General features: G+C 37.3%; 2 protein-coding genes and 1 non-coding gene across 5 annotated transcripts; 2 read left to right on the top strand and 1 right to left on the bottom strand.

Moving 5' to 3' along the window:
* The first annotated feature begins 131,162 nt into the window (after positions 1-131,162).
* On the top strand, positions 131,163-231,409 carry MED13 (mediator complex subunit 13). Its single transcript, XM_046677772.1, has 30 exons — positions 131,163-131,963; positions 133,791-134,025; positions 142,453-142,621; positions 162,124-162,269; positions 163,091-163,288; positions 164,776-164,970; positions 165,486-165,648; positions 165,842-165,952; positions 177,580-178,263; positions 188,322-188,535; positions 189,500-189,581; positions 191,598-191,719; positions 193,409-193,499; positions 193,633-193,847; positions 194,115-194,311; positions 194,912-195,828; positions 202,432-202,593; positions 204,850-205,073; positions 206,934-207,123; positions 208,093-208,549; positions 215,845-216,064; positions 216,709-216,900; positions 217,091-217,314; positions 219,450-219,592; positions 220,100-220,258; positions 220,377-220,562; positions 222,291-222,439; positions 223,911-224,084; positions 226,977-227,077; positions 227,417-231,409. Exons 1-30 carry the CDS (start codon positions 131,898-131,900, stop codon positions 227,547-227,549), a joined length of 6,519 nt encoding a protein of 2,172 aa, XP_046533728.1. The 5' UTR covers positions 131,163-131,897; the 3' UTR covers positions 227,550-231,409.
* An 8,492-nt stretch (positions 231,410-239,901) lies between these two features.
* On the top strand, positions 239,902-287,882 carry INTS2 (integrator complex subunit 2). Of its 3 annotated transcripts, none has more exons than XM_046676668.1 (25): positions 239,902-239,978; positions 241,221-241,527; positions 242,191-242,329; positions 243,810-243,912; positions 244,316-244,429; positions 247,235-247,365; positions 247,612-247,785; positions 250,100-250,326; positions 252,004-252,129; positions 256,177-256,248; positions 256,337-256,451; positions 258,464-258,532; positions 260,021-260,155; positions 261,302-261,478; positions 262,680-262,788; positions 272,012-272,116; positions 274,090-274,254; positions 275,678-275,879; positions 278,761-278,886; positions 282,712-282,910; positions 284,998-285,249; positions 285,860-285,967; positions 286,101-286,206; positions 287,428-287,604; positions 287,712-287,882. In XM_046676668.1, exons 1-25 carry the CDS (start codon positions 239,960-239,962, stop codon positions 287,879-287,881), a joined length of 3,627 nt encoding a protein of 1,208 aa, XP_046532624.1. In that variant the 5' UTR covers positions 239,902-239,959; the 3' UTR covers position 287,882. The 3 variants fall into 3 exon arrangements, with proteins under 3 accessions (XP_046532624.1, XP_046532625.1, XP_046532626.1); XM_046676669.1 differs by having other exon boundaries at positions 239,939-239,965; XM_046676670.1 differs by having other exon boundaries at positions 239,961-239,978; positions 241,066-241,527.
* On the bottom strand, positions 280,081-280,186 carry LOC124248034 (U6 spliceosomal RNA). Its single transcript, XR_006890916.1, has one exon. It is a non-coding gene; the product is annotated as a U6 spliceosomal RNA (small nuclear RNA).
* Positions 287,883-288,358: the final 476 nt, after the last annotated feature.

The following is a 288,358-nucleotide window of genomic DNA, read 5'->3' as shown; positions in this document are numbered from 1 at the left end:
CCTATGTACTGCTCATCAAGCCATGCTGTGCCTGCATCCCATATACAAAAAATAGAGGAAGATTGATACAGATGTTAGTTCAGTGACAATCTTCCTCAAGCAAAAAGAGGAAGATTGGCAACCGATGTTAGCTCAGGGCCAATCTTGCTCACCAAAAAAAAAAAGTCAGTATGTATGTGGCAATATTATAGGCAAATTTCCTTCAACTTAAGTACTATCATTGTCACAGAAAGATTTGCTTCATTAGGCACCCCACAAAACTTGGCCAGTTCCACATTTCTACTTTTTCAAAGGAGTTTCTTTTCCTGAAATAATAAACTAATTTTTTCCCCAAAAAACAAAACAAAGTAAAAAATGAACAAAACAAAACCCAGGGCTCCGAATGAAAAAGATCTCTCCTTTAAGGGCCTAGGTGGTGAGAGAGAAAGTATATCATGAATCTCATTTTCTGATTTGTCTTTATCAATGACATATATACATATACATACATATATATACGTATGTATACACACATATATATGTGTGTGCATTTGCTTCAGTTTAAGACATGGCTATACATTTGATCACTTGAATTTACTTGTATTTTATGAATCAGAAATTAAATCTTTTCCTGTCCTTGAAAGTACTTGGTCCTATAATACAAAGCATGGGGTTTTCAAATAAAGGGTGTAAATAACATATTACATTGCAAATACTAAAAGTTGTGTTTTTATTTATGTTTTATCTATATTTAGTTAAATAAGTCAGACAAGTAAAAATTTGATAGCATGCGTATAACTCTATATGATTTGGCCCTGCCCACCACTCCTCTTCATTCCTTATTATTCCCCATCAAGTCATTCTACATTGGTCACATTGGTCTTTCTGCACAGCAAGCATGCCAAGCATCTGCCTAGAACAGCACCATTGCACTTTCTGCTCCCCCTGTCTGGCATATTCTTATTACCTTATCTCTTTACTTTGATCATTGGAATGAAAACTCTAAGATACCAGGGGTCTTGTCTGTCTGGTTTAGTAAGTGTCTCAATAGAAAACAGATGGTACACTCAGAATAATTCCAGGAAGGTTTATTTACAAAGTGGTTATTTATTTACTAAGGGGTTATTTACAAAGATGCAAGTATAGAGAAACTACAAAGACTACTGCAGTACCTGGAGCTGGTAGCAGCTGTGATGTTACCGTCTTTAGGCCCAACATGGCTAGAGGAATAATTATAGTAGTTAGTAGAACCTAAAAGAGACAGTTTGTAAAGTTGGCTGCCTTGGAAGATCAGTGACTTCACTGGAAAGACACAGCAGGCCCAAGGTGCCCTTTTAGTGAGGGAACTAAAAGAATAAATACCCTGATCCCACCTTCCTTCTTACTCTGATCTCCTGCCTGGGCTCCTTGTCAGCCAAATCCAACCAGGCGTGAGAACTCTTTTGATGTGGTCTGTTAGGTCAGCCTCTAAGGGCAGAATACAGAGCGGAGAAGGGTGGAGAGTGAATCTGGAAGAGTAAATGGAAGACAAATGTCAACTACTGTATTTGCAGCACCTAGAACATTGCCGGACACATAACAGTATTTTGAATGTAACAGCTTTATTGAGGTGTAAGTCACATAACATACGATTTACCCATTTAAAGTATATAACTTAATGGGTTTTAGTATGTTCACAGAGTTGTGCAATCATCATCACAATTAATTTTAGAACATTTCATCATTCCCCCAAAAGAAACCCCATACCCGTTAGCAGTCACTCCCATTTCACCCATCCCCCAGTCCTAGGCAACCATTAATCTACCTTCTATCTCTATGGATTTGCCTATTCTGGACATTTCATATAAATTGAATCATAAAATATGGTAGTCTCCCTTTATCCCGTGGGGGATACATTCCAAGACCCACTGTGGGTGCCTGAAACCATGAATAGTACCAAACCCTATATATGCTATGTTTTTTCCTATCTGTACCTACCTATGATAAAGTTTAATTTATAAATTAGGCATAGTACGAGATTAACAACAATAACTAATAGTAAAATAGAACGATTATAACAATATGCTATAATAAAAGTTACCATAGATCTTAGCAATGTCAGCATATGATTTTTTTTCTTTGCTTATTAAATTGAGAACTTTCACCTGAAGGAAGCACTTTACAGTTCCTCTTTGGCATATCAGATTTTCCAGCATCACTCCTCTTGTGCCTTGGGGCCATTATTAAGTAAAATAGGGGTTACTTGAACACAAGCACTACAATACCACGACAGTCAATCTTATAACCTAAATGGCTAGTAAGTGACTGATGAGCAGGCCCAGCATTGCTATGCTGGACAAAGGGGTGATTCACATCCTGGGTGGGACGGAGCATGATGGTGTAAGATTTCATCATGCTACTCAGAATGGTGTGCAGTTTAAAATTTATGAATTGTTTATGTCTGGAATGTTCCATTTAATATTTTCAGACCGAGGCTGACCATGGGTAACCGAAACTATGGAGAGCAAAACCACAGATAAGGGGGAACTACTGTATGTGGTCTTTTGTGACTGGCCTCTTTCACTGTGCATGTTTTCAAGGGTCATTCATGTTGTCGCATGTATCAGTACTTCATTCCTTTTTATTTCTCAATAGTATTCCATTGTACGAATATACTTCATTTTATTTATTCAGTCTTCAGGTGATGGGCGTTTGAATTGTTTCCACTTTTTGGCTATTATGAATAATAGTGCTATGAACACTCGTTTACAAGTTTTTGTATGGACATTTCATACAAAACATTCCATTTTGTATGGACATGTTTTCATTTTTCTTGGAAATATGCCTAGAAGTAGAATTGCTGGGTCATATGGTAACTATATGTTTAATCTTTTGAGGAACTGCCAGGCTGTTTTCCAAAGCGGTTGCACCATTTTACATTCCCGCCAGCAATGCATGAGGGTTCCAATTTCCGCACATCCTCTCCAACACTTGTTATTATCTATCTTTTTTATTATAGCCATCCTAGTGAATGTGAAGTGGTATGTTATTGTGGTTTTGATTTGTATTTCCCTGGTGGCCAGTGACGTTGAGCATCTTTTCATGTGCTTTTTGGCCATTCGTATATCTTCTTTGGAGAAGTGTCTCTTCAGATCTTTTGATTGGGTTATTTCTTCTTTTAAAATTGAATTGTAAAGTTTCTTTCTATATTCTGGGTAAAAGTCCATTGTATATATATGATTTGCAAACATTTTCTCCCATTCTCTGAGTTGTCTTTCACTTTCTTTATGGTATTCTTTGAAGCACAAAAGTTTTTAATTTTGGTAAAGTCCAGTTTATGTATTTTTTTTGTCACTTGTGTTTTGGTATCATATCTAGGAAGGCTTTGCCTAGCCCAAGAGCACAAAGACTTACTTCTATATTTTTGACTTCATCTTTTGGGCTGCTATAGCAAAAATACCGTAAATAACAATAGAAATTTTGGATGGCTAATAAACAATGGAAATTTATTTCTCACAGTTCTGGAGACCAGGAAATCCAAGATCAAGGCACTGGCAGATATGGTGTCTGGTGAAGACCTGTTTCCTAGTTCATAGACTCCTGGCTTTCTCTCTCTCCTCACATGGTGTTAGCGGCAAGGGAACTCTCTGTGGTCTCTTTTATAAGGCACTAATTCCACCTTCACGACCTAATCACTTCCCAAAGGTTCCACCTCCAAATACCATCACTTTGGATATTGGGATTTAACATGAATTCTGAGGAGACACAAACATTCAATATATAGCAGTTTTCTTCTGTGAATTTTATAGTTTTAACTCTGACATTTAGGTCTATGATCCATTTTGAGTTAACTTTACACATAGAAATTTTAATAAATATTGAATAAATAGCAGTTAGATTTAAACTATTCATAATATTCACTATTGGTGAGGAAAGGAAAGTTCTCACACAATATTTGGGAGTAGAAATTGGTACAGCCTTTTTGGAGAGCCATTTGACAATAGCTGTATAACTTCAAACTGCATATTCCTTTTGATCCAGTAATTTCATTCCTAAGAATTTATCTTACAAATATATGGTAGAAGTTCTCTTAGTCTCCACTTAAACAACTCACTAGAATAACCAACGCTGTAATTCCCTCTCTAAAGTACACTGACATATGCCCACAGCTCACTAAATATTGCACTTTAAAAAACTAACATGGGGAATTATAAAGCATGTGTTTTGGCCATGGTTTGTGCAAGAAACATGATGTGAAACTATAATCAGTGAACTCATTTTCAGAATAAAAGATCCTGACTCTTTGTCAAAAGATTGGAGAACAAAAACACATTTCTGTGTTTTAAGTTAATATAAAACATGTAAAACATATGTCAATTTTTGTGATTCCTTGCTTGAACTAATTAACCAACCAACTACTGGTCCAATAGAGTTGGATGTGATGACGTCTACTCTACTCTTTGAAGAATATTCATTGCAGCATTACATGAAATAGCAAAAATTTGGAAATAACCAAATGTCCAACAATAGGGGCTTGGCTAAGTAAATTATGAAACATTTATATAATGAAATGCTATATGACTATGAAAAACGATGTAGGGGCCAGCCCCATGGCATAGTGGTTAAGTTTGGCGCACTCTGCTTTAGCAGCCCAGGTTTGTGGGTTCAGATTCCAGGTGCGGACCTACACCACTCGTCAGCCATGCAGTGGTGGCAACCCAGATATAAAGTGGAGGAAGGTTGGCACAGATGTTAGCTCAGGACTAATATTCCTCAGCAAAAAAAAAAAAAAAAGTATAGATCTGTTTGTACTGACATCAACAGATGTCTAACATGTATAAAATGGAAAAAGCAAATTACAAAGCAGAATGTATAGTATAATCTCATTTTTTTTAAAGATTGGCACCTGAGCTAACAACTGTTGCCAACTTTCTTTTTTTTTTCTTTATCTCCCCAAATCCCCCTAGTACGTAGTTGTATATTTTAGTTGTGGGTCCTTCTAGTTGTGGCATGTGGGATGCTGCCCCAGCATGGCCTGATGAGCAGTGCCATGTCCGCGCCCAGGATCCAAACCGGTGAAACCCTGGGCTACTGAAGTGGAGCATGCGACCTTAACCACTTAGCCACGGGGCCAGCCCCATAATATCATTTTTATTAAAATAGTCCAAAAAACTCTTCATATAATAGATATAGCCACATATGTGTGAAAAGGAGAGAATGTTACATTATGAGTATTTTTCATTACTGCTCCGGCCCTCCCAACCTTCCTAAGGAGGAAGAATCTTTTATTTACTTGACTAATTAGCCAACTATGGGATTACTTTGGCTGAAAACTGGAAAGGCCTACAGACTGCTATACTTGAGAAAACAATAGAGAAACATAAGGGAAAAGGCAAGGAAGAGGAAGGACATTTGAGAAGAGGTGGCTGAGAATTTGAAGGAAGAGAGCAGTTTTGTGAGGTGGAGAAAAGATAGCTTAAGTGGACACTTTGAAAGTTTACAGTGACACGCAGTGTAATTTTCATGTTATTCATTTTCTCAAAGCTGCAGTAAAGTTCTCCATTGCTCTCTAAGGCTTTTGGAGTTGGTATTGTGTTTTCTAAAACTGTGTCTACAGATAGAGGCTGACCTCATATATATAGATAGAAAAAAAAATCTGAAAAAATGTATACCAGATTATTGATAGTGATAATCTCTGGGGAGATAATTTTATGGAGAACTTTCATTTTCTGTATTGTATATTTCTGTAAGATTTCAATGTTTTGTAATGAGCATGCATACCTGTAATTAATAGGAAGCAAAATGTAAAACTGTGGGGTTTGTGCCCTTATTTCAAGGCAAAAAGTTAAAGTAGTGATATAAAAATGACTTTTAATTCTTTTAGATCAAAGCTTTCTCATTGATATAGGCATACCTTGTTTTATTGTGCTTCACTTTATTGTGCTTTGCAGATATTGCGTTTTTTACAAGACCCTCCACCAGCAAAAAGATTATGACTAGCTGAAGGTTCAGATGATGGTCAGCATTTTTCAGCAGTAAAGTAGTTTTTAATTACAGTGTATACATTTTTTTTAAGCATCATGCTATTGCATACTTAATATACTACAGTATAGTGTAAACATAACTTTTATATGTATTGGGAAACAAAAAATTTTGTGACTCTCTTTATTGCTATATTTGCTTTATTGCAGTGGTCTGAAACCAAACCCAAAATATTTCTGAAGTATGCCTGTAGTATTAAAACAACCAGCTGCCTTTATTTTTTAAGGTATTAACTAAACTTAAGTTTCTTTACAGATACTGGCTCAACTGTAGCACTTGGGATTGTCAGCTATATAAGGGGTGTGTGTGTGTGTGTGTGTGTGTGTTTAATACCTTTTATCAACTTTAGTTCATAAGCCTTCTGCAAACTGTTTCAGTGACTGCTTGCTTGTACATACTTTTTTCTTCTTTTTTAAATAGACAGTTTTTTAGAGTAATTTTGGGTTCACGGCAAAATTGACAGGAAGGTACAGAGATTTCCCATATACTCTGTGTTCCCACACATGCATAGCCTTCCTCATTATCAGTAATCCACCAGAGTGGTACATTTGTTACAATTGATGAACTTACGTTGACACATCGTTATCATCTAGAATCCATAGTTTACATTAGGGTTTACTCTTGGTATTTCACATTCTTTGGGTTTGGACAAATGTATAATGACATGTATCCACCTTTATGGTATCATACAAAGTAGTTTCACTGCCTAAAAATCCTCCATGCTCCACCTATTCATCCTTCTCTCCCTCCTAAATCCTGGAAAACACTGATCTTTTTACTGTCTTGATAGTTTTGCCTTTTCCAAATGTCATATATAATCATGCACTGCAAAACATTTCAGTCAACAATATATATGACAATGGTCCTATAAGATTATGATGGAGCTGAAAAATTATTATTGCCTAGTGACATCATAGCCGTCATAACATCATAGCACAATGCATTACTCACATGTTTGTGGTGATGCTGGTGTAAACAAACCTAGTTTGCTGCCAGTCATATAAAAGTATAGCACATAAAATTATGTACAGTACATAATACTTGATAATAAACAACTATGTTACTGTTTTATGTATTTAGTATACTATACTTTTTATTCCTATTTTAGAGTATACTCATTCTATTTATTAAAAAAAAGTTTACTGTAAAATAGTATGCCATGTTGCACTGGCAGCAGCCTCATACATCTTGTGTTTACCATGTCTCTTGATTGCATCATTTTCTCTTGTGCTTGATTTAATCTCGTGTTGTTTTGTTCATCATGGCTCCTAAGCATATAAAATCACTGCTAATGTTGCCAGTAAGAGGCCATGTTAAGTGATCTGGAAATGAAATGAAAAGTGATTAAGGTCTCCGAAGGTGGAAAATCAGTGATGGTTATTGCTCACCAGTCGGGCATGTCCCATTCCGCCATAGCTATGATCTTGAAAAACAAGAACAAAGTGATGGAAGCTGTTAGAGGATCTGCTTCATTGAAGGCAATGAGACTAAGAAGATTCAAGAGCCTATGTCAGACATGGAGAAACTTTTAATGACTTGGATTGAAGACAAAACACAGAAGCGTATCCTTCTCAGCACCATGATGATAATGGCCAAGAGAAAAGTTTGTTTTCGATGTTGAAAGAAAAGGCTGGAACCAACTATGATGTTGAATTTACTGCTAGCTCTGGGTGGTTTGAACGATTCAAGAATCATTATTCATTACATAACGTGAAAGTGAGTGGTGAGTCTGTGAGTGCTGGTGTGAAGGCAGCTGAAGAATTTTTGGAAACTCTAGATAAGCTGCTTGTGGAGGAAAATTACTTGCCAGAGCAAATATTCAATATGGGTGAAGCTCCCTATTCTGGAAACAGATGCCCAAAAGGGCTTTCATCCATAAGGAGGCCAAGTCAATGGCAGGTTTCAAGGCTTTTTTTTTTTAAAGATTTTATTTTTCCTTTTTCTCCCGAAGTCCCCTGGTACAGACTTGTGTACTTTTAGTTGTGGGTCCTTCTAGTTGTGGCATGTGGGACGCTGCTTCAGCATGGCCTGATGAGCGGTGCTGTGTCTGCTCCCAGGATTCGAACTGACAAAACCCTGGGCCGCCAAAGCAGAGTGTGTCAACTTAACCACTCAGCCACAGGGCTGGCCCCATGGTTTCAAGGCTTTTAAGGACAGGATAACAGTCTTGCTTGGGGGCAATGTTGCAGGTTAGAAATTGAAACTCTCTGTGACCTGGCATAGTGAGAAGCCCAGGGTCTTCAAGCATATCAGTAAGCACACACTGCCAGTGTATTACAGGAACAATAAGAAGTCATGGATGACCTAGCTCCTCTTCCAGGATGCCCTCCTGAATTGCTGTGCCAGTGACATGAAGAAGTACTGTTTGGAGAATAACTTACCTTTCAAGATTTTGCTTGTTGTTGATAGTGCTCCCAGACATCCTTCTTTTATTGGTGATCTTCATCCCAATATCAAAGCAGTGTTTCTTCCTCCAAACACCACCTCTTTGGTCCAATCAATGGATCAAGAAGTTACAGCAGCTTTTAAGGTCTACTACCTGAGGAGGACCTTGCCCAGTCTATTGCTGCAACTGAGGAAGACACTGATGCAATTCTGGGAGGATTACAACATCTACGACTGCATCAAGAACCTTGCTTGAGCTTGGGGTGATGTCACCAAGGAGTGTTTGAAAGGCATCTGGAAGAAGATACTCAAGATATTCGTCCATGACTTCAAAGGATTTGCTGAGGATGAGGAGGTTGCAAAAATCAACAAGACTGTGGTTGAGGTAGCAGACAACTTTAACCTATATGTGGATGAGGATGACACTGAGGAGATCCTAGAGGTAGTTTCTGAGAAATTGACTAATGAGGAGTTGTTGGAACTGCAACAGGAACACATAGCTGAAGAAGAGGCAGGAGAAAAGGAAACTGCAGGAGAAGAAAAAAAAGAACTCCCAAGAAAATTCACAGTAAAGGGTTTAGCGGAAGCTTTTGCAGCCCTCAACAAGCTCCTTAAAAACTTTGAAAACATGGACCCCAACACCTAAAGGTTTTCATTAATAGAGAGGAATATTCATGGTACATTATCTGTTCACAAGCAAATCTATGATGAAAAAAAGAAACAAACCAAGCAAACCACCATGGACATATTTCTGAAAAGAGTGACACCTCCTCAAGAAGAGCCTCAGGCAGGTCCTTCAGGAGGTATTCCAGAAGAAGGCACTGTTATCGTAGATGACAATTCCATGTGTGTTATTGACCCTGAAGACCTTCCAGTGGGACAAGACTTGGAGGTGCATGACAGTGAGATTGATGATCCCGACCCTGTGTAGACCTAGGCTACTGTGTGTTTTCGTGTCTTAGTTTTTAACAAAAAAATTTTTTAATAGAAAAAAGCTTACAGAATAAAGATATAAAGAAAACATTTTTATACAGTTGTACAATGTGTTTGTGTTTTAAGCTTAATAACTTAGCTTTTGACTTTTTGACAAGATTCAAAAGTTAAAAAAATTAGAAATTTTATAAAGTAAAAAAGTTACAGTAATCTAAGGTTAGTTTATTATTGAAGAAAGAAATTTTTAAAATAAATTTAGTGTAGCCTAAGTGTACATTTATGAAGTCTACAGTTGTGTACAGTAGTGTCCTGGGCCTTCACATTCACTCACCACTCACTCTGTGACTCACCCAGAGCAACTTCCAGTTCTGCAAGCTCCATTCACGGTAGCTGCCCTATACAGGTGTACCAATTTTTGTCTTTTATACCATATTTTTACTGTACTTTTTCTATGTTTAGAACACAAATACTTACCATTGTGTAACAGTGGCCTACAGTATTCAGTACAATAACATGCTGTACAGGTTTGTAGGCTAGAAGTGATAGGCTATAGCATATAGCCTAGGTGTGTAGTAGGCTCTACCATCTAGGTTTGTGTAAGTACACTCCATGAGGTTCGAACAATGACAAAATCATGTAACAACACATTTCTCAGAACATAGCCCCATCATTAAGCAATGCATGACTGTAGTTGGAATCATACAGTATGTAGCCTTTTCAGATTGGCTTCTTTCATTCAGTAATATGCATTTAAGGTTTCTCCATGTCTTTTCATGGCATGATACTTTTTTTTTGTTAGTGTGAATACTATTCCATTATCTGGATGTACCACAGGTTATTTATCCATTCACCTACTGGAGAACACCTTCGTTCCTTCCAAGTTGTGGCAATTATGAATAAAGCTGCAATAAACATCCATTTGCAGGTTTTTGTGTGGACTTAACACACACAAAAAAACCTCCTTTGGGCATATATGAAAGAGCGCAAATGCTGGATTGTATGGTAAGAGTATGTTTAGTTTTGTTAGAAACTGCCAATAGTCTTCCAAAGTGGCTGTACCATTTTGCAGTCCCAACAGCAGTGAATGAGACTTCTTGTGGCTCCACATCCTTGCTAGCATTTGGTCTTGTCAGTGTTCTGGATTTTTCCATGCTAATAGGTGTATGGTGGTATCTCATTGTTGTTTTAATTTGCATTTCCCTTATGACATTTGATGGTGAGCTTCTTTCCATATGCTTATTTGCCATCTGTATATCTGCTTTGGTGAGATGTCTGTTAAAGTCTGTGGCCCATTTTTAAATCAGGTTGTTTGTTTTCTTCTTATTGAGTTTTAAGTGTTCTTTATATATTTTGGATAACAGTTTTTTTAATCTGATATGTCTTTTGTAAATATCTTCTTGCAGTGTATGGTTTGTCTTTTCATTCTCTTAACAGCGTCTTTTGCCGAGCAGGAATTTTAAATTTTAATGAAAATTCTTATCAATTTATCTTCTTATCAATTTAATGAAAATGCTTGTCAATTGTTTCTTTCTTAGATCATGCCTTTTGTATTGCAACTAAAAAGTCACCACCAAACCCGAGGCCATCTAGGTTTTCTCCTATGTTATCTTCTGGGAGTTTTATAATTTTGCATTTACATTTAGGTCTGTGATCCATTTTGAGTTAATTTTGTTAAGGGTGTAAGGTCTGTTTCTAGATTTATATATTTGCCTGTGGATGTCCAGTTGTTTCAGCACCATTTGTTGAAAAGACTATCTTTTCTCCAATGTATTGCTTTTGCTCCTTTGTCAAAGATCAGTTGATTATACTTATGTGGGTCTATTTCTGGGTTCTGTATTCCTGTGCCATTGATCTATTTGTCTATTCTTTTTTTTAAGATTGGCACCTGAGCTACCATCTGTTGCCAATCCTCTTTTTTTTTTCCTTCTTCTCCCCAAGGCCCCCAGTACATGATTGTATATTCTAGTTGTAGGTCCTTCTGGCTCTGCTGTGTGGGATGTTGCCTCAGCATGACTTGATGAGCGATGCTAGGTCCACGCCTAGGATCCAAACTGGTGAAACCTGGGCTGCCGAAGCAGAGCGCAGGAACTTAACCAATCCACCATGGGACCAGCGGCCCCCTATTTGTCTATTCTTTTGCAAACCCCACAGTCTTGATTACTGTACCTTTACAGTAAGTCTTGAAGTCAGGTCCTGTCAGTCCTCTGACCGTGTCCTTCTGTTTTAATACTGAGTTGGCTGTTCTGGGTCTTTTGCCTCCGTTTAAACTTTAGAATTAGTTTGTCAGTATCCACAAAATAATTTGCTAGAGTTTTTATTGGGATTGGTTGAATCTATAGCTTAAATGACATCTTGACAATATTGAGTCTTTCTATCCATGAACATGGAATATCTCTCCATTTATTTAGTTCTTTAATTTATTTCACCAGAGTTTTGTAGTGTGCATCATGTGTGTAATTTTATATGTCACAGATTGACATTAGAAATTGTTACAAATAGTTTAACCAATTCACTCCGTTTACACAGTAGGCCCTAGTTCATATAAGCTGTGGGAACTAGGATCCCCACAGCAGTACTAAGGAGCTCTCAGCTTTTCTTGTTTGAAAGAGCACTTCTTCCTGGACTTTCTTGTTTTAGTGGAGAGAGTAATAACAAAGTTGCCAGCTTCTATCCTTACTCTGCGTTGAGGTAGTTCTATGTAGTGGTTATTTGCAGTAGCTCTTAGTTCAGTGCAAGTTCTTAGTTATGTGGGTTTAAATCCTAGTTCTGTGATCTTGAGCAAGTTGGTTCACCTACATGTGCCTCAGTTTTCGCATATATAAAATAAGGGAATAATGCCCTCCTTCATAAGGTTACTATAAAGATTAAATAAAGAAATTCAGTGTTTATAGCATAGCACCTGGCGTATGGTACATACTCCATAAATGGTAGCTAGTAGTAGTTTGCTATTGTTGATTTTTCTTTCTCCAGAATTTTAAACCGTGTCAGAAACAAAAACAGCTATCAATTTTACCAAATTCTACACTGAATTCAATTTGATGTAAATCTAGTTGTAACCATGGTAAACTTGAAGTAGTAATGTAAAAGGGTTTTGTTTCATTGTTTTTTGTTTCTTAAATTAAGTTATGAAAGGAGTCAAAGGAACAACAGAATCAAACATATTTAAGTGGTGGAACAATATTCTCTTCCGCTTACTCTCCCACTCCCCTGCAGTCATCAACATTCATTGCCGTGAGCAAAGGATGATATAAGTGAAAAGGCTTTGAGTTATTTGGACAGCAACTTTTTTGTGGGGGGGAGAAGGTTAGCCCTGAGCTAACATCTGCTACCAATTCTCCTCTTTTTGCTGAGGAAGATTGGCCCTAAGCGAACATTCGTGCCTATCTTCCTCTATTTTATATGTGGTACACCTACCACAGCATGGCTTGATAAGCGGTACATAGGACCCGGGTTCCAAACTGGCGAACCCCAGGCCGCTGAAGCAGAATGTGTGAACTTAACTGCTGCACCACCGGGCTGGCCCCAAGGACCTGAACTTTTGAGTTTCAAAACCCAAATCCTAAAAGATTCAGGATATAGAGTTCATGCCATCAGCAGTGAATTTGGAAGAATAGATGAAGAGCCAGGGTGCCTACTCCACTTTGGATTAAGAGAGTGTTTATGGGCCCAGCAGCATGTGGGCACAAAGGAAGGATGTTCTTAAGTGTGTACATGGAGTGTGTAGGCAATACATCTAAGAGAGAGCCCACCTCAGCAAAAGGTCCAGAAAACCCAAAGAGGCCCTACAGCCAGGACCAGGAAGGCATCCCAATACCTAGCAGGGCCCAGGTAGGAATGAGCACATCAGCTTGAACAGATGGCAGCTAGAGCCCACAGCATCATATCCACCTCTGGAACTTAGGTGCAGCCCAGGAAAAGCTAGGAGGGGGACATCCTGTATTCACTGAGATTGTTTCTGTCATTGGACAGATTGGGGGCTTAAAATAGGAATTAAGTGTAATGATATAAAAATAAAGTTAATTTCCTGCACTTCTGAGTTAAGGTCTTAAATCTATAAAGATCCAAATATGTTCCTGATGTCTTACTAAAATGTTTTGAAATGTAATATCCTTCTTGTGTCTCAAAAACTGTAGGCTGCCTTCCAAACATCATGACTAGAAAAAAGGTGTCATTGTCAGTGATGCTGAGTATATATTACATAGAGAGTAGATGTTTTAGCCATACCAATGTGCGATTAAAATTGTACCTTGATATATACTCAACAAAAATGTGTACTTATATTCACTAAGAGATTTGCTCCAGAATGTTTATAGCAGCACTATTTGTAATAGCCAAATTCTAGAAACCAACCAAATGCCATGGAATGGATTAATAAATTGTGGTCTATTTAAATAATGAAATAGTTTACAGCAATGAGAAAGAGCAAATTATATGCAACAGCATGGCTACATTTTACAAATCTAAATTGGGTGGGAGAAGCCATTCACAAAAGTACTAATGTATTATCCCATTTATATAAAATATAAAAACAAGAAAAACTAATCTATCAGTTGTAAGTCAAGATAGTAGTTACCTTGGCAGGATGTGGTGGCTGGTGACTAGAAATGAGTATGAGTGGTGCTTCTGGGAGCTAATAATAATGGCATCCTGTTTCTTGATCTGGTTGAGGATTATATGGATGTGTTCAATTTGTGAAAATACATTGAACTGTACTTATATGTGTCTTTAAAAAAAACTATGGCTATTATATACTTATTCTTCCTTACATAAGTCAGTTGTGCAGTTTCCAGTTTATGATTTGTCAAAAGCAGATAGGTAAGAAATAAAAGATAAGCCTTGAAAATGGGATGATCAAAAATTTTTTAAAATTTTTTTTATATTTTGTTGATAGAGATTTTCTTCCACTCAAAAGATGATAGATTGCTCAAAACATTAGAGCAATTTTGGAAAGACTCCTGAATTTGAAAGAAAACTACAGTTTTGAATACCCAGTAGTTAAGATGATTTGCATGTAAGGTGCTTAAGTGGTCTAGACTTGCTTTACGAAGATGGGCTTCCTCAAACACCACCATCTTGGATAATTCAGCATTCCGTGCAGCAGCGAAAGCTTAGCACTTTAAATCTGGCTGGATTGTAGACAGAGACTGACATGTTAGATTTAGTACAACTGTAGAATTAATACTCAAAACCCCCATGCTGCACAGTTTTCCCATATGCTACATAAAAATGCTATATAGTTTCTCACTCACAAGCTGCTGTATTAGGGTGCTAGCTGATTTTATGCCTTCAACTTGCTTAATGTTTTCATTTATATACAACAGAGTTTTACACCACATCAGTCAAACAATCTCTTGCAAAATAATTTACAGTAAAATCATAATAAATTTATACAAAGTATTGATTTAGCATTAATTTTCAGACTGTGAAAGTCAATGAACCATAAATCTGTAAATAAATTGGTGAAGAAAAAGACATAAATGACAAAAAAAATTAGTCACTGTGTTGTGTATGTGCTTTTTAGATAGCTGCATGGGGAAAATATATAGGAGGAGGCTTCATAAAATTTAAAATTAGTAACATAAAAATAACATAATGCACAAAGAAGTAGACTATCTCAACAAAATTGTGATTAAAACCACCCAAGAATCTGGTTCATAATCTTGACATACTGGCATCACAATTCACTTGAATGATACCCTGCAAAGGAAAGCATCTTCACACCCTTGAGCTTCCAAAGAATTTTGGAGGCAGATCGATGGCACAATCTATTTAATTCTTAGAATATCATGTTTCTGTTTGTGTGCATATGTTTGAATATCTTTACTATTTCAAAGGCCACATTGAGGACATCACTTTGGCAGGGGCCAGAGGTGGCAGAAATGAAATTGGAATCAGACCTCTCAAAACTGGGAACTGAGTTGTGATGAGGCCCCACCAGGTTCTCCAAAGGACCCACACAGTAGCCTCAGAAGGCAGTGGGCAGTTGGACACCTAGGAAGATACCTGTGGCAGTCATGATGGTGGGCTGCCCAGATCTCCATTCAAGAAATAATGTTTTTCAACCGCAGGCAGTGCAGTTAGCTGACAGCCTCCAGCTGCAACATCTTCGGGATCAGCTGCAGCCTTTGAGCTAGGGCCTATGCTTCTCCTGGGTAGCCCCTAGTCAGTGACAGAGCACAGCAGGGGTACTAAGGCCTGGCCACTTCTGCCCCATGCAAGATTCCTCTAATGTGCAGTCATTGCTCCAGAGCTCCCTATTTGTAGCTGAGACTTTGTCGGATCTGCATCACAGACTGAGGTTCTCCCTGTCAGACTCTGTTTCCCCTACCCTATCCTTTGTCTTTTGCAGGTATTATTCTTCAGTAAACCTCTTGTACTTCTAACTCTGTCACAGCATCTACTTCTTGGAGGACTCGTACTGACACAATATCCTTGACCAGTTAACATTTACCAGAGAAATAATGACAACCTTCTTCCATCCCCAGTTAGAGATGTTTGCTTTTTTCACCCTTCCTGCCACCACCAACAGCAAGGGAGCAGGACTAGAGGGTGGGGAGGGAGGAGGAGCAAATCAGACCACACCTCCTCCCCACTCCACATCCTTCCAGCTTTGGATCAAGCCTGCCCTGGGAAGTGAGGGGGGTAAGGAAGAAATGAAGTTAAAATTAGGGTTGCCAGATTTAGCAAATAAAAATACAGGCCACACAATTTAATTTGAATTTCAGATAAACAATGAGTAATTTATTATAAGTATGTCCCAAATATTGCACTTTTCTGAATGCAACGTTTAAGTTTGAGGCTTTAACGCTCCAGTGGAACATCATTTATCTAAGTCTAAGGGTGTCAAAAACTTTCTTATACCCACAAAAACTCTTAGAGCTGTCCACAAGAAGATAAAAGAAAAGAACTTTGTTCTTTGGCCCTGCACTTGTTTGAAACTGCTGAACTTTTAACCTCGGGTAGCAAGTTCATCCCATCATCTTCTGGCCATTGTTGCCTGCTGCAGAAAAAGAGGCGGCTGCTATGCCCTCTTCTCTCACTGTCTGCCAAGGTCGGCAGCTAGACAGAGCCAGAGTGGAGAGGGTACAACTTGAAATTGCTGATGAAATATATTTGTGCTGAGGAGGAGCTGAGGGGGCAGTTTTTTTTTGTTTTTGCTTTTTCTCCCCAAATCCCCCTGGTACATAGTTGTATATTTTTAGTTGTGGGTCCTTCTAGTTGTGGCAAGGGGGCAGTTTTTGAATGGCAAGTTCCAAAAGAATAAACAAGAGACAATTTCCAGAGGGCAAGAGAACAAAGCATAGACAAGAAATATGGCTTATACACACATTGTGCTGTGTAATTGTGTTAGGGTGGGGGTGGGCAATTACAGTTTTATGGTCATGAATGAATTAATTAATTGAACAAGCAGATATTTCTTGGTTCTTGAATTTTAATCACACTTATAAAGAGTATTTCCCTAACATTTTGAAAAACATTTCAAATCAACTGCCAATAAAATACTTAATGGCAAAACACTAAAAGTATTTCCATTAAAATCAGGAGTCTGCTAACTCTGTTGTTATAATTCTGGAAGTTCTTACCAATGTAATGACACATCAAACAGAAGTATGGTCAATTAACAAATTATGACACATCCATAAATGAGATATTGTTTCCAAAATGATGTTTTCAGGAGTTTTAAAAGACATGAAGAATTTTTATATTATTATGAATGAAAATGTAGGGTGCAAAACTCTGTGTGTATAGTCCAAGTTAACATCACCAATAATCGGACAAGTTGACATCATGTGCCTCCAACAGGATACACTGAGAAGAACATAACATCACTTATATGGTGTTTTTGCCAAAAAAGCATAACTTGAACCTAATCATAAGGAAATATCAGACAACTCCAAATTAAGGGACATTCTACAAAATAACTGGTCTTTATTCTTCAAAAATGTTAATGTCATGAAACATTTTCTAAGCAAGACTCAAGATTAAACGAACACAACCAAATGCAAAGCATGATTTAGGATTTTCTTTCATTATAAAGGACATTGTTGGGAGAATTGGTGAAACATGCACAAGATTAGATATGGTGTTGTATCAATATTAATTTCCTGATTTGACCATTGTACTGTGGTTATTGCAAGAGAATTCCTGTTTTTAGGAAATACACAATGAAGTATTGAGGGGTAAAGGGACATCATATCACTAAGTTGCTCTCAAAAGGTTCAGAGAAAGAGAGAGAGAAAGAGAGAGTGAATGAGAGAGAGAAAGGAAGGATAAAGCAAGTGTAGTCAAATGTTAACATTTAGAAAATCTGGGTGAGGGGTAGAAAGGAGTTCTTTGTACTATTTTTGAACTTCCCTGTAAATCTCAAATTATATCAAAGTAAACCCAAGAAGAAAATGTCCAGTGTGATTTGTTTAAAAAACGTATTATGAATATAAAAATACATATTATGTGCACATACATATTATGGATATAAAATACATATTATGTATATAAAATACATATTATGTAAAAACATATATCAGGACTGGGAAGAAATATACCACAATGCTATTTCTTAATTGAAAGATTTTGGGTGAATTTTGGTATATTCTTTCTTTCTATGAACTATGTATATATCATTTTTATGATTCTTAAACAGACCCATTTGTGCTAGCATTTTAACGCCTATAAAAAATTCCCATAAAACAATTGTTTTTACTTATTTCTTTGACTCTTTGCTATTTTCAATGTTTATAGCAATGTAAAGATTAAAGAGTATTTTTTCATCTGAAACTAACTTGCAAATGATTACCCACTTGCTTGCATCGAACAATCGTATAAGCAGAATGAATATGGAGCATTCTGATTTTACCCCATTGACCCCCCCATAGCTTGTTGGAAAGAGTAGATTTGTAGATTAATAATTTTGGTTTTGTGTGTAAAAGATCAACCTAAATAATTTATGTGATACTATATTAATACAATGTAGTATACGTTTATGTGAAGGAAGTACAAGATTGATAAGAGCTATCAAATTTATGATTCTTTTAGTATCAGACATTTTATAGAGACATATTCTACAAAGGCTGCATAGAACCTGGATTCTACAAAATTCAGGTTATAGATTTCATATCTGTGAATCAATCATCTGATCTTTACATGGATGCATCCATTTTATACCTCATAATAAATTTAAATTTAAAACTATGCAGGTTTTAAATTTTTTCAATAGAAAGATAAAATCCCAGCCTAGAAGTCATCAACTCAGCCTCATGCCTCTAGGTAGAACCGTAATTAAGTCATCTTAGACAGGTAATTGTTCTTCCCGGGAAAAGTCTATAGCATGTTCAGCAATCCATTCCTGTAATGATCTTTTATCAGAAGCTTCTTTATTCAGTCAAATTCAAGTATTTGCCTTTTAGTTTAATCCCACTTCATCTGACTTTATATCACATATAGGAATTCATTCTATTATGGAAACTTATGCAATAAATGTCCTTATTCCATCATTTCATTTTACCCAATATCATCCTGATGAGAAAAATATTGCTTCATTGCATATTCACCTAATGTTATTTGTATATATTAACTGCATTTTCTTTCTTCTCTCTTATCAGAGGGTAATGATTTGCTATTCCTTTGCCCATTTAACTATCTGTATATGATGCTTTCTAAAAATATGTGCTGTGTCAAAAGTGAAAAATTACCTTCATATATTTATCTGTAATTTACGACTATACTAGGTTGTAGTAATTTGAGTTCATCCAGATGACTTACTTTTGAGTTAAATTATTGAAGAATGCTGAAATGTATGTAGATCAGAGCACATGATCATCCACTGTCATCTCCATGATTTCTAGTAACCTGTCATTTTACTAGTGTTTAATTGTCAGTATCTGGCACAGTATTTAGGACTGGGGGTAGAAGTGAGCATGAATAATAATCTAGTCTTATGATGTATCTCCTGTTCATAAAATATCCCTTAAAAAGAGGACAATGCTAGTCTTTTATCTGTCTGGACAACATGGTGCCTCTCATTCTCTTTCCCTGTCACACTGAACCACTTATAGTTCCAGATTACTTGAATATTACATGTAAGCAGGGATGGGTTCTCATCAAATCAGGCCTATCTGAGAGATGAGGAAATATCCAGGGTACTAAGCACACAGGTTATGTGCAACGGGGAGTATCTAGAGATGAAACTACAAGTGCCACACAGTCAAGGGCCTTGTGTGCCACACAAGAGAGTTTGGATTTTGTTCTTATGAAGAATTAATTGAAGCACTATGCAGAGAAATTAAAGAAGTATTATGCAGATTTAGATTTCAGAAAGAGCACTCCACAAGAGAGCAGTGGAATTGGTGGGATCCAGATGGAAAAATGGCAAAGCCTTGATCTAAGGCAATGAGGTAGGAATGTGAAGGGAAGGGATGGAATTGAGACTTATGAAAGTGGTAGAATAAACAGGATTGGGATTAAATAGGGAAGGAGAAAAAAAAGATAAGGATGATTCCCAGGTTTCTGATTTACACGTTGGGGTGCATGGTGATGTCAGAGTTTGCTCCATTATACTGCTTCCTTAAGTCATTTCATTCAGGGTTTCCTCACTGAATCAAATATGATTCTTGGTTAGAAGCAATAGAAACCATCTCTGGCTACCTTAAGAAAAAAAGTAATTATGGAAGGTGTGTAAGAGAGAGTGCTAGTTGCCGCTTAATTTCTTTTCTTTCTATTTTACTCAGTATTGCCTACCAGAACAAAGACCACATTTCCCAGCATCCCTTGCACTTAGATCTGGCCATGTGACTAACTTCTGGCCAATGGGATATAAGCAGAAGTAGCACGTGCATGTCCTCCTGGACTTATCCTTAAAGAGTGGAGGCATACATCTCTTCCCTTTTTCCCACCACATATGTGATGGTTGGAGCTCCATTGTGGACCATGAGGAAGAAGTCCATACCTTAGGGATGGTAAAGCAAACAGCTAGAAGCATTCTGGTTCCAGTTGGTTGCACAGCCATGATAACATCCTAAAATGCCTGTGTCTAAACTTCATGCGACAGAAAAATAAACTTGAACCTCATTTAAGTGCCCATTATTTTCCATTTCTGTTGCATGCAACTGAGTCCATATCTCAATAACACAGATAGGTATTGGGGACACACTAAGTTGACAGAAGGCTGGAGGGTTTTGAAAAAAGGCTGGATACAGGAAAGAGAGGAAGGCACATAGTCTGAGCATCATGCTACCGCTGCTGGAAGCTATCTGACTCCCAGATTCCCCTAGTCTTTGATTCACTCACTGAAGATGCAAAATCCTGGCAGGGAACGTTTTATTGCCTGAGTTAGGCAATGTGTCTGCTCCCTAGGAGCACCAAAGGTTAACTGGAGGAGCCATCTGGCTCTCTGTATAGAGAGCCTCAGCAGTGGGAAGTGTGTGCCAGGGATAGCCCACACATCAACAAAACACACAACATTGAGTTCCCTCCAAAGGAAGATTGAGCTGCTGATAGGAAAAGGGAAGGGGAGGATGCTGGACAGCCAAAAAAATCCAGCAAATATCCACTACATCAACTTCTTTTTACCTCTGTTGAATCAAGGCAAATTAAGAGAGGCTATCATGATTTATTTTTTGCTTTAACTTAAAACTTTCATATTTCAGTGGATCTATTTTGCCATAAAACATTGCAATTTTCTTTCACAATACCCTTACTTTAAGTGGCACATATTTATCATTTCTTCTTCTAAATTCTGTTGTAAGCAGATTCGCAGGCTGCTTATAGTAGTCATATGCTCTGCAATCGTTTTTGGCAATAGCATCATGAAAAATAATGGCAACATTGTATAAAAGCTACAATCAAAATTCTGACTTTAGATTTTCAAAGTACTTTTTTTGGAGGGACGAGAGGAGGAAGATTCACCCTGAGCTAACATCTGTTGCTGATCCTCCTCATTTTTCACTTTAGGAAGATTTGCCCTGAGCTAACATCTTTGCCAATCTTCCTCTATTTTGTGTGCGGGTTGCTGCCACAGCATGGCTGACAAGTGGTGTAGGTCTGCTCTGGGATGCCAGCCCACGAATCCTGGGCCTTAAAAGCAGAGTGCGTGAAACTTAACCACTACACCACAGGGCCGGCCCCTCAAAATACTTCTTAAGAGTATTTTATATGTGTAAAAAAACTCTTAGCAACTAAAAAGTTATTAGTATTCTTTCAAAAGCCAGTATCAGTCTTGACAATCATGTAATTTTTCTGGTTTTACTGAGATGTAATTGATCTATAACATTGTGTAAGTTTAAGGTGTACATCCTGTTGATTTGATATACTTATATATTGTGAAATGATTACCACAGTAGGGTGGTTAACACCTCCGTCACATCACGATAAATACCATTTCTTTTTTGTGATGAGGACATTTAAGATCTGCTCTCTTAGCAACTTACAAATACATAATACAGTATTGTTAACTGTGATCACTATGCTGTACATTCAATCCCCAGAACTTATTCATCTTACAACTGCAAGTTTGTACCCTTTACCAACATCTCCCCATTTCCTCCGCCTTTCAGTCTCTGTCAACCACTATTCTACTCCCTGTTTCTGAGTTCAGCTTTTTTAGATTCCACATATAGATGAGATCATACAGTATTTGTCTTTCTCTGTCTGACTTACTTCACTTAGCATAGTGCCCTCAATGTCCACCCATGTTGTTGCAAATGGTAGGATTTCCTTCGTTCACATGGCTGGATAATATTCCATTGTGTATACATATATACACCACATTTTCTTTATCCATTTATCCACTGATGACCACTTTGGTTGTTTCCTTCTTGGCTATTGTGAATAATTCTGCAATGAAAACGTGAGTGCAGATTTCTCTTCAATATCCTAATTTCATTTCCTTTGGATATATACCCAGAAGTGAGATTGCTGAATCATATGGTAGTTCTATTTTTAATTTTTTGAGGAACCTCCATACTGTTTTCCATAGTCATTGTCCCAATTTACATTACCAACAATAGTGCACAAGGGTTCCCTTTTCTTCACTTCCTCACCAGCACTTATTATCTCTTGTCTTTTTGATGATAGCCATTCTAACAGGTGTGAGTGATATCTCATTGTGGTTTTGATTTGTATTTCCGTAATGATTAGTGATGTTGAGCATTTTTTCATGTATCTGTTAGCCTATGTCTTCTTTGGAAAAATGTCTATTCAGGTTCTCTGCCCATTTTTTTAAATTGGCTTGTTTGGTTTTTTGCTTTGGAGTTGTATGAGTTTCTTACATATTTTGGATTTTTTTTTTTCAGGAAGATTAGCCCTGAGCTAATATCTGCTGCCAATCCTCCCCTTTTTGCTGAGGAAGACTGGCCCTGAGCTAACATCCATGTCCATCTTCCTCCACTTTATATGTGGGACGCCTACCATGGTATGGCTTGCCAAGTGATGCCATGTCCGCACCCAGGATCGAAACTGGCAAACCTCGGGCCACCAAAGTGGAATGTGTGCACTTAACCACTGTGTGACTGGGCCAGTGCCGATGAGTTTCTTATATATTTTGGATATTAATGCCTTATCAGATATATGATTTGGGAGTATTTTCTCCCATTTCATAGGTTGCCTTTTCATTTGTTGATTGTTTTTTTGCTGTGCAGAAGCTTTTTAGTTTGATGTAGTCCCACTTATTTATTTTTGCTTTTTGTTCTTGTGACTTTGTGTCATATCCAAATATCATTGCCAAGACCAATGTCAAGGAACTTTTCCCGTATGTTTTCTTCTAGGAGTTTTACAGTTTGGAGTCTTATGTTTAAGTCCTTAATCCATTTCAAGTTAATTTTTGTGAATGTGGTAAGATAAGGGTCCAATTTCATTCTTCTGCATGTGATTATTCAGTTTCCCCAGTAATATTTACTGAAGAGACTACCCTTTCCCCATTGGGTATTCTTGGCTCCCTTGTTAAATATTTGTTGACTATATGTACGAAGGTTATTTCTGGGCTCTCAATTCTGTTCCATTGGTCTGTGTGTCTGTTTTTATGCCAGTACTATACTGTTTTGATTACTTTAGCTTTGCAGTATAGCTTGAAATCAAGAAGTGTGATGCCTCCAGCTTTGTTCTTCTTTCTCAGGATTTGTTTAGCTATTCACAGTCTTTTGTGGTTCCATAAAAATTTTAGGATTGTTTTTTTCTATTTCTGTGAAAAATGCTGTTGGAATTTTAATAGAGATTGTATTGAATCTGTAGATTGCTTTGAGCAGTATGGACCTTTAACAATATTCTTGTGATCCATGAACACAGGATATCTTTACATTTATTTGTGTCTTTTTCATTTGCTTTCTTCAATGTCATATAGTTTTCAGTGTCCAGATCTTTCACCTCCTTGGTTAAATTTATTCCTAAGTATTTTATTCTTTTTTTTTTTTTTTGAGGAAGATTAGCCCTGAGCTAACATCTGCTGCCAATCCTCTTCTTTTTGCTGAGGGAGACTGTCCCTGAGCTAACATCTGTGCCCATCTTGCTCTACTTTGTATGTGGGACGCCTACCACAGCATGGCCTGCCAAACAGTACCTTGTCCGCACCCAGGAGCCGAACCGGCAAACCCCTGGCCGCTGAAGTGGAATGTGCGAACTTAACCGCTGCGCCACTGGGCCAGCCCCTATTTTATTCTTTTTGATGCTATTGTGAATGGGATTGCTTTCTTAATTTCTTTTTTGAATATTTCATTGTAAGCATATAGAAGCACAACTGATTTCTGTGTGTTGATTTTATATCCTGCAACTTTACTGAATTTGTTCATTAGTTCTAAAAGTTTTTTGCTGGAGTCTTTAGGATTATCTGAATATAACATCATATAATCTGCAAACAGACAATTTTACTTCTTCTTTTCTGATTTGGATGCCTTTTATTTCTTTTTCTTGCCTGATTGCTCTGGCTAGGACTTCCAGTACTATGTTGAATAAGAGTGATGAGAGTGGGCACCCTTGTCTTGTTTCTGATCTTAGAGGAGAAGCTTTCAACTTTTCACTGTTGAGTATGATGTTAGCTGTGGGCTTGTCATATATGGCCTTTATTATGTTGAGATACATTCCTTCTATGTCTGATTTATTGAGAGGTTTTATCATAAAAGGATATTGGATTTTTGTCAAATGCTTTTTATGCAGCTACAGAAATGATCATATGATTTTTTCTTTGCTTTAGTTAATGTGGTGTATCACATTTATTGATTTGTGTATGTTTTACCATCCTTGCATCTCACAGATAAGTCTTACATGATGATAGCATATGATCCTTTTAGTGTGCTATTGAATTCAGTTTGCCAATATTTTGTTGAGAATTTTTGCATCTATATTCATTAGGGATATTCACCTGTAGTTTTCCTTTTTTTGTAGTGTCCTTTATCTGGCTTTGGTATGAAGGTAATGCTGGCCTTGTAAAATGAATTTGGGAGTGTTCCCTCCTCTTCAGTTGTGGGAAGAGTTTGAGGATTGGCTTAATTATTCTGTAATTTTTGGTAGAATTCACCAGGGAGAACATCTGGTCCTGGGCTTTTCTTTGTTGGGAGATTTTTGATTACTGCTTCAATCACCTTATTCATTATTAGTCTGTTCAGATTTTTTATTCCTTTGTGATTCAGTCTTGGTAGGCTCTATGTTTCTAGGAGTTTATTTGTTTCTTCTAGGCTATCTAATTTGTTAGTGTGTAATTGTTCATGGTAGTCTCATGATCCTTTGTTTTTCTGTGGTATCAGTTGTAATATCTCCTTCATTTCTGATTTTATTCACTTGAGTCTTCTCTCTTTTTTTCTTAGTCTAGCTAAAGGTTTGTTAGTTTTGTTTATCTTTTTTAATAAACAGCTCTTTGGTTCATTGATCTATTTAATTGTTTTTCTGGTCTCTATTTCATTCATTTCTGCTCTGACGTTTGTTGCTTCCTTCCTTCTGCTAACTTCAGGCTTAGTATGTTCTTATTTTAGTTCCTTAAGGTATAAAGTTAAGTTTTTTATTTGAGATCTTTCTTTTTTCTTACTGTAGGCATTTATTGAGATAAATTTCCCTCTTAATACTGCTTTTGCTGCATCTCAGAATTTTTTGACATGTTGTGTTTCTGTTTTCATTTGTTTCAAGATATTTTTTGATTGTTTTTCTTTTCTTCATTGACCATTGGTTATTCAGGAGTATTTGGTTTAATTTCCATGTGTTTGTAAACTTTCTTTTTTTTTTTTCCTAAAGATTGGCACCTGGGCTAACAACTGTTGCCAATCTTTTTTTTTTTTTTCCTGCTTTATTTCCCGAAACCCCCCAGTACATAGTTGTATATCTTAGTTGCAGGTCCTTCTAGTTGTGGCATTGGGACGCTGCCTCAACGTGGCCTGATGAGCGGTGCCACGTCCGTGCCCAGGATCCGAACCCTGGGCCGCTGCAGTGGAGCACGCGAACTTAACCACTCGGCCACGGAGCAGGCCCCATAAACTTTCTGGTTTTTCTCTTGTTATTGATTTCTAGTTTCATACCATTGTAGTCAGAGAAGATACTTAGTATGATTTCAATCTTTTTAAATTTGCTAAGACTTATTTTGTGTTCTAATGTATGATCTGTCCTGGAGAATGTTCTGTGTGTCCTTGAAAAGAATGGGTATTCTGCTGCTGTTGGATGGAATGTTCTGTGTATGTCTGTTTGGTTCATTTGGTTTGAAGTATAGTTCAGGTCCAACATTTCCGTATTGATTTTTTGTCTGTGTGATCTATCTGTTGTTGAAAGAGGGGTACTGAAGTCCCCTGCTATTATTGTGTTAATGTCTATTTCTCTCTTTAGATCTGTTAGTATTTGTTTAATATATTTAGGTGCTCCAATGTTGGGTGCATATATATTTATGATTGTTTTATTCTCTTGATGAATTGACCCCTTTATCATTGTATAATGACCTTCTTGTTACAGTTTTTGGCTTAAAGTCTATTTTGTATGATGTAAATATAGCTCCCCTTACTCTCTTTTGGTTTCCACTTGCATGTAATACATTTTTCCATCCCTTCACTTTGAGCCTGTGTGTGTCCTTAAAGCTGAAGTGAGTCTCTTGTAGATATGTTTCTTGTCCTTCCAGCCACCATATGCCTTTTGATAGGGAATTTAATCTATTTACATAGAGTAATTATTGATGGGTAAGGGCTTACTATGCCATCTTATTATTTTCTGGCTGTTTTGTAGTTCCCTTGTTCCTTTCTCCCTCTTCTGCTGCATTCGCTTGTAAATTGATGATTTTATATAGTGGTAAGCTTTGGTTCTTTTCTCTTTACCTTTGTTAACCTATTGTAGGTTTTTGCTTTGTGGTTACCGTAAGGCCTATGTAAAACATCTTATAGTTATGTTAGTCTGTTTTATGCTGATAACTTAACTTCACTTGCATACAAACACCCTACCCTTTTACTCTTTCTCTTTTATGTTTTTGATATCACAATTTATTTCTTTTTATATTGTCTATTAACAAATTATTGTAGCTATAGTTATTTTTAATACTTTTGTCCTTTAAATTTAACCTTTATACCAGAGTTAAGTGGTTGAGACACCAGCACAGTACAGCATTAGAGTATTCTGAATTTGGCTATATATTTACCTTTACCAGCGTGTTGTATATTTTCATATGTTTTTGTGTTACTAATTAGCATCCTTTCTTTTCAGCTTGAAGAACTCCTTTCAGCATTTCTTTTAAGGCAAGTCCAGTGGTGACGAACTCCTTCATTTTTTTTTTTTTTTGGTCTGGGAAAGTCTTTATCTCTCTTATATTCTGAAGGACAACTTTGCTGGATAGAGTATTCTTGTTTGGCAGGTTTTTTTCTTTCAGCACTTTAAATATATCATCCCACTCTCTCCTGGCCTGTAAGGATTTTGCTGAGAAATCCACTGATAGCCTTATGGGAGTTCCCTTGTAAGTTGTAAGCTTCTTTTTTCTTGCTGCTCTTAAGATTTTCTCTTTGTCTTTGATTTATGACAGTTTTATTATAATGTGTCTCGGAGAAGATCTCTAAGTGAGTTTGTTTGGTGACCTATGAACTTCATGAACTTGGATATCTAAATTTCTCCCCAGATTTGGGAAGTTCTCAAACATTACTACTTTAGTAACCTTTCTGCCTCTTTTTCCCTCTCTTCTCCTTTTGGAGCTCCAATAATTCACAATTTGTTTCTTTTGATCATATTCCATAGATCTTGTAGACTTTCTTCACTCTTTTTCTTTCTTTCTTTTTTTCTTTGTTTCCTGTGCCTGGATAATTTTAAAGTTTCTGTCTTCTAATTCACAGGTTCTTTTTTCTTCTTGACCTGTTCTGATGTTAGTGCTCTCTATTGCATTTTTTATTTCATTCATTGTATTCTTCAGCTCCAAAATTCTGTTTGGTTCTTTTTATGATTTCTGTCTCTTTGTGAAATCTCTCATTTTGTTCATGTGTTGTTTTCCTAATTTTGTTAAATTGTGTTTTCTTGCAGCTCATTGAGCTTCCTTAAAACAGCTATTTTGAATTCTCTATTGAGTAAATCACAGATCTCCATGTATTTGAGATCAGTTATTGGAAGATTATTGTGATCCTTTTATGGTGTCATGTTTCCTTGATTTTTCATGTTCCTCGAAGTCCTATGTTGCTGTCTTCACATTTGAAGTAGCAGTCATCTCCTCCAGTCTTTACTAACTGCCCTGTCCTGTGTGTCCAAATTTGTATTTTTTTGCTCCAGTTGTGTGTACTGGAACTTCTCTGCTGGAAATCTGGGCTTCCACAAATGCTCTCTCATCTGTGGTTGATTGTCTAAGAAATAGTGTTTTCCAGGGGCTCCCAGACCATGGCCAAGAGGGGCTAGAGTTGGTTCACAGGCCACTGCAGGGTCCACAGCTGGAACTGAGGTCCGTATGCATATTACCAGATGCACTGGTGGGTGAGACTCCTCTGGATCCAGAAAAAAAGTCACAAAGAATTCAACCTCCTAATTTATTTTTTAAAAATTTAATTATGGGAGGTGGTTAAATTCTGTGCACTCCACTTCAGCAGCCTAAGTTTGGTTCCCAGGTGTAGACATACACCACTCGGTGGCCATGCTGTGGCAACGACTCACATACCAAACAGAGGGAAATTGGCACAGATGTTAGCTCAGGGTGAATCTTCCTCAAGCAAAAAGAGGGAGATTGGTAAAAGATGTTAGCTCAGGGGAAATCTTCCTCAGGAAAAAAAAATTAATTATGTGTTGTCCTTAACAGGAGGACTATCAAATGGACCCAAAATATAGTTGTTGAAAGTAAGTGTTATCTGTAATGAGCTCAATCTTCTTACTGTTCTGTTGCAGTTATCTGACAATTTATGGAAAATGGTTCTTAATACTTGTTTTTTTAATGCCTTTAATAAGACAGGAAAAAGTTTCCTTCCTTCCCTCTTTACCTCTTATTCCAATCTGACTTAATAGTGAAACATGACATTTTATACTATTTCTAATGAAAAATCATGTGGCCTATTGGAACAAGAATTTTTTAAAATAATTGTTTACTATGCTAATGAAAAAATGTAAAGAATGTGGAAATTAACCCTACAATCACTCCCTGAAGATCTGATGCATGTGTTTTATATTCTATTATGCAATTATAGCTGCTTTGACCAGTGGCTCCATTTTACCTGGATATTCTTTTAGACAAGCTTTGCACCTCGAAGAACAAGAAGTTACAAAGCTGACAACAAACTGATATTTTTTAATTGGCTTCATGAAGTATCAGATTATCCACCCTAAGGGATTTAGTTCACCCATGACATAGAGTGCCAAATGTGTGTCTCCATAAAAATCAATTTAGAATTTTGATAGGTGATACGTGTACAGCATATAAAATTAAAAACATATAAAAGAGTATACAATAAAAAATATCCCCCCATCTCTGTCACCCAGTCATCTAACTCCCCTTCCTGAAAACAAACCTTATTATCAGTTTCATATGTATCCTTGCAGATATAATCTGTGCATATGCTAACACACTAAAAAATATCCTCTATCTTTATACTAATATACTAAATACACAGACTTTCCTCTCTCTTTCTTTTTTCCACTTAACAGTATACCTAGGAAATGTTTCATATTAGTTGTGGCGAATTAAAGATGGCTACAAAAATGTTTGTCATTCTCCCACAGAGTTGATTTTCCCTCCCCTTTAATTTGTGTGGCTCTGTGAGTGCTTTCTCAGTAGAATGCAGCAAGTAACACTGGGTCTGCCAATTCCAGACCCAGACTTTAAAAGGACTGGCAGGGGCCAGCCCTGTAGTGCCACGGTGAAATTCACACATTCTGCTTTGGCAGCCTGGGGTTCACCAGTTCAGATCCTGGGTGCAGACCTACACACTACTTGTCAAGCCATGCTGTGGTAGGGGTCCCATGTATAAAGTAGAGGAAGATGGGCATGGATGTTAGCTCAGGGCCAGTCTTCCTCAGCAAAAAAGAGGAGGATTGGCGGCAAATGTTAGCTCAGGGCTAATCTTCCTCAAAAAAAAAAAAAAAAAGGACTGGCAGCTTCTGTTTCCACCCTTTTAGAACGTGTGCTGTGGGAAAATGCAGCCATGTGTGTCAGAAGTTTAGGTACCCTGAGATTACGATACCATGAGAAAGTCCTATGGAGAGGCTGCATGAAGACAGAGAGAGAGAGAGAGATTGATTCTTAGCTAGTTCAAAGCTATTCCATCTATTCCAACTAAGACAGGAGACACATGAAGAAGCCATAACTTGGACATGCACCCCAGTTGAGCCTTCAGATAACTCCAGTCTCAGCCCCCATCTTATTGCAATCTCATGAAAGACTCCAAGAGAGAATTTTCCAGCTGAGCAAATCAACCCAGAGAACTATGAGAGTTTAAAATTGTTGTTTGAAGTCACTAAGTTTTGGGGTGGATTATTACACGGCAGTAGAGAGCAGAAACATCTGTATATGTAGAGCCATCTCTTTCTCTCTCTCTCTTTTTTAAAGATTTTATTTTTTTCCTTTTTCTCCCCAAAGCCCCGCAGTACATAGTTGTGTATTTTCAGTTGTGGGTCCTTCTAGTTGTGGCATGTGGGACGCTGCCTCAGCGTGGCCTGATGAGTGGTGCCATGTCCACACCCAGGATCCAAACCAGCGAAACCCTGGGCCCCGGCAGCTAAGCTCGAAAACTTAACCACTCGGCCATGGGGCCGGCCCCCATCTCTTTCTCTTTCTCTTTCTCTCTTAATGGCTAGATAGTATTCTGTTTTTTTAAAATATACTACAGTTTATTTAAACAGTCTCCAATGTTTTGCTGTTACAAACAATAGTGCAGTGAATATCTGTATGTATATTTTATATTGCATGGTAAAAGTATATTCATAGGACAAATTCCTAGAGGTGGATATTGATTCAAAGGATTTGCACATGTGTAATTTTTAGATATTTCACAATGACTCCATAGAGTTATATCAATTTTCATTCTCTTCAAAAGTGTATGAGAATGCCTGTTTTCTTACATCGTACCAGTACAGTATGGAATCAACTTGGCTTTTTGGGCCAGTCTTCAAGGCGAAAAATGGTATCTCAGTTGTAGCTTAAATGTGCATTTTTTTTATTATGAGAGAATTTGAGCATCTTTTCAAGTTCTTGTCATTTATATTTCTTTTTCTATGAATTGTCTGCTCATATTATCTTTTCTGCTAGGTTGCTGGTCTTCCTTTTTATTGATTTGTTACAGCTATTTAAAGAAATTATGTCTTTGTGATGTGTGTGGCAAATTATTCCCAGTTTTTCACTTTTTCCTTTGCTTGTCATGTTTTTTGGTCATGTAGATTTTTAAAAAATTGTAGTAAGGAAATTTAACATGAGATCCAACCTCTTAACAAATTTTTAAGTGCACAATACAGTATTGTTATCTATAGGCACAATGTATACAGCATTTAAAAATTTTCTATGCAGTTGAATTTATTAATTTTATTTTTGATAGCTTCTGGATTTTGTGTCATACTTAGAAGGGCTTTTCCTATTTCAACAATATTTAGGGGCTGACCGAGTGGTTAAGTTCATGCGCTCTGCTGTGGTGGCCCAGGGTTTCACTGGTTCAGATCTGGGGCGTGGACGTGGCACTGCTCATCAGACCACACTGAGGCGTCCCACATGCCACAACTAGAAGGATCCACAACTAAAATATACAACTATGCACTGGGGGGATTTGGAGAGAAAAAGCAGAAAGAAAAAAAAAGAAGATTGGCAACAGTTGTTAGCTCAGGTGCCAATCTTTAAAAAATAAAAAATAAAATAATATTTAAAACACTAATTTTTTTCTGGTACTTTCATGGTTTTATTTTTCATGTTTATATCTTTTATTCATCTGGAATTTCTTTTGGGGTAAGGAGTGAGGTAGGAATCAAACTTAATTTTCTTCATATGATCATCCATTTTTTCTAAGACCATTTACTGAATACGTATTTTCTTTTTGCAAAGCATCCTTAGTAACCACGTTAAACCTAGAAAAAGAACTAGCATGCTCACATACTAGCATATATACTATATACGTGGTACCAGAAATGATACACAGTATTTTACGTGATTTATCTCATTTAATATTCAGAGAATCCCTAACCCTATGAGATATTCTCATTTTGTGACTGTGGGGCCTGATCTTGGGAGGAGTTTAAGTAATTTTCTCACGGGAACGAGTCTAGGAAGTGTAGAGCCAGGATTCAAACCCAGGTCTGTCATGCCCCAATTCTGCTCTTACTAACAATACTATACTATAAGTGGGGACACTGGGCTTTAAACCACTATGTCATTCAGCTTACCTCTTCAGAATAGGCACTCAACAAATATTTGATTTAACAAATGAATAAAAGTCCCTTTTCAGTTAAAAACATTGATGACGCTATTTTATGGCTCCAGAGAACACCTGCTTCAGAGAAAGGGCTTGTTGGGAAGTAAATTGTCTTGTGCTGTAAGCCTGCTGATGCTAGTCGGGGAGTATTTGTGGGTCACTTGCTACCTGTCCACTGTATGTATTATCTCCCTGGTCCAATCAAGGTAGCTGAGAAATCTATTTGGTTACCAAAATATGGAAGAATGTTCAGTGCAAAACTATTCCGACTCCAGCTATAGATTGGAGGTTCCAATGACCCCATCCTTGGGTTCAATTAATTTGCTAGAGCAGCTCACAGGACTCAGAGAAATATTCTACTTACTAGATGACCAGTTTATTATTAAAGATTAGGAACAGTCAGATGGAAGAGATGCACAGGGCAAAGTATGGGGAAAGGGGTGCAGTTTCCATGCTCTCTGAGCACACCACTCTCACTGAATCTCCAAGTGTTCGCCAACCCGGAAGCTCTCTGAACTCGTTCTTTTGGGTTTTTATGGAGGCCTCATTATATCGGCATGGTTGATTAAATCCTTGGCCATTGGTGATCAAACTCAATCTCTAGCTCCTCTCCCCTCCCTGGGGGTCAGCGGGGTGGGACTGAAAGTTCCAACCCTCCAATCACGTGGTGGGTTCCCCTGGCAATCAGCCCCCATCCTTAGGTGCTTTCCCCAAATCACCTCATTAACATAAACTCAGGTGTGGTTAAAGGAGATTGTTATGAATATCAAAACACCTTTATCACTCTTATCAGTTAGGAAATGCCAAGGGTTTTAGGAGATTGGATGAAAACAAAATATATTTCTTATTATAAATCACAATACCACGTAATAGTGTTAAAGAGTTTCATTCCTGGATACCTGAACAAATTATAGCCTCAGGTTTGCACATTTTTACTATGATTTTTAAATGTTTCTAATTCTTAGTTCTGGATTTAGTATCAAAATTCTGAATTCCAGGGAGAAAGTGGCAAATAATGGCAATAACAGAGTCATTAATGTCAATATAGTTTTCTTTAATCCTGGTGATCTGGTTATAATTTGTTAGCATATTTATTTTCTTCCAGATTTTTTCATTTATTTTTCTTCCCTTAATACAGAGAGTAAACATTTTAAATCCATATGAAAAGGAGTAAGCCATTGATGTTAGAAATGGACATTTGTTAGCAACAGTACAGGAATAATGATGTTTTGTTAAATATATTTGCCACTTACTATAAACTTTATTAATAATATATTTGATTTATAATGGGTCAGCAGATGGTAAAATAGTTTAAAATTTACAAATATAAAATTATCTGGAAAAAGGAAATCAGTTAAGACATCTGTGCTAGAGAACATCATTTAATGTGGTGTTCAATAAAATAATTGGAAGTTTAGTCTGGAAAAAACATTTAATTATTTAAAACAATATATGCAAACAAAGAAAAAAAATCCAGTAGATTGTTGGATTGCATATGGCAAGGTGCTGGTTTGCATAGTCTCTAAAACTCTAGGATTTGAACTGGAATATGTTAAAGACTTGGGCAAGCAGATGCTTTATATAGCCTGGGATAGTTCTGTCGCCAAGTGTTTCTTCCACATCTGTCCCTTCATTTTCATTCGCAATGCATCCTATTTCAGCTCCTTATGTCTTCTCCCGCAGTCTATGGTAATAATCTTTTAATTTGTCTGTATTTCTTGGAGTTTCTCCCTTTCTAACTTCTTCGTACAGAGCTCTGGATTAATCTTGATACAGTTCCCTTTAATTGTTCTTCATAACCTCTTGAATGAAATCCAAGTTTCTCAGGTATGCATCCAAAATCTGCTGTGAATTCTAGCTTCACTCCTGTCTGGGCAGAATAACTCATGTCTCCTGAGGACTCAGAGGCCTGAGAGTAAAAGCAATGGACTCACCCTCGCAAAAATAAACAACATTCTCCTAGCTCAGCCCCATCCCCACTGTTGTAAAGACCCCTGTTATTTCTGAGTCTCCTTTACCTTTTTTTGGCTATATTGTTTTTCTCTAGGGTTGAATACTGAGGTCTCCACATCCTGATGAGCACCTTAATAAGAATAATAACACTAAAGATTGGTCATTTTGCAGTGTATGCAAATATCAAATCATTATGTCGAAGACCTGAAACTAATATAATGTTATATGTTAAACAATGGGTCACACTGTTCACATATGTTACCTGAGCAAATCCTCACAACCCACTATGGAGGAGGTATACTGGTAGGAACTAGTAAGTGGCAAAGCCAGGAGAAAGCCCAGGAATGCTAACTCCGAAAGCCAAGCTGTCAGCCACCACACTATGATATCTTCTGATATCACTGTGCACCACTGAGGATGAGGAATTCCACAGATGCTGTGCCCTGAGCTGCCTTCACTTCCTTCCACCTAGTGGTACTGCTGTCCCTGCTTAGAAGTCATTGGTGCTGGTGTCACCAGAGCCTCAGGTCTGGACCTGCACCATTCAAGCCACTGGCCAGCTGGAAGATTTGATGTGTCAAGGCTTCACTCTGCCTTCTGGATCCCTCCTGGTGGGGGCTATGGCATTTCTACCTAGGTAAACAGAATACATTTTCACCCTTTCAGCTACACTCTGATACCATGGTACCCAAGCTGTCCCTATGACCATCTTGTCTCCCCAGATTCTTTAAGAGATTTTAGTGAACACAGATCTTCCACTTTTAACTTTGGACCCCTCTCTCTACTTGGCACCTAAATGTGGGCCCATGGGCTGGGCTGGAAGACCTAACGTGAACAGTGGCTATGAGGATGAACTTCAGATCACTCTCTCCCTCACAATAGGACTGGGATGGCAGGGAGGAGCATTTTTCATTGACTGTCTCTTTGAACTGTTAGAATACATGTCTTCCTTTTTCAATAAAGAAAATCTAGTTAGGGTCCGGCCCAGTGGCTGAGTGGTTAAGTTCACTCGCTCTGCTTCAGCGGCCCAAGGTTTTGCCAGTTCCAATCCTGGGCACGGACATGGCACCACTCATCAAACCATGCTGAGGTGATGTTCCACATAGTACACCTGGGAGGACCCACAACTAAAAATATGCAACTAGTACCAGGGGACTTTGGGGAGAAAAAGGAAAACTAGAAAATCTTAAAAAAGAAAAAAGAAAAGAAAATCTAGTTAGGGGCTGGCCCCGTGGCCGAGAGGTTAGGTTCTCCCGCTCCGCTTCGGTGGCCCAAGGTTTCACCAGTTCGAATCCTGGGCTCAGACCTAGCACTGCTCATCAAGCCATGCTGAGGTGATGTCCCACATAGCACACCTAGAAGGACCTACAACTAGAATATACAATTATGTACTGGGGGTTTTTGGGGAGAAGAAGAAGAAAAATACAATCTAGTTAAAAATGAGCAATTATAAAAAATTCAAATCCCTTCTCTCCTAACTCCCCATGATATGGTTATTAGGCAGAGTTCATGTAATGTTTTCCTGGGAGGCTGCTCAGTCTCTCATGTAAACAGATTCCTGGCAGGTCCCAACTCATGAGACTCCTGAGTTGAGCCGTTTAGACTCAGGGTTGAACCCCACTATACTTATTTCCTGCAGTTCCCATATAAACCCTCTGGAATCCACCAAATGGAAACACAGCCCCAAACAGCCCTCTGCTTTCTTGCGGTGCCTTTTTTCATGACCCTTCCTTCACCTGTACCTCCTCGCCATCTCCACCTCCTCAACTCCTATCTTCTAATGCTCAGATTGCAGGCCCCTCTTGTAGGGATCCTTCACTGAGCTCTAGAAGTGAACTCTCTCCCTGCTCTAAAATCCTAAGTGCTTTAAGTCACTTTCCTGGCACTTGTAATGGACGTTTGCTTTGTCTGCCCAGCATCCCTTTCCACTAACTCCGATAATGGGATCTACCTCCATTTCTTTTCCTTTCCACAGCAGCCGTGTAATTCTGGTGTAGATATCAATCATAGTGCCCCATTACAATGGACAAGGGGTAACATATACTCAGCGTTGCTGATCATAATACCCAACTGCTTTGACCTGAGTGATTGGTGGGGGATGGGGACATGTGACCAAGCAGATCAATCAGAGTCTTTCCCTGGAATCTACATTTATAGAAGTGAGGAAAAAGAAGTTCTCTCTTTTCTCTGGGTCAAAAAACTAACATGATTTTAAGGGGTGCCTTGATGTGTGTTGTGTGTGTGTGAGAGAGAGAGAACCCAATAATTTTGTTTGAGTCCCTCAATCTGTTGTATCCTTCCTAGTTGCATGAGCCAATAAAATCCCCTTTATTGCTTAAGGCGGTGTGGATTGGTTGCTGCTACTTGCAACAGAAAGAGCCTGGTCTCAAAAGAGGTTGCCCCTGTGATTAATAAAATTATTCTATTTAGGGGCATCTTTTTTCTTACCTACCAGATGAGAAGCTCCTGCCAGCAAAGACTACACCTTTTTCATATTTGTATCTCCCCAGCACCTAGCACAATGCAATCAGTTACATAATATAAGCTCAGTAATATTTTCTATGAATAAATAACTTTGTATGTGATGCCTCAATTGACAAGCTAAGATTAGACTGTTTATTTCTTCTTGGACACTTTGTCTTTATATAAACTTAGCTACTACCATATACATATTAGTGTTTTGTTATATGGTCTGATCTGAATGACAAGACTGTACTAGTTAGGGTTCTCTGGACAAATTAAGCAAGAAAGAAATTTATTGGAAAGATGTGGGGTAGCTCATATATTCATAGAAAAAGCTCAACATCCAGGCTTTGGATGTTTCCAAGAGAGACAGGCTAAGGCTGGATCATGTGCCCACTCTTGGTCCTGGAGGAGGGATTAAATCTACTTAAACTACTATACACACTTAGAAGAAGGGTGGTTTCTCAAAAAAAAAAAAGAGAAAGAATTAATACCAGAAGATAAGACCCTTCTAAGGTGGATAGGCAAGTCCAACATAGGCATGCACTTTAGTTAGGTACAATCTGAAATACTTTCTATGAGCTGAGAATTATGAGGGATAATAAAGAAGTATAATATATGGTCCCTGCCTGCTCTCAAGAATGGGGAAACAAGATTTATACATGTGAAAATAAATATAATGAACAAATTAAGGCAGCATATGTTAGCATTGAATTGAAAGTATAGGAGGGGGATGCTGTGGTATCAACAATTGGCTTCCTGAAGATGACTCATGGCCATTTACTAAATGTGCCAAGCATCTTCAGGCCTCTGTGTTTCCTTAGTCTGAAATGCCCTTTCCTCCTATCAAAATTCTATATATCCAACAAGACTCAACTCAAAGACCCTTTCCTCACAAAGTGTTCCTTGCTGGCTCTCACCAAAAACTCTACCCTTCCATGGAACTTTCTTCCCTGCCTCTGTAGTACAGCATTTGCCTCATTCTGCTGTATTTTCTACCTGTCTTTCCCACCACCCCTCAAGAATAGGGATTGTATAGCTTACAATTGTTTTTTTTCTTTTTTGTGCTGTGATGGTTAATTTTATGTGTCAATTTGGCTAGGCTATGGTACCCAGTTGTTTGGTCAAACACGAGTATAGATGTCGCTGTGTCTAAAAGGTATCTTTTAGATGTGATTAATATTTACAATCAGTAGACTTTGAATAAAGCAGATTGCCCTCCATAATGTGTGTGGGCCTCATCTAATCAGTTGAAGGCCTTAAGAGCAAAGACTGAGATTTCTTGAAGTAGGAATTTTCCTCAAGACTGCGACCTAGAAACCCTGCCTGAGTTTCCAGCCTGGGGCCCTTGGAATTTGGACTGAAGACTGCAACATCAACTGTTACTTGAGTTTCCAGTCTGCCAGCCTGCCCTACAAATTTCAGCCTTGCCAGCACCCACAGTCACATGAGCCAATTCCTTAAAATAAATCAGTCTCTTTCTTTCTCTCTCTCTTTGAGTTTTGCATTTCCTCACATATTTAATTGAGGGCCCACTATGTACCAGGCACTGTTTCAGCCTCTGGGATACAGCAGTGCACAAAGCAGATAAAAGTTCCTGCGTTCATGAGCTTGCATACTGGAGACAGAGGCAGATCATAAACAAATATGTAAAATACATAGCACAGTCATGCACCCCTTAACAATGGGGATACATTCTGAGAAATGCATCACTAGGCAATTTCCTCATTGTGTGTTATGTACTTACACAAACCTAGATAATATAGCCTACTACACACCTAGTCTATACGGTACGAATCTTTTGGGACTACTGTCATATGTGCAGTCCGTCATTAACCAAAACATCATTATGTGGCACATGACTGTACATAAGATGATGGTACATGCTGTTAATAAAAATAAGGAGACAGGGGACAGGAAGTACCACCAGTGGAGGCAGCGTGTTGCAGTATTAAATAGAGAGGTCAGGAAGGCTTTATTGAGAAGGTGTTATTTGAATAAAGACAGGAAGGATGTGAGGCATCAAGCCAGGTAGGTGGGTATTCCGAGGGGTTGGAAGGATACTCCAGGTGGAGAGAATAGCAGATATCAAGATTCTGAGGGGTCGGCCTGTGGCCGAGGGGTTAAGTTCGCCCACTCCGCTTTGGTGGCCCAGGGTTTTGCCAGTTCAGATCCTGGGCACGGACCTAGCACAGCTCATCAGGTCGTGCTGAGGTGGCATCCCACCTAGCAGAACTAGAAGGACCTACATCTGGAACATACAACTATGTACTGGGGGGCTTTGAGGAGAAGAAGCAGAGAAAAAAAGAAGATAGGCAACAAATGTTGGCCCAGTGCTGATCTATTTAAAAAAAAAAAGATTCTGAGAACAGGCATTATGTGTTTGAGAAACATTAAGGCGTCCAGTGTGACTGGAGTGTAAAGAACGAGGGAGAGAAGAAGATGAGATTGGAAGATCATGTAGGAGCTTGTAGGCTGCTACAAAGATTTTGATTTTTACGTTAAGTGAGATGGGAAGCAGTTGAAGGGGTTTGAGCATAGGAGATATATATTTTTTTCCTCTTTGGCATTATATTTCTTTAAATATGTGTTCAGCTGGGCATCCTTTCATACACATCTTGGTTATTTACATAGTCTTTTTTACTGTTAGTTTAATTTTTTCCTTATTTACTTAATTTTCACTTTTATTGAGATATAATTGACATATGCCTTTAAGGTATACAACATAATGATTGATATATGTATATATTGCAAAATGATTAGCACAGTAAGTTCAGTTAACGTTCATCAACTCACAATTACAAAAAATTTTTTTCCTTGTGATGAGGACTTTTAATATCGACGCTCTTAGCAATTTTCAAATATACAAAACAGTACTGTTAGCTATAGTCATCATGTTGTACATGGGAGAGAGATCTTTGAAGGAGCACTGACTGCTCTGGTGAGCACGAATTGTAGCAGGGCAAGGGTAAAAGTGGCAATGATGGTGGCAGTGAAGATGACAGGACATAGTAGATTCTAGAAATCTTTTGAAGGTTGAGCCAAGAAGCTTTGCTGAAATGGAATATGAGAAAAGGAGTGGAGTTATGCGTTTTAAAATTAAAGTAATACGCAAATGTGGTAACAAATCAAATTGTGTAAAAACCAGTTTCCCAGCACTTCCCTCTCTACACACAGTCTCACTCCCCCCAACTAACTTCCTTTTAATAGCCTCTGGTTTTGATTACCTCCATAGCTTAAGATAAAATGTTTATGATTAACTCAGTAGCCGTTCTCAACTCTCTTCTCATTTTCCACCTCCTACTCTAAAGTTTAGAAGAGTAGACTCATCTTCCCAGCCTCCCTTGCAACTAGATTGGTCCTGTACCCTGTTCTGGACAATTAGATGTAAAAAAAATTCTGCAAACTTGGTTCCCTTAAAGAAAAAAAAATTAGGGGGAAAAAACCCTAAGCAAATAAATTTTTTAGAAAGCTATTGAAGCAGAGCACAGAAGATTTTTAGGGCAGTGAAACTACTTTGTATGATAGTATAATGATGGATACACCTCATTGTACTTTTGTCCAAACCCATAGAATGTGCAACACCAAGAGTGAACCCTAAGGTAAACCGTGGACTTTGGGTGATTATGATGTGTCATTGTAGGTTCATCAGTTGTAATAAGTGTACCACTCTGGTGGGGGATGTTGATAGTGGGGGAAGCTATGCATGTGTGAGGGCAGGGGGTATATGGGAAATCCCTGCATGTTCCTCTCAATTTTGCTGAGAACCTAAAACTGCTATTGAGATATATTTTGTTTGTTTTCGGATAAATATACTTAATGGAGAGATTAGTCAGATTTTGGCACCTTTTCTGAAATCAATAAATATTATTATTATATGCTTGGGATTGGATTTATCTCATTTCCTTTGCTAGGAATGAATGACAGTTGTGAAGGATATTTGTTTGTTTGTTGGGTTTTTCTAATATTCTTAGCAAAGACTTGCAATGTTCTTGTCCCCTATATCAATTGGCTCCTCCACAAATATATCACAAATGTCACTGAAGTAATTAAAACAATATGGATTTATGAAATTAAAAAAAAGAAGTCTGCAGGAGTGAGGAACTTTCAAAAAAACGTTTGTTTCCTCATAAAAGAAACAGATCACAGCTGGTGCTCCCCTGTTGCCTTCCCTCATGCCTTGGCCATGGATGTGATAACTGGAAATACAGCAGCCATCTTGAAGCCAGAAATCAGAATGAAGACAATGCCAATATGCTAATGATGGCAGAGCAGAAAGAGAGAAAGAGCCTGTATCCTGGATGGCATCTTAGAGGAGCTGAACCAGCTGTAACATCCACCTTTCTCTAGGTATATAAGATATTAGATGTGTGTATTTTTTAAACCAGTGGTTCTTCAAGTGTCATCTGTAAACCAACAGCATGGTTTCACCTGGGAACTTGTTAAAAATGCAAATTCTCAGATTCGATTCTAGCCCTACAGAATCAGAAACTCCAGATGTGGGGCCCAGCAAGCTGTGGTTTAACAAGCCCTCCAGGGAATTCTAATACATATAGAAGTTTGAGAACTTAAACCGATGCTTCTCAAACTTTATTGTGCATAAACATCACCTGAAGATCTCGTTAAAATGCAGAGTCTTACTCGGTAGGTGTGCTGATGCAATGATTGCACTCAGATTCCCTTTTCAGGACTGGGGCACTCATTCCCCAGTCTGCTGGGGATGTTAGCAGATAAAGGCTCTCAGCTGAGTACCTCCCTGAGAATTGCCTTTGGCCAAAGAGAGGTACCTCACCTAAGATCATTCCCCTTGCCATGGGGCAGCCAGCATCTAATGGCTGGTTGATGTCGAAAAATAAAGCCCTGTACCGCAGCCCCCCGCCCAAGGCAGAGAGCCCTCAAGGGGATCTCTGATCTCTAGGCCTCCCTGTAGAGTCAGCTGAAGGCTCTCTTCCAACTGCTCCATAGTTCAACTTCTCCCCCTTCACAAGCCTGCTTTCCACACCTCTTGTAGGTGTTGTTCCCTAGATAGAATTGCCACATTTAACATATATAAATACAGAACAGCCAGTTAAATTTGAATTTCAGATAAACAAGAATAATTTTTAATATAAGCATGTCCCAAATATTACATTAGTTGTTGTTTATCTGAAATTCAAACTTAACTGGGCATCCTGTATTTTATCTGGCAACTCTGTTCCTATAGAACTCCCAAACAAACTTTCTACATTAAATCTTGGTTTCAGAGTCTGTTTCACAGGGAACCCACTTTATAATAGTACTGGGAGATATCATGTGAAGCAGACTCTAAGGTGGGATTTTGGAGGGGCCGGCCCAGTGGCGTAGTGGTTAAGTTTGTGCACTCCCCTTCCATGGCCCATGGTTTGCAGGTTCGGATCCTGGGTGTGGACCTAGCACCGCTTATCAAGCCACATTGTGGTGGCATCCCACGTGAAAAATAAAGGAATATTGGCACAGATGTTAGCTCAGCGACAATCTTCCTCAGGCAAAAAGAGGAAGATTGGCAACAGATGTTAGCTCAGACCCAATCTTCCTCACCCCCCAAATAAATAAATTAATTTAATTAAATAAGAAGCATTTGTAAAAAATAAATAAACAAAATGGGATTTTTGGAGCTGTTTCACTCAACAGCTAGCTTACAGTGAAGACCTGCTCACTGGTGTGTGTTTTGACCCTTGGCAAGTGGTTGTGGTGTAATTGTTAAAACTCCACCAGTGGGGAACTAAGATAGAAGACTGGTGGCAGGGGATGCCTTGGAGGGTCTTTTGTGAGTTCCAAGGAACATAATTATATAAGAACTTTGGACTTGGATGGCTGTTTCTCCTGGTATTAACGCATTAGAGGAAGACAATGAAAGGCTGAAGGTCGTTAATCACCTATGTAAGGTGATGTGTGAAACCAGAGGCCTTCTTGGCAGCATATAAAAAGACTCTCATGGCCCGCAGCTGGAGGGCAGAAAAGGCTGTGGAGCAGGAACAGGACTTAATTATAAGAGTAGCGGAGTTCCAAAGAAAATTGGATTCTCTGTTATGTCAGGTCTACTGTACCAAGGTCAGGGCCCTGACTGGGAAGGAGTGGGACCCTGAGATTTGGGATGAGGACCTCTGGATCAATGAATTCAAAATCCTCTTGGTCAATGCACTAAAAACTCCTCGGAATCCTCTGAGCCTGCAGAAGTAGCCCACTCCTCCCTCTTAAAGGCTAGCACTCCCCCTTTTCTTGAAGATGATACTGAGTATTCTGCCTTGCAGGACAATTCATGCCCTCCATAGGATCTGTTCCCATTTCCTCTCCTGGCTGCAAAACCAATAACTAGGGTCAAGTCACAACATAATCAGTCAGGGAAAGTGATAGATTTCTTTCTCTTAGGCCTGCTGAGCGAGACAAGGACTATACACCAAAGGAGCTGCAGGACCTAACTAACATGTACCCTTAAGGAGCCAGGAGAGCATGTAGGCCACAGATGGAGTTCCTTGGGAAACAGACTCTGAGGTTGCTGGATCAAAGGGCACCGAATAAAGTTGGATAATAGAGACTTTATCAATATGGGACCAATATCCCGTGATACAAGATTTAACATCTGTTAAGGATCCAGGGAAATGGTGCTATTAAGCTGCTTGGTTGCCTCTTGGAGCGTTGAAGAGCAACAATCCACTCTGAATGAAGTAGAAATGCTAGAATTATCATGGCAAATCATGGAGGAAGAGATCAAAGGCTGAGAGAAATGGACTTCTTAGAGTGGCTATTCTATATAATGCCAGAAAACTCACCAGCCAACTATGTTCCATGAGAGCCTGGAGGACACTCTGTTTACCAAAGCAATAAGAAATGCATTCACTGAGGGAACCAGCATTGTTAAGAAACTTAGTGTAGTTGTTATGTATAGGCCAGTGTTGATGGTAGGAAATGCTATTACAAAACTGGGCTCCTTAAGAGCATTGGGGCTGATAGGATCCCAGGTGGTAACACCTAAACTTCGGAGGCAAAGTGGGCATAATTATCATAATGAATGGTAGCACCATAGAGACAGTCAGGAGGACCTGATCCAAGGAGAGCTGTGGAGAAGATTAATAAGAACATGATATTCCCAGGGGCAAGATAGATGAGACAGTCAAAGAGTGAATTGCTCAATCTATACAACCAAAAGAAATCAAGGATGGATGATTAGGAGTTTGAGGACAGTGAAATAACCCAGACCCCTTGACTGAAGGAGAGGCTAGGTCTCCAGGAAGCAGCACCATAGCAAGTATATATGATGATTATTCCCTCAATCCTTCTCTTAAAGGAACCAATGGCCGTTTCCTCAGGAAGGACTAATACCCAAACATTTTGGGGACTGTTTCATACAAAGTCTAAGGTGACATTGACACTTAGGGACCCAAATCTTCATCATAATTTCCCTGTTAGAATGGCAGTATATTGAAGCTGGGTAATAAATAGGTCATACTGTAGTTCACAGCAGGCCCAGGAACCCATCTGATTTCCTCAGTCTCCAAATGTATAATGAAATGGACATACTTGGGAGTTAGCAGAACCCCCACATTGCTGTCAGGGACTAGGATTTTACCCTCCTTACAAACTAATAAATTAGCCTATTATTGTTTCATGGATGCTGGTAGGATATGAGACTCGTGGGTCAGAAACACAGGACTTTATTACAGCACAGCAAGCAGCAAGAGCAACATATTTACCTCAGTTCCTCTTGCCCCTCATTCCCAAAGAGGGTAATGCAGAGGGTCCAGATGGATGCCTGCATGCAGTGGGGTGTATTACAGAAGATCACTGAGCTTGAGGAATCTACCATTTTCATAAGCAGTATGCAAGCCTGTTCTTGTCCTGAAGGGAGGTGTTAGCTCATCTCTCAAGGTTCTTTGCTGCAAACACAACCCTGAGAAATCTCCTGGATAGAGAGAAGTTGAGACCTTGGCATAGGTCCTGGCATACCCCAAAAGAAGGTGCAGGCATATTCGGAACCCAAGGCAGATTCCCTCTCCCAACAAACAATTTGTTCTTTCTTCTTTAGGATAAGTGCTATTCTAGTGGGGAAAGTCAAGCAGAAGCCTCTGAAACTGCTCCCTCCTGCCTATCCAAGTGAGAGTAAATAAAAATCAATATTGTGCTCCAGGGAACATGGCTGAGATGAAAGCCACCCTTAAAGACTTAAATGCAAGGGTGTTGTTTCCCCATTTAATTCAGTAATCTGACCCAAACAAAAATGCCAGGCAGCAGTTGAAGGACGGAAAACCCATCCAAGTAGTAGCCCCAATTGTGGCTGCTGTGTTACTGCATTACAAGTGGTATTTTTGTTAGAGCAGACTAACATGGCTTCAGGTATGCGGTATTAGCCATTAATCTGATGAATGCATTCTTATCCATCCCTACCTGGAAGAAGTTCACATTCACGTGGGATAGACAACAGTATACATTAACAGTCTTGCCCCAGGACTATAACTCTCTTGCCCTGTCATAATGAAGTCTGAAAGAACCTTGACCATCTGGACATCCTGCAGAACTGATCCACTATATTGGTGACATTGTGTTATTTGGATCAGATGAGCAAGAAATACAAACAATTTTTGGAGGCCTGGTTAAGACACATGTGTTTCAGAAGGTTTTACAAACATTCTGGAGCCTGTCACACTAGTGAAGTTTTGAAGGATCAGTGGTTTCAGGCATGCTGGGACATCCTCTCCAAAGTAAAGGTCAAATTATTCCATCTTGCACTTCTCACCACTAAGGAGGAAGCATAATGCCTGGCAGGCCTTTTTGGGTTTTGGAGGCAGCATATTACCTACTTGGGAATATTGTTTTAAACTTTACCAAGTGACAAGGAAGTTTGCCAGCTCTGGGTGAGGCTCAGAGCAGGAAAGGGCTCCACAGCAGTTCCAGGCTGCAGTGCAAGCAGTCCTGCTTCTTGGGCCATGTGACCCATCATGTTCTATGATATTAGAGAAATCTAGGATGAGAAAATGCATCTTGTGAAATTTACACCAACCCCAATGTGAAAATCACAATTGATATACATAGGGCTCTGGAGCAAGGTTGTAGCACCTGCAGCAGAGAATTATACACTGTTCTAGAAACAGCTCCTGGCATGTTCCTGGCCCCTGGTAAAGACCAAATATCTGATCAAGTGACCATGTGGCCAGAGCTGCCCATTAAGGCATAAGATCAGAAGACCTAGCAGCAATCTGTATGATGGGAGTGATACTTCCAGAATTGGGCATGTGCAGGGCCACAGGGCACAAGTAAGTTACATAAGCAGATGACCCATACTCCCACGTCATCTACTACTGTTGCACTGGCACTTCTGTTCAGGCGGACTTCCAGAATGTCAGAGTAAAGGCCTTTGAAAATTCACTCTTCCATAAAGGCAACAAGAACATTGGGAAATACTATCAAAACACTTGTTCAGAACTTTGGAAATCAACAAAAGGCTTGCAACAACCTGAGGAACATTTACTCAGAAAAACAGTTGAATTCAGTAAAACCTTGATGAGCTTTATGGTGTTTTAACTTGCCCTAATTTCATCCCCACCTCCTCAGCTCTGCAGTAGCCTTGAAAATCAACAGCTTTACGACTACTATATCTGTGAAAACCAAAAGCCCAGCTGGAGAGGTGCAGAATGGGTTTGGAGCTCCGCAAGAGCTGTCTCCCCAAGAGAATTGTCACAATTTGACCTGTCTAGTGGCTTGCTGAAAAGCTGCATTATCGGAACTTGTCTTTATTTGACTTATCTCAGAACTTTCTCTGTGCAAACAATATATCTCCAGGGCATTCGCCAAAAACTATCAGTGGCAATTAAGACTAGCTGTTCACTGTGGTATTAGAAGTTGGAGCTAACACCAGGCTGACCAAAAAACTTGAAAGGAAAGATGGGCATGGGATGTTTGTGGGAGTCTTTTAAAAGCTCTAAGGTATTCCTTGGAATCTAGAGGGCCACATGCTTATGCAGAGCTGTGGAGATGCCTAAGAAAGACCTGAGAAGGCCCTGATCTCTCACCTCTGGCTGACTTTGAGGCTCTGCACAGCAGGAAGTATGGGTGTGGCAGTAGGCACTCTATCATGGGATCCAGCGGTCCTGTCACATTCCACACCACCCAGAGGCATCTAGCCTGATAGAGTGATGAAACGGACTTTTGAAAGCGTTGCTAAGACACTAGCTTAGAGATAGTACCCAGTGAAAATGGGATGGCATCCTATGGATGCAGTATACATTCTAAATCAATGACCATTACATGGTTCTTTTTTCCAATTGGTTGATTATATGAGTCTGGGAATAAAAAGGTAGAAATAGGAGTGGCTTCTTACCATCACTCCCGGTATCCTACTTGGGGAATTTGTGCTCCTAGGCTCAGGGGATCTAGAGGTCTTAGTTTCTAGAGAGGAAATATTTCCAACAGGGGTTTCAAGAGTTCTATTAAGCTGTAAGTGATGGCAGCTGCCTACTCTCTTTAGCCTCTTTTATGCGAGGATAACAGCAGGCAAGGAAAAGGGTATCCTGGCAGGAGTAATCGACCCTAATCATTAGGAGGAGATAGGACTGTTACACTACGAAGGCAGGGAAGGATATGTTTTGCATTCGGGTGATCCACTGAGGAGTCTTTTCATATTCCCTTGTTCAATCTTGACAGGAAATGGACAAATGCAGCAAGCACAGCCTGAGAAGGATGTGATAATCAGGGACTCATATCCCTCATGGATGACGATCAGGGTCTGCCTATGAGATAGGGCACCTACACCAGAAGAAATGCTGGTTGAGAGTGAAGATAATCTAGAATGGGTAGTAAAGGAGGAGACGATGAGTATCAGTCATTGCCTTTGGGGCCAACTGCAATACAGGGGTGGGGGGGGGGGACTGTAATTCATCCCACTACCTTTATAAGTTTCCCCAGGAAAAAAGAGGTGTTCTTCCCAAATGGGGTGAACTTACTATATGAAACGTGGATTCCAGGGATGCAAAGGATAAAATGCAGTAGATACTGTGGTGAGTTGCTCAGATTTCCCCTTCAGGACTGAGACACTCATTTTCCCAGCTGCTGGAGTGTTGGCAGCTAAAGATTCTTAACTGAGTCCTCTCCTGGGAATTTCCCTCAGCTAAAGAGAGCCACTTTGCCCAAGGTCCTACTTTGAGGGCAGCACATTCAATGATTGACGAGAGGGTCCAAAGGCTCAGCAGATGGGATAACTCTGAAGGCCATTCCAGCTCCAGAGCTCCCTGTAAGCTCAGCTGAAGCTTCTGTTACAATTGCATTGCAGATCATCTTCTCCCTCTATCCAATCCTACTTCCCTTTCCTCCAAGATCACCCCTTAATGAATCTCCTGTATGCAAATTTCAGAATCTCAGAGCCTGTTTCCTAAGGAATCTGACCTACAATAATAGGTCTACAGTGGGGTTTGGGATTCAGAATTTCTAACAAATTCCCAGGTGATGCCAATGCTGCCAGTCTGAAGAATTCAACTTTGGAATCGGGTTTATTGGAATATAGTTTACATAGAACAAAGTTCACTCTTTTTTGGTGTACATTTTGATGAGTTTTCACAAATGTATAGGGTCATGTAATCACCACCACAATAGAGATATAGAACATTTCCATCACCCCAACAAGTTTCCTCATGTCCCTTTATAGTCAATCCCTTCTCTCCACCCACAGCACCTGGCAACCATTAATCTGATTTCTGTCCCTTTGGTTTTGCATTCTACAGAGTGTCATAGAAACGGAGTTGTACTATATATAGCCTTTGAGTGTGACTCCAATTATTTAACATGATGTTCTGAGATTTATATATGTCATTGAATGTATTGGTAGTTCATTCTTTTTTACTACTGAGTAGTATTCCATTGTATGGATATACCACAATTGTTTATCCCTCCCCAGTTGATAGACATTTGGATTGTTTCCAGTTTTGGGTGATTATGAGTAAAGCTGGTATACGTATTTGCTTACAGTTCTTTGTAAGGAGAGATATTTTAATTTCTCTTGGGAAAATACCTAAGAGTGGGATTGCTGGGTTGCATAGTAAGCGTATGCTTAACTTTAGAAGAAGCTGCCTATACTGTTTTCCAAAGTGGCTCTACCATTTTGCATTCCCTTCAGCAATGCATGAGAATTCCAGTTGCTCTGTATGCTCTCCAGGACTTGGTATTTTCAGTTTTTAAAAATTTAAAGCCATTCTAGTAGGTGTATAGTTATAACGTTGCTTAAATTTGCCTTTACCTAGTGACTTATATTGAAGTACATCTTCTTATATGTTTGTTGACCACTTGTATATCTTCTTTTAAAAAGTGTTGAACTCTTACTCATTGGGGTGGAGGATGGGAGGGGTTGCTTGTCTTCTTATCTATTGAGTTTTAAGAGTTCTTTATATATTCTGCTGTAAGTCCTTTATTGGATATATGTTTGCAAATATTTTCTCCTAGTCTTGTCTTTTGTCTTGTGGTTTGTCTTTTTATTTTCTAACAGTGTATTTTACAGAGCAGAATTTAAATTTTTTTATGAAAGTCACAAGACTTTCTCCTATGTTTCTTCTAGAAGTTTTAGATTTTAGGATTTACATTTAGGTCTATAGTCCATTTTCAGTTAACGTTTTACACGTAGGATGAGGAAAGGGCCAAGATCAATTTTTTACATATGGATGCTGAATATTCCAAAACCATTTGTTGAAAAGGCTATCCTTTTATCATTGAATTATCTTGATATCTGTGTAAAAAAGCAATAAACCATATATGTATGAGTCTATTTCTGGATTCTCAATTCTATTCCATTGATCTATATCTATCCTTGTATCAATACCACACTATCTTGATCATTATAGCTTTATAGTCAGTCTTGAATGTCAAGTAGTATGAGTCTTCAACTTTGTTCTTCTTTATCAAAATTGTTTTGGCTACTCTAGGTACTTTGCTTTTCCATATAAATTTTTAAATCAGCTTATCAATTTCTACAAAAAGACAGCCTGTAGAGATTTTGATTGGGATTGTACTGTATATATCGATCAATTTGGAGAAAATTGACATGTTAACGATATTGACTCTTCCAATCTGTGGACATGGTATATCTTTCCATTTGTTTAGATCTTGTTAATTTCTGTGATCAGTGTTTTGTAGTTTTATGCATACAAATATTGCCCATTTTTTGTTATATTATCCATAAATATTTAATGTTTGGTGCTATTCAGATGATTCTTTATAACATTTCAATTTCCAATTATTCACTGCAAGTATATAGGAATCTAATTAATTTTTGTATATTGACCTTGTATCCTGAAACCTTGCTAAACTCACTTGTTAGTTCTTACAGATTTTTTGTACATTCTTTGGGATTTTTTATATAAATGATCATGTCTGCCCCAGATCACTTTTTGAATATCAAGACCTTGAACTAATATTAGACAAAGTTTTATTACTTGCACCTAAAATCACTTCTAATTAAAACAAAGACCTGATAACTTTTGATGATATATATTGGTTCCTCAATATGAAGGAAGAGGATTTAGCTCACTTATAATTATCTGTATTCTTTTTCTCAGCAGCAGTCTGGTTGTTTCTGAGTCTCAGATCTCTTCAGGGCATACTGGCTTCTTCCTCATTTGTAGCTTCCAGTGCATACTTCTGCTACATTCTTCCTTGCTCTACTTCATCAATTAGTAACATTTCTCCACCTGCTTTTTATCTTCCAAAAATTTGAGGAAATTTTTTGTTTGCTAATGGCTTCTGAGGTAGAGTACTAGCTGTCTTCCAGTATCCTCTTCCTTAATAACAGAACTGTCAATTTTTAAGTGGATGTGTGGCCACCAAGAATAAAGTTTATATCTCCCCTTCTTCTCACAGCTAGGTGCAGCCCTATGACTAAGTTTTGGCCAATAGAATATAATTGAAAATGTCTTTTCACTAGGAAGCATCCTTAAATGGAAGGGTGCATCCTTCTTCATCCTTTCCTTCTTCCTATTGGCAGAGTTGCTCTTCACTGGCTATAATTTCAGCAGCCACCTTGGACCATAAGGTGATCTTGGGAATAGAAACAAGAATGAGCAAAAATGAGGAGTCTGAGGTCCCTAACACTAGGCTGAATACCTCTGGACTTTTGGAACATAAGGGAGAAATAAACTTCTATCTTGTTTAAGACACTGTTATTTTAGATTTTTCTGTTATTCAAAATGAACTTAATCCTAGCTTATAGAGTTCTTTTGTTCATTCTCTTTAATGTTGTGGAGTTTTTTTCTTTTTCTCCCTGAAGCCCCCAGGTATATAGTTGTATATTCTAGTTGTGAGTGCCTAATGTTGTGTTTTAAATACCTTTTTTGTTCCTTTACTATCATTTTAAGGAATCTTAAGAGGAAAAAGATTCCAACTCATGAGTCTGTTCAAATATCTTGAATATGAACTCTAGATTATTTAAAACAATTATATATAAGAATAGCATTAAGATGGCAACAAGAGAATTAAAATAAAAGAAAAAGAATCACTTATCCTCTCACCATTCCAGCACCTCACAAATTCTCTTTCTCTAGTTCCTGTTTCAGGTTTCCAGATTTAATCACAATTTTGTTCTCTCCTTTTCCTACTTATCGTCAGCACTTCCATAAGCTATATAGTGCTTCTAATGATAATTTTAAATAGTTGTATTCTATTTCATTAAGCATATATATCATAATTGACTTAGCCTTTTCTCTATTTGTTTATTAAACAATAAATTCTCAAGAGTGAGATTACTAAATCCAAGGATTTGAACATTTCTATGGTTATTGAAATGTATTGTCAAATTGTAACTCCAAAAGTGTACAGAATTTCTATGTAGTAAAATTCATTTCTGTGTAAGACACAGAGCTAGCACATTTCTCTGAAGGACAGATGGAATTCAGATAAATGAAGGGGAGGGAATATAGGTAGGATAAAGGCTGGGATAATGATGTTGGGATAGTCAGAGTCCATAAAATGTTTAGGGACCATTGTTGTAGTGAAGTTTGAGTAGTGAGTGGCATAAGTGTAAATTCATGTTTGGAGATCAGATTGTGGAATGCCAACATAAGGAATTGAGACTTTATTCTGTAGGCAATGGGAAATCTGTAAAGACTCACAAAATGACAGTGATATTTTATAACTATAACTATGTTTGGATGAATTGAAGGGAAGGGAGTTGAGAAAGGAAAGATGAGTAGATAGGGAGATGGGGAGACCACTTTGAAATTATTACAGGATTCCAGAGATCAGAAGAGAAGATTGATGACAGGAAATAGAATGAAAACTTTCCAGGTTAATGATGGCAGATTAGTTGGACTTGATATGTCTTCTCTCAACTTCATTTGAAAATGCCTAAAGAAACAAAAAAATCTTTTGTAAAGATACACATAATGAAACAAATTGGGGGCCGGCCCCGGGGCCGAGTGGTTAAGTTCGCAGGCTCTGCTTGGGTGGCCCAGGGTTTCGCTGGTTTGGATCCTGGGCGCAGACGTGGCACCGCTTGTCAGGCCATGCTGAGGGGGCGTCCCACATGCCACAACTAGAAGGACCCACAACTAAAATATACAACTATGTACTGGTGGGACTTGGGGAGAAAAAAGCAGAAGAAAGAAAAAAAGAAGATTGGCAACAGTTGTTAGCTCAGGTGCCAATCTTTAAGAAAAAAAAAGAAATTGGCAATGATAGCGTAAATTTTAAAAATGAGGCTATGTGCCAAAATCGTAGGTTATTTCTCCTAATTACATCATGATTTGGTTGGACTGAGAAACTCCCAATGATTCTCTTTTGAACCTGTAAGTCTCCAAGAATAGAGGAAATACTGACTCACCCCCACCATCTGCTTTCTCTTCTGCCGTTCCCCCAGGATGAAAGGGCTGTGGTGGCCAGAAAAGCAGAAAGTCATCTCCCAAACACAGGAATGATCCTCCTTTAGGGAGACTAATGGAAAAGAAGGAGGGGGGCCAAAGACGACTTTAGTCATGATTCTAATGTTTGCTTTTTTACAAACAGAATGTATTTCAATACTGCTCATGTAATTAGAAATATCATCGGGCAAAACAAAACACGTAAGTACCTGAGTACACTTTACTACATTTTCCACTAACCTTTAACCTTTATCACTCAACAGTGTTTTCTTACCAGTCTTGAATGGAATACTATTTTCTAACTCATCTTAAAACCTTGTCTCAGAGTAGTGTCCTTTCTAAGGTTCATGTAGAGACTTCAGGACTTGAAAATATTTTGCCACCAAAACCTCTCCTCTGGCTTGCCCTATCACAGTCACTACCCATCAAGTGATCCTGTTTGGGAGTTGGACTAAGCAATGAGTGTCCTGCCTCAGGTTCCACTTCTTGTTTCTTCTTTCCTTCCTCACAGCTGACATAACTGAAGAGCTCTTTTTGGTCCTCAAAGGATATCTCCACACAAGCAACTTCTGAGAGAAAGGGAGCACTTCAGAGAAGAGTCCGTCTCCCTTGGCTACTAGTTTCTCATTCAGCACAGAATCACCACTTTAGCAATCAGTAATCTGCCTCTGAGAGAGCAATTTATACAATCTTCATTTAAGCCAGAAACTCTTTTCTAAAAGGGTCAACATCTCTAGAAAAGCAAATGCTATCTTTAAGCCAAAATCCAATTTTTAAGCCAAAAAGAGGATTTCAAAACAGAGTTGTATATTTTTATCACAATTCAAAAAAGAGAACAAAAGGAGATGGATTTAGGTTTAGATTTGCTAAAAGGAAGAACCGTCTCAAAATATGGATTCTGTATTGAAACAGGTTATTAGAGATTGCCTTCCTTGGGGATCTTTAAAAATAGAATAGACAATCATTCTTCTTGAATGATTTAGCTGCAGACCTGCTTGGAAGCAAGAACTGAAAGAAATACTTTCCTGAGGTCCCCTATGGTTTGTCTAATCTATGATTTCTGGCAACCCTTGCCCCCACCCACTGACTTTATCCCAGGTCATCATGGCATAGCAGAGACAGGGAAGTAGATGATGGTAATGAGATTTGAGATTACTTCACCAGAGAAATTGAGGACAAATGATTACAGTGCTCTGTCAGTCCACCAACTGAGCAGTTAATGTAAGCAGCGGTGCAGCATGATCCTTCAGTTATTTCTAGAATCCTGATGAATCAGTCAATCAATTCTTGAACAAACTAAGGAAAATAGTTACCCCACCCCCAGAGAAATATGGTAAAGCTGTGATTCCAATCTGAAGATGTTATTGATCAGAATGCAAAAAAGATGTTCTTTTTTTCATACTCCTACGTGATGTCCAATTCTTATTCAAAGTCTAATACATATGACATTAAAAAGTGTTTAGTCTGTGGTGTACATTTATTGGAAATTCTATGGGATACATGCAACTGGCATAAATCTCACAATACAAATCAATTTGGCAAGAAATTTACCTTTCTTCATTTTTCTACAACTTGATTTCTCTCTTTTTTTTTTCTTTTTGAGTGTCATTCTGCCCAACGACATACTAAATCTTGGTTTAGGGTTCCCACCGCACTTTTCCTCTGAGATTTGGGGACTTACTAGGGCCACAGCTTCAGGGTGGGGATGAGTAGTGTCTTGTCCTTGTTCATCAGCCCATGCTAGGATCTGCTGAAATGTCCCGTAACCTGTCTGATTCCTCTGACTTTGGTCCAGGTGGTTGTTCCGTTGTCTCTCTTCCTGACTGCAGAGCCTCTCTGGATACACTCTTTTTCTCTACTTCCATGCTCCCTCACCATTCTTGGACTGTGGAAAACTGGATGGGGTGTCTAAGCCCCTCTCTTAGGTCGGTGTTACTCTCGGGTGTATGGAAAGCATTTTGCTTCTCGCTGCACCACTGAGGCCCAAGGGATGCTTTGAGGCTGCCTCTGTCCCACCTGCCAAGGCATGGATATTTCTTCTGTGCCCTCCGATGCCGGATAAGGAGAACTCTGGTATCTTAATCCCCCTGGGCTCTATCTGGAGATGCATCCCCTGGATTCCTCATACCAGATGGGATGAATTGGGGAAGGATCCTGAACTCTTTCTTCGGATCCCAGTAGTGTCTAAACTCTTTCCTTCTGATTTTCTCTCTTCTTCTTCCAGTCCAAGTAAACTTTATTTAGTCTCAGAGATGGCACCTACAGATCTTCCAAATTGTCTATGCTTGGAGAGCTTCAGGGTTTGGGCTTGTCATACTCAAAAAGCCTTTTCTTTACAGCCCATCCCCCAGGTAATCAATGCTTCAGAGTATAGCTTTATTTATTTATTTTTTCTTCTGCTTTATTTCCCAAACCCCCCTGGTACATAGTTGTATATCTTAGTTGCAGGTCTTTCTAGTCGTGGGATGTGGGACGCCGCCTCAACATGGCCTGATGAGGGGTGCCATGTCCGCGCCTAGGATGTGAACCCTGGGCCGCTGCAGCGGAGCGCACGAACTTAACCACTCGGCCACGGAGCCGGCCCCCAGAGTATAGCTTTAAATGAGGTATAAAGGAACTAGGAATTAGAAGTGTATCTGTTAATATATTAAAATATGGTGCCACTATACTTCTATAAAAGAAATTTAATGACAAGAGACAATAAAAACTGGAAGATTTCGATCCCAGGTGAAAGGCAGCACATCTCTCTCTCTCTGGGGGGCGATGCATAAAAGGCACCCTGCTCTTTTTTGTGGTTCAGCATGATTTTAGTTTTTACTGCACTCTCAGGCTGTTGAGGTCTGCCTTACTTTTTACTACACCTCTCAGTTGAGGTCTACTTCATCTGCATCTTGAAAACTCTCTCCAGGGAAAAGGAGAGTATATTTCTCTGCTACTTAAGAGTTTAAGTTGGATCCTAAGCCTCCTAAATCTTGGGAGCGGGGGGTTCCCTCAGTGGGTGCATGATGGCTGCCCACATAGCCTTGATTGGAAAACTGGGAGGAAAAAGTAGAAATAAATGAATCTCCCCTACCTTGGAAATTAGTTCTCTCAACAGATTGTGTTAGCACTTGAAATCACTGCCTTAACTACTAAAATTGATTAAATTAGCAGCTCTGTATTTTGCCAAGATTTTTATAGGCTTTTCCCCCCCTTCTCAACAAATTAAAACCTGGCTTGGAGGGGAGCATAGTAGACTGGAGACATTTCTCCTCCTGTCTCTGGATGCTGGTGTAACAAGCTTTTGACAATTTTTAGAAAGAAAAGCTTAATTCTTGATTACTACTCCTTATGTGTCTTATATCAAGACTTCAGTATGGGTGTGTGGGAGGAAAACTGACATAACATTGAAGAGTTTAATAAATATTTGTGATTTGGAGTTTTTAAATCATTGATGCACAGAAGGCTATTATAAGAAAGAATTATTTCATTTTAAAGGTAATGCTACATCTTTGGTAATATGTTAATGAATTGAGTAAAATATTCCATGATACAAATGTCAGACCTACTGCAAACTAACAGATTTAAGACAACATTTTTAATTTGTCATAAAATATAATAGCTGCTAGCAATCATATTCACTGTCCAAAAAGATAAAGCTCTCCAAAATCTAGAAAAGATATAATGTTCAACTTAAATAATATGAAAGAGAGTGGTAGAATGATGAAGAAATGTGTTTTATGATGTTCAAAGTAATATTATAATCTCAACTTCCAACTCAAATGAAACACATTTTTACTAAACCTTGTACTCACATCAACTTTCAAAGTATGCGTTTTTGCTTGTGTTATAATTGGAAGTGAAAATAGGACACAAAAGTATATATATACTATATATATATATAGGATGATCACAGCAATGTTTTTAAGAAAAAACTGTGCATGAATAAAAGCCCAAAAGGAAGTGCACTGAAGTATTATTAATGTTTATCTTTCAGATGGTTAGTATAAACATGATTTTTTATTTCTTTCTTCTTTTTGACATTTTCAAAATTTTTTATAATGAGGACATATTTATTTTATATTGACCAAATGAATTTTTTAAACTTACGTTTAAAAGTAAGTATTTACTTCCCATACTGTCTCTTGTGTTTATTAAATACAATTTTCTCCTTCTTTACGCTCCTCATGATTGTTTGGGAAAGTGGTATGAGCAAGAATTAAATGCGAAAGTGGATGCTGAGATACGTCAATGTGCCCCATTCAGTGTTACCAGGAAGCAGGTATCAGATCAAGGATCAAACACACTTTGGTCTTCAAAGTAATATAGACACCAAATAGTCATAATTTCAGTTTAACTCTCCTCCCTCTGTGACTAGATTGCTTTGCCTTTGAACTGCCCCCTGGAAAGATCCAGGTGTGTAAACGCTCGGATCTTTCTAAGGCTGACAACTGCTTCCCTTCACCACATTTCATTTTACATAATGATTTCAACATAGGAATGTCATGGTATAAAGTGGTAGGAAAATATAAGATGCTGAAATAGAGTAGAGCAATATAGTTAAAAGGCTGTGGAGTTGCCTGTTGATTGCTGAAGTTTCTGCAGATTTTATCTATAGACCAGTGAATTCTACTGATGAGGAAAGCAATAGAATCTGAACAACTAGGATCAAAAGGAGAGGATGTCTTTGATCATCTATTTAACTGGAAGTAATAGTCACAATTTACTTGAGTATTTTATAGGTGCTAAACTCATCCAAAATAACTCTTTCTCATCTACTTTTAATGCAGCTGTTGGCACTGGTTTGTACAAAGTTTTGTTCAAGAGTCTTTAGGAAAACAGGTATGTGTTTGCCTGATTTGCCTCCATATTGGAGTGCAAAAGAAAAATGTTGGGCATGGAATCATGAATCTTATACATGTTGCCAAGGTAGACAGATTCATGACTTAGTTACTTTCAAGCATATCTTAATTAACATGTTTATAACAGTAACTATTTTTTTCAGGCTCTATTCTGGCCCAGCTCTGTATTCTAAGAAAAATCACTGTTTTATTTAACTTGTATTGAGAGCCTTAGGGGCAATTGCTAGTGCCATATCTAAAAACCTTCTTTAAAATTTTATAAATGAATGGTTAAAATGAATCTCCAAAGATTATTTCAATGTTTCCCTGTCAAAGAGGAAAACTTGGGTAATCATTTAAGAAGTTAAGTAAAAGAAAGATCCATTGTAAGCCAGTTAGAGAAGGACAATCTCTGTATGACTCCACTCATATGAGGAATTTAAAAATGTAGACAAGAAAACAGATTAGTGGTTACCAGGGGAATGGGGGTGTCGGGGGTGGGCACAAAGGGAGAAGTGGTGCACCTACAACACAACTGACAAACAATAATGTACTACTGAAATTTCACAAGATTGTAACCTATCATTAACTCAATAAAAAATAATAATAATAAAAAAAAGAAAGATCCATTGTATACAACAAAGTGTAGAGTGGAAATCACAAAAATCTAGGTTTCAGGATAGAATGAACCTTGATGGATACCCCACCTGAGAGTATTCAAAATATGACATAGCTCTGAAAGCTGCCAAAAAAGACTCCTAAATTTACTAACACCTTTGTGTCTGTCAGAGTCCATGTGCTAGGACTAACTGACCAGGACAGCAAGGAGGGAGAGGACAGACTGGAACATTGGCTGAATGGGAAGTTTCCTAGGCCTAGAACACGGTCAGAAATGAATAATGACCCCAAGATCTGGTAAATCAGAAGTGGACAGCACAGGTGTTAGGTGGAGCAAAGCCTACATCTAAGCAAACCTAGATAAGTCAATCAGGCCCAGATAGATGGAGGTACAAGGGTGGAACTGAGAGTTAAGGAATGGGAGAGAGTTGAGATGGACAATGGGTCTACCTGTAAGAAGGATTCTAAGACAGAGACTTGGTAGCCAGAAATGAGTGGAGAGTTGGGATGGATAAACAAAGAAAAAGTCAGGATTAGTTCCTTCTCTTTAAAAGGATGTTAACAATAAAACCTACCTCAAGAGATTGTTGAAAGTATTAAATGAAATAATGTCTAGGGAAAAAAATCCTCAGGACCAGGTGACCAAAAATGGGTCCAGAACAAGAAGGAGCATAGAAGAAGTAAGCAGGAAACTGAAGTGGACCCCCAAGATTCTCTGAATGGTTTTTGTGTCCGAGTTTCCTAATCAGTGCTCCTTCTGACTTCTAGAATCTCAGATTCTGAGACCGGAGCCTTTCCCATCATACCTTCCAGCTGACGCCAACTCTATAGAGGTATGACTTCATTACCACAACTAAGGTAAGGGTGTACAGAACAAAGCTATTTCTCCAGGCCAAAAATAATGTACATCAATGGCAATTTGTTGTCATCTGCTTAACATTAACTCCCCATAGAGGAATAATCTTCTAGGCAAACATGTTTTCTCATACCTAATCATAGACTCTGAAAGCCAAAGGGACCATAAAAGACAAAATAGTCCAACAAGATACCTGAACCAACTACAACATCTCTGTATTTCTTGTCTATTGCTGCATAACAAATTACCCCAAAATTTAGCAACTTAAAACATAATTATTATCTCACACAGTTTCAGAGGGTCAGGAATCCTGGAGCAGCTTAGCTGGGCGATTCCAACTCAAGATCTCTCATGAGGTTGCAATCAAACTGTCGGCTAGGGATGCAATCAATTTAAGGTTTGACTGAGTCTAGATGATTCACTTCAAGCTCACTCACGTGGCTATTGGTAAGAAACTTTCAGTTCTTCATCATGTGGGCTTCTTCATAGGGCTGCTCAATGCATGACGGCTGGCTTCCTAGAGCAAGTGATACAAGAAAAAGAGAAGGATTCCATATTGCTTTTTATGACCTTGTCTCGAAGTCATACACCAGCGTACTGCCTTATTCTATTCATTATAAGTCATTAAGTCCAGCCCACAGTCAAGGAGGGGATGACACAAAATCATGAATAGCAGGAGGTATAGATCATGGGGGCCACCTTGGAGAATGGCTACCACAATTCTCTACAAGATGTCATCTAATTTTTGCAGAAGCACCTTCAGAGATGGGGAGCTAGTCTGAGAGGCAGCTCAATCCATTTTTGAAAAGCAGTATGATTTAACTTATACTGAGTTAATATCTCCAATAACTGCCATACATCCATTCTAATTCAATCCCAAAATGTTCTTCCACAAGACAATATTCAGCTATTTGGTGACATGCTACCCTTTCAGTCATTGGATGGACAACCAACTCAAATTCCTTCAACTATTTTTTGTATAAGCGTTTCATTCTGTTTTTCATTCTGATTGCTTGCTTGTGTGCACAGCTTCACTTTGCAAGTGTTTGGGCAGAAGTAGCCCAGTACTTTACCAGAGGGCAGAAAGAAGTGGAGAAGATAGGCTCCGAACTTGAGCTGGAAACTCTATTCACATTGATTGCTTTTTTGCCTAGTAATATTATATGATTGATTCTTATCAAGTTTGCAGTTAATTGAAAACTGTAAATCTGTTGCTTTTGTACTGCGTTTGAGCCACATATCCCTCATCTTGAGCCTATGCAGCTGAATTTTAGACCCAAATTCCGGATCTTAAATTTATCCCTGTTAGATTGTTCTGTCTTTTCCTTTACTTGTTTAACAATTTTAAATGACTTACATGTACACTTCTCAAATTGTCTGATGACACAAAGCTTTGAAAGCAAGTTATTTTTGGCAAGTTGGTTTCCTTAACTCTGAGGTGTCAATGATTGTAAGATGCACTATGGATTTCATAACAGTTTTTCAGGAAAAATAACACCACGTTATCCAAATAAATTAACCGTAAGAGATGCATCAGGATTTCAGAAGTATTACAATATGAAAAAAATACATATTAGAATTATATGTAGTATAATAGAAATATAGATGTTGGGTGGCAGCAGCAGCATTCAAAAAGATTTTACCAGACTAGAAAAATTGGATATATCTGAATTAGGGCCAAGAACATAACCCCGCTAAAAGTAATTTTGTTTATTTAATCATTCTTTCCTTCATTCAAAGGTTCATGGAACATCTGCTATGCGTCAGAGGTAGTGTAAGGCAAAGATGAGTAAGACATGGACTCTGCCCTCTGGAGCTCAGAGTTTACATTAAAAAGAAAAAAAAGTTGAGTTCAAACATTATAGTTTCAACTTCTTTTTGAATACAATATATTGTTTCTCAATCATCTTCAGTGTGGTTTAAGTTGAGTCAAGACTTTGCCTTATATTTGGGTAGATCCTGCCTGCCAAATATTATAGATTTGAGAATGTGGGCTTAACAAATTCATCATCTGGGTGCATTTCCTCTTGGAGCCCTGGATTTTTAAATAAACCATAAAATGAAGGGGTCAACTGTATACACAGATGGATAGATAGATGATAGATAGATAGATAGATAGATAGATAGATAGATAGAAAGAAAAGCAGGAGATGAAATAGAAATTACTTCTGCATTTTCTAGAAAAGACAAACTCATGATCAGACTTTTCTATTAGAAAGCAGAGATTTCTTGGTTAGGGAAGAGACAGGGTTGGGTATCATGCTGTGAAATAATAAGAAATATGTGTATTGGTCTCTACCCTCCCCCTTCCTGACTCAGGGCTCCTAAAATCCTTGTAAATAGGGGTGCTAGGATAATCTTTTGTTCTCACTTTTAGACTTTGACCCCAGTTCCAGGCTCAGAGCTCCTAAAGCCCTTGTAATTTTCTAAGTGAAAAGAGCGCTAGGAGTGTCTTTTGTTCTAATATTTGGTCTTTGACCCTGGTTCCTGACACAGGGCTCCTAAATCCCTTGGAATTTCCTGGGTGATAGGAATCTTGTTTGTTCTAATGAGACAGCTCTGAGTGGGCTCCTGGATGGAGCTGGTCACCAGAAAGAAGAAGCCATGATTAGAAGCTTGGAATTTTCAGCCCCAATTCCCATTCTCCAGAGGAGAGAGAGGGGCTGGAAATAGTTATTAATTGATCACGCTTACGTGATGAAGCCTCCATAAAAAATGCCAGTAGTATGGGATTTGGAGAGCTTCCAGATTGGTAAACACATCCACGTACCGGAAGTGTTACACACCCCAACTGCACAGGGACAGAAGCTCTGCGTTCAGGACCTTCCCAGTCCTCTCTCTATGTATCTCTCCATCTAGCTCTTCTTTTGTATCCTTTATAATATCTTTTATTGTGTAATAAACAAGTAAATATAAGTAAGTGTTTCCCTGCGTTCTGTGAGCCATTGTAGTCAATTATTGAACCCAAAAGGGGGGTCATGGGAACCCTGACTTATAGCCGGTCTGTCAGGAGTACAGGTGATAACCTGGAACTTGTGATTGGCCTCTGAAGTAGGGGCGCAGTCTTGTGGGACTGAGCCCTTGACTTGTGAGATCTGATGCTAAGTCAGAATTGAACTGAATTTTAGGATACCTGGCTGATGTTGCAGAGAATTGCTTTGTGGGGGAAACACACGCATTTGGTGACCAGAAGTGAGGTTTTCCCTGCTCACATTCACAGACCATTATCACTCATTTTATTCCTTAGGTTGTGAGCAGAGGGCTGAGACCTAACTTTCCCAAACATTTGGAGATTTCCTAAATTCCTGAATCAATCAATTGATCTATCTATCTGTCTATCTATCTATTTATCTATCTTCAACTTTATTGAATGCAATTCACTCTATCTATCTATCTACAACTTTTTTGAGATATAATTCACATACCATACAATTCACCCACTTAAAGGGTACAGTTTAATGGTTTTTAAGTATATTCACAGATTTGTGCAACCATCATCACAATCAATTTTAGGGTATTTTCATCACCCCAAAAGAAACCTCATACCCATTTAACCCAGTAATCACTCCCTATTTACCCCAAGCTCCCAGAAGCCCTTGCAACCGCTAATCTACTTTGTGTCTCTATAGATTTACCACTCTGGACATTTCATAAAAATGGAACCATGTGATCTTTTGTGGCTGGCTTTTTTAACTTAGTATAATGTTCAAGGTTCATCCATGCTGTAGCATGTGTCCGTTCTCCATTCTTTTTTATTGCTGAACAATTTTCCATTATGTGGATATACACATTTTATTCACCCGTTCATCAATTGATGGACATTTAAGTTGTTTCCGCTTTTTGGCTACTATGAATAATGTTGTTATAAACATACATGTACAAGTTTTTTTGTGGACATGTATTTTCATCTCTCTTGGGTGGAATTGCTGGGTCATATAGTAACTCTATGTTTAACCATTTGAGGAACTGCCAGACTGTTTCAAAGTGGATACACCATTTTACGTTCCCACCAGTAGTATCTAGGGGTTTCAATTGCTCCACATCCTCGTCTGCATCGTTATCTGTCTTTTTGATTCACATCCCCATGGGTGTGAAGTGGTATCTCTTTGTGGTTTTGATTTGTATTTCCCTAATGACCAATGTTGAGAATCCTTACATTATGAGTATGCCAACGTAATGCTGAGCATTACCTAATGTTGAGCATCTTTTTATTTGCTCTCAGCCATTTGTGTATCTTTGGAGAAATGCCTATTCAGATCCTTTGTCCATGTTTAATTGAGTTATTGATCTTTTTATTATTGTGTTGGAAGAGTTTTTTAAATATACTTTGGATACCAGTCTATTATCAGATATATGATTTGCAAATATTTTCTCCCATTCTGTAGGTTGTCTTTTCTCTTTCTTGATGGTATCCTTTGAAGCATAAATGTTTTTAATTTTGGTGAAGTCTAACTTACCTATTTTTTTCTTTTGCCAGCCGTGCTTTTGGTGTCATATCTAAGCAAGCTTTGCCTGACTCAAAATCACAAAGATTTATTCCTATATTTTAATCTAAGAGTTTTATAGTTTTAGCACTTGCATTTAGGTCTGTAATCCATTTGAGTTGATTTTTGTGTGAGGTGTGAGGAAGGGGTCCAAATTCATTCTTTTGCATGTTGATATTCAGTTGTTCTATCATCATTTGTTGAAAGACTTATTTATCTATCTTTAAATTGTAGATTATTTTGGGTAAATATTAATAGTATCTAAAATTTGTTGAGCACTATGTATGTGCTAAGCAGTGTTCCAAGGCTTTTACATATGTTACCTTATTTAACTCTTACACTAATTCTCAGGGACTTTATTTCCCTATCAAGGATGAATGAGGAGAGAAGTGTGGAGAAAAGAAGGAAACTGAATGTTAACTGCTTCTCAGGGGGAGAAATAAGAACTTGAAGGAGGTAGCCCCAGCTCTTTTATTCTTTTCATTGCTTTTAATACCAATGGCAGTGACGAGACTCTCTGATATGGATGGCATAATGTTAAGGGAAAAGCAAAAGCAAAGGATAGGGTATCTACTCAAATCTTAATTTGCTGCTATCGAGAAGAATGATATTCTGACTAGAAAAAGTGACAAGATGGTTAAGAGACAAGCAAAGCTCTTGATAGGGGTAATGATGCTTAGAGAATACTGTATGACAACATTGAATTTAAAGCTCTTGGCCCAGAGGGATATAGTGAAGAATGAAAGATCCTACAGATGAGATAATTCAGCTGTTGCCATCGTTTTCACTGAAATGTGGACAACAGAAGTGCTGTAAGAGTGAAGACTTGCTGGTTTTTGAAATGAATTAGATACCCAATTCTGTCAATCATAGAAGAGAGTTTGGCAGCCAGTGCAGACAAAATCCTAGAATGGCTTTTAAAGTGGGTGTTTTGTGATTATTTAGGAAGAGAAGGGGTAACCAGCAGGAGATGGCGTAGGTTCACCATTCAAGATGACGTCAATTTGTTAGTAATACTCTATCCGTATATACGTTGGTAACATTTAATAGTGTGCAGTACCAGCTCTCCACAAATTATATTTTCAGCTTGAAAAACAATATTCGAAGGGATAGGATTTAATAATTTGGAAAATTAGTAATTCTTTTCCAACAATAATTTGGCACTTTAAATTTGAATAAGGTTTGGAAAAAGATCTTATTTCTGTGTGTAATTCCATCCCCTTGTTAACTTGATTCATTAAATCTGTTCCGTTTACATAAGGACATAAATATTTTAGAGTAAAACTCAATTTAATAAATGAACAAACTTATTAAGATCTAATTACTTTTCTAAGTTCCATGTTTTAAAAATCATAATTAGAATAAGGATTACAAACTATTCTACATGGAGCCTTCAGGGAGGTTTGACTTATCTTTGCATAATTTTATTTGTTTTAAAGCTAAACATGCATTAATATGGAATGCAAGGTTTTTAATTGGAGTCAGTTCATATTGATAAAGCAAAGTTTTATTAAATACAAATGTAGTATTATTATTTAAGATAGGCAAATGGGAAAGAAAAGCATCCCAAGTGGAAGGAATTACTGATTAGGCTTCATATTTCCCCACACATAAACAATTATATATATTACTTATGAACATAAACAATGGATGCAAGTATGGATATAAGTAGAAATAGTACAAAATTGTTCATGGAAGTAACACAAGTCAGCTTTAGGGTAGTGATTATCTGAGGGGAGAGAAGATAGGGCAAAGGAGAGGTTATGGCTTTATTTATATCTGTAGTATTTTAAGAAAGGTAAGAAAGAGAGTAGGTTTCTTATGTTATTTTCTGAACGTTTGAAATATTTTGTTAATTGAAACTTTAAAAACAAAAGAAAAAAGCAGCTCAATTCTCTGTTTTTCTTAAGGATCCAAGTGTTTACCACCTGTCGATTTGAGAACATGGTTAAATAGGCTTAAAGGGTGCCTAGGGAGTTGATTTTTATAATCTTAGTATGTACTAATAATAACAACAAATAATACAGTTTATTAAGCACATACAATGTGCCAGGCTCTATGCGAAGTGCTTTAAATATGCTCTCTACAGCTCTGACAATAACTGTGTGAAGAAGATATTTCCTTCATTCCCATTTAACAGATGGCAAGGTGAGCTGTAGTTCCAATCTATTACTGGTGATAAAATATGCTAAGGGAAAACTCAGACTTCCAAATGTCAAGTTTAATATCCTAAAGATCATTTCTCATGTAATAGCATTCTTTTTTCTGAGTTAACTGTACATTTTAATATGTTTACTTGAGAAAAATCAGAAAATATGGACCGGGAAAAAAGAAGATAAAAATTGCCTGTAATTTCACTATCACCCAGAGAAAATTACTACTAGCATTTTGATAGGTGCCCTTTCATATGTTTTTCCATGCATAAATTTGTATGAACTTTCAAATGCTTTGAGAAGGAACTGTGTCAAGAATTTCTCTATTAGTATTGCTTATGGCACATAACATAGAATAAATTAAAAATTTGGCTTTATTCCATACATGCCTGTATATTTTTCAAAGCAGAGTTTTAAACTGGAAAAAAAACTTCATTAAAAAAATCTATACAACTTATGTGAAAAAGAAATTATGTAGATAGGCTACTTTTTTAAAAATCCTGGCATTTATTATATTGATGTATCTACTACAAAGACTAACTGGACAATTACTATGTTATATTTGCCAGTAATTTGTAGAATCAATAATGAGCATATTACTTGTTGTGGACAGTTTATTTCAAAGGACAAGGGATCTTCATTTTAAGGAAAACGGAAAATGGCTATATAAAATATGAAAACCAGTATTTCTTTTTTTTTTTTTAAAGATTGTCACCTGAGTGAACAACTGTTGCCAATCTTCTTTTTTTTTTCCTGCTTTTTCTCCCCAAATCCCCCCAGTACATAGTTGTATATTTTAGTTGTGGGTCCTTCTAATTGTGGCATGTGGAACGCTGCCTCAACATGGCCTTGTGAGCGGTGCCATGTCTGCGCCCAGGATCCGAACCAGCGAAACCCTGGGCTGCCGAAATAGTGCACGTTAACTTAACCACTCAGCCGCGGGGCTGGCCCCCAAAACCAGTATCTCTCAACTTTAAATTTCTACCATGCAGTTGTAATCCAAAATGCTCAAAAAAAAGAAAGCAAAAGTTAAAAAAAATACAACTTATATATTGCTTTCAAAAATCCATATAGATGTTTTCCCAAGTATCTTTAATTAAGTGGAGAAGTGTGACATGCAGATTATCGTGAAATCTCTCTACTCTTCCTTCCTGGGGAACATCCCCATGAGAAATGAAACATTCATTAACAAATACTTGTTAAGTACCCTTGTGTACAAGGTATTAATCCTTCATCAATTACATAAATCCAAAGTATTGGTGCAATTTTCGACCACCCAGATAGTATTTATGTTACCTGTCATGGACAGGAAACATTGATTTCTACTATTTTTTTCCAATTATTTTTACCATGGTAAAATACATATAACAAAATTTACTGTCTTAGCTATTTTTAAGTGCGTAGTGCAGAAGCATTAAATACGTTAATATTGTCACGCAATCATCACCATCTATCTCCAGAACTCTTTTCTTCTTGCAAAATTATAACTCAAAACCCCTTAAACAATAACTCCCTCCTCCCCTCAGCCCCTGGCAACCACCATTCTATTTTCTGTCTCTATGATTCGACTACTCTATGTACCTCATATAAGGGGAATCATACAGTATTTGTCTTTTTGTAACTGGCATAGTTTACTTAGCATATCCTTAACGTTCATCCATGTTGTAGCATATATCAGAATTTCCTTCCTTTTAAGGTTGAGTAATATACCAATATTGTAGGGTATATTAAAATATCTGTGTGTATAGCATATTTTGCTTATCCATTTGTCCATTGATGGACACTTGGGTTGCTTTTATGTATTAGCTATTGTGAATAATGCTGCTATGAACATGGGGACACAGATACTTCTTTGACACTCTGCTTTCAACTCTTTGGGTTATATACCCAAAAGAAGAATTACTAGATCATATGGTAATTCTATTTTTAATTTTTTAAAGAACTCCATATCATTTTCCATAGCAGCTGTACCATTTTATGTTCCCACCAAGAGTGCACAAGGATTCCAATTTCTCCATATCCTTGCTAACACTTATTTTTTGTTTCTTTATTAGTAGCCATCCTAATAGATGTGAAGTGGTATCTCACTGTAGTTTTGATATGTATTTCCTTAATAATTGGTAATGTTGAGCATCTTTTCATGTGCTTATTGGCTATTTGTATATCTTCTTTGGAGAAATGTCTACTCAAGTCCTTTGCCCAATTGTTGAGTTTTAGGAATTCTCTATATATTCTGGATATTAATCCTTTATCAGATATGATTTACAAATATTTTCTCCCATTCTTCGTGTTGCCTTTTTACTTTCTTTCTTTCTTTTTTTTGTTTTTGGTGAGAAAGATTTTCCCAAGCTAACATGTGTTGCCAATCTTCCTCTTTTTGTATGAGAGCTGCTGTAACAGTACGGCCACTGACAGATGAGTGGTGTAGGTCTGCACCAGGGAACTGAACCCAGGCTGCCAAAGCGGAGCACACCAAACTTAACCACTAGGCCACTGGGCCTGGCCTGCCTTTTTACTTTCTTGATAGTGTCTTTTGATGCACAAAATTTTTAATTTTCATAAAGTCTAATTTGTCTATTTTTCTTTGTTGTCTGTGCCTTTAGTGTCTTATCCAAGAAACCATTGCTAAATCAAATGTTGTGAAGATTTTGCCCTATGTTTTCTTCTATGTGTTTTGTAGTTTTAGGTCTTACATTTAGGTCATGGATTCATTTTGAGTTACTTTTGGTATATAGTTTTAGGGAAGGGTTCAACTTCATTTTTTTGCACGTGGATATCCAGTTGTTCCATCTGTTATTGAGAATTGTATACTGAAGCCTCCAACTCATGTTGTAGAACTGTCTATTTCTCCCTTAATTCTATAAATTTTTCTTCCTGTATTTTGATGTCTGTTAGTAGGTGCATGAATGCTTATAACTGTTCTATCTTCTTGCTATTTTGACCCTTGTATTAATATATAATGTCCTTCTTTGTCTCTTGTAGCCTTTTTTTTTTGGTTTAAAGTCTATTTTGTCTGATATTAATATAGCCATTATACTGTTGCATGGAATATCCTTTTCCATCCTTTCATTCCAACCTATTTATGTCTTTGGACCTAAGGTGAGTCTTATAGACAATATATAGTTGGATCATGTGTTTTTATCCATTCTGTCAATCTGTCTTTTGATTAGAGAATTTAATCTATTTATATTTAAAGTAATTAATGATGAGGAGGGACTTAGTTCTGTCATCTTTCTATTTGTTATCTATATGCCTTATAGCTTTTTGGATCCTCATTTCTTGCATTACTATCTTCTTTTGTGTTTAGTTTGATTTTTTTTTTGTAGCGAAGCATTTAAATTTCTTTACCATTTCCTTTTGTGTATATTCTTTAGCTTTTTTCTTTGTGGTGACCATGGGGATTACATTTAACATCCTGTAACTTTAGTTATAACACTGGAGTTTGAATTTATACCAGCTTAACTTCAATAACATACAAAAATTCTACTCCCTTAACAGCTCCATCCCTACTTCTTTCAGTTGATGATGTCATGAAATTACAACTTTATATATTGTGTCCAGAAATATAAAGTAATAGTATGTTAATGTGTTATTCTCTTAACTTGTATAGAAAACAAAAAGTAGAGTTACACACCATTGTTTCAATAATACTAGCTTTATAATCACCTATGCATTTACCCTTACATTTTTTTTTTCCTTCATACAGCTTCAAGTTACTGTGTAGTGTCCTTTCATTTCAACCCACAGGACTCCTTTTAGTATTTCTTGCAGGTAGGTCTAGTGTCACAAACTCTCTCAGTTTTTGTTTATTTGGGAATATCTTAATTTTTTCAGCAACTTTGAAGGACAATTTTGCCAAAAACAGGCATACCTTAAAAATATTGAGGGTCTAATGAACAGACATTTCTCCAAAGAAGATATAAGTATGGCCAATAGACACATGAAAAGATGTTCATCATCGCTAATCATCAGGGAAATGCAAAACAAAACTACACTAAGATATCACCTTACACCTGTTAGATTGGCAAAAATATCCAAAACCAAAAGTGACAAATGTTGGAGAGGTTGTGGAGAAAAAGGAACCCTCATACTCTGTTGGTGGGAATGCAAACTAGTGCAGCCACTATGGAAAACAGTATGGAGATTTCTCAAAAAGTTAAAAATAGAAATACCCTATGACCCAGCTATCCCACTACTGGGTATCTATCCTAAGAACCTGAAATCGGCAATCCCAAGAATCCCATGCACCCCTATGTTCATCACAGCATTATTTACAATAGCCAAGACGTGGAACCAACCTAAATGCCCAGAAACTGACGACTGGATAAAGAAGATATGGTATATATACACAATGGAATACTACTCAGCCATAAAAAAGGACCAAATTGTTCCATTTGCATCAACATGGATGGACCTTGAGGGTATTATGTTAAGCAAAATAAGCCAGACAGACGAACTCTATATGACCCCACTTATAGGTGGAAGTTAACATATAGACATGGAGAACTGATCGGTGGTTACCAGGGAAAAAGGGGGGTGGGGGGAGGGCACAAAGGGTGAAGTGGTGTACCCACAACATTACTAACAATAATGTACAACTGAAATCTCACAAGGTTGTAATCTATCATAATCTTAATAAAAAAAATATTGAGGGTCTAGTTCCAGACCACTGCAATAAAGTGAATACCATAATAAAATGAGTCACACAAATGTTTTGGTTTCCCAGTGCATATAAAAGTTATGTTCACACTATACTATAAGTGTGCAATAGCATTATATCTAAAAAAAAAAATGTACATACCTTAATTTAAAAATACTTTATTGCTAAAAAATGCTAACTATCATCTGAGCCTTCAGCAAGTCATAATCTTTTTGTTAGTGGAGAGTCTTATAAAAAAACGCAGTATCTGTGAATCTCAATAAAACAAGGTATGCCTGTATAGGATTCTTGGTTGACAGTGCATTTCTTTTAGCACTTTGAATACATCAGCCCACTGTCTTCTGGCCTCTGAAATTTCTGATGAGAAATCTGCTGATTATCTTATTGAGGATTCCTTGTAAGTGATGAGTTGCTTCTCTCTTGCTGCTTTTGAAATTCTCTCTTTGTCTTTGGACAATTTGATTATAATGTATCTTGGTATGGGTCTCTTTGAGTTCGTCTTGGAGTTCATTGAGCTTCTTGGATATCTATATGCATGTATTTCATGAAATTTGGGAAGTTTTTTGTTGTTATTTCTTTAAGTTTTTCTCTCTCTCTCCTCCTTCTAGGACTCCCACAATGTGTATTTTAGTCCACTTGATGGTGTCCCACAGTTCCCTTTGTCTCTGTTCACTTCTATCTTTTTTCTTTCTGTTTCTCAGACTGGATAATTTCCATTATCCTATCTTCGAGTTCATTGATTCTTTCTTCTGCCTGCTCAAATCTGTCTTTGAATCCCTCTAGTGAACTTTTTATTTCAGTTATTGTACTTTTCAGCTCCAGAATTTTTTTTGGTTTCTTTTAAGGTTTCTATCTCTCTGTTGACTTTTTTTTTTTTTTTAAAGATTTTATTTTTTCCTTTTTCTCCCCAAAGCCCCCCGGTACATAGTTGTGTATTCTTCGTTGTGGGTTCTTCTAGTTGTGGCATGTGGGACGCTGCCTCAGCGTGGTCTGATGAGCAGTGCCATGTCCGCGCCCAGGATTCGAACTAACGAAACACTGGGCCGCCTGCAGCGGAGCGCGCGAACTTAACCACTCGGCCACGGGGCCAGCCCCTCTGTTGACTTTTTCTTGACTTTCTCCACATCTTCCGTTGGTCCTTTGAGCACCTTTAAGACAGTTGTTTTAAAGTCTTTGTCTAGTAGATTCACCATCGTGTCTTTTTCAAGGACAGTTACTGTTGATTTTTTTTTTCTTTGAATGGCCCATATTTTCCTGTTTCTTTGTATGCCATGTGGTTTATTGTTGAAAGCTGTACACTGAATGTAATACTCTAATAATTAGAATGTAATAATGTGGTAACTCTGGAAATCAGATTCTCCCCCTTCCCCAGGGTTTGTTATTTTTAGTTCTAGTTTTTTGTTTTGTTTTATTTTGTTTTTTAATTATTGTAGGCTCTCTCTATGCTAAGGATTAGCCTGAGGTGTAAACTTAAGGTCTTCTCAGGTCTTTTCTGAGCCTGTGCCTTCCCCTGGGCATGCACAATGACTTTTTAATTTCCCCTTTATATGTGTTGCTTTTGAATGTCCTAGTCTTCAATGTCTAGCTCCCAAAAGGGTTAAAATAAAAGGCGAAGAGGGAAAAAAGACACTGGCTCATTAAATCCTCTGGAAATCAGTGGGGGAGGGCCTTGCATCAATGAGGGGCCAATGTGCAACAACAATGGCCACAGCCTCTTTATCTGCACCTCTGTCATCAGAAGCAGCAATCAGTGATCAGAGCACAGATCCCTGTTATTTGGAGGACAAGGTCCTTTTTGCACACTTTGGCTTCCATGAACTGTGTGCAAGCTGCTCCAGGAATAGATGCACAGCTTTCTACAGTGGAGCTGAGGTGTGAGGGATGGGTAGCTGCTTCTGTGCTAAGAGCTGAAATTGACCAAAATTAACCACAATTTACCATCCGGCTTTCCTCTGAAAGTTGTAAGCCTTCAATAGACTCCAGAGTTCTAAAATTACATCAGACAGATTCTGCCAGTGCAATTATTATCTAGGTGGAGAGACAGATTTCTGGTGCTTCCTACTCTTCCATCTTTCCAGGATCCTCTCTCTATTTTTTTGAGCTATCGAGGGCTTGCTACATACCAGGCACTGTTCTAAGCATCAAGGTTCTAGGAGTTTGTTGTAATTCTTTCCTCATTTAAATAAACATATACTTTTATACCTGATTTTGTTCTTCTGACTCTGCATTTTTTTTCTTAGAGAGGGTCCCCAACATTTTATAGATTTCAGGTTACACAAAGCTTGAATCTGCCCCTGCTGTGGCATCAAGAAAGTGACATGTTTTAATTCAAAATGATCCCTAGGGTGTCTAACCTTCAGTGTGGCTCCTGTCTTACTTCCGTTTTTGCTTCTTGAACACATTATCATCCCCATCCTGCTCTCTGCCAATAGGACAGTGTCACAACAAGATATGGGAGGCAAGCTTACCAAAACATGAGTCACCTTTTCTCTGTTGGTGAGAGTAAATTTCTAGAGTTGCCAGATTTGGCAAATAAAGATAAGGATTCTCTGTTAAACTTGGATTTCAGGTAAATGTTACATGGGACACACTTATACTAAAAAGTTTTCTTGTTTATGTGAAGTCCAAATTTAATTTGTAACCTATATTTTATCTGGCAACTCTGTGAATTTCTCAAAAATGTACCTTTAGCACAAGGATTAAGTTTTGTTCATCTTTCTGTGGAACTAGAACAGTTCTCAAATCAATGATAGTGGTGTTGAGTACTAACATCAGTGGCTCTTCTTAACCTTGTCTGGGAAATAAGAATCTAATGCAACTTATGGATCCTCTTCCTAGAAAACACACAAACACGAAACACTTTGCACACAATTTCAGAGCCCTAAAGCATAATTTGTAAACTGTCCCTTCTTGCCCTTCCCCCAATTCAGACCTCTTATGTAGAGCTCCTTGTTAATGCTTTATTATTTATAAAGTACTTTCATCTTCACAACAGTCTTATAATAAAACTATCTCATTTTGTAGATGAAGAAACTGAGACTTGGGTTCAGAAACATTACGTACTCAGTAATTATGATTAGAACTCATTCAGTTCTTCCCATTTCAACTCATGGGCTGTTTTCACCATGCCAGCCTGCCTCATAAGTCTTCCTTCTTATGATATTCTGAGTTCTACCAGCATTTTTGTATGGAAGTGAGAGTAGAAAAGTGAAAAGGGCATTTGGTCGAGGAGTCCTGGGTACTAGTCTTAATTCCTTCACTAAGAAGCTATATGACTTTGGCCAAGACACTTCACCTCTCTGGGCCTTAGCTTACCCATCTGTACAATGGGGTAGCTGGACAACATCCTCTGAGAAGCACTAATATTCTATGATTCTAAAGTGCCTTTTCCATTGTCTGAATTTTCCTAGTTGGAAATTGGGAAATTACTTACAAAAGTAGTAAATCTACTTTCGTGACCTTCTAAAGTACAGAGATTACAGATGTACTCATAGGAGTTTGAGGTTAAAAAAGCTTAGGAGTTAGGGAGATATGAAGTTGCTCTACTTTAGGGGTTCCATGACCTATAGTATCCTATAGTATAAAGAGTTCCATCTTCACCTAGGCAGAGTATGAGGGGAGTCTAAAGGCACAGAGGAATGAGGTGAACCCCCCTGAGCAGACCTTGGGTTTGCAATGGGTGTAGAGTTTTGCTATAGTCAAATTCCAGGCTTTGATGCAGCGTTGCTGGTATAGTGGTGAGCATAGCTGCCTTCCAAATCCCAGGCTTTGCTTTTACCATCACCCTTTGGCTGAGCTTGGGGGAGACATAGCCTGAAGCTGGAGAACCCCACTCAGACCATCAGTCCTGCTCAACTTTCCTTGGCTACCCTCCATGGAGTGAAGGGCTTAGAGCCACTAGTACCAGGAGGCACTTTCTCCACTTTAGGATTTAAAGGGAAGCTTTTCCTTTGAAGCTCAAGGGGAGAAGTTCCTGGATTTTACTTCCTTGTACCTAAAAGAGCAACTAACTGGGGCTGGCCCCTTGGCTGAGTGGTTAAGTTTGCGTGCTCCGCTGCAGGCAGCCCAGTGTTTCGTTGGTTCGAATCCTGGGCGCAGACATGGCACCACTCATCAAACCACGCTGAGGCAGCATCCCACATGCCACAACTCGAAGGACCCACAACGAAGAATATACAATTATGTACTGGGGGCTTTGGGGAGAAAAAAGGAAAAAAAATTTAAAAATCTTAAAAAAAAAGAGCAACTAACTAAATTCCTTTGCCAGTGGCTATATTCTCTTCTTCCCTCACATTGGTTTACGGAATGCAGATAATTCCCAAGTGCACATACCCAAGACTAATAAACATCCAATACCTCAGGGGAATCGTAACTAATAACCTTAAGTCAAAATAATGTGTCAAGAAATATCTTGGCAGTTATCTCAGTGGGTTTGCCAATTTGGGAAAGTTTCTAAGAAATGCTTATAAACCAAATGGTTATGCCTCACCAGCATGGTGGTGAAATGGGCAGATGCACGGGAGGCCATTCCAAAGAGAGAAAGCAGCATGTGTAAGAAGTCAGAGACTTTGGTATGGTGAATTTGAGGGAGGAGAGGGCATTTCTCTTTTTCCTTTTCTTCCTCCCAGACAAACGTCATCCCCAGAGTTAGCCACAAGTCACCTTCCTTGCATTGCCTTTCCCATTCCATTCTTCTTCCAGGGAAAGATTGAGACACGAAAGTCTCTCAGACAGACTAATAATTTGGTGCCTCTTCAAAATGTTATACTTAAAATATTTATTAGGTAGGGTTAGGGAAAAACTAATATTTTTATTGTTATATTAAAAAAAGAAATTCAACCACTTGCACTGGCTGAAGTAGAGTCAACATTCTGGAAAAAAGGAATGTCATTTTTGCTGTAATTCTTGTCCTCATTTCTATTTTCTTTTGCAATTTACTGAATCAGACTACTTGGGAGACATACCAAAGAATTTAGAATTTAGGCTTTGTTCAATAGTTTAAAATTCATTCCAGAAAAAACAGCTTGGTGCTATGCATGATTTGATTTCAGAATTTCAGTTGACTTCACATGCAGCTGCTCGTGGCAAAACTAATCAACAGACATAGGTCAGCTCTGAAAAGGAAGTTTTTGTTTTTTAAAATTTTCACATGAAAGCATTGTCTTCTTTGGTGGAAGCAAAACCAAATTATCTTTCACCAGGAAGGTAAGGAGTTTCATACAGAAACCTGAGTTAACTAGCACATTTCTGGTTTTCATGGCATCTCAAATGTATTGTTGCCTGGAACAGGTACCTGGATTTCTCACTCCTTAATACAGCTGTGTCCCTCATCTAAATGGAACTGTGTGCTCCCTCTGGCCTTCTACAGTCCTCTACTTTGCCTTGATTAGAGGTAATACTTATCACATAATATTGTAATTGTTTTTGCATTTTTGTCCTCTGCCAGACTATGAGCTTGCTTAGGTCAGAGACCATTTTGTCTTCGTGATACCCAGTGAGCCCTCAATAAATGAATGAATAAATGCCATGGGCAGCTAGGGAAAGATCAACAGGAGCTAGGCCTGTGTGTGAGACATCAATGAAGAACCTGAAGTCTCACTGGGCAAAGCCTGAGAAACCCTGAGCAATCTTAAGTTGCCAAAAATTCAAAGAACTTAGTCACACATGGGCCATTTTTGTTCATGGACCACACCAAACACTTACTGTCTCTAATTTGAAACAAAACAGAATTAAGTGTAATCCAGGTGCTGACCTACGATCTTTACACGTATTTCTTATTACATTATCATAACAACCCTAGGAAATAGGTGTTATTAGCCTCTATATTACAGGTTAAATGACTAAATTCAGAAAGGCTAAGTAAGTCTATGATCACTGAGCCAGGAAGAGATCAAGCTGGCCTTTGAATCCAACTCTGCCTTCTCATTCCAGCATATCTCCTGTTATAGTTTCACATTACATATCTCACTATGGAGCTGTAAGGAAGAAGGGACACTCAAGTATTACATTAATTAGAATTTTCATATGATATTCAAGGAATCAGAGACTAATTCTCTCCAGCTTCAGCCCTGAAATTGAAATACAGTAATGTTAGGCATAAACATATATCTTGATTTTCCCCCAAGGAATCTCCCTCTCTTATCCACATAGTGAGCATTAACAATTAATGGGAAGTGCTTTCCAAACCATATAACATCATTCTTAATATTTATGATGCCCACGAAACACACAAGCATCTGTTCTGTAGAGTGGTAGCTATTAAAGCATCTTTAAGTGCCAAGCACTCTCTCACGTAGACGAGTCAAAGCTGTAAGCAGTTGCCCCCCTGGAGGTAAGTAAATAGCAAGGATTCCAAGAAGATGGGAGAAAGACAATTTTAAACTCAACTCATCTTAAGGAATATTAATTCATTTTATTATGGCCAAAGTACGTAGTAATTTGAAATGGAATCAAGTTATATTTAAATGGTTGACATGATCTTTCATATTGAGGATTACTGCAAGGTACCCCTAAAGGTGAAGTTAAGATTTCCCTCTGAAAAATAAAATTAGAAAAGAATCAAAGTTCTTTTGATGGATGAGATCATACATCAGCAGGAATGACAGATCTAAGAAGTCTGCTGTTAAAGGAAGACTGAAGAGTTGGTACACCCAAAATTCAATCAAGGCGGCCTGGGAGTACCCTCAGGGAACAGGCCTGGCTTGAGGTAACTACTAAGAAAAAAAGTCTTTTATTCTGCCTGTAAAGAGAATATGTTAATGGAAGAGAGCGGTCAGCTTGAGTCTCTGATAGCAGTTGAATCAGTGGATCCAGGTACCTTCACCAGAACTTCCAAGTATTTGACAAATAAAATTTGTTTTGATAAAATAACTAGTACAATAGTACATTGGCATATATATATATGTGTGTGTATACACGTGCAAATGTAATACCAGTGTACTAGCATATATATATATATGCCAGTATGGCTAGCGTGAGCTAGTCTTTGTATATACTGACACAATTTAGTTTAGCAAAGCTGAGAACTAGACTTTAAACATGGCAATCACTTGTAAACAAATACTGCCACTCAGCCTTTCCCAGCTGACACTTCTTCAAATCGCAAGAAACACAAGATTAACTTAGCCTTAATAATAATAATAATAATAATAAGGGTAACTAACAGTTGTTGGCACTTACCAAATGTTGGGCATACTTCTAAAGCTCTACATATGAATTACCCTCTTGCATCTTCACAGCAACCTCATGAGGTGAAAGAAAAAACTGATGCATACAGAGATTCTGTGATATGTGCTAGGTCACCCGCTAATGAGTGGTGGAGCCTAAATTCTAATTTAAGTGGGCCTTTGGCATTCTTAACCACTCGTTGGAGGTGAGGGATAAGGAGAAAAAATATAAATATATTTGAATAAAATGTTTAAGGAGGAGTTCTTTTGTTCTTTTGGTGTCAAGACAAAACTTAAACTGTTTCAAATAAAATGTTGGGTGAAGCTCACCCTAAGCCAAGTAAGGTATTCTTCTCCCATAAGATCCTATGCTTATCTCTGTCATTGCCTTTACTTCTCTGTGTTAAAATTATCTGCTTGTATGTTCATTATAATTATCCCACTTGACCCCAATAACTACATGATTATTTTCTCTTTTGTTTACTACTGTATCTTTGGTGCAAAGAACAGTGTTTGACAAATGGTAGGTGCTGAAGAAATATTTGTTCAAATAAAAAGAAGGGTTAGGGACACTGGGAAGGGACAGGGGTGTTAGTTGATTACTTTAGAGATTAATTTAATGATTAAAAGAAGGAAGAAACAAAGTCAGCCAGTCACTTCATGGGAACTGAAAATTCAGAAACAGAGCTGTTCTTGTATCTTGCCACCTACCTCTGGTGTCTTGCCTCTGCACTTTTTTGCATGAATATTCCATTTTACTTTGTTTTCAAACAGGCTTCCTTTGCTTACTTACAGTTTGTGCCCCCTTTTACTTTTGGCTTTTGTGAAACTTTGGGTAGCCTTGGTGCCAACGTAAGCCCCAACTCTAGTTGACCTTCCCATTCTGGAGCCCACCACTGTCTTCAGACTCAGTGCCTACTGATTCAGGTTTTCAGAAGAAAGATTCTGATTGGTTCAGCTCAGGTCAAGAGTTCTCCAATTGTCCAATAAGCTGTGGCTGGAATGTTACATGACAAAAATGGCCGTGTAGACTTGCCCTTCTGTCAAAGAGGCAGTTTTCACAGAAGGGATTGTGGGCTGGGGCATGTACCCCAAAAATAGGTTCCCTACAGATGTCACACTGATATTTCTCTCATTTTGAAATCTAGACAAGTTTTCAAAGCTACCAAAGAGTATATTCTAAATTACATAGAAAATTTATAGTCATACATTTACTGTATTTTAACAGGAAATTTCTATAGACTGCCATTTTCCAGTTGCTTGCATTTTCAATTTTGTTCTTTGATTGCTTAAAACACAGACATCTTTTCTCTCTTGCTATGCAATGAAAACGCTCTATTTTGATATGGTATGTGTTAGTCATAGTGTTTGCATTTTTCTTATGATATCAAGAAGTTAATCTGTTCCACTCTTTTTAACTAGTGTAGTTAAAGGCTTTTGATGGTTTCTTGTGATAATTGCATTATGATTTTCACCCTCTTATGTTTTGGACTACATAATTTCTGAAGCGTTAAGAGAATTGCCTGAAATTTTACTTGTAGTTCTTGATTTAATACCGATGCTGAAGAGCCCTAGATTGCCCCTAGTTTACAAATGAATTCCAAAAGATCACTTCTGAGTCAGTTGTTCGAAACTGAAATACATTCTCCTAGTGGTCCACAAGAGGTTATTTAACCTATAACATATTCATTCAGTTATTCATCCATTAATAGCCACTATTTGCCTGGCACTGTGGTTAAACAACTGTGTGTACAACATGAACAAAATAGATATAGTCCCTGTCCCCATGAAGCTTATAGTCTATGGGAGGAACACAAGTAGGCAAAAATTACCTTAGGGCTAACAGTAATAACTGACCCTGAGTGCATGGTGCATAGCGGGTTCTCCAAAAATATTCCTGAGATGCATGATTCAATAGGTTAAAAGTGAGTAATTTCTATTCATTATTTTATTCAGTCTTCACAATTCTCTGAGGACTTAACCTTTTGAAATCTCTAATCCTAACTAAGCTGGTTAGTAATTCCACTCAAAAAGGCAAATTTACTATGGATATATTTTTAAACTTTTTATTGATGTATAAAATATACGCAGAAAAGTATGCCTGTCTCAAGTACAACTCAATGTATTTTCACAAACTGAACACACTTGATCAAGAAACAAACTTTATCAGCATCCCAGCGCCTTCTTTGTTTCTCTTTACAGTCACTACATCCTCAAAGGTAAAGGATATTATTTAAAAATTAAAATAGATTGGCTTGCAGTCATTTAATAATGTATTTGAGAGGAAGAAAGATATTTAAGTAAATCCTAATTTGTCCATTTAGAACTCAATAAAATTTGTTGCTAGGATTGTTTGTCAGTTATGATTAGATTCAGCTATATATAATTGAAATTCAAGATAATGGCTTAAATAAGGTAGTTTATTTCTCTTTTATGTGACAGGTTTAGAAAGAGATATTTAGGGCTGATTTGGCCGCTCCACAGTTATCAGATACCTAGTTCCTTTTATCTTACAGATCAACCATTCCAGTGCATAGCTAGTGATGGTCGAAGATGTCTATTGGAAATCTAGCCATCACATCCACATTCCAGACAAGAAAAAGGAAAAAGAGCAAAAGACTGTACCTTCCAGCTGATTAAATTCACCTCTAATGAGTCTGTCCCCAAGTCCCTTATAACATTTCTGCTTTTATCTAATTGTTCATAATTTAGTCATGAGGCTATATGGTTTTTAGGGAAACTAGTCTTTTAGCTGTATACATTGATGCCCTCAATAATACAGAAATTCTGTTAGTAAGGAAGAAGGAGAGAACATATGTGGGGTAGGCAACTGGTAGTGTCTGCTATAGTTGTGTTGATTTTCAACATAATTGCTCACCATCCATCTCATTGTCTAACGAAAATTTTCTTCCTAGGAAGGGAAAAAAATGGAAACTTAGGTGTCATGTATAAAAAATTTGGAGATGAGAGTTCAAAGAAAGGTGTCATGCATAAGAAAGTGAGAGATGAGAGTTCAAAGAAAGTTCATTTACTGTACAAAGAGATCTTCCAGCCAGATTCAATTTCTTGCTGTAGGCCCTGGAACCCATCAACAGACCTCTCTAAGCCTGAGAGTCTCACTGGTAGAATGTGGCAGATACACCTCCCCTTTAATTACAGCACAGAGGCATGGTGAGAAAAATTTCTCTAAAAAGCTGTGTGTGTGTGTGTGCGTGTGTGTGTGTTTTTTAGGCATTGGCTAGAAAAATTCAAGCTGATAGAATCCAGTCTGCACAGGCATATTTTCTTCCTTCAAGTTTGGTATTTTCAGATCCGCAAATGGGTAAATGTTCCAGTAGAATCTGGCTTATTGTGTGGGTTTATATTTACAACAAGTTAGGTCTTGCCTCCCACAAGAAAAACAACTCACATAAAAAGGCTAATGCATCATGATTATAAGGCAGGTGCCTCTCTTGTCTCCCCTTTTCACCATGTTATTAATGTTGAGCTCAGTTCCAAGAAGATCTCTCCCTAGGGCTGGGTGAGACTGAGAGCAAGTTATACTTTGAGGCCTTCCCGCATATCATTTTTGCACAGGTGAAATCTCATTTGAGCGAGCCTCCAGGGCAGTCCATATCAGTAGAGCTAAGGGTATAAACATCAGGAAGAGCAGGAGGTAGAAAGGGAGATCAGCAGGTGCCAAAAGGGCATCTCTCTAAAGGAGCATTGTCTGGGTTTAACTAGGAGATGGTGCAGGGCAGCAAGGGCGAGAGATGAGAATCGTTGTGGAGGGAAAGAACAGAGAAAGGAAGGAAAGAGACAGAGGGAATTTCCCAAGTAGGCAAGGGAGCTACAGTGAGAACATACAGGACCCCAAGCTTCAGGGGAATGGCAATTGTGGTGTAGCAAGGGCCAAGTGGTTAATCCAATGAACATTAATGAGAACCTGCTATGTCAAAGGCACTGTACTGGGGGCCGTGGGAAACACAGACTTAAACTAGACATGGACCCTGCCCACAGAGCACTGATGGTTGCCAACCTCCGTCGAGGGAGATAAGGTATAAGCTTAAAGTATGTCACAAGGTTCAAGGTGATCAGGGCTATAAAAGAAAAGTAAATGATGTGTTCCAGATATTCAAGAGAGGGAGATAGTTCAACTGAAAGAATGGTGAAGGTAAGGTGAGGTAGGGAGAGGGGACTGTAAAAGTTTTGAGGAGGACATGTCTTTTGAGTTGGATCTTGAAGGCTGAGCAAAAGGGATAGGAGTCTTAAGGGTAAGAAGAATAGAGTTTTCGGCAAGGGGAAGTTGAGTCTTAAGAGAAACAGGAGACCTGTGAAAAAAAATGGGACTAAAAGACATGGCAGGATGACAAAATTTTCCTGCACAGCGTAGGTGGACACCCGGACCTCATAACGTAGAATCTGCTCTGGGAAATAGCCTCTGAAGGAAGAGCGAGGAAAACACTTGCTCTCTCCCTCAGTCTAGAGTTTCTACTTCTCTCCTAATTTCCCTGCCGTACCCATTCAACAACATATTAAAAGGATCTTATACCATGATCAAGTGGGATTTATCCCTGAGATGCAAAGATTGTTCAACATAGACAAATCAATAAATATAATTCACCACGTTACTGGAATGAAGACTAAAAATCATATGATCATATCCATAAATAAAGAAAAAGCATTTGACAAAATTTAACATCTTTTCATGATAAAAACTCTCAACAAATTAAGGATAGAAGGAATGTACCTCAACATAATAAAGATCGTATATGACCAGTTCACAGCTAACATTATACTCAACAGTGAAAAGCTGAAAGTTTCCTCTAAGATCAGAAACAAGACAAGGTTGCCCACTCTGATCTCTTCTATTCAACATGTAGTGGAAGTCCTAGCCAGAGCAATTAGGCAAGAAAAGGAAATAAAAGGTATCCAAATCAGAAAGGAAGTAAAATTGTCTCTGTTTTCAGATGATATGACATGATGTAGAAAACCTGAAAGATTCCACCAAAAAACTGTGAGAACTCATAAACAAAGTTACAAGATACAAAATTAATATAAAAACCAGTTGTGTCTCTATACATTAACAATGAATTAGCAGAAAAAAATTAAGAAAACAATCCTATTTACAATAACATCAGAAAGAATAAAATACTTAGGAATGAATGTAATCAAGGAGGTGAAAAATCTGTATTCTGAAAACTGTAAGACATTGAGGAAAGAAATTGAAGAAGACACAAATAAATGAAAAAATATCCCGTGTTCATGGATCAGAAGAATTAATATTGTTAAAATAGCCATACTACCCAAAGTGATCTACAGACTCAGTGCAATTCCTATCAAAATTGTAATGGAATTTTTTACAGAAATAGAAAAAAAATCTTAAAATTTGTACAGAACCACAAAAGACCTCGAATAGCCAAAGCAATACTGAGAAAAAAGAACAAAGTGGGAGGCATCACATTTCCTGATTTCAAACTATATTACAAAGCTACAGTAATCAAAACAGTATGGTACAGGCATGAAAACAGACACATAGACCAATGGAACAGAATCAAGAGCCCAGAAATATACCCATATATATAGGGTCAATTAATCTTTGAAAAGAGTGCCAAGAATACACAATGGGAGAAAGGATAATCTCGTCAGTAAATGGCGGTGGGAATACTGGATATCTACATGCAAAAGAATGATATTTGACATTTATCTTACACAATACAAAAAAAAATTAACTTGAAAAGTATTAATGACTTAAATGTAAAACCTGAAACCATAAAACTCCTAGAAGAAAACATAGAGAAAAAGCTCCCTGACATTGGTCTTGGCAATGAGTTTTTTTTTTTTTTTTTTGGATATGGCACCAAAAGCACAGGTGAGAAAAGCAAATAAACAAATAAGACTACATCACATTAAAAAGCTTCTGTACAGCAAAGGAAATAATCATCAAAATGAAAAGGCAACCTATGGAATGGGAGAAAATATTTGCAAACCATATGTCTGATAAAGGGTTAATATCTAAAATAAGTAAGGATCTCATACAACTCAGTGGTAAAAAAACTCACAAATAACCCAATTAAAAAAATGAGCAAAGGACCTGAATAGATATTTTTCCAAAGAAGACATATAGTTGACCAACAGGTGCATGAAAAGATGTCCAACATCACTCATCATCAGGGAAATACAAATCAAAACCACAATGAGATATCACCTCACACCTGCTAGAATGGCTATTGTCCAAGAGACAAGAGATAACAAGTGTTGGTGAGGATGTGGAATAAAGGGTACCCTTGTACACTGTTGGTGTGAATATAAATTGGTACAGCCATTATAGAAAACAGTATGACAGTTCCTATATGATCCAACAATCCCACTTCTGGGGATATATCCAAAGGATATATTAGTATCTCAAAGAGATATTTGCACTCCAATCTTCATTGCAGCATTATTCACAGGAGCTAAGATATGGAAAGAACCTAAGTGTCCATTGATGGATGAATGGATAAAACAAATGTGGTATACATATATATACAATGCAGTATTTCTAGCCTTGAAAAAGAAGGAAATATTGCCGTTTGTGGCAACAGGGATTAACTTGGAGGACATTATGCTAAGTGAAATAAGTCAGACAGAGAAAGACAAATATGATCTCACTCTGTGCCATCTAAAAAAAGTTAAACTCGTAGAACCAGAAAGTAGAACAGCATTTCCAGAGGCTGGGGAATAGGGAAAATGGGAAGATGTTGGTCAAAGGGTACAAACTTTGTTTTAAGATGAATTAATTCTGGGGATCTAATGTACAGCATGGTGACTATAGCTAATAATATTATATTGTATACTTGAAATTTGCTAAGAGAGTAGATTCTAAGTATTCCTACCATAAAAAAAGGTAATTATTTGAAGTGATGGATGTGTTAATTAACTTGATTGTGGTAATCATTTTATAATGTATACAAATATTTAAAAATCATCACATTGTATACCTTTAAAAAAATCACATTTCACAACCTAATATATATACAGTTTTTATTTGTAAATCATACCTCAATAATGCTAGAAAAAATTTTAAAAATTATGCCAAAAAACAAAGATTATTTGAAATTAATATTTCAAATTTTCAGTTTGAAATCTAATAGCTACTATATGAAAGAAACTTGATAGAAATTTTCTCAAATTTGACAATTCTAGAAATTTATAAGACATTACCAATATTGAATTATGAAGCTGTAAAAACATGTTGGATAGTTAATTAAGAAAGATGCCATTTTCTTTTTCTGGGATTTGTTACATTTGTGTATTTGTCAGCTTTTTAACATTAATAATTTGTTGGTTGTGATTTCTCATTCTAAAGAAAAATTCACATTTGCACCTAATTTATTTTTTGTATCCTTTTTCTTAATGAACCTCCCTCCCAACTGAATAAACTTCAGGCCCTGTAAAAGCAGCTTCAACACACTACTCCAATGCCTTGACAGGATGTAAAACACCCAAAACTAATTAGTAACCCTGGAGAAGGAGTTACTAATTAGGAGTTACTTTTCCCCTGGAGAAGGGGATCCTTGAATCAGCTGAGATTAACTCTCCACCATGTGCCAGATATTGTCTATTGGTACTCAAAACCTTTCCTATTCTTGTAAGCCCTTCCCAGTATTGCAGGAGCAGGAAGCCTAGCAACTACTTTTGCCAAACTTCTGTTTTAACAGCCTTGTTTGGATTCAGTCAATGAGAGGCATTCAAGTGAAATTTGGGAGATAGAAGAGAAGCAGAAGCCATTATTGTTTCTCCAACACCAAAGGTATGTCGGCCTGCCTTAGCAGATAACAAAATGAAGTTTTGCAGTGGCTTCTGGGTGTTCTCCTGAATTCTCTCTGCCTTGGCCATGCAGGCAGCTGCAATGGCTTTTAAGATTTCTGCAAATTCCTTATTTCCTCAGGTTGTTGGTGGTTTTCCCTGATTTTTGCTCCCCCAGGCCTTTCCAGAGAGTTATAAGCATCTTATTCCCCATATTAAATTCCCTCCTGCCTGAAACACCTACAGTGGTTTCTGTTTTCTTACTACATCCTGATTGATACACCTGATGGAATGGAAGCTTATAGTAGAAAATAAGTATTATAGGATAATAAACTAGCATTTTCTGCACACCTGAATTTGTGGTTGATACATACATACTCACTTCACCTCAAGCAGCTAAATCATGGATCTTTAATTAGTGGCAGTGTGTTCTCTTCTATCTCCCCTCACTGCCATTCTGATTTACTGAGTAGATCCAATCTAATCCTGAAATCCGTATAGCCTCCAAAAGAGTGGGGCTCAAGAAATTTGCCAGTTTCCATATCCTAGATATAACTGTATTTCAGGGTGAACAAAATTTTGTTCATACTTGCCCTCATGTCTTTTCCATGTTTTCCTTAACCTTGGCTTCTGGTCATTTGCTGTCCAGTACCACATTCTTTCCGTATTGTTTCATCTCTTCTCTTCTGGACCAGCTCTCCCATTACTGTTATTAATCCAACTCCACAGACTACGAAACGACTCTCCAATTCAGCCCCACGGTCAAGTGCTGGAGTTAAAAAGGTGGGAAGGACATAGTCCCTACTCTCAGGAGTTTACAGAGTGTTTTAACACACTATGTGTAATTTTAATCCTGATGTTGCTAAAATATTAATTACAAAATGTACACCCTTTAAGAGACTCTTACAAAACATAGAATTAGATATGGTGAGACTATAATCTATAGATTTACAGCTTGCCTGGACTCTTGTATATCACGTTAATTTAAAGCACCCCCACCTAGCTATTAGTGAGCTGTTTTTAATGTAAAGGAGTTGCATCAATTGATTTATTATACATAGGGCAAGATCCAAGCTGTCACTGCTTTGTATCTAAATTTGATTCCGAAAGGGTATCCAGGTGAAAGAATCACTTTTCAGATGAAAGAGAAAAATTCCAAAGAACACACATGATAGGGTCATAAATACTCATGTTAGCCTGAGGCAAGCAAAGTTTATGTACTACTCTTTTTGAATATTTATTCATTCCGGGAATGGTTTAAATTAGTACTTTCATTCAAAGCCTCAAAGACATTATGTTTTCAGCAAAACTAATAATCACTTTCTGATAACGTTAACTGATTATGTACATTTTTCTTATGTACTGGGGGCTTTGGGGAGAAAAAGGAAAAATAAAATCTTTAAAGAAGAAAATATCATGTTTAAAAAAAAAAAAAAGAGAGAGGGGGCTGGCCCCGGGGCCGAGTGGTTAAGTTTGCGCGCTCCGCTGCAGGCGGCCCAGTGTTTCATTGGTTCGAATCCTGGGCGCGGACATGGCACTGTTCATCAGACCACGCTGAGGGAGTGTCCCATATGCCACAACTAGAAGGACCCACAACAAAGAATATGCAACTATTTACTGGGGGGCTTTGGGGAGAAAAAGGAAAAAAATAAAATCTTTAAAAAGAAAAAAGAGAGAGAGAGAAGGAAGTCAAAAAGCTAAGCATCTGGTTTCAGTATTAGGCTTCCAAGAATGAGATAGAACCTATATTGCAGAGAACTGGTATATTGAAATCCTGTTACTCTTTTCATTTATCGCCTCAATCTAGTTACACAGTGTAACCTCTGGACCACCCAAAGAATAAGGGGCAGCTTTCTGGAAGGGATGCTCTTACTTGGTATGCTCATTGAGCCTTGAGATCTTGTTTGCAAATGTCAGATTGAATCCACTTGGTTCAGGTACGGCTCTTTAACAAAAGGATTACTTTAACAAAAGTAAGATATCAAAAGGATTAGCTGTGAATCACTGGGTCCATGCAATGGAATGAATTATACGTATTTCCAGATAGTTCAGCATACGTATGTATATTAGGACTCTTGATAAAGGTAACAGAAACCAACATGAAGTAGCTTAAAGCTAAAGAGTGAATTTATTATGTGGGTAAAGGGTTATCTCAGGCTAGGAGGTAGCCAGGTTTCAGGAAATAAGTAGCATCGGATACAGAGGAACGCTCAAGATTGTGGCCCTCTTGTACTCTGCTTCTCTCTGCACAACTTGATTTTTCTCTCCACAGACCAAGTTTTATGCTATAGAGTTTTATTTTTGTTCTTGTTGTTGTTGTTTGTTTGTTTTCAATTTGGGGAATCATAAAGACCTCTGGACAAATGTCTTGCAAATTTCAGTCTATGTTCATAGATATATTTAAACTAATCACTATAACTTTTAAAAACTAAAAAAAATGTCAAAGGAGAGTTTGAGACCTGGCATATTAGTAAATACGGATTCAATAGAGATGCATTTGGAAAGCTTATCTTAATTTCTTATGAGAAAATCCTTTTTACTTTTCCAGGAAATTATAGTGTTAATTTCAGATTATATTACTAATCGAAGGAATGAAAAATTATACAGAAATCTTTTAAATCACATCTTCCAATTCAAAATACATTAAACCTGGTAAACCACTAAGCTGGTTTACTTCTATGAAAACAAATTAAGCTGCATTTTTCATAAAGGGAAAGTTGCGTGTATTACGTCCAGTAAACACTCTCTCATACTAAGAGCATGAGATGTTGAGATTAAGGGGGAAATTCTTGAGAGAAGGTCAAGTTTATAGACTTTGATTAGGGGACGGTAGTGTAGACCTCTATTATTGCATTAAACATACAGACCCTCACAAAACAAGTAAAACTCAGTGTAGGTGCCAGGTAACTTATCCAACTCAAAGATGTCTTAATGATAATTACAAACTGTTAAGGTATGTGGGAAATATAGAGAATTGGAGAAATAATTTTACATTGGTCTAGTGATTTGCAGTTTATTATAAGGATTGAAAAAATAAGATATCATTTCAAAGTGTTCTTTCTCTTAAGATGTAATATGAAAACATCAAACAATTTTGATTTTGCTTTCTAATTGTTAATTAGTGATTTGACTTTGGCACTTTCCAAACATTCTGAAAAATGTTTAAATAGCAGTAAACATATTTTCATAAACTTGACTAAAAAAAGCAATTAGAACATTACTAATATGTAAATTTAGTCCAGTACCAATACATCCATATAGAGTTTATCAAGCAAATCTCTCGTGCTATAATAGAAACCCAGGTGTATTTATTTACTTTAAAATTTAGCAAATCAGTTCATAAAAGTTTTGATAGGAGAAAGTGAATTTATTTTATAATTCTACTACCAAAAAAAAGACATCTTTTTTTTTCATTTGTTACCAACTTAATTATATGACATCAAACACAAAATGAAACTAGTGTTTTCCAATATAGTTACCCTATAAACATATTTTCCCATGTACAAATTTTCCTTTACCATCTGGAATACAAAGTTAAAGACACCCATACAAATGTAGTGAATAGCACACCTCTTACTAGAGTTGTGTGAATGGACTCTTCCATTTGGAGAGAACATACAAGACCAGGAATTTAAAATCCTAAGCCAGGAATGACTCCCATCATTGTCGTCTACTCATTATGTAGGAGGCCTTTTGAGATTCACTACAGAAATTTGGCAGTCAAATTCTAGAGGCTGATTATATCACTCAATCATCAGTCAGAAGGATTAACCAGTGGCTTTTAAATATACATTGTAAAAATCCAGTTAAAAATTAGTCCTTTGGCAATTTATTTTGTTTTTATTTTATTGTGTAGCATTTAATGCATACAAAAAATAGAAGTGACATGTGTAAATATAGTGATAGAATGAGAACCTGTTACCTACCACCCGATCTAGGAACTAGAACGGTACCTTTGCCTTTGCAGCACGTGCTTTTCCCTGTCCCGTTCTTATACTCCACCTCTGGAGATGTAACCACTATTCTGAATTTTGTGTATTTTCCTGTCTTAGTCCGTTCAGACTGCTATAACAAAATACCACAGATAGGATGGCTTATAAACAACAGAAATTTATTTCTCACAGTTCTGGAGGTCAGAAGTGCAAATTCAGGATGCCGGCATGGTCAGCTTCCGTGTCTGGTGAGAGCTGGCTTCGCAGTTCATAAACAGCCATCATTTCACAGTAACCTCACACGGTGGAAGGGGCTCGGGAGCTCTGTCAGGCTTCCTTCATAAGGGCACTAATCCCATTCATGAGGGTTCTGCCCTCATGACCTAATCACCTTACAAAGGCCCCACCTCCTAACAACATTACATTGGGCTTTAGGTTTCCACATATGAATTGGGGGCAGGACACAGGCATTCAATTACTAGCAATTACCTAACAATTACTCTCTCGCTTTTAAAAAATAATTTAATCATGTATATATGTATTTCTAAGCAAAATATTTTTTAGTTTTGTTTGTGAACTTTATAAAAATGATATTGTGTATATAGTTTTCTGCTACCTGCTTTTTTCACTCAGTGTTATGTTTCTAAGATTCATCTTAAGATTATGTTCTAAGATTCATATGTTCTTGCACATGGCTGCAGCAGTGCTTTATGACCTACTTTTCCCACTCATTCTTGTGTTTCTAAGCTACATCCTTATTGCTGTCTATCTGTAGGACCTTGGACTTTCCCTCTCAGCCAGTATCCTTATCTTAAAATCCAAATAATAGTAGTGACTACTACGTAGGATTGTTGTGAGCATTAATAAATTATTGTTGTGCTGCCTTTTTAAAAAAGTCTTCTGGGATAAAAACAACAACAAACAATCACACAGAGACAGAGATTGAATTGGTGGTTACCAGAAGGGACGGGAGAGGGAGGAGTGTGAAAGGGGTGACTAGGCATACGTGTGTGGCAATGGATGGTAATTAGTCTTTGGGTGGTGAACATGACGTAATCTACACAGGAATTGAAATATAATGATGTACTCCTGAAATTTATATAATGTTACCGCAATAAAATTTTTTTAAAAAGTCTTCTGGAGCACAACCAGAAGGACCTACAACTAGAATATACAACTATGTACCGGGGTACTTTGGGGAGAAGAAGAAGAAGAAAAAGTCTTCTGGTAACTTATTGTTTATTCTTTGTAGGTGCCCTGGCTTTTTTCTCTGAGATTTTTAAGGTCTTTACTTTTGGTGTTGTGCCTTTTCATCACCATATGTCTAGGTGTGGATTTCTCTTTATTTATCATGCTTGATATATGCTATGCTTTCTCCGTCTGTGGATTTATCTTTAATCAGTTCAGGAAAATTCTTGGTCATTATCTTTTTCAATATTGCCTTTCTCCTATTCTCTCTATTCTTTCCTTCTATAACTCTGATGAGAGATACTGTTAAACTTTCTTCGACTGTCCATGTCTTTTAACCCCTCTTTCATGTTTTCCATCTCCTGTACTGTCTGTGCTGCATTCTGGGTAATTTCCTCAGCTATAACTTCCAGGTCACTAATCCTGTCTTCAGCTGTTTTGAACACATTTACTGAGTTGTTAATTTGAAAATCTATATTTATATCTATTGGGCCAAAAAGTTCTATTGATTCTTTTACGAATCTTTCTGGTCTCTTTAATAGTCTCTTGTTTCTTAATCTATTTCATTCTATATTTGATTTCTTTAAGTGGTTCATAAAAGGTTTATTTAATAATTTGCAAATGACAATTCTGATTCCAGTTCTTCAGTTCTTAAAAATTTTTTGTTTATTGTCTCTGTTGATCCATACTCGTCATGGTATATGTGTTGGTGATTTTTTAAAAAATTGAACTTAATTTATGGAAATCCCAAAGACCCAGATTAGGAGGTGCTTTCCTCCAGAGCGTACTTGCCTTTGATTCTGAGAGGAGGTCTCGGATGCAACTGATCAGGGATCTCTGAAGCTCCTCTTGCAGAACCAGGCTCAAAGCAGAAATCGCAGGTGTAATTCCACACCTTGCAGTGTGCCTCCAAGCTTAGTCTCCTTGTCCTGAACTTGTACTGGCATTTGCCCACGCCAACTCTGGCTTTTGTGTTTGCTTATTGCTCCCTGATCTTATTTCAGCTCACTTTTTTTTCTTTTTGACCCCTTTCATAAAGCCCCAGCAAAACTTTAAAATGCATGTTAGTTTTTATTCAAATCAAGATTTAATTGTCTCATAGCTAATGGGCCCTTCAGGTTATCTACCTTTCCAGGCTGCTAGAAATAGATGTCCACACAAGCTAAGTAATAATTCTTGGGCGAAAGTTGTGGAGTATTCTTCCTTTAGTGTGATATCAAGCTTCTCCTTTCACTAAAGCCCCTGTCACTGAATGTAGGTTCTGTGCAGAAGGAACACTCAATTGGAAGTTTGTCAATTGGAATGGACAATAATTGGAATTATTGTCTGTGTTACTTTGGAAAAATTGCTTATCCAGGATAAATTATTTAACCTCTCTGTTTCTGTTTGTTGTACTATGAAATGGGACTATACTTACCATCATACCTATCCACCAGTTAGAAGGATAAAATGAGAAAATGTGCTAAAAAACACCTTGAAAAATAGTAAGATGAGAAACAAAATGTAATGGTAATTACAGTAACTAGCATTTATTGAGTACTTCCTATGTTTGGCAATTTGCTAAGCTCTTTATGAAGCTCTCATTGGCTCCTTACAACAACCGTATAAGATGGGTACAAATATCCAGATTTAACAATTGAGGAAACTGAGACTCAGAAGAGACTAAAAGTGTAAGATGGTGGTATTATTTAGGAGCTCCTTATTTTCATCGTGAAATGGTCCAGTTCAGTTATGACAAAAGGCAGAGGATTGCTCAAGGTAAGTTAAGTATTACCATATCTCAATTTCTTGAATGATTTTCTCTCAAGTAATGAGAAGTGTTTTACAAGGATGCATGCCCCTCAAGATGCCTGCTATATTAAAACCTCCACCCTGAAGAAATGATGTGTTTTCAATAAAAGCAACGTTAGCTATGAAGACTCTATAGCAATTTGTACAGCTGTGTAATCGAAACTACTAAAAGGCAAGTTATATTATTCTGCTCACAGAACAGCAGTTTGATTCCTATGACTTCTTGGCACATCTGTTTAGGATATAAATCCTAAGCCGACTGAGCAGTCACTTTCTAAATCTTCAAAATGCTTTACTAAGCGAAGTCTTTTAGTGTGGTTAAGGGGAGAAAAAAATTAATAGACTCCCAAGTGAGTAGAGGAGTCTAGCTCACTGTAGAGTGTTTAGGGCAGGTGCAGGTGGGACTGGGGTCCTGAAGAAGGTGCCCTTTGAGGTAGAGGATAGCACGCAAACCTACAAGCACCAGAAGGTGAACTCTCCTGTCAACTTGAGATCATTAGAGAGGGTCTTTGGGGACTGGGTTGCCCATGTTTGCAATGTGTTTAATTTTTCTTATTGGCAAGAGTTCAAATTACATTTAAGTGGGCTTGATTAGACATACCAATTATTACTGGCCTGCTCACCTCCCTTTCTAGTAAAATCTCTACCCACTGACCTTACTGAGTGGTCAGTGGGCCACATGATCATGACCACAGCTAATTGGACACCTGGTCCAAAGGAGTGGCCATACACCACATCCAGTGACCTATGCCTCATCTGCTTTGGTTTAAAAAGAAAAGCAGAAGTCACATCTTCTCTCTTGGGAACCTACAATAAGAGACACAAAGGAGAGCTGCAATTTTGGTGTGTGCTGGAACTGGAAGGCCATAGAGGCGCTGGGGTTAGAGCAGCCACTTTCACAGCCAGGTGCAAGATGAGTAAGCTGAGAAGGCTGGTCCAGAGAGAGAGCAGTGCCTATTCACTGATAGGTCAAAAAGCCTTGAGAGAGATGAAGGAGGGGCTGTTCCCTAGTCCTACTGCCACAGTTTCAACTCTTCCTGAGGCCTCGTGGTTCAGTTTACTCAGGTTTTAGTGCACATGTGTTTTTTCTATAAACCTTCCTTTTGACTTGTCTCTGAATAGTGAGTGACATTGCTCTGGTAACTTGACTCAGTTTCTGTTTCTTGCAACCAAAATAACCCAGTACAGATCAGACAATTCATCTCTATTCTGTCTAATGTTGCTTTGGGTGTTAATACCTAGACTATCTTCAAAAGCACCCTACTTGTTTCCAGTTTTAGTAGGACTCCTGCACAGTAAGTGGCAGAAAGCCACATCAAACTGATCAAACTGAGGGGGAGTTTATTGGAAGGACTGGAGTATCTGATGAAACAAACAAGACTGCCCGGGCCTCAAGAACAACCTGAACTAAGGACTCAAGCCCTGTTAGAGCTCTAGCTTTACCGCTTGTCTCTGCTTCTCTCTATGTATTTTTTTTATTTTTTTCTTCTTGCTACAGACTAACTTCCTTTACGTGACAGAAAACATGGCTTTTGAGCATCCCAATTTTCTATGAGCCCTTATGGCTTAGTGATTAGGAAGCAAGGGCCCCAAGTCAGGTGGACTGGTTTTGAATCCAAACTTAGCCATCAACTAGCAGGGAGATCTTGACTTTTAAGCTTAACCTTAACCTCTATGTAACTCCTCTGAGCCTCTTGTTTCCTCCTCTGTAAACTGGAGATTAGAAATAGATGCCTGCCTCCCAGTGTTGTTGTGAAGATGATATGCAATAATGTATGTAAAGCATTTAGCTCAGGATCTGGCACTCAAGTTAGTACTTATTATTACTTATTATTACTTCCTTGCCAAATGCAAAAACAGAAAAGCCTTTTCCTTTGAGAATGTAGATCATAGCATATCTTGATACAAATACATTCATAGGAAAAAGGAAGGCAGGGCCTCTGGTGAATTTTTTCGTCAGCAAGTTGCAGGAGGTGAATTGCAAGGGACCAGGCAAAAGAAAGGCTTGCCAAGATCTTATAGCAGATTCTAATAGCAACTCCTTGTAACTGTCACTGGAGGGCACTAACAGGCCTGGGGATGCTCAATGGGACCTAGCTTTGAAACTTACTGCTAGCCAACGCACACCCATCCAAGGCCACCAGAGGATGCCAGATTTTCAGGGTGGGGAGTTGGCCCAGGCAACTTCACTGGCCTAGGAGATGGTTCATGGAGAACTAACTGAGAGGGAAAGGAAAGGAAAGGTGGCCAATAAAGAAGTGCATGCCTTACTGGCTTATTGGAGGTGCCATGCCAGGTGGGGAACCTGGAAACCTGGGACAAGAAAATCCAGAGACTCAGGAAATCTCTGCATGGGCTCGGTCTGAGTTGAAGTCTCAAACAACATGTCTCAAAGAGAGCAGACTGGAGAAGCAGGGAACTGTTAAAACATCAAGACAAGAGGGTTGGGAGAGATTAAGAATCAGATTTGAGTTGAAGAACCTATACAAAGTCAGGCAAGGCCAAGTGAGCAAGACAAAGGATGGAGGCTAGAGATAACACCCAAGGCGAAGTTAGCAGAGGTCAGGAGGCTTTGACTGAGCATCTAGGCTGCCATCTGGGAGACGTCTGCTGAAAGAATCAAACCAGTTCAGACTAAACTGTAAAATGATTATTTTGGTCTTAAAATAAACTCTACTGATTAATTCAGTCATGCTTCAAGATAATAGATGTTAAAGCACAAAGTTATTTAATATGTAATTATCTAATATGTAAAATGTATTTGCCAGTTATTATCTAAACTGCAGTTCTTCGTGCACCATCAGAAAATTCGTTACGGTACAGCGTTGTAGGAAAAATCGAAAGCACTACTGGTCAGAAGCCCAGAGGCAATTTAAAAAACAACATTTATTGGGCTTCAAAAATATGGAAAATATAGAAAAGTGTAGAGAATAAAACAAAAAATGATTCGTACTCCCACAATTTTAATTGGTCTTTTAGTCTTATTTTAAATATATACTTTATGAGTGTATTCAATTTGGTATTCTGTCTTTTACACCTACCATCATTTCACAAGTATCTCCATGTAACAAAATTATTGTTTTGTTTTGTTTTGTTTTGTTTTGTTTTTGCTGAGGAAGATTGGCCCTGAGCTAACACCTGTTGCCAATCTTCTTCTTTTTTGCTTGAGGGAGACTCACCCTAAGCTAATCTTCGTCTGTTTCATATGTGAGTCACCACCACAGCATGGCCACTGAGGAGTGGTATAGGTCCATGCCCAGGAACCAAACCTGGGCCGCTCAAGCAGAGCATGCCGAACTTAGCCACTGGGCCATGGGGCTGGCCCCAACAAAATTGTTTTTAATGACTGCATATGAGAGCCATGAATTTCATGTGGATGTACCATAAATTATTTTAACACTTTCACTATTATTGAATATTTAGGTTGTTTTCAATGATAAATTATAGTGTGATAAATACGCGTTGTGGATAAAATTGTTCACATTTCTGATTATTTCCTTAGAAGCTATTCCTGAAAATAAAGTTACTAGTACAAAGAGCCTGAAATTTTTCTTTTTTTTTTTTGAGGAAGATTAACCCTGAGCTAACTACTGCCAAGCCTCCTCTTTTTGCTGAGGAAGGCTGGCCCTGAGCTAACATCCGTGCCCGTCTTCCTCTACTTTATATGTGGGATGCCTGCCACAGGATGGCTTGTCCAGCTATGCCATGTCCACACCTGGGATCTGAACTGGCAAACCCCGGGGCTCCAAGAAGCATAATGTGCGTGCTTAACCGCTGCACCAGTGGGCTGGCCCGGGCCTGAACATTTTTAAGACTCTTGATATACAAGGTGAAATTGTTTTACAGAAAATTTGGTCAAAACTACATTTCTCTCTGCATTCCTACATTTCTCTCTGCATTCTCACCAGCATTGAATATTATCTACTCAGGTTAATGTTAATGTCTTTGATAAATAATACTAATAAAACTGCAGATTTTTTCATATTTTTTTAACCATTTGTGTTTCACCTGTTGTGAATTGTCTGTTTATGTCTTTTCCCTATCCTTCTAAGTGTGACACACAGTTTTTTTCTTATGAATTTATTTAAATGCAACATAATAAAGACAAAGTATATTAACCTTTTGTCATATTAACTATTGGCCTTTATTACGATATCTTGCTACAGAGAAGATATTTCTTTTATGTAATTGAATTTATGTCTGTCTGTCTGTATGTATTTATTTGGCATTTCATCTATTGATTTAGTGATTACAAAGTTTTTCCTTATCTAAGAGACAAGATGAATATTCATTGCATTTTCTTTTAGTATTTTAAGATTTTATCTTCTTATATTTAATGCTTTAAATTAGCAGGATTTCCTTTTGAGGTGTGGTACGAGGTGAGGTTCCATGTACCCTCATAGAAAGGCAAAGTGCTTGTGACAAGGCTCTCTTCCTGTGAAATACAGTCACCAGTCCTGGTGAAGGGGCTCCATGGTGTTCAGGGTCTCCCTGACTTACTCCTGGGTGACTCCCGTTCTACACTGGGCACCATGAGCATCAGACGTTGGATTGCTTTTGTTAGTTGCAGCCGCAAGAGGATTTCCCAGAGTGGAGATGTTTTCTCATGTCAGGCTGGGGAAGTATCTAAGGGGATTGTGCAGACAGAGCATGGCCTCCAGGAATTCATACAAGGTGCTGTTCATTAAATGATTGGGACACTGAATAGGCGTCATGGCAATGCGACATATTTAGACCTAATCACAAGGCAGTCTTTCTCTTATTTTCCTTCCAGATCAGGGAGAACTTTTAGACTCCTTGAAGTTTTTATCTTTTAAAGACCTGTGCCAGAAGTCAGAGATCAGTAGGAGCAGACAGTGATCTCAGATGGAGAATTTGTAGAAGTTGTGGTAATTCTGCAGAGGAAGGATTCTCTATTCTTTATGGCAAAGGGCACTGGGACTGAGATGAAGGAGGTGGAGAGACTGATAAAACTGTCACAAAAAGGAGGGGGTCAGTTACTCCTGCTAAAGTCTTTGACTCTGCCTCTGAAGAGAACATACATGGAAGTCATCACGTGACACCAGATCTTTTATATGGTCCTTCTTCCGTAGCAGAGAGGCTCCTATACTTCTGCGTGTAAAAGCACTTCCCTGAAGGCCTCATACTCAACCAGAATTCTTGAAACAGAGATCATGGGTGAGATAGGGTTTGGTTGGGGGTGGGAGCAAGGGGAGGCACAGGCTATAATGATGGCAGAAATATGACAGTGGGGAGAGGGAGTGGGTTTTCCAAGACATAGTTGGGTCTTGGACCTCCAGTAAGAGCCAGAAATCCAGGGGCAGCATGTACATTGAATGCCCCCAGTTTCTACCCATGCTGCAGTGGCCTCATGTCAGGTGGGAGAGAGACTAGCTAAACCAGAGAAAGCTGCTTGACCCCTTTGAGTCCATCATTGTTTCAATCTGAAGACTGGAACCCACAGACCTGAGCTCCAGTGAAACATCCCTTCCTGAACTTAAGGCTGCCCCATGGGCTGAGGTCCAGCAGACCATCTGGTAGGGTGGATGGGACTTCTTTGGACCAGGCACCGATGGATAAGGTAGCCTGCTCTCTCTCAGCCAAGCCCAGCCACCTAGACTGCTAATCATGGAGCAAATAGAAAATGCCAACTGGTTGAGCTGAAACATACCTCAGCTTATTTGACCAACTGTTTGGTTTAATTAAGAGACACATTTGTTTTAGTTGTTATTTTTAATCTAACATTAAATCTTAATTTAGTCCTTTTAAATGATGACAAAGGAATGGCATTGTAATTTTCCTGTTTTCCTAAAAATTTTTCTATTAATATAAAAAATTTATTTCTGTAAATAAATGAGACAAACCATGGTTTACAACCATCATGTTTATTATGTCATCATGGTAAATAGCATGGCACGGGACTAGGAATTGTTAACCTGCTCGCAGGGTAATGTTTATATTAACTTTCCCTTTACCCACTCACCTTTGCCTTCTCAGGTTAAGGTAGAGCCCATTACATCTCAATGATATGAATTATCTTTTTTTTTGGTGAGGAAGATTAGCCCTGAGCTAACATCCACTGCCAATCCTTTTCTTTTTGCTGAGGAAGATTGGCTTTGAGCTAACATCTGTGCCCATCTCCCTCTATTTTATATGTGGGATGCCTGCCACAGCGTGGCTTGATAAGTGGTGTGTAGGTCTGTGCCTGGGATCCACATCCATGAACCCCAGGCCGCTGAATTGGAGTACACGAACTCAACCACTATGGCACCAGGCCAGACACTGAATTATCATTTTTATATTTGGGGATGACATGCTATAACTGTGCCTTCAGTAGAGGTATGCTTTGAGTTGCTTGACAAGTCATAGTGGCAGATTTGTCTTGATTTATCAACACTCTGCCTTTAGGATCTATATTAGTTAGAGCTCTTCAATTGTGTACAGCAGAAACACACGCTGAAAAATTTGAGTAGAAAATAAAATTTTTAGAAGGACAATGGGTAGCTGATGGAGCTAATGGGAAAGCTAGGGAATCTTCCCAGAGGAGGACAGGAACCAGGACATCTCTAGAAGTTTAGGTAGCAGGAAGTCCTTGACTATCCGAGGGCACAGCTTTTGGGATGTGTGCTAACCAGATTCTCAGTGTTTAGATCGTGTCACTCAAAATTCACATCCCAGGGGAGTCTGTTTTCCCAGCTCCTTGACTACAGGAGATCAAGGCAGTTTGATTTATAGTCCCATCAAGACTCTACACAGTAGGGGAAAGTAGTTTCTCAAGTAGAGTGCTGTTACTAAAATAAGCCTTGTGTGGTAAGAAGTGTGAATCCTCACCACTTATCCTGGTCACCAGGACCACCACATGTCGTCATCCTTCCCCACTGTGGCTGGGACTCTGGATGTAATGAGAAGGTTTCCTACAATTACACCTTTGTTTTTTTTTAAAGATTGGCACCTGAGCTAACATCTGTTGCCAATCTTCTTCTTCTTGTTCTTCTTCAAAGCCCCCCAGTACATAGTTGTATACTCTAGTTGTGAGTGCCTCTGGTTGTGGCATGTGGGACACCACCTCAGCATGGCCTGACGAGTAGTGCCATGTTCGCACCCAGGATCAGAACCGGCGAAACCCTGGGCCCTGAAGCAGAGCGTGCGAACTTAGCCACTCAGCTGTGGGGCCGGCCCCTGCAATTACAACTTTTATAGCCACCAGGCAAGACATTTTGCCTATGGAGAAATGATAGTTCTGTTTTTAGGTCTCCAAAATGCCATGTGGATCTTTCAGTTTTCAGTTCTCCAAGTGAGAGTATCTGAGTGCACGCCTCTGTATGACACTCAGGAATACTTTTCCCTGCCGAAGCCACCAGTGTCCTAACCTGAGGCATGGTTTTCATCTTATTCTAACCAACATCAGGGTGAATTATCTTCTTAATCGTGCTATCCCCTATTCAAAGGTTGTCCCAGGCTTGTCTCCCTTCCTGGTGTTTCAGGGATTGTGTTAGTCCCAAAGTCTCCCACACCATTTCTCTCATGAAATGAGGACTTCTGGCCGTCTCTCCTGATGTCCCAGAATCATGCAAATGAGGTCCCTAATGTGACAGAGTTTAAGTGTCAGCTTGTGATAGGGTGGACAAGGCATGTACAAATAAGGTGTTCTGTATTGTGCTTGCGAGACTAAACTTAGATCATGGGCCAGGGTACATGGTGGGGGCTGGAGATGAATTGCTTAGAACTCCATCTTGAATGCTATAGCAACAGAAAGCACTGATCTGCTCTCCACCACATATGGAGCCATTCTGATAAGAATCAGCACTGTGAGAATAAGGTAAAGAATCCACGGGCTGGCCAGGTGGTGCCGTGGTTAAGTTCACACGTTCTGCTTCAGCGGCCCGGGTGCGGACATGGCCCCGCTTGGCAAGCCATGCTGTGGTAGGCATCCCACATATAAAGAAGAGGAAGATGGGTATGGATGTTAGCTCAGGGCCAGCCTTCCTCAGCAACAAGAGGAGGATTGGCAGCAGTTAACTCAGGGCTAATCTTCCTCAAAAAAAAAAAAAAAAGAATCCAGAGGACTCACAGGGCTGGGGAGGATGTCTTACCAGCATTAAAACTCTAAATGCACTTTCCCAAAGAAATACTATTATAAATAGTGGTCAGGATCTTTAGTAGTATTAGTACAATATTTTAGGTATGTTAGGGCTCTGTAAGCTTTTGTGGGCTGGCTGTGGGGCAGAGCCACCATTTGTAATATTGTTTCTCTAGGAAAACTTGTTCCCAATTCCAGACAACAGACCAGCAGATATACTAATAAGCTGGAAATTGCCTATTTTGAGGCTTTTAACTGGTAAATACAATAGATTCATAGGCTTTCGTAGTCAGTCAAACTGAGCTTACAGTCTCGCGGTCTAAGATATTGGCCCCGAGCCCAGAAGCCCTCCTCTGCGCCTCTGTCCTCTCTCTGCTGAGCGTTTTGATTGAATTTCCCCTAGCCTCAAGAGTCCATCACCAGTGCTTTCTTTATCCCTAGTTCCACTTGCAGGCATTCCACTAAGGTAAAAGCTGGGTACCTCTAATTCTAAATTTTTTAAGTAAAACATTTCAGAACAAAAATGTATAAAGGATAATGAATGCTCATGTACCCATCTTCAGAAGTAAAATATCGCCTATACAATTGAAGCTCCCATGGCCTCTCCTGCTCTCATCCCCTCTCTCTCCTATTTCAGAAGTAATCACTTTCCTGAAATCAGTGATTATCACGGCCGTGTAAATTCTCAGCCATTCTATGCACTTACCCTGGGCTTCCCCACTTACCCTGGCTTCCCCTCTGCTAGAATGGTAGAGATGTAGAGGATGGGAAAAGAGTCAGTCTAGGGAATATGGACCAGGTGATCTTGGCTCTAATTCCGGAGTCTGGGGATGGGGACACAACCTATATTGTAAGGGTGTCATTTGAGGAAGTAGAGAAAACATTCATTATGTGTGAGGCCCATATTCTGGAAGGATGTGGGGAAGGCAGGCCAGGAAGAATCAGAATAGGGTGTCTCATGAGCTGGATTTTTCTAACCCGGTGGATGGTGTGTGTCTGGCAAGCATGGAATCAAGGCCAGGAAATTGATAATCATAGAAAAGGGTGGGAAATAATGGAAAAGTCTCATCCAGAGACGCCATCTCTTGGAGTTCCAACATTTCTAGGCTACAGAAATAAGGCAATAAGAGATCAAAGTCCATTCACTCACTCGATCATTCATTCAGCCATTCATCCAACAAATTAACCCCTGTCTAGGTCACAGGCAATGTTTTACACATTAGATGGCAGGACTATAAACAAGAATAAAAAAATGGCCCCTGTTCTGAAGAAACAGATTAGAAGAGGAGAGGACATGTAAAAATAATCACAATATAATGTGGTAAGACAGAAAATAGAGGAGGCTTGACAGGGCTCAGGAGACAGGCTGGGTCAGCATCAGACCCACACACTAGGTGCTAGTTTAATAAATAATCCAGGATGCAGCTTCTTAGGGAGGTAGCAGAAGGTTTGGTAGCATAGTGAGGATCTAAGAGATATTATGGGGCAGAGGAAGGGGATGAGGAGGGGGAGGCTAAAAATTCAAATTCAATGGGTGAAGATGAATCAGGGAGCTGACAGATATCTGGAAGGGAACACGAGTTCAGGCACGGGACAGATGGAACAACTGTCACCATGTGCTTACAGGACCTCCTATAGCTACCATTCTAGATACCACTTTCCTGACACTACCATTTGAAACCTACAAGCCATTATAATCCCCATATTTCTCTGTACTTCTGCTTCTCTTTATCTCACCAGACATTTCTATTTGTGTCCTATGGAACCCCTGTCTGTTGGTGAACAAATTCCCCTACTTCCTCAACTTATTCACATAACTATCTATAGCAGACACTTTTTGGAGTATCTTCACATCTCACGAAGACCTTCGTAGCACTTCTCCCCACTCATAATGGTGGACTTGTGGTAACTATCTTGTTCAATGTGTCCAAGATACCCTTGGATACTCCTTTAACCCTCTACTCGCTACTGGCCACAGATAGCTAGAGTTGATTTCTGTTACATGCAACCAGAAACTTGCTAATCTCCCACCACCTTCTAGCCTGAACTGAAACCTGGCTTTCCCCTGAGGTTACCACTTCCCCTGCAGTCCTTTCAAGTAGAAGCTATTAATTCCCCTATGCCCCACATACAGAGAGACACTAGCAACATTCTTCCAGCTCCCCAGGACCCTTCTAAGCAGTTTGTCCTCTATTCTAGTATGAAGAACCTCTGCCCCACTGAGGTCCATGCTATTCAACTGGTTACCTTGTCTCCTGTCATGTACCAACCTGGTTACACCCTCACATTTGTTAAACGCCTGTCTCATTTCTTCATCCTGTGGGGAGGGGGATTTTCCTGACTCTGTGGACCACTCACTCAATGGCCCAGCTTTTTATTTCCTTGACCTTTCAAACTCAGCATCTTCGTTTCCGGTTCACTTCAGTGTACTTCTATGGCCACACCCTGTACTTTGTCACCTCCGGAACAGTTCCACCCTGGAAAACATAAACTCTATCACTATACTTACCCGTTCAGCTCTCTCCTCTGACATACTCTGATGCATTGAAGTCTCTACAGATTTTCAGCTGTGTTCTCAGTCTATCGGATGAACCCTTTTACTTGTTTCCCCTCAGCTTTCCTTTTCATCCCCTGCAATCATTGCAAACCTTCACTACTCTTCCCAAGCTCACACAATCAGGTGAAACTCCCTGTTCATTTATTAATTTATTCATTAATATTAGTCAACAGATATTTATTACACACCTACCATGTGCCAGGCACTGTAGATATAGTGGTGCAGCTTTGCCAGTGAGGAGCTCACAGTCAAGGAGGAGGCAAATCCAGTAATCACACACATAAACATAATTACAAACCACCGTAAGACTTGGGGGTGGGGCCAGGCGGTAGGAAGGGGCATTTCAGGAGGAAGAAACAGCATGAGCAAAACTCTAAGGTAAAATGGAGTGTGGTTTGAGGAAATGAAACAAAAAGACCAATAGCATGGTTGGAGACGGAAAACTAGAAAGAGAGTGGAGCAAGGTGAGGCTGAATGAAGAGAGTGACAGGGTAAGATCTGCGTTTTGAAAAGATCAATGGCAAGGGATGGATAGGTGGAGCCCGGGGGGCTTTTTTAGGGCAGTGAAACTGTTCTGCATGATACTGTAATGGTGGATACATGACAACACGCATTTGTCGAAACCCATAGAATGTACAAGACAAAGAGTGAACCCCAATATGAATTATGGGCTTTAATTAATAATAATGTATTAACATTGGTTCATCAGTTGTAACAAATGTACCACACAAATGCAAGATAATAATAATAGGAGAAATGGAGTAGAGTAGAGAAGGGGTGTAAGGGAACTCTGTACTGTGTGCTCAATTTTTTGTAAATCTAAAACTGCTCTTAAAAAACAAAATAAAAGAATAAAATTAAAAAAAAATAGGGTGCCAGGGGAAGACCACTGGCTACTGTGGCAGAGGAGATGTGTGCACACCACTAGAAAGCTGTCTTAGTTCAGGCAAGAAAAGATGGTAGCTCAGACCAGAGCACTTACGGAGAAAAAGGAAAGAAGTGGATAGAAGGTGGTATTGAAAAGACTTGGTGATGGACTGGATATGGGTTGGAGATCAAGGGCCGCTGAGGTTTCTGGCTTGCCCAACTTAATGATTAAATGACGTCATTCAATGGTCAGTACAGAGGATCTAGAAAAATTTTATCAACACTGTCACTACATGCTAAGACAGCAATGAACAAATAGACTCTCAGTGTGCGTGCAAATGTAATGCTCATAAGAAAGACATTTCATTGACTGCTTTTCAGCTTTGATCGTGATTATTCCCTACCAGACCTTGTTTAAAAGGGAAGTCATCCCATTAGTCCTATTTTTGCTTCAACCATTAATTGAAGTAGACAAGGTAACTTGGCTTTTCTAGGCCTTAGTATTTACACCAGCAACACAAGAAAGCTGAACCAGATGGCCTCTAAAGTAGAAGTTGGGGATGCCAGTGGTCTCTAGCAGCCAGAGGTTTCCAGTTACTGAAGTACTCTTCATGCCTGTCCCTCCTGAACCCCCGGGCTTTCATACTGAATGCTAATACATCTAATTTGTTGGTCAGTGTTCTCCTGCTCCTGGCAGAGCTATAGTTCCTGGATTCCTGCTTCCATGTTCCAGGACCATGACGAGGGTCTGCATGAACCACCATAACCTCAGTTAACTCTGGACCAACACCAAATACTTCTTTCTAAGTCAGGTTTGGAACACAATACCGGATGGTCCCAGAGGAAACTTAGTTCTCTGTGTGTTTTTATTTCAAAATCAAGCCTGTCTTCAGACAACAGAACAAATGTGCCAACATCCTGTTCCAAAAACCAAAATACACAAACTCCCAGGAACCACCAGCCCTTTAGTCAATCTGCCTCCTAGAAAATGCTGTTACTGTTCAACATCCCTGGGGCCTTACCTCCTTTCCAGACACACCAGTAACACAACATGGCACCTATAGCCAACTAAACCATGCCAACATTGCTGCCAACCCACAATCGACAGTGTAGAGGTTGCCCCTCAATCTGACTTTCTCCAAATAGACTCCTATCTCTGGGTTCCAGCAGGGAAATTCGAAGTCAGGTTCTATAGTCGTGCCATGATGCCTTTGCATATCATGGCTTGTCTAAAATGCTTCATTGAGAACTGCCTAAGGGAAACACCACGACCCTGGCATAAGTGCTATGTTGAAACCTATGGCATTTAGGCCCACACCATCGACTGTCCCAGAGAATCCAAAGGCCCCTTGCTCTTGCCACTTTCTCCCAGCCAGCCCTGGAAGCAAACCTCATGGAAACTATCGCTGATTTACCCCTATCTAAGGCTACGATACCTTCCTGCAAGGAACTTGGCAGTGTCCTTAAGCCTCCCTCTGCCATTATTTGCATAATGAACACAGCCCTGTGCTACATTCAAAACCACCCCTGCTCTCTGCCCTGCTCCCTGCTCAGAGTCCCTGAATCAAACAAGTACACTCTAACTTTCTGTCTCGTGAATGAGAAAGTTTCCTGTGGATGAAGTCCTCCCACATTTAGATTACTGCTCTGGAGTGTAAGGTTTATCCTCCTATGATAAATGTGTCAATTCTATATAATGTCTGCTACACTGTAATTTCTTCCAAGGGAAGCTTATTAATTTGAGTTAAACTGCAGGTTGCTGGCCAGACAGTGTATTAATTGTCCTCGGTCAAATGCCAACGCTTAGTCTCCAGTCAGCTCTGTCTGGATGTTGGGGGAAGGGAAGGGTCATTTAGTAATAAACACGACAGCCTATTGCTGCTACTCCTCAAGGCAGCCAGTTCATGGGGCATCCAGCAAGTGATCCTAAGGCCTGGTTGAACAAATAAGCTGAGGCAATCAGAATACACTTGAAGCACTTTTGTGATTATCTGATTAATGTCTCTCTAGACAAAAATCTGCATGGGGGGGGGCACATAGTAGGTACTCAATAGGTATTTTTCAAATTAATGAAAAAATGCATGAATAAAGTGGAAAGCCAATGGGGTTAAGAGAAGTTGGGGAAGTCAGGAGGGGACTTGAATGAGTCAAAAGTTTGACTAAGTCAAGTTATGAGTAAGCCAAGTTAGACTAAGCAGAACCTATGATGCAGAAAAGACACACAGAGTAGGTAGTAAGAAAGCCAGGCAGTAGTGAGTGGAGAGTGTGGCAGACACACACGGAGTAGCTGAGTCATTTAAGGGTAAAGATTCACAAAATCTGTGGCTGAGGTCTTGCAACTGCCTTGAATCCATAGCCACCCTCCTATTCCTGTTCTTCCTGACCCTGATTGTTCATCCTTCCATGGGTTTCCATGAGTACGTATCTTTACAATAAACTATTTATTACTAAGGGTAACTTGAGTGAATTGCCACTTCTTGGGAGTCTCAGCTTTGGGGAGCCTGAGGGCAGCACATGAAATCCAAGAAATCCAGTTATTATTTTTCCCATGAAGCACAATTTTCCATTTCTGTGTCTAGAATGGTGGCCAGGCCATATGGAGATGTCCTGACATGCTTGAATTCAGTGTGAAGACACAGTTTAGGTTCAGTCTAGAACTCCTGCCATACGTATCTTATTTTTTTACCCCACGTTTTAAGAAAATCCTCTTATCACTCTTGAGCAAGGGCAACCAGATTTGCCTTGCCACATCTGAGTTTCAAAATCAAAGATTAGGAAAAAAATAAATATTATTTTCGAATAATACCTATGAGGAATTATGAAGATCATTTTCATCATATCACCATCAATAATTAATGCTTGATTATTATGAATCATAAGTTGATTAACTGGACAGCCATACAATCAATTACCCCCATGGTCCTGAGCCTTTTTTGGTGCCTGTATACTGTGTTTACCATCTGCGGTTGGTTGAATTCGTGGATGCTGAATCTGCAGATATGCAGGGCTGACTAAGGGACTTGTGCATCCACAGATTTTTGGTATGAGATTGGGGAGGATCCTGGAACCACCCCCACAGATACAGAGGAGTAACTGTATATTGATTTTCTATTGCTGCTGTAACAAACTACTACACTTGTAGTGGCTTAAACAACACAAGCTTATTATCTCATAGCTTTGTATGTTAGAAGTTCAACACAGGCCTCACTAGTCTAAAGCTCCAAGATATTAGGAGAGCTTCATTCCTTTCCAGAGACTTCTAGGGAAGAATCTGCTAGCCTTTTTCAGCTTCTACAGGATGCCTGCATTCCTTGGCTCATGGTACCCTTCTTCCATTTTCAAAGCCAGTAATGGCGAGTTGAGTTCTCTTTATATCACATCTCTCTTACCCTCCTTCATAGTCACACTTCCTTTGACTGACCTCAGCTGTGAAAGGTTCGCAGCTTTTAAGGACTCGTGTGATTGGGTTGGGCCCACTTGGCTAATTCAGAATAATCTCTCCATCTCAAGGTCTTTAACCTTAATAACATCTGCAAAATCCCTTTTGCCAAGTAAGGTAATATATTCACACATTACAAGGATCAGGACATGCACATTTTTGGGGACCAACTATTCTGTAGTCACACAGTGTAGTTACAAATCCTTTTAGAACATCTAGGATCAAGACAATGGTCAAATATGTCTAAAAAGTCCAAGCAGGTTGTTAGATTTAGGGAACCTTACTGTAAGAAATAATGTATAGCTTTGTCCATTAATGATTAGCAGAAGGGAAGAATTACCATTTACGGAGTGCCATTAGCTTCAATATGTCAGGCATAGTGAGATATATGTTTACCTCAGTTCACCTTCACCACAACTCTTTCCAATAGATATTATCTCCATTTTATAGTTGGGAAAAGTGAGACTCACAGTGGTTAAGTAATTTGTGCAAAGTCTCATAGCTGATAAGTGGAGAAGCTGGAATTCAAACCAGATTTGTCAAGCAGTAAAACCTGTGCACTTTCCACTGTCACGTGGCCTCCCAAATTTTCTGTGGAACTTAGCTCATCTATATAAAAATTGATACACCACCAGACAAAATACTCCTTCAGGGGCTTTAAGATTGACTTTCTTGGACTCTTTAAAGATGTGCTTGGCATTGCACATCTAAAAGGAAGACATGTTCTCAGGACACAATGCTTCTTCTATTTCCCCACTGTGGTGTATAACAAGGAACACTGCTAGATACACTAAATACTTATCTCAGAAAGACACCGTGGGTAATTCTGCCATTTTATTAACTGGGCAGACTGTGGACCCGAGGACTGCCCATGGGGATTTACTGATCAGATCCGTGCTCCAATCAAGTCCTCTCTTTCCATCAATGACAGATAAACCTGCATCCAAGAAACCAGCAAAGACAGCCCTGAAATACTTTTCTAGAGAACCTTGTCAAGTCTCACTCCTACTCCTAACCATCCCGTTACTATTCCCAGCAAGACTACAGACCAGGCTTCCTGAAGATGCATTCTCACCAGGGTGAGAAAACTATGATGACTGTTGAGGCTAAGAGAGCATGTTGCTTTTGTGTTGAGAGTCTTCTCTGTTGGGTCTGGGTGCTGTTTGTTCTCCCTCCAACTCTGCCTCTTCCACATTTCCTCTGGCCCTCTCTGAGGCCAACTGTTTGATCCATACCTCTCCTCCCTGCGGACTGTTTGCATGTACTTTGGTCATCCTATCTTGTTCTGCCCTCTGATATCTATTTACTCACTCTTGATTTCTGTTGATTAATTGGCCTTCGTCTTATTGCTGCCCAAACCCTTGCATTTCTTGTTGCTGCCTTGTTCTGTCATACTGTCAGCCTGCTGCCACTTTCAATATGAATAGTATTTACTTCTAGAATTCTATTTAGGTAGATCAAACATATACTACTTTGCAGTCAGCTTCCCTTAGGCCCTGCCACAATCAAAACCCATTTATTGAGATCAGCAATATCTAAGGACTGTGACTTTTTCTTGATTCTATCAGTTTCTTTTTTTTTATTCAGAGCATACTCTTTATTTATTTGAGGAAGATTAGCCCTGAGCTAACATCTGCTGCCAATCTTCCTCTTTTTTGCTGAGGAAGATAGGCCCCGAGCTAACATCTATGCCCATCTTCCTCTTTTTTATACGTGGGACAGCTGCCACAGCATGGCTTGATAAGCAGTGTGTAGGTCCGTGCCAGGGATTCGAACCAGCGAATCCCCAGGCCGCAGAAGCAGAGCATGTGAACATAACTGCTGCACCACTGGGCTGGCCCCTATCAGTTGCTTAATATTTGTGTTTTCTAGTGCATAATGTGATTTTGGAGCTTAATTTGTATTCTTGAATTGCATTCTTCTGCACCTCAGAGTGTGTTTCTTTGCAGAGCTCGTTGTTTATGCTTCTCTTGGTAGATACTCAGAGAGAGGGATCCATTTGTGTACTTCTCAGCAAATGCATTTTCTTTTGCAGATCAGCTGAACTCCTTAACACCCGTAACTGGGAAGGTGGATAACAACTGTTCTTATAACAAATCTTCCAACAACAACAGCCAGCATTTGTTAAGTGGTTCATATGAGCCAGGTGCCATCCTCACATAATATTACTTAACCTTCCCAACAGCTCTCCAAGACTAGATCACTGTTTACAGATGAGGAAACTGTGGCTTAGAAAGGTCGAGTAACTTGTCCAAAGTCTCCTAGGTAGTAGACGACAGATAGATCCAGCAATTCAATGCCATTTTATCGGTTTCCAAAATGCAGCCTTCCACTACCCTTATTGCGTCTGTTGGTTCAGATCTTGTTAAAATGTTTGCAACATTTTAGGAAAGAGAATATCAAATAGCCAGGTAAACATCAAGAACTAGCATAGAAACAAAGAGAATTTTAATTATTCTCTCCTGATAGGATAAAAATGGGACAAAGGTGGCCAAGTAGGGCAGCATTCTGGAGGGACCAGGACAGAATGCCTATTACCCTCACTGTCCTAGAGTGGTGCCAAGGTATAGAACTAATATGGGTTGGAAAACAAGGGGAGCCAATGAATAAGCAGAAGCAAAGGGGACAGAAAGGACTATGGCCTGGAGGAATTCCCAGCGTGGAAGACAGATACTAGCGGGCCTCATTAGAAGATTCCCATGCCAACTTGCATGAGTTTGCCAAGTGCAATAACACAGTCTGAAGGGGAACGGACTGGAGCAGGAACAGAGTATCAGAGAAGGTGTATGGTGGCTCCAGCAGCAAAGAAATGATCTTGAGTTCTCAGGTGATAGGCTTCCTTGGTTCCAGCTGCTCTTATTCTTTCTATTCAGATCCCCTCCCTAGTGGAGTGGTGGTGACTGAAGGAGAGGGGTATGAATAACCTGTGAGGGGATGGGAGAGTCAGGGGTTGGGAGCAGGAGGTTGTTGGCTAACGTGTGGAATTTCTCACCCAAAACAATGGGAGATACCCAAATCATAGAAGCCAGTAGAGCTGAGAAATTTTCAAGGAACCAAAATCCTAGAAGCTGGAAGGAGAGTCTGGAGGTAGGATGTGAGTTGGTGATGTCATCAAAACAAAGAGCCCAGAAAGGAATGATGGGGAGAGTCATAGAAAGAGTACAGAATTTTTGTCCAGAACAATTTAGCCCTTTCACGGTTCTTTCCAAATCCATCAAGGCTTTAAAGGCTCTAAAGAAAGCCTGTGGCTTCTCATTCTCACGCTCCATCTTCTACTAAAACCACTAGCTCTGTCCCCATGGTCTCCATTTCCATCCTGTTGTCCTGTACCTAGCCTCTGCTGCTCTGCCTAGTCTCTTGGGCTAGGCAATTCACTAAAATAATCTCCTTGGTCCTCTATTCCAGCTTCAACCCTTGACAGCATCTAGATTTGCTGTGGCCCCATGCTCTGCAGCCTGCAAACTGTCTCATCCAGCCAACGTGGTTAACTCATCCCAGAACACCCCCTGAATCCTTGCCAGAGCTAAGCCCACAGTGATGTTCCTTCTATTCCTCCTAGGAACCAAGAGGTGGAGACCCGTATAGTTTCGACTGTGTGCCATGCACAGATCATGTCCTGCCAAATACCATGATGTCCACTTGGAGGTGGTGGGACATTTAATGGTGGTCTCCATTATAGCAGAGGAATCTATAGATTTTGTAGGTTAATGGGAATTGCTAGGTTTTCCAAAATGACAAGTAGGAACACAAGAAAACCAATTTACTCAGCCGCTAATCTTGAGTGTCCTTTATAACTACATTTTCAGGAGAAAGCAAGGAAATTTTTCTTTCTGTCATTCACTTTATTCATGTATACCATATATAGGAAAATACATGAATCACAAGTGTACAGCTGGATGAATTTTTGCAAAGTGAACACACTAGTTTAATCAGTACCCAGATTAAGAAGCAAAAATTATCAGCATCCAGTCCTCTCATGTCCCCACCTGCTTACCACTCCCCATAGTGTAACCACTATTCTGAATTCTAACAACATTGATTAGTTTTGCCTGTTTCAGAATTTCATTTAAATAAAGTATATTATGATATAATATAATAATATATTAAATATATTATGTATTCTTCTGTGTGTGGCTTTTTGGATCAACGTTGTGTTTGTAAGATTCATCCATGTTGTTGTCCATAGCAGTAGTATGTTCTCTTTAATTGTTATATGGTATATTGTGTGAATATACTGCTCTTTATTCTACTGCTGTTGGACTTTTTGATTGTTTCCAGTTTTTAGCTATTATGAATAGTCCTGCTATGCACGTTCTTATACATGTCTTTGGTGAACATGTGTATGCATTTCTGTTGGGTATGTATCTATGAGTAGAATTGTTCAGTAAAAACATGTGCATATGTTCAGTTTTAGAAGTTACTGTCAAACAGTTTTCCAAAGTTGTTGTAACCAAGGATATTTTTCTAATCCTTCCTAAATCTCTTGGAACCAGAAGGAAAGGGGTGCAGAGGTGGGCAGGTAGAAATTTAGCTGGCAGTGCAGCAAGTACAGAGTAAAAGCAACTTTTCCTTCTCTTCTGCCATTGTTTTTGTCAGGTAGTTTTCTTTCCCAAGGCACAGGGCTTGGACAATACATGCCACCCAGGTGTAGTTGGCTGGTGAAATTCTACAATACTGGGACTTAGTATGAAGATGCTCAGCTAAGTCAATATAGGATACCCCATCAGAGGAGTTAGTACAGCTAAAAACCGGGCAAGAGGTCAAAGTCCAAGCAGCCTGAAGGAGAAAGTGGAGTCCAGTGGAGAAAGAAGTGGGTTGACACAAAGAAAGAGGGAGATGCAGATATCAAATTGGCGTATAGGGCCAAGAATCCAGCACGAGGGGAGAAAGAAGCAGGTGAAGAGTGAATGGGAACAGGTGTGTGGTTCATGACTGGTCTTTATACACCAGGCTGGGGTGGAATGAGAATGGTCAGCCAAGTTTAAAGAAAAACAAAGCAAAATAATCTCATCCTACTGAAAACCAAAGCTGAGTAAGCCTTGTCTGGAAATGTCTTTTGAGGATAATTGCAAACTTCTGGGAACTTGAATGGAAAATGTGGGGGTGGAACAAATATAGAGTTTTCTGTCAGAGATGTAATACACATTTCTCCAGGCCACCCGAGTCTGACAGTACAATTGGATAATATAGACAGTAGCAGCCTCCGCAAGGAGGTAGTTGGAACCTCAGGTCCTTTCTGTATCTCTCAAAGATATATGGGGGGAGGGGAGGTCTCACATGCGTTTCTGAGCGGCTATTCACTGACTCATTTCACCAACCACAGCTGGCGTGCAGCCACTTCTCCGCTGAAGTAGAGAGAGAGGGCTTCCTCCCACCTGTTCCATAATCAAGCCACAAAAAAGGATGACTTTGGGCCCTGTTTTCTTGGGTGCCGCTAACGGTACAGCACTTTCATTTGACTTTATTCTTCAGTTGAACGAAAAACAACTGAGATGACAATGTAAGTGACTTCACAATGAGCCATATTCAAAAATCATCTCTCCTTCTGGACTTCCCCCAACCCCCCTCTGTAATTCCTAATAATTTACTGTGTGACCTCAAACAAGTTGCTGAACCTCTCTAATATTTAATTTTCTCATGGGTAATATGGCAAGAAAAATATCTACCTTTCAGAATTACTGTGAGGATTAAATGTGATAAAATGTAAAGGGTGTAGGCACCCCCTTTACACTAATAGTCATCACAGTTGTCAAAGTATGATATGACTTGTTATACTTAAGATTTCTTAGTTATAATCACATCCCCATTACCTAAATGATTTTGTTTCATGTTAGCTTTTCCTAACTTCGTTCTTGAAGGGTAACATTAACTTCATGCTCTAGGGGTTCTTATTGTCAATCTCATCTACCACGTGTGAGAAATAAAAATCTTAATTTTGGTCAAAAAAAATGTAAAGGGTCTAGGGAAGGGGAAACTCCACAGTTTCTTCCTTATCACCCTTCGTGTTCCCCCTCCACTTCATAAGAGGAGTGGCTAATCTGGTTAGTTAGATTCCAAGATGTTGACCAGGCCATTTTTCCTAGCAGTCAGGGTCATACACAATGCACTTGGATTATGCACATGGGTACGGATCCCTCCAGACTCTTCTCTCTTTGTCTCCATGGGACTGAGTGATGCTCCAACCCAGGCCTGCTCTCAGGCTTAGAGAGAGGGAACAGCCAGGTTGTAGTTACACTGCACAGATGCAGCCTGGTTCAGCCAGTGTCCATTTTGATTAGGCAGGGTCCTGGCTGTCCTGGTGGTTAAATATTTTTAAAGATTTCATTTATTTTTTATTTCTCCTTCTTCTCTCCAAAGCTCCTAGTACATAGTTGTATATTTTTTAGTTGTAGCTCCTTCTAGGTGTGGCATGTGGGATGTCACCTCAGCATGACTTGATGAGCGGTGCCAGGTCCGTGCCCAGGATCTGAACTGGTGAAACCCAGGCCACCAAAGTGGAGTATGCGAAATTAACCACTTGGCCATGGGGCCAGCCCCAAATATTTTTAACTTTACCCCTGAAAGAGGCCATATAAGCTTCCAGATCTAGGCATCTGACCTCAGACCATCATATCAAAGGGTGCAAGCCTAGCTAAAATTTGGATGTTACTTGTTTTCCTTTGCTACTGTCTCCTGTGTATATTTCTCCCTCCGGACCTTGAAGAAGGGGAAATGACTGTGGTCTAAGGTAGGATTCTTGTATTCTTAAATATTAACCTAATATTATCTAATGGACGCCAAACCAAACATAACCTTTAACATTATTAATGTTAGTAGTGTTTTGGTTATCTTAATATACCACTCCAAAATGTAGTGGTTCAAAACAACAATCTTTTTTTCTTTTCTTTTTAAATTTCTCATGGTTGTATGGGTTGACTGCTTGGTGCTCTGCTGGTCAGTTCTGCTGGTCTCATCTGGGTCTCTCACACGGCTATAGTCAGATGGCAGCTGGGGCTAGAATCTCCAGATGGCTTCACTCGTGTGTCTGACACCTTGTCCGTGATGTCTAGAAGGCCAGACTCAGCTGGGATGCTGACAAGGCAAGACCTCTCTTTCTCACCTTGTAGTCCCAGGGCTTCTCCCTTTCCACATGGACTTGCCAAATGGTGGCTCAGGGCTCCTAAGAGCATAAAAGTGGAAGCTGCCAGACATCTTAAGGCTTAGGCCTGGGACAAGCACAGCGTCACTTCTTCCTTATTCTATTCCTTAAAACAAGTCAGAGGCCCAGCCCTGACTCAAAGGGAGGGATTACATAAGGGTATAAATGCCAAGAGGTGTGGCTGATTGAAAACCACCAATGTAACTGACTTCCATAGGAAATGTTAGTGTCAGTTTTATTTGCAGTCTCTAGATTTAGTAAATGTACATGAGGATTTACCTCTCTCCCCAGTCAGGGTAAGATTTTTCTACATACGGTACAATCTCCATTAAGTGTTTCCTGAGAGCTTGAGGGTCTTAGTGTGTAGGGCTACTCATATTCCCCAATATATGCAGTCGCTATCTTTTGTATGTGGTTTAATTTAAAATTATGCAAATAAAGCCTCTGTTGACCCACCTGCTCCAATTTGACCTCACAGGGTTATGTGGAGGATTAAATAAAATCATTTATGTTAATTGCCTGGCACTATGCGTTAGTAAGTACTCAATAATGGTAATTGTTATTATTATTTTATTATTACTAGGGTCCCTAAGGTATTGGGCTGGTCTTGGTAAAAATGTAATGAAATGACTTTGGGAAGTCATGGTTCCCCAGGGCACCTGAGTGATTAATGCCCAAGAAAGTGGGTGGAATTGTTAACCTGAGATAATGGGGACAGAACAGGGTATCAGCTGCCCACACACAAGATGATAAGAGAATCAACAAGTACAGTTACAGGAAGTATCAGAAAGACAACAACAAGAAGAAAAAATAGAAGTAGTCAGGTCAGATGAATAGGAAAAAGAATTTAGAGGAGAGAGATCAGAACAAAAGGAAGAATCGTTTATTTCTTAGTCAGCAAAAGGCCCCTAATAGACAATGAGGCCAAGGCAATAGAGAGACTACCTGGAAGGGGGAATGAGATGAGGAGCTGCCAGTTTTCAGCTTGCAAGGAAGACAGAACCAGGTAACAACTAGACTAAGAAGAGGAGTGGGACATACATTCCCTTTGGGGTAGTATCAACCTTCTGGCACAACTAATTATGGATGATCCAGACAGCAAAGGACAAAGGACAAAACCAGCCCTTGGAAGGTAATAAATCAACTATATCCAGAGTGAAGAACCCGAGCCAATTGAAACAGCTTTGGCCTCATCATGATTATAGTGTTCAAATTTAGCCAGTTTATAACTCATTATCTACAAACTTTCTTTTCCCACATCTGTTATTCTAGTTTTCTCCTTAGTTCTCCTAGAAAAAATATGTAATAATATGTTTGAGAACAAAGAGATTAAATAAGATTTAAGTAAGATCGTGGGGGTAAAAAGCATTCTGTAAATTTTTAAGTGCTCTACAAATGTGAAATGCTATTATTTTTGAGCAGCAGACACAAGTGTTGCTCAGAGAGAGGGCTGTTAGGGCCCCACGGCTGAGGTGAACAGTTTTAAAGCCAAAGACAGTAGAGAGTTGTGAAAACCACAGAAAGAGTCGGGTAGAGACCATTGCTGATTGTTGACCTTGTGAGCTCCCTACCCTGGCTCTGACGCTCACCTCTGTCCCATCTCCCAACAGCTTCGACAGAGGTGTTTGGTATCATTTACCTTCAGACAAATTTGTGAACTGAAGTTGCAAGGAAAGAGCTAATGAGTATTTGACCGTTGTATTAAATTAATAAACAAATATCTAGATAAAGGTAATTCAGAAAGAAGAGCCGAGAGAAAAGCATAGATAATCATCTCTGCCTTCTAGCTTCATTTGTATCAGAAAAAGAAGAATTTCTGAACAGAAGGGGAGCAAAATTTATGGGGAAATACTTTAGTAGTAGGCTGAAAGGAGGACAGTATAGGAATAATTTCTTAAGTTAATTTTCTCTTAAAGAAAGCGGGAGGGCCTGTAAGGGCTTTGGGTGCTAAATTAGCCTGAAGGTACAAAGCTACAGACGCATATCAGAAAAGATGTTTGACTCTGTCTATAAGATTCAATATAATTTTCACTGATTGTTTCCTTCAGCAAATATTTATTGGGTACTTATATATATGGTACTGTCTGCCCTCATAGCACTTATATTCTAGAGGGTGAGACAGACAGTACAATAACAAATAAATAAAATTTCAGGTAATAATAAATTCTACGAAGAAAATTGAATTGGGAAAAGAGATGGAGAATGATTGAGTACTCACAGTATCTTTGTTCCCACTGCACTTAGCACAGTGAGAGTCCATAAAAGCCAAATGAATGAATACAGGACTGCCCCCTCCCAAGTTCAAGCCCTCACTACCTCATGCCTAGCTTATTTGTCAGTCACCTTTTCATGGGTCACTTTGCCTTTGTTCTCTCTTGTTTTCAGGTGTGATGCACACCACTGCCTGATTTAAAATGCTACACTTTTTTTTTTCCTGAGGAAGATTTGCCCCAAGCTAACATCTGTTGCTAATTTTTCTCTTTTTGCTTGTGGAAGATTTGCCCTGAGCTAACATCTGTCCCAATCTTCCTCTATTTTGTCTGTGTGTTGCCGCCATAGCATGGCCGCCAATGAGTGGTGTAGGTCCATGCCTGAGAACCACACCTGGGCTGCAGAAGCGGAGCCTGCTGAACTTAACCACAAGGCCATGGGGCCAGCCCCTAAAGTGCTACTTTTATCATGCCACTTTTCCAGTCCGAAACCTTCAGTGGCTTCCTAATGCCTTTTTCTTTTTTTTAGGAAAGTTTAAAGAAAATGCTATATTTGTCTGTCACTGAATCTTCTTTATTGATTAATGTCACTTCTCCCCTATGTCTTACTAAAGACATGTGGTGTCCTTTTAATATTATTATTAACCTAAACAACTTTATAGGAAAGAAGGTAATAGACAGTAAACTATATTTATGTCACTCCAAATCTTTGAACTATGGAGTCACTAAACTTTAGCACTGAGAATGGCCTTGGAATCAGTCTAGATCAACTCCTTCAGTTCATGGATGAGGAAACCAAGAACAAGCAGATAAATTGCTCAAATATCAATACCCAGCCAAGTGAAGGCCCTGTCACCACTAGAACTCAACTCTTCTGATTCCCACTGTCCTCTCCACTGCCCTACTTTATACATACAGACCTTTTTACGTAGTTTAATCAGAGCATATATGCTAATTTATGTCTCTTTTTTTCTGTTTATGTTACTGGATATACACATTTCCATGTATGGACATAAGCCGGGTTCCTGTCATTTTTGGTAGCTACAAGGCATTCCATCATATCCATATAGGCTACGATTCTTTATGAATTATTGTTTTGAGTTGCATGGAGAAAGAAAATGAGCCAACACTAATACTTTGTGTTCACTGTTTTTAGTAATAATACCTGCAGCTTCTTTGTAAATTATGTTAAAATTTAAAAAATTTAAAAATTTTTTAAAATTAAATTTAAAAAATCATATAGTCTTAATCTGGCTTACTCATATTTTCTTTTTTAAAAGTGGACCTGCTCATTTTGTGTGTTTCCTAAGTGTTATTCTTATTTAAGTTTTAAAAAGTATATAGAAAGGTTAAGGTATAAATATATACAAAGTATGAAATAGTTTTAAATTGATAACTGTCAAACCCATTTACTACCGATTCAAAATATGTACTTATTTATATTCCTGATTATTCTTTGTAATTCATCTCAAGGGCATGGCTATTCTGCATTTGAATATACAAAAAAGGCTTTGGAAAGTATTATCCTTCTCCCTCTTCCATTTGGAAAATAGAGGAAAAGAGTCTTTGAAAGGTGAATACCTCAAAAGTTCATTCAATACTTCCCAAAATGTCTCAGGATTTACGGCATTTTATTTTCCAAAGTCTTTGGGAAAATTAAGCCCAGACTGATAATCTAATGACCATTTTGTGGTGTTGCAGTGTTATTTTTCTTGAAAGTCATTATGACAAGATAAAGCAAATTAAAAAAATCCTAGTTCATATTTGAATTGGGTATTGAACAGACTGCTCTGCACCCAGAGAAAACTTAAAAGTAAAGGGCAACACATCCATAAATTGAGCTTTTGAATCAATGTTATTTTTGTAGTTCCTTCATTTTAATACCTGAAAATCACTAACCATGGATGCTGCTGAGAACTAAGACTAGATAAGAACTGAAGACGGGAAGGTGAACTACTCGTGGGTAGGTAGAATTGCTTGTCCACATTGTTAACAGTAACTATCATTCACTGAGCCCTTTCTCTAACAGGCTTTATGCCAAGCACTACAACTACATTGTATCAACTAATCCTCATGACTGTTTGGTGTTATTACCCCCCTTTTATGGATTAGTAAACAGAAGTTTGGAGAAGTTAGGCAATTTGCCCAAGGTCACACAGCTAGCAGAGTCAGGATACAGATCTTTAATTCCAAAGCTTATGCTTTTTGTATACCACACTGCCTCTGTTGGGCAAATCATTGAAGGAAAGGGCAGCAGTTTACCTGTGCAATAATCTCATGGAGGGGAACTACATAAAGGTTGAGGTTGTTCCTGTGCGAAGAATATAAGTCCTTTTATTAATTAAAATGTAACATCTGTCCTAGTCATATACTTTTAGCAACTTATCCCGCATTGAAAGATAAAGATTTTGAATGAATGAAGGTTGGTCTTTTTAAATGTTACTGATCATTTATATAGTTTTCATGTGTTGTAAAAAAAAGCCTTCTAAAATCAAACATATCAGATATTACACATACCTGTCCCAGAAGAAAACAAATGAATTTGTTTACAGTGAGCAGAGGAATGAAATAACGTATCACAAACTACTTTTCTTCATCAATGATGAATTTTCAGCCTTTGGATCAATCTTTGTTCTTAAGAGATTCCTGACTTGCTTAACTTTTGCAATAGGAAATCCCATAAATTTTTGAAAAGATAGAAATCTGGAAGACTGGTCTGAACTTGCAGTGCAATTCTTTAAAATTTGACAAGATAATATATTTTCATCACGACATATGTGATTTGGCTACCCAAGATGTATGTATTTTGAAAGTACAGTCATGTGTCATGTAACGATGTTTTGGTCAATGACAGACTGCATATACAACGGTGGTTCCATAAAATTATAATGGAGCTGAAAAATTCCTATCACCTAGTGATGTGGTAGCCGTCCTAATGTCATAGCACAACCCATTACTCACGTGTGTGATGATGCTGGTGAAAACAAACCTACTGTGCTCCCAGTTGTATAAAAGTATAGCACATACAATTATGTACAATACATAATACTTGATAACAATAATAAAGACTATGTTACTGGTTTGTGTATTTACTATACTATACTTTTTATCATTATTTTAGAGTGTACTCTTTCTACTTACTAAAAAAAAAGTTTACTGTAAAACATGCCATGTTACGCTGGCAGCAGCCTCATCCATCTTGTGTTTACCACATCTCTTGATTGCACCATTTTCTCTTGTGCTTGATTTAATCTCGGGTTGTTTTGTTCATCATGGCACTTAAGCATACAAAATCCACTGCTAATGTTGCCAGTAAAAGGCCACGTGGAGTGATTGACCTGGAAACAAAATTTAAAGTGATTAAGGACTACAAAGGTGGAAAATCAGTGACGGTTATTGCTCACCATTCAAGTATGTCCCATTCCACCACAGCTACGATCTTGAAGAACAAGAACACAGTGACAGGGGCTAGCCTGGTGGCGCAGTGGTTATGTTTACATGTTCCACTTTGGCGGCCTGGGGTTCGCCAGTTCAGATCCTGGGTGTGACCTATGCACTGCTTGTCAAGCCATGCTGTGGCAGGCGTCCTACATATAGAGGAAAGTGGGCAGAGATGTTAGCTCAGGGCCAGTCTTCCTCGGCAAAAAGAGGACTGGCAGCAGATGTTAGCTCAGAGCTAATCTTCCAAAAAAAAAAGAGAACAAAGTGACAGAAGCTGTTAAAGGATCTGCTTCATTGAAGTTAATGAGACTAACAATAATTCGAGAAGGGTCTATAACAGCCATCAAGAAACTTCTAATGACCTAGATTGAAGACCAAACACAGAAGTGTACACTTCTTAGCACCATGATGGTCATGGCCAAAGCAAAAAGTTTGTTTGTGATGTTGAATGAAAAGCCTGGATCAGACTATGATGTTGAATTTGCTGCCAGCTCTGGGTAGTTTAAACAATTCGAGAATTGTTATTCATTACATAATGTGAAAGTGAGTGGTGAGTATGCGAGTGCTGATGGGAAGGCAGCTGAAGAATTTTTGGAAACTCTAGATAAGCTGACTGTGGAGGAAAATCACTTACCAGAGCAAATGTTCAGTATGGATGAAACCTCCCTATTCTGGAAACAGATGCCTGAAAGGGCTTTCATCCATAAGAAGGACAAGTAAATGCCAGGTTTCAAAGCTTTTAAGGACAGGATAACAGTCTTGCTTGGGGGCAATGTTGCAGGCTAGAAATGGAAACTCTCTGTGACCTGGCATAGTGAGAAGCCCAGGGTCTTCAAGCATATCAGTAAGCACACACTGCCAGTGTATTACAGGAACAATAAGAAGTCATGGATGACCTAGCTCCTCTTCCAAGATGCCCTCCTGAATTGCTGTGCCAGTGACATGAAGAAGTACTGTTTGGAGAGTAACTTACCTCCCAAGATTTTGCTTGTTGTTGATAATACTCCCAGACATCCTTCTTTTATTGGTGATCTTCATCCCAATATCAAAGCAGTGTTTCTTCCTCCAAACACCACCTCTTTGGTCCAATCAATGGATCAAGGAGTTATAGCAGCTTTTAAGGCCTACTACCTGAGGAGGACCTTGCCCAGTCTATTGCTGCAACTGAGGAAGACTCTGATGCAATTCTGGGAGGATTACAACATCTACGACTGCATCAAAAACCTTGCTTGAGCTTGGGGTGATGTCACCAAGGAGTGTATGAAAGGCATCTGGAAAAAGACACTCACGAGGTTCATCCATGACTTCAAAGGATTTGCCAAGGATGAGGAGGTTGCAAAAATCAACAAGACTGTGGTTGAGGTGGCAAATAATTTGAACCTAGGTGTGGATGAGGATGACACTGAGGAGCTCCTAGAGGTAGTTTCTGAGAAATTGACTAATGAGGAGTTGTTGGAACTGGAACAGGAACACATAGCTGAAGAAGAGGCAGGAGAAAAGGAAACTGCAGGAGAAGAAAAAAAAGAACTCCCAAGAAAATTCACAGTGAAGCATTTAGCAGAAGCTTTTGCAGCCCTCAACAAGCTCCTTAAAAAGTTTGAAAACATGGACCCCAACACCTAAAGGTTTTCATTATAGAGAGGAATGTTCATGGTGCATTATCTGCTTACAAGCAAATCTATGATAAAAAAAAAAAAAAGAAACAAATCAAGCAAACCACCATGGACATATTTCTGAAAAGAGTGACACCTCCTCAAGAGAAGCCTCAGGCAGGTCCTTCAGGAGTTATTCCAGAATCCTATGTTATCATAGGAGATGACAGCTCCATGTGTGTTATTCCCCCTAAAGACCTTCCAGTGGGACAAGAGGTGGAGGTGGAAGACAGTGATATTGATGATCCCAACCGTGTGTACACCTAGGCTAACGTGTGTGTTTGTGTCCTGGTTTAACAAAAAAGTTTAAAAAGTAAAACAAAAAAAATTTTTTAATAGAAAAAAGCTTATAGAATAAAGATATAAGAAGGAAAATATTTTTTTATAGCTGTACAATGTGGGTTTTTATTTTTCTGCTTTTTCTCCCCCAATCCACCCGGTACATAGTTGTATATATTTTAGTTGTGGGTCCTTCTAGTTGTGGCATGTGGGGCGCCGCCTCAACATGGCCTAATGAGCGGGACCCAGGATCCGAACTGGTGAAACCCTGGGCTGCTGAAGCGGAGTGTGTGAACTTAACCACTTGGCCACGGGGCTGACCCCTGTATTTTTGTTTTAAGCTAAGTGTTATTACAAAAGAGTCAAAAAGTTAAAACAAAATTTAAAAGTTTATAAAGTAAAAAAAGTTACGGTAAGTTAAGGTTAATTTATTATTGAAGAAGGAAAAATATGTTTTTATAAATTTAGTGTAGCCTAAGTGTACAGTGTTTATGAAGTCTACAGTTGTGTACAGTAATGTCCTAGGCCTTCCCATTCACTCACCACTCACTGACTCACCCAGAGCAACTTCCAGTACTGCAAGCTTCACTCATGGAAGTGCCCTATACAAGGTGAGCCATTTTTATCTTTTATACCATATTTTCACTGTACTTTTTCTATGTTTAGATATGTTTAGATACACAAATGCTTATCATTGTGTTAAAATTGCCTACAGTATTTAGTACAGTAATGTACTGTACAGGTTTGCAGCCTAGGAGCTTACCATATAGCCTAGGTGTGTAGTAGGCTATCCCATCTAGGTTTGTGTAAGTACATTCTATGATATTCGCATAGGGATGAAATTGCCTAACAACACACTTCTCAGAACATATCCCCATAATTAAAAGATGCATGATTGTAGCTGTGTTGAGGGAAAGAGATTAACAAAGGAACCTAGAAAGGTGGAAAATGTGCTATGGTAGCCAGCCTCCAAGATAACCTAGAATGATCCTCATATCTTGGTATTCCCCTCCTACATTGAATCAAGGCTAATTTGTGTGACAAACAGATTACCGTAGAAGTGACAGTGTGGGACTTCTGAGGTTAGATAGTAAAAGACGTTCTACCTCTGCCTTCGCCCCTTAGATCCCTTCCTTTTGGGAAAGCCAGCCACCGTGGATGCAAGAGCACTTGACGTTAGACCTAGGTGAAGAGAACCTGAGGGGTCCTACCAAAAGCCAGCACTAACATGCCATCCATGTAAGTGAGCCACCTTGGAAGCAGATCTGGTAGCCTTCAGATGACTGTAGTCACAGCTGCCATCTGACTGAACCTCATGAGAATCTCTGAGCTAGAACTGTCCAGCCACAGAAACTATGAGAGATAATAAAATTGTGCCACAAAGGTTTGGCACAATTTGGTTTACAGAAATAGATAACTTACATACACACTACCATTTAAATATTGCTTTGCAGAAAGGATGTCTATTCTCTTCCCAATTATGAGTTTGGATCCAGAACAGAAAATAGCACCTATGCCAGGGAGCTCAATACTTGGAATCTAACATGAGGAACTAGTTTAAAATGTTTGGAAGAATTCAGAGGGTAAATAGGAGGATGGTGGGACTCCCAGAGATGAGCAACATGAGGGAGTTGCTACCCCTAGGGCTGCAGGGACTAGAGGAAGAGACCGTGTTGCCCAGATGTGGTAACAGATTTTTTTTAGCAGATTCTCCAGCCCCAGTTAAGCCTTGAGGTAACTGGAACCTGGATGACATCTTGACTGAAACGTCATGAGAAACCCTGAGCCAGAACCACCTGGCTAAGCCAGGTCCGCGATTCCTGACCCTCAGAAATCCTGGGAGATAATAAATATTTGTTATTTGAAACTGCTAAGCTTCAGAATAATATGTTACATAGAAATAGATAGCTAATATAGATTTTGATACCTGGAAGTGGGACAAAATCCTAAAATGCAGAAATGACTTTGGAACTGGGTTGTGGGCTTTGGGGAGAGTTAGTGAAACTCTAAAGTACCTCAACAAAACTGTTAATAGAAGTATCTTGATCTTTTATATGGCTGCAGGTGAAGTCTTGCAAGAAAATGAAGTAATGTTATTGGAAACTGAAGAAAAGGGGATCCTTATTACACTGTATAGTGGCAGAAAGTTCAACAACATTGTTGCCTGAAGTAACTGAAAGGTAGAAAATGTGTCTAATGAACTGGGTGATCTAGCTAGAGAGATGTCCAAGCAAAGGTTTCTTCTTGTTGCTTACAGCAAAATGTAAGAGGAGAGAGAGAAACTAAAGGAAGAACTGTTAAACAACAAGGAGACAGAATTTGCTGGTTTTGAAAATTCTCAGCCTCTCCAAATGGCAAACAATGCTGAAGTTAAGATATCGCTTCTGAGCAAAAATCAAATCCAGGGCACTACCAGTAAAACACGGTCCAAAGAAAAAGCCAAGGGTGTGGCTGTAAAATCTTTCGTTAGTCTCAAAAAGATTTAAGGTTGCGCATTAGAGTACTATTGAGTCAGACAAAAGGGCTTCTAAGGAGATTAAAGGTATATCTCTTTAGGAGATTAAAGGCATAGTCTCTTAATAAAATGGTAAAGTGTCTAGGAAACTTAAGTTCATTGTCCCTCAGCCATCCCAACAGAAGCCCAAGGTAGAGAAGAGCTTATTTGAAAGATATTTGTAGGTGTGGCTTTGTCTAATGGGGTAGACCCCCATAAGATTCATGGAAGACTCATAAAATTTTTTAAAGAATTATGTATGCAGAAATATTGTCACCTTGGACCAAAAGGGATAAAGATGGGACAAAATAAAAAAAGGCCTTTAGACCCTCAAATTTCTACTAGCAAGAAGTAGGCTGAGAAAATTCCTCATCTATAAATGTGGGCTATCTTTCATGAAAAAGGGAGGATGACCTAGAAGTCAGAACCAAGACCCCAGAACATGATGCTGAGAGCCAGGGAGAATTATTCCCCAGCCTTGAGACTTAATCAAGGAACTTTCAACATTAGCTTAGCTGGATTTCAGAATTATAATGGACCAGTGACTCCTTTGTGCCTGCCATCTTCCCTCCTTTTGAACAGAAATATCTACAGCAGTTACCCTGTTACGCCTGTCTCACCATTGTGTGTTGGGTATATGGAGGGGCAGATAAACTTTAGTTTCACCGGGGGAGAAGAACTGTACTCAAGGAGCAACATTTAAGGAACTAAACCCAGGGAGCCTCAACTGCACCTGGACCTGATTTAGATGATGAGATGCCATACTTCAAGCTGATGCTGTAATAAAGGTGAGACTTGTGGTGACTTTGGGAGAAAGTGAGTGTATTTTGCACGTGGGAGGGACATGAATCCTTGGGGACCAGAGAATGGACTGTGGTAGCCAGCCTCCAAGATCAGCCCTCAATTATCCTTGCCTCCTGGTATTCACACCCTTGTGTAGGCCCTTCCTACACTGTGTCACAATTGGTCTGTGTGACCAACAGCATGTGGCAGAAGTGATGGTATGTAACTTCTGAGGTTAGGTTATTAAAAAGACTGCAGCTTCCATACCAGTATCTCTCTGTCTCTCTGTCTCTGTCTCTATTTCTATCTCTTGGATAACTCCCTGTTGGAGAAGCAAGCTGCCATACTGTATGCAGCTCTAGGGAGAAGGCCACCTGGCAGAATACTAAAGCCTCTAGGAACTGTGTCCTGCCCACAACCATGTGAGTGAACTTAGAAGTGAATTATTCAGCCCTACTCTAGCTATGAGATGACTGCAGTCCCAGCCAACATCCTGAAAGCAACCTCATGAGACCTTGAATCAGAACCACCTGGCTAAGTCACTCTCAGATTACTAAACCTTAGGAACTGTATGACATAATAAAATGTTTGTTGTTTTAAACTGTGAAGTTTTGAGGTAATTTATTATGCAGTAACAGATAACAAACACACCAGCCTAAGAGCTAGGACTGCCCAACAGAAGCTAGAACAGAAGCTAGAGAGGGGCTGTCCTTCTGCAGTTGGAGCCATAAAGAAGATGCAGCCACTACTGGAGACACTGCATAAAGCACAGGGAGAAGGAAAGACTTAGCCTCTTCATGGCCCCTCATCTGCCACCCTTGCCTCCACTGGCCAAACCAAACCACAAGGAAATTGTTAAGGGAGCCTGAGAAATGTCATGTGCAAGGAGCAACCTCTTGCAATACAGAACAGGGCAGAGCGAGAGAAGGAAATTAATCTGAGAACAAATAGGCAAACTACCAGCACAACCAAGAATCCTTTTTCCAGGGAATCCCCAATAACATTCTTCGGAACCTTGTCCTCAAACTCCAGTTTGGGAAACAATGGCCTTAACCTACTCTTCTCCAAATCTCTGCAAGTCTAAATCTTATATATTAATTATCATCCACTTCAAGTACAAAGTTTTTCTCCACTAATCTTTTGTTCCTCATTACCCTGGGTAGCCCCATCTTCTTTCAGTTCCACAGCATTTGATCTACACCCATTTTAGGCATTTTTAAACACAATTTATAGTTATTTAGTGCATGTCTTATTGTCTGAGAATTAATAAGTTTCTTGAGGGTCAGCTCTATTTCTGATGTACTGTTGCATATTGCCCCATAGTCACAGCGCCTAGTACAGAACCTTGCTCAGAGTAAATATCAATAGGTATTAAGTGAATGAGTGAATGAGTATTAAAGCCAGTGATAGAAATGGTATAAAACGCTGTTAACTTTGTCTATATTACTATTAAATGCTTTATATACTCCTGCTGGAATCAAGAGATTCTAGGATAATCTTTCTATTTTCTTGGCTGGTCACATCTTTTGAACTCCTTTGAACCTTCTCTAGGGGGAAGAGAACAATAAAATTGCAAACCGGTTTGTATCTGGGCAGGAATAATTATCCTGTGAGACCAAAGTCCTGCCTGGAACTTTTTAGAAGGAGGAGTAGGTTCAGAGAACTGCACTTGTCTCCTCTCTCAACTTTGACTACTCTGAGAAAAGTCATCTGCTCAGTAAGAAAGGAATGCTCAGCATTTTGCAAAAGTGATTTCCTCTACTTCCCTATCTTTCTTGCTGATGCCTTGATAGAGGGAATAAATACAAAACAGAAAGGATGTTTTTACATAAGTTCCTCTTAATTAGTTCAGGCTTCTTCACTTCCTGCCTGGATTACCACAATGCCCCCAACAAGTCTCCTGGTATCTTCTTTCTAAAAACAAATCTTCTAAAAACACTCTCATGTTTAACGTTTTTCAGTGGTTACTCATTCTCTTCTGGATAAAATCCAAACATGATTTGGTCTTGGGATTACTTCTTCGGCCAAATCTTTTCTTACCAACATCAAGCTTTCCAGTCCTCCCCCTCTTCCTTCTGCCTCTTTCCTTTCCCCTCTCACCTGAATCTTCTCCTAGTTCAACCCAACTCATCCTTCAAGATTTCGTTTCAACTGTCCCTCAAGGAAGTTTCTCTTGAGCCTCTCGGATAGAGTAGGCTCCCTTAGCATACTTTATAGATCACTTTGGCCTTGGGCAAGCTGCTCTCTAAACCTCAGTATCCCAATCTAGAAAACTGCTTGTGGCAAGGATAATAGATAATTGATGCAAAATACTTAGCACAGTGCCTGACATATATATTAAGTGTTACATATTAGATGTTAAATCCTGGCAATTATTTAATCCAATATCTTCATTATATTTGGGAAAACAGAGATCCAGAGCAGTCAAACGATGGGCTCAAGTAGAATAAAGATAGAGAGAGGGAGACATCTGATTCGCTTATGAAGATTTACAAACCAAATTTCAAAGTGAGGAAATTAGGAGGGATTGACTTCAAATCTAATATTAAAATAAAACATTTATCAAGAAATAAACTTGGGGTTGAGAGTAGATGCTACACTACTAAGAAAAATGGCAAGTCAGGGCAACTTTCAAGACAATTCAGGATATTTGACACAACTGAAATGTTTTCTTAACTGTCTCAACTTGCTAATTTACTTTTTCTGTTTATTTCTATATTCAACGAAGTAGTGTCTGTGCATTCACTAAATAAAATGGTTTGTAACTCCTTGACATTTTTTTTTTTTATTGAATTAAGTACAACGTTAAACCATTAACATGACCTTTAGAAAATCAATATTGTCCCCGGGCTCACGACCACTTACTCTACAGCTTAATTGGTCCTTAGCTTTCAGCTTCTGACTCTAGACTTGTGTTATCCAATACAGTAGCCACTAGCCTCATGTGGCTGTTGGGCACTTGAAATATGGCTAGTCCAAATTGAAATGTGCTATATAAGTGAAAATACACACAGATTTTAAAGGTTTGGTAAAAAAAAAAAAAAAAGCAAACTATCTCAATAATTTTTTACATTGACTACATGTGAAATGATAATATTTCTGTTATATTGGGATAAATATAATCTATAATTAACATTAATTTCACCCATTTCTTTTTATCTTTTTTACTGTGGCTACTGAAAAAAATTTTACTTATGTCCACTGGACAGTGCTGTTCTAGATCCTGGGATTTTTCAGAATCAGGTGGGGAGCGTTAGTTCTAAGATCAGATACTCCCCTCTCCTGGATTTTCTTTGTCTCAGTGATGTAACTCTGTCACCCTTCCTGGAGGCCAAAGGCCTCCACTATCCCATTCAGAATGGGGCCCTCAAAAGGCTGAAAGAGTTAAAGAAACAGTTTTAAATGTAGATCATTGAGCGAATCCACATTTCAAAGAGTCAAAGACAATAGGTGATTATCGACCCCAGGCAACAGCTAAGATTCACCTTACCATTCCTGATTGGCTCTCCTGTTTACTTGGATCATCTCTTAATCGTCACAACAACTCTAACATTTAGGTGCTATTATTACATACACATTTTACAAATGAGAAAATGGAAGTTAGGGAGCTAGCAGGCATGGTCTGGAGTTTTGACCCCAGGTGGTCCAACTGTCCAAGTGTCATATCTAGCAAGACTACAAGCTCCTTGAATATCCTGTACCTTGTCCCTTCATGACCTGACACATACGAGATGGTCAGTAAGTATGTGTAGTAAAATGTATATACAGTATGACTTCAACCATGTAGGGAAAAAAAATATGGAAAAGTCTGGAAGGAAATACATCAAAATGTTGAAAGATGGTTAATTACGAGTGGTGATGTTATGGGCATTTTTTGATAATGTACATATTTTGTTTTTCAATTTTACACTTTTCTGTATCTTCCAAACTTTTGACAAAGTGCATATACTGTTTTTACTTCCATTACTCTTTAAATCACGCAAAATGTCCTTTTAAGAGAATGTAGATGGTCACTGACATGTTCTCTGTGTGCTGATACTGCTCTTTTCTTCTTCCCGTGATGTTTCCATTTCCCTCACAGTTGGTGACCCTCTCCTCCACTTCCGCTTCTCCATTCTCTCTCTCAATCTCTCTCTTCTGCTTTTTCATCTCTCTCTCCCTCCCTCCCTCTCTTGCTCTGTCCTGCTCCTTTCCATGAGCCTTTCTCAGACTTTTTCCTCTAGATCTTCCTCCTCTCTTGTCTCCTCTCTCTCCCTTCTTTCTGAGAAGATTGACATTCAAATGAAAGGTCAATCGAATGTGACTCTGCACTTGGTAGGTTTCTGGGAGATTCTATCTGCCTCTGGAGTCCTGAGAAAGGTCCTCAAGTTGGGGGCAGGGGAACGGAGGGGGAAACTTCTAAAGAGGATGGCTACATTTTGGATAAAATCAGAGGTGGGCAGGACATTTCAGAGTGACAAAAGTAGTGGGCACAAAAGTCTGAGGATTCTCTCAGGGAAAGAGAGATGAGCAGAGGGGCTTTTACCTTATTGGGTCTGGGGATTGCTGTCTCCCCGTGCTGGCACTCAATTAGAAAGGATGTGGACCTTAGTTGATTTGAGCTCCTGAATTGAATTAGTCCTGGTTGTATAATTGACTTTGATATGTGGCCTTTGGATCTGAATTGGGTTTAATAAGATTTAACTGCTTCAAAGGGCTTTATAAGAATTCATTTTATCCTTCAAATCTGATTTCAAATGCTACCTACTTTAAGACACCTTCTCTGACTTTGGTGCGCCTCATCCGGCGCTTCTATTATGCCATAGTAGATGCATACCTTATTCAAGCAATTACTTCCATTGTATTTTATCTTATTCTGGGGAAATGGTTCCTTTATTGCCTCTCTTCAGGAATCTTGAAGGACAGGCAAGTATCTTATTCATCTTTGTATCCCAGGCCTAGCACAGACCAGGAACACACTTAGTTCAGCATGCAGGTACTCAATAATGATTTTTAAAGGTTTATCAACAGTTAACATTTAGTAAGCACCATGGGAAGCCCTATACCTACACTGTTTCATTTGGCAGACACTTTAGGAGAAAAGTACTTTTATTATCCCCATTTTACAATGAGAAAACTGAGAGTAAGAGAAATTAGTTTGATCTAAAGTCAAATTTGATCCAAGATCAACTAGTAAGTGGCAGAACAGGCTTTTGACTTCAAGATTTGGGATGGATGGGGAATGCTTTCACTCCAGGGCTGAAGAAGTGACATGGAAGAGTCCACCATTTATTTACAAAGGCAATTATGATTTAAAATCATGGTAAGTCCTAACTCACGGTATTTCTAACTTTTGAATCACCTTTATTTCTTCCTTCCTCCTTTCCTCCCTCTTTGCCTCCCTTCCTTCCTTCCTCCCTCCATTCCATCCTTCGTTCCCTTCTGTCTCTCTTTTTCTTTCTCTTCTAAAACTCTCAAGAAAAATGTTTGAACTCCTACACTGAAGTGTAGTTCAGTCAAGAACTGAGTGTTTTACTGGGAAGGGGACTAACAGTTTACGTATTTGGTTCTTACTTCTTACCATTCATTCATTTGCAAATTCACAAATATCAAGCACCTACTGTGTGCTAGGAACCTTTTTTAGGCACTAGAGATACAGGGGTAAACGAAACAATGTCCCGGTTTTCACGAAGATTACACTCTAGTGGGCACTTTACTCCGGTTCGCTTACTCCTCACGATAACCGCATGAGGTAATGATGACACAATCATGGATAACTCTTAACAATGCTTATCTGTGCCAGGCACTGGGCTACGTGCTTTATTTGTATTAACTCAATTATCACAACAACCCTATCAGGAGGGGTTATGTTTTCTCCATTTTATAGATGAGGAAACTGAGACACAAGGAGGTAAGTGACTAGCTCAAGTGTCGAACCCAGGCAGTGTGGCTCTAACTCCCAGGCTATTAACCACAAGGCTATATTGTTTCGTTTATGTTTCTTTAACATCACACCTTTTAAGTGGCTGAGTCCTATCTCAGATGATCCCAAACCCAGGAGTTTGCGCTGTACCCCAGCGGCCTCGTGGAATAAAATGAGATTGCCCTGGAATTTTGGCAACACTCTCTCTTCCAAAGAATTCAAGCTGATTTCCACCTAATTCTCAGCTTTGTGATGTGAACCTTGTACTATAAATTTCCCGGCAAGGAGCAAGTTAGGGCCAAGGCCCCGGATCATCTTACTCGGGCCGGGGCACCCAGCAGATGGCGCTATCTTAGTAGCCACCAGCTGGCTGCCCCGTCCCCGGGGCTCACCGTGTCTGCCGAAAGCTTCCCGGCCCTCCCTCACTCCCTTCTCTCTCCCCCTCCCCACGGAGCCCAGGCCCACGTGACCTCAAGGCGGCCAATGGGCAAGCAGAGAGGGCGAGCTGGTCCCTGTGGCCGCCATTAAAGCGAAGGGAAAACCCGTGAATTCGGATTAAAGGGGGAAAAACACCGCCCGCTGGGCCCACAAAATGGGGGAGACTACGGCGTCCGGGCGGTGAGGCCGCAGGAGAGCAGACGTTAGGCCGGCTTGGCCCAGGGACAACACGAAGACACAGCCGGAGAATGGTCTGAGCCAGCAGACGCCGCCACCACCTCCGCCACTGAGGAGACTCTGGGCATAAGGACATCGCCGCTGCCGGGCCGGGGGCCTGGGCTTCTCTCCGGCTTCTCGCCCTTCCCGTCCCTTGCGGGCGCCTCCCGCCCCGGGAGAAGCCTCCAGGGCTTGGGCTCTGCCCTTTCGGACTCGATTTTAATTATTTATTGTGTAATTTATTATTTTACTTGTGGCAGGGGCACCCATCTCCTCCGTCCCCCAGAGAGGGACGAGCGTCCGCGGGCTCCGCGGCGGCCGCAGTCCGGCCCACGGGGCGAGCGCGGCGCGGCCCTCCCGCCTCCGGCCCTCGGCCCCGGGCGGCGGGGTGCCGGCCGGGCGGCGGGGGCTGCTCGCGGCGGCGGGGGGGTGGGTGGGGAGGGCGGGCGGCCCGGCGGCCTCCTCTTCCACCGCCCCCCTCAACCACCACCCCCCCGCCCTCCCCGGTGTCTGTGTTTCTCTCTCTGGTCGGAGGCGGCGGTAATGGCGGATGGTGGGTTGTGGCGCCGGCGGCGGCTGCTGTGAGGGACGATGAGTTCCTCCTTCGTGCCGAACGGGGCCAGCCTGGAAGATTGTCACTGTAACCTCTTCTGCCTGGTGAGTGCCGGGGCGGCGGGCGGGGGCCGCGGCGGCGGGGCCGTGGAGGAGGGGGCCGCGAGGTGCGCCCTCGGGCCGTGGGGGAGGGGGCCGGGCCGGAGCCCGCTGCCCGAGCGAGTCCCCGGGCTGGGCCAGGCCGGGCCGGCGCCGCGGCGGAGTCCGCTCCAGCCGGGGACGCGCTCCTCGCCTGCCCCGGCTCCGCTCTGGGAGGCTGGCTGTTTCTCTCGGCTTGTTGCTGACTCTTTTCTTCCTCGCCGTAGTCTTGTCTTAAACTTGGGCTCCTTATCTGGCAGGACGCTAACATTTCCTCCCGTGTTTCTCGCTTAACTGTTGCTCTTCTCCTCGTTGCCTCGGTGTCCCTGCTTCCCACTTTCCGCGATCACCCCTTCTCCCGCTGCCTTCCTGCCTCGCTCGGGCGGTTTGGTTTCCCCCAATAAACAGGACCCCGGAACTTGTGCGCTAACAACCTCTTGTCGTTTTCCATTTTTTAATGAGTCAAACGGAGGGTTAGTTTCTTCCTTGGGTGACTTCAGACCTGGACGAAAACCAGTAGATGCCCTTTCGTATGTTCTCTCTTGAAACTTTGAAAACAGTTTGCCGTTTTGACAATTCTAGCCATCTTTTATTAGAACATTATGTTTGTGTGAGAGTGGAGCGGGCTAATGGAGGAGGTGCTGTGGTTTTGCGCTAAGTATCTGTGTATTTGTCTGTTTTGCTTGCGTTTTTAACATGTTTTTGAGCAGGCTGCTCCTCGTTTTATTAAAAAGTCTGGGGAAGCTGGATGTAGGGATGACAGTTGTGTAGGTTGGCCCAGGACTGGAGACATCCAACAGTGAAGACTTTCAAAAGTACCAACTGTTGCAAATATTTAGTCCTCAGTTGGACAGTAGCTTAGCTTCATCAGTGGTTTAAAGTTTCGGTGACTTTCTTTTTTCATTTTCCTTGTGCTATGAGAAATATTAAGAGAGTATGTGATAGGTAAGTGAATTAAGTGGGCGGAGCGCAACTAGTTGGCAAGTGTAAGCTGCCAGTCATGTATCAGCAGTTTCATTTTTGGCACCTTCTGCTTTGCACCTTTAAGTTAGTTGCTGAATTCCCTCCGTCGGATTTCTTTCACGATGCTAAGTTGAGCTCTTTAAGGCCCTCCCTCCCTATAAAATGTTTGCTGTGCGGTGTCCATTAATCACCATCTCTTCAGATGTAGTAAGACGTACAGCAGGTTTTACATTTCTGTCTTCTCACACTCAGTCTATTTTTGGTACTTTTAGGATCAGGTTCTTTGAAGATAGGCTAGCACAAATCTGACAGTTCTTTGTGAGCAGCTATTTGACTTTTCCTGAAAGTGATGTGTGAAGAGTTAAGAATTTTTTCAGTTGTAGTTCAGATTTCTTTTCTTTAGAGCCATGACTTCTATCAACGTGAATAACGTCTTTAAAAACTTAATTTTCTCGTACAAGTTTGACACTAAGGAACAAATGTGACCGATTAGAACAGAACTTAGGACAGAGAGGATATTTCTTCTCTGTGTGCCGTATTAAAGTACACGTTTATATTTAAATTTTTAAGTTTCTTTTATTTCTCCTTGAGACACGTATTTATTGACTTGCTTTTCAGTGACATGTGAGTGCTAAGTTTTAACTGTTTTCCTAAAATTTTTGGTTGTTGAATTATCAGAATTAATAAGTATTAGTTGATGTGTTTTTAATATCTTAAGCATATATTGAAAAATTGTAATGTTTTAATGAAATAAGGGACTTTAAGAGGGAGTACTTTTCACTTTTTTGAGTGAATGTGTAACAATAAAAAAAAATGCTTTCTTTTCTCCAGGCTGACTTGACGGGAATTAAATGGAAAAGATATGTATGGCAAGGCCCAACTTCTGCCCCTATTCTGTTTCCGGTGACTGAGGAAGACCCCATTTTGAGCAGTTTTAGTCGCTGCCTTAAGGCAGATGTGCTTGGTGTTTGGCGGCGAGATCAAAGACCTGGAAGAAGAGAATTGTGGATATTTTGGTGGGGTGAAGACCCCAATTTTGCTGACCTTATTCACCATGACTTATCAGGTGAAAGCAACTTATCATTTCTAACTAATAATGTAGCACTGTTGTATACTTTTCCCAAAAATGATTTATATTAACAAATTAAGATTTTTGGGGGGGGAACTCTCAGGTATGAAGCCGGATAAAAATTCAGCTTGATGTTTTGTTTCACTGCGGTTATTTTACTTAAATAATCCATATTATGGCAGGCTTTTTAAGCCTTGAATAACTTTATTTTTCCGCTACCCAGCTTCCTCATGAATTTCTCGCTGTTAGGGCCCAAGTAAGGCATTTCACCTTAACATAAGAAAAATGAAATCAGTATAAAGTTCCTAACAGTCATACAATACTTTTGAAGCCAAGTGTAATTTACCTTTGAGTCAGTTCTGCCACTGCTCTCTTCTCTGTGGGTATGCAGACAGTTGTAGGGGTATCTAGAAATGTATTGTAATTTTCTTGTCTTTTCAAGGCATGTAGTTATTTTGTTACTGTTATTTGTGGTTGTTATTTTATTAACATATGAAGGCATATGTTAATTTTGTTATTCTTGGGAAGTGATTCTTTTATTTTAGATACTATTCTTCAAAGACTACCATTAATGTGAGATGAATGCCAACTTGTTTAGCTTTTATAGGACATAGGGTCATAATATAAAAAGTTACACAGAAGTAATTTTATAATTTTATTATGAGTAAATCAGTAAGATTGCTTCCATCTTGTTCTCTTGACTTTTAGGACAAAATATCACTTTAGAAAGAGAAACTAGCTCTTCTTGTAATTGCTGAAGCTTGTGTTTACTTTATTTAGGCTGTAAGAGTCAACGTTAACTGACTCTTTAATGACAGGAATGTAAATGATTGGTTGTTTGCTGCAAGGTACCAAAGACTTTAACAGGATGTTTGATAATGATTCTTGACAGGTAAATTTAGGATTGTTAGATAACTAAAAAAAGTGTTCTTATTTGAAGTTGAGTACACAGAAGTTTCTGTTATTGTCCATTTGATCTATTGGACCTATTTTGGTTTTGGGTGTAATGTAATTTAGGTGACTATCTCTAACAAGCACTTAGCAAGACCAGTGTTTGTGCAGGAATGTATGTGTTACCTGTTACGCTTGTTTGTTTTGATAGTTGCTTTTTACCTACTAATGAACAAACCCTTCAGTGTTAATCCTTCTTTTTGAGAGTGATTGTAATTCTTTTATGATAAATGCTTTCCAGCTTTTCCAGCTTTCCTGATAAGATCCCTGCTGGAGAGTCTAGCCCTTAGTTCCAACTGTGTAATATAGTTCCAAATATGTTAAGTGTTGTGTTTGTATATACGTATATGTACATATATATGATGTATGCATGTGTGTTAGGATATAAAATTCCTTTATGGCATCAACAAGATGATGCTTTCTAATTGTGCCAAAAGCTAAGCCTGCTGGCTTTCTTTTTCTTTCATTGACTTAGGTATACTTGAGTTATTGTATTCTTTGTTTTAACTGGTCTTAAAAACCACCTTACTAAAATGTTTGGAGACTGTTTTAATGTTGTTGATAAATTATCTGTAAGCTATAGATAACTATAATCGTTGATAAACTCTAAACTCTAATGCCGACTTGGCAATTTCAGTTTTAATAAAGTTGGCAGAGCATCTGAACAGACCATTTTTTCCCCCCGATTCCATGAAATACATTATGTGGAATCAAAGATAATTTTAACAGATATGTAGTATTAATTTTATCATCATAGGACTAATGTTTTGAAATTTAAAGCCTATTAAGTTAAATGTGAGCTGTTTTGATGTGTATTAAAACACTATGTGGATTTTTTTTCTTCTAAGTTTCATATTATGAATTAAATATGTTTTCTCCTGAAACTGGGTTACAGTTTAAAAATTTGTCGTCTAGTTTAACTTTGTTTTTTAGCATAATTTTTAAAAATGGTAATGCTTATACTTTAAAATATTGATCTTAAATGTGAATGAAAGTGATTTGGGAAGATTAGGTTCTAATTCTTGTCAGATTTTTGCTGAATGCCATTGAATGGTACATAACTTTTAAAAATTTAGAGTGAAAACAATTGAAATAGTAAATCAAAATATATTAGTAGTATGTAATCATGTTTACTGTTCCAAAGCCTGTTGTGTACTGTTTTAAATAGTTCGTATAGTCAGTAGTATTTATATAATGTTTTAGCTTTTTTTTTAACCTGTCATTTTCTTTAGAGTGTTGTTACTTAAATCAGACATATCTTAAAGAATAATAAGGTCTCTTCAGATGGAATATATTTCTCTTGCCCTTTTCTTTGCTCCAGGGACACCGTCTGCCTCCCTTTTGGGGTAATTAGTCTGCCTCTGTCTCTCTAGCTAACCCCTTTTTCATTTCTTTCCATCTGTGGCACTCTATTCCGTTCTTTTAAGCTCCCCTGAGAAGAGAGCAGCTGGACAGTAGGGGTGGCATCAGCTGCAGGAGGGAATCCTGAGTTCCAAGTGGAGGTGTAGCACTGAGGAAAGGGGAACCGGAAGGACCCAGGTGGTAACTAAAAAGCTGGTTAATTTAGTTTTGAGCCTGCTCTTCACAGGCTGTGTCCTTCTCTTTGGTTCATCGCCTACCATGTCTTATTGCTGAAATGTTTGTGATTCTGGTGATAATATTGCCCTTCTTGGTGGGAAAAGGAGGGAACGCATTCCTCTTCGCAAAGATTGGAATTCTCAGTTTTTCTTATTAACTAGTATTCAATAATGAAAGTACAGAATTGCCTTTGCTTAACCTTAACCCTTATCTCCTTTGTGTCATCCACAGTGTATTTTTTAAAATAAACTTTTTATTTTAAAATAGTTTTAGATTTACGTAAAAGTTGAAAGATAGTATAGAGAGTTCTTGTATAACCCTCACCCAGTTTCTTTTATTGTTAACGTGTTACGTTAGAGTGGTGCATTTTTCACAGCTAGTGAGCTAATATTGATACTTTAGTATTAACTGAAGTCCATACTTTATTTGGGTTTCCTTTATTTTTATTTAATGTCCTTTTTCTCCCTTATGATCTCATCCAGATACCGCATAACATTTAATTGTCATGTCTCCTAAGGCTGTTCTAGACTGTGACAGTTTTGCAGACTTTCCTTGTTTTTGATGATCTTGATAGTTCTGAAGAATTTAGTCAGGTTCCATAGTGCCTTTTAAATTTCTGTCTGTCTCTCTTATGTTGCACGTGTTTGAGTCACCTTCCTTTCAAGTTTAGCTGATGTGTAGAAATAGAATGTAAACTTGTTTTCTTGCTAATTGGTAAAAATCTATTACAGCAAACCAAATCTGATTTGACACCTAGTTTAAACCCTCAGTTAATTTATTTTGTAGCAGTAGTCAGTACTGTTTAGTAATTTCCAAAGACTTGATTTTTGGGTCAGGATTTATGCTAACTAGTATTGGCCCAACTATAACATTCCAGAAAGAGACTTGTTTAAAATACACCTTGAATCTCAAAGGCAAATGCTTTTTTTTTTTTTGACTTTTTGCTCTGCTCTCTCTAAGAGAATGGATAGTTGAATCAATAACAATATGTTTTGGTAGAAAAAGGATTAGAGAACAAAACTCTTCTCTGATTACAGCCTTTTTATTTATTTTTTTACTTTAAACTTTGTAGCAGACCTTGTTTAGTGGTGGTGTGATAGAAGTGTAAAATTGGTGGTGGGAAAATTTTAGCTTAATCCCTCTGGTCAAAAGTTGCTATATTGGGTAGGACTGATTGCTTCTTTTAGGTGTACTGTTAGTTTGTTTCAAATTAAGATTGTTTCATTATCATTAGTATGTCCTTCCATGGGAAGAGTTTTCTGGCTACTTTTATTCTGTGCCTTAACCTTTTTGGAATTTTATTGCTTTCATCATTGGCTTTTAGTCTTCCCCTTAAAACAAAATAAAAACAAAATATGCACCCTCCCCTGAGGTTTGCATCCTAAAAAAATCATAGTAAGCCAGAATGTGATGAGACTCTTTGAGGAAACTGATACCTTGAGAACTAAAAAAAAGCACGCAGTCAGAGCTAAAAATATTTGTTATTTTTCCTGGCTCCTGTGGTCTATATATGGGATTTTAGCAACATGTCCAAATACTTCCATTATACCAGAATTTCATCATAATACTGTCAAACTAAATGGACCATTGGTTAGTCTTAGAATTTAATTTTGGATGCTTTTATTGAAGGATATTAACTATAGTGAAATTTAACCTTAAGTGGTAGCTTTAATAGGATTGACAAATAGATAAACAGCAGCCAAGTATAGGAATCTAATGTCAGCCAAACTAAAAAATTCTTTTGTACCCCAGGTAGCCTGAAGATAGTTAAATCGTTTCTATCTTCTGTTCCATGATTTACTTGTGACCCAACTCTTTTTTTTTTCTTTTTGAGGAAGATTAGCCCTGAGCTAACATCTGCTGCCAATCCTCCTCTTTTTGCTGAGGAAGACTGGCCCTGAGCTAACATCCATGCCCATCTTCCTCTACTTTATGTGTGGGACGCCTACCACAGCATGGCTTTTGCCAAGTGGTGCCATGTCCACACCCGGGATCCGAACCAGCGAATCCTGGGCTGCCGAGAAGCAGAACATGTGAACTTAACCGCTGTGCCACTGCGCCGGCCCCGATGACCCAACTTTTTATATTGGGTATTCTTCTGTGGGCAACCTTCTTTGCCATATTTCTTCTGTGTACCATCCATTTTGAGCAAGAGAGTGTGTCTTTTAAATCTTCCAGTCAAAGATAATCATAGGGGCTGGCCCCCGTGGTATGTAGTTGTATATTTTTAGTTGTGGGTCCTTCTAGTTGTGGCATGTGGGACGCTGCCTCAGCGTGGCCTGATGAGCGGTACCATGTCCGTGCCCAGGATCCAAACGGGCGAAACCCTGGGCCCCTGCAGCGGAGCACGTGAACTTAACCACTCGGCCACAGCGCTGGCCCCTACCATGATAATTTCTGACCCATTTGTTATTCATTAGTGTGTGTTACATTTTAGCAGTGTGGCAGAACTATTTAGGAAAAGATTCCTTTTTTATCAGCTTATCACTTTGGAGATATTTAAAGATGTCAGTTTTGAAAAAAACATTGAGTACGAGTACTAGGTGCGTCAGCTTTTTAATTTTTAATTTTTTTTCCTGCTCATGGAGAATTATTTTGATGACCTGTCACATACTTTGGCATCACTACAATCTGTATCCTCAGAAAAAAATATTTTCTGGCGATCAAATTTAGCATTTCAACTTTTGCATTATTTTCCTCAGGTAAATACTTTGTAAAATTCTTTCAAGTATTGATGATTAAGAGTTCTAATGCTGATAGTAACAGAAAAGTACTAAAAACACAGATTTGAAACTGTTTTCTCTGGGGATACAGATACAAGAGGAGGAAAACGTTTATTTAAATGCATTAAGCAGACTTTTTCCATTAGGCTATGATTGATTAAGTTCAAAAGAGCTAGGTAAAGATTTGCCATGTGTTCTTCTCTCCCTCCCTTTCTTATTGTAATGATGGTGTTGAGATTCAGGGACTTATTTTAATTAGTATAAGAGGTACATATCACTATGTCTTGGGTGGGTTGGTTGTACCATTTCACTTTTCATATCTCTGAATACATGTTAGAGAGAAGTACTTTTATTATGGTTATTATAACATTAGGATATCAAAGCTTGGCTCAGTAGGCTTCTTGTTTCTAAGTAATAATCTACCCCCGCCCCCCGAAAAAAGAACAAACCGTCAGGCTTTTCACTGCGTGTTATTAGGACTTATTATTTCCTTAGCAATGAAAAAATGAAATTATATTACTTCAGTATAATGGTTGCTTATTACACTGTACATACATGCTTTTCATGTAGGTGAAGATGTACTTCGGAGATTTGTTGGCTTTAGGAAACCCTAGCAGGTGGTCAGTTCTTCTTTGTTGTATGCATACCTTCCATTTAGTGATAATAAGAATTGTGGGCATTTGAGGGTATAATGTAAAATGAGAATTAAGTTCACCTGAGTTTCTCTAGATAAAATTTAAAAGTTTTTTAAAAATTTAAAAGTTTCTCTTGAAAACTAATACTAAGTTTTCTAAACTATATTTAGTGTTAAATAATTTAACTACAGGTTTAACTGAAATAGATTTTTTTAAAATAAAACTATAAAGTTTTCAGAATTTTATCTGAAAATTTGTATAAATTATTGTATTATAGCTTTTACTATTCCAAAGATTTGCCAGTCTTCCTCTTATTTTGTATGTGACATGCCAGCACAGCATGGCTTGACAAGCGGTGTGTGTAGGTCCACGCCCAGGATCGGAAGCCACAAACCCCGGGTCACCGAAGTGGAGCATGAGAACTTAATCACTATGCCACCGATCCAGCCCCCCAAAGATTTTTATATGTACTCTTTTTGGGAAGAAGGCAAATTCAGTCTCAAGTCTTAAGTGAATAATTTTTTGATATTTAAAGTTTATAGTGATTATACAACTTTGATATGTAATGGTAGCTGTGTGTCTTGGATCTTCAATGCTTTAAGACAGTAGTTAGAAAAAAGATTTTGGTAAAGATTACTTGTGTAGGACAAAAGTGTTACAACCATTGTGCTTCTTAGAAAGTAAGGATTTTTGAGATAACAGGTGATAAAAATAGAGTGTATTAAATAGATTATAAAGAAGTGAAGAATTGGGAGGTATTTCCAGCATAATTCTCTTGGAATGAAGAACATATATATTTTTAGTAATCATAAGTCACATGATTTGAGGTAAAACTCTTAATGTAGCTATTTAATTTTGAAATGATAGAAGATGATTAAGCTGAAAGCAGATTGATTGAGAAAGATTCATTTTTTTCTCTCATCAATTCATAAATATGCTTGTGATCTAGACCTTTAAGTAATTAAAGTGAAGTCACTATGTGCCACTTCTCTTTTCTCCTAGCCTATTGTTTTCTTTAATAAAGTGAAACTCATGAAATTTTGGCTTTAAATCTAAGTAGATAAGGATGTCTACAATATAATAGAATTTGAAGAGCTTTTTCTATTTAATATCAATAATTTAAAAGTTATTTTACTCCAGCTCCTGAGAATTGTTATTTTCTAAAGCTTACCTCATTTTTAAAAATCTTACCTTTTTAGAAAAAACTCAAGTAGTTGATTTGAAAGACTTGACTATAATTTAGGAGACACTTTAATGAACAACATAAAATCAACATTAATCTTTGTAGTGGCACGAATTTCTAGTGCAAAGTCCACTGTCATGCTTTTTAGTTAATATTTACACGTTCTACCCATTTGTTGTGTAAGTTATGAATATAAACCATGTGTCACTTGTAATATGTTTCTACTTTTATTCAAAAACATCATAGTTGATTATTTTTCTGTGAGTATAGTATATACATTTTTAGTGTTGAATTAAAATAGGTCTTGTCATTTATTTTTACTTAAATTGAAAGAGGATGACCCATATAAAATAAATATAATATTTATATTTATATAAACATTTATAAAATGTTTATAAAGGTATATAAGCTATAGAAGGATACTAAATTATATTTGAAATAGCGGTTTAAAATCTTATGATAAAAGTTAAAATGCTGAATGAGTATCATCTGTAGCAGGATTCACTGGGTGCTTTGTTATACATCGGAAATGGGTAGAGTGAAAGATTTTTCTTTCTGAGCTACATCCAGACATCTCAAAATGACTGTATTAATGTTTTTTTGGTGAGTTAACTTGGAGTGGATAGATTTGCTGGCAAAATTGAGGCTGTATACTTAGTAAAGATAGCTTTAACTTTATATCAGAAGTGGCATTTAAAATTTAAGTCTTTAAATTTTTGAACTTTTCCTCCAAGTAGAGGATCCTATACTGAATAGTAATCTTGGGAGTCATTTGGTTGAAATGAGACCTAAGGTGGCTGATAATGCACTGCTTGTTAGGCTCTGTGCCAAAAGCTTCCTTTTTATTCATCACTTATTTTTATAGTTGAGTTATGGATTAGAATGCTCATGGACATAAAATGTTTTGAGTTTAATTATTAACTGGCTGGGTTTTTTGGCAGGCTGAATGACTGGAGGAATTAGGACAAAGTAATAAGTGAGCCAGTTTAGAAATTGGTATCTTAGGTATAGAGTGATAGAGTATGTTTAATATTTCCTGGGTTATATCAAGTGTCCTTTTCATTGATACAGAAACCCAGTCAGTTTGTTTGCAATATACTGTTGTCTTCTTATACAATGGGAAAACAATTTTCAGGTAATTTAATAGAATACATGGCGCTCAGCCCTTTTATTCCTTATGGAGTAACTTTGAAACTTGATATTTTAATGTCTAGAGATACATCAAAGTGATTGTAGCTCAACCTTCTGAGGTGAAGTAAGGTTTACGAATTTAAAAGTTAAAATGTAACACTTTTTACTTGGCTTTGAGAAGATATAGTGCCATTACTTTTTCGTTCTTTTATTTCTCTTGTAGAAGAGGAAGATGGAGTATGGGAGAATGGGCTTTCCTATGAATGCCGTACTCTGCTTTTCAAAGCAGTTCACAATCTGTTGGAACGGTGTTTAATGAACCGGAACTTTGTACGTATTGGCAAGTGGTTTGTAAAGCCTTATGAAAAAGATGAAAAACCTATAAATAAAAGGTAAGCTATCTTACTTAAACCCTTACTTGATTTTTCTTTAGGTTTGTTAATTTTTATGGCTTTATGGAAAATGTGGAATAAAACAAGCTGCATGTTGCAGACATATATAGGAGGTTAACTTTGGCAGAGTACTATAAGTATTCAATTTTCTTTGACCACTTCACCATTTCTTTTACACATTTTAAGAATTTTCTTGCATTGTGTCAATATAGTGGCCTAAGTTTTGATTTAGGATGATAGAAAAAATTTGGGATGAAAACAGGTTTTTGCGTTGAAGTGTGCTTTTTTAATACTAGTGGAACTATATTCATGGTACACTGTTAAAATTAAGTAATTTTGATACTTGTTAAAGATAGTGATCTGTAGCTGTATTTTGGGTTGAATTAACCCTTCTCATTCCCAGAGCTCTCATTTTGCTTTAATTAAAGTAATTTAAATTTGTGTTTTTCTATATAAGACATGTTTACTCTTGGAGTGTTTATAATTTTCTTGAACTTTGAATTAAGCAAATTTATGACACTAATTTGTAGAGTAGTTACAGATGGAGCCATAGACTACTTTGATACCTTCTTTTCGTGTGCAGTTAAAAGCTTTAGGTTACTACAATTCTCTGTGATTTTTTTTTTTTAAAGATTTTATTTTTTTCCTTTTTCTCCCCAAAGTCCCCCAGTACATAGTTGTATATTCTTCATTGTTGGCCCTTCTAGTTGTGGCATGTGGGACGCTGCCTCATTGTGGTTTGATGAGCAGTGCCGTGTCCGCACCCAGGATTTGAACCAACAAAACACTGGGCCGCCTGCAGTGGAGCGCGCGAACTTAACCAGTCGGTCATGGGGCCAGCCCCTACAGTTCTCTGTGATTTAAATAATATAAGGCACAATCTGTTAGAAGATTCACTCCCAAGCAGTTGTTGAATTAGTGAGGCTTCAAGAAAAATGAAACAGTGGAGAGTAAGATGGGATGTGGGAGAAGAGAAAATGAAGGAAATTTATTAGTCTTCCCTGAAAGATGTGAGAATAGGAAGTAAACATTTGGTTGTAATTATAATCATTATTGAGATACCATCTTTTATGTTGTATTTGTACATCTTTTTTCATGTGCACCTGGAGTTTTTTCAAACTTCCCTTTTTAGTTTTAATAGAATGGATGAGTAGATAAGTCTGAACAAATCAAGGTTCTTTCATTTTTTTCTCTTTGAAAATTAAACCTTTATTGTCAGCAAAATAATTAATTCTACAAGTTATCAATGCATTCCATTGCAAATGACAGAAAACCTAACTACCTGGCTTATGTAGGAATTTATTTTTCTCAATAGCCAAGGAGTCTGGAGGTAGGTAGTCTGATATTGGTGCATCTGTTCGATAATGTCATCAAGGACTCAGGTTCCCTGGAGTTTTCTGCTCTGTCATCTTTAGCCTTTGGCTTTCATCCTCATGGTCCAAGTGGGTGTTGCACCTCCGGACCTCACTCACAGTGGATTCTAAGCAGGAAGAGAAAGGAAGGGAGGAAGCAAGAAGGGGTGACTCTCAGATTGGAAAGTAGATTCTTTTCTGGAAACTTCAGGTGGCGTATCATTGGCTATACTCAGGAGAAACAAGTATTTTTATGTGGGATCATTGCCACTGTGAACAAAATAAGGCTTCTGGTTAGTAAGAAATGGAGAATAGATATTAGGTAGGCAATTAGAAGAAGGAGAAATAGATATTGGGTAGGCAGTTAGCAGTGTTCACCGTGTACACTTATATAGTTTTAAAAAGTCAAGTAGACTACCAAGATTTGAAATGAAAAGCTGCAATCCTGTGCCCCGACTCCTAGATGTGCTCTTCAGAGGCAATCCTTTTTGATTCTTTTAATTTGCCTGCTTAAAATTATGGTAGCACATAACATGTTTGTTTTTGAGTTTTGCCTCCCTTTTGGGGTAATCAGTCTGCCTCTGTCTCTCTAGCTAACCCCTTAATCTGTTGATGATTTAGCTATCTTACCTCCCCCTACTCCCATCCCCACCACTTGGACATTGGCATACTTGTATATACTCTTCTCCCTTCCCTTCTCTCTTTCCTTAACTTGCCAGTATAGTTATAAGATTTGGTGAAAACAATACCTGTTGTTTATATTATGATAAGATAAATATTATTTGTAGCTGAGCCTTATAGTGTATTAGGATTAAATTCTATTTCCTGTACCTCTTTTTTTCCCATGGTGTTAATGATTATCTCTTTTTTCACTTAACTGTCTATGCTAGGGATTGGTAAACTACCACCCCACAGGGCAAATATACTGCCACCTGTTTTTATAAATAGAATTTTATTGTAACAAAGCCAGGCTCATTCATTTATGGATTATTTTATGCCTGCTTTCACACTACAGCAGAGTTGAATAGTTGTGACAGAGACAGATGACACACAAAGCCTAAAATATTTACTCACTGGGTCTTTATGGATAAAATTTGCTGACCCCTGATCTAGTACCTATTGGTAATTAACCCTTAGACTATCTACCAGAAGTATAAAGATCCCCTCTCAACCTTTTAGGAGTTGTTTAATATATTCATTTCTTTTTTTTCCTCTCTCTTCCGTTAGTTAATATTCCTATTTGAGCCTTTCATTCTTCTGTTCCAGTTTGGACTGCTTGTTCTGTAGGCCTGTTTCACAGCAGTCATCTCCGGAATTCCCTTTGCTTTTCTGTCTGTTGGATCCCTTATTTCCTAGATCTCATGTTTCCTTTTTTTGTCTTACTGTTTTGGTAGTGCTCATTCACCAGTAGTTTCCAGAGAAGGGAGTACATGAGAAGTAATGTATTTCGGATCTTGAATGTCTGAATCACCTCTTTTTCTGCTCTGAAGACTTTTGAGCACTAAAATGCTGACTGCAAGTTCTATGTATGTGGGTACCTATGAAGTTGCAGGCTTTAGTAGGGTGATTGGTCAGGGACCTGGCCATCTTTATTGGGTGCCTGTCACCCAACTGCCTGTCTTGATGTGTCCACCCCTGTAAGTTAGTTTTCCTGGAGGAGTCCTTTAGTATCCTGACTAGAGAGTATAAGCTTGGCTGCCAATGTTTAGGGAGTCTGTTCGGGAAAGGTGACTCTATTTGTATGCTTACATTGGGGAAATACTATACTCGTGTTTAGATTTTCTCTTAATCTCTCATTTAAATACATCATCTCAGCTATATCTTGTATCTCTGAGTGCTGAGTCCCTCTGTTTCAGCCAGTTGAGAGAGTGAACTCTTAAGTTTTCCACTGATCTGGAGCAATGTAAAGAGCCATTCTACAGATTGGGGAAGTGGATCCAGGAGTCCAACTTATTCATTTGAACTTTCAGTCCTTCTATTTTTAGTTATACTGTACATCCACCTTCAGAAATACACCAGTGTCTTCTACTTCTGAGCCTTTCTCAGATTCTGTGGTTTGATTCGTTTTGTGTCTGGGCTTCTTCCCCTTAGCCTTTACCTACTGAGTCAGTTAATATATTTGCCTTTGCTTACTCCCTAAATTTTGTGGCCATCTCTTGTCTGCTGCTGTCACTTCTATCATTCCCCCCCCCCCCACCCCCCACCTTTTACTGTCTGTATGGAGGGGGTTTCACAGAGAATTAGAAGTAAATTAATGTGTTCAATCAGCCATGTAAGATACTGGAAGTATCTTTATTTCTCTTTATGAAAGAAATTTTTTCTAATGGGCTGTTATTAATGGAAGATACAGCTTTTCATATTGGAGATTTCCATGAATCCAACAGATTCTGCTTGTTATTTAACCATGTAATTGCGCACTAGTGTTTTTCCATGGGCTGACCCATTTAGAAGGGGAGCTAAATTTAAATTTTTTTTTTTTTTGGTGGAGTGGTACCAGAAATAGTATATGCTCTTTTGAATTACTCTTGAAGCATAGTTGTGGTGCAAAACTGACTTCATCCAGGAAAGATACATGCTGGTCCTCAAATCTTTTTTCACAGGAACTTCCCTGCCACCTGTCCTCCCTTTAGAAAAGCAAGTAGAAAAAAATCAAGCAAATAAGTCTCTCAGTTTCTTTCTTTCTTTATTTTTGGTGAGGAAGATTGGCCTTGAGCTAACATCTGTGCCAGTCTTCTTCTATTTTATGTGTGATGCTGCCCCAGCATGGCTTGATGAGCAGTGCTAGGTCTGTGCTCAGGATCTGAACCTGTGAACTCCCAGCTGCGAAAGCGGAGTACGCAAACTTAACCATGATGCCACTGGACCAGATTCATTAATTTCTTTTAATTATGGTTTGGGACCCCTTACTTTTACACTGAATGCAGTGGAATGATATTGGGATGGTAGATAAAGATTGGATTATAAATTAATGTGTTTCTACCCCATTATGAATCTAGCCCATTAAGGAACATCATATATACTATTTTTGTTTACTGATCAATTCACTTTTTGTTAAACTTGTGTAAACATTCTTAAAAAACACAGTTGTCAAAGAAGGAAATTTGTTTCGTGAAACTGGTTTGATTTGAACAAAGGAGAAATAATAATTCTTGACTTTTTTCATATTTTCTTCCTCCATTTTTTCCCCATTTAAATATAGATTCTCATCTTCTAATAATCTAGACTTCCATATAGTTAATTATCTGGTTAACTGTAACAGTCTTTAGGGACTGAAAGAGAGGAAATGGAATTAAATCTAGTGGTACAGCTGGGTTAGCTGTAAAAAACCCCTCACCTATAAGGGTAATTAACCACTGAAACAAACTTAACAAGAAATTTAAAAGAATTACCAGTCTTCAGATATTTGGTTAAAAGAATGACCGGTGTTTTGTCTTGAACAGTTTAGGTGTTTCCCTACACTAGAGGGGACTGGATCAGATGACAGTCACTCTGTTTGCTAGTGAAACCAGGGGAAATGGGCTGTACCCATGTAAATCATGTACCAATGACTTACTGTAGGTTTTAAATAGTCTCTTAGTGAAAAGATGTTACCAACTTGTGATGTTTGAGAGCACATTCGGATAAGATTATTTTGAAGAACTTTCTGAAGTTTGTGTTTGGTTAAGCTTTTTGTCGTGTTGAATCTATTGTAGCAATTTAGCTAAGTGGTCAGTTAAGTTTTGTATATTCAGTAAGCGTTTAAATGCTTCTAGGACGGTACACAGGATAGAAAGATATTAGTAATGAATTTTTTTTTAAGACAGCTAGTCCAATAGCTTGCAGTATGTATTGAGATAGGAGGTCTGCTAAATAAGTGGCAGTTGAGGTTGTGTAGGAGAGAAATAAGTTAATAGGGAACATATTTGATTTTAATATACACTTTTATCCCATCCCGCCACTACAGATGTAGCAATATAGTTAATTTCTATAGAAAAAATGTATTGCTTAGTTGGTAAATCTGCTTTGAGATTTTTACTCTGCTGTGTAAGATAGTTATCTTTAACCTCGATTTTAAAAGGCAATATAGAATATAGATAGGATAGAATAAATAAACTTTTCCTGGATCTAACACAAAGGAGATAAATTCAAATGTCTGGTTCCGTATGTTCTAAGCTCTTATTTTGGGTCCTGAAATTAAGGGTTAAGTAGTAGCAAAGAACCTGATCTGCAGAGATTTTGGGTCTTGTGGGATGAAGCAGGCAAAGTTCACAGAAAGGAGAGGAGTACATCCCTAAGTGTTTGTACAGGTTAGTTGTAACTGGAATATTAGGGCAAAATAAGGAAATTTAATGCTTTTTTTTTTTCTTTCAGAGAAGTTTTAGAACTGTGCTGTTTAATATAGTAGCCACCAGCCACTTGTGGCTAAATTTCAATTGAAGAAAATAAAATTAAAAATTCACAACAACATTGTAGTTTTAATTCACAAAATTAAACAACAGCAACAAACAAACACAGAGATAACAGAGAATAGATTGGTATTTACTAGAGGGCAAGTGGAGGGAGGGTGAAAAAGGTTAAAGGGCACATTTGTAGAGTGACAAATGGCATCTAGACTTCTGGTGGTGAACATGATGTAGTCTGTACAGAAGTCAAAATATCACGATGTACACCTGAAAATTTATATAGTGTTATAAACCAATTTTACCTCAAAAAAAAAATTCAGTTCCTCAGTTGCATGTGCCACATTTCAAGTACTCCTATGACTAGTGGCTGTTTATTGGATAGTGTAGATGTAGAGTATTTCCATCATTGCAGAAAGTTCTTTTGGATGGTGTTGCCTGTACCAGAGCCTTTACACTTATAATTAATATTTTAGGAGCTTCAGTAAAGAAGTTAGTCAAGGTTGTTTTTGTTTTTAAGGCAGTAAGTGAAAGAATATACTTAAAATTTCACCCCTAAAGTTATGTCTATCTTCCACTACACCTATGGCTTTTACACAGTCACTTTATCTCCAACATTTTAATTAAACATAAGCACCACAAGATTTAAATCTCCTCTGGAAAAATATTAGTAGCCATTTTGTATAGCTTTGGGATGTCTTTTGGTTGGGTTTCTTTTTTTGCTGAGGAAGATTCACCCTGAGCTAACATCTGTGCTGGTCTTCCTCTATTCTGTGTGTGGGTTGCCACCACAGAGTGACCACTGATGAGCAGTGTAGGTCCGAACCTGGGAACTGAACCTAGGCCACTGAAATGGAACACTTAAAACTCAACCACTAGGCCATGGGGCTCATCCCTGATTGTATTTCTTAATACCTCTGAAAACCTGAACTTCTAGGGAAGCTAAGAGCTGTCACTATTGAATTTTCTAAGGACTCATTTCCTATCTTATTGTTTCCTAAGCTAGCTCTGTCCAATAGAAATATAATGTGAGTCTCATATGTAATTTTAATCTTTTGTACACACAGTAAAAAAAATAAAAAAGGGCTGGCCTGGTGGTTTAGTGGTGAAGTTTGTGTGCTCTGCTTTGGTGGCCTGGGTTTTGTGGGTTCAGATCCTGGATGCAGACCTATACACTGCTCATCAAGCCATGCTGAGGTGGCATCCCACATACAAAAAAAAAAAGAGGAAGATCGGCACAGATGTTGGCTCAGGGCCAGTCTTCCTCACCCCACCCTGAAAAAAAAATTAACTTTAATAATAGATTTTATTAAACCAGTATATCCCAAATATAATTTCAGCATGTAATTAAATATGCAAAAGGTATTAATGAGCTGTTTTACTTTTTTTTCCCTAAGTCTTCAAAATCTAATAGGTATTCTATACTTAGAGTACATCTCAAATTGGACTGGCCACATTTCAGGTGCTCAGTAGTTACTTGTGTATAGTGGCTGTTGCATTAACAGTGCCGTTCTAGGGCTTTAAGCCTGGGTGAGCTTGGTAATGCTTTTTGGTAAAAGATATCTTCTGTCTGGTCTGCGAACCCTCTTGGAATTGTATGCTGAACTGTGAGTGTGCTCTGGAATCTCAAAGGTAGGGAAAACCTCCACCTATGTCAAGGTGTCCACAGTTTCCCAGGTTGGGCATAGCTACTGTCTTTTTTTCCCCTCCCTGCAGCCTCTCTATGCTCGTCTGTCATTAATGCCTGTCATCAAGATTATTATGCATCTAGTTCTGAAATCTTAAGTGATGATATAATAGTGCTTGTGACCCATTAAATTTCTCTGTGGTGGTTGAGTCATTAGGATTTACATGGTCAGTTTTCCACATTTTCATGCTTTCCAGAAACATTTATGAGAAAAATTAAGTGTTAAGAACAACTCTTTCTCTCTTTTTTCCCCCTGTTAAGCTTTTCTTACTATTATTTCTTTTAAGATTTTATTTTTCCTTTTTCTCCTCAAAGCCCCTCGGTACATAGTTGTGTATTTTTAGTTGTGGGTTCTTCTAGTTGTGCCATGTGGGATGCCACCTCAGTCAGCATGGCTTGATGAGTGATTGCCATGTCCGCACCCAGGATCCGAACTGGCAAAACCCTGGGCTGCAAAAGCAGTGCACAAACTTAACCGCTGGTCCACGGGGCCAGCCCCTATTTCTTCTTACTACTGACTCTTACCAGTCTGTCTTTTTGAACTATTGGTTTTAAATGTGAATGATAATAGAGAAATTTTTTTCTGAAGGAGTGAGGGGAGTGAGAAACCTTTGCATAAGCAGAACTGGCCAGGCAGCAGTTGAAATTAGGGCTTAATATGTATTAACTCAGTTCTCACAACAACCCTGTTATTACTCCAATTTTACAGTTGTTAAACCTGAAGCACAGAGAGGTTAAGTAACTTGTCCAAGGCCATACAACTTGCAGGTGTTGAAGCTGGATTACAGGGCAGGAAGAGTATGAGACAGATTGTGGACCCTGTCTCACTATATGTCCTATACCTACATCTTTTTAAAGTGATAGTAATTCTTAAGTATTCTGTTTTACTATTTCCTTATCGGGGAAATACAAGCATATAAAGAGTACTTACAGAGCACTTGAAGTTGTAAACCAGAATAATATGTTGTTGTTTTCTAAGTGTTCTTTATAATGTGAGTAATTTGTTCACTAAGTGAGCAGAAGTATATACAAAATTCACAGATAAGGTGTTATCTTTTGGATTTTAATATAGATCTTTTGTTCATGGAGCTGTGTTCAGAATCCCTGATAGTGAAATTATACCTGTATACATAAGAAATTTAAAAAAATTACTATGAGGACTACAGAAATAGAGATTAATGCACTGGTTCTCAGACTTGTCTGGATATGAAGTCACCTTGAGAGATTAAAAAAATATTGATACCTGTGTTTTAACCTGAGTGTGGCCTGGGCTTTGGAAGTTTCAAAAGATTGCCAAGTGATTCTAATGAAAGATTTGGAAACTATTGAATTGATGGAATAAAAATCTAGGAATTAAAATGATTAAGCCTTGTTTTTTTTAAACTGTGGTAAAATATACACAGTAATTTACCACTTCAGTCATTTTTCAGTGTACAGTTCAGTGGCATTAAGTACATTCACATTGTTTTGTAGCCATCACCACTATCTTCAGAACTTTTTCATCATCCCAAAATGAAAATCGGCCTATTAAGTAATTTATTTTCCCATCCTCTCAGCCCCTGGTAATCACCATTCTGCTTTCTGTGTCTGTGAATGTGATAGAATTCTGTGATATAAGTGAAATCATACAGTATTTGCCCTTTTGTATCTAGTTTATTTCTCTTAGCATAATGTCCTCAAGATCCTCATCCATTTTGTAGCATGCACCACAGTTTCGTTCCTTTATAAAGGCTGAATAATTTTTTATTTTTATACCACATCTTGTTTATCCATTCACCTCTTGATGGACTTTTGGGTTGTTTCTACTTTTTGTCTATTGCGAATAACGCTGCTATGAAAACTGGTGTACAAATATATGTTCAGGTCCCTGCTTTTGATTCTTTTGGGAATATACCCAGAAGTGCTATTGCTGGATCATGTAGCAATTCTGTTTTTGATATTTTCTTTGAGGAATTGCCATACTCTTTTTCACAGTGGCTGTACCTATTTACATTCCCACCAGCAATGCAAGAGGATTCCAGTTTCTCCACATCCTCATCAACACTTATTTCTTTTCTTTTCTTCCTTTCTTTTTTTAAAAAAATAATAGCCACCCTTATATGTGTGAGGTGGTGTCTCGTTGTAGTTTTGATTTACATTTCCTTTGTGATTAATGATGTTGAGCATCTTTTCACGTGCTTGGTGACCATTTGTATATCTTCTTGGGGAAAATGTCTGTTCAAGTCCTTTGCCCATTTTTAATTTAATTGGTCATTAGGATGACTAGAATTATTTTTTCCCCAGGTGTACGTTACTATATATCAGTCTGTATAGACTGCATCGTATTCACCACCAGTAGTCTTAATTTTTGTCCATAACCATACATATGTGCCCCTTTCACCCTCACCCGTACCCTCTTCCCCTCTGGTAACCACTAATCAGCTCTCCTTATCCATGTGTTTATCTTCCACATATGAGTGAAATCATAATGGTGTTTGTCTTTCTCTGTCTGGCTTATTTTGCTTAGTGTAATACCCTCAAGGTCCATCCATATTGTTGCAGATGGCACAATTTTGTATTTTTTTAATGACTGAGTAGTATTCCATTGTGTGTGTGCGTGTGTGTGTGTGTGTGTGTGTATGTGTATATATATATATGTATATACACACCACGTCTTCTTCCATTCATCGGTTGATGGGCACTTGGGTTGCTTCCATGTCTTGGCTATTGTGAATACTGCTGCAATGAACATAGGAGTGCATACGTGTCTTTGAATTGTTTATTTCAAATTCTTTGGATAAATACCCAATAGTAGGATAGCTGGATCATATGGTATTTCTATTATAAATTTTTTGTGAAATCTCCATACTCTTTTCCATAGTGGCTGCACCAGTTTGCATTCCCACAGCAGTGAATTAGGGTTCCCTTTTCTCCTCATCCTCTCTAACATTTCTTATTTCTTGTCTTGTTAATTATAGCCATTCTGACAAGTGTAAGGTGGTATCTCATTGTAGTTTTGATTTGCATTTCCCTAATGATTAGTGATGTTGAACATCTTTTCGTGTGCCTGTTGACCATCTATATATCTTCTTTGAAAAAAATGTCTGTCAATATCCTTTGCCCATTTTTTGATTGGGTTTTTTTTGTTGTTGTTGAGTTGTGTGAGTTTTTTATATATTTTAGAAATTAACCCCTTGTCAGATATATGATTTGCAAATATTTTTCCCAGTTGGTGGGTTGTCTTTTTGTTTTGTTGATGGTTTCCTTTGCCTTTCAGAAGCTTTTTAGTTTGATGTAGTCCCATTTGTTTATTTTTTTCTTTGTTTCCCTTGCCTGGGTAGACAGGGTATTTGAAAAGTTACTGCTAAGATCGATGTCAAAGAATATATTGCCTATATTTTCTTCTAGAAGTTTTATGGTTTCAGGTCTTACATTCAAGTCTTTGATCCATTTTGAGTTAATTTTTGTGTTTGGTGTAAGATAATGGTCTACTTTCATTCTTTTACATATGACTGTCCAGTTTTCCCAGCACCATTTATTGAAGAGACTTTCCTTTCTTTATTGTATGTTCTTGGCTCCTTTGTCGAAGATTAGCTGTCCATAGATTGTGTAGTTTTATTTCTTGGCTTTCAGTTCTGTTCCATTGATCTCTGTGTCTGTTTTTGTGCCAGTGCCATGCTGTTTTGATTTAGTAGAGCTTTGTAGTATGTTTTGAAGTCAGGGATTGTGATACCTCCAGCTTTATTCTTTTGCTCTCAGGATTGCTTTGGCAGAATGACTAGGATTTTAAGTCAACATCCCCTTTAACTAGTTTTATGATTTTAAGACAAGCCGTTTAACTTCTCTGTGCCTTGAATTCCCTACCAGCAAAATGGGATATCATCTTTCTAGAAGTACCTACCTAACAGAAATGCTAAAAATAGATTAGATATAGTACATCCCCTAAAGCAGTACAATATACATATTAAACTATGTTATTAGAATAGCTAACTTTAATCTATAAGCATATTTTCATTTTCTGTCTTAGAAATAAAGAATCTTGTGTTCAATTTCAGTCCTTAAATGAGGAACATTTTTCCACAGTAGAAGATTGTTCAGGTTTCATCTGTAAAATTCTGCCTCACTCATACCTTTTTGTTTTGGTTACTACAGTATAAGCTCCTGGAGAGCAGTAGTATTCTCTATAATACTTTATAGTGCCTAATAGTACCTTGGATTCTCATTGTAGTTACATGTATTTGCTTTAACTCAATTTTTCTAAGTGCTGAGTACCAAAACATGTTTGAGATAATGTTATAAATGATATCTCTGCTCGAGGGAAGAGCCATTCTGAATTTAGTGTGGCACTATTACTTAACATTCTCTTTGTCCTTTAATATTTTCTGACTAGAATGTTGACTTAAGAATTTCAAAAATTTTACCCCATGTTTAGAACGTTTAGTTTTTTCTCCTGTATCATGTACAAACTTGGTTTATTTTAAACCATTTTATGTTACAGTTAGATCATAGAGTTGAGAGCTGCTTGTAAGTAGGGCAGTACAGATAAACATTGGGAGCTGAGAGATTGATCATGTGTTTTGTATGCTGGAATATTGGGTTGTTACAAAGAACCCTTGGAGATCAATTTATCACTTTACATCAAAGAGCCAAATTTTCTTTTCTGATTTAAAGGTTAAGATGGTCAGGTGCTCGATTTGATGTATAGAAAGGGTATAATGGGCCTTCATTTTATGAGCCCTGATTTTTGTATATACCAGGTTAATTTTCTGAAATAATATTTAATAGAATTTAAGTTAATGTACTTCTTTTTAACATTTCCCAGATTATAATAATCTCTTTAGGAAAATTTTTAGTCATTTTATTTGCTTTTTATATCATGGCAAAAATCTATTTTGAGTGTGCTTTTTTATTCTCATTTAATATTTTATGTATGAAATGAAACAGAGTTGAAAGCTGTATTTTTAAGAACTATATTTCACTGATTAAAAGCCCAGTAAATAATGAGGATATAAAATTGAGGTCTCCTAGCCTCTTTGTTTTTTAAGGATAAAGAACATGAGACTCTTTTAGGTTGTTGCTTATACTTACAAATATTCTTGGAAGTATTTGTAATTCACATTTTAAGATCTGCTGTTCAGTTACTGAGTAAGCACACAGCATTTATAATCATTTGTATAGCATACTTGATCCCTAAAACTAATAAATTACAGTTTCTCTATGTAACAGATTATTCTTGCTTGAGTCACTTCCTTACTTAATGTTTTCCTTGACATAAGTATTTTTAGTTAGTAATTCCCCTTGTACCCTTAAATTTTGCCCTTTACCAAGCAATATTTGTCTTCTAAAATTTCCTGAAAAACCTGTAAAAAGCTTGTAATGTAAAACAATAGTCATTTTAACCAGTTGAATATGAATTTTTGTTCACATTTTTTAGCATTTTGTCTTGCTTTTAAATTCTCATATCGTTTTTTGTTGTTTAGAGAGAAAAATGCTTTGAAAGTTGATTTCTGCCTGTTTTGTGTCAATACATAGAATAGGCATAGCCCTCTCAGAAACTAAACATTAGTGGTTTGGTAAGATAAAAATGCTATTTAGGAATTGTCTGTTTATATGCTCTATAACTCAACCTTAACAATTATAGAAGAATTGTATCAGAACAGAGGACACTCAAAGGAAAGAAAAGCACAAATATGGCTGCATGTGCATTCCCATATATAGTAACAAAATTAGTTGCATATAGGTTTGTTTACTTTAGATACTTTCTTTGAGAAAAATAAATGTATGGAGGCTTAAGAATAACGTTTTAAAATCCTAATATTTCAACTGGTGTCAAGAGTCGTGTTTGGTATTCTTAACAAAGGGAATTAGAGTCACACTCTTGATTTGGTCTTTTCCTTGAGACTGTGTTATAGTACAGCACACACCATCACTTTGTTAAGAAACAGTTTTATTTTCCAGCCCTATGGTTTTGGGCTATCTGTATTCTCTAAGTTATGCTTGAAAACCAGCAAGTTCTTTTCTGATTTAATCTCTTTTAGTACTTTATCAAGTATAGCTAGTAACAGCCAAATTACTCTTTGACTTGATCTGTTTGCCTAACTCTGTAAGTTCATTTGGCACATTTTCTGTCTTCCAGATTATTTCAGGCAAAAGTTCTATGAAGTATTTCTCCATTACATAACATGGGTTCTATTTTCCCAGCCCTCCATCATAATTTCCTTAACGTTTTTCAGTGTCTTATATTCCTTGCTACCAGTCATCTGGTCCCAAAGCCAATGCCACATATTTAGTTTTTTGTCATGGTAGCACCTCACCTTTGGTGCCAGTTTCTGTATCAGGTATTGCTGTGTAACAAACCACCCCCCCCAAACATAGGAGCTTAAAACAGCAGTTATGTATTCTCATTAATGTATCTGCAGGTCAACTGGGTGTTACCCAATCTAGTCCACATTGTAAACTATAGATTGGGTAGTGGTGTGTATTCTCTATGATTCTCATCCTTAGACCAGTGAGCCAGCCAGGGCATGTTCTTGTGGCAATGAAAGAAGCACCAGAGGGCAAGATGAATTGTATAAGTACATTTCAAACTTCTGCTTGGCCAAAGTCATAAAGCAAGAATAACTCAAGGATTGGGGAAGTATATTTCACCTCTAATGGGAGGAATTACAGAGTCACACCAAAGAACCTGGATAAAGGGAGGAGTAAGCAAAACATAATACAAAGATATAGTAATCAAAACAGTGTGGTACTGGCATCAAGACAGACATGTAAATCAGTGAAATAGGATAGAAAGTCTAGAAATAAACTTTTGTGTATGTGCTCAAATGATCTTTGACAAGGGTGCCAGGACCACTCATGGGGAAAGGACAGTCTCTTCAACAAATGGTGTTGGGAAAACTAGATATTCTCATGCAAAATAATGAAATTGGACCCTTATCTTATACAATATGCAAAAATTAAGACAAAATGCATTAAAAACCTTAATATAAGACCTATAAAACTCCTAGAAGAAAACATAGGGGAAAATCTTTATGACATTGGATTTCGCAATGATTTCTTGGACTATGACACCAAAAATACAGGCAGCAAAAGCAAAAATAGACATATGGGACTATATCAAACTTAAATACCTTTGTGCATCAAAGGACACAACAGTGAAAAGGTAATTTATGGAATAGGAGAAAATATTTGCAAATCATGTGTCTGATAAGGGATTAATATCCAGCATATGTAAAGAACTCCTATGACTCAACAAAAAAAAAAATCAAATAACCCAATTGAAAAATGGTCAGAAGATTTGAGTAGATATTTTTTTTCCCCTGGAGGAAGATTTGCTGTAAGCTGACATCTGTCCCAATCTTCCTCTATTTTGTATGTGGGTCACTGCCACAGCATGGCTCCTGATGAGTGGTGTAGGTCCATGCTCAGGAGCCGAACTCAGGCTGCTAAAGTAGAGCACATTGAACTTAACCACTGGGCCACAGGGCTGGCCTAGACATTTCTTCAAAGAAGATATACACATGGCCAAGAAGCATATGAAAAGATGCTCAACATCACTAATCAGAGAAATGCAAATCAAAACTACAGTGAGATACCACCTCACATCTGTTAGGATGGCTACTATCAAAAAAATGAGGGGCTGGGCCAGTGGCGCAGTGGTTAAGTGCACATGTTATGCTTTGGTGGCCCGGGGTTCTCTGGTTCAGATCCCAGATGTGGACATGGCACCACCTGGCAAGCCATCCTGTGGTAGGTGTCCCACATATAAAGTAGAGGAAGATGGGCACGGATATTAGCTCAGGGCCAGTCTTCCTCAGCAAAAAGAGGAGGATTGGCAGCAGATGTTAGCTCAGGGATAATCTTTCTCAAAAAAAAAAAAAAACCCTCAAGATAGAGAAATTCAAACTCTTGAGTACTGTTGGTGGGAGTGTAAAATTGTGCAGCTGCTATGGAAAACAATATAGAGGTTCCTCAAAAAATTAAAAATAGAACTACTGTATAATCTAGTAATCCTACTTCTGAGTATATATCCAAAAGAATTGAAAGCAGGATCTTGAAGAGATATTTGCACACTCATGTTCGTAGCAGCGCTAATCCCAATAGCTAAGAGGTGGAAGCAATCTGAATGTCCATTGATGGATGAATGGTTAAGCAAAATGTGTTATTTACACACACTGGATTACTATTCACCCTTTAAAAGGAGAAAAAGTCCTGTCACATGCTACATCATGGATGAACCTTAAGGACATTATGTTATGTGAAAGAAGCCAGTCACAAAAAGACAAATATTGTGTGATTCTACTTATGTGAGCTATCTAAAGTAGTCAGATTTATAGAAACAGAAACTAGAATGGTGGTTGCCAGGGGCTTGGGGAGGTGGAATTATTGTTTAATGGGTGTAATTTCAGGTTTGCAGGATGAAAAAGTTCTGTAGCTCTATTTCACAACAATGTGAATTCATTTAACTCTGCTGAATGGTACACTTAAAAATGATTAAGATGTCTAAATTTTATATTTTTTACCATGATTAAAAAAATGAGGGGCTGGCTCTGTGGCCGAGTGGTTAAATTCGAGCACTCTGCTTCAGCAGCCCAGGGTTTCACTGGTTCGGATTCTGGGCGCAGACATGGCACCTCTCGTCAGGCCACGCTGAGGTGGCGTCCCACATGCCACAACTAGAAGGACTCCCATGACTAAAATAGACAACTATGTACCAGGGGGCTTTGGGGAGAAAAAGGAAAAATCTTTAAAAAAAAAAATGAGAGAGAAAGGGGTGAAGAATTGGGACCAATAACTCAATCTTCCATGGATATTAAAGTTATAATTCCTTTTATCAAGGAATTTATAACCTGGGAGGGAGTTCAATTAGTAAATCAATAATAGTGCTATGATAAATGATATGATAAGCGTAGAATATTATAGGAGCACAGAGATAACGCTTAGAGGAGTCTTGAGGAATGATTAAGAGGTAGGGAGAAATTTGTGGTAAATGCAGGGGAAGTTCTTGGTGTGTCTGTCTAGAGAGTTTGGCAAGGATCAGATTGTGAAGAGTCTAAAGTGCTATGCTAAGATTTTTTTTTATTTAGTCCTGAAGGCATTGGGGAACTGTTGATTTTGAGCCTTCCAGTTACATCATCAGAATTAACTTTTAGAAAGATTGCTGGTAGAAGTGTAAAGCAACTGCCAGTAGAGCTTAGATTCTGGGGCAAGTATAAGAAATAAGTGAACTGTATAATATGTTAGATTGTGATTATTTCTTTAGCGAAAACAAAACAAATGCCTGAAGAAGAATTGAGGGGCCATTTAAAGTAGGGTGATGAGTAAAGACCTCACCTAGAAGATAATTTGAATAAAAACCTGACTAAGGTGAATGTAGATATCTAGAGTGTTTCAGGTCTGGTAACAGTAGGTGCAGAGGCCTGGTGTGTTTAAGGAACAGCAGAGAGGCCAGTTGAGGGAGAAGGGAAAGTATTAGAGGAAGACTAGTAAGAGATGAGGTTGGAGAAGTAATAGGTATTGAGGTAGGCCGATGTAAGGCAACATAGGACGTAAGAATAACTTTTATGATGTTACTCAAGTTTGATTCTTTTCCCTTTAGGAATTAAAAGTTTATTTTCACTGTCTAGGTCTTGTTAAGACATTCTCATAGCATCCTATACCAGCTTTTTGTTATAGCACTTACTATAACTGTAATTGAACAATTGTGTGCTTAGCCTAGTGCCATGTGCTTAGCTGTAAAATACTTGTTGAATAAGGGAATAACATTTGCTTTAACATAGTGGTTTCATATAGTGCATTTAGATCTGAATGTAATACTAAGTTTAATACAGAATTCTTTTGAATGTCTGTCCTTGGGTTTTTTGTTTTAAGCATTTGGAGTTAGGTTTGTGTTTGGTAGGTTTTTTTGGTCTGTTTTGCAGTATAGATACCGTACCACTGCTGGAAAATACTGCTGGAAAGCAATAATAAAATTGAGTTTACTCTAAATGAGCATTAGCAGTGGTCTGTTTTTAGATGGACAGCTCTCAAAGTATTAGTTAACAGTTTCTTTGCTTATCTTGGTGATTATTTAGATTTATACTCTTATACCAAAGCAAATGTCTATACTCAACCAATAGCTATTCCAATAGGATTAGTTAGAGGAGAAACAAACTTAATTTATTTTTAAATAAAGTAAGTAAGTATTGATTTTATTTCCTATTAAAACCTATTGGCTTTATCAATTATACCTCAGTAAAGCTGGAAAAAAACACACTAACAGCTAGTGTGGTATCTTGGATTGGATCCTGGAACAGAAAAAAAGGGCATAAGTGGAAAATCTGGTGAAATCCAAATGTTAATTACTTGTTTGACAAATGTAGCATGATTATGTAAGATGTTAACATTAGGGGAAACTGGGTGAAGGATATATGGAAACTCTATATTATCTTGGCAACTTTTCTATAAATTTAAAATTATTCCAAAAATAAGTTTATTTTTTTAAAAAAGCAACAAAAGCTACTAGGGTGGAGAAAGATAAAGTAATCACTGACTAATCTATATAATTCATAATTAAAAAAAATTTTAAAGTAATGATTCAAGCAGTACAGAATGGTATTATAAATTTAGAAAAATTAAAGATCCCCACTTAATTGTTCTAGTCCTCTTCCCTGGAAATGACCAGGTTTTGTTTGTTTTTTATTTTTTAACTTTTTTGTTTACTACTACTGCTACTGGTGGTTACTGGCAGCATTCCAGATATGCTTATACCTCTAAACCTTGATGGATCACCTGACAGTGTTTACTGATTTTTTTTTACCATGATAGATAAGATTTGTTTTATTAGTTGTGTTATTTTCAGTTTTTCTGTTGGTTACCTTTTTAACTGGAATGATATGCTTCAATTTCAATTTCTTGTTCTATCAACTTTTTAGACATTACCTAAATGTTGGCTCCCTAACATGTATATATAAGATGAAGGAATTCTCAGCTCTGCATTACTCTTCACCTCTCCTACCTTCTATTTTCCCACTTCTGTTAGCTGTAGTCTTACTTTTGTAAGTTAATTTTAATTCATTATGCCCTTGCTTTGTCTGGAAATAATTTGAGGGCTTATATATATGTACAACAGGTTTTGAGCTTATTACTGGTTATATTTTGAGAAGGAATAAGAAAAGTGGATTCTTCTTATTATACAATCTCTTTCTCTTCTGGGCTACTTGACCTTTCTAAGTTTTGTCTTAGGGATACATCTGCTTTCCTCTTGGGAACTTTTAAGTTCCAACCTGTATACTCATATGTAAATTTCATAAGATGTTCTATTTTGCATACAACTTTGATTCTAGGATACCTTGAATTGTAAGATCCATCATTGCTTTAAAATAACTTTTCATTGGGGATGGGGTGAGGGCAGTACATTAAATGCTTGATTGATTGCATGCAGTCCAATTTCAGAAAATAATAAAATGTGAAAATGTTTGTATTTAATTTCTTATATAGAGGGGAAAATAAAAATTAGGACAGCTTTAATTCTATTGCACACTTAGACTTTTTTTTGCCAAGGAAGCCTTTCTTTTTTCTCTTCTTCTTTCTGAAGCTCCCCAGTACATAGTTGTATATTCTAGTTGTGGTCTGTGGGACGCCACCTCAACATGGCCTGATGAGCGATGCCATGTCTGCCCCCAGGATCCGAACCAGCGAAACCCTGGGCCGCTGAAGCGGAGCATGTGAACTTAACCACTCTGAAATGAGGCTGGCCCCTCTTTTTTCTTTTTTTAAAAAAATTGAGTCTGTACTATTTTGGTAGCCTACCCTTCCCATTAAACCTGCTCCCCCACCTTGACTTATTTTGGTGGCTGTATTATAATTGTATGTGTGGGTGTACCTAACTTGTTTAACTGGTTCTCTATTTGCGGCTTTTTCTACTATAAACAGTGCTGTGAAGAACATTTCTTATAGCTAAATCTTTGCTCATATCTGTGATTTTTTTCCTTCAAATGATGAAGTAGAATTTCTGAGTTAAAGAGAAGGCATTTTTGTGGTTTAACTTTGTAGTAAAGAAAAGCAAGTTAACTTATTTTTTGGCTATTAATCATCACTAAAATGTAACTTTTTCTTCTTTATTAGCGAACACTTGTCCTGCTCTTTCACCTTTTTCTTGCATGGAGACAGCAATGTTTGTACCAGTGTGGAAATTAACCAACATCAACCTGTATACCTTCTTAGTGAAGAGCATATCACTCTTGCTCAACAGTCTAATAGCCCATTTCAAGGTAGTATTTTATTGGCTTAGGTATTTGATCTTTTATTGTTGTTTCAAGGAAATTCTTATTGAAATTGATAATTTTACATTTTGGGATTAATGAGAAGATTTCCCCCAATCTTTAGCCTAATAATGATTCTAGTGTAATTTACTTTCTTCTTCCCCATTACATATTAAGTCAGTGAAATAAGTTTTTGATACAAATATTATGAAAAAAATTCTTGTACATGAATGGTAGCATATTTTGAAATGTTCTTTTGAATAGCATTTAGCAGATATATGTGTTTATGTTTTCAAGGTCGTCTTGTGTGTCAGGTCACATAGGCCATTTTTAACATAGGTACACAGGGACTTCTGATATACTTTATACCAGGAAAATAGTTGAACTTGAGGAAATATTTCATAAGATTGCCAGTTTGTTTTTAAGACTGGCAGTGTGTTCTTGTTGTAATTCTAAGCCTAATATTTGCTTTTTAAAAATTTATGTGGCAGCACATTGTAGGTATTTAGATGTATATATACACATTGTTTTTCCTGAAATTGCTTTTCCTTAGTGGAAGTCAAGAGAAGTTGAAGGATATACAAATATTCCCAGTTCATGTTGAAATTCTGTCCATCTGAGATTTTTGGGTAGACAAAATTGTAAGTTTTTATAATAAACTCAGGGTTTCACTTTATCTTCACAATAATGAAGTATGTTAAATTGATTTTTCTCTGGAATGATCATTATCTTACTTTTTTAGAATTTCAGAATTATTTGCCATACTGTTCATTGTTATCTTATTTTGTGTAACCGTCTTTACTTACTTCATGTCTGTTTTGGGTTTCTAGTTATCTTAAGCCCTTTTGGACTAAATGGCACTCTCACAGGACAGGCATTCAAGATGTCCGATTCAGCTACAAAAAAATTGATTGGTGAATGGAAACAATTCTATCCTATCTCATCTTGCTTGAAGGAGATGTCTGAAGAAAAACAGGAAGATATGGATTGGGAAGATGATTCTTTAGCTGCAGTAGAAGTTCTTGTTGGTATGGATTCTGTGTTAATCATAAGGGGAAAATATGCGACTCTATGTATTAGTTAGATTTTTCTATGAATAATAACTCTAATACCTTAGTGGCTTTCAACACCAAACATTTAGTTCTTCCTTATTTCCTGCTCATGTTATATAATGCTGCAGGTTGGTTGTGGTTTGGCTCCTTGTTTTTTCTCATTCTGCAACCTAGGTTCAAGGAGAACCCAGTATCTGAGACGTTTTGTTCTTACAAGAACAGGGGAATAATAGGGACCAAGTCTAGCTATGTAAGTGTATTTAAAGTTTCTGTTAGTTTATCATGTATGTTACATCTGCTCACACTCCATTGGACAAAACTAGGCTCATGGCCAAGCCAAAATCTTTGGGCAGGGAAATATATTCCACCTAGAGGCAAGCATGCTAAAGGTGGGAAGAAAATAATTGTGAATGAGTAATATTTGGAAGCTGGAAAGTTGACAACCTCTACTATGCAGTGTTTTAACATTTGGCAAAACCGTCACCACCAATAACTTAAAAGGCAGAAAATGTACCTAAAGAACTTGTGGCTTTGAGCTGCTCTACCCAGGTCAGATTTATTCAGCTTGGTTGTATTCTGTGTATGTCTTCTCATTCAGGGACCCAGATTAACAAGCTGAATGTGTTTGGCACATGATAATCTCAAGGCAGAGGGCAGAAGTAAGAGAGGCTGCACTGATCCTGCAAGCGCATTTAAAGCTTCTGTTGGGTTGTGGCTATATGTCACATACACTTAATTCCAGAGCAAGTCACAAGGCCAAGCCTAACAATGGGGTGAAGATGTATACTCCACCTTAGAGAGTAAAGGGAGGTGTGAGGAATGTATAATTGAGCAGATAATTGGGATTAGAATCTGCAGTACTGTGTTTAATGGAATCATATGGTAATGTTACATGTGAAGAATGCCTTATTTTGAGATTTTGAGTTTTTTTCCCCAAATGAAAAGAATACCAATATTCAACTTCAATAAATATATTGCAACCAGAGTAGTTGTGACAAAAAAAACCCCACAAACATATATTAGGCTTTTAAATAGAAACGTATAAAGAAAACAGAAGATAGTCTATAATCCTAGTGCCCAGATTACCTTTGTTAAACTTTTGAAATAAATTTTAAAAAGTAATACTTATTATGGTTGGTCAGATTAGCAAATAAAGATTAAAAAAAAAAAAGTAATACATATTCATGGTTAGAAAAATCCAAAAGTGAAAGGAGAAAGCTACTTTCTTCTAAGTCTCTCTCACCACAGGTAGCCCCTACCAACAGCTTCTTTTGGTTTCTCCTAGAAAAACCTTATGCCAAAAAGAGCATATATTTATAAAAATATATTAAATATATTTTTATTTAAACAAATGTGATCATATTATATCGGCTTTTCCATTACAATAATTTTAAGTGAAACTAATCCTACTACAATTATAATAGTAATTGATTTTCCTGTCCTTTTTTTTTTTTTCCTTTCAGCTGGTGTCCGAATGATCTATCCAGCATGCTTTGTTCTAGTCCCTCAGTCAGACATTCCTACTCCTAGCTCTGTGGGATCCTCTCACTGTTCAGCTTCTTGCTTGGGTGTCCACCAAGTGCCTGCTTCCACAAGAGATCCTGCTATGTCTTCGGTTACTCTTACACCACCTACATCTCCTGAGGAAGTCCAAACAGGTATTGTACTAGTTTGTTTCCTTAGCTCTAGTGAGAAATCTGTTCTTTTGAATACAGTAAACACTTAAAAAATAACTATTTTGAAATAATTTCAGACTTACTGAAGAGTTTGCAGATTCCCAAACTATTAACATTTGCTCCATCACCTTCTCTGTACAGATACATTCATTGTCATTTGTTTTTCTGAACCTTTGTGAGCAAACTGCAGATGTGTTGCCCCAACACCTCTAAGTACTCAATGTATTTCCCAAAATTAAGGACACTCTCCTATATAACTACCATTTAATGGGAAATCAGCATTGATGTAATACCACCATCCAATTCACATCCCTGTTTAAATTTTTTGCTTTCTGTATTTTAAGTAAAGTAACATATCTTTTTGCCTCAAAATATAACTAGAGTTACCAAATAGCTGCAGCAAGTTGTATTACAAATTAATTAAAAAAAATAATAATAATGTTTCTTTAAACCTACCTTTATTCTCCTACAGCCTATTCTTTTATGTTTATTTTCAGTTGATCCTCAGTCTGCCCAGAAGTGGGTCAAATTGTCTTCAGTATCTGATGGCTTCAACTCAGATAGTACTAGCCACCATGGTGGGAAAATACCCAGAAAATTAGCAAATCATGTGGTGGATAGAGTTTGGCAAGAATGCAATATGAACAGAGCACAGAACAAGTATGTATTTTCATTTTCAAGTTTAAAAATTGCATGTTAGTAGTTATGTGTAAATAAGAGATAATTAAAATATAAAGTCATTTATATGACCTTTAATTCAGAAAACTAATTTTTTAAAATTCAATTTTAATGCTTAATTTAGGATTTCAGAAAATTTATGAATTCTAAAGAATTGCATAATTTCAAATCTTAGGAGGAAGTATTCGGCTTCATCAGGTGGTTTGTGTGAAGAGGAGTCAGCTGATAAAGTAGCATCCTGGGATTTTGTTGAAGCCACACAAAGAACAAATTGCAGCTGTTTGAGGTAGATTTTTTTTCAATTGATTAATGTCTGTATATATGTGTGTGTGTTAGTTTCTTATGCTATTGAATACTTAGGCCCTACTTTATGTGAGGTAGCTTATATAGACACAGTGTGTTAGGATTTTTTTCAAAAGAAAAAATTTGAGGAAAAAAATTCAGTAATTTGGAGCTGATTATAGAAGTACATACAAACATATGCCTTAAGTTCTTACACAGTTTACAGAGTCAGACTGTGAAAGCTTGTTTTTGCAGCCAAATAAGAATTTAATACTGGATTAGGGTATATATAGCATCTGTAAGGTAAAAGACACACAAGTCTCTTGACAAAAGTGTTCATAGTTGGCACTATGCCTGAGAAATTTCTCCCAAGGGTTCTCATAAAAAAGTGATATATTGTATACTAGATAAAAATTTCCCCGATCTTTTTTTATAGCAAATACAGTATTGGGTTTTGTGTAGCAGTTTCTTATAACATCCCTTTGGGCAAACTGTAGGTGAAATGCTGAACTGAGATTCAGAAAATATGATCCCTACAAGGGACCAAAAGCTGTACTGTAAAATTGCAAGCTTTCTAATAGACTGTATTGGTTGAAAGATTGTTAGAAGAATGAACTTGGAATTCTTTAGGTAGTTGTATTTATTTTATATATTGGGGCCTCTGATGAGATTTGATTATCAGAGGCATTGAGATTATATTGTGTAGGATTTATTATTTTATTCTACAAATTAAAGCTAGATCATATGCTTTTGCAGTCAAATAAATAATGGCATTGTGGGCCAGCCTGGTGGCGCAGCGGTTAAGTGTGCACGTTCCCCTTTGGCAGCGCGGGCTTCGCCAGTTCGGATCCCTGGTGCAGACATGGCACCGCTTGGCAAGCAATGCTGTGGTAGGCGTCCCACATATAAAGTAGAGGAAGATGGGCACAGATGTTAGCTCAGGGCCAGTCTTCCTCAGCAAAAAGAGGATTGGCAGCAGTTAGCTCAGGGCTAATCTTCCTCAAAAAAAAAAAAAAGAAAAAGAAAGAATAATGGCATTGGCATCCCTAACCAGGACTTGTGAGCAAATAATTGGCCACATCTTTTTGTCATGGATGTGAGCGAAAGGAATGGAGTTAGGGCCGGGATTTTTCTTTTTAAAGATTTTTAAATTTTTCCTTATCTCCCTAAAGCCCCCTGGTACATAGTTGTGTATTTTTAGTTGTGGGTCCTGCTAGTTGTGGCAGGTGGGATGCCGCCTCAGCATGGCTTGTTGAGCAGTGCCATGTCTGCGCCCAGGATTTGAGCCAGTGAAACCCTGGGCCGCTGATGCGAATGGTGCGAACTTAGCCACATGGCCACCAGGCTGGCCCTCCAGGGTTTTTCTTACATTAGCTCTGTTTGATTGAATACAGTGACAGACTCTCAAGTGTTCTGGTATATTTTTGCAGAGATTAGATGTTCTTGCATAGATTCTTTGGATTAGAGACTGTAATTTTTTAAAGTCTGGTAACCTTGTTGAAAACATGCTTCTGGTGTTGATAGAGATTGGAATTAAAATGTGGATAGGTTAGCTCCTGTTTAATAGTTTAAAATAGTTAACAACCACACCCACCTAGGGGGAAAAAGAAACCCAAACCTAGTCTTGAAATGCGCGGCTCCATGACATTGTCTGAAACCAGGGGTCGGCAAACTATGATCCATTGGCAAAATTTGGCTCGCTGCCTGTTTTGTATGACCTGTGAGCTGAAAGTGATTTTTTTTTTTTAAAAGATTTTATTTTATTTTTTCTCCCCAAAGCCCCCCAGTACACAGTTGTATATTCTTCGTTGTGGGTCCTTGTAGTTGTGGCATGTGGGACGCTGCCTCAGCGTGGTTTGATGAGCAGTGCCATGTCCACGCCCAGGATTCGAACCAACGAAACACTGGGCTGCCTGCAGCGGAGCTCGCGAACTTAACCACTCGGCCACGGGGCCAGCCCCGCTGAAAGTGATTTTTACATTTTTAAGTAGTTGAAGAAAATCAAAGGGAGAATATTTTGTGACCTGAAGATTATGTGAAATTCAAAATTTCGTGTCCATACAAAAGGATTTATTGGAACAGAGCCACATCTGTTCATTTACATATTGACTGTTGGCTGCTTTCACAGAGTTGAGTAGTTGTGACGCAGACTGTATGACCCCCAGAGCTTAAAATATTTACCATCTGGTCCTTTACAGAAAAAGTTTGCCAGTCCCTGGTCTAAGACCAATAAAATGATTAAATGAAATTAGGCTTTTCTTTCCCTATACTGGAGTTTTTATCGAACAACTCTTCTTTTTTAGTTCCTAACCTTTTGTTTTATTCTTTGTGAAAGATATGGGTTTTAAGTATATTTGTCTAAAATAGTTTTAGAGGAAGACACTTAAATGAATGTTGGTAAACGTAAGTTTAAGTCTAAATTCTTAGCCTCTAAGCTGAATTTTATTTTTAAAAACTTTTTCTGGGGCCGGCCCCGTGGCCAAGTGGTTAAGTTCGTGCACACTGCTTCAGCAGCCCAGGGTTTTGCCGGTTCAGATCCTGGGTGGGGATAAGCACCGCTCATCCAGCCATGCTGAGGCAGCATCCCACATGCCACAACTAGAAGGACTACAACTAAAATATACAACTATGTACTGGGGGCCTTTGGGCTGAAGAAGGAAAAATAAAATCTTTAAAAAAAAATCTTTCTCATGTTTCCAGAAATTCCTCCCAGGCATGTAGAGATTTAATATAATGAAATTTTGTATAATCTATACATGTGACTTGGTTTGGTAAATTTACCCCTCTAGTAAACTCAGTGTTTCTAATCATTTACCTTTTTTTTGTTTTACTGTTGCATTTTGTACTTGTTTTCCCTATACTCCTCCCAAATCTGGTTCTCTTATTTAGTTCTTAAGTAAGACTTGAAAGAGAGTTTGAGCCACTGTATGTGTGTATCCTCTCCTGCCATAAAATATAGGAGGTAGGGCACACCTTGATAACTGACTGTGCTAGTCAGTGTGTTTGCTCTCAGATCTATCCCTACATTTTCCCTGCTCTGTTCTGTATTGCAGGAAACATTTCCTAGGCTCCCTTGCTTTCTGCGTGTCCTTGTTTTTTTTTCACCCCAGCTTTATTGAGATACAATTGATAAGTAACATTGTGTAAGTTTAAGGTATACAATGTGATGATTTGGTTAGGCTTGCTTGCTATCTGGATCTGGCTAATGAGAGGCACTAACAGAACATTGATTGATGAGAGGGGAGAAGAAGTTAGGGTATTTCCCCACCTCTTTTTGAGCCAACTCCAGCAGCAGCTCTGTGTCCCATTAACAACCCCTTTTTTCATGGTGCCTGTTACCACTTAGCAGGTCCCGCTGTGGTTCTGATACCATCCCAAACTTCTGTAATCTGGTGAGACTACTTCATCTCATTGTCCTTTTAATCCTAGAAGTCATAGAAGCTCCCTGCTGTTACTAGTCTCTGGGTTGCCTCACTTTCTTCTGTTTTTTGTAACTGATTTTCTGTAGTAAATTTCCTCTGTGTGAAAGACCGGACTGGACCATGACTGATATGTTGGCCTCTCTTTGGAAAAAAAATTGCGTAGTTATATAATAAGTATATATGATTTTAAGAAATTTGAATTATGCAAATAAAGCTAAAGTTCCCCTTGACCACTCTCTATCTCTTTCCAAATCCTACTATCTCTCCCTAGAAATGACTACTTACCAATTAGGTGTTATCCTTCCACACTTTTTGGGGTTTTTTTTTGTTTGGTTGGTTGTTTTGCGGAAGATTAGCCCTGAGCTAATATCTGCTGCCAGTCCTCCTCTTTTTGCTGAGGAAGACTGGCCCTGAGCTAACATCTGTGCCCATCTTCCTCTACTTTATATGTGGGACGCCTACCACAGCATGACTTGCCAAGTGGTGCCATGTCTGCACCCTGGATCTGAACCGGCGAATCCTGAGCCGCTGAAGCGGAACGTGTGCACTTAACCGCTGCGCCACCGGGCTGGTCCCCCACACTTTCTTTCGTAATTTTGTATGTACATGTGTTTTTCCTCCCAACACATAAATATAGTAATACTGATGTGTTTGGCAGCTTATTTTTTTCACTTAATGTGCCTTAGATCTTTACATTCTAGTTACTTGTAGATCTGCCTTCTTGTTTAAAAAAACTTCTTGGTATTTCACTGAATGGAAGTACCATAATGTATTTAATTATTCTGGGTTTGGTGAACAAATAGATTGTTTCCAAAGGTTTTTTGTTTGTGTTTACTTTAAAAAAAATACTTCTGTGACACTCAGTTATTTATTAGATTCTATTGAACACTTACTCTGTGATAGGAGATGTCCTAGTCTCAGGATACACTAGTGAACAAAAGAGGCTTCTGCTGTTATGAAGCCTGCACTCTAATGGGATTGGGGCAGATAATTAATTTGTTTTTAAAAAGAATTTTTAATCCTTTTAAAATTGAAGAGTGATGAGTACTAGGGAGGAAGTAACACTAGGTGGGTGATACAGTAGAAGGTTGTGGATGAGGATGCTATTTAAATACTTTCTTGTGACTTCAAAAAGATTCTACCAATTTTACTCCCACTTTTTGTGTATAAGAGTGCTGATTTTTCTTGTGCTTTCACTGACCTGAGAACTGTCCTTAAAATTATTTTTTTACCATGGTGGTAAGTGAAAAGCATAAAATTGTTTCAGTTGGCATTTTTCAGTTATTAGGAAGATTAAATATTGCATTTATTGATATTAGGCTGTAGTCTGGTGGAATGTTCATAAGAAAATTAGCACTTAGCAAGCTATGTAAGTAAAAAGCACGCTGTGTTTTTGCATTTATTGTAAATTTCAGATGTTGACACTAAAATACTGGGAACTTTAATCAAGAGGAAAAAGAATCTGAAGGGATCACTCTGTTGGATTGTGCTTTTAGGACAAGCTTTTTTTTTTTTTAGAACGATTCTGCAACTTGTTTGAGTTCTAGTAGGAAATTCAGTTGTTCTCTCTAAAGAAGACTAGCTTTTAGAAAAAGGTCTATATAGACGAAAGGAAAGGGGCTGTGATTTAATGTTAGCAAGATTTTAGAGAGTCGCTGGTGTTAGTTTGTTACCCTCACAGCAGGGTAAGTGAACATATGGCTGTTTACTTCTCACATCCCTTGTATGCTTGGAGTATAACCAAATAGTTCATCTCAGATTATTGAAGATCCTACCTCTCCTTAGTGCCTTGTGTAACTTGACTAAATTCTTAAGCTTTTGGTCTCAGAACTCATTTACACTCTTAAAAAAAAATTATTGAGGACCCCAAAGTGCTTTTATTTATGTAGGTTGTTATATCTATTTTAGAGAAATCTTAAAGCACTACTTAACTTTTAAAAAAATAAATAATCAGGGCTGGCCCCGTGGCTGGGTGGTTAAGTTCACGCGCTCTGCTTCAGTGGCCCAAGGTCTCACCGGTTTGAATCCTGGGCCCGGACATGGCACCGCTCATCAGGCCCCATTGAGGCGGCGTCCCATGTACCACAACTAGAAGGACCCACAACTAAAATATATACAACTATGTACTGGGGGGCTTTGGGGACAAAAAGGAAAAATAGAATCTTTAAAAAAATAAAAAAATAATAAACTCAGTACATATTAATGTGAATAAAATATTTTTATAGAAATCAGCTATATTTTCCAAAAAAACCCAACAAATTACAAGAGTGGCGTTGTCTTACAGCTTTGCAAATCTCTTCAATGTTGAGCTTAATAGAAGATAGCTCATAATAGAAGATTCTCATCTGCTTCTGCATTTAATCTTTTGTTGTATGTTATCTTGGTTGAAGTATGCCAAGAAAATCCAGCCTCATGTGCTGTGCAGTTGGAAAACGGAAGAGTATTTTAATAGCTTTTTCTGATAATTGTGGATATTCTTTGATATTTTACCAGAATTTCACAGGGGGTAGTTTCTTAAAGGTTAGTCTTAGTGGAATCTGAAGCCATATTAATGAAATTCTTGTACTCCACTAATAACTGAATGGATCTTTTACTGCATGATTTTGTAACATCATGCATTGATTCTTTGGAAAATACCAGTTCACTGAGTTATGCAGATCTTCTGAATGCTGGCATATTTTGTTATATAGTATCAAAACTTTGCCTTCATTAATAGCACCAATGATCTCAGAAAAATCTTCTAAATATTGGAAAGCTGTCAAGCTCACTATGGCAGATACAATTTTCCAAATTCTAAATCTTGCTTAAAATAAGCTCAAACTTTATCATTTGTTCTTCCTTAAAATGACAGACTCATTTTGTTCATTTTTGAGGACCAAATAATCAAGTCTGCCATGTAACGAAATCTGGATCACCATGGTTTATTAGTCAATCTTATTTGTTTTGAAATAAAAGTAGTGTTCCATGAAAAAAGTGGCTAGTACAGCTTGTAACTCAAGCAGTTGTACAAGTGCTTTTCCTGAAAGCAGCCATTGTACTTATATCAGTATAACATAGCAGTAACAGAAATGTTTTATGTGTACTTCCTATTTCTATATATAAAAAGCTGTAAATGCAAGGATTGAGATTTAATAAAAATTAATTATTTTTACTGTCTTCATGAAGGATGTTCTTAAGTGAAAGAATGTATGATAGTGAAGAAAACAGTGACTGCTACTACTAACAGTCCTACTGCCTTGGTTCATGTTAGGTTGCCAGCATTTGTGCTGTCTGTTGCTTTTATACCATCATTGTGAATATCAACATAACGAAGAAGGCAAATAGTGTACTGGTGCTATTACCAAAATGGTTTTGAACCCTGTAAAACTCCTGAAAGAGTCCATGGGCCATACTTTGAAAACTTTTGTAGTAGACACTAAAATATTTGAATAATTAAGAAGTGAATGATACTGTTATAATATGTACTATTTCTACCTTCTTATTCTGTTTTCTTTTTTTCTCCTTTGCTTTCCTTCCCCTTTTCTGCTATTATTATTATTATTTTTTTTATTAATGTTCTGATAGATTACAACCTTGTGAGATTTCAGTTGTACATTTTTGTTAGTCATGTTGTGGGTACACCACTTCCCCCTTTGTGCCCTCCCCCCACCCCCCCCTTTTCCCTGGTAACCACCGATCAGATCTCCTTATCAATATACTAACTTCCACCTATGAGTGGAGTCATATAGAATTCGTCTTTCTCTGACTGGCTTATTTCGCTTAACATAATACCCTCGAGGTCCATCCACGTTGTTGTGAATGGGCCAATTTTGTCTTTTTTTATGGCTGAGTAGTATTCCACTGTGTATATATACCACATCTTCTTTATCCAGTCATCAGTTTCTGGGCATGTAGGTTGGTTCCACGTCTTGGGTATTGTAAATAATGCTGCGATGAACATAGGGGTGCAACGGACTCTTGAGATTTCTGATTTCAGGTTCTTAGGATAGATACCCAGTAATGGGGTGGCTGGGTCATAGGGTATTTCTATTTTTAACTTTTTGAGAAATCTCCATACTGTTTTCCATAGTGGCTGTACCAGATTGCATTCCCACCAACAGTGTATGAGGGTTCCTTTTTCTCCACAACCTCTCCAACATTTGTCGCTCTTGGTTTTGGATGTTTTTGCCAATCTAATGGGTGTAAGGTGATATCTTAGTGTAGTTTTGATTTGCATTCCCTGATGATTAGCGATGATGAACATCTTTTCATGTGTCTCTTGGCCGTATTCATATCTTCTTTTGAGAAATGTCTGTTCATGTCCTCTGCCCATTTTTTGATCGGGTTGTTTGTTTTTTTGTTGTTAAGCAGTGTGAGTTCTTTGTATATTATGGAGATTAACCCTTTGTTGGATAAGTGGCTTGTAAATATTTTTTCCCAATTAGTGAGCTGTTTTTTTGTTTCAATCCTGTTTTCCCTTGCCTTGAAGATCCTGCTATTATTTTTGACTTTCTTTCTTTTTTCCTTTCTTCAGGTGGCTTAGAAGTTAGGTATTTTAATTCTTTTGTTAATTGAATTAAACATTTATTGTGTTTGCTTTCCTTAAAGTCTGAAGTTAATCAATGTCTCTCTTCTCTTTATGGAACAAACAAGGACCTTGGAACACTTTAATCTTGTTCCAGTTATTTTCCATGTTATTTTTCTTTTTAGCATTTTTGTTCTTCCTTGTTCTGTTAGGAAAATTTCAAACATGCACAAAAGTAAGAGAATTGGACAGTGAACTCCTGTATAACAACCATCCATGTTCATGTACTACAATTGCTTCATCTAGACCTCTTACTGAAGATTTTTGTTTTTTTAAGGAAGATTGGCCCTGAGCTAATATCTGTGCCCATCTTCCTCCACTTTATATGTGGGACGTGTGCCACAGCATGGCTTGACAAGTGGTGCGTAGGTCTGCACCTGGGATCCACACTGGCGAACCCTGGGTTGCTGAAGCAGAGCATGTCAGTTAGCTGCCACTGGGCCAGACCTTACTGAAGATTTTTTAAAATTTTGATATATTTTATTGAAATTGGCTTACCCAAAATGATTATTTTGACATACAGTCAGTATAAATCATTAATGAGATATTTGGCATTCTTTTTTTCATAATATATCTTCAAAAACTGGTATGTATTTTACACTTATAGCCCGCCTCAATTTGAACTAGCTGCATTTTGAGTGCTTAATAGCCACATGTGACTTGTGGACACCATTGTTGGATGGCACAACTTTAGAAATAGAATTAGAAATAGGACTAATGACTGGAAGATACAGAAAAGACAAGTCTCCATTCAACGTAAATTATTCTCTAACAACTGGAGCTATTTGATGATGGCATGCATTTCCTTGTAAGGTAATGTGGTCCTTGTCGTAGAAAATATTCAAAGAAAGGATGGTCAGAGAAGGGATTATTCCTACGTTGGGTAGGACTTGCTCTTTGTTTTTAATGACCAATTCCTTTATTAAACTTTTTTTTTTGCTTTGTTTTGGTTTTAAATTGCTATTTGAAAAATTCAAACAGTGAACACAAATAAAACATTAGAAACAACAACTTCTGCTTCCTATAAATGTGTGTAGATCTGCCTGCCTGCTTTATTTCACACAAATGGAATCATGCTATGTATATTGTTCTGTAACTTTTTTTGATAAACAGTTATCCTTCATATCTTTCCATGTTAGCATACTCTATTTTTTCTTTTAAGTTCATAATACTCCACAATACTATGGAGATATAATACTTTATTTGGCCAGTCCCCTATACTTCGCTCTTGCTGAACATTTTTAAAGAAAATCTTAAATATCATCATTTCACTCCTATTTCAGTATGCAGCTCTAAAAAATGTTAGTGTTTTCTTACCATAATTTCATTATCACACCTAATGAACAGTATTTTCTTGGTGTCATCTGATGTCCTCTACAGCTTTGTCTCACAAGTATCTTTTTGTAGTTGGTTGTTTGACTAGGATCCAAACAAGGAGTATACATTTGGTTATTAAGTCTGGTAGGTCTCTTTTGTAATTCCCTACTCTTTTTTTATAACATTGACTTGGTTGGAGAAGCTAGGTCAGTTGTCCTATAGAATGTCCCACATTCTGGATTTTTCAATTTGTCATATATTTTAACTTGTTCTTTTAGTGTTAACTTCTTCCTTTATCCCTTGCATTTCTGTACAGGGAAGATAGGTCCAGAGCTGTGGTGTCCAATACTAGCTATGTTGGTAACCACTAATGGCTATTTAAAGTAATTGGTTTTAAATAAAATTAAAAAGTCAGTTCCCCAATTGCACTTGCTGCATTTCAAGTCCTCAATAGCCACATATAGAACATTTCCAACATCACGGAAAGTTTTGTTGGGCAGTGCTGATCTAGAGGCCTTTGATTAGATTCAGTTTAAATATTTTGGTTAAGAAAACTTTGTAGATGGTGCTGGCTTGCTTTGTTTTGTGTCAAATCAGAAGAGACACGTCTGGTTGTCCCACTTTTAATAATGTTAATATTGAGAAGGTGGTGATCAGCCTGAACTCTTCATTGTAAAGTTTGTAATCATGTTTACTATGAATAAAGACAGTTTTTCTTCTTCCTTTGAAATCTCTAATCTCTTTCTTTTTCTTCACTTATTGCAGTGGCTAAAACTTTCAGTAAAATTGTTGAATAAAAATGTTGAGAGTTAATATTCTTGCTTTGTTCTCAGACTTAGGGAGAAATTACTCAGTCTTAAGTATGATATTAAGTAAGTATATTAAGTATGATATTAGTTGTAGTTTTTCATAGATATCCTTTATCAGATTAACTTCTGTTCCTTGCTTGCTCAGTCTTTTTATATGCATAGGTCATATGTTGTTCTATATTTATCGAATGAATAAATATGACTTTTGTCATATGTTTTTCTATATTTATTAAGATATATGTTTTTCTCTTTTATTCCATTGATATGATAAATATTACTGATTTTGTCTTTTGAATGTTATAGCTTAAATTCCTGGGGCAAATCTCATTTGGTCATGATGTATTATTATCCTTTTATATATTACTGTATTGCTAATATTTTATTAATGATTTACATCTGTGTTCTTGAGGGATATTGATCTATGATTTCCTTTTTTTATAATGTCTTTGATTTTGGTATCAGGGTAATCCTGGATTTCTCCTGTATCCTTTTGACAGAACTCCAGTTTTCTTTGATAACTTTCATGCTTTTTTCCCTCATGCACAATAACATGTTCCAAGCTCTGTACAAAAGGGTGTCTCAGCATGTTTCCTCAGTAGAAAAGGTTCTTTGAAAAAGTGCCTGACACTACTTTGTATTACTCTTTCTGTTTATCTCTGATATAACAAAACCATTAATAAAATAAATTTAAAAAGAAAACTAAAAAACCATTGTGAATATTCAATGCTTTAACTCCATATTTCTCCACATTTTTTTCTAATTTCTTAGTTTAAAAAAATGTTTTATATGCATCAGTCTCAGTTGAGTTTGGAATTCTCAATGTGCACAGTATTTTTACTACACTGAAAGAAATCTTAAACCTGAACAAAATTATTAGATTTTTAGGTATATAGTTAAGTCTTCAGTTTAGAATTGCTTCACATTATGAGGAGAAAATTCTTTTAAGCATTTTCTTTTTATTTTCCAGTCAGCTGATTCTGTAGTGGTAAGCCTTGGGAGAAGGAAGGTAGTCAGTCAATTCCAGCAGTATCCAGACTGATCTAACTTTAATTCAGTAGAATAAATTTTCTAGCCAGTTGCTGTAGGATGTAGTTGATGACTGAGCTCAGCTAAGCCATTGATTTGTAGCAATTACTAACTGTGAAATATCAGATACATTCATAAGTGAATAAATTTCAGACCTTTTTATACCTTTTTATCTTAAAATAAGTAGAATCTTCTCTCTGTATTTATTCAGATACTAACATATTTAGATTATATAAGGCAAACCAGCTTTGTCTGTCTGCTCACGTAGCTGTTGAATGAGATGTTGAGAATAGGCTTTTATGAATCTTTTTTGCATGCTTTTAATTTTAGGTCACTAAACAAAATTATTTTTTTCCTTATAAATTCAGATCATTTTACTTTTAGGGTTATATATGAAAAACAAATGATATCTGAAATGTCTAATGGTATTAACTTGTGTACTTTGATATGATAGTGATGCTATAAATATTAAACTTTTCTTTTAACTTTTCAGGCACAAAAATCTCAAACCAAGAAATCCTGGACAACAAGGACAGGCGCCATCCTTAAGTCAGCAACAACAAGTACTTCCTAAGCACAAGACCAATGAAAAGCAAGAAAAGAGTGAAAAACCACAGAAACGCCCCTTGACTCCTTTTCACCATCGTGTATCTATTAGCGATGATGTTGGCATGGACACCGATTCAGCCAGCCAAAGACTTGTGATCTCTGCTCCAGACAGTCAAGTGAGATTTTCAAGCATCCGAACTAATGATGTAGCAAAGACTCCTCAGATGCATGGCACTGAAATGGCAAATTCACCTCAACCACCTCCACTTAGTCCTCACCCATGTGATGTGGTTGATGAAGGAGTGACTAAAACACCTTCAACTCCTCAAAGTCAACATTTTTATCAAATGCCAACACCAGATCCCTTGGTTCCTTCTAAACCAATGGAAGATAGGATAGACAGTTTATCCCAGTCTTTCCCAGCTCAGTTCCAGGAAGCTGTAGAACCTACAATATATGTTGGTACAGCAGTAAACTTGGAAGAAGATGAAGCTAATATAGCCTGGAAGTATTACAAGGTCCCAAAGAAAAAAGATGTAGAGTTTTTACCACCTCAACTTCCAAGTGATAAATTCAAGGATGATCCAGTTGGACCTTTTGGACAGGAAAGTTTAACATCAGTTACAGAGTATGTATTTTTTTTAATAGTCACTATTATAATTTAAGGGTGGAAATGATGTAAGTTCTTAATACTAGGACTCCAAAATTGGTTTCAGGATAGGTTTATAATAAATCCTTGAGTATTAATTTTACATAATTTCTTTGCTGTGTTTTTTCCTCAGGGAACCTCTTTATTATGAAATATTTTAGTCACAAAAAAGTGGAGAAAATAATGTTACTTATCCATCAGCCAACTTAAGGACTTAAGTTGGTCCCATCAACCAGGTTAAGGATTTTGCATACAATTAGAACTCCTGTGTACTATTTTTCTTCCTCCATTCTTCCTTCCACTGTCCTGAATTTGGTATTATCATTTCTATACATGTTTTTATACATGTAGTTCTAATTAATTCATTTTAATTGCTCTATAGTATTTCTTTGTTATAAATATATTATAATTTACTCTCTTGAAGATGGACATGTTAGTTATTTTCAGTTTTTCACAATTGCAAAGGATGTAGCACTGAACTTTTTTGTAAACATTTCCTTGTGCACTTGTATAGGAGTTTATTTGAGAATACATCTAAAAGTAGAATTGCTGGGCCATGGAGTATGTACATATTCAACATTAAGGATTATTCGCAAGTTACTCTCCAAACTATACTAGTTTACATCCTCATCAACCAGTAGAGTATGAGAATGACTGTTGCTCCACATTTTCCTCTTTTCTTGGTATTATGCAACTTTTAATTTGGCTAACCTGCTGTGTGCAGAATGGCATCATATTGTCTTAATATATGTTTTCCAGATTCCTAGTGAGGTTAAGCATCATTTAAAATGTTTATTGAACATTTAGATTTCCTCTTCTGTGAATTGGCTGTACATGATATTTTTTAGTCCATTTTTCTTTTCCTAATTTATTCTTTGCATCTTCTGGTTATTAATCTTGTATTAGTTATATGTGCTACAAATATCTTCCTCTAGTCTATGATGTGCCTTCTTTGTCCACCTTATGTATGACATACTTTGGGCAGAAGTAGGCTTTTTTTCAGGTCTTCCTTTACTTTCTGTGTTGTTCTGATTACATTTCTAGTCTGTCCCATAAGCCTTTTGCATTTTTGTCTATAGATTTTTCTATAAGATGGAAATCAACCAACAAAATACCATTATATTCATTAAAACTGTCTACCTGTTCATCAATGCAAGGCCAAGTAGTGTGCAGAGATTACGTCTCCTCCTCAGTGAGTCCATTTTCAATTAAAGCTTTTCCAGTCTTTAGCTTAGAATTTTGAAATTTCATGAGAATATGTGTAGGTATAGTGATCTTTTGTTCAGACTTTGTTCTGGGTATTTGAGGAGGGTTAGTTCAGTTTTACCGTAGAATTTTGAAATTTTCACAAGACTATGTGTAGGTTTAGTGATCTTTTGTTTAATCCTTGTACTGGGCATTTGAGGAGGGCTAGTTCAGTTTGAAGTCTTTTTATCCTGCAACTGGGAAATTCTCTTTTTCTTTGATAATATCTCCATTTTTCCCCCCCATTCTCTGTGGAACAAATTGCTCTAGAAAGCAAATGATGTGTTGGAAACAAGTGTTAAAAAGATCTTAATCTTATCTGTGCTGGATGTAATACAAAAGTCTAAGCTAGCCTCAACTCTTGCCTGAAACTACGGTTAGTCTCCTTATTTCTGTACTTCTTTACATATATTCTCTACACAGCAGTCAGAGTGATCACTGTAAGTTAAATATTACGTTACTCATTTACTTGAGATCCTTCAGTGGTTTCCCTTTACACTTAGAATAAAATCCAAACCCTTTTTCCTCATTTGAAAGATTCTACATAGTCTCCTGCCCAGCTGGTTCTTTATTCTTATTTACTACTCTCCTATTTGCTTCCTGATTTAGCCACTCTTGCTAGTCCTTCAAAAAGCCAAGCTCATTCCTCCTGGCCTTTAGAACTGCATTACAGGTGTGGGGAGCAGCCTTAATCATTCCTGCTCAAAAGTTACCTTCTCAGGAGGTGTTTCCCTGACCATTCTATCTAGACTGTGGCCTCTCCTCGCTCCCCAAATCACTTCCTATCCTGTACACTGCTTTCATTTTCTCCTTATATGTATCCTTATCTGAAATTATATTATGTATTTGTTAGTGGTTTTTTCCCCTATTAGAATGGAAGCTCTATCAGGGTAAGAAGTCAGTCTTGTTCACTGCTGTGTTCCTCTAGCATAAACTATACACACACACATACACATCCACATCCCCAGAACAATCTTAGGCACTACTATAGTAGACAATCGGCAAATGTTTGGATTAATGAAGCAACAGTGTGACCCTGGATTACTTTATGATTTTAAACTTGTTTTCTTTCTAGGTTATATTTTCTTATTTAATGTATGTAAAAGTGTAGGGAATATTTTCAGTTTTAAAAACTTCAAGAGTGAGTTTTTGTGGGCAGATTATGTTCATAAGATCCAAGAATCGCTATAATTTTAAAGAAGTGTACTGGTTGCTTGTGTGCGTGAGTGTCTATAAGTGAAATGAAGGTCTCTTAGAAGTTAATACAGCTTAACCTTAGAATCTGTTCTAAAATTGTTTGCCGTTTTTCTCACTGAATAAGAATTAGAAGAAAGAAGCATAATGTGGAAGGGTAGCATGCAGAGTAGAATGGTGCTGGGTCATGATTATGTAAATTAAGGAAATAACATGCTTCTGCCTCTTCCTGGTCACCATTTTTTCTACCTCATAAAAAAGAAAAAAAAGATTGAATAAAAGGGTTTTTTAAATTTTGTGTCTCACATGAGTATTGTTTTGGTTATGCTAGTTACTAAAATGTGTACAGTGTCACAGTTTTAGGTAGAACTCTTGTCAACCATCAGAGGCTTAGCTGCTATGTGAACTAAGAAACATTTATGGAATCTAATATTTCTATACTTGGTAGGTTAGAAGTCTTTTGATTTAATGTTTTAATCATCTGAATGATTCTGTCCTTTTCCTGGAGTTACTGTTCTTCTTTTTTTTAAAAGATTTTATTTTTCCTTTTTCTCCCCAAAGCCCCCTGGTACATAGTTGTGTATTTTTAGTTGTGGGTCCTTCCAGTTGTGGCATGTGGGATACCATTTCAGCGTGGCTTGATGAGCAGTGCCGTGTCTGAGCCCAGGATTTGAACCAGTGAAACCCTAGGCCGCCAAAGCAGAGTGCGCAAACTTAACTACTTGGCCATGGGTCCAGCCCCAAGAAGTTACTATTCTATGACGTTAGTTCTCAGGAAAATTTCTTATGCCCCCACCCCCACCCCAGCACACACCCCAGGTGACATTTGTCAATGTCTGGAGACATCTTTGGTTCTCACAACTGGGGGGTGTGCTACAGGCATCTGGTAGGTAGAGGCCATGGATGCTGCTAAATATACTATAATATATAGGACAGTCCCCCACAACAATTATCCAGCCCAAAATGTTAATAGTATTAAGGTGTTTTAATGTCACAAATAATTTTGGCAGAAATTTGAACTCTAGAATAAGCTATAAAATAGGTCAAACATGTTTACTGATTAATTTCACTAGGGAGGTACCCCATACTATTTTAGCTCCCCAAACCACAGTATAATACCCGGCATGGCCTTCACTGTTTGTATTATGGTAAAACAAAAGGTTGTTTTTTTTGAGGAAGATTAGTCCTGAGCTAACTGCTGCCAGTCCTCTTTTTGCTGAGGAAGACTGGCCCTGAGCTAACATCCATGCTCATCTTCCTCTGCTTTATACGTGGGATACCTACCACAGCATGGCTTGCCAAGCGATGCCATGTCTGCACCCGGGATCTGAACTGGTGAACCCTGGGCCGCCAAAGCGGAACGTACATACTTAACCGCTGTGCCACCTGGCTGGCCCAAGTTTTTTTTTTTCATAGTTAAAAGGATCTTCTTGAAATAACTTAGTAATTCAGGTACTTGCTATTAATATTACTTGACATAGTATGTCATGAGGATCGGTCATCTCCTTATAGAAAGTGACAAAGCCAGTTGACAAAGTCAGATAATGTTCCCTGTCATTAAAATAAATTCTGTGAATTACTATTATTCTCTCTTGATGGCATTTAAACAATTTTCTTAAATACTTTATAGAAACTTTCTGTAGTTTAAAAGATATTAATGTGATCACTTTTCTAATCATAGAGTAATCCTTTCAGAAGCCTAATTTGTTTTATGTAAGTAAATTTGTGAATCATATTACCCAGTCGTAAATTTCTATCATACTTCTCTATACTTTGAGTTTTGAAAGTTTATTTAAAGGTACAACAGTTAATTTTAATGAGATTAATTAGAGGGCTGTTGCAACTCTCACATTCTTTCTCCTTTCTTAGGGAGATTATCTTTCTTCTTAAATTTATATTCCTCAAAGATATATTTTATCAGTTTGAATAAAACTCAGTTTTCTCTTATATGCAAGATGCTGTAAGGCACTGTTACGGTATAAAATAAATTTGGTCCTGGCCCTAAATGAAATTGTAGTCTAATGGAAAATAACATTAAATTCTCTGATAGAGGTAAATACAAAATACTGTAGGGATGCAGAGCCAGAGTGGGGACTGACTTTATTTATGGAGATCCAGCAGCTTTATGTAATTTGGTATCGATAGATTATAGGGTGGTGCTTACTAGTTTGGTGTGTTGTGATGAGAAATGAAACCTGAAAAGTGGGGTAGGACTATATAATGGCATGGCAAAATATTGTTTATGAGCTTATATATTTTCCTTGAGATAATAGGAGCACTGTTGCAAGTTTTTTGAGGTAGATAAAATAGGCTTTTGGGAAATAAGGATTTTACAAGTATTAATCAAGTAGCATTAGTGAAGGATTGAAATGAAGAATTGTACGTGTATAAAAGGAGGTTAGTTTGGACATCTGTTTGAAAAGCTCAGACATAAGGTAATACAGGACTCTCACTAGGAAATTAGAAAGAGTAGGGATGTATGGATTTTATAGATATTGTGGAGTAGACTGAAGAATTTTACAGCTAGTTGAATAGTAAAGTAGGGGAGTAGCAAGAGAGTTAAAGACCAGCATATTTATTTCATGAGAGGGAAAGAGGAGGAAGAACAGATTTGAAGACTTCTCTACTACCTTTTTTACCCACTTTAGACTAAATTTTTAAATTTAACTTTTATGGTTTTTTTAAAGTAGTGTTTCAAAAATAGAAGTGTCTTCAAGTAACTATGGCTGTACCTTAAGAAAGGAAGGTCTTATTAAATAAGTAGTCTGGCTAAATAATAATGGCATATTCACTTAAAAAAGCAGAGGAAATCTATGTAGGTTGATATGAGAAGATCTCTGGATAGATTATGAAGTTTAGGAACAACGAGGTACATGATATGTGTATACATATATCGTAGTATATGCATAGTTTTTGCCCCTACCCTAATTAGGTAATATAAACGATCTATTGTTATCTTGAAGGAGAAGGATTGGGAATTTTCTACATTTCAGCTATACCTTTGTTTACTATATGACTTTTAACTATGTGCATGTAATACATATATAGTGAAAAATTGTGAATTCAGTTTGAGGTACCTACTTAGAGAGATTCCAGCAGACAATTGTGATCATGTGTCTGAAGCTTATGGGAAGAAACTATTAATAGCCCAGTTAGAGGAGATGCAGAATGCAAAGAGGGGCAAGCATGCATCAGTAGAAATAAAACAAGTGCTTTCTTTGTAATAGTTGACTGTTACAGATGTATGCTTTTTTAGAAAATGATGGAGGAGAAATTTAGACGTTTGTTTTATTTATATTAAGTAAAAACAATTTGTATTTGATATAAATAAATGAAATTTTCCATTGATTGCTGTTAAAGGGTGTCCCTACGCTTTCATAATCTGTGGATAAATGAAAGAAAGCAATACTCTTGATTTTTCCAATCAGCTTTAGGTGGTGATGGTACAGAGTAATAGACTTCATTTTTAAGCACCTCCGTTATTCTTAGACTTCCAAGTGTAGCAATTGATACCAAATATTTTAGCGGCTTCTTTAAAGGAAAATTCTTTTTCTTTCTTTTTTTCTTTTTTTGAGGAAGATTGGCCCTGAGCTAACATCTGTGCCAATCTTCCTCTATTTTATATTTGGGACGCCTGCCACAGCATGAATTGATAAGTGGTGCATAGGCCGGCCCCCAGGATCCAAACTGGTGAACCCTGGGCCACTGAAGCAGAATACGCAAATTTAGCCACTGCGCCACCAGGCTGGCCCCAGAATTCCTTTTCTGATATGTTAGAATTTAATTGGGAGGAGAGAGAGGTTGAGCCTGGAACATAGCATATTCCACATACAGGATATACACATCTGTGGCAAATATCTTTATCTTTTTTCTAATTATTTCTAGTTTCTCTGTTAGTTAATGATAGTTATCTATTTCAGAATATTGACTTAAGACCTTATAAGTTTTAAAGATAGCAAAATTTCTGCCAAGAAAGATTACAGTTGTTTTTTGATCTTTTTTCAATGGTTTAACACTTAGTTTTAGTAGAATCTGTGATTGTTTAGGATAGTCTGTTCTAATTCAGAGGAAAGCCTTTCTAAATCCTGAGCAAAGAAAGAACTGTACTTGAGCATAGTTCTTGTCATATCTGTTCAGTAGTAAGGATATATCAAGATATCTTAACCATAATATAATGTTCATCAGTAGAATTATCTCCTATGTTGTATTAGTGTGATAAACCAGATTTTTATTGTATTTGTATAGTTACACAATGCATTATTTGATCTCTAGAAGATAGTTTGATTACTTTGTTTCATAGAAGTCTATGATGAAATAAACTTGTTTTGATTTACTGTATTCTAAATCTTTTAAGTAAGTCGTCTTTACTTGATTTCTTATTTTAATGCAATAAAGCTAGACTTTTGAGAGCTAGCTTGATTCAGTTTAAGGATTTATTCTGAATACTGGAAATAGTACTGGAGAAGGTACCGTTAAAAAAGAGGACTTTTGAGATTTATTAATTTGTTCCCTAACATTTCTTTCTATAGCTTATCTCCTTCTTATAATTGTCAGTCCTAAAATATTGTCATAACTTGTCTGAAAGAATTTTTATTGAATAGAGGCTTAAAAGCATATGCTACTGTAAGCCGTGTTAAATTCTCTACAAGTACCTTTTAGGATAGTATGTTACTGATGTCATAGTAAAAGGAAGGAGATATAATTAATGAATAATATAAAGGTAATTTTGATTAGCTTTGGGCTTTGCAAAGCTTCCTGTTCATGGCTGTGCCTAATCCTCTTTCCGTTTGTCTGTATTTAGCTTTTTTATCTGATTGAAATTATCTCTGTAGTTAACTATTTGGCTATATGTGAAAATTCCTTTTAGAAAAGGGGAGGTGGTGTTCCTATTCACACAAGTATATGTATAATGCATAATTGGACAGTGATGAAATGATAACTTGAGTTTTTAATTTGGCATCTCTTAAAAATCACAATTTTTATTTCTCTCAGTTTTAAATGTAGAAGGATTGTAATGTAAATAATTTATATTTTTTAATTTATTGTGACTTGATACTCTTGATATTATTAACTACATTTAAGTTCTTTGCATATCCTAATGTCTGTGAGAACCATTCAATAAAATAACAAAAAGTCTTTAGGCATTGCATTTGGTTTACTCCTTTTTATTCTTAATATAGTCCTGTGCAGTAGGGTTGGTCCTTTTAGTGCTTCTACGAGAGGACAACTTAATAGGAAAAACAGAGTTGTTTTATTCACCTCTACACAGAGTAGTAGTGTCTTTCAGGTTGGTAGGAGGGAGGAGGAGTGGATTTTATACTTTTCCCCCATGAATATTATTCGAATATGAATACTTAAAATCTTTCCAGCCTTAATTCTGCCACTCTGTGCCCTCAGCAAACCATTTCTTTCTACATAATTTCCACATCAAAGTCAGAGAGCATACCTTCCATTTCCTATCTTATGAGGTTAAGTATTAAATAAGAAAATACACGTCAAGTAGATGGAAATACTATTTCAAAAAGATTTATGTTAGTATCTGATAGAGAGTTAGCAAACAGTTACTTAGGGTCCGATATGGTGGGGTACAAAACTATTCTTAAGAAAGAAATGTTTATTCATTTATGGAACAGAACTGTTGGAACAATTAATTGTAAAACATATCCCCATTGACGGTTGTGTTAGACAGTTGTGTCTTCCCATGGAAGAAAGTTTTTGTGGACTTAAGATTTTAGTTTTGGGGATAAATCTGGGACATACTGAGGATAACAGTGACATATCTGGTATTTGATAGCACGTTTGGAAAACATCAGTTATTGTTTTGATGGCCTCTGTTTCAACCTTAGTTTATAAGGTATAGAGTGATATCTCTATCATTATAAGCTAGCAAATACCTTCATTGCTTCCAAATTCTTACGTGTCTTATAACTTTTATCTTAATCCTCAAGACAGATAAACAGTGGCAGCAGTATTGCTGTCTAATGAATAAAGATGTTTATTTCAAAGTACAAGATATTGTATTTTAGGATTATTAATGCAAACACAACATCTCAATCCTGTGTGGCTTTTAGATTTCATGTATTCATTTAGCAAATATTTACTGAGCACTGGCTATGTGCCAGGCACAGTTCTGGGCATTTGGGGTAATTCAGTGAACAAAGACAAGATCCCTGGCATTTAGGGGCTTATATTTTAGTAGAGTGATGGTCAACTATGAACATAAGCAAATTATATATTATGTTAAAAGATAAGTTTTATCCAGGGAAAAATAGAGTAGGGTTAGGGGGACTGGTGTTAAGGCAGTTGGGCATATTGCAATTTAAAATAAGATCAAAGATTTGAAGGAAGTGAGGGAGTTGGCCATGCAGTTATTTGGAGGAAGAGTGTTCCAAACAGAGGGAACAGCCAAGAGTGTGTCTGGCCTGTTTGAGGAACATCAAGGAAGCCTCTGGAAGGAGAGTGAGTGAGAGAGGGTGGGCTAGAATAGAAGAAGATGAAGTTGGAGAGGAAAAAGAGGAGACACATCTTGGAAGGCTTTGGTAGGATATAAGGATTTTGGTTTTTCCTCAGAGGAAAATAGTCATTGCAGGATTTTGAGCATGATCTGACTAGATGCCTGGCTGCCACTGTTCTGGAAGCAGGGGAATCTCAGCTTTGCCTAATATAGAGAACATGAATCTGGGAGTTGAAAAATGTCTTATACAAACCAAAAATGAATTCTATATTCAGGCTCACCAAGCACACTGGTCTTCAGAGATATAAAAGTCCTGATGCTTTCTAGGGTTCTGCATTGCAGAGCAACTTGTTGTGGCTTCCTTCTCTCAGCCTTATATTTCAGCTTTCTCTGGTCTGTGTGTTTCTACTAGTTCATCTTTTCAACTTCATTGTCGTCTCCTCTCTTGTTCTATTGTCCTTTGTCATTATTTCAGGAAAGTACAGATAAACATATGTTTATCAGTTACTTTGTGAAACCAAAAGACTGATAATATAAAATTTGATTTTTCCAGTGTGATTAGGAAAAACCTCTGAGGTACTTGCAGTGAAACTTCACTTGCCATTGTAAAACATCTTGCCAGAATTAATAATAGCAATGTTATCGTGAAACACAAATCAGGCCTTTAAATTTTTTTTAACTTAAAATATATCCATTCATGGCAATGGGAAAAGGATAATCACTTTCCATGTGTAAATTGTACGAAAGTAGTCTTGTCTCATTATATAGGCCACATTTTAAGAGTTCTAGTCCTGGAGTGGTTTAGATTTAGAGTCCCTTTCAGTGAATAAATTTGAACAAATTAATGTACTTGAGGACTTGGGAACAGAGTGGATTAACAAAAGACAACATATTTTAGTGGAAAGACCATATAGATAGGAGACCTGAATTTTAGCTCTATTTCTCTGTTGCTAAATTTGAGACTTCAATAAATCACATAACCTCTGTGTACCTCAGTTTCTTTATTTATAAATTGAGGGATTACAGGTTAGATTATCTCTAAATGATTCTAAAAACTTTATGATACTTAAGTTGTTTTGGAAATTTTTTATGCTTGTATGGAGAATAAATATAACTAATTTTCTAATTTTATTTTTTTATGCAGGTTAATGGTGCAATGTAAGAAACCTTTAAAAGTTTCTGATGAATTAGTGCAGCAATATCAAATTAAAAATCAGTATCTTTCAGCAATATCATCTGATGCAGAACAAGAACCTAAAATTGATCCATATGCGTTTGTTGAAGGAGATGAGGAATTCCTTTTTCCTGATAAGAAAGATAGACAAAATAACGAGAGAGAAGCTGGAAAAAAACACAAGGCGAGTAAAAGACATCAAAGTACACCAAAGGATCACCAATGATTTGTAGCACTGCATATACTACCACACTTCTCATTTTTTTTTTGTTTTAAAATAGAACAGATTTATTGTTTTAACTTAGAAAAACATTTTTTAAATAGGTACATCAGGCATATTGTACAGAATGTAAGAGCTTATATGGGCTTTAACCTAAACTAGTCTCTGATAATGAAAAGATCTTTATTGTTTACTGTAAAACTTTTTCGATTAGAGAAAGAATACATTAATTTGTTATTCAAATAAGGATATTTAGGTAGACGAACTATATTGATAGTTACCAGTTTCCGAAAGTACAATAAAATACACATTGCTGAGTTTATAAAATACCCAGTATTTTTGAATATGTGAGTCAAGAGCTTATAGGGCCCCTAAAAGGAAAATGTTATAAAGTGTGAGACGTAAAAAGATTTATTTGATTAAAATTTTAAAAATCAAATGTTTGAGGATCTAAGTGCAAGATAATTCTGCTAGATAAGAGTTTTGCCTTAAATACAAAATATGGAAATTGAAAGCTATGAAATTGTCAAAAAGACCCAGTAATATGTTTAATACAAAGAATTCATTTCACAAAGTTTTATTTAGCCTTACTATGTGCCAGGTACTTGAAATTTTATTCTTTTGTAAATATGAAAACAGTAGTAGCTGGGAATGCTATAGGTGTTGTAGAACGAACATGGACTTTGGAATTTGACAGATTTAGGTTGAAATACCAGCTCCTACTACTAATCAGCTGTGTTTCCTGGATTATCTTTAGAACTACTTTTTGTCTGTAACATGAGCACAGTACTTACGTATCATATAGGTTGGTTGTGATGATGTCTGTAGAACATCTAGCAGAATGCTTGACACAGAGCTACTCAGTAATTGGTAGGTTTTATTATTGGCAAATTATATATTTCAGTCTAATATGTAATATTGTTTGCAGGTAGAAGATGGACCATCTAGTGTAACAGTGTTATCACATGAAGAAGATGCTATGTCATTATTTAGTCCCTCCATCAAGCAAGGTAAAGCTTACTTCCTAATCAAAATATTACATTCCAGGATTGTCACTTTAATCTGATATTGTTGGACTTCTAGTATTCCTTTTTGCATAATTCATATGTTTCATAGAAAGAGACTTACTTTTTTTTTTTTATTTGAAGATTGGTACCTGAGCTAATATCTGTTGCCAGTCTTTTTTTTTTCTTCTTCTTCTTCTCCCCAAAGCCCCCCAGTACATAGTTGTATATTCTAGTTGTAGGTCCTTCTAGTTCTGCTGTGTAGGATGCTGCCTCACCATGGCTTGATGAGTGGTGCTATGTCCACGCCCAGGGTCCAAACTGGCGAAACCCTGGACTACTGAAGCAGAGTGTGTGAACTTAACCACTCGGTCATGTGGCTGGCCCCCTAGAAAGGAACCTATCTTAAAATGATGGATTTATTGCTTATCTTGTATTAGGAGAAGGAAGTTCAGGTGATAGAAATTCTGTTTTGAATTGATGGAACTTCCTTCCTTTTTTACCAATAAAAATAGTTCTCATCTGTAAAATGAGATTGGATGAGATCATTGCTTAAGGTCTCTCTCAGATCTAAAGACTTAATTTACAAATTAGACTTTACTGTAATTTTGTTGTGTCCCAACCCCTGCAAGTTAGAAGAAGTGTCATTAACAGATATTTATTCAGCACATTATGTGTAGGCACTGTTCTCAGCACTGGGGATACAGCGGTCAAGACTCCACTTTGAAAGTGTCTGACTTGTGCTCCTTGTGAGTGGAACAGAGAGAAACTATATTAGTTCTTTTACAAAATCTGACTTTTGATGGAAGCAAAGGAAGTCATCCTTTGGTATGTGTTTTTTAGGGACAAAGCTTTGTTTTAATGTTTGGAATAAATAGAGAGGGTTAGCCTCTGCGTGACCTAAAACAAGAATAAGAAAAAAGTCCATCTGACTAAGAAAGAGGTGATCTTTCATGAAATAAATTAAGTGGTTGATGGTTCGAAGTAGCTTGGTGAGTTAACAATTTAGATTCTTTGGCCTATTTACCTACCCTAGGATATAAGGAATGTGTAATCGCCTTCTTGTGCCTATGGTCTGGCTTTTTCAAAAGGTGGACCATCTACCACATTCTGGAGTATTTTTTGAGGTGGAGCTAGGAAATCCTTGGTTTTTAATAAGCACTCTAGGTGATTTTTACATACTCTAAAATTTCAGAACTACCATTTTAGTGAATCTTTAGAACTGACACTCAGAGGCACTTGGAAAGTGACTTTCATCTTTCTAAAAGTGTGGGCTATTTCTAGTCATCTGATATCCTGAGGATGCTTTAGAAGGTTATAGAGCAAACAGCAATTATTATTTTTTTTTCTTGTGTGGAAATATAAGAGAAAATTAACTTCCACTTGTATTTTTTCTTAAATAATCCTGTATTTTTTTTCCTAAAACTGGAAAAAAAAGTAAAAAGGAAAATAAAATTCTAGAACTAAAATGCAGCTTAACTAAGAGATAATATTTATTGAATGCTTAAGTGCCTGGTACAGGGCAAAGTGCTTTACCTACGTTCTATCACATTTAATTCTTGCCATTACTGAGGCATAGAGAGGTTAAGTAACTTGCTCAGGGTCGTATTGTTAGTGTTGGAGTCAGGAGTCAAATTAATAGTCTGTCTGACTCAAGAGCCGGAGCACTTAATTGTTGTACTATGCTTCCTTTCCATTTCAAGAAGATAGAAAAATAAAAATGTGTGTGTGTTTAATTCTGTTGTCCTAATAGTGTTTATATTTTTATTTGATATATTATTCATATACAGTACTTAGTTATGTTATGGATTATGTAGCCTTTGGTGAATTTCCTGGGGAAGGTACCACCATTTATTTACAACTTTATTTCTATGAAAAAAATTTCTAGATTGTAAATCATGATTTCTTATTGGATAACACCCTTAGAAATTTAAAGTTATATGTCTAGCTTAAATAAATAGAATAATACTTATTTGGTCAGTAGTAGAATTTTTGATTTTGTTTTCTGATTGACATATGTAGATGCTCCACGCCCTTCTGGTCATGCTCGTCCTCCATCAACCAGTTTGATTTATGACTCAGACCTGGCTGTCTCTTATACTGACCTTGATAATCTCTTCAATTCTGATGAAGATGAACTAACAGTGAGTATCCTGTTAATGATTAAGATTATAATTTGTTTTCCTTGATTTTATGCGCTTATTTTTCAGAAGTGATGTGGGACTTGAATGCTGTGTTTTAGCCCTGAACAATAGGAAATATTTTGGAATAAAATTTCATTAATTGGTGTCTTTTATAAACCTTATGTTTGAGCAGTCTTGACATAGTGTCACCTATAAACTTTGAGTTTTTTTTTTATTTTGTATATTTGAAGGACACATATGATTAAGCTTAATTTGAGCTCTGCCATATTTTCTTTTTCTGCAGTCTTTAGGAAGCAGAATTATGTTACTATTCTCCGATCCTCTAGTTTGAGAAGTGACCCTGGAATTGACTCATATAGAGAATAAGAAATAATTAACATTAAAATAATATGTCTTGTCAATTTATTAAGGAATACTACTTATTTTGAATTTGGCATCACAGCCATTATTATAAGACAGGTACATACTATAATAATGAAAGAGGAAGAAAAGTAATATTTAATCTTTAACACCCATTGGCAGAGAAAGGTGAAGATAAAATAAAAGAAAGCTTAAAATGAAATTTCGTAGAATGTCAAGCCTCTGGCAAATTAATGAATTGGGTGCTACATTATCATAAAAGGGAATTCCTTTTTCATCTGCATAAAGGTAGCTTGGAAATTTCTGTAGTACATTTGGTCTTTCTTATTCTACATAATGTATCCTTTTAATCCTCTCTCATCATATATATGTGTATATCTATCTATCTATCTATATATATACACAAACAAACACATATGTGCACATTTGGTGTTTTCAGTTAAATGACTTAAGCCAGATATAGCTGAACATAAACTTTTACTCTATATCCCATATTATATTATATTGTAAGGTGCCATGTACTGGGTAAATATATCCCTGACTACTTTGGTACTTTTATACTTTCTCTCTGTTACCATTCATATATCAGCTGTGGCTCTTCTGAGGTAAAAAGGTTGTAATCAGGGCTCGGTCTACATATTTATGAAAAAATGGCTAACAAGACATGTTGGAACTAGGTTGTCAGCTCTAAACACATTGGTGACAGATTGATGATGCTACAACTTGATATGTTCAATGTATTAAAACTTATTTTTAGTTAGAGATCCTTTGTTTTGTCATATGACATCTTCCTGAAGTTTGTGCTTGAAACCTGTTGTAGCATTTTTGCAGGGATGAGGAAATTATTAAAAAAGGCGAAAATGTAGAAAAGAATTCAGAGGGGTGATTGATTATATATAAACTTCAATGTCTTTTATTTAAGGGGACAAATGCTTTATGAGTATCTTTTAGAAGCAATTCTGATGTTAATCACAAACCTTTGTTATTGCAGGTTTTCTTATTTTTCTTATTTTAACAGGTTTTAAGTGGTAGGTTATTCTTGCTTCTGTGTGTTTTGAAAGTATTGGTCATTTTCTTTGGAGGAATCTTTCCCTGTTAATTTGGAGGATTATCAAATAAACAGAGAAACTAATCTGGGTCCACCGATTGCCTAAAATGTGTTTTATGTCCTTAAATTGTATCTAGTACGTATTTGGCTCTAGCACAGATTCAAAGTATTACTTTTGATGAATGGGCTCTACTTGCAAGTTACATCTGAGTGATTACTATCTTGAAATCACATTGGATATAAAATTTCAGATAAAAATGTGGGTTTTTTTCTTTTAATAGCCTGGATCTAAAAAATCAGCGAATGGATCTGATGATAAATCTGGCTGCAAGGAATCAAAGACAGGAAATCTGGACCCATTATCTTGCATAAGTAAGCTTTCCAAATCTGTGCTCCAGATAAATCTGTAAACTATTTATCTCAGCCACGTTGCCTACTCTTTTGTTTTAAACATAGATTAACTTCTTTTTAGTTTTATGTTAAAATGTCTTTTATTAATTTATAGGCACTGCAGATCTTCATAAAATGTATCCGACACCACCATCATTGGAACAACATATTATGGGATTTTCCCCAATGAATATGAATAATAAAGAATATGGTAGTATGGATACAACACCTGGAGGAACTGTTCTAGAAGGAAATAGTTCTAGTATAGGAGCACAGTTCAAAATTGAGGTTGATGAAGGATTCTGTAGCCCAAAACCTTCTGAAATTAAAGTGAGTATTTTATTTTTCTAGAAAAATAATTCACTTCCTATATTTTCATATAGAATTAGTTTGTTGATATATTCAAAAATCCTTTCATAGTGATTCTGATTTTCTAGTTAACAGAATTGAAGACTGAATTCTGGTGACACTATTCAGAATGCATTTAAGAAAAGAATAGAATTATTTTGTTTAAAGAAAGGGAAAAAAGACTAGAGTCACTTTGTTTTTTTTCTCCTGTAAAATAAGATGCTGAAAGTCATGGTTTTTATATTGTAGGATTTTTCTTATGTCTATAAGCCTGAAAATTGTCAAGTTCTAGTGGGATGTTCCATGTTTGCACCTCTAAAAACTCTACCAAGCCAATGTCTGCCTCCTATCAAATTGCCAGAAGAGTGTATTTACCGTCAGAGTTGGACTGTTGGAAAATTGGAATTGCTTCCTTCAGGGCCTGCATTGCCATTCATCAAAGATGGGTATGATTTAAATTTATGTTATTGGTATAATAGGTGAATGCTTAAAAAGCTTTAATTTTTTTTCACAGAAGTACCTGGTATGCTGGTACCTGGAAAAAGAGATTGAGTTTTGAAAATTCTAAAAATGTTTTCTGATTAATAGGTTATAAAGTTATTAGTTGGGTATGAATAAACTATTGGAAAACTTAAGACCATTGTACTTTGATTATTTGCTCCAGAAGCACCTTTTATTTTGGTCTAAAATCAGGATTTTTTTTTTTTTTAACAATCAGTGGCATCTTAGAATCAATGAGATTTGAGTATTTGTAGTAGAAGAAATGTGTAGATAGTAAATGTGGATGTCTAGGTGTAAATAAGTGTATACAGATTTTATTTATAATTTTGGAACTAGTTGATTGGTCCTGAGCCCACAGTAATCACCTAGAGTGGATATATTAACTAGAAATACATTTTAATTACACTTGTAATTTTTGCAGTGATTGTGCTGTCATAATTTTCAGTGTTACTGAAAAACGCTTGTGACATTTTTAGTTGTATTTCACGTTACTAATATAATTCTTTATGTATATGTTTGACTTTCTTTCACCCTGGTGACACTAGTGATGGAAGTACTATGGATCAAGAATATGGCCCTGCTTACACACCTCAAACTCATACTTCTTTTGGGATGCCTCCTAGCAGCGCACCTCCCAGTAACAGTGGAGCAGGAATTCTTCCTTCTCCATCTACCCCTAGGTTTCCAACTCCAAGGACTCCAAGGACTCCAAGGACTCCCCGTGGAGCTGGTGGACCTGCTAGTGCTCAAGGTTCAGTCAAATATGAAAATTCAGACTTGTATTCACCAGCTTCCACCCCATCCACCTGCAGACCCCTTAATTCTGTTGAACCTGCTACTGTTCCTTCCATCCCTGAAGCACACAGTCTGTATGTAAACCTCATTCTTTCAGAATCAGTTATGAATTTGTTTAAAGACTGTAACTTTGATAGTTGCTGTATCTGTGTCTGCAACATGAATATCAAGGGTGCCGATGTTGGAGTTTACATTCCCGATCCAACGCAGGAAGCACAGTATAGGTGTACCTGTGGCTTCAGTGCTGTCATGAACAGAAAATTTGGAAACAATTCAGGATTATTTCTTGAAGATGAACTAGATATCATAGGACGCAACACAGAATGTGGCAAAGAAGCAGAAAAACGTTTTGAAGCTCTCAGGGCTACTTCTGCTGAACATGTTAATGGAGGACTAAAGGAATCTGAAAAATTGCCTGATGAGTTGATATTATTGCTACAAGATCAGTGCACTAATTTATTTTCACCCTTTGGAGCAGCAGACCAAGATCCTTTCCCCAAAATTGGTGTAATTAGCAATTGGGTACGTGTTGAAGAGCGTGACTGTTGCAATGACTGCTACCTTGCATTAGAACATGGGCGTCAGTTCATGGATAACATGTCAGGAGGAAAAGTTGATGAAGCACTTGTGAAAAGTTCATGCTTACACCCCTGGTCCAAAAGAAATGGTAAGTACGTTAATGGAGTAAATTTTCTGTTTATCTTCCTTTAGTTGTATGACTTTGTTTTCTTTCTTAGGAGAAAGTATTACAGACAGTTTCCCATGTAGCTAATAGAGACACTTCAATTTGAACTTAAAACTCCTTTAAGGATGACATTTTTAAAGGGAGAATTTCCTAGCCGTTTAGTTTAATTTCAGCAATAACAGTATGATTATTCTAAGTCTGTAATTGTATACTTCTGTAGGATTGTAAAAGGCACTTTTCACATGTTAATCAGTATACAATTGCTAATTGTCTGCTCTATTCAACATTCTTTCATTTATTAAATACTTATTGAGCACCTAGTATGTGCCAGGCACGGTTCTTTTATAAAGTGTAGTGTTGAATGAAACAAACATATTTCCTGCCCTTTTTGAGCCTATACTTTAGTGGAGAAGACAAAATAAACAAGAAAATAAGTAATTATATACTATCAGGTAGTGACAAGTGCTTTGAAGGAAAAAAAGCAGGGTAAAGGAGTACAAGAATGTACTATTTTAGATGTATGGTAGAGAAGATATATAGAGTCAGCATTTGAGCAAAGACCTACGTAAAGTGGGAGAATGTGACCAGTGTGGCTAACCAAGGGAAGACTGTTTCAGACAGTGCAAAGTGCCGAGACCCTGAGAGGACAGTGTGCTTAATATGTTTGAGGAACAGTATGGAGGCAGTGTTGCTGGAATGAACTTGGGTGATAGGGAGACTGGTAGGAGATGAAGTCTAAGAGATAGCCAGCCACCAAAATCATATAGGGTCTTATGGACCACGTAAAGCCTTTATAGTTTATTCTAAGAGTAATGGGAAGCTATAAGAGAGTTGTGAGCAGAGAAGCAACATTCTTTTTCTGTTTATGTTTTAAAAGATCACTCTGGCTGTTGTGTTGTGGGTTGTGAGGGTGAGAATAGAAGCAGATAGATCAGTTAGGAGTCAGTTACGGTAGTCCAGGTAAAAGATGCTGGTGGCTTAGGCAAGATTGTAAACGAAAGAGATGTAGTTAAGAACATAGGCTGTGGAGCAGACTGCTTGGTTTGAAACAGGGCTCCATCACTATATACTAACTGTTACCTTGGGCAAGTTATTTAACTTCTCTGTGCCTCAATTTCTTAAAATAGAGTCAATAATAGTATTTACCTCATATAGAATTTTGAGGATCAGATGAGCTAATACATATAAAACAGAGAGCAGTACCTGGCACAAGGTAAGAACTCAAATATTAGCAGTAGTAATAGTAGTAATAACAACAGCAGCAGTAGCATTAGTGGTACTCTATTTTTATTGTTAGTTGCTTTAAAGAACCAACTCATCTTGAAATTTTCATCACAAGAAAAAGAAATTTTGTAACTATGTATGAAGACAGATGTTAACTGGACTTACTATGGTGATCATTTTGCAATGTATACAAATATTGAATTATGTTGTATACCTGAAACTGGTATAATGTTATGTCAGTTATACCTCAGTAAAAAATTTAAAATAGAACCAACTCAGGGTGGCCCCATAGCTCATAGCACTGGTCTTGTAAAAAAGAACCACCTTATGTCAATTATGCCTCAAAAAAAAAGAACCAACTTACATACCAGATAATGGAAAATATTGAGCCTTGCCCTGTGTACATTTTTTGTCTAACAGTAAACATTGATGTAAACAGAACCCTCTTCAGCCATAAAGATGAATTTCATCCTAAGAACTTGTATTAAGAAAATAATTCAAAACAAAAAAAGAGAGAAATGCCTTTACATTTTAATTTAAAATTTTCAGTATAAATACAAGTAACCTAGGGATATAATTGAAAACTTAAATGTGCAGTATTGGAGTACTTTCATTAAATTATAGCAGCATCATAAAATAGTGGCAACTTTTACATAAGAACCTTTGCCCTAATTGTTTCCTCTGCCTGGGACACTCAGGTATTTACATGGGTAACTCTCTTGTCTCCTTTAAATTTTGTCAGATATTGTATTCTCAATATAAAATTGCAAATCCCTCTTCATGTTCTCCTTCCTGCTGCTTTTGGACTTTTTTCCCCATATGGTTTGTTTATTACCTTCTAACATATTATATAATTTAATGATTAATTATTGTCTCTCACTCCATTAAATTTACCTGTGCAAGTTGTGTGTTAGGGCAGGGTTTTTGTCTGTTTTGTTTGTTGATATATATCCCAAACACCTAGAACAATGCCTGCCTTATAGTAGATGTCCAAGCTGTTGAAATATTTGTTTGAGGGAAATAAAAGTCTACAAACTATAGTTAGTATTTTTTAATGGTAAAGTTTATTTTTTTCAAGAGAGAAAAAGCTTTGTTCTAATTATAAAAAATACATACTTGTTGAAAAGAAAGTTAAGCATCTAGACAGTACAGAAAAGTACTGGTAAAAATTGCCCCATTTCTGCTCACCCCCATCATCACACCACTCCATGATCGCCCTTTTTAAAAAGTTTTATTGACATACCATACAATTCATCCGTATAAAGTCTACAATTAGGGGCCGGTCCGGTGGCGCAGCGGTTAAGTGCGCACATTCCGCTTTGGTGGCCTGGGGTTCACCTGTTTGGATCCCGGGTGTGGACATGGCACCGCTTGGCACACCATGCTGTGGTAGGCGTCCCACATGTAAAGTAGAGGAAGATGGGCATGGATGTTAGCTCAGGGCCAGTCTTCCTCAGCGAAAAGAGGAGGATTGGCAGCAGTTAGCTCAGGGCTAATCCTCCTTAAAAAAAAAAAATAAAAATAAATAAATAAAGTGTACAATTAAATGGGTTTTGGTATTCACAGAATTGTGTAGCCATCACCACAGTCAACTTTAGAACATTTTAATCACTCCAAAAAGAAACCCCATATCCATTTGCAGTCACTCCCTATTTCCCTCCAACCCCTCCCTCCCAGCAGTAGGCAACCACCAGTCCACTTTCTGTCTCTCTAGATTTGCCTCTTTTGTACATTTCATATAAATAGAATCGTACCTTATATGGTCTTTTGTGATTGGCTTCTTCACTTAGCATAATGTTTTCAAGGTTCACCCATGTTGTAGCAAGTATTAGTACTTTGTTCCTTTTTATTGCCAAATAATATTCCGTTGTATGAGTATACCACATTCTATTTACCCGTTCCTCCACTGATGGACATTTGGGATGTTTCCACTCTTTGGCTATTATGAATAATGCTGCTATGAACATTTGTGTACAAGTTTTTATCTGAACATATGTTTTTATTACTCTTCAGTTGACTTGCTGGGTCATTATAACTCTGTTTTACCTTTTGAGGAACTGCCAGACTATTTTCCAAAGCAGCTGCACTGTTTTACATTCCCACCAACAATGTGTGAGGGTTCCACTTTCTCCACATCCTCATTAACTCTTTTCATTATGTCTTTTTGATTATAGTCATCCTGGTGGATGTGAAGTGTTAACCTCATTGCAGTTTTGATTTGTATTTCCCTAATGATTAATGATGTTGAGTATCTTTTTATGTGCTTATTGTCCGTTTGTATACTTCTTTGGAGAAATGTCTTTTCAGATCCTTTGCCCAGTTTTTGGTTAGGTGTTTTGTCTTTTCATTATTGAGTTTAAAAGTTCTTTATATGTTCTGGATACAAGTCCCTTATCAGATGTGTGATTTGCACATATTTTCTCCTATTCTTTGGGTTGTCTTTTCACTTTCTTGATGCTATTCTTTGAAGCAGAAACGTTTTCAATTTTGATGAAGTTCAGTGTATTTATTCTCTTGTTCCTTGTGCATTTTGTGTTTACTCCTATGTTTTTTTCTAAGAGTTTTATAGTTTTAGCCCTTATATTTGGGTCTGTAATCCATTTGGAATTAATTTTTGTATATAGTGTAAGGAAGGAGTCCAACTTTATTCTTTTGCATGTGGATATCCAATTGTCCTAGAACCGTTTGTTGAAAAGAGTATCTTTCCCCATTAAATTGTTATGGCACTTTTGTCAAAAATCAGTTGACCATAAATCTGAGGTTTTATTTCTGGACGTTGAATTCTATTCTATTGATCTGTATGTCTATTTTTTGTGATCACTCTTAAAAAATCATTATATATCCTTTTTTTTTAACTTTTTTTTTTCCAAAGAAGATTAGCCCTGAGCTAACTACTGCCAGTCCTCCTCTTTTTTGCTGAGGAAGCCTGGCCCTGAGCTAACATCCGTGCGCATCTTCCTCTACTGTATATGTGGGACACCTACCACAGCATCGTGTGCCAAGCGGTGCCATGTCTGCGCCCGGGATCCGAACTGGCGAACCCCGGGCTGCTGAGAAGTGGAACGTGCGCACCTAACCACTGCGCCACCGGGCTGGCCCCTATATATCCTTTTTTTTTTTTTTTTTTTAAAGATTTTATTTTTCCTTTTTCTCCCCAAAGCCCCCCGGTACATAGTTGTATATTCTTCGTTGTGGGTCCTTCCAGTTGTGGCATGTGGGACGCTGCCTCAGCGTGGTCTGATGAGCAGTGCCATGTCCACGACCAGGATCCGAACCAACGAAACACTGGGCCGCCTGCAGCGGAGCGCGCGAGCTTAACCACTCGGCCACGGGGCCAGTCCCACCTATATATCCTTTTAACCATTGCTTTCCATCCAGGTCTCAGCTTAAATAGAGACCTGGCACTTGTCAAAATTCTTTTTTCATGTCAGTCTCCTCCACGAGATTACAACATCCTTGAAGACATGAATAAGAATTTATTTACACAGTATTTTCAGCAGCTAGCATAATTCCCGGCCCATAATAGGTCTTCTGTACATATATATACGCAGAAACACACACATATATACATATATATAGATGTGTGTGTGTGTGAGGAAGATTGTCCCTGAGCTAACATCCCTGCCAGTCTTCCTCTATTTTGTATGTGGGATGCCCCCCACAGCATGGCTTGATGAGTCGTGTGTATGTCTGTCCCTGGGGTCCGAACCTGTGCACCCTAGGCCACTGAAGTGGAGTGTGCAAACTTAACTGCTATGCTACCAGGCCGGACTCTAAATAAATAACTAAATGAATGAATAAATAAATTTATTTTTTTTGTGAGGAAGATTGGCCCTGAGCTAACATCTGTTGCCAGTCTTCCTATTTTTTTTTTTTTTCTTGCTTGAGGAAGATTGTTGCTGAACTAAGATCACTGCCACTCTTCCTCCACTTTATGTGGGATGCTGCCACAGCGTGACCTAATGAGTGGTGGTAGGTTTGCAGCTGGTATCCAAACCTATGAACCCCAGGCCAGAGAAGTGGAGCACACAAAGTTAACCACTACTCCACCTGGCCAGCCCCTAAATATATTTTTTAAAAGAACGGAAGAGTATTTATGAGAATCTCTCTGAATTAAAATCAAAATACAAGTTCCTGAGCTTCACCCAGATCAGAATTTCTCAGGGTAAGCTCTGCATATATGTTTTTAAAAAGTTCCTCATGTGATTATGATTAAACAACCTTAGCCAATGACAACTTTTTTTAGACTTTATGTGAATATTCATGTATGAATACACATAGTATTGTTTGCATATAATTTCTTCTACTGATAATTTTATAACTTGTTTTTTATTTACCAGTGTATTAGTCGTTAGTCCATTTCAGATAGCTATCACTTTTAATGACTACACAGTGTTCCATTATGTATATAATGGTTTGTTTAAGTATAATAGTTATTAAGTAATATATCTGAAATTAAGTTACTTCTAATTTTGTACACTATTTAGATGTAGAGAATTAAAGCCAAAAATAATAAATTAGGCTACAATAATAATGAATTAAAGTTGAATGATTTACTGTAACAGAGTGCTCAAACAAGTTTAATGGTACAATAAAACCATACTGGATGGGCAGATTAATTATATCAGTAACATTTGGTTATTTATTTTTCTTTTAGCCGTTTGACATTTAGGAGCAGCACCTTTTGTACCCATTCTGATAGTTTGGTCAGAAATGCAGATCATAATAATTTGTTAATCTACAAATCTATAAATCTGGGTTTATAAAATGTCTATGGATAATACAACACATTTTAGCAGTGTGAGCAAGTTTATCTGTTACTGTTCAAGTTCTGTATTTCAGAGTTGTTACAGTCTACTTTTTTTTTTTTAAAGATTGCCACCTGAGCTACCATCTGTTGCCAATCTTCTTCTTTTTTTTTCCCTTCTTCTATCCAAAGCCCCCCAGTACGTAGTTGTATATTCTAGTTGTAGGTCCTTCTGGTTGTGCTGTGTGGGATGCCACCTCAGCACAGCTTGATGAGTGGTGCCATGTCCGCGCCCAGGATCCGAACCAGCGAAACCAAAAAGGAAGAAATTTATTTGATTAATTTATAAATTGGTTGATGAGCTGATGAATAACTTTTATGGAGATGAGTTACAAAAGCTTTTTTATTATATCTCTTCTTGGTTTCAAATGCTAGGAGAACCATTTCTACAGATTATTTAAAATGGAACTTAATACAGTTTTCAGCACAAGCAGATGCTTAATCTTGATAATGAAGAGCTGAACTTCCCTAGGTGTATTTTTTATCTTAAAATTTTATTTCAAAATTATGTTGGTGTTAGCATTTCTTACTCACTTTTTTTTTAATGGTTGTAGATCTGAGTATGCAGTGCTCACAGGATATACTTCGAATGCTCCTCTCTCTTCAGCCAGTTCTTCAGGATGCTATTCAGAAAAAAAGAACAGTAAGACCTTGGGGGGTTCAAGGTCCTCTCACTTGGCAACAATTTCATAAAATGGCTGGCCGAGGCTCTTATGGTAAGTAATTTATAGTAATGTGTATTGACTGATTTTATATCACTCCTCAGTTTCTTTGCCCAACTTGAATAAGCATGTTCGTCTTCCTTAAATATTTTTGTGGCATATGCTTGACTTAAAGCCAGTATGATCAATCCTAGCCTTTCTTACTTTCCATGTTTCCAACATTTAATTTACAACCCCACTTCAGAAAGAGCAGCTTCACTTAGATCCATTTTTATGTATTAGACTGACCTGTAAGATTTTCAGTGAAGAAAGAATCATTCTGCTAAAATTTTTTAAAAGACTGAACACCACTTTTGTTGTAAATTAGCATTTTACAAAATTGAATGAAAAATGTGGTAAAAAGGAGGGAGTAATACTAGTGATAAAAGGCTTTAAGGTCTTCACTTAAAAAAAAAAGGAACAATGACAGAAATTTGATAGTTGTGACAAGAGTAGCAAGTGGATACTCTCAGTATGTTGCACAATAGATTTATCAACATAATGGAAAAGAACATTCAAAATGCTTAAATTGTCTGTTGAAGATTACCTCTGAAATATGGGATGATATGGAGCTTTTAAAATATATTTGGGATAATGTTTCTTAACATTGAAATCTTTGACTTTTGTACATGGTTTTAGACTGCATTATGTACAGAAGTAGTAGATTTGCTCATAATTTCCTTTTCCTCCTTTTATTAGATGGCTGAATTATTTAAATCTCATTAAAAAGATTCAGTGAAAAATACAGGTTAATTATATTTTTACATTTTTTTAAAAACCAGAATAGTAAACACACGCATACACACACACACACACACACACACACACACACACACACGTACACATAGTTCTGCACCTTACTGATCAGTACCTACAAAGATGTCTTTCTTTTTTTTCAATGGCTGCATGAGTTTCATTGTTCTTTACAATGTGATATTATTGACTAGACTACTATTTAAGGACATATGGATTGTTTCCATTATTATCATTACAACTATTTTTCTGTAGTGCACACATCTCTGGCTTAAAGCATGTGGGTATTTAAAAAAAATATTGCCAAGTTACTCTCTACGGTATCAATTTAAACTCCACCAGTAAAATGCCTGTTTCCTCAAACGCTTGCTAGTAGGGTACTGAGTAGATGGGTGAAAATGGTTGTTTTCATTATAGTTTGAGAGGTAGAATAATTCAGACTGTGAGGGTAGATATCCTGGGTTCTAATCCGATCTCTGTCTCTTCTTGTATGGTACTGGACAAATTGCTTAACTTCTTCATTCCTACTTTCTCATCTCTAAGATGAGCTTAAATATTAGTATCTGCTCTGTATGGTTTTTGTGAGGATTAAATGGGTTAATATATGTAAAGATCTTTGAGCAGTACCTAGCACATTGTAAATGTTGTAATTGTTTACTATTAATTATTTTAAATTGCTTTCTCTTAAATCTTATATATAAGAGGTATTTCTGTTTCTGTGAACTTCGTTCATATTCTTTACCCATTTTTCTACTAGATTGTTGATCATTTTCTTGTGGATTAATAGGTCTCCTTTGGATGGTAAAGAAATTAACCTTTTGTCATATGCATTGCAAATCTTTTTTTCCAATTTGTGGTTAATCTTTTGGCTTTGTTTATAGTGTTTTTTTAATGCCAAAATTTTAAATTTATATAGTCAGATTAATCAGTTTTTAAATGGACAGGTTTTATGTTATGCTTAGAAAGGCTTTCCCCAATCCAGATTAATTAAAAATAAAAATTCTGGGGCCGGCCCTGTGGCCGAGTGGTTGAGTTCATGCATTCCGCTTCAGCAACCTAGGATCTCACCGGTTCAGATGCTGGGTGCGGACATGGCACCGCTCATCAAGCCATGCTGAGGTGGCATCCCACATGCCCCAACTAGAGGGACTCACAACTAAAAATATACAACTATGTACCGGGGGGCTTTGGGAACAAAAAGGAAAAAAAAAAAATCTTAAAAATAAATAAATAAAATCTTAAAAAATAAAAATAAAAACTCCTCTCCCATGATTTCTTTTGTACTTCTAAGTTTTGTCATTCAAATTAAGTTTTTACATTTAAATGAAGTTATAAGTCATGTGTTTTATAAAGACCATTTAGCAAACTTATAACTGTGGGAAAGTCTCAATCACTGGCTTTTCGTTTTTTTGTCTTTAATAATTCTACTACTAACAATGACTTTAGTAACTTTTGACATTTAAATAAAAAGACATGTACTGCTCTTAAATATTTTCTTAAAATATATTTCTTATTTAGGAACTGATGAATCCCCAGAACCACTGCCAATCCCCACGTTTTTGTTGGGTTATGATTATGATTTTCTGGTGCTTTCTCCATTTGCTCTCCCTTATTGGGAGAGACTTATGCTGGAACCCTATGGATCTCAAAGAGATATAGCCTATGTTGTACTATGTCCAGAAAATGAAGCCTTGTTAAATGGAGCCAAAAGCTTTTTTAGAGATCTTACTGCAATATATGAGGTAGGTGTTTAAAAAGAGGTGGCATTTTAAAACTACCTTATGATTTGTATGTTTATATATAAAATATACTGGGCAGTTCACTTGATTGGGACAGAGTAATAATGATGTCAGACTGGATGTTTAGTTTTCATACTAGCCTTTGACCTAGACCCTTTGCTAGATGTGTGTACCGTGGATCGCAGTGGAAACCACCATACTGGAGGAAAAAACATTGAGAGAGTATATGTATGTCTCATTTAAGATAATCTTTTTCTGAAACAAGGGGTGACATTGTTAAATAGCCAGGAAATAAATTCCATTTATAAAAATTCTAGCCCTGATTCTCTAGGACCTCAGGTACTGACACTAGGCCTCACTTTTCTCATAAGTAAAATAAAGCTACGCTAGATCTTTCTAAGATCCATTCATTTCTGAAATTCTTGACTGATATTTTAAGTTATAATTCTCATGTCATATCCATCACTCAATGCAGTGATTACAAATTTTAAGTGCTATGGGACATAAAGTCTTATTTCATTATATCTTCCTTTTCCCATAAATGCTGGGAAATCCAGTCTTTAAAGTTTAATTTCTTTTACAATCTGATTTGTTAGTTTGTGCTGGTTTAGCTCCTTATTAATGTTCTACTAATTACAAGATATCTGTAGTGTGTTTTGTAGCAATAAATATTTCCCGAAGAGTGTTATTTGGAACACTAGTCCTGCAAAATCTTCCCAGAAAAACAATCCATAGTTAAATAGGTTTGGGAAACATTGAGTATTATATTACCTTTTAGAGATTCACTATTCATATTAGATTATTAAAGCCTTTGAAGGTTTTACAGTAAAGAAATCCTCTGTGTGGGGCCGGCCCGGTGGTGCAGCAGTTAAGTTTGAACATTCCGCTTCTCGGTGGCCCAGGGTTCTCTGGTTCGGATCCCGGGTGTGGACATGGCACCGCTTGGCTCACCATGCTGTGGTAGGCGTCCCACATAGAAAGTAGAGGAAGATGGGCATGGATGTTACCTCAGGGCCAGGCTTTCTCAGCACAAAGAGGAGGACTGGCAGTAGTTAGCTCAGGGCTAATCTTCCTCAAAAAAAAAAGAAAGAAATCCTCTGTGTAAATTTTCTTAATCCAGTATTGCAAACTTATTTGATATTGGGCTTCTTGTAACAAATATCAGTGGCCCACAGAATTGGAGGGAAGAGTTGGCAAATACACAGTGTCTTTATATACTAATTTTTCTTTTGATTTGACTTGGGAATATGTGTATTTATATACATGAATTGGGGTAGAAGTGCAATTTAAAATGACTGCAGGGGCCAGCCCCGTGGCCGAGTGGTTAAGTTCACGTGCTCTGCTTTGGTGGCCCAGTGTTTCGACAGTTCAAATCCTGGGCACAGACATGGCACCACTCATCAGGCCATGCTGAGGCGGCATCCCACATGCCACAACTAGAAGGACCCACAACTAAAAATACACAGCTATGTACTGGGGGATTTTGGGGAGAAAAAAGGGAAAATAAAATCTTAAAAAAAAAGATCAAAAATAAATAAATAAAATAAAATGACTGCATTTTTATGCTCACTTATTTCTTTATTCTGTAAGTTTTCGTTATTCAAACCACATGGTTCTAGTGCCATTATTATTATCTAGGTGTTTTATTTCATTGGAGATATTTTAATTTTGAAAGAAATTTAATAGATTTCTAATGTAAAAAGGAAGAAGACCTATGGCATCATTTCACCCTTGATATTTTTATCCTAAATGTTAATTATAAATGATAAAGCTTATTTTAAATAGCTTAATGCTTTATTTTGTAATATGTACCTAAATACTATAATAAATTCACTAATTCTGCTTTCTATATGTATGTTGTAGTCCTGTCGATTAGGTCAACATAGACCTATTTCTCGACTGTTGACAGATGGGATCATGAGAGTTGGATCTACTGCATCAAAGAAACTATCAGAAAAGCTGGTAGCAGAATGGTTTTCTCAGGCAGCTGATGGTAACAATGAAGCATTTTCTAAACTCAAGCTTTATGCACAAGTCTGCAGATATGACCTAGGTATTGAATTTGTATTTACTGTATAAGGCCAGTGTTAGCAAAGTATGGCCCAGTCCACCAGATGTTTTTGTAAATAAAATTTTATTGGGACATAGCCATGCTCGTTTATTTATGTCTTGTTTATGACTGCTTTTGTGCTGCAAGATCAGAGCTGAATAGTTATGACAGAGACTATATGACCTGCAAAGCCTAAAATATTTACTAGCATGCTTTACGGAAAAAATTTGCTGATTAAACAATAGGGATCCCACTAGTAGGAGGAAATTGTGGGTTATAAACAATTTTCTGTTGCTTCTGTAAGATCTGATGAATTTGTGTATTTATTTTTAAATTTATTAAAATTAAGATTCTTGATTTGTTAATGGTTCAGACATGAAATAACTTGTAGTTACCTCTACAACGCGAAGAAACAGTTCTTTGTTGGAACTAAGAAAATGACAGCTGTTTAAGACTTGCTTTTAACACCCTTGAATTAAATATCAATGGACTTACTTTAGATTTCATCCAAAGAGACACAGAACCAAAATATTGAATCTCATTAGACATTCCTATAATTCAAATCCCGTGATAACGTTCTTTCACTTTATGTTTAATTAGCTCCCAGTGTAGTCAACATTTATTCAACTTGTGATTTAGTAACCCTTTAAAAGGTTTGATGAAAATTTGCTAGATACTGTTATTTACATTTAATTAATATGCCTAGGAAAAAGAATTTTATTTTACTTCCATGGAAACCTTTTCTTAGTTTTGTATGAAAATGCTGGTTTACTTTTGCAATTCCATTGAAAATTTGTTTCTTTGGTTTCTAGGGGAAATAGAACACTAGTATCTGCTACACTGTTAGCAAGCGACCCAGGGAGGGTTATTACCAAAAAAGCATCAGCTAGATATTATTATTCACATAGTAGAATAAAAGAAGAACCGGTCAGTGAAATAAAGAATTAAATATCCTATTTTTATTATCTTTAGGTCCTTATCTTGCTTCCCAGCCATTGGACAGCTCTCTACTTTCCCAGCCAAATTTAGTTGCCCCTACAAGTCAGTCTTTGATTACTCCATCTCAGATGACAAATACTGGAAATGCTAATACTCCATCTGCAACCCTAGCATCTGCAGCAAGCAGCACTATGACTTCAGGTGTTGCCATGTCTTCTTCAGTTGCTGCAGCTAATTCAACTTTGACCACAACTTCAACTTCATCTTCATCATCCTCCAACCTGAATAGTGGAGTATCATCAAATAAACTACCTTCATTTCCACCCTTTGGGAGTATAAACAGTAGTACTGCAGGATCCATGTCTACACAAGCGAGTACAGTTCAGAATGGCCAGCTAGGAGGGCAACAGTCAGCAGCTGTACAAACACCTGGAATTTCTGGAGAGTCGTCTTCACTTCCCACTCAGCCACATCCTGATGTGTCTGAAAGGTACGTTTAAATACATGAGTCTTTGCAGAAATATAGATATATGATGCTTCTTTTTGTCTAAATAAGATAGTCATTGTGAATGAACATAGGAGCTTTTTGGTCTTATCCTTGATTATCCTTATCCTATAATTTTGAATATTTTACCTATAAAATTATAATGAAGACTCTTCATAAAGTTTTTGTCATGGAATCCTAGAATCTCAGAGTAGGAATTGACCTCAGAAACCCTTTAGTCCAGCTATTGTATGATGTTTGAATCTGTTCTGTGACATAATTGTCAAGTAGGTTTGCTTATGCAAATTACTACAGTGATTAAGAAGTCATTGTTGAACCACCCTGTTTAGAAGCTTGAGTCGTACCAGGGTTTGACTTTCAGTCTCTGCTGTTTACTGGCTATTTGACTTTGAGAAAGCTATCTAACCTTTCTGAGCTTGTTTCCTTATCTGTAAAATGGGAACCATAGGATATAATATACATTAAGTGCTTCACACAATGCTTCCAAACATGAGTTATTTATAATGACAACAGTGATGATGACAGTTTTCTTTTCCTTTTTTTTTAATTGTGGTCAAAATAGTTTATAACATTGTGAAATTTCAGTTGTATATTAATATTTGTCAGACATCATATAAATGTGCCCCTTCACCCCTTGTGCCCACCCTCCACCCCCCTTTCCCCTGGTAACCACTAAATTGTTCTCTTCATCTGTAAGTTTGTTTATATTCTGCGTATGAGTAAAATCATACGGTGTTTGTCTTTCTCTGTCTGGCTTATTTTGCTTAACATAATACCCTCAAGGTCCATCCATGTGGTTGCAAATGGCATGATTTGTCATTTTTATGGCTGAGTAGTATTCCATTGTATATAATCTATACCACATCTTCTTTATCCAGTCATCAGTCAGTGGGCACTTGGGTTGCTTCCATGTCTTGGCTATTGTGAATAATGCTGCAATGAACATAAGGGTGCAAAAGTTTGTTTCTGTTGTTGATTTCAAGTTCTTTGAGTAAATACCGAGTAGTGGGATAGCTGGATTGTATGGTATTTCTATTTTAAATTTTTTGAGCAATCTCCATACTGTTTTCCATAGTGGCTGCACCAGTTGGCATTCCCACCAGCAGTAGATGAGAGCTCCCTTTTCTCCACACCCTCTCCAACATTTGTTATTTTTTGTCTTGGTTATTGTAGCCATTCCAGTGGGTGTAAGATGATATCTAAGTGTAGTTTTCATTTGCGTTTACCTGATTAGTGATGTTGAGCATCTTTTCATGTGCCTATTGGCCATCTGTAGATCTTCTTTGGAAAAATATCTGTTCACATCCTCTGCCCACTTTTTGATTGGGTTGTTTGTTTTTTTGTAGTTTAGTTGTGTGAGGTCTTTATATATTATGGAGATTAACCCTTTATCAGATAAGTGTTTTGTAAATATTTTCTCCCAGTTGTTGGGTTGTTTTTTCATTTTGATCTTGGTTTCCTTTGCCTTTCAGAAGCTCTTTAGTCTGATGAAGTTCAACTTGTTTATTTTTTCTTTTGTTTCCCTTGTGTGAGTAGACATGGTATTCGAAAAGATCCTTTTAAGTGTGATGTCAGAGAGTGTGCTGCCTGTATTTTCTTCCAGAAGTTTTATGTTTTCAGGCTTACCTTCAAGTCTTTGGTCCATTTTGAGAAAGATACTGGTCTACTCTCTTTTGCATGTGGCTGTCCAGTTTTCCCAGCACCATTTATTAAAGAGGCTTTCCTTTCTCCATTGTGTGTTCTTGGCTCCTTTGTTGAAGATTAGCTGTCTGTAGATGTGTGGTTTTATTTCTGGGCTTTCAGTTCTGTTCCATTGATCTGTGTGCCTGTTTTTGTACCAGTACCATGTTGGGTTTTTTCCTCCTCTTCTTCTTCTCCCCAAAGCCCCCCAGTACATAGTTGTGTATTCTAGTTGTAGGTCCTTCTGGCTCTGCTATGTGGGATGCCACCTCAGCATGGCTTGATGAGTGGTGCCAGGTCCGCCCTCAGGATCCGAACTGGTAAATCCCTGGGCCACTGAAGTGGAGTGCACGAACTTAAGCACTTGACCACAGGGCTGGCCCCAGTACCACGCTGTTTTGATTACTGTAGCTTTGTTATATATTTTGAAATCAGAGATTGCAATGCCACCAGCTTTGTTCTTGTTTCTTAGGATTGCTTTGGCTATTCTGGATCTTTTGTTGCCCCATCTGAATTTCAAGATTCTTTGTTCTATTTCTGTGAAGAATGTGATTGGGATTCTGATTGGGATTGCATTGAATCTGTAGATTGCTTTAAGTAATATGGACATTTTAACTAGGTTTATTCTTCCAATCCATGTGCATGGAATATCTTTCCATTTCTTCATGTCATCGTCAATTTCTTTCAACAATGTCTTATAGTTTTCATCGTATAGATCTTTCACCTCCTTGGTTAAATTTATTCCAGGATATTTTATTCTTTTTGTTGTGATCATAAGTGGGATTGGATTCTTGAATTCTCTTTCTGTTAGTTTGTTACTAGAGTATAGAAATGCAACTGAATTTTGTAAGTTGATTTTGTACCCTGCAACTTTGCTCTAGTTGTTGATTATTTCTAATAGTTTTCTGATGGATTCTTTAGGGTTTTCTGTATGTAAAATCATGTCATCTGCAAAGAGTGAGAGTTTCACTTCTTCATTTCCTATTTGGATTCCTTTTATTTCCTATTCTTGCCTAATTGCTCTGGCCAAAACCTCCAGGACTATGTTGAATACAAGTGATGAGAGTAGGCACCCTTATCTTGTTCCTCTTCTCAGAGGGATGGCTTTCAGTTTTTCCACATTGAGTATAATGTTGGCTGTGGGTTTGTCATATATGGCCTTTATTATGTTGAGGTACTTTCCTTCTATACCCTTCTTTTTTTTGGGAGGAAGATTAGCCCTGAGCTAGCTACTGCCAATCCTCTTTTTGATGAGGAAGACTGGCCCTGAGCTAACATCCATGCCCATCTTCCTCTACTTTATACATGGGACACGTACCACAGCATGGCTTTTGCCAAGCGGTGCCCTGTCCGCACCTGGGATCTGAACTGGCGAACCCCGGCCACTGAGAAGCAGAATGTGCGAACTTAACCGCTGCACCCCCGGGCCGGCCCCATACCCATTTTATTGAGAGGTTTTTTTTTTTTTTTTATATCATAAATGGATGTTGGATCTTTGTTGAATGCTTTCTCTCCGTCTATGGAGATAATCATGTGGTTTTCATTCCTCATGTTGTTCCTGTATTTCTGTGGTATCTGTTGTCATTTCTCCTCTTTCATTTCTAATTTTATTTATTTGAGCCTTTTCTCTTTGTTTCTTGGTGAGTCTGGCTAAGGGTTTGTCAGTTTTGTTTATCTTGTCAAAGAAGCAACTCTTTATTTCATTGATCCTTTCTACAGTCTTTTTTGTTTCAATATCATTTATTTCTGCTCTAATTTTTATTATTTCCCTCCTGCTGAGTTTGGGCTTTGTTCTCTTTCTGTTAGGTGTAGTTTTAAGATTGTTTGAGCTTTTTCTTATTTGTTGACATGGGCCTGTATTGCTATAAATTTCCCTCTTAGGACCACTTTTGCTGCATCCCGTATGAGTTGGTATGGTGTGTTTTCATTCTCATTTGTCTCCAGATATTTTTTGATTTCTCTCTCTATTTCTTCAACAACCCATTAGTTGTTCAGTAGCATGTTGTCTAGTCTCCACACTTTTGTTCCTCTCCCAGCTTTTTTCTTGTAGTTGATTTCTAGTTTCATGGCATTATGGTTGGAAAAGGTAGTAGATATGATTTCAATCTTGTTAGATTTATTAAGGTTTGCCTTGTTTCCCAATACATGTCCCATGTGTGCTTGAGAAGAATGTATATTCTGCTGTTTTGGATGGAGTGCACCATATATATCTGTTAAGTTCATCTGGTCTAGTTTTTCACTTAATTCCACTCTCCTTGTTGACATTTTGTCTGGATGATCTATCCATTGATGTAAGTGGGGTATTGAGGTCCCTTACTATTATTGTGTTGTCGCTAATATCTCCTTTTAGGTTTGTTAATAGTTCCTTTATGTACCTTGCTGCTCCTGTTTTAGGTGCATATATGTTTATAAGTGTTATGTCTTCTTGATGGAGAGTCCCTTTAATCATTATATACTGCCCCTCTATGTCTCTCTTTGCCTGTTTTATCTTGAAGTCTACTTTGTCTGATATAAGTATGGCAACACCTGCTTTCTTTTGTTTGCCCTTACCTTGGAGTATCGTCTTCCATCCCTTCACTCTGAGCCTGTGTTTGTCTTTGGAGCTGAGATGTGTTTCCTGAAGGCAGCATATTTTTAGGTCTTGTTCTTTAACCCATCCTGCCACTCTATCTTTTGATTGGAGAATTCAATCCATTTACATTTAGGGTGACTGTTGATATCTGAGGGCTTAATACTGCCATCTTATCCCATGTTTTCTGGTTCTTCTGCATTTCCTTTTTTTCTTGTCCTATGTATTTTGGACTACTAGTTTAATTAGGTAGTTTTCTATGTAGGTTTTCTTCATTTTCTCCTTGTTTATTGTAAATGTCTCTGTTCTAATTATTTGTTTAGTGGTTACCCTTAGGTTTGTATAAAAAATCTCGTATTTGAGATAGTCCATTTTCTGATAGCTTCTTATTTCCTTAGACTGTACTGATTCTGTCCTTTTCTTCTTCCCCTTCTAGGTTATTTTTGTCATATCTTATTCCATCTTGTATTGTGAGTTTGTCATTAAAATGATGAGATTATTTTTATTTTGATTTCTTCCTTTTCTTTATCCTTGATGTTAAAGTTAAGTGTTTACTAACCTGATATGATAGAGAGCTACCATTTTCTGGTTATTGCCTACCTATTCTACTCCTTGCTCAGGGCTTTGTAGCCCCTTTGCTAGTTTTTTTTTTCAGGTATGAGGGCCTTCTTGGAGATTTCTTGTGGGGAGGGTCTTGTGGTGATGAGCTCCCTTAGCTTTTGTTTGTCTGGGGAAGTTTTTATTTCTCCATCATATCTGAAGGAGATTTTCAATGGATAGAGTATTCAGGATTTTGAATATATCATTCCATTCTTTCCTAGCCTGTAAGGTTTCTGCTGAGAAATCCGCTGAAAGCCTGATTAGGGATTCTTTTGTAAGTTATTTTCTTCTGCCTTGCTACCTGTAGTATTTTTTCTTTGTCATTGACTTTTGCCAGCTTTACTACTAAATGCCTTGCAGTAGGTCTTTTTACATTGACATAGTTAGGAGATCTGATAGCCTGTTTCATGTGGATTTATATCACCTTCCCCAGGGTGGGAAGTTCTCCGCTATTATTTCTTTGAACAAGCTTTCTGCTCCATTCTCCTCCTTCCCTCTCTGAAATACTTATAATCCTTATGTTGCATTTCCTAATTGAGTCAGATGTTTCTCTGAGAACTTGTTCCTTTCTTTTCAGTCTTAGTTCTCTCTTCTCCTCCCTCTGAAGCATTTCTATAGAACTGTCCTCTAAATTGCTAATTAGGTCCTTCATATTTTAGGACCTGTTGTTTAGGGAATCCAGATTTTTCTTTATCTCATCGATTGTGTTTTTCATCTCCAAGAATTCTGATTGGTTCTTCTTTAGAGTTTCAATCTCTTTTGTGAAGAACCTCCTGAATTCAGTAATTTGTCTTTCTGTGTTTTCTTGTAACTCACTGAGTTTTTTTATGATACTTATTTTGAATTCTTTGTCATTTAGGTTCTGGATTTCTGTGCCTTCAGGGTTGGTTTCTAGCTACTTGTCAGTTTCCTTCTGGTCTGGAGATTTAATATACTTTCTCATGCTGCTTGACGGTGTGGATTTTTGCCTCCACAGAGTATTATTATCTAGTCGTAGCTGCCATGTGCTGCCACTGGATGGAGATCAGGTGCTGTGTATTCTGGGCCCAGCACAGTTGGGGCTCCCCAGCTCCAGCCACTGACTTCTTTTCTCTCTGTGCAAAGCCCTGACTGATGGCAGATCTGGAGCACTGGGCAGGGGAAGGGGTGCCCTCCTTTACCTGCGCTTCCCCCAGCCTCCTCTTGTCTCTTTGTGTGGAGCTCTGGGCGATTGCAGGACTGGAGTGCCAGACAGGGGAAGGGGCACTTTCTTACACCTGCATGCCTCCTCCTGCTGCCTCTTTCTCTGTGTGGTGCTCTGGGCGATCATGGGGCTGCACCAGCTGCTGCCTCTCTCTCTGCGCTGTGCTCCAGGCTATCGTGGGGCTGGAGTGCGGGACCCCTTTCTTCACTTGCACATTTCCCCCAGCTGCTGCCACCTTGCTCTCCATGCTGTGCTACAGTCGTTTGTGGGGCTGGAGTGCTGGGCAGTGTCCAGGCACCTTTTCTCGCCTGCGCCCCTCCCCAAGCTGTGGCCCCTCTCTCTCAGCAGAGCTCCTACTGAACAGCTTCCACTTTCTCCAGATGATCCAGTCCCATCACTACCTTCAGATGTATGGCTGTGTGGGTCTCTCAGATGTCTTTTGTGTTGTGTGAATGTCCTCTATTGGTGTATGAATGTTCTTTTGGTTGTATTTTAGAGGGGAGAGTCCAAGGGAAGAGCTCACTCTGCCATGATGCTGACATCACCTCTCTCTTTATTCCTTTTATGAAGAAGGTATTGAGTGAGCTTCCCTTTTGATTTATAGGTTAGGTCAGCCTGAGCTTGGTTATGTCTTTCATCTACCCAGATGCAGTTTTGCCCAAAGTTAGACTCATTTATGTGAGTAAAAACCAACTATTAATTACCCAGATTGATCCATTTATCTTGAACATCTAAATAGATTGGGAGTTTTAGAAAAATTGTATCACCATCAAAGAATGAATCTTATTATTCATCATTGAAGTTATAAAGTATGAAATGAATGTGTATATTCTAAAAATGTAGTAGAAAGTTGACTAAATCTGGAAACCTGTTTTCTTTCTGGTCTAGCTCTGCTTCTAGACAGCTTTGTGATCTTGGGAAGCTCATTTAACCTACCTATCTCAGTTTTATCACTTAGGCACTCAGCTCTCTGGCATTTCTGATCCTCTGTGATTTTAAGAATTTTTTTTTTTTTTTCCGTGCAAGACCTTTTAATGCAAGGGTTTTTTTATACATCATGAAATTGTGTGTATAATGTTTACAGTTCTCTTTGGAGGAAAAGAGAGATCCCTCATTTTTAGAGAGGCTCTGTGACACTCCCCCACCACAAAAAAGGGAGAAGATATTGAGAACCTGCTTTGATGCTATCCCATGAGAGGTACAGTACAACTTTTTTCCTAACTGTCTTATTTCTATCTCAAATTTTAGCACAATGGATCGGGATAAAGTGGGCATCCCCACAGATGGTGATTCACATGCAATCACTTATCCACCTGCAATTGTCGTCTATATAATTGATCCTTTTACATATGAAAATAAAGATGAGAGCACTAATTCTTCCAATGTATGGACTTTGGGGCTGCTTCGATGCTTTCTGGAAATGGTCCAGACTCTTCCTTCTCATATTAAGAGTACTGTTTCTGTACAGGTAAGAATGATAAATGTTGCAAGTTAAATTTATATAAAACAGTTTGATCTTGACAGAAGTTTCAAAGATACTATTCTTTGTCCAAATTGATTTTCTAAAAACCAAGTTCTATTGATTTTAAGTGATATTATGATAGAAATCTTAAGGAGTTTTTAAACGATAAACTTTATAATCATACCACAGTAATAATGGAGAATAAAAAGATTGCGTTAAGTACATTAAATGTTTCTTCTGTCTTACTTTTATAGGCCAGTTTTTAAATTCATAAGCTTAAATAGAAAAATAGAGCATGGACCTGTATAAGCTAGAGTTCTAAATAAGTCAAGGTTGCAAGAAAGTAGAAAGAGATTAACCATATTAAGTTGTTTGCAGACATTTTGAATTATTTCTTTATAGACTGTAACAGGACTAGTCAATGACAATATTAATTGCTTAGAAATATTTAAAGGTTTTTACATAGCTTTGGTAAGATTGACTTTTTATTAAAAATCTTATATAACAGATGAGAAAATGTAATTCTTTAGACTGTTTTAATTAGGTTTTGTTTAAATTTCCTAGTAAAAGTTAAGAGTTTTGGACCTCACAGTTCTTTTTATTTTATTTTTAGAAGTTTAACATTTGTAATATTTGCCTATAATTCTTAGATTGTTCCTTGTCAGTACCTGTTACAACCTGTGAAGCACGAAGATAGACAAATCTATACCCAGCATTTAAAATCCCTGGCTTTTTCGGCCTTTACCCAGTGTCGGAGACCACTTCCAACATCAACCAATGTGAAAACATTGACTGGCTTTGGTCCAGGTTTAGCTATGGAGACTGCTCTTAAGAGTCCTGATGTAAGTATGTTTTCCATGACCAAAGTTATTGAATGACTATACATTTTATGCAATACGAAGTGCAGTTCTCTATTTAACTATCCTTTTTCAATTCTCTTATACTTGGATAGAGATAATATATCACATTTTCAATAAAAAGTTTTTCTATGATTGTGTAAGTACCATAGTACCTTAATTTTTTATTTTACAGAGACCAGAGTGTATTCGGCTTTATACACCTCCTTTTATTCTGGCTCCAGTGAAGGATAAACAGACAGAGCTAGGAGAAACATTTGGAGAAGCCGGACAGAAATATAATGTTCTTTTCGTGGGCTACTGTTTATCTCATGATCAAAGATGGATTCTTGCATCTTGCACAGATCTATATGGAGAACTTTTAGAAACTTGTATCATTAACATCGATGTCCCAAATAGGTACTTATATTTCCTTAAATGTATCATATCATCCCATTTAAAAAGATTCATACCCACACACACTCCTTATGTTTTATTTTTAATGAATAGAAAACTGTTTGAAAGGTTGTATACGTTAAAATATTAAGTCTTGGGATTTGGGGTGCTTTCACTTTTTTTGTAGTGAATATTTATATTGTAGAATTAAGAGAATTAAAAATCATTTTGATTAATCTCTTTTACACAGACAAAAGAGATTAAAGTCCCTAAATTCTATGTATTAAAGCTTGAGGCATTGATTTTAGCCTGAACAATTTTGAGACATGGAACTAGAAAGTCCTCTGCAATGAAAAAAAACTGGTAAAGCATCCTAGAACATTTACTTTTCTCGTATACCATCTGAGATATAGTCCCTAATTAACTCAGTGAGTTAACTTCCCCTACTAAAATTGTTGACTGAAAATTTTACCATTTAAATGTTGGAGTGTCTTCTGAAAATAGTAGCCTTTCTTTTAGATTTCTTCTTCTAGTAATTATATATTGACCAGTTATTTATGAAGGCTATAACTAATAGGTCACAGCAGGTGAGCCTTATATTGAGTGATCACTTAATAGACATTTCTAGTAACATGTTTCAAGGCTAGTGAACATTGTCTATGACAACCTGAAAAGTAAGTCCATGAAGTAATTTTCAGTTTTAAGGTTTGGTTCTATCCTTTATTTTCTTTATTATATAAAGGTTCTGTTCCTTTAAGTTCAAAAATTGATTATGTGCAGAAATATTTAATGATTATTAGGTTATAGTGGTGCTGAAGAAGCAGAATATAGGAACATTAATTTTATATTGATTATAAAGATTTATTGACTATTTTATAAACCTTACAGCAGTAATTCATACCTTATTTCCTTGACGCATTTTGACTTTTCTTTTTAATGGGATAGTTGTGCCAATTAAGTGAGCTTTGGAAAGAGGATGCCTATCTGTGAAGAATAGAAAGAGAGTAGAGAAAGAATAATACCACTTTTCCAATACAAAGGTAGTATTGCCATTTTACTGAAAGTTGAAGTGAGATAATGGTTAAGAGGTCTAACTCTAGAGTCAGAGAGACCTGGGTTCAGATCCCAACTCTGCCACTTACTGGCTAGGTGATCTTGAGAAAATTACTTTAGCCCATTGAGCTATAGCTTACTTCTTTGTGAAATTGTGAGGATAATTTTATCTGCCTCATAGGGTTGTTAGGATGAAATGAAGTATTACTTGTGAATTGGGCACAATGCTTGGTATGTAGTAAGTATGCAATAAATGGTAGCTACTGTTGTTCAGTCACAGAGTGCTTATGTTACATACTTGCCTAATAAAGGACACACATGCAGAAAATATAACAGTGTTGTTTGGTCTGAGAAAGTAGGGTGTTTTGATGTTATTCAACTTAAAGTATAGAGCAAGGGTTAGCAAACTATAGCCCATGGGCCAAATTTGGCCACATACATTTAAGTATTATCTGTGGCTGCTTTCATGCTGCAGCAGCCGATTGAATTGTTGCAACAGAATCTTGACAGCCTGCAAAGCTTAAAATATTGGCCGTTTAAAGAAAAAGTTTGCCAATCTCTGGTGTAGAGCAGTGTTTCTGGTGAATTTTGGTGGTTCATAAACAATTTTTCATTTGAAGTGTATCTTTTAATGTGTATTAAAAGAACACAGGGGCCAGCCTGGTGGCACAGTGGTTAAGTTTGCACGTTCTGCTTCGGCGGCCCGGGGTTCGCTGGTTCAGATCCCAGGTGTGGAGCTATGCACTGCTTGTCAAGCCATGCTGTGGCAGGCGTCCCACATATAAAGTAGAGGAAGATGGGCATGGATGTTCGCTTAGGGCCAGTCTTCCTTAGCAAAAAAAAAAAAAAAAAAAAAAGGGAAAAGAGTAGGGTGAGTGGCAGATGTTAGCTCAGGGCTAGTCTTCCTCAAAAAAATAAAAAAAAATAAAAAAAGAACACAAACTAGCGTGCCAAACTATGATTTTATATATAGTCTTGCTTAGGACTTGTATAAAAAGTGTCAAGCATTAAAATTAAGGAACCAGATTTTCACAAATTTGATCTCTTTTGAAACATCATCATGTGAATTTTAGGAATATCTGTGACTGTCTTTTTATTCCCTGTAGGGCTCGTCGGAAAAAAGGATCTGCTAGAAGATTTGGTTTACAGAAACTTTGGGAGTGGTGCTTAGGACTTGTACAAATGAGTTCATTACCATGGAGAGTTGTAATTGGCCGTCTAGGAAGGATTGGTCATGGAGAATTGAAAGGTAAAATTGTGCTTTTATTATTTAGTACTTAAATTTCTATTTTATGTTAATTCATACACTGTTCAGACCACATCTAGGTATATATACTGAATAAAATGCAAAGGTTATAAAAACTAGTTTTTTGTTTTGTTTTTGAAGGGGAATGACGTATGTCTAGGCCACACATGGCTTAATTCAAATTTTAAAAGAACATTTTACATATATTGCAACATTAATATCAGTGTTATTACTACTATTCTCATGTGCCATCTTCCATTTTTTCCCCTTTCTGCTTATTATTCAACTCATCCTCTATTTGGCAGATGGTACTTATTACTGGCTTACATTAAGGGTTGAGGGATAAAGGATGTTGAGTAACATCAGCAATAAGAGATTTTTGGCTTAATGATGACTTCTATTTGAGGAAAATACTAATTTTAAAACTATGTTTTAACTTTGGTTCTACAGGGTGATAACAATGCTGTTACTTTGGATTTTTTTTTTTTTTTTTACTGTTGATACCCACAGATTGGAGCTGTTTGCTGAGTCGTCGGAATTTGCAGTCTCTAAGTAAAAGGCTCAAAGACATGTGTAGAATGTGTGGTATATCTGCTGCAGACTCTCCCAGCATTCTCAGTGCTTGCTTGGTCGCAATGGAACCCCAAGGCTCTTTTGTTATTATGCCAGGTTAGCTGTCTTTAGTTTATATCAGATTGAATTCCTTATGAACTTAAGTTTCTAGGTATTATGTAAAATTGATTCTTCATTTATTAAAAGAAAAAAATACCCTCCATTTTCTTTTCAGATTCTGTGTCAACTGGTTCTGTATTTGGAAGAAGCACCACTCTAAACATGCAGACGTCTCAGCTAAATACCCCACAGGACACATCATGCACTCATATACTTGTGTTCCCTACTTCTGCTTCTGTGCAAGTAGCTTCAGCTACTTATACCACTGAAAATTTGGACTTAGCTTTCAATCCCAACAATGGTAGGTGAATTGTTCTTTAAAGGTTTGCAAATATAAAATAAGTCTTGATGATTGTGGCAGGTTGCAGGCCAAATAATGCCCCCCAAAACATACCCATGTCCTGTGAATGTCCCTGAAGCCTGTGAATCTTACCTTAAATGGCACAAAAAAAAAAAAAAAGGAAAAAAAAGACTTTGCAGGTGTGATTAAGTTAAGAATCTTGAGATGGAGGGATTATCCTGGATTATGCAGGTGGGCCCCCAAAACAATCATATGTATCCTCATAAGAGGGAGGCAGAGAGAAGTTTGACTATGCAAAAAAGAGGAGAAGGCCATGTGATGGCAACAGAGTGAAGCAAAGTCAGAAAGAAACCATGCCATGCTGCTGACTTTGAAGCTAGAGGAAGGGGTCATGAGCCAAAGAATGCAAGGAAGACAGTTGTAGATGCTGGAAAAGACAAGGTGACAGATTTTCCCCTGGAGCCTCCAGAGGGAGAGTAACTCTCCCGATACCTTGATTTTGGCCTAATGACCCACACTTTGATTTTGGCCCAATAAAACTGATTTCGGACTTTTGGCCCCCGGAACTATAAGAGAATAAATGTGCGATCTTTTAAGTCAACAGATTTGTGGTAATTGGTAAAGTAGCAATAGGAAACTTACACAACTATTCTTCTACCTTATTGATATGAGAACTGGTGCCGTGAATTATCCCATAAATATTTACTTATTTTAAAAGGCAACGTTGATCAAAAAATGTTTGTACAGGTTTATGCCTGTACTGTTGAGTTACCTGTACATAAACTTTGCAGCTCATTTTGTATTTCGTCTTTTAATTTGCCAAAATGATATAGCAGTTTTTATAAACTGCCAGAATAGGGATGTAACTTTTCTGCATGAACTTACAGATTGTTTTAGTAGAAGAGAAAATAAATGATATTCCACTCTTGCTCTGAGTTACCTTAGAAAATGGCACATCTCTAAAGTCAAAAATACGGGTATTAGCTATTCTTTTCATTTAGTGTGTTATACAATATTTTATTTAATAGTAGAGAATTTGGGTGTTAATTGTGAATAGTCTCATTTTAAATACATTTTCATTTCCAGCATACTGTGTTCGCTTTGTATTAATTTCCTGTTGCTGCTGTAACAAATTACCACGTGCTTAGTGGCTTAAAACAATACATGAATTATCTTACAGTGCTGGAGGACAGAAGTCCAAAATCAGTCTTACTACCTAAAGTCAAGGTGTCTGGAGGGCTGGTTCTTTCAGGAGGCTCTGAGGGAGAATCTGTTTCCTTGTCTAGAGATTACCTCCATGTCTTGCTCAAAGGCCCCTTCGTCCATCTTCAACACTAGTGGTTGTAGTATAGTCAGATCTCCTTCACTCTCACCCTACTGCCTCCCTCTTATTAGGACCCACCTGGATAGTCCAGAATAATCTCCCCATCTCAAGATCCTTAGCTTGATCACATCTGCAGAGTTTTTTATGGTAACATAGTCACAGATTCCTGGGATTAGGACAGGGACATCTTTGGAGGGGGCATTATTCAGACTACCTCGTGCTTGTTTATGCATAATTGTTTATATGGCTCCTAGCACAGTACTTGACACATGGTAGGCATTCAGTAGATGATGTTAAATTAACCCACTTTGGTTGAAATGCATTAATTTATTTTAACCCTCTCCTGTAAATGACCATGGGATATGAAGAATGGAGTATTTAATTTTTTTCTTTCTCCTGTATAGATGGAGCAGATGCAATGGGTATCTTTGATTTGTTAGACACAGGAGACGATCTTGACCCTGATATCATTAATATTCTTCCTGCATCTCCAACGGGGTCTCCTGTACATTCTCCAGGATCTCATTACCCCCATGGAGGTGATGCTGGCAAGGTAACCCTGTTATAAAAGTTCAGTTGATCTAAGTGTCATTCATTAACTTAGTAGTGGATTGATATATGAAATAGAACACTTTTTTCCTTGGAAGTTGGTAAAGAAGTGAGATTAATAATACCTTCATGCACTTTTGTTTATAGACGTCAGTGCTTTTAATTATACATTAATAAGAGAGTCTTTAAGACTCTGTTTTCCCTGACTTCATATTTTCTAGACTACTTGCCATTAGCCCTTCTCTTGTAGTTTTCCTGCCACTTCACCATAGCTTGTACTCAAGTATGGGATCAGATTATCTGAGAGTCAGTATATTGCTCTAAGTGCTGCCATTCTTAGCAGGGCTGTGAGAAGGAATATATGAGAATATTAATTTTCTCATAAGGACAGAAAAAACACTGACAGCAGTTATGGAAACAGGCTGTCTTGTCCTATTTGAAATCAAAACTAATTTGGCTTCACTTGAATAACATCTTTGCTTGAAATTATATATAGTGGTTATTTGATTATTGTAGTATGCATATGTTTAGAACCTGTCTTTTTAAAATAAGGAAAAACTTTTGTCCAATCTTATCTTGCATCCTTTCCTCCTTTTTTTAACAGGAAAGAAATGAGATTATAAAAAAAAAATGTGTGTGTGTGTGTGTGTGTGTGTGTATATGGAAAAGCACCAATAGTATCACCACTTTAATAAAACCATTTGTACTTTTAGCAAATTACCTTCCTTCCACATGTATCTGTATCACAGCTTTCAATAAGTATGATCAGCATTTTAATATTGCATTGTTGTTTTACCCTATTTTGTTCTATCATTCCCAAAAAGTGAGACATTTAAGTATTTTCTTTTTTTCTTTTATAGCTAGTGTTGCAATGAACATTTCTATTCATATCATTTTTCTTCTTTTTATCAGTTTCCTTGGAATAAATACCAAGAAATACATTGACTAGTCCAAAGGATATGCACATCACTTAATATTTGTCCCTTCTTGTTGCCATCATGATTTCTAAAACACTATTAACTGCATTTTATAGATGGTGATAGATGAACAAAGCTAAATTTAATCCACCTTTTGGATTGGGGTGTGATGGTCAGGAATTAGTTGGGAGAGTATTAGCAAATAAGTTAGAAATTTCATTGAACATTTTGTATTTTTCAGTCAGCTACAAAGGTTTATACACACACACACACACACATACATCACTGAACATGGGTTTGGCATCATAGTACAAACTTCTTAAACAGTTGGCATATTCATTTCCTCATGCAACTCTTAAAACTCATTCTTTCAATGCTATTACTAATATGATATTCTTCTGAGTACATAGCAATTGATTTTTTTCAATATCCTTCAGTATTTTTTAAAACAGAAGTCATAAGATAATGAAACTGATTGCTATAAACCATTCTGTATTTGTATCTAGTGCCTAGGTATGTCAAATGAACTAACACACTTTTGATTTTGTCTTTTTTAAGGGTCAGGGTACTGATCGGCTCCTTTCAACAGAATCTCATGATGAAGTAACTAATATTCTTCAGCAACCATTGGCCCTTGGTTACTTTGTATCAACTGCCAAAGCGGGTCCGTTACCTGACTGGTTCTGGTCAGCATGTCCTCAAGCACAATATCAGTGTCCCCTCTTTCTTAAGGTATTGCCATTTCTTTGCTAGTTCCTAAATAATGCTAATTGATGACTTACGTCCTAAGAAACAGAAGTGGTTTTATGCAGTCTGTAGCTTTTGTCTAAGGTCTTAAATGCATTGCCACATAAGACTTTCTAGACAAGATCACAAAGAGAATTATCTAATTATGAAGAAACAACTCTACTTTTTAAATTCATATTAAGTTTGAACTTCTAATTAATCTTAAGTCAAACTTCTGGGGCCCTTGCTCTTATTATTTTCAACTGCACATACGGAAGTTTAGAGTTAGGAGAAACCTTATGTTACTTTTAATCTAACCTTTTCATTTCTAGGTGAGGATATTAAAGTTCAGAAAAACTCATATATGTGAAGTCATAAATTGGTAGTAGACTAAAGATTAGAACCTGGATATTTTAATGATTATAATGTTATTCTTTGAATTACATCATAGGGCACTCCTATTATGCCACATTATTTTAGGGATTAAAGGATTCATAATCTTTGTAAGAATCCTTGATATTTAGGTCCATTTACTATCTCCTTTAAAAAGCTTTCTAGCTGTGTGTAAATTGCTGTTAAAATTATTGAGTGCTTTTCCAGTTATGAGATTCTTAGACCCATAATGACTTATTTTATCAAAACAAATTAATTAGCAAGTGATATAATGAGGATGAGATAAATCACAAAATGGTAAAATGAGATGTGAAAGCCCTAACCGGAGTTTATTACTGCTGTTGCTACTACTTTCCAAAATAACAAATTCAGCTCTGATTCACGTATTCTTGTGTAATCCCACCAGAAGTTAACTGTTTTATTCCGTAAGTCATGCTGACCTAACTACTTGCCAAGTGATTTTTATTTGTAGGGTAAAAGTTAGATGATATACCTCAGTTTCTTGGGGTTATATTTTAGTGGGTACTTCAACCAGTAGGCTTGTTGCTATCTTTTAAGCCTGTTGCTATTAAATCTTGATACCCTTGGCCCACATACCATTGAGTCAATGACATTTGACATTAAATAATGAACTTCTGTAGTGTATTCATAAAGAATACAATAGCTGTTGATCTGAATTGACTATTAATGAGATAATATATTTAGAGAGTGTCAGCAAAGGTAATAGTTTTTTATCATGACTTTCTTCCCCTTCCTGTATACGTGCAGTGATCTATACAGATCCTATTACAAGAACATATTCCCAAGGGGGTTTCTTCAAATAGTAGCCCTTGGAGTTTCTACAAAACAAAGGGTTCTTTGGTCCTTTGGGAAACGCTGCACATGCTTTCTGTCCCCTTTTGTTGTTACAATACATGTACGCACATTAAAGACTCTGAAAAACAGCAGCAATACATTGTTTACCCACCATTTCCCAAACTTACTTTAATACACAAGGAAAGGATTGTGTAACACCTATTAATACTTCATGACCTTAGTGTTTCACGGAACATTTTTTTAGGAAACACCACTTTACAGAAATTCCAAGGGACTATCCAGATTCTTTTCTACTCAATATTTATTTGCAGAGAGGATAGTGTAAAGTGGGCATTCACCCTCAGATACAGTGTAACAAGATTAGGACTTCTGGTCTGAATTACCAGGTAAGGCATAACTTACCATAATTTTGTTCACTTTTTGTTTTCATACATTCCATTTTATTTTCTACACCATAGATAATAAAACCACCTGGTATGTTTCTCTTTGCTTGGAAAAATAATAGGTTGTTACCTAGATGATTGAAAAATCTTTTTATCATAGAAATTAGAGCACTGGTACTGATTACATTCCTTTAATTTGTAGTGATCTGCTACATGAAACTTTGCTTATAACTTAAAGAGTTTATGGGCAGTTGAAACATACATATCTTTGGTTATATTCCTGAATATATGACTCAAGAGTTTATACATTTATTACAATTGTAGAGGAGAGAGCACCTAAATATAAAAGACAGTCATGCGCCACATAATGACGTTTTGATCAACGACAGACCAAGTGTATGATGGTGGTCCCATAAGATTAGTACCATGTAGCCTAGATGTGTAGTAGGCTCTACATCTAGGTTTGTGTAAGCTCACTCTACGATGTTCACACAAGGATGAAACTGCCTAACTATGCGTTTCTCACAATGTATTCCCTTTAAGTAATGCACGACTGCAGCACCATTTACAGTATACAGAATGAGATCTACCAAGAGTTTCTGCAGTCAGTACCACCATCTTGTCATAGCTTTTTAACACTGTTATATGTATTGACTTGTAAACAAAATGATTTACTTTCTTTAATTAAAATGTGAAGAAGAGCACCACATTCCTTTCTTCCACTCTTCATTGCCATACATGAATGGGTGTGTCACTTGTTACTGAACCTCCCTTCTGAAATTGAGTGGGCAAAAGAAGATAGCTGTGCACTATGTTACTTAGAGTGCTCACAGTTTGACCAAAGGTAGCTTTACGATTTAGAGCTTTATAAGTATTATTTGCATATGCTTATTCCTGTTACTTTTTCCAGTGCTAGACATGGGGATCTCTGCATAGTCTAAGTCCTGTGTAACCTAGAGACAGACTGTACTCAGGTTTATCAGTTTACTGCTTCCTGAAACATTTACTTTACACATCCAGGCAGCTTTCACTTAGAAGATAATTGGAAGCCCTTTTTTTAGGATTATTATGTAGTCTCAAAACCAATAAAGCTGAAGAAAAGGAATTAAGATTCACTATAAGTTATACAATTAAAAATTACTTCTGTAATGAATTAGTTAAAAAAGAACAAGCATCTTTATCGTGGCTCCAATTCGTTACATAGGTCTTAAAATGTATTTCATCAAGGAGGAAACCTTGGGAGGAGAATAAGGTAGAACTAATAAATTTTTTCCATTTGGCTGACTGACTACCTGTTATTTTTTAGGCCTCTTTGCACCTCCACGTGCCTTCAGTGCAATCTGACGAGCTGCTTCACAGTAAACACTCCCACCCACTTGACTCAAATCAGACTTCAGATGTCCTCAGGTACAGCTCTTTTTACCATTAAGGGTTCTCCATTGCAATTTTGAAAGAATATCATGTTGATCCCTATATATTCTTCTCATTTTGGCAGTAGTTTACACTTGTGTACCCTTGGTTCTCTACATGAATTATAGCATTCAGAATGAGTGATCTTTCTAACATCTACTTTTGAGAATAGTTTTTATGAAAATTAATTGTCTTTAATCTCCCCAAGGACTCTCTATTCCATACCTTTCACCTTTTTTTTAAGTCACTTTGACTCTTAGATACCATAATTGGAAATTGCTTCCAAAATCTACAGTGTAAATAAATACATGACTTACACAGTTTATTTGCTTTCAGGTTTGTTTTGGAACAGTACAATGCACTCTCCTGGCTAACCTGTGACCCTGCAATCCAGGACAGACGCTCATGTCTCCCAATTCATTTTGTGGTGCTGAATCAGTTATATAACTTTATCATGAATATGCTGTGATCTTCACTTGATGGAACTGTGCAAGAAAAGAACAAGGAAAAAAGAATTTCACTGCAAGATTAAGTTACAGTTATCTTCTCAGTGAAAGTAATTTGTGATGGGTCTAATTCTTATTACTTCAACAAATATTGTTTTGACTTGGGGGGAGGGGCTATAACCCTGCTATTTTTCATTGACTATACTGAACACTTTAGGATGACGACTGATCATACAAAACGTATTATAACATTTTCGTAGCAAAATTAACCTTCTTTTTTCCAGTCACAGTATTTGTGAAAAGTAATGAGCCATAGTACCCAGTCATGTTAAATGAATATTAAAAGCATGGAGAGGAAACATGAGGAACAATGAATTTCAACATATGGCTTCAGAACATCAAGATGTTCTTGTATTGGATTATAGTATCTAGTATTCAAAAATGCCTGCATCTCTTATTTATTGTAAGTTTTTAAATGTATAAATTGTCTTATATTTCTTAACCTCTTTTATAAAAATTTTCCTAGAAGGTTTATACTGCCTTCTTGCTTTAAAGCAATTGGTCTAAAATATATGTAATCGTCTTAATTAAAAAGTTGCAGTAGGGTTGCTTTTAGAGTATTATTTTTTTGTAAGGGGGTGGGTGGGACAGTAAATTTGTATTGTCTCGATGTACAGTTTAATGGGGATAGAGGGGGAATAATGTCCATGCCATTGTGTGTGGAGGATTTACAGCTAAGCTGTAGTTGCAGAGTACATGTACAGTAATGAAGTTCACTGTGTTTATAAATTGAAAAGGTACCAGGTCTTACAGCATTTTATATATCACACCTTTACAGACTAACATGATGGCAATATACAAGTGATATTGTTAGTTGGTTTAACTTAGAATAAAATGAGAATTCTTCAGTTATATTTTGTACTATGGTTTAGGGCTATGACTAATATTTCAGGCCATTTCCAGTGAAAGAAACTTAGTTTTACAAGAAAAACATTTGCTACTGAATGCTTAAACTAATTTTGGTGTTTAATGTTACATGCTTAAATTTTTTTCAGTTTTAACAGTGGCACATCTAGGCATGGGAATATTATTAATTATGAAAATTATCTTCAGGATCTGCTATAAGGTTGAAATTTAGCCCAGCTCTAGGCATTTTACAAATTATTTTAAGAGCAGTCACTCTTGATTGTTTGACTTTTTTTTAAATTAAAGATTGGGAATGTGTGTGAGAGTATGCATATGTATGGGTGTGTGTGTGCAATCAAACTGTGGTGTAAATAGATTCTCAGTGAATTCTGGTATTCAGACTATTCCACTAGTTAAAGAACCATTTTCTAAACGTAACCTGTTTATCCTTTTGCCTTTTTTATTTATTTAATTTTCTTGGTTTGGAGATGGCAGTCCCAAACACCAGAGTCTGTACTTTTCTATAACACAGCTCAGATTAAGGCAGGGCATATGCCAAGGAGGTTCTCACCTCCCTAAAGAAGGGACTTGAATTTTAGGGACTTTAATTCACCCCTTCCTTCAATCCAGCTTTCCCCTTCTTGTTTGCACATGCCAAGATAACTGCTTTCATGCAGGCTTTACCCCCTTGAAAAATCCTTTCTACAGTGCTGCTCACAAGAGAGTCCAAGTTAGCCTCTCGCCTGTGTTGCTGACTTGAATTCACAGTCACCAATTCTACCTACCTTTCTTGGAAGCAGTCTAGCAAAATTCTGATTTTGTACATTCACTAATTCTCTATAAGGACAAAATCAATTGTATTTACAAAACTGTAATTTGGTATGTTTTGTTTTGTTTACTGAACCTTGTTTTGTAAATACTATACGCTTAGCTTAAATATCACTTTCTTATAAACAATATAACTTCTTCAAATTGTGTATATTGAAACATTAGCAAGTCTTGTTTTTTCTATAAAGAAAACACAATTGGTGACAAAAGTTTTCAATCATTTTTTCAAAATTATAATGCAATCCCAATGGTCAGCATATTTTGAAATTAAAATTTAAAGATCACATCTCTGCATTCATTTTTAATTATGCTAACACACTACAGATGTTCTGTACTTACTTTAAAAAAACTTGTCTGAGGTTTGAGGGAAAAGATGCTTATTTGGAATTTCTATAAAAAGTACCATTTTTATATACTTAGCTCAATAGTGACTTAAATAAAAGCGGTATTCTCAGTTGTTTAAAATCACTAGCCTATAGTAACCACACCTCAGTTTGAAAATAGATTTTTAAAATATTATTCCCTAACAGTTTCTTTTATATGGAGCCATAAGGAAGGAACCTAGTATACAATTCCTTTTTATCTGGGAATCAGGGAGTAGTTCCCAAATACACAGGATTTACTGATAAGATTTTTTTTTCTTCCCTTCATATATAAATTCACACTCAAATAGAAAAATTATTAAATAGCCATTAGGGAAGGTCAGGAGACTTATTTCAGAAAAAAAAAACTAAGCCTTTTATGCAGGATGATGGATCTGACTTACTAATGTACTGTCACAGACAAGTATGAATAGTTTTGTTTTAAGTAGGTGAGCAAAATAATATACTTTATACCAGTTGATCACCAACACCTTGACTTCTTTGCTACAGTGCTAATGTCTGGTTTTTTTTTTTGTTGTTGTTCTTTTTTTTTTTTTGTGCAGTTATCCATTACAAAGCAGGGTGGAAGTTCAGTATTTTGGCATTTTAAAAGATTAGTTATATAATGTCTGCTTCCAGCCAGTGAGAAACATCTAGCCATACCTTTCTTATGCAAGCCATTCAGTTATCAGGACTGTGAATTAACACTGTATGAATAAATTCTGTACACCTTATTGTTTGGCCAGAGGGCCACCAAGTGTACTTATATGTAATCCTTAAATTTTAAAGTAGCTGTAATTTTTAAATCTTTCTAAACTTTTCTTAAACCACTAAAATTAAGCTCTTACTTAGTCAACTATCCTCACCTGTATTCGTACTCAATTGTCAGTATGGCACAGATTACTGTATTAAAATATTCTCCTTTCGTCTTCATATTTACCTTCTGAGGTAATTTTTTAACTTAATGTGTTACTACAAAGATTTGCAGATCTTTAATCAAGCACTATGTTAATACTGTAATATCAAAATACTATGTTGCATTATTTAAAATGTTCAAATTGAATACATTAAAAGGAAGTTTTTAAATGCTGTTGCATCATATAATTTGCTACTCATCCACTATGGCATCGCATATCAGTCTATTAATACATTTAATGTTGCATGAGTGCTCTTTTGGTCTGGGTTTCCTCTTGAGATTTTAGTTTGTCTAAATTAAGGAAGAATGTTTTGACATACATTTTATTTTTGCCTCCCCTATCCCCCCAAAATCAGCTGGAAATCTTAACCTTTCAGTTTTTCTTGGTGTTTTGATGGGCCCAGAACTGTGGTTTAAAATTTTATATATGTGTTTTCTTTTTTGTGGAGTATTAATTGAAAAACTGGATTTGGGACCTAAAATACTCCTCAGGTTAATGTGTTCATGAAGTTTTAAAATAGCTTTAATTTTCAAAGTAAACTGGATTTGTGGACCTTAAAGTTACTGAGTTTAAACTACAAATTGTAATGTCATCACTGGACATGTCAGCATCAGCTCTCAAAATAGCTTGGTCACTTTATGAAGGGGCGTTTTAAAGTTGTTGTTTAGCAGTGACATTTAATATGGTCCAATCGCTTTTTTTTTTTAACGTGACAAAAAAACAGAATAAGGAACAAACACTATTGCTGCCGAATGCCATAACACTGAGCTGTACAAATTGTGATTGAGGAAATGAAAAGGTTTATACTTTTTAAAAAAAAAAACAAAAAAACGAAACTTCAAATGGAATAAATTATTCATGAAGCCTTCATTGTGCTGTCTCATTCTGTTGAAAATATTTCCATCTTAAGATTGTGTAAAGATTAGTCGCAGTATTATTTTTCTGTCATTTATAAATGGAAAGCGCCCCCTAAAAACTGGTGGATGGACTTTTAACTTCTCTGTCTGAAGTATTTTATTTTAAAAAAAGATTTTATATATAAGCATATATGGTGTATAATGTATAGGGAAATTGCATATGTACATACATACTAATTTCTTTTAGGCTGATCAGTTTGATCAGTTTTCTAGTATAAACAAGGTACCAGCACATATTTAAAGCTTAGCTCTATCCTGTTTTTTTGATCGCATAAATGTTTTTGAAACGTAGGTCTTCAGATATGAACAGTGCATCAGAAATAACTACCCATTTTGTATAAGCAGCCACTTAAAATATTTTTGTCTAAGCTTAAGGACAAACCCCCAAATTGTGGTCATTCTGAAATAATTTCTGCCAGCAAAATTTTTAAAAATAATCCTTTAAAAGAAGGTGTATGTTGTTGAAACTTTGTCTTAAATTATTTTGTCTCATAGTTTATAGTATCTCTGATTTTTTCTATTTTTTTACTGTAGTCTTACGTATGACTAAAAATAGGCAAAATCAAGCTTTTTTTTAGTATTCACTTCTTGCACAACTGCATATCACCTTTCTTTACTATTTGTAGTTTTCAGTATTGAAAACCAATCTCTGAAAAACTATTGAGTGGCTTACTGAAGGATATGATATTTTTTTTCTTCAGTAGCTTAAATCAAATGCTCATTTGTACAATGCGTAAGGTATTGATATTCATTAAGAATTCAAGCTGTTTAGTTATAGATAGACATGTTCCCTACTTTAAGTAAATACACTTTTTACATTGTGACCCACTGTGCTACATCTTGGTCACATCCAAGACTTGAAAGCTCAAAATGCTAGTTAATTCCGTCCTTGAGAATCTTTTGCAAAATTTCCTGCCAGAGTTCTCTGTGTGAATTAAGAACTACAGATTGAGAGATAAAGCTATGTGAAATATGATGAACATTTTGAAATTGCATATGGAAACTATCTTGCCCTCTTGATATCAGTAGTGCATTATTTATGTACATAAATTTATTTGTTAAATAACTTGATGAGATGACTTGAAATAATACCAGTTATTACTCAAGATATAAATACATTTACCACATTTCTAGAATCAAAATTACAACATCTGACACATTTTCTTTTTGTTTAATGATTTTACCATGAAAATATGCCTGAGACAGAATTGTTACAATCAAAATTGTTAAAAAAATATTTGGAGCATATGGTGGTCACTGTAGATTTTTAAGAAATCCAGAGGCAGAATATCCACTTCTGGATAACGTTAGAAATGCAGTTTGAACTATATTCAAACCATTTGGGGTAAATAACCTTTGAAATCTTATAGTTTCTAGGGAAGCATGGATATTTAGTGGGAACCATTATCTTTTTTTTTTTTTTTTTTAAGATTTTTTATTTTTCCTTTTTCGCCCCAAAGCCCCCCGGTACATAGTTGTATATTTTGTTTAGTTGTGGGTGCTTCTAGTTGTGGCATGTGGGACGCAGCCTCAGCATGGCCTGATGAGCGGTGCCATGTCCGTGCCCAGGATCCGAACTGGTGAGACCCTGGGCCACCAAAGCGGAGCACGCGAACTTAACCACCCGGCCACGGGGCAAGCCCCAACCATTATCTCTTAAGCGTGTTAAATGAAATGTCCAGGCTTTGCTTAACAAGTTATTAAGGGTATATTGCTCTATTAACAACTAGTTCAGATAAGTTGATTCCCCCTGCTCCCAAAAACATGTAATTAACAGTATAGAAGTCCAAAGGGCACCCTGAGTTATCTGAAGGGTTCACATAAGCAAAAACAAAAGAGAAAGGAAGAGAATCCGTGTTTTTGGTTTATGGTAAAAGATAAATTTAAATGTCTTGAATTTATTCCTGAGTCATCTATTCTGTTATTGTCTACCTTTATATATCTTCATGTGTATACTCTAGGAGAGTTATCAATCCGGGCCTGAAAGCTAAAGAACCCTCATTCTTAGAGTCCTAAAGCTATAGCCATAAATTGTTTGAGACTGATAGAAACTGATATTGTTTGAGCTGATTCTTTTTTTTTAAATAACAGTTTTATCTTATTTATTTTTGAGGAAGATTAGCCCTGAGCTAACATCCACTGCCAGTCCTCCTCTTTTTGCTGAGGAAGACTGGCCCTGAGCTAACATCCATGCCCATCTTCCTCTACTTTATATATGGGATGCCAACCACAGCATGGCTTGATAAGCGGTGTGTAGGTCTGGGCCAGGGATCCAAACCAGAGAACCCTGGACCACTGAAGCGGAGTACATAAACTTAACTGCTACAACACCAGGCTGGCCCCTGAGGTGATTTTTGTTTTGTATTTTCTTCTAGAGCAAGCCAGCAGAACTGTTAGGTAAGACCTTTTGTGAGGTTAAAAAGGTTGATGTTTTAAAGACACTTATTTTTACCACTGCCTACTACAGAGAAAAAATCTTACTGAGTGATAGATTTAAATAGTCCCTGGGCGGCCCGGTGGCACAGCAGTTAAGTGCGCACGTTCCACTTCGGCAGCCCGGGGTTCGCCGGTTCAGATCCTGGATGCGGACATGGCACCGCTTGGCAAAAGCCATGCTGTGGTAGGCATACCACGTAAAAAGTAGAGGAAGATGCATGGGTGTTAGCTCAGGGCCAGTCTTCCTCAGCAAAAAGAGGAGGATTGGCAGTAGTTAGCTCAGGGCTAATCTTCCTCAAAAAAACCACACACACACACATATATATATAAATAGTCCTCAAACTATGTAGGGTCTTATAGACTTGCATTCAGAATGCCTGAGTGTAAGTCTTGGTTCTCTTTTTTTTTCCTTGAGTAATTCTGTATTTTTGACTAAAACCAACAACCTTCCTCCACAAAAACCACCTGGTCCTTAATAGTGTTCCTTGTCACTGTGAATGGCACTACCATCCATTCAAGTTGTGCAAACCATAAACTTTCTTCCTTGTAACAATCATCAAGAACGATCAGTCTTGTGTATTGACCATCAAATATGTTCATTTCTATTGGCCTGATCTTAGTATAGATTAGCATTATCTAGTGCCATATAAGGTATTAGATAAAACAACCTTAACCTGGCTGGACCACTGCAATATACTCTTAACTCAGTCTCTCTACTTTCAGTGTGTGCTTTATGTGGTAGCTTAAAACCCTTTCTGGCTGCTTCTTGCTCTAAATATAAATAGCACAAGTCTTACAGGATCTGTTCCCTGCCTACTTCTTCACAAGCCTCAGAATGCACCTTTCTTGTGTTCTCCTCCTAGCCTCTTAGGCATTTGAGTTCTTTGAAAGTCCCATGGTGGTTATTCTTGCCTTAAGACCTCCCCTTAATTTCCACATACACTCTTGCCTCAGATCAGGTCCACTTGTTAGATACTCTTATTGTAATATTCTATATGGAGCCTTTATAGTGTGTCTCATAGTTAACAGTTGTCTGATTATTTGTCTCCCCTACCAAATGACTCCATGTGGGCTGAAATTTGGTCTACTTTACTTAGTGTTGTATTTCCAGAATTCAACACAACACCTAGCATGTAGTAAGGCACTGAAATATTTTTTGAATAGACTTCTTGTGATAAACACCTGCAACTCCAGAACTTAGCTGAAGTGTGAGTTTTGCAAATAATTTCAATGAAGTTATAAAATTCTAGTTAGGACTGGCTTTCACATTAGTAGAGACAGTTTAGGATCACTGGATTAGGATTCTTGTGCTCCTTGCTTTGCCACCTAGCTTGTGACTTCAGGCAAAATACTGAACCTCTTGAAGTCTCAATCTTCTCCTTTGTACATGAACTCAATAGTAACCATACCTTCCTAACTAGCTTTGTGAACCTCAAAGAAAACTGCAGAAAACACTTTGAAATTTGTAAAATACAAATGCAAGGTCTGATTCATAAAATATCTATGTTCTCTGGAACAGTCAAGTCCAGAATGAACCAAGTCATGCAAGAGAAAAAAAGATGCTTAAAGGCAACAATAAGGACGTTTGAAATATGTTTCTAGCAAGAGCGAGGATAAGACACAAAGAATAAAGTATTTAGTACTTAAACTTTATTTCCCTTTTGCCCCAATGTACCCCAAAGAAAAAGAAATCAGCTTGGAGGGTGATATTCAAGCTCTGAAATGTAAAGTGATATACATATGATGGAATTAAAATCTGAGATAGTCTTTAAAGGAGCTAGTTGCTCGAGTCGCCAGATTCATATGAATTACATGCTGGGTGCTGAAGAACTTGCAGATAGGATCTCAGAAACTGGAAAACTGAAACCTCCCAGCAGAGTAGGAATGTATAACTTTCCCAGTTTTTACAGTTTTAAAAAGTTATGTCCTAGAAACTACTAACAAATTTACTTGACTTTATGAAGCCAGCATGGTTTCACTAAAGCACTATTTGTTCAATAAACTAATTGATTATCTGCTGTACCAACCTTTGACCTTAAGCCCTCAGTCTACTGAGAAACATACCTGTATAAACATAATTGCTTCGATGAGCCCTCTAAAGTGATATCAATAACAATGCAATGTGTAATGTATTTTACAAGAGAGAGCGCTGAAATCAGTCTCATTACATTTTATTTTGCAGCATTGGTCAACATCATGGAAATGCACATTCAGCAGGTTATTTAGTAAGATTTCATGTATTCTTATGCTTGAGTCATTAATTCAACAAACCAATATTAAGGACCATACTGTGCCAAGGGCAAAGAAATAAAATATGGTTCCTGCCCTCAAAGTACTTAAGTCCTGGTGGGAGAGACAGACGAGTTGTAACAATTATAGTGTAATAGGTAAAATGTTATGATGGAAGGAAGCAAAAGGTGGCTTGGGAGCACTGAGGGGCATACTTTAAAGAAGAGAGAGGTGGTTTGTCAGGGAAAGATTTCTTTCTTTTTTTTTCTTTTTGAGGAAGATTAGCCCTGAGCTAACATCTGCTGCCAATCCTCCTCTTTTTGCTGAGGAAGACCGGCCCTGAGCTAACATCTGTGCCCATCTTCCTCTACTTTATATGTGCAACACCTACCTCAGCATGGTGTGCCAAGCGGTGCCATGTCCGCACCTGGGATCTTAACTGGAGAACCCCGGGCTGCCAAAGTGGAACATGCACACTTAACCACTGCGCCACTGGGCTGGCCCCAGGGAAAGATTTCTTAGCAAGGGAACACTGGAGGTGACACTTCAAGGCTACAAAGGAGTCACGATCTAAAGAAAGAGAATAAAAGGCATTCCAGACAGAAGGAACAGTGTGGAAGAAGGCCCTGAAAAACGTGAAGAATTTGGGAAACGAGCAAACTGACTAAAATGGAGGCACCATGGTGGAATATGGCAGGAGTCCAGGCTAGAGAAAAGTCAAACCATGATTGAATGCCACCTTAAGGAAAATGAACTTTATCCCAAAGCAGGGAAGTGTTTTAGTAGTTGGGATGATTCATAATTGGTTGAAAAATCGTAACCAAAAATCTTGATTGGGTGGAGCTGTGTCAATCAGGAGGGATGTCTCCAATGCTATACTATAGAACCTTGGCTGCACCCAATTGTATTCAACATTTTATCCATAAAATTAATGAAGAGATGATCTGCTTAGCCAAAGCAGATAGCCAGTGTAAAAGAAGAGTCCAAACGATCTTGACAGGCTGAAACAAATGAATGAAATCTTACAAGATAAAATAGGTACACTATTGAGGATAATTAACAAAAACAGTTCCATATTGAGAAAGCTAGAACTAGATGTCTCCTGAGACCTTTGACTTTTGAAATTTTGTGACTCTATTTCCAAAGAACATTTGTCCTCCTTTAAATAGCTGGGTCTTCTATTTTCTTGAAGATCACTTTCTCGGCAATAATCTACATAAAAGCACCCAGTATACTTGAAACATAGTAGATATTGTTTTATTCTTATCTTTTTGTTTCTCCTTTTTTTTTCTTCCCCTAATCTGATTGAAACATAAGTAGCCAGTCATAGGAGAATGTATACTTCATCCAAGAAGGAGTCTTCTCTTTTGACATAAAGTACAGGAACTATACAGCATGTTTCATCAAACCCAAGACACTAGTAATTGTAAGACATCATTTTATGTACCACTAAGAAATAAAAAATGCTGCCAAGTATAATTTAACACACCATTAATTGTAAGACATCCCAATTTTAGAGATGTTAAAATGTAAAAAAAACGTCATCATAGAATTGATGAAATAGGGGCCAGCCCTGTGGCCAAATGGTTAAGTTCGTGCACTCCACTTTGGTGGCCCGGGGTTTCGCCGGTTTTGATCCTGGGCGTGGACCTAGCACCACTCATCAAGCCATGCTGAGGCGGTGTCCCACATGCCACAACTAGAAGGACCCACAACTAAAATATACAACTATGAACTGGGGGGCTTTGGGAAGAAGAAGGAAAAATAAAAAATAAAATCTTTAAATAAAAGTTGATGAAATATATCTTTTTGCGAGTAGAAATGGTAATGAGCCTCAGTACTACATTAATTTAAAAAAGGTATTATTTCCACAAATATTTTCTAATTACAAAAGGGTACACTATAATTAGATAATATACTCTTTTGATAATCAACGGTTTTGTGATTTGTAGGGAACTAAATGTTAGGGCTAATTTGTAGCATTATTTCCCATTCTAGAAGTTCCTGAATCTGTCTAATTAAACATCTGAGCAGCAAAGTCTTTAAACATTGATTTTAGGATAGTTAGGGAGTTGGCCTCAGAGGAAGCAGATCTAAAACTCAAAAGCTCAGGAGCAGATCTTTTTTCAGTAGGGTGTCTGAGGTCTATTATAATGATTGTCAAAATGATTTCCCTGGCAAACATTACAATGTAGATTCAAAAGACTTGTTGACTAGGTGGATATGAGGGGGAGAGTATGGAGTCTAGAATGACTTCCAGGCTTCTGGGAACTCTGGATGCTGGTAATACTCACTGAGATAAGAATTGGAAGACAAGGAGAAGAGGACTTGGAGGAAGATGTGTCAGCACTCATCACCATTAGACTCAGGCTGGATGGGATATACTGTTCTCTGTAGATCAAGATGGATCTGCAATCATTTCTCCAATAATGATTACAGGATCATAAGCAATTAGAGTTGGAAGAGATCTTAAAAATCACTTAGTTCACATCCACCTCCTCTCATTATCCGCCAAAGCAGTGTTTGAATTCCCTTCATGCTCGTCCTGTGAAATAACTATCCAGGGAGAATAAACTGCTTAACTTCTCTCAGTCTCAATTTCCAAAATTGTAAAAGGGACAATAATATTACCTACCTCAGAGAATTAAATCAGATAATAGATATAAAGCAGTAGTGCCTAGCAAGTGTTCAACAAATAAGTCCTTAATCAATATCAGCTTAAAAAAGACAACGTTGTACAGTTTGTAACCCATTAATAAATTGTTAAATCAATTTTAGTGTGTAGCCACCAAGGAATTTAAAGAGGTGAAATAGAATACATAACATGTATCTGAGTATTATTTCATAGAACATTTGTTTCCACTTAACTGTGGGTATATATGCATATGGGTATTCTGGGTCACAATGTGACATGTATTACTGTGGGTCAGGTGGAAAAAAGTTTGAGAAGCACTGCCACACACATTAGTTCTTTTCTTCCTTTGCTGATTTTTCATATTGAATGCAGACATTATTTTCAAAGAGATTATCCCTCTGTCAAAGCCTTGGAAGCTACAAAGTTTGAAGTACTGTATCTCTGTAAAATTTTTGTTTCCAGCTACTAAGACAATATCCGGTAAATAGAAACTGCAAAATACACATTGATTGAACCAAGAAATAAAATGAAAATATATAAAGATTAGAGATTCTTAATGTTTCCTGGGTGATCAGACTTCAGTTGTTGAAAGTTCTGGACCCTCTTTGCAGAAGTGCCAAGCACTCACAATTCTGCCCATTCCAGAGAATTCCTGAAACTCCATTGCTCTCTATCTATGGCCTTTAAGTTAAGAACTCTAAAGTGAAGATATTTAACTTCCGACTGTGAGGTCGAGAGCGGAAGAAGGCTCGCGATTAGATTACTTTTTAAGATCTCCTACAAATCCTAGGATTCTAGAGCTTTGGTGCTGGGAGAGCACAGGCAAAGATGGAAAGAAAACAGTACAGTCTGGTTCCATTAGTGCTCTTGAAGTCAAAGAATAGTGGGGACTTAACATTTCTTTTACATACATTGTCATTTGAATCCCACGATAATCCTGTGATGACGGAACTGCAGCTCGGAGGGATTTAATGATTTATCTAAAAGGACACAGCAGGCACGCTCTGGAAAAGGCTCTGGAAGCAATTCTTATTCCACACCTTGGGAACTGAAGTTGGGCAGACGAAACAGCCCGGGGAGGAAGGGGTGGAACCGCGCATGCGCACCGTTGCATCAGCGCGGGCGTCTTCTGAGTTTCCTTTCCCAGGCACCCTTCCTCTCAGTGCACTACGGTGGCCGACGGGAGTCAGACGCTGGGGATGAATGAAGGTGCTGGGTGCAGGTTGAAACAGTCTTCTCCGCTTTCCCCTCCCTTCAGTCCGGGTTCTGCCTTTGTGCGGTGTCCTCTTCCAGCCCCCGTCGCACCGTCGACCCGATTGGTCCCGGCGTCTGGGTTCTTGGTGCCTGGGTCGACTCAGGGCACAGCTAGGATTGGGGAATCCGGGTTATCGCCTAGGCCCAACTTCAGACCGCGCTCTTGATTTCTGCCGCGTCCCGCCTCTAGGGCGCGGAAGCCGGGTGGGGTCCCGGGAGGCTGGAGGGCAGCTCTTAAGGTATGAAGCTTCCGCTTCTCAGGCCTCAGCGCGTTGCCCGGTCCCTGTCGCCAACCTGCCCGACTTTGCTCAGCCGCAGGGACTGGTTGGTTCTCGTTACGCCCGGGGTGAGACCTATGAGCACAGGAGTCTTGGCGCCTCTGCTTCATCAGCCCGCCCCTCTGTTAAAAGGCCAGCTTCTCTTGCTTACTAGCAAAGCAACATTTCTGCCCACCATTCTGCTGGTCTGTGGGTCTTTGAGGGGATAGCTTTGGCTCCCTGCTCTCTGTTTTTTATTTTCTTTTTTGCCTCTGATTACTCCTGAAGACAGAAGTGCCCAAGTGGGACTCATCTTTCTCCCGTAGCTAATTGCGCCTCCACAGCTGTTTTTTGCCCTGTAACACAGGGGACATAGGATAGTGATAGGGCCTCTCGAGCGTTGAATCCAGCATTGATGCTGCTAGTGAGGCAATTTACCCATGCTTCCATGGACTCCTGGAGGGTGGGAAAGAGAAACCTAACAGTTCTTGCCGTATGTTGGGTAGGCATGTGAAACTAACGAGGTGCGGAAGAGGAGCCTTCTTAACTGTGCCGTTCCTTTACCTTTATTTACATTGTGCACTCATGACTGGCATAGAGGAGAAAGCCTTGGCCTGGGATTTAGTAGATGAGGGTTCAGCCTTGGATTTTGCCACTAACTAGTAATATTACTATAGGCCTGTTACTTAGTCTCTCTGGGCTTCATATTCCTTCTTTGCAAAATAAGAGTATTAGAACAAAAGACCCCTAAGGCTGGAAGAAACATTAATATATTCTATTTTCTTTCTCATTTTCCAGATGGCAGTAGAAACATAGAGAGCCTTTTATTGTGCCAGGAACATAGCCAACATAGGGGCCTTTTAAAGATCGACATGTTTCAGGGTTTTTAAAAAGAAGGCTGTTCATACATGTGGAGGTTATTCCTCTGCTTTTATTTGTTTTTTTACCACTAGGATCAACAGTCATAATGACCGAGTGTACAAGCCTTCAGTTTGTCAGCCCTTTTGCTTTTGAGGCAATGCAGAAGGTGGATGTTGTTCGTTTGGCATCTTTAAGTGATCCAGAATTAAGACTTCTCTTGCCCTGCTTGGTGCGGATGGCACTTTGTGCTCCTGCTGATCAGAGCCAAAGCTGGGCCCAGGATAAAAAACTCATCCTTCGCCTTCTCTCTGGAGTGGAAGCTGTCAACTCCATTGTTGCGTTGTTGTCTGTGGACTTTCATGCTTTAGAACAGGATGCCAGCAAAGAACAGCAGCTTAGGTAATGTTATGTTATATAATATGTGCATTGGGGTTTACTTGGATTTGCCAAAGAAGAGGGAACCAAATTTTTTTTGGAGCTTTTAGGGCTTTTTATTAGATGCACTCCTCCAGAAAAGAGAAGATTGAGAATATAAACTTTGGAGAGCATTTTACTTAGTTCTCTTCTGTTTATGGTTAAAATTCTAGGATCTTTGAGTTCCATGTTATAACACGTTGTGTAGAAAAGTTTGGCTATATACACTGTTGTATTCGGGCTAAACTGATTAGACCAATTACTCTCAGTGGAAAGTGGGAAAGGTAAGTTCCCCTAGAGGAGAGGAATTTATTGGAATCACTTGAGAGGCTTTTTAAGCTGACATTGATTCCCCGAAATTCTGGGCAGATGTTTTGTCTTTCCCTGCCCATTGTGGGTCCGGTAGTGAGCCACTGTCAGTGCAGGTGGGTGTTAACTATCAGTTGTGATGGAGTCTTTACATAGGCTGTGAATCCCTGAAATACATAGGCAAACTAAACAGTATTTTAGAAGGAATATATTCATGAAATGGATGAAAATAATTCATACATTCTTTTGTAGATTATTTCAATAAAAGATCATTTTCATGCTATTATTCCTGTGTTGGTCTTCTCATAATTGTTGCTTTACACGTCTGTACTTTATTAGGCATAAACTCGGAGGAGGCAGTGGAGAGAGCATCCTGGTATCACAGCTGCAGCATGGACTGACGTTAGAATTTGAACACAGTGATTCGCCTCGTCGATTGCGTCTTGTGCTCAGTGAACTGTTGGCAATTATGAACAAGGTGCATTTATTTTAATCACAGCTCAAAATCTGCATGATCTGATGTCTACACATAGAAGGTGGAAACAGGCAGGAAGGCAGGCAGGCTGCATCCTCTTCTACACGTATTTCTATTTGTTGTAGAAATGTTTTCCTTTCAAAGGCTTGGAAAGACACTAAGTGCTTGCCTTAAAGGCTTTCTTTCTTAATAACTATTTTCTTTCATTTGTGCCTATTCTGCATTCTTTATCATAGGGATTTTTTTTCTGTATGGAGTCCATTCAGTGACTTGTACAAATTACCAAACTTGACAGTACTTTTATAGGATATAAATTTCCCTGTAAAATGTTGTGAAGTATAACTGAAAAATGTATGTGATTCCTTTAGACACTGAATGAGGATTAATTATCTCATAGATAACACTGAGGAGGAAATATCAGAGCTGAACTGGACGGAGGGTCATCCGCTAGCCTCGCTCACTAGGTGACTGAATTCCTCCTCAGACTAATGAAGGCTATTCAGCTTCTCATCTCAGCAAAATGATAGATTACTTGGGGTCTTGGACCTTTGGGTAATTATTTTAAGTTTGTGAATTTCAGGGGTCTACCATACAAAGAACTAAATTGCATCTTCATATTAAGATGGATTATAAGAGATTAGGCCCAGAGTTTCAGAGGCAAAAGTTATTTTGTTAGAATTTCAAGGTCAGTTAAATTATAATAAAGTTTAGTTTTATAAATTGTGGACAAAACAACTAAATTCTCTTTCCAAAGAAAATGCTGATAAGAGGGAGTTTCAGTTTTAGATAGTTTTTAAGATATGTTACAAATCTTTAAAAAAATTTCTTTCTGTTACGAGCATTTATTTCCATCTGCTCTTTTCTACTATACTGATGGTCTTTCCTTTCAACCAATATTTTTCCTACATCTTTTTCTCAATACTTCACTTGATAGCTCTAATAAAAGAAGTGACCTTTCTCCTCTGGGAGGTTTCCAGTTTTTCAGTTCAGCACTCTTCAGCATGTGCGAAGTGTGGTGATAAAACTACTATAGGAAATTTTTTAAAAAGTTAGTAGGTACTTTTGTTGACATAAATTTTTATTCTTTGTTTTTCCCACAGTTCATTTGGAATTGAACATGAATTTATGCTTGTTGTACTGCTTTAAGTTTACAGTTTTTTGGCTTTTTTTGAGCTACAACTTATGTAGATAGCATTCCCAGTTCATTTCTTTGGCTTGTCTTATTTTTAATTCCACGTGTCTCTATTTATATAGAAATAAATTATTGAGACCCATACTGCCATGTCTGAATAATAATTAATGTCACCACTAATTGTGGTCACATTGGTTCAGATTCATCAAATATTGCATCTTATGCTGCCGTATATTAATGACATATTAAGAGACATGGACGGTAAGCATAACAGATAATTACAAAAATAGTAAGGGATTTGATTCATTACCTGAAATTAATAGAGTTCATCATTTCTTTCTTCTTTTTAAGGTCTCTGAGTCCAGTGGCGAGTTTTTTTTCAAGCCATCTGAGTTATTTGAGAGTCCAGTCTATTTGGAGGAAGCTGCAGATGTACTTTGTATCTTACAAGCAGGTACTATCCTGAGTGTAAGATACATTTCAGATATCGTTTCTTATTAATTGATACCGGGAATGTCGTGTTATTTTAAGGATCACCTAATAAAAATGTACCTTAAAAGATTAAGTTAAAAATGACTAATAGTAGGACAGTGATTAAGTAAATTATATTATTTCCATGGTATGGCATATTATGCAGCCATTAAATGGTGTATTTGAGGAAAATGTTCACAGTATGTTAAATATAAATATAAAATGCAAAGGGCAAAATGGTAAATAGAATATAATCCCAGTTTTGTTAAAAGTTAAAACAATATCCATGGGGGGAATAAAATAAAATATTTTGTCAAAGGATGTGTAATGTATAATACAATGAACTATCACTCCTTGGTAGTAACATTGCCTTTGTTTTCTTATAGAGCTCCCTTCCCTGCTTCCTATAGTTGATGTAGCTGAAGCCTTGCTACATGTTAGAAATGGTGCCTGGTTCTTGTGTCTTTTGGTGGCCAATGTTCCTGATAGTTTTAATGAAGGTAAATTTTTAAAAAAATGGGATATTGAAGAGATTTGCTTGGGCATGTACAAGATCTATTTTTTGAGCTAAGAAGAAACATTTATGGGGTTTTATTTGAGAGTTTATCTTTTGAAAGTTTGTTAGTGAGTATTCATTGTAGAAATACTCAGTTTAGACATTCAACATTGTTTTGAGATTACAAATTTAAGTACAGTGAATATGTAGCAAGAAAATTTTTTTTGCTGTTAGTCACCAGTGCCATAATAGGACAGTAAAAAATACTGAAGAACTAGAAGATATAATCCCTACGTTCAGGGAGCAGGGAGGAGAAGACACGTGTCTGTGAGATAAGCAGAGAGCATTGTGAGTTATAGGTAAGCAGAAAGACCAGCAAATCCATTGTTTTTTAGCCCTATTGCTGTCAGTTTGCGGAAAAGTATAGGGTAGAAATTGAGAAAAATCAACAAATTTTCACCTCTATTTCAAACTACTAGTGATTGAAGATTATTGTTTGGGTCTGAGTGATATAAAAATAAAAACATTTATTGAGCAAGGTAATTTGCAAATTGGGAGACAAGGAGGAAAAAGCATTGGATCTGGGCGTCGTGATTTCTGGCTTTATCACTTACTCTTTGTGTATCTCCGTCAAGATACTTAACTTCTCATCTGTAAAATGGAGGTATTGATAATATTTCCTGGGGCTGGCCTTGTGGCTGAGTGGTTAAAGTTCTGTGCACTCCGCCTTGGTGGCCCAGAGTTCGCAGGTTTGGACCACTCATCAGCCATGCTGTGGAGGCATCCCTCATACAAAGTGGAGGAAGATTGGCACAGATGTTAGTTCAGGGCAGATCTTCCTCACACACACACAAACAGATACTTCTTTTATGTTTCTAAGAGATTTATTGAATATCACATGACATGTAAAAGCCCTTTGTAAACTGTGTCCTTGCTGATTTTCTTTCTATTTATTCCACCAATTACAGACAGAGGAGTGTTGATGCCTCTGAATATAATTGTGGATTTGTCCATTTCTCCTTTTCAGTTTTTCAGTTTTTGCTTCATGTATTTTGAAGCTGTTTTTGGGTCCATGTACATTTAGGATTGTTATATCTTTTTGATGAATTGAGCCTTTTTCTTTTTCATTATGAAATGTCCTTTTTTATCCCTAATAATATTCCTTCTTTTGAAGTCTGCTTTATCTGATATTAATACAGCCCTATCAGCTTTTCTTACAATCAGTGTTTGCATGGTATATATACTTTTCCATCTTTTTCATCTATTTCTGTCTTTATATTTAAGGGATTTTTTTTTGTAAAGATTTTATTTTTCCTTTTTCTCCCAAAGCCCCCCAGTACCTAGTTGTGTGTTTTTAATTGTGGGTCCTTCTAGTTGTGGCATGTGAAATGCTGCCTCATCATGGCTCTATGAGCGGTGCCATGTTTGCACCCAGGATTCAAACCAGCGAAACCCTCGGCTGCCAAAGCAGAGCATTCGAACCTAACCACTTGGCCACAGGGCTGGCCCCTCCACTACTGTCTTATTAGCTATACTTCTTTGCTTTATTTTTTTCTTTGCTTTTATTTATCTACTTTTGGTTGTGGGGTTTATAGTATATCTCTTTAACTTATTGCAGTCGACTTTCAAATGATTTTATACCTCTCCACATATAATGTAATATACTTCTATTTCCCCCTCCTGTCCTATGTGCCATTGTTATAGATTTTATTTCTATGTGTGTAATATACCTTAGAGTACATTGTTACTACTTTTGCTTTAAACAGTTAATTATATTTTAAAGACTTTAAAAACATGAGGGAAAAGTCTATTTCTTTATCCACATTTACCATTTTTGATGCTCTTCATTGCTTTTTGTAGCTCCACATTTCCTTTTGGAATAATTTCCCTTTAGCTTGCAGAGCTTCCTTTAACATGTCTCATAGTTCAGGTTTGCTGGCAACAAATTTTCTCAGCTTTTTTTAGAAAAGTTTTGTTTTTTCCTGATAAAAACCTTATTTTGCCTTCATTTTTTTAAAGATTTTATTTTTTCCTTTTTCTCCCCAAAGCCCCCCGGTACATAGTTGTGTATTCTTCGTTGTGGGTCCTTCTAGTTGTGGCATGTGGGATGCTGCCTCAGCATGGTTTGATGAGCAGTGCCATGTCCGCGCCCAGGATTCGAACTAACGAAACACTGGGCCGCATGCAGCGGAGTGTGCGAACCTAACCACTCGGCCACGGGGCCAGCCCCTTGCCTTCAGTTTTGAAAGATATTTTATTTGATATAAATTTTAGGCTGACGTTTTCTTTTGGCTCTTTAAAGATGTTATTCTGTTGTCTGTGGTAATGTTTGACCTCTGTTCCTCTGTACATGTTTCTTTTTTTCTCTGGCTACTTTGATTTATTTCTTTCTTCTGGCTACTTTTAAGATTTTCTCTCATAACTGGTTTTCAGAAGTTTGATTATGATGTGATTTTTCTTTGTGTGTATCCTGCTTGGAGTTTATTGAACTTCTGGGTTTATAGTTTTCATCAAATTTGGAAAAATTTCTTCAAATCTACTTTTGTTTTCAATTCCCTTTTTCTTTCTCAGACTCTAATTCTAAGTATGTTTGACTACTTGATATTGTCCCACCGGTCACTGTTCATTTTTTGGCTCTTTTCACTCTTTGCTTTATTTTGACAAGTTTTTATTGCTATGCTTTCAACTACCCTGATTCTTTCCTTTGTAGAGTCTAATCTACAGAAACAATCGATTCTCAAGGCTGAAAAAACTGTGTCTAGCATTTTACTTAGAAAGCTGAAAGTAATAGAGGCTATTAAATGTTCAGTTTGTAGGGGCCTGATCAAAAATGGAGAACGACAAGATGAAGAAAGTCTTGGAGGAAGGCGCAGGACAGATGCGTTACGCTTCTTATGTAAAATGAATCCTTCTCAGGCTCTCAAGGTCCGAGGCATGGTGGTAAGAGATCTTAGTATTTTTTGAGACAAATCCTTTATATTAGGACCAGGAACTTTTCTCAAGCTGACTTTAGAATGTTGGAGAGATTTGGAATTATAATTATATGCTGGGTATATTACCTTCCTCCCTGGGTTTTTATGTTTTGTGGTGTGTCTTCTTCTAAACTGTAGATGTTTTAGATTCAGGAGCTTCCTGGCCCTTTTTCCCCTTCATATTGAGTGCAGTTTGTTTTCTTTGCTGTGTTAGGTGGAAGAATGTCACTTGCCAGGCCTTGGAGTGGCTTTGACATTGGATCATACTAAAAATGAAGCTAGTGAAGATGGAGTGAGTGACTTGGTTTGTTTTGTTAGTGGTTTACTTCTTGGAACAAATGCGAAAGTCCGGACTTGGTTTGGTACTTTTATCCGAAATGGACAGCAGGTAAGGGATAAATATATGTATAGGCTAAAGATCGGGATATTTTGGCAATTAGTAAGAGAGAAGAAGACACTTTTAGAATGTTGTCATTAGACCAGTGGTTCTCAAACTCAGGACCTCCTAATGTTTAAAAAAATCATTGAGGATACCAAAGAGCTTTTGTTTATGTGCTTTTATCTACTGATATTTATCATACTAAAAATGAAACCTTAAAGTTTTGAAATATTTATTTAACTTATTTAAAAATAGCAATAAGGGCAGCCTCAGTGGCCTATTGGTTGAGTTTGGTGCACTCTACTTCGGCAGTCCGGTTTCTTGTCCTGGGAACAGACCTACACCACTCGTCTGTTGGTGGCCATGCTGTGGCAGCGGCCCACATAAAAAAGAAAAAAAGGAGGAAGATTGGCAACTGATGTTAGCTCAGGGTGAATCTTCTTCAGCAAAAAAAAAAAAAAAAAAAGTAATAACAATAACCCTATTAAATGTGAACATATTTTTTGTGAAAAATAACCATATTTTCTAAAACCAAAAAAATTTAGTGAGAAAAGTGGCATTGTTTTACAGTTTTGCAACTCTCTTTAATGTCTGGCTTAATAGAAGCCTTTGGAAAGCTTCATGTACACTTGTGAGAAAATGAGAGTAAAAAAGCCCAATAATTTCTTAGTATTATTAAGGAAATATTTTTGGTCCTCTGGACCCCCTGAAAGAGTTTTGGGAATCTCCAGGATTCTGGTTCAGACTCGTGAGAACTGCTGCATTAGGTCATCAAAATAAATTATTATAGTATGTATAATTTTAATATATATATATTTTCTATTGTGGTAAACTATGGGTAATATAAAATTTACCATTTTAATCATTTTTAAGTATACAGTTCAGTAGCAGTAAGTACATTTACAGTGTTGTGCAACTATCACCATTACCTATTTTCAGAAATTTTTCATCATCCCACAGAAACTCCACACCTATTAAACAATAATTCCCTGTCTCCCCTCCCTCGCAGCCCCTGGTAACATATATTCTACTTTCTGTCTCAATGAATCCTCCCGTTCTAGGTACCTCATATAAGTGGAATCATACAATCGTCCTCTGTTTGAGTTTGGTTTATTTTCCTTAGCATAGTGTTTTCAAGGTCCATGCGTATTTTAGCGTGTATCAGAATTTCCTTCCTTTTTAAGGCTGAATAATATTCTATTGTATGTGTATGCCACGTTTTATTTATCCAGTAATGAATATGTATTATATTTTATGACAGTTTTTAACGTGCAAAATATTTTACTTTTTCAAAAAACATTTCGTGGTAACTCTGAGTCGCATCCCTATGAAGGAACTAATGCAGACTTGTTGAAGTCAGTGAACTAGACGGCAGCAGCATATGTATTGCTTAGATCTTCCAGTCTATTTTTTGTGCTACTGACTCACCATGCTTTTCTATATCCAAGTTCTACTTTATTTCTAGCCCTTTTGTAAACTAATTTTAAGCTTTACTTTTTAAAAGGAAAGTAACATTTATTGTGTACCTTCTACATGTCCAACACTGTGCTAAGCACTCGGTGTGCTTGTCTTGTTTGTAATTGTCCTTTGTGTGTAGTAAGCTTTTCTTATTTGAACCTAACGTTATTAAAGCAGGAACACTCTAAAAATAGTAACTAACATTTGCCTAGTCCTTTACAGTTTAGAACCACTTTCATATGTATTTTCTTTGTTCATTTATTCATCTGTTTAACAGAGATTGAGTGCTTGCTCTATGTCAGGCGCAGCGGTAGGCCTTGCCAAGTAAGAGATGACTGAGACATTATCCCTGCCTGAAGAACTGTGGGGTTGATAGATTTGTAAACTCCTAATTACAATAGCTCTAGGAGTTAATTATTATTAAGAAAATGTTCATTTTCTTATCATTAAGGAAATTGAGTTCAGAAAGGTTATCTCATGTACCTAAAAGTAATTAATTAATTAACAGCAGAGCTGTTGTTTAAACCCAAGATCTTCTGTTTCCAAAATCTAAGCACTTTTTACTATACCACATATGACTCCTTTAGTCATTATGTATTTGAAAGTGCCATTTAAATGATATTTTACAATTCACAATGTCATTAATTTAGTATTTTCTATACAACCAATCCAAATTAGGATGAATATAATATTCCTCAAATGTACCAGTGAATTCTGAGTTTGCTTGATTGGTTAAAATGAGATTCTGCAGTTACGTCGGCCTCCTCAAATGGGTCAATTTCAAGTGTTAGCTGGGGAGCTTTGAGCTTTTTGACTTAGTAAGTCCTCCATGCTTTCTTCCTTTTGTGGTCTGTATTTCCTACAGAGAAAAAGAGAGACCAGTAGTTCTGTCCTTTGGCAGATGAGAAGGCAGCTTCTTCTGGAGTTGATGGGCATTCTCCCCACAGTAAGAAGTGCCCGCATTGTGGAAGAAGCTGATGTGGAGATGGAGCCCAATGTGTCTGTGTATTCGGGGCTGAAAGAAGAGCATGTTGTGAAAGCCAGTGCACTCTTACGTCTGTACTGTGCTTTGATGGGGATCGCTGGACTCAAGTATTCAATAATTTGATATTTTACCTTTCCATCATTTTACTTTCTTGTTTCTAATCCCAAGAAAGTGAGCCAAAGGCCTTTTATTCAGAGGATTGGGTTTTCTATTGGGCTTAAGTTGCAGGCTGGCCTATATCAAGAATGAAGTCCTAAGGGAAAACATTCCTAGCTGGGATGTATCCATTTATTTTGGTCTGATTGTAAATAAAGTTATGTAAATATGGGAGGGGCGAGAGCAGTTTAAGGAACGTGTGACTTCAACACAGTTTGATATGACTATAATGAGTGATTTTTGAGTGATCCTTTACCTATCCCATGCTGCTAAGTGAAGTAAATCTCTCCTGTTTCCTTTTACAACTGAGATCATAAATTATTTAAAATTGATATGATGTGATTATTAAGCACAAGGTTTCTTATTTAGTCACTGTGCTACAGCCTTTGGAATCATGTCCTCAACTATTGTACATGCAGTCCTCATTTTGCATGTCTCCAATATGCGTGAATTTCACTTACCATGGTTTAGTTAACTAACACTGCTCCCTAAACAATTAATGCATCAGTTATCATGAAACATTAACCAAATAATTGTGTAAAGTACAAACTTTGCTGAGAACTCTTCAAACCACAAACCACTCTAACAGATGCACGTCATGATCAGTGACCAATTGCATCATTTCTTTTAAAGTGTTGGCAGCTGGTCACTGTACATTATTACTTGGTTCACAAACATATCGTCTCCTTGTCTCAATGATAAACCCATGTGACATTTTACAAAAATGGATAATTGAAAGAAGGAATTGGCCAATAAAGATGAAAATGTAGCAAAGAAACAAAAATGGTAACACTGGAAGTGACATTTGAACCAAATGTAAGTAGAAGAAATAACTGACTGTGAGACTGTTGACACTGCTGCCATTTGAAAGACCCTTGAAATATAACCAAGTGAACTTAGTGAAGGCAAATTTGTCAACATAAATGAGAAAAGTCATTGTGACAAAAAGGATGAAGTTCCAGAGGAAGTGATGCTGGCAAAAGTCTTCACAGTGAAAGAACTCTCAGCTATTTCGTGACTGAAAGTGCAAAGGATGGAATGTTGGAAGCTGATCCAAACTTACAAGAGGGTGTGACAATTCCTCAAGGCTTAGAAAAGATGCTCACTCCATATAAGTTATACAGTGAGAAGAAAGCAAGGGCTATTCTAACTACTCTTGATACATTTTTTACAAAGAAAACACTTTAATTCCTAATGTTTCCGATATTTTCAATTATAGAGTGCTATATAAATACCAGTTTTACTGCTTTTAAAAATTTCTCTATGCATTATAACCAACAGAGTTTTTAATGTTTTGATATAAAATTTTCTTAAAAGAGATGCAACAGTTGTAATTTTCCCCGTTGATTATTAAGATCGTGACACACAGTTTCAGCTTGCATGGTTCTTTTTGTGGTCCCATACTACCATGCAAAATGAAGACTGCCTGTATTTGTGTCTGAGGAAAAACGCTGGTTGTAAACTCAACAGTTTTGCTTTTGACAAGTTAAGATGTTAAAAATTTTATAGTGAGGTAACATAAAGCTCAAAATTTGTATCTGAAAGATTCAACTGTTGGAAAGTCATTTTTTCTTTCTCCCTGTCTCAACTAAAAAAACGATAAAGCCTAATAATGTAATTCTTTTTAGACCAACAGAGGAAGAAGCTGAACAGTTGCTGCAGTTGATGACAAGTCGTCCTCCTGCTACACCGGCTGGGGTTCGCTTCGTTTCCCTTTCCTTTTGTATGCTGCTGGCCTTTTCTACACTTGTCAGGTACCTTACTACGTGAATAAGGTGCTCCACTTTCTCACGGTCTGGTTTTGTTTATTAAAACACATGTATAGCATTCCTTAAGAGCTTACTACAAAAATTGTCTAGGTTTGGACAGTGGTAATATCTTTTAGTAAAAGGGTGTCAGTAGCACCTACTATATGTCAGTCATTTTTTATCTTTATGAAAGTTTCATGTGCATGTTGATTGAAGGGGTCATAATTATTTATCAAGATTTCTTAAGGCAAATAGCAGTCTTAACTCCCCTCATCCCTGTTCCCCCTTCCCTAGAGGCAACTTCTTTCAGTTCTTTTAGCTGATTCTTTTGTTTTTTACTAGCACATCTTTAAATAACATGTTTATATTTGCTACATCTTGATTTTTCAATTTTAGGAGTATTCATTGACTTCCCACTGTGAAAGATGAGGAATGAGTTCTCTTTTTTCTTCTTCCCCAATACATCTACGTATCCTTCCTGTCCTGCCCTTCTCGCAGTACAGTTGTATTATAATTTAGCTTTGATCAATATATAATCGTTTATATTACACTATTGGGAGCTCAGCCATGTAGTAGATGATTGCTTTTCTTCTGCAAAACTTGTTTTTTGCATTAATAATTATCCTGTGGTTTTCTTCTTTGTTTTTCACCTGCTTGGTTGTTTTCCACTTGCTTGGTGTTCTGTGTACTTAACGTTAATGCAGACCCAAACTCTCTGCTAATCCAGATTTCTTCTGGAGATGTTCAGACTCATTAAATATTCTGTCAATTTAATTTTCTGAGGAAGTCTCTCCTGGAGCATTTTGACCTGCTCCAATCTGAACTGATTACCTCTGCCCCTGGTCCACAGCTTTCATCCTGCAATTGCTCTTCACTATCATTTTGGGAGTTTACTTCCTCTCTTCTCTGTTGGATTGCCTATTTCTATTTCTTTCTTTCTTTCTTTTTTTTGCTGAGGGAGATTCACCCTGAGCTAACATCTGTTGCTAATCATCTTCTTTTTGTATGTGAGCCACTGCCACAGCATGGCTATTGGCAGACGAGTGGTGTAGGTCTGTGTCTGGGAACCTGGGCTGCTAAAGTGCAGTGCGCCAAACTTAACCACTAGGCCACCAGGGCTGCCTGAGATCTCCTGTTTCTTGCAACTCATTGTCTTCATCTTTTTTCATTTGCTCCCTAATTTTGCTGCTGCTTTTTTTTTTCCTTCCCCGAAGCCCCGGTACGTAGTCATATATCCCAGTTGTAGGTCATTCCAGTTCTGTGTGGGATGCTGGCACAGTATGGCTTGATGAGCGGTGTGTAGGTCTGTGCCCAGGATCCAAACTGGCGAACCCTGGGCCGCCAAAGTGGAGTGTGCAAGCCCAACCACTCGTCCACGGGGCCAGCCGCCTCATTTTGCTTCTTTAAAATGGGTATATGGGAGGTAAATTATTTTGAGACTGAGTATTTCTGAGAATGTCTTTATTCTACTTGGACACTTGATTGATAGTTCGATGGGACATAGAATCCTAAATTGGAAATAATTTCCTTTGACAGTTGGGGATGCTTACCACTGTACTAACGAGGAGAGCAAGAAATAATTTCCTTTGAGAACTTTGAAAGTCTTGTTCCATTGTCTTTTAACTTTCAGTATTGCTGTTGAGAAGTCTGATGACATTCTGTTACTGGGTCCTTTGTGTGGCCTGTTTTTTTTTCTTTAATAGAAACATATAGGATTAGCTTTTTGTCCCTAGGGTTTTGAAATTTTTAGATGATATGCCATGGTGTGAGTCTGGTTTTGTCTATTGTCCTAGGTATTCAGTGAGCCCTGTCAACCTGGGAATTCATATCCTTCAATTACTGGAAATTTTCTTGAACTAATTTGTTGGTCAGTGTCTTCCACATGGGTTTTCTGTCTAAAACCTCCTTTTATTTGGATTTTGGACTTCCTGAAACAATGATCTTATTTTCTTATCCTTTTGTATTTTCCTTATCTTTGTCTTGTTTTGCTTTTTAAAATTTTTAAATTTTTCCTTCTTCTCCCCACAGCCCCTCAGTACATAGTTGTGTATTTTAGTTGTGGGTCCTTCTAGTTGTGGCATGTGGGACGCCACCTCAGCATGGCCTGACGAGTGGTGCCATGTCCTTGCCCAGGATCCAAACCCTGGGCCACCAAAGTGGAGCATGCGAACTTAACCACTGAGCCATGGGGCCAGGCCCTGAGGGGTTTTATTTGTACTGTTTCTTTGTTTCTGCCTTTTTTTGTTTCTTTTTTTGAAATTAGAAGCACTTTTTTTTTGGGTTTAATAATTCTTGTCTGTTCATATTTAAGAGTAGGAAACTAAAAGGCAGATTAGAACCTCTAAATGCACAGATGAGTCTTTGGGGAAACTCCTGGGCTTATCACAGTCTTAGAGAAGACTGTTGTCTTGCCTGGAGGGTGAAGGCCTGACAAAAAACCCATAAGCAAAGTTAAAAAGTGAGGGTTGACGGTTGGGCGATCTCAGCCTGCAGTATAATTATTGACTTAATTCTCCTGCTTTCAGAATGGTGCTCCAGATATCCCTGGTTGTCCCTCAGTTCAGAGACACACTCTTTTACCATCTGCAGAGAATAAATCTACAGTCTCTCTACTAGGGGACAAATACTTATCTATTTGTGTGGAATGGAGGAGGTGATTTGGAGGTCTGCTACTTCAACAGACTATCAGCCTTTTTGAGTTAGTCTGTCTTCACTCTCACTCCCAGAGCTGCCTGGAATTGTCAGTTCTTGAGTCCTTTGGGAATTCTGTGCTATAAAGTGGATTGGCTTTACCTCCTGCCAGTTTAGTATTCTGCTTTCTCAGGTTGGCTAAGTCAGTTACCACTCATCTATATGACTGGACTCGAGCGTCCAGTGTTTTATGTTGTCTCTTGTCATCATCCTACGCATTTATGCTTTTTAAGAAAATCCCTTTGATGTAGTTGGAATGGAGTTTCAGGAGGGTGTGAAATTACGTGAAATGAAGTGCTTTCTTTTCTCTTTACCTGAAGCAATTTCTATATATTATCTCTAATACTGATTACTTCTATAAGATAGGTGGTTTTTACCGGTGTTTTATAGGCAGTAGAGCTAAGTTCAGAAAGATTACTTAAATTTCTCGTTCAAGGTCACGTTGCCAGTAATTAGCAGAGACGGGATCCGCTCAGGTCTGGCAGGCTCTAAAGGCTATAATCTTTCTACTACGTAAGTCTGTCTTTTATTAGTGGAGTGATTTAGGTATGGTTGAGAATGGCCTTTTTAATTTTCTTAGCTTGGGATAGCAGACTTTTCAGTTGCTTTTTGTTTTACCCATTTACACTGCAATGAAGTAGAAGGAGATCAATGAAAATTATTTTCACAAGTCAAAGTTGACTTGTACCTTTCAAACAAAATCTAGGAATTCCCCTTAAAAAAGTCATTGTTGTTGGTATATTTTTATAAGTATTTTTCATATCTGATGAGCCCATGGCTGTCTTTTCTCTTTCTTTTTGAATAGTGATTGCTTATTTCTCTACAGTTTTGAGTTATGCTCAAAATGTTTCTATAAATTAAATTCCATTTTTCAGGTAAAAGATGGAATAACTAGTTACTGTTCTGTAACTCAGTTTGTGACTTTTTGGTGATTAAGTTTTAACATCAGATTTTTTTTCTATATGAAATAATTATGAGCTGTTAATATTGTTCTTCTAACATTTTAATCCCTAATTTAATTTAATTTAATTTAAACAATTTAATCCCTAATTTAATTCTTTGCTTTTCCGAGAAATGTGAGGAGGTTTACTTTCTCCAGCTTACAAACGCAGTAACTAAGACTGAGAGGGTGTGGCTGTTTACACTCATGATGAAAAGCAGAGGTCCTCATTCTTATCTCTAGGACTACTTTATATCTCAATAACAATTAATGGCCAATTCAGCAAGCAATTAATTTGAATTGATATTTCAAAATAGGAAAGGAAAAAATAATTTCTACCAAAAATAATTCCAGAATGGTCTTTTTTCTTATGCTAGTATATCTGATTTAAACTGGTGACATTTCTGATATGTTTTCTATAGTACACCTGAACAGGAGCAGCTAATGGTAGTGTGGCTAAGTTGGATGATAAAAGAAGAAGCTTATTTTGAGAGGTAAGGTGACTTTATTTGTTTCAGTTAGCTAAGTAAGTTTTTCTTATCCTCTCTTTGGAAACTCATATTTTCGTTTCTGTTTCAACAGTACTTCGGGCGTCTCTGCTTCTTTTGGGGAGATGTTGTTATTGGTCGCCATGTATTTTCATAGCAACCAACTTAGTGCTATCATTGACTTGGTCTGTTCTACTTTGGGGATGAAGGTAATTTTTATTTTAATCTTCTTTCTAAAGAAGTTGTTTCTAAGCTGGGCATTTTCTTGTAGTATAAAGTAAATAGATAGTTTTCATTTTGAAGTAATTTTAGTTGTTTAATAGGTTGAAATTTTATCAGGAGCTCTTAGAAAAAAATATATTATGAAAACCTTTATTTACAAGAATAATAGATGTTCAATGTAGAAAGCTTGGAAAACACAGAAAAGAAGGGAAAAATATAATTCCATTGTTCATGTATATCAGGTATATCAATTCCATTGTTAACATCTGGTGTCTGTTCTTTCTTTAAATTGATGTACATATTTTGTAATTTTAAAGAACTTCTACCAATATGTGATGAACATTTCTTAATATCAATAAATATTCTAATACAATATAATTATTAATGGCTGCATATTAGTCCATCATATGGATCGATCATGACTTTCTTAATGGATCTCTTCTTATTTGCTATGTAGATTTTCCAATTTCTGAATAATGCTTAGATGAATATCATTATTTATGTAAATATACACACACACACTCACACATGTATGTCTTCAAACACCTTTTGGATTATTTCCTTAAGATAAAGTTCTAGAAAACAGTTAGTAAGTAAAAGAATATGATGATGTTAAGGTGTTTAGTGAGTATTGCCAGATTATCTCCCAGAAAGCTTATACCAGTTTAGCTGTTCGATTTGTGAATGAGAGTGCCTATTTTCCTCAACTCTCACTATCACCAAGCATTACCATTCTTTTTAATCTTTGCAAATTTGATTGATGAAAAAAGATCTCACTTATTTTTCATTTCTTTGATTGCTAGTGGACCTGTGGTTTTTATTATTATTTTTTTTATAGTTGTAGTTTATAGTGTTTTTTTTGGGTAGTTTTTAAAATGTGTGTGTTTTGGCTGGTATAATTCTTTTGTGAAAGGCTTATCAATGTCCCAGTTTTTTAGTAGGGATTTTTATTGATTTATCTTCCCTTTCACTGATTCAAAATCTTTATATATATAAATGATATGTGACTATGACTCATATATTTCATTGATTTTAAGACATATTTTACCCAATATTGAAATTGGGATTCATTTTACAGTTCAGATGTGTAGTGTTAATGTGGTAGTGTTCCCCTCTTTTTTTCTTGAAAGCCACAGTTAAATCAGTATTTTATAATCCTTAGTGTCTTTTTTTTTTTCTTTTTTTGGTGAGGAAGATTGGCCCTGAGCTAACATCTGTTGCCAATCTTTCATGTTTTATTTTTTCCAAAGGCCCAGTACATAGTTGTATATCCTAGTTTTAAGTCCTTCTAGTTCTTCTATGTAGGGGGCTGCCACAGCATGCCTGATGAGCAGTGTGTAGGTCCACACCCAGGATCCCAACTGGCGAACTCTGGGCTGCCAAATCAGAGCATGCAAACTTAACCACTATGCCACCAGGCAAGCCCCCTTAGTGTCTTTAAAAGTACAATAGCTTGCAGTTGATTTTTCCCAGTCTGTTTTGCCATGTGGAAATTATTGTTTCTGTGTGTAATATATTAAGTTTTTCTCTTGTGTTTCTCACTTTGCTGTTATGCTTAGAAATGTTTTTCTTTCCTCAGGTCTGTACAAATGGTCACCTATATTTTCTTCTAGTATTTTGTGGCTTCATGTTTTAAATTTAAATCTTGAATACATTTGGAGATCATTGTGGATATAGTGTCTTGTGAGCAGATCTCTCTCTATATGTATACATATTCCCCAGAAAGGGAGCTATCTCCCCTTCATTTATTGAATAATCCACTTCTTCCCACTGACTTGAAATGCCAATAAGAGTATTTACTTTGTACTTTTATCTGTTGTTTCTGTTTCTGAAGAAAAACACACTTTAATGTTGGATTTGAGAAGCCGCTTATGAAATAGAGTATTTGAATATTAATTTTATACATTACAGTCATTTTAGATAATAAATTTAGCAGAGAAAATTGTGCTTCATATTATGATATTTTCATGTGCTGTTGGAATTCTTTTGATTGTTTTAGATTGTCATTAAGCCAAGCTCCTTGAGCAGGATGAAGACTATCTTCACACAGGAAATTTTTACTGAGCAGGTACTTCTTTTAAATTTATTCTCAGGTACTTCTTTAACTTTCTTTTACAGGATTCTTTGGGGGGAAACTTGTATATCTCAGTTTAAGAGAATAATTTGGTCTTTTTGTATTCCTTTTTAGTTTTCAATGATGATTTATTTAATCTTTGAAACTTCTATAAAGAATAATCCCATTTAAAATTTACTTTTAAAGCTACTTACTACGAGCAAAATAAGGTTTTAAATTTATGTATTTTGGAGACTTTGAGTAGATGCTTAAAAGTATAGTGTTAGATCTGATGGCAGGGATCTTACATGAGGTAATTGTTTGCGTTTGTCAGGAGAAAAATGAAAGAGACCTATTTAAACCTTTAGGCTGTAAGGTTCATTTCTAACTAGATTATAAACTAGAGTCTAAATTCCTTATTCTTGTTTTTACATATTCTTATTGGCCTCAGCACCTTTGTCTGTGGGTAATCCTCAGGATATTTTATTTTTTCGGTGAAGGAGACCATTCTAAAATTTAAAATTAATTGCCAGAATCATTTGCCAATTTACATCTCAGAACACAAAACATATGTGTGTCTTGGGGCTGGCTCAGTGGTGTAGTGGTTGGGTTTGTGTGCTTCGCTTTGGTGACCCAGGGTTCGTGGGTTCAGATCCCAGGAGCGGACCTACACACCACTCATCAAGCCATGCTGTAGCAGCATCCTACATACAAAAAATAGAGGAGGATTGGCATGGATCTTAGCTCGGGGCCAATCTTCTTCACCAAAAAATATAGATATGTCTTAAAAAATGAAATATTTGAAAATTCTCATGGGTCCCTAACTGTTGCTTCTATTAGGGTAATTGATATTCTCATCCGTATACCAAACTCTCCCTTCTCCCCTCAGTGCACATATACTCCCATGTAACAGTCACATATAGGACAGAGGAAACCCATAAGTTATTTTTTATGTGTTTAATTTGAACTGACTGGAAGACAACTTTGGGGTCGGTCTTTGAAAGACAGTTAGTGGTCAATGTATGACACAATAAGAACAATAAAAATTCCTACTTATATTTGTGTGATACTTTATAATTTACATATGTTTTTCAAAAAAAACTTTTTCCCCCTCACAAAAACCTTTTGAGGCAGGTAAGACAGTGTCGTGCCATTTTGTAGATGTGAAAATACAAAGGAGCCTCAAAGGATAAAATGACTTACCCAAAGTCACTGAACCCAGGTTTTATGATTCCAAATTTTATGTTATTTTTACCTTACTCTACCGCTGTCAGCATATCTGTATTTAAAAACAAAAAAAAATTAGAGAACTTTGCAAATCCCTAAATGTATGCTACCTCACCATTCAAAAATAATTAAATCATGTAACAACTTGTTTTTATCATTCATTCCTAAGGACCTCACTTGTATTAACTATTGACAGTCTACCTGCTAATCCTCCCTCTTTCAGAATAATTTTATGTCTGTTCTGTTGTGTATATTAATACTGTTTTTCCCTTTTAGGTTGTCACAGCTCATGCAGTTCGGGTTCCTGTGACCAGCAACCTGAGTGCCAACATTACTGGATTTTTGCCTATTCATTGTATTTACCAGCTTCTCAGGAGTCGTTCCTTTACCAAGCACAAAGTGTCCATAAAAGTATGCCCATACATTTATATTTCAAGCTACAACCTAAGTTAATGTTCTTTTCCCAGTTCTGTGTCAGTTTGTAGGTCTTTACGTGAGTTTTGTGTATGAAATGTGTCTAGTTACTAGTCATTTATATAATTACAGTAATGAGGAACTTAATTTCAGGTTTTTTAAACAATGGAACTGTTAAGTTATTTACGAAATGTACACTATTACTAATCCATTTAAATTCTCAATAATAGCATATGGCTATTTCAGTAACCCTTAGTAAGAAATTGCCATTTTTCTATACTTGAGTTTTGTTCATCAAACTGAGAAAGTTGCTGGTCAGCCATGACCAGCGTTTGTACACTTGTCACAAGGACACCTAAAACCTAACATGCATGTTTTGATATGTTTTCAATGGTTATGGTTGACTATATCCAACAGTGAAAAGATCCTCCAAGGAAAATGCTGACTCCCAGGAGGTAAAGAAATCTGTTCAGACCTTTTCTAGAGGCTCCTTTATTTATAAAGAACAATGAACACTATATGCATTCATTTTTCACTTTCAGTTAACTTGTTTTTATGATTTAGTGAAGTTATTTTCCAGCTAGATTATATCTCCTGTTTTTTTAATATTTTTGGAAAGTGAAACAGGTAAGAATTGAATCAAGATGCACAGCCATCATTGCTACAAGTCCTCTCTCCTTGGAGATAAAGTGATGGTCTCCCATGCATGATTGTCAAAGCCTCTTTCTTAATCTCTCTGAGGGTTTGCTGTGAAGAGCTATTCCTCTCCCTAAATTCCTCTCTGCTGTGCAGTCTTCTGCGACAACACATATTGTGCTCTAAATACACATATACTGGGACTTAAAGTGTTTTTCTCACTACTTAAAAAATAATAGATTAAAAACCCAAAGTCCAAACTCAAAACCCAAGCTCATCATTTTAGATTATCTTCCACTAGACAATATTCTCGATTAGGATATAAAAGTAGTTTGTATTTTTAAATAAAAAAAAATTGTAAAACAGGATAATATATTTGTAACTGCTAAAAGTTAACAGTGAGTTTCACTGATTCATAAATCATGTAAAATTGTATGTGCTTTAAAAATTTCACTTGCTTTTTCTTATTGCCACAGTTGATTTGGTGCCTATAACCTTCTTTTTTAGGACTGGATTTATAGACAGCTGTGTGAAACCTCCACTCCACTCCATCCTCAGTTACTTCCTCTGATTGACGTGTACATAAATTCTATACTTACTCCTGCATCCAAATCTAATCCAGAAGCCACAAATCAGCCAGTCACAGAACAGGAGATACTCAATATTTTCCAAGGAGTCATTGGGGTAAAGTAGTGATTCTTGTATATTTATTAGCTTATTTTTCTTTTAGTTTATTCTTCTGACTTATTCCATATTTTTTTCTTGATTATTAGAGGATTTCTGTGTGGTTCTGGATTTAAAATGGGATTAAATTTCTTTAGATCACTTATAAAAATTAAGCGAATGATATTAATTCCGAGTGGTTTGTCACATAGGCACTTTTTGAGGAATTCTTTTAAAAGCTCCATTTTAAAGTCTAAGGAGTGCCCTGGAGATTGTGTTTTTAACAAAGGACTATGTGACATTTCAGCACAAGTTTGTTTAGCTTCCTGAGACTCTAAGATATACCTAGATTCGTTAATGGAAAATTTGGAGAAAATCTTTTTCTTCACTTTTTTAGAAGGAAAAAATAGTTGCATTTTTCACAAATATATTTAAACGTTTGTTGTTGATAGTGCCTCTGAGTCAATTCCAACTTCTAGTGACCCTGCATACATCAGGGCAGAACCATGCCCGGTCGGTTTTCTGCCATCCTCTCACCTTCCAGCGCTCTATCAGACAATGTTCTGCTGCTGTTCCTACGGTTTTCATGGCCAATTGTTTTGGAAGTGAGTGGCCAGCTTCTTCCTAGTCTGTCAGTCTGGAAGCTCTGTTGAAACCTGTCCACCATGGGTGACCTTTCTGGTATTTGAAATACTAGCGGCATAGCTTTCAGCATCACAGTAACACACAGCCGCCACGGTATGACAACCAACAAATGGGTAGTGTGGTTGGTTCCCTGACAGGGAAACGAACCCCAGCCATGGCGATGAGAGTGCCGAATGTTAACCACTAGACCACCAGGGCTGGCTCTATCTACATGTTTAAATGTACAATATCTTTTTTAGGAGTTATTTTCTTCACGCTAGTTTCAGATAATACTTGAGACTCATAAGCTTTTTTCAGAAGCAGCTTGATGGTATTGCTGTTGAGTAATAGCTGAAGTCTTTTTTTTCCTATCTTAGAGACTATTAAGCATGTCGTCTTTCATCTCCCACACCATCTCAAATTTACTTTAAACTTCAAGTTCTCTCTTTGAGTTTAATGCAAACATAGCAATGTTTCTCCTGTTTTATCTGAGCTTGGGAGCAGCAACACTGAATAGTCCATTTTGAATGCTTTTACCATCAAAAAAGCACTCATGAAATTTAAAAATATTTTAAAGTCTTTATTATATTACCTCCAGGGAGACAATATCCGCCTTAATCAGCGTTTCAGTATCACAGCACAGCTTTTGGTGCTTTACTATATTCTGTCTTACGAAGAAGCTCTCCTAGCAAACACAAAGACTTTAGGTAAGTTGTACATAGAGGAGTGTTTCTAGTGATACTTTGTTTTATTTGCTTATGTTTTCTTACTTTCCAAGCTGTTAAATGAGAAAATAAGGTCAAATATTCTAACAAGCTCCTGCATCATTCTATAGTCTTTGCCATGTAGGCATTGTATACTCTGATGTATAAATACGTGTATGTGTGGGTATATAACCACCCCTTAGGGCTCAGTCTTCCTTTTAGCAGGCTAAATTAATAGATAACTGAATTGCCTATATTTTAACAATTTTAGTGACCTTATTAACTAAATATAAATTGAGATAAGCAAAGGAACTGTAACTGAAATATTTTTGCTTAATTTCAATCTTTCCTTTGTCTTCCATTAGTGTGAAAAATCTAATCAAAAGTAATAGGAAAAAACAATAAAAGAGTATCCTTTTGCTATTAAAATTATCACTGAACTGGGCTTTCAAACTTAGCTACTTTGTATAATATCAGAAGGTCCAATTTAGCATAGAAGATCAGTATAAAGTAGTGTGTTTTCCTACGTACTTTAAAAAGAAAATTCACGTGTATTTTAGGTTTGCTAAATGTATGTAGTTCCGTATTTGAAACAAAAAGAGTGTCATTAAAAAGTTGTAGGCATTGAGCGTATAACACAGGGGTAATTCTTGTAAGGATGGTTGTTTTGCCACAGTTGAATGATTTTATTTTTTTAAAGCTATAAATTTAAAGTTACTTTTCAATGTTTGGCAGATCAACTTCTTTTATTTATCTGAAGAATTGTGTTTTAAATATACTGTGAATTTCTCACCTGGTCTCTTTCCTGACTGTAGTTGTTAGGGTTATGCAGATGATATCACATAACTTTAATTATAGTCTTTGTCATATTAGAGACAAGGTGGGCTAATAATAAGCATTAGATAATAGCCTTCCACTTTTATCCATATGTGACAAATTCTACTAAGGCATATGATACTTGTGATTTAATAAATAGATAGTAGAGGAATGAGTTACAAGGAGATGTTCTGGAGGAGAACTCAGACCACTAATACTATAGCAGGGGACCAAGATACACTCTTAGTTTGTATTTAATGTCTGGCAAAAAATTTTCTTTAATACATAAAAATACAGAGGATAGTATAGCCAACTCTTATGTACATACCCTGTAGAATTAGCAAGTCACTCAATTTTCAGGACTGGAGGAATCTTTAAAGATTATGTAGTCTAGTCCCCAATGACATGCTCAGTTCAACCCAGTGTTCCTGTGAAGCTGTTGTTCTTTATGCAACACTCTGATGGATCTCAATTGGAAAGTTAAGGATTTTAGGTTAGGAGTACAACTCAGGCTGGATTGAGTCTTGGTAAAGGAACTGGGGGATTAGAAGAAAGTTAGTAGGTTTTTATAAGATTCTGGGCAAAAGGTGGTGGTAGTTTGGACTGGTAGCAGTGTATATGTATTTTGAAGATAGAGTTGAGAGATTTTGCTGATGCGTTCATGAGGTTTGAGCGACAGGAGCCAAGGTCGATGTGGAGGCTTTTGGCCTGAGCCTAAAGGACAGAATGGCTATCAACTGCAATAAAAGAGCTTGGAGGAGAAGCAGGTTTGTGGGGGATCAGGAGCTCAGTTGTGGACACGTTAAGTTTGAGCTGTCTGATAGACTTTCAAGTGGGGATGTTAAGGAGACAGTTCATGTATGGGCCTGGAATTCAGGGGAGATATCTGGACTGAAGCTTTGAGGTTCTTTGGCATATAAATGATACTTAAAATCATGACATTAAATAAGACCACCAAGAGAGGGAGTGTGGGAGGAGGATGTGATCTCCTGGATGCCAAGGGAAGAGTGTTTCAAAGAGGAGAGAGTGATCAGTCAAATGATATTGATAGATCAAGTAAGATTAGGACTGAGGCTCAGCTGATGACTGTATATAGCTCGCTGGAGGTCATTTGAACTTTACAGTTTCACTGGTAAAGTGGTAGGATGGAAGCCTGACTGTAGTGAATTCAAAAGAAAATTAGAGGAGGTATACTGGAGACAATGAGTAGAGACAGCCGTTTTGAGGAGTTGTGAAGAGAGGAAGAACAATGAATGTGGTAATTGGAAAGGAAAATGAGGTCAGGAGAGGATTTTTTTTAAAGTGAAAGAGATAAGAGAATGTTTGCATGCTGTTGGGAGTAATCTAGTAGAGACGGAAGGTTGATGATGCTGATCCTGGAGTGACGTCCTTGGTAGGTGAGAGGAGATGGGATGTGGAAGACAAATGGAGGGATTGGCCTTTCGTTGGAGAATTTTTTCCTCTGGTTCAGGAGAGTTTTTTTCTAGTCTAGTCTCATCTCCAAGGGGAACAAATAACTGCAGAATATGTCACACCGTGAGAGAATTTTGCTCTTTGATGGCCAAAAAGATAATTCTGCCTTAAATTTATTACTACCTGTGAAGTTGTGTTGTAGTTTCAGTACCTTGTTAACTGTGCTCTGGTTTTGACCCTGTATATAGGCATGGTTATTTCTCTCCTTAGGATAGATTCCTGAATATAGAACTACTAAGACAAAGATTTTGGAAAATTAAGAGATTTAAAAAATGCATCGCCATAGTGCCTTCCAAATAGGTTATAGCATTATAGAATCCCTCATTTGTATAGAACGTGAATGCCAATTTTTTACAAAATTGAGTGTTATCATTTGTTTATGGTGTTGTTTAATTATAGAATTTTATAGGGAGGAAAATCTTTCAAAGCAAGATACTAGCATTATATAACTAATCGCCTGTATTTTCTTTTAGGACATTATTATTTCATTTTTAAAATTTAAGTGTACCTTTAATTAATTTTGGTGTAAAGTATCCAATTTTATTTTTTAATAATAGGTCATTTGTTAACATTATGTAGTGAATAATCTATCATTTTCCTATTACTTTAGAAGGTTGCTTTGAGGTATATCGAAGTTTTATTACAAACCTATGTCTGTTTTTGGATTTTCTTTTTTATCTCAGACATTTCCAGTACCTTTCTTGTTCAATATTTCTGTCTACTCTCACATATATAATCTTTAACATGAACTTTGTAATAATTTTCTCAAATTGCATAGAGGAAGATTATACTGGGATTTTAATCAGAATTATGTTAAACTTATAGATTAATTTGGAGAGAATTTACATCTTTACAATATTGTCTTCCCATCTAGAAATATGAAATAATTTTTTCTTTTTAATTATTAAAATGTAAGCTTCCTGGAGGCTAATTTTTGTCTTTTTTTTTTGCTGCCATATCTAGCATTTAGAATTTTACTTGATACATAGTAGGCACTTAATCACTGTTTTTTGAATGAGTAAATTTATTCAAGTTATTTTTTGTCTGTCAATAAAATTTTACTTTGTATAGGATCTGTACAATGTTCTCCTAACAAGTTATCACTCATCATAGGAAACGTATTGACATTTAGTTTGGAGTAGTCAAGCTCTGAATTTCTTAGAGTATCATTTAAAAAAATTTTTTTTTATTGAGTTAATGATAGGTTACAATCTTGTGTAATTTCACTTGTACATTAATGTTTGTCATTTGTGTTGTAGGTGCACCACTTCACCCTTTGTGCCCACCCCCCACCCCACCTTTCCCCTGGTAGCCACTAAACTGTTCTCTTAGTCCACATTTTTAAATTCCTCACATGAGTGGAGTCATACACAGATGATCCTTCTCTGTCTGGCTTATTTCACTTAACATAATTCCCTCAAGGTCCATCCACGTTATTGCAAATGGGATGATTTTGTTCTGTTTTGCAGCTGAGTAGTATTCCATTGTATATATGTACCACATCTTCTTTATCCATTCATCTGTTGATGGGCACTTAGCTTGCTTCCATGTCTTGGCTATTGTAAATAATGCTGCAATGAACATTGGGGTACATAGGACTTTTGGGATTGTTGACTTCAAGCTCTTTGGATAGATACCCAGTAGTGGGATGGCTGGATTGTATGGTAGTTCTATTTTTAATTTTTTGAGGACTCTCCATACTGTTTTCCATAGTGGCTGCACCAGTTTGCATTCCCACCAGCAGTGTATGAGGCTTCCTTTTTCTCCACAACCTCTCCAACATTTGTTACTATTAGTTTTAGATATTTTTGTCATTCTAATGGGTGTAAGGTGATATCTTAGTGTAGTTTTGATTTGCATTTCCCTGATGATCAGCGATGATGAGCATCTTTTCATATGCCTATTGGCCATCCGTATATCTTCTTTGGAGAAATGTCTGTTCATGTCTGCAGCCCATTTTTTGATTGGGTGGTTTGATTTTTTGTTGTTGAGTTGTGAGAGTTCTTTATATATTATGGATATTAAGCCTTTGTCAGATATATGACTTGCAAATATTTTTTCCCAGTTAGTGGGTTGTTTTTTTGTTTCAATCCTGTTTTCATTTGCCTTGAAGAAGCTCTTTAGTCTGATGAAGTCCCATTTGTTTATTCTTTCTATTGTTTCCCTTCTCTGAGAAGACATGGTGTCTGAAAAGATCCTTTTAATTCTGATGTCAAAGAGTGTAAATGCTTTTTTGGGAATTATTGAGATAAATTGGCCTATTTATACGATTCATTGTATAATTAATATGTTTATATTCCTGGAATGACCCCTACTTGCTCTTGGTGTATTATTCTTTTAGTATGGTGCTAGATTTGATTTGCTTGGTTTTTTTTTTTTTTTGAGGAAGATTAGCCCTGAGCTAACTGCTGCCAATCCTCCTCTTTTTGCTGAGGAAGCCTGGTCCTGAGCTAACATCCGTGCCCATCTTCCTCTGCTTTATGTGTGGAATACCTGCCACAGCGTGGCTTTTGCCAAGCGGTGCCATGTCTGCACCTGGGATCCGAACCGGTGAATCCCGGGCTGCCGAAGCGGAACGCGTGAATTTAACTGCTGCGCCTCTGGGCCAGCCCCCTTGGTTTTTTTTTAATACAATTTTTTTCCTATCTCTGTTTAAACAAGTGAAATTTGCCTTTTTTCCTTTTCTTTTTCTTTTCCTTTCTTCTTTCTTCCTTTCTTCAAGGCTTTGGTATCAAGTTAATGCTAATTTCATAAGTGAATTCATTTTCTATAGGATTTTTTTTTTTAAAGATTTTATTTTTTTCCCTTTTTCTCCCCAAAGCCCCCCAGTACATAGTTGTATATTCTTCGTTGTGGGTCCTTCTAGTTGTGGCGTGTGGGATGCTGCCTCAGCGTGGCTTGATGAGCAGTGCCATGTCCGCGCACAGGATTCGAACCAATGAAACACTGGGCCGCCTGCAGCGGAGCGCGCAAACTTAACCACTCGGCCACGGGGCCAGCCCCATCTATAGGATATTTTTAAGGATTAAAATGTCACAAAGACTAGGGGCAATGCAAACAGTATTCAAAACATTTCTACAGGTTTATTGAGGATGAAGTTAAATGTTAAATTTGAATCTTTGAAAACCATACATTGCAAGAAATCTGGAAATGTAATTGCTCATGTTGTATATATGAAACAAATGATCTTCTCATATACCCTTCATAGTCTTTTACTGAAGAATTAATAATATTCTTGATGTTGTATTTCACAGAGATGTTAAAGAGAAATAATTGCTTTAGGCAGGGCTTCATGGGCTGCTGGTTCTTTGATGGAATCATTAAAATGTGATTGGGATTTTGTTTTCAATTTCATAGGTCCAGAAACTTGAATATTGATACTTTTACCCTAAGCTGTTCTTGAGGACTCTGGATCTTTTTTTTTTGAAGAAAATTAGCCCTGAGCTAACATCTGCTGCCAATCCTCTTTTTTTTTTTTTTTTTTTTGCTGAGGAAGTCTGGCCCTGAGCTAACATCTGTGCCCATCTTCTCTACTTTATATGTGGGACGCCTACCACAGCATGGCTTGACAAGTGGTGCCATGTCCGTACCCGGGATCCCAACCGGTGAACCCCAGGCCGTTGAAGCAGAACGTGCGAACTTAACCGCTGTGCCACCAGGCTGGCCCTGGGACTCTAGATCTTAATAATACTAGTTAACATTTGAGTGCTTGCTATGTGCCAGACACTGCTTGAAGCACTTTAAACATGTTAACTCATGTAAACTCTCACAACAATTCTATGAGATAGGTACTATCTTTATTTTACAGATGAGAACACTGAGGCACAGGGAACTTAAGTAACTCCCCTAAATAGTAAGTGTTAGAACCAGGATTTGACTATCACTGGAACTCACAGGCATACCTTGTTTTATTGCACTTCACTTGATTGCACTTTTAGATAGCACATTTTTTACAAACTGAAGGTTTGTGGCAATCCTGTGTCGAGTAGGCCTATCGGTGCCATTTTTCCAACAGCATTTACTTGCTTTGTGTCTCTGTTTCACATTTTGGTAATTCTCACAATATTTCAAACTTTTCATTATTATTATATTTGTTATGGTGATCTGTGATCAGTGATCTTTGATGTTACTATTGTAATTGTTTTGGGGCACCATGAACCGTGCCCATATAAGAAGGTGAACTTAGTTGATAAATGTTGTGTGTGTTCTGACTGTTCCACCAACTGCCTGTTCTCTTATCTCCCTCTCCTTGGTCCTCCCATTCCCTGAGACACAACAATATTGAAATTAGGCCAATTAATAACCCTACAATGACCTCTCAAATGAAAGGAAGAGTTGCACATCTCTCTCTTTAAATCAAAAGCTAGAAATGATTAAGCTTAGTGAAAAGCCACGTCAAAAGCTGAGATAGGCCGAAAGCTAGGCCTCTTGTGCCAGTTAGCCACGTTGTGAATGCAAAGGAAAACTTCTTGAAGGAAATTAAAAGTGCTACTCCAGTGCACCCATGAATGATAAGAAAGTGAAACAGCCTTATTGCTCATATAGAGAAAGTTTCAGTGGTCTGGATAGCCACAACATTCCCTTAAGCCAAAGCCTAATAATCCAGAGCAAGGCCCTAATTCTCTTCTAGTCCTTGAAGCCTGAGAGAGGTGAGGAAGCTGCAGAGGAAAAGTCTGAAGCTAGCAAAGGTTGGCTCATGAGGTTTAAGGAAAGAAGCCATCTCCACAACTTAAAAGTGCAAGGTGAAGTAGCAAGTGCTGATGTAGAAGCTGCAGCAAGTTATCCAGAAGATCTAGCAAAGATAATTAATGAAGGTGGCTACATTAAACAACAGATTTTTTTTTTTAGTTAATTTTTTATTGAGGTAACATTGGTTTATAACATTAAATAAGTTTCAGGTGTACATCATTATATTTCTTTCTTGTTTGTTTGTTTGTTTATTTATTTATTTTTGAGGAAGATTAGCCCTGAGCTAACATCCGTGCCCATCTTCCTCTACTTTATTTGTGGGACGCCTGTCACAGCACGGCTTGCCAAGTGGTGCCATGTCCACACCCAGGATCCGAACTGGCGAACCCTGGGTCACCAAAGCGGAACGTGCACACTTAACCGCTCCGCCACTGGGTCGGCCCCCTACATCATTACATTTTGACTTCTGTGTTGACTACATCATGTTCACCACTCAAAGTCTAGTTGTCATTTGTTATTGTACACATTTGCCCTTTACCCCTTTTGCCTGCCTTCCTCTCCCTTCCCCTTTGGTAACCACCAATCTACTCTCTGTGTCTATGTGTTTGTTGTTTTTGTTGTTTTATCTTCCACATATAAGTGAAATCATACAGTATTTGGCTTTCTTTGTCTGATTTATTTTGCTTAGCATAATACCCTCCAGCATGTTGATGCAAATGGCTTGATGAGTGGTGCGTAGGTCCGCTCCCAGGATCAGACCTGGCGCACCCTGGGCCACCAAAGTGGAGTGTGTGGACTTAACCACTATGCCACCAGGCCAGCCCCTAATTTCTCTTTCTGATAGGTTGTTATTAGTATGTAGAAATGCCACAGATTTTTGTGTATTGATTTTGTATCCTGCTACTTTACTGAATTCGTTTATTAGTTCTAACAATTTTTTGATGGAGTCTTTATTGTTTTCTATGTACAGTATCATGTCATCTGCAAAGAGTGACAGTTTTACTTTTTCCTTTCCAGTTTGGATGCATTTTATTTGTTTTTCTTGCTTAATTGCCCTGGCTAGGACTGACTATCACTGAAACATATATTATTTTAACTGCCTTCTGAAACACATTTGTACTCAGTTCATAAAAGATTGGTCTGGAAAACTAGGATGCTAATTTATTAATTTACAAGGGAGATTATATCTAATCAAGAGTTATATAGTCTGTATATGTAATGATTCTCACCTTTTATTCTAACACTTGCTCTTATATACTTCTTGTCTTCAAACAAAAAAAATTTGTTGAGCTTTATACTTTGTGGTTTGTATTTGAAAAAGAATAAGTATATTGGATATGATTTTTTTAAACTATGAACACCCTAGTTTAGATTCTCATTTGGGTCTGTGGTGCACAAGCAAAGTACCTTGGAATGAGATGAGGAGTCAGGCATATAGAGTATGGTGGAGATGAGACAGAGAAAAATAGCATAGATTGGCAAGGACGTTTATTCTGTGGGATGTAGGAATCCACTGAAGGTTTTTGAACAGGGAGCCAGAGACACATGATCTGGCCAACTCTGTATTTAAATATGAGGACTATGGCAGCAGTGGGAAGGGTGATTTAAAGAGAAGAGAAATTAGAATCCAGGAAATTGGGCCATAATAGATATTTAAACAAACAACGAGTAGGCACTGAATTAGGACAGCAGAAAAAGAACAGAAAGTAAGATGGACTTGTTAAAAAAAAATGGACTTGTTAGCTGACTGAAGGTAGAAGTTTTGAGAGAAAGAAGTCAAATTCATATTGCCCAACTTCCTTTAAAAGGAGTCAGTTGCCACTGTAATGTATATAATAGGTTAAATGTATATAATAGGCTGTTAGAATCATGAAGCTTTAAGCTGTGTGGTCATGACTGCATTTGGTCTTCCTAATTAGATTTGAGAGAGTCTTGACTGACTTATCAGGTGGGTGTTTTTGGTTTTTTTTAGCATAGGGTACTTCTGCAGATGGCTTCTCTCACTCATGATTTTTCTCCCAACTAGTTTCAATTTGGGGGCATTTTTCAGATCTTGCCCTTAGCTATGTTCTTTCTCATCCTGTGTTTCCACCATTTTGGTAGTGATTCTTCACCTTTTATGACTTATGTTCACAGATTCAGTGAATTAAAAGTAATGTAACATTGTTTTTGTTTTCATTTGCGTTGAAGGTTAAGAATTATGTTGTTTCTGACACTTTATCTTATACTTTTCATCTTTGACTGACAGCTGCCATGCAAAGAAAGCCCAAATCATATTCGTCTTCTTTAATGGATCAGATTCCTATCAAATTCCTTATTCGACAGGCTCAAGGGCTGCAGCAGGAGTTGGGAGGTATTTGTTTTACTTGCTTTTTACTGTTGACGTTTATTGGTAAAACATACTTTACTGTTTATAATGTTATAATGTGTAATAGGTGCTTAGTGTTAAAAATTCAAATTGTCTCACTCCCTGCAAACCAACTCTTCCCCCTCAAACCCCCAGCTGTTTTATTTTGGTGTGTAATTTCAGACATTTTTTTCTACAGGTTAAACCATATGAAATTGCAGGTATTTAACTATTTTTGACTTACAAAAATGCCATTTCATATGATTGAGGCTAATAGATACATGAGTAAAAAATTCTTTCTTTAAACTATAAATGGTATTATACCCTCTCTTTTCTGAGGCTTGCTTTTTCCTCTTGGAGTCTTGGAAATCTTTTCATGTCAGTACATGTAGTCTATGTTATTGTTTTTAATTACTATATAATATTCCTGAGCGTGAAATTACTGTAATATTTTTAGTGTAAAGCTGTCATAGAAATATGTTTTGAGATTCAATTTTTTTCTTTTTTTAATAATGTTTTCTTTTTTTCTTTTTTAACAATGTGTGAGTGTGGGGTGTTTTTTTTGTTTGTTTGTTTCCTTGAAGTTGGAATTTTCTTTTTCTTTCCTTGTTATCGTTGGTTTCAAGGAGGAACGTGAGCCTTCTTTGGTCATCTTTAGCCAGATGTCTTCATTTATTATATCTTTGCATAATCTGTTTCCAAAGAAATGATGTTATATTTGGCAACATTTGGAAACTAACTGTTTTGTTGAAGAGATTATGAAATGTAGATTAATTTGTACTGTTGTAAGCAGTCATTTTTGTGACTGTTTTGGGATAGTCTTAAGTATACATACACTTGTGCATTTAGATTTTTAGACTTTAAATTTATACCACTTTTGATTGTTACAGTGTCTTTTCAAACAGAAACATTAATTTTAAGCAGTTTCTATGAGAAAGGAAGCAGATACTATCCCTATGGGACTAAGCAGTGGTATGGTTGATCTAAGTTGCATAATAAGGGGATGATTGGATCTAAAGTACTTTTATTACTACTAATCTTAAAACTCTGATGATGATAATAGTATAGTAACAACAATATTTATTGAGTATTTATGTGCTAAGCACTTAGCATAGTGGTATTTCATATATCTAAATAGGCATTTTTACAGTATCATCATTTATTTTCTCATTATTGATATTACACAATAATAATCATGAATAGTCAAACTATGCTATCAGCAAAGGTTAGAAACAAGACTGATTTAGAAATAGGAAGGTTTCCCATTCCTTTTCTTGAAGGAAGACAAATGCACCCTCTTGTGGGTATCATCAGTACTGCTTCGGTTGGCTGACATGCTTAGCTGTGTGACATTAATCAATGTCTGTCAGCCTGTTTCCTTACAGTAGAATGGAGACAATATTGCTCACCTTGTAGGAATATTAGGGTGATATGAGAAAATGTACATAAAGTGCCTGAGACCTTTTAGGCACTCCAAGTGAGCAAGTTTAATTTTACCCATCTATAGCAATGATTCTCATCTGGGTTGGAGGAGAGCACATGTTCTCCGATAGAAGCCTGTCAGAATTTCTGAGTGAGGCCTTTTTCAAACCATATATGATCTCACCCAAATGGACATTCTTTTCTCTTCTTTTTCTTTCCTCCCCCTCTCAACTCTTGAACTACTGCTCTGTCAAACCACTTTTCCTGATGGAAGACATTGATATTGGGATAGGGTGGAAGGAAGCTTGAGAACTTTTGATAGAAGTAGTGGTTTCCAGCTTCCTCCTGTGTAACAGATCACTTGGGGATCTTTATTTAAGCAGATTCCCTGGCTCAACTACTAAACAGAAGTTCCCAAACTGTGGAATGCATGCACAAGAAGTGCAGATTCCTTTGGATTGCTGAAAATGAAAGGGAGCAGGGAGAGGAAGAGAGGAGAGAGAGGATTTTTGTGTTTATAAATGAAGAATCCATTTTACTTCTTGTAAATTTTTAAGGGTTGCATTCTGCTTTACTACGTCTCCTTGCAACTAACTACCCACATTTATGCATTGTGGATGATTGGATCTGTGAAGAAGAAATCACAGGGACTGATGCCCTGTTAAGGCGAATGCTCCTGACTAATAATGCCAAAAACCACTCGCCTAAACAACTCCAGGAAGGTATAGTGAATTGATACTCCTTTTTCCCTTTTAGTAGTGCAGAGATGTTAGGCTCATTGAAATCTTAAAATCATGCAGAATTTCCCTGGGGATATATTAATGTTTTGGTGAATATATTTCAAGTAATTCTCTTTGAGTTTAAGGAGTTTTAACCATTTCTTTCTGATATGCTTGTATCTGTTTCCTCATAAGTCCTATGTCATATCACTAAACAGGTTGTGTGGTTTTAGGATCTTCCAGAGAAGTCAATCAGAAATAATGGTCAGAAATAAGTGCCATGGAATAGAGCAATGTACTTGTAGTTAACGGATAGTGTTCTAGATCACCGCTGTCAAACAGAAATATGATACAAACCACACATGTAATTTTAAACTTTCTATAGCTATGTTAACAAGGTAAAAAGAAACAGGGAAAATTAATTTTGATAATTATTTTATTTAACCTGATAAATCTAATATATTAGTTCATCATGTAATCAGTATAAAAAAACTATTAATGAGATATTTTACTGTTTTACCACACTAAGTCTTTGCAGTCTGCTGTGTATTTTATACTTTGGGCACATCTCATTTTGGACTAGTTACACTGCAAATGCTCAATAGACAGATGTGGTTAGTGACTATTCTATTGAAGAGCACTGTCCTAGATTTCTTTCTTTTCCCCCTCCCCAAAACGCCAATACATAATTGTATATTCTAGTTGTAAGTCCTTCTAGTTCTTCTATGTGAGCTGCTGCCACAGCATGGCTACTGACAGACGAGTGGTGTGGTTCCCCACCTAAGAACCAAACCTGGGCCACTGAAGCGGAGCACGTCGAACTTTAACCACTAGGTATCAAGAAATTTGAATCTTTCAAATGAATATTATGGGGCTGGCACCGTGGCCGAGTGGTTAAGTTTGCGCACTCCGCTTCAGTGGCCTGGGGTTTCGCTGGTTCAGATCCTGGGCACGGACATGGCACCGCTCATCAAGCCATGCTGAGGTGGCATCCCACATGCCATGACTAGAAGGACCCACAACTAAAAATATACAACTATGTACTGGGGGGCTTTGGGGAGAAAAAGGAAACAAAAATAAAATCTCTTCAAATGAATGTTACTACCAAAAGCAATATTTGGGTATATTTTCATATTTCAATCAATTTTTAAAATCAGTCTCAGTCTCCAAGGAAATGTCATTTGTCTTTGGGTCACTAATGTGATTTCTAAAATGAGATATTTTTTGTTCTTTATGAAATAACTATGCCTACATAAATTTTTCTTAAGGTCCTTATTTTAAGTATAGCCAGAACTATGGCTAGGATTGAAAGTAAAGCAAGATTGTTTTCTTGATTTGTTTGGCCTATAGTCTGATAGAGCAATGTTACTTCCTCTTTGGTAAGCTGGATAGAATATAGATTATGACTGCTAAATTTTCCTTTTAGCATTTTCAGCTGTCCCAGTAAGTCACACACAAGTGATGCAGATTCTAGAACACTTGACTCTACTCTCTGCCAGTGAACTTATACCATATGCAGAAGTATTAACATCCAACATGAACCAGCTATTGAATTCAGGGGTTCCACGGAGAATTCTTCAAACGGTCAATAAACTGTGGATGGTTCTTAATACTGTGATGCCTAGAAGGTAATTTCAGTGTATTGTTACATGTAAAAGATAAGTGTATAGCAGTGATTATATACAATAACCTAAACTTAACTGTTGAAAAAAATTGTTTAGTATTTAACATTATAAATCCTTTCTGAAGACTACTAATTAAAGAGTTGTTACAACTTTAAGGAAAAGAATAAACTTTATCTTAAGAAAGAGAGAGAGACCTTAAAGTTTTTCCAACTTGAGAAAGTTCTTTAAAAGTGAGTTCTCATGTATAGTCATTTGTGGCTAATTGTGATTTAGATCACTATTGTGTCTTGCATTGTTGCAGTGGCTCCACATTTTGCTGCACGTTAAAATTACCTGGAGAGCTTTTAAAAATCTTGATGTCCAAGTTGTAACCCATGCCAATTAAATCAGAATGTATGTGGCTGGGAGTCAGGCATTAGTATTTTTTTGAAGATTCCCCAGTTGATTCCAGTATGCAGTAAAGTTTAGGGAATGCTGGATTAATTATTTTGTCTTTAGTCAAATGAGTCTCTGCTGGTCCACAGATGGCATCGAAAACACCTGGTCAGCTCTGAAAACAGAATACTGGGCTGGACTTCCCTGAGATTTTGATTTAGTAAATCTGGGAATATTTATACTTTTTCAATTTTTTACTTATATCAAATTAATAAATGCACATAAGTTAAATAGTATATAAGGTTTGCCCACACCTTCCCATTTAGACTCTTGCTCCCCAGAGACAACTATTTTCAGCTCTTTTATCTTTTTATTTTTGCATTTGTATCCCCTCATGTATCTCAATAATATGCTTACAATTACTATGATTTTCTGACTTTTCAAGTTAGAAATTTTCTTTTGACTTCCTACTATACAAGATGAAGATTTAGCACTCTTTCTTGCTTCCTCCCCTATGAGTCCCTCTTCCTCCATTTCTCCCAACACAGTTATATCAAAATTTTTGGTTAAAGCAATATTCAGTGTGCATATTATGACTACATGTTATTTATAGTTGACCTATGTGCTATCCTTTGATTACAATTTCTTTCTTATACAACTGCCCTCCTCACTTATACAACTTATGCAACTTATACGACTTATACTTATCTTGCACAACTGTGCACCCCACACTCAAACTCTGAGTTAATACTTCCCTCTTTTCCATTTGCTCAGGGTTTTTTTTTTTTGTATCAGTAACTAATTCATCCCCAGACTCCATTATGAGGGGAAATTTACTTTACAATTAGTTATAACACATCAAGTAACGTATCAGTAACATTTTTTTTCTTGGAAACGTTCCTTTCAGAGCCTTCCATCCTCATGTTTCAATCTGGGACATGCACAGTGGCCGTCCTGGAATTGCGTTTGTCTCTCTTTGTTGGATACCATGTTTTTCTTGGTTTAGTTCCTCATTTTAGTGAGTAGAACTCATACTCAGGTTGCTTCCTGAGAAAGGGTGTTTGAGAAACTTATTTTTTTTTGAGACTTGCATGCATGAAAAGGTTTCTATTCTTTCACTCACATGTGATTGATATTTAGCCTGGATGTAGAATTCCAGTTCATTATTCCTTTAAGAAATTTGAAGGCTTCGTTCTATTGAACGAATCAGAGCTTCCCTTATTGCTATTGAATAATCATATATTATACCAATTCCCAATCCTTTGTATGTGACCATTGTTTTTCCTCTCTTAAAGGTTTTAGTTTTTTTTTCTTTCACTGTTTTCTGGAATTTCATGGTGAGGTATTTTGGTGTGGCTTTTTTTTTATTCATAGAGCTGGGCACTCGGTTGGGTTTTTTTTTAGTCTGGGTACTAATGCCTTCATTTCTATGACATTTTCTTTTATATTTTTTTCCTTCAATAATTTCTTTCCCTCTGTTTTCTGGATTTTTTTGTGATTTGGATTTTAAATCTCTTGTTCTTATTCTCTGATTTTCTCTTCTATTTTTTTAATCCATCTTTTGAATATACTTTCTGGGTATTTCCTCGATGTTATCTCCTGATTTTTCCTTTGAATTTAGAAAAATTTCTGTTTTATTCTTAATTTCTAAGAGCTCTTTCTTATCTGAATATTTTTAAATGCCTTCTGTTCTTGTTTCAAATATGAAATATTCTGTCCTTTAAGGATATTAATTATAGGTTTTTTAAAAAAAATTCTTCTCATCCTTACATTCTCTTGTTTCTTTGGAGTTGCTTTTTTTCTGCTTGTATATTTTAATCCTTTTCAAAGTAGAAATCTTCTTTCTGTGTTTAATGATTTTTTGCCATCCACTTATATTAAAGAGTGGGGAAGCTGTGTGTGTGCAGTGGGGCTTATGGGCTCCTGGGCTTCACTGGAAGAGATCAGGTACTTTCCATATTGGCATATCTCTCAGTAATTCTGATGTACTGTCAGGTTAGTAACTACTTATAGTCTATTGATGTCTCATCTCAAAGTGGCATCTCACATTGAGATTTCATGATGACAAATACAGAACAGTGACTTAATTTATGAGGCCAGATATAGTTTCAAAGTGCTTTGATAAGTATTATTTCATTTACAGGTATTATATTCCTATTTTACAGACAAGGAAAGTTACAGAGAGGCTCAATGACTTATACAAGGTCTTATAAAGCATGGTATAACTGAGGTTTTAATTCAAATTTTTATTTTATATGCCATGATTATTCCATTACAACTGTGAGGATTTTTGAAACTACTCCGTGTTTACTGTTTTATCTTCATTTGTTTTAGAGACATAATAATAGGTTAGATCTTTGTAGGTTTTAATTTTTTCAAGTTCATTCACACTTGTTTCCTAATTTTTTCCTGAATGTATCTTTCTAAGATAGAAAGGACTGGATGGCTACAGGTTTCAATTATAATATAGTAGTTTTTGTTTTTGAACGTGTGATTATTTTCTCATCAGGCTCTGGGTAATGACAGTTAATGCACTTCAACCTTCAATAAAGTTTGTACGACAACAAAAGTATACTCAGAATGACCTGATGATAGATCCTCTTATTGTCCTAAGATGTGATCAGAGGGTACACAGGTATGTGTCATTTGAGTTTCATTTTTATTATAGAGTTACACTTTGGAGAGTCAAAAGAAATTGAAGAAATTTAGTTTAATCTTATATCTTAGTGTTCTTGCAGATAACTGGCAGTATGACCTGTGAGGTTTTCTGGTTCTTTTTAGTTATCTATATTCATGAACTATATATTCAATTTAATTTTTAATATGTGATTAGTAAAACCTAGCCTCAAAGAAATGTCTTTCTTGGTTTTGGCAACTCTCAATAACAGCTGTTCCTTCTCTTAGAGGTAAGAGCAGTAAAGAATATTACTATTTCTGCTAGCATTGTTGAAAAGCTTCATTGTGAGCCATTACGTGGACTAAAACTGTGATCTTTGGTGATATTAGCTTCATTGATCAGACATTTGTCTGTAATTCCTTGCCAGTTGCTGAACTTAATTGCTTTGAAGGCTTCACCTCAAGAGGCAGAATTAACTAATTCACATCATTAATATTTGAATTTCCAGTTGCTGTGTTAAGTAATATTGAAGATGCACAAGTTGAAGGGCTTGCCTGTAAAGTGATTATTACTTGCGTGGGTAAATAAGACGAAGAGAAGTTAAATAATATGGTCATGTGCAAATAAATGGTATGGGAAATGAATGCTGTTAAAAGTTCAGGAAACATATGGAGGAGGTGGGACCTGAGTAGTATTTTAAAGGATGGAAATAGACTTTAGATGAACAGATGAACTATAATGATGGGAGTTAGGGGGTCAAGGAAGATATTGTGAGGAAAAATGAAAAAGGTTTGGATTGGAGGGGTAAATTTTTGAGAAGAAAACACTTTAGGATTGGAATGTTAGGTTGGAGTGAGACTGTGGAGGGCCTTGAATGTAGGCTAAAGAGGTCATTTAGGCTAAGGTAACTTAAGAAGAGAAACTTTGCGTTAGACGGTTTAGAGGGGAATGAAACTGGAGTAAAGAAGACTAACTAGGATACACTATGAATATACTCATCTGTCCTCAACCCTGGGGATGACAGTCTTGAAGTGACAAAACGTGCAAAATCAGCCAGATATGGTTTGGCGAGATGAACGTCTCACAGGAAATAGGAATTAGAAGAATAAACAGTATAAATGACGTTATCTAATAAAAGGAAAACAACAGTAATTAACACTTCTACAAAAGAGCCACTTCTAAAACAATTTATCAGTGTTAAAAATCCACTTAAGTAGCAAACCTTTTTTTTTTACATTGCGTGTCATCCTTGTGCAGGGGCCATACTAATCTTCACTGTATCGCTCCAATTTTAGTATATGTGCGCCGAAGCGAGCACAGTAGTTAACCTTTTACCTGAATTGCTTCTGTTTATTCAGGAAGTTGTTACATTATGCTATCATAATGTATGTAATGTTTTTATAGCCTGGATTTTTCACTTAACAGCTTGTGAACCTTTTCTCATGTTAATAGATATTCTTATATTAATTGGCTACATGGTATTACACATATATGTGCTGTGCTTAATCCAATCCCCTATTGCTGGATATTTTGTTTATTTCTATTTTTTGTTATTATCAGTAGTGCTCTGGTGACTATTCTGTGTACTGGGTTTTTCCTGAGAACAGATTCTTAAAAATGAAATTATTGGGGCAAAAGTAACATGCTCATTTTCAAGAATTTTGATTCATATTTTCATTCTGCCATCCAGAAAGGCTGAACCAGTTTACATTCCCACGGCAATGTCTGATATTATACAATTTTATGTACTATTTTATATAATATTTTCCAGTTTGACAGCTGAAAAATAGATTCCCATTTTAATTTATATTTTAGTTAGATTGAATATTTTAATATATTTATTGGCCATTGGCATTTTTTTCTTTATATTTTAGCCTCGATTCTTAGTGGAATGTTTATCTTTTTTGAGTTAAATAGTCTTTATCTACAAAGGATATCAGCTCTTTGTACATATAGTGCATTTTTCCTTTATTGTTCTATTGTTTTTCTTTTTAATTTTATTTTTTAAAATTTAATTTTTTACTACATGATCATTCACATGGTTTTTAAAAATATGAAACAATATAAAAACATATACATATATAAAAAAATATGATGTTTAGGATTTGCTTTGAACTAACCCAGTGGTGGTCATGGGAAAGTGGATGCAATATAGATGAAATAAGACTGCCCATTCAGGGCCGGCCCGGTGATGCAGCAGTTGGGTTCGCACCTTCCGCTTCTTGGCAGCCCAGGGTTTGCCGGTTCGGATCCTGAATGCGGACATGGCACTGTTTGGCAAGCCATGCTGTGGCAGGCATCCCACATATAAAAAAAGTAGAGGAAGATGGGCACGGATGTTAGCTCAGGGCCAGTCTTCCTCAGGAGAAAGAGGAGGATTGGCAGTAGTTAGCTCAGGGCTAATCTTCCTCAAAAAAAAGACTGACCATGTGTAGATAACTGTTGAAGCTGGCTGATGAATTCTTGGAGGTTCATTATAATATTCCCTCTTTTCTGATATATGAAAGTTTTCATAATATACATTAATAAATGAACAAACAAGAAGAATAACAACAAGAAAAAGGTGTACAGGGAAAAGTCTTGTTCTCTCTCATAGCCAGCATGCTGCCATTGTTAAAGCAAAATTTCTCTTTGGACTCTTGACCAATCCCAGTTCTATCTCCAGAGGAAACTTTGTTGTCATAGTGGTGTGTATGTAGCTCTACTTTCTATGTATTTACAAATTTATAAATAGAAATATTTACCTTTTGTTTCAGGTGGTTTTAAAAAACATATGTAGTATTATATTGTAGGCATTCTTTTGTTCTTTTTTTTAAAACTTACTGTTCTCAACATGTTTTCCATATTAGTATGCATAGTTCTAGCTCATTTGTTTTAATTGTTTTAATTGCTACATAATATTCCATATATAGATTACCAGGCCTATCCTCCAGAGACTGATTCAGAATGTCTGGAGTCGGGCTTGGGATTTTTTGTTTTAAATAAGTACTCCAGGTGATTCTTATCTTAAATTTAGGGAAACACTCCCATAGTTTATTTAACCATTGACATGGCTTTTTCAGTATACATACATGTTTATTATAGGAATTTGGATATTCAGAAAACCCATTGGCATACTGATGGACATTTAAGCTGTTTCCAGTGTTTCAATTAGGAACAAAGCTATACTGCCCTTTTATGCACACATGCTAGTTCTCTCTGTAATAGACTCAGAAGTGGCATTGTCAGGTTTTTCTAAGGGCTTTTAGTGGTTACTAATTTGTCTTTTTTGTATCCTTTTTTACATTTAATTCTTATATCCTTATCTCATTTAAATTTAATCTATAATAGTCTTTGAGGAATGAATAACTGTACTTATTTTATAGATGAGGAAACTGAGGCTTAGTAAATAAAGCACTCTTGGAATACAGAGTTGTCTTGCTGTCTTGCTCCAAAGAACAAACAGGAGTGGAAAGAATAACTACTCTGTTCTAGTCTGCTTCATCTTATCAATAATAGAATATTTCTCTTTGAGGACAGCTGCTTTGCAGGCCCATATCTAAAGAGATTTACTGGCAGTGCCATGTTTTTGTAAAAAACATCTTTTCTCTAGAGTATATATGTTATATTTGATTTTAGCTAATAAGATGAAATAGTACTATTTATATAATCTTGAAATATAGAGAATAAAATATATATTAATAACTTTTATTTTGAGAATGAATATTTCAGTGGGAAAAGTATTACTTTACTACTATTTTCAGGTACTGTTCAGATTTTTCTAACTATTTAAACGTAATGATCATGTTCTGGCTAATTTATATTCTTTCTCATGTATTTTTCTTTTCTTCTTTCTGTGTTTAGATGCCCCCCACTGATGGATATTACTCTACACATGCTCAATGGATATCTTCTTGCATCCAAAGCCTACCTTAGTGCTCATCTGAAGGAAACAGCAGAGCAAGATAGGCCTTCCCAGAATAATACAATAGGTTTAGTTGGACAAACTGATGGCCCAGAAGTTACCAGAGAAGAATTGAAAAATGCATTACTGGCTGCTCAGGTAATAAAGTAAAATTGAGTCCAAAAGGGCAAGGGCTTACCTCTTAATACAATCAGTTAAATGGATGGCATCTTATGCCCTCTATGTACATTGGTGACATACTGTGCATTCCTTTTATTACAGAATGTATTATATATAGTGTTACTTTTGTTTCTGATACTATATTACTAAAATCAAGAATAATCCTCATGATATTAATAGCCATTTAAATAAGATTTACATTTTAACAAAGTATAAGACTATTGTTTCTTAAAATCAAATGGTGGGAAAAAAAATCAAAGGGAGACAAACAGAACAAGAAGTATATATATATATAATAAAATGTCAGGCAGCAATAAGTACTATGATAAGCAGTTTAGTTTTATATTTAGAAAAGTTTTATAACAATGTAGAATTTTACTGAAGCTTTCAGTAGTCATTTTTGAATAATGCAGGAGATGATACATGATTAACTTAAGCAATTTGATGTTTTCAAAGTGGAAATGTTTTCTTGGTTTGAAATATATTTTCTGAAATCTTTTCATTGGCAATAAGGGAAAGTAGAGTAATAATATAGGTCTATAATCCCTTATCTGTAATATATACAGAAATCCAAAAAGCTATGAAAACCAAAGCATTTTTTGGTAATTCAGTTGTCAGAAAAACCTGAGCTGATGTGACCTCATTTGTGACAAACCTTGACCTGAATTGATGGGAAGCTATTTATGGCCTTTATCCCACTTAATATGAATATTGCTATGTCTTGCTGCAGAAATATTAATATATTTGATTACAGTGTGCTACCCTAGTCTCTGCTGGAGGTGTTATATAATATTACAGTAAAAAAATTCTGAGTTCTAAAATAAATTTGACCCTCAGAGGTCAGATAAGGGATTGAGGACTGTAATAGCTATCATTTAGATGTTTACTATATGCTGGGTACTAGTCTAATTTCTTTATGTATATTAACTCATGTAATCTTTACAACCAACCTATGAGGTATGGAGTATTATTATCTCCATTTTTACAAATCAGGAAAATGAGACCCAGAGAGGTTAAGTGACTTGCTCAAGGGTACACATTTAGCAAGTGGCAGAGCTAGGATTCAAGCCTGGGCAGTCTGGCTCCAGAGTCTACAAACAAAAACAAAACAATAACAACCCAAAATCCCTCAACCCAAGAATGATGATTATAAAGTAAAGCTAACCTTACTTTATAAATGATTATAATGTAAGACTAACCTTACTTTATAATCAAGTTCTTAAACAGTTAGATGAAGTAATTGTTTTCTTCTATTCCAGGCAATGGCTGTCTTTCAGAGATGCATGTCATACATTCATTTTTTTTTTCACTCCTTGCTGCTAGATGAGAGTGATTATAGCTCTCCTTTATATGTAGGGGCATCACGTAGATCACCCCTCAAGAAACTACTGTTCTATGAAATGACACTCAAGCTTGTAGACTGAGCAACAATGAGTTGTACAGGTGGAATGGATGGTAAGGCAGAATCTTTCCTTGCAAAACCAGGGCCTTAAAGAGCCCATCTTCAAGTTAAAAGGGAAAAGAGCTTTGCGAAGTGACTTTTAGGTATTAATTATTAAGCACCATCTTCAGAGGAATTAATTAGTTGGTAGCCAGGTAAGAAGAAAAAGAGGGAGATACAGAATAGGATCCTGGGAGAAGTAGGAATCTAAGAGGAGGGAAAGGAGAGTCTGATAGAAGTCTTTTTTTGGCCTCGGGGCTGTTTTGAATGTCACTGAATCAGAGTGCTCTTTTAGCAGATGTTCTTAAACTGGAGTCCATGGATCTGCCTTAGAGATATGTGACCACCCTGAAATTATGCAAATATTTGTTTACATATGTTAGTTTTTATAGGGAGAGGGTGTATAGTTTTCCTCAGATTCTTAAAAGGGTTCATGACTCTAAAAATGGTGAAAACCACTGCTCTAGATTGCTCCCTTTTGCTCTTAGAAGTACCTCTTTGCTTTTTTTTTTTAAAGAAACAGTTATTTTTATCACTTCTGTTCATGTGAAAACAAAATCAGATTTGGTTTTCAAATAAACTTCTCAGAAACTTCTTAATTTCACTGTGTTTTATTTGCTTGTAGGATAGTGCGGCTGTCCAGATTCTCTTGGAGATTTGCTTACCTACTGAAGAGGAGAAAGCAAAGGGTGTCAGTCCAGACAGCTTGCTAAAGGATGTTCAAAGTGTTATTACTACCAGTGCTCCAAATAAGGGATTGGAGGAAGGAGAAGACAATTTGCTCTGTAACCTTCGAGAAGTTCAGTGCCTTATCTGTTGTCTGCTGCACCAAATGTACATTGCTGATCCCAACATTGCTAAGCTTGTTCACTTTCAGGTCTGTTTTCAAAGAATGATGCTTTATGGTCGAAGTTTATTTTTTTATGTTTTTTTAATTTTTTTTTTTAAAGATTTTTTTATTTTTTTCCTTTTTCTCCCCAAAGGCCCCCAGTACATAGTTGTATATTCTTCATTGTGGGTTCTTCTAGTTGTGGTATGTGGGACGCTGCCTCAGCGTGGTTTGATGAGCAGTGCCATGTCCGCGCCCAGGATTCGAACCAACGAAACACTGGGCTGCCTGCAGCGCAGCGCGTGAACTTAACCACTTAGCCACGGGGCCAGCCCCCGAAGTTTATTTTTTAGGGAGGCTTTAACTACTAAATTAATAGGGATCATTTAGAAACTAGAGATCACACAAATGATCACGGCCCTTTGTAATATGGAGAAAAATCCAGATTTTTTTAGATTGGATTTCAACTAATAAAGTCTTCAGATAATTCATCTGTATTCTAGTGCAAAAGAAAGGTGAAATGTCAGGATATACATAGGGCACGGTAGGCTTCTCAGTAACTTACAGAAAGGAAGTGAAACTTTCCTTTATATTTTTATCTTTATTTGACTTACAGTTATTTTATTTCTAACTTTTTCTCCCTTTCTTGCTGAGATAGGGTTATCCATGTGAACTCTTGCCGTTGACAGTCGCAGGTATTCCATCTATGCACATCTGTCTGGATTTCATACCTGAGCTTATCGCACAGCCAGAACTTGAAAAACAGGTAATGAGCATTTTGCAGCTTCAGAAAAATTTTGATCTCCCTCCAGTCTTGCTAGTTATATAAAACATTTTATAATTTTTAATACTTAAAGATATTTTTCAGAAACACATAACATTTAGCTTTTGTATTGCAGATATTTGCTATCCAGTTGCTTTCTCATTTGTGTATCCAGTATGCATTACCAAAATCACTCAGTGTGGCTCGCTTAGCTGTCAATGTCATGGGAACTTTGTTAACAGGTGCGTAGCCAACCAATATCACTAACAAAAACTTCTAACATAGCATAGTACGTATTTTTTCTGAATTTAGTGCTACTGTGTTTTCTGTGTCACTAATAGTTTATGCCATCTTTTGAACTATTCTTTTGAAAATTTTCCTCTTACAAATGTGATTTATAGTGTAGAGGCGATGAATAGGTAGGCAAATTGTATCTTTCATTTTGTGAATGACTATATATAGATTTATAGTAAATAATAAGCTTTCCACATTTTATAAATAGAAATCAAATCTACTTTCTGAATGTAATTATGTCAGTAGAAAATATACTGGGGGCCGGCCCAGTGGCGCAGCAGTTAAGTTTGCACGTTCTGCTTTTCAGCGGCCCGGGGTTCACTAGTTCGGATCCCAGGTGTGGACATGGCACTGCTTGGCAAAAGCCATGCTGTGGTAGGCATCCCATGTATAAAGTAGAGGAAGATGGGCATGGATGTTAGTTCAGGACCTGTCTTCCTCAGCAAAAAGAAGAGGATTGACAGCAGATGTTAGCTCAGGGCTAATCTTCCTCAAAAAAAAAAAAAAAAGAAATAATTTATTACAAATGCTGAGAGTTCCAGAAAAATATAATCATGTATAAATAAGAAATAAATATATCGTTCCCTTAAGTTCTAAAACATACCCTAATATTTTAACCACCTTCTGTTTTGTAGAGTAAAATCATATGAAAATAAACTACTTTAAAAGATATGAACTACAATTCAATCTTTTAAAGTTATGGCTTAGTTAATTTAAGATTCTTTTTCAGTGCTCCCATCATACTGTATTCATCTTTCTTTCCATCGTATTCACCTCATGTTATAATTATTTGTAGTGGTTAAGAGCCTAAACTGCCTGAGTTCAGTCCCAACTCTATCACTAACTGGCTGTGTGGCCTTGAACAAGTTTCTTAATCTAAGGTTTATCAAAGATTTTTCTCATATATAAAATAGATATCATAATAATACTTTCCTCATTCATAAGATTGTGAGAATTAAATGAAATAATGCACGTTATGCACTTATCATAGAGCTTGGGCATAAGAATTTATATTTTCCATGATGGGTCACTATTAGATTGTGAGCTCCCTAAAGGCAGGGCTGGCTGTCCTAGAAAACTTAGTATCCTCATCACAGAGCATGCTGCTTAGTATATTGTGAATTTATGTCTGCAAAGTAAAAAAATTCTGTTTCATTTCTTTCCAACAGTTTTAACGCAGGCTAAACGATATGCTTTTTTCATGCCAACTCTGCCAAGTTTGGTCTCTTTTTGTCGAGCATTTCCTCCACTGTATGAGGATATTATGTCTTTGCTGATCCAAATAGGGCAAGTCTGTGCCTCTGATGTTGCCACTCAGACAAGAGACATTGATCCAATTATTACACGTACGTAGTAACTTATTTTCAAGAGTTGTTTTAATATCTCAAACAAAAAGGCCAAAATCCTTTCCAGATTTCTTGGCTTAATTAATTTTTTTCCCTTATGTTTTTAGGTCTTCAACAAATAAAGGAGAAACCAAGAGGATGGTCCGGAATTTGTAAAGATCCATCTTATAAAAACGGATCCAGGGACACTGAAAGCATGGATCCTGATGTACAGCTCTGTCATTGTATTGAAAGCACAGTAATTGAAATAATAAACATGAGTGTTAGTGGAATTTAAAGAAAAACAAAACAGACTTAAAAAAAATGAAGCTGTTTGCTGCATATACCCAACATGAATCTGCATCTTTTAACTTTAAACTGAATGGGAACAGTAATGTCTTGGAATCACTAAAATGATTCAATTCAACATGAATACAATTTAGAACACTGTTGAGAATTATGCTTGCTTGTATTTGATTGGCCGTTCTTTGGATCTGCTTTGCTGATATGTTTATATTGTAGTAGCCGAGCTTTGTTTTCCTACTGGGAGCACATTTAAGAAACTCGTTACTGGAAAGTGAATTTGGCCTTGTATTTAGCTTTTGAAGTGAAGAAAAACTGCCATGCCTTTAATTTAATTTCATATGAAAATGAGTCTGTGGGTAGCCCTAGTGTTTATTTTAACTGTCAGCTAGTAACAGAGTATGACAGTGATGCAATGATGAGAGGGAGAAAAAGCGCAGGGAGAATTCAGGAAAAGTTAGGAGTTTAAATA

Source organism: Equus quagga, chromosome 11, assembly GCF_021613505.1.
Source record: "Equus quagga isolate Etosha38 chromosome 11, UCLA_HA_Equagga_1.0, whole genome shotgun sequence".
NCBI lineage: Eukaryota > Metazoa > Chordata > Mammalia > Perissodactyla > Equidae > Equus > Equus quagga.
The sequence above is the reverse complement of the archived record's forward strand: the minus strand, read 5'-3'. Positions and strand labels throughout refer to the sequence as shown.

Bases quoted from the DNA above. Each gene is read 5' to 3' on its own strand.
- MED13 (XM_046677772.1), top strand. From the start codon at position 131,898: ATGAGTTCCTCCTTCGTGCCGAACGGGGCCAGCCTGGAAGATTGTCAC. The intron at 191,720-193,408 runs GTGAGTATCCTG...TTCTTTTAATAG, and splicing joins CTGATGAAGATGAACTAACA to CCTGGATCTAAAAAATCAGC. The intron at 216,065-216,708 runs GTAAGAATGATA...TATAATTCTTAG, and splicing joins AGAGTACTGTTTCTGTACAG to ATTGTTCCTTGTCAGTACCT.
- INTS2 (XM_046676668.1), top strand. The intron at 256,452-258,463 runs GTAATTTTTATT...TGATTGTTTTAG, and splicing joins GTTCTACTTTGGGGATGAAG to ATTGTCATTAAGCCAAGCTC. The intron at 287,605-287,711 runs GTACGTAGTAAC...TTATGTTTTTAG, and splicing joins CATTGATCCAATTATTACAC to GTCTTCAACAAATAAAGGAG.